The sequence below is a fragment of the Poecile atricapillus genome, chromosome W, assembly GCF_030490865.1.
Source record: "Poecile atricapillus isolate bPoeAtr1 chromosome W, bPoeAtr1.hap1, whole genome shotgun sequence".
Taxonomy (NCBI): Eukaryota; Metazoa; Chordata; class Aves; order Passeriformes; family Paridae; genus Poecile; species Poecile atricapillus.
The window spans coordinates 18,399,217-18,673,961 of record NC_081288.1 but is presented as its reverse complement, the minus strand read 5'-3'; the positions used below and the strand labels follow the sequence as shown (position 1 = coordinate 18,673,961).

General features: G+C 42.4%; 2 protein-coding genes and 1 non-coding gene across 5 annotated transcripts; 2 read left to right on the top strand and 1 right to left on the bottom strand.

The window, feature by feature from the left end:
• Positions 1–31,680: 31,680 nt before the first annotated feature.
• On the bottom strand, positions 31,681–248,170 carry LOC131591907 (transmembrane protein 178B). The gene is made up of 4 exons (XM_058863024.1): positions 247,789–248,170; positions 192,420–192,533; positions 50,647–50,784; positions 31,681–32,483 (listed from the first exon to the last, which is right to left on the bottom strand). The coding sequence occupies exons 1-4, from the start codon at positions 248,168–248,170 to the stop codon at positions 32,233–32,235; spliced, it is 885 nt and encodes a 294-aa protein (XP_058719007.1). The 3' UTR covers positions 31,681–32,232.
• Positions 248,171–258,540: 10,370 nt separating this feature from the next.
• TRNAK-CUU (transfer RNA lysine (anticodon CUU)) lies at positions 258,541–258,613 on the top strand. The gene has a single exon. It is a non-coding gene; the product is annotated as a tRNA-Lys (tRNA).
• Positions 258,614–268,425: 9,812 nt separating this feature from the next.
• Positions 268,426–273,006, top strand: LOC131592420 (small ribosomal subunit protein mS33-like). Of its 3 annotated transcripts, none has more exons than XM_058863919.1 (3): positions 268,426–268,479; positions 270,761–271,016; positions 272,667–273,006. In XM_058863919.1, the coding sequence occupies exons 2-3, from the start codon at positions 270,802–270,804 to the stop codon at positions 272,770–272,772; spliced, it is 321 nt and encodes a 106-aa protein (XP_058719902.1). In that variant the 5' UTR covers positions 268,426–268,479; positions 270,761–270,801; the 3' UTR covers positions 272,773–273,006. The 3 variants fall into 3 exon arrangements, with proteins under 3 accessions (XP_058719902.1, XP_058719901.1, XP_058719900.1); XM_058863918.1 differs by having other exon boundaries at positions 268,435–268,490; XM_058863917.1 differs by lacking the exon at positions 268,426–268,479 and adding an exon at positions 268,562–268,753.
• Positions 273,007–274,745: the final 1,739 nt, after the last annotated feature.

The window sequence follows — 274,745 nt, the reverse complement described above, 5'->3', positions numbered from 1 at the left end:
TTTTCTGTTTAAGCCTAACTACTGGGATGACAATAAGAACCTGGAGAAATGTCTGCAATTGTGCATGGAAAACACCAGTATCACAAGGATGCCATGCAGCTGTGAACATCCTGCCAAGGGAAGGTGGAAACATAACCAAGGGGCAAGATCTGACCTCATCATAGAAAAAGCTTTGAGACAAACAAGTGGTGGTAGCCTGCCCTTGATTTAGGCTGTAACTAGTGCTCTCTATAGCTGTTTTTTACAAGGTAACCCACACAGTTGATCAAGGGAAGCCAGTACATGTAATCTTTTTGGATTTCAGTAAAGCTTTTGTCAGGAAAATCCACACATGCCAGAGGTTTATGTCCAAAAGGAGACAGAGGAGTCCTGTAACTTTATTTGAATAAAGGGAGAGAGTCCACTGGGGCACACATCTGCGGGGTTTTCTCTCGGGTTTTGGAGGGCACAGCCTCATTTTATCCTAAACTCCCGGCTGCATGTTGCCCTCCTCCTTTCCCCACTGGATGAGGTATTAGGAAGGTACCCAAGCTTCCTGCCACATACCCCCCTTGAATGTATTGTTTTACCCAAAATTTCCGAAGCTCAAGCTTCTGCAGACCCTCATTTGTTTCAGGAGCCAAGCTCTCAGCAACAAACCTGCTGCCCAAAGTCAGCAGAGACCTTACGACCCATTTCAAAGACGTTAATATTCACACCTTCACCCATCGAATTGTTTGTAAAGAAATTAGCATTCCTCTTCTTTTTTCTCCATTTGTCTCCCTGGTTATTATTAATCAACCCTTTTCAACAACCTGGAACATTTAAAACACCCCCTCCTGACTTTTCCACCTCTGGTGCCTGCACCAGGTGTGGCAAGTAAATCCAGAGAATAAAGTAGACAATGACAGTTCATACTCGCCCCTTAATCACTAGAGGTCCTTGTCTGTGGCTACTGAGGCTAGCTGAGGTCTCCCATCCTGTTCTTCCAGCTGAGAAGGCCAAATCTCCAGGGCTTTAGGGACCTTGACCTGAGTATGACGGGTCCACCCATGTCCAGCTGTCCTGACTGGTGTCTCTGCAGTCCTGGATGGATATTAGAACAGCACAGTCCAAAGACAGCGTCTGTGCTAACTGGGCTTCCTGTTCAAGGAACCCCAGATGACCTCAAGTAACTCCAAATGGCCCAAAGCAACCCCTGAGGTTCTGCACCTTCAGCTCTCAGCTCACCAGGCTGGCAGGGGTAGGGACATGGAACAGACTCTCAGAGCTTCCCTCCCAACCTGGTCCCTCCATTCATCATCTTCTCAAGGAGCTGGCTCCTCAGCAGCAGGATCTGAGCAAGCCAGGGAACTCACCTGGCTCATAGTAGCCCTTCAATTCTGCTGCACCCAGTCAGTACAAGTCTTAAACTGGGTTAAAAAAACCAAAAGCAATGAATATTGTTACACAGAGAAAATGTATAAAACCACTCAGTGGACACAAGCCAACTTCCTGCTCATGTCTCATTCTTCCTGGCTTCTCCCAACCCTGTACAATGTGTTTGGAGGGAATGGGCAAAGGCAGCTATGGAGATAACACACACTGTGGGAATTCACACACCCACACCCACCTTCAGCAATCATGGCTGAATAAAATGCACCTGCTCATCTTTCCCACTTAGCAAAAGAACATTTGAACAATTGTTCCCCCTTTGGCATAAAATTGAAATTAGAGAAGTTCCTGTGCCTGCTAGGAAGCAGACTTTGTGGTTCAGCAAGGTCTCCAGTGTGGTGAGCCCCTGGTACAATATCAGATCCTGAGACCCTTAACAATCCATTTCTCGCGTTCTTTTTACAGATGGCACCTCGATTCCTTCCCAGTCACTGTCTGGTGGCTGCCCCCTTCCCACTTGTCCTGGGACTCCCTGCACTTTTTCCCAAAGTTTCTCATGACACATGAGAGAGGGTGGACAGCCATAGGGATTTCACAAAAGTGGCAAGTTATTCAGAGAGACCCCATCCTATAAGAAAGGAATGTTGGTGATTCCTAACCATCTTTTGACTAAATTAGTGATGTGAGGGAGCAATGCTGCTTTTGTAGACCACCCTTGACAGGGACCTCAGTTTGTGGACTCAGGAGAACAAGGATGCACTCTGGCAGAGATCAGCAGGTCAGGGTAATAACTGTAACACTGGACGGAATTATTTTTTTTCTGAATGGTTTTCTCCCTCTTACAAAATACCATTTTAGCAATTCAAAAACGTCAAAGTCAATAAAATGTGATTTTCTTTTCTTTTCTTTTTTTTTTAAAAAAGCCTCTCCAAATCCTTATGCTTAAGAATGTCAGGATGGCATATGAGTTGTAACATAAGGTGGCTGCTTGAGGCCAAATTTGGGATTCTGGGTATGCAAAAGTCTGTTCTGCAAAAATCAAGTTGATGCAGAAGATGGTCGAGAAGATACCCTGCTATTAGTGATAGGAAAAGCTGATTTAACCCTATGGATTAGTTTCCCAACTATATTTTGGGGTTTCTTTTCCCTTTATTTTGTAGAGAAGAAGATCTGGGATTCTTTTTCTTTAAATAAGAAAACACTAAATTATTGTCTCCTGATGAATATTTCAAGCATAACGTCATACAGTAGCCATTGCTTCCCACTTAAATATTCCAGGTTCATCTGTCCAGTGCATCTCAGTGTGCTGAGTGCATGCACTTGATGCAATGCTGAATGTTCCAGGTGGTGTGGAGTGATTAAATGTCCTACTTTTCTTTCGGTGTTTGTTCTACTTTTATAGATGATTCTGGTGATATGGCAAACTGCTAACAGCAATGTTAGCCACAGGTATTAGTACTCTCATCCTTTTCTTCACTTGTGAAAAGATAGTGTGCTGATAAATGCTTTCCAAATTCATAATTCTCATGTTGTGCCACAAATAATTTACAATCATCTATAACTTCTTATTTTGCAACCAAGTCTACCGAGTACAGTTATGTTCATTAATGATGTTTCCAAAACAAGCTTGAATTTTTAAAATAAAGCCTCTTTAGTATTCTAATACATGTTCAGAGTAGTCAGAAAAAAAGCTTAAATGTATGAAAGGTCTGAGTATCTCTAAGATGGCTGAATGGCAATTTTCCTGTGTTCATAATCATGAAAACACATCAGAGTTAGCATAAGTGAGAAATTTTACCTCAGTTGCTAGTTGTCTTCAGCATCCCTAGCAGAGGGACTTGACCCTGCTTTGGGCAGGGTGGTTGGACAGGGTGAGGTCCAGAGGTCCCATCCCATCTCCCCTACTGAGACTGTGTGACACTATCTGGGATTTTGGGTTGATTTTTGATGTGGGGCTTTTTGATGAGAGCTTCCCTTAGAAGAAAGAGACAGTGCAGACAGCAAGGACAGATTGTGCACTTGTCTTTTTTACTTGGCCTTACTTAGAATGCAGCGTCCATTCCAAAATTCCTCCTGGCAAACATGTATGTCCTAGTTTTTGGCTGTGGCTGTCTGATCACCCTCAAGGTAGATCACACCTGCCATGCTGCTGCATGTAGCAGGTACTGCTCTTTTAGCTGTCCTAGTTTTCTACATGTCAGATCAATAGAATCAGGTATTAGAGTGTGTGCAATGGCAAATGAGAGGATAAAGGACTAATCTTGAGCATCCTCTAGATTATGTGCTGTTGTGATATTTTAGGCCAAGTAAAATTCCTGGTCTCTTTTTCATAACACTGTTCAGAGGAGGCTGGAATGTACAATTTTTTCTTATGATTGCTAGGTGTTTTTGTAAAAAACAGACTTATTCAAAAAGCTGCTCTGTAACTCTTAATACTTGACTGGGGACTTGTCACCTAAATTTATCTCATAAGTTGTGTATGAAGACAGGTTAACACCTCATCCTGGTTACTCATGTCTGACCCTTTTATGATGAGTAATTTTTTTATCATCCTGTCTCCACCATCAGTTCCAAGCCTGTTAGCAGGAGAAGCTTCCGATACATGATCATGCTTCAGGCACATACTTATTTGTTACTTTGGAAAAGTCACATCCTCAGTCATCTCAGTGCTCAGCCACAGAATGTAAAGAGACAGTAGAGAGGTTTTTGTCTCTGCTTGGCAATGCCCTACAATTGATAAGGACAGAAAATCATTTAGTCTCCATTTCTGTCCAGCACAATCTGTGCCTATGTTTGCATTAAAAAAGGGACCTCCCCAGTCCAGTGTAATCCTTCTGTCATCCCTACAGCAACGGAGAACTGGGACCCCTCAGCCTGCTGGTTATTCTGGCATTTGAGACTTGTTTATCCATGGTCTGGGGGTGTGGAACAGCAATGTTGTCAGCACATCCTGTGCCATCGTCGTAATTCTGTCTCTTCAGGTGCTTTCTTACAAGTAAAACGCAAATAGCTACTTGTGTTGCAGAGACCAAATTTACTGCTCTGCAGGAGCTGTGTGTTTGCTGCAGCGATGCAAGTCTGTGTTCCTGCCAGACCGAGGCAGCGTTGTCTGTTAGAGTCTGCCCAGGTCCCCCTGTTTTTTACATGATTAATATCCCTGTGGCCAGAGTGACAGGGAAGAGCATCCTCACACAACCTTCAGGCTTTTGTGCAGCTGATGAGGAGAAAAACGGAATCGAAATATTTCTGTGTCTCTGACACCATGGGAGATTACCATTTGTTTTGTTTTAATTCTACAACATCTGAACATCAAGCATGGTTTAAACTGAGGGAGAGCCCTTTGCCTTGGTGGATGTGAGCAGCACTAACTGGATACCCCTCAGATCAGGCTGTGAGATGGGAGCTCCAGCCTTTCAGGCACATCCACCTCTGACTTTTCTTAACCACAAGCCACAGGCGTAGGTTTGGCTGCAGACAGAACTCTTTCCCTTCCTTTTCAGGAGGGTCCCTGGGCCAGCTGAAATCCCTGGTGGGCTTCCCAGTCTGTGTCTCTCTGCTTCTGCTCTCCTGGTTTTGTGTCCAGGGCCTGAAGCTCCTCCTCCACAGCCTGTCCCTGGTCCCACTCCATTCTACCCTGGCTGATGATTTATGTAAGGGAGAGGAGCACTGCAGCCACTGAAGCTAATCAGAGAAAGTTCCTGCCTGTGAGAGCAGAGAAAGTTCATGATGGATTCTCTTGCCCTCATTTCCAGCTCTGCCTGGAGGTGTGATTCCCTGGGGCAGTCATGTCTGCAGTCAGTGCCTGCTCCACTGGTTTGGAGAGAGAACTGAATCACATTGGCAGGGTTTTTGGTTGGGTAACTCAGAGAAACTCTGCACAAGAATAATCTCTCCCTTCTTCCCCTTCCTTCCTCTTCCTTGGCTCTTCTGTAAGCAGAACATGACCTGAGCTTCACCCTCCCTAGAAGGAAATTCAGGAGCCTGCCTAGCGTATTTATATGGTAAAACCCATGACCTTTACACCCTGCCCCCTCTTCCCACATCTGAGTTATTACACAGAAATATTCCCCGATTCTCTGAGTTTATTAGCCATTTTTCCAAGGGAATGAATAGAGATATTCACAGCTTTTGAACAGCAGCAGAAACCCATTAAGTTGCTCTGTGGCAATCTTGTCAGGAACTTGTTCCTTTAGCAGAGACACGTTTCAGAAGGCTCTACACTCATTCCCAAACCGTATGGATTCAGTAAATGCAGGTGCCACTGAGGCATTATCATGGGCAGGCCTGGACCCTAAGCTTTGAGTGTAGTTAGATCTCCTCTGGGTCTGCTCCTAAAGGAGGAGCAAGGCCAGTGCCCTGGGACTGGGATCTATCCATTCACCCAGCAGCAAAAGCCCCTGCATAGAAATGTCATTGCTCCTGTGCTAATTCTATACTCTGCTTCTCAGTGAAAATCTCGGGGAGAGCTACATCAAAGACATCAATTTTGTTGCTGGTACGGGTTCCTACCCTCAAGAAAGTCCTGCTGACTGAGGCTAAGGTCACTCCTCTCTGAGCTCATACCATTACTATGGTACTGCTGCATATTAGAGGACTCAGCATAGAAAATAGTAGGATAGCAGGAGGGAGAGAGAAGGAGAGAGCCCAAAAGGACATTGCAGACCTGCCTGCAGGATGTGCATTACCCTCTAAGCATTACTCTTGGAAGGGATGTAGCTTCCACCCAGCAGGCTGGCAGCACCAAACCCTTCCTGGCCTTACATCTGCAGGCAGGTATTGTCACTTCTGCACTGAATCTGAGTGAGGGATGTAACCCATGAGACTCCTCAGGCATTTTGCTTTCAGCAGAGATTAATGCTCATTGTTTAACAAAAGAAATAAGTCATATTCTCTCCTTTTATCCCCGTTGTACAGCTGTTTGAGAGAGAGTAGGAAATTAAGGCTTTTACACTGTTCCTTGATTTCAGTTCATCCACAAATATTATATATACTTACCCATATTCACACTGAGATACTGCCTACCCAAAAATCCAGCTGGTGCTATATACCATCCTGGTTATATCCCATAGCCAGATGATGTGGTATTCAGAAGAGCTCCTGAAAACTACTAATATATCTGCAGCAATGGTTCATTTTTCACTGAGGCAGTGACATCCTAATCTATGGACCAGATGGAGTGGGGCCTTGGGCAATTGTAATCAAAGAGCAACAGCCATAGTTTGAAGGAAAGAGATTCCCTGTTGGTTTTCTATTAAATGCTTCTATTTTCATTTTCTTTTGAGTCAATTGTGTGCATCACCATGGCACACTGAACACATCTGGCTGACATCTTAGATCACATACCCGGCACATTACTGTGTTTGCTCAAAGTTTCACTCCTTCCAAAGTCAGTGGCAATGCTCTGTGACAATGACTTGTTTTATCCTTGTCCTTAGGTGGAGTTTGGGGACCAACAGAAGCAGTTGCAGGCAAAGGCAGGGTGAGAAAATCCATCACTGTAATGATGAACCACTCCCATTCCTTTTCACCAACCAAATATCTTTGATGCTGTAGAAGGCAGAAGATTAATTTTTCTTGGATGCTGGAGTGCAAAATATGACCACTTGGAAAAAGTATAAGCCCTCTGAATTACTATAAATTGGTCTAGTTCAGTCCCTGCCAAAAGATACATTCTGCATCTTATACTGACAAGGACTTCAGCTCACAAACTGTAGCCAGTCACTTCATCAGGCTGTTAAGTGGAGGTCTTAATGTCCTCACATGTTGATGAACACATAATTTTATTTTGTCTTTTCCTTTTCTCTCAGTAAATCAGTTAAATTAGAACAAAATCTGATATTCTGCTTTCTCATAGCTTTCAACTATTTAAAGGTAATCACTTTTCCTGTGAAAAAAATGTTGTTGGAGTTACAGATCCTGTCATATATACTGCTTCCTTAGATTTGGGAAGACATTAGAGAGTTCTTCCAAACGTTTTCTTTACAACTCTGTAGCACTTTCAGCAAAGGTACTTCAACAAGCTCTGTGACTAGTTTGGTTTTGAACAGTTTCACATTGCATTTTTCTTCCAGAAAGTTACTAAGTGATATGGTTTTATAAATTGATTCTGTTGTTTTCATGTTGTTAATTGACATGCTAATTATGACTGACACAGGCATTGCTTTTAAATCCCATGTTGTTTCTTTCCCTTCATACAGTGCATATTCTTTGAATTCCTATCACTTTGTGATCTGGTGTAGTTCAAAGACTAGCTTTTCTTTTCAAGCTGTTTAGACATTCTTTTCACTTAATATGCTGCTTTAAGGATCTGTGACAAGATGTTGCTGAGGGCAGTGTGAGGCTCTGGGACTTGACTAGGCTAGATTGGAACAGCCATGTATTTTACATTAAATGAAAGTGGTTTGAACCAAAATAATGAGCCAATACTTGTTATCCACGCTCTCCAAAAGCAAAGGCATTACTGACAGCATTTATATGACATCTTCGCTTCCTTTGTTTTCTTGCTTTCCCGTGCTATGAACAGATGGGAAGAGTAATTTAAATACTGGATACCATAAGGTACCTGGAGTAAAGTAAATTAAGGAAATACCATAAGTGAGAGAATGAAGTGTTACACTGCTAACAGGAGATTTACAATTAAGAATTAACAGAGAGATAAGCTTTGCCAAGAAACAGCAATCACTTCACAGAGTGAATCTTACAGAGGATGGGCAGGGCTCTGCCACTAGAAATTCATGGAGGATTCCAGGTCACAGAAAAGAGGAGAATCAAGATGTCAAACATGTAAAAGCATGTATGGATTTAAGCACACCGTAGCAAACAACGTAAGTTGGTAATAATGTACATTCCATGATGAAAGAAGCAAGGAGGACCAGACTTGACTTTACTTCACAAAAACATGTGAATACCAACAGAAGGAATATATAGGATGGGTAATGAAAACAAGGACAGCACCACATGCTTAGATGAAAATTATACATAGTGAAAATGTACAATATAGCAGCTAAAGATGAAATGATCTCACTGGAAATAAATAAGACATTTATTTTTTAACTGTTATACAGAAGCATATGTGTTGCCAGAAATACTTTTGGAAGATACTTGTAGGAGAGTCACACGTAGCAGAAGGTAAATATGGAAACAGAACAGACAGTGATAAGCCTATTAAGCACAAAGACGTATGTGAACAAAACTGGAAAATAAATGGGCAATATACTGGAAAAGGCATAATTTGTAATATTGACCCAGAAAAGATCCCAACTCCCTTATCATCCTGCTATGTGCTCCTTGCAGTTCTTATCTTTAGGAAAGATACTCTTGAATCAGAGGCAAAGAGGGGATGTTGGTAGGATCACTGAATGGAGGATGTTAGAACCATCACATTAATTTTGGTAGGAACAAAGCACAGTTTCTTCTAGTACCGGGACAAAGCTCATCAAACAAAACAGAAAATTCTAGATAATGCAAATAATGCTGGAATAAATAACATAACATAAAAACTGCAACGAGTATGTAATGGGTGAGATGACGAGGGAGAGCCTGTCCACATAGACAAGGAAAATGTGTAAAGATTCATGGGCTGCTAACATTTGCCCCTAATCTGGCTGCTTACAGCAACTACCTGGAGCGCTGCTGCTCACTGATGTTTAATGGATGTGCAGTGTCAATATTAATACAGAGTCTGAGAAGCTGAAGGAGTTTATTAGGGGACTCTATTCCAATGGTTCACAGCACAAGAGTTAAGCTATGCATTCATTTCTCCAAGGACGCTATTAGTGGTCCTGCAAAGCTTTGCTCAAAGCTGCAAAGCAATGCCACAGATGCCAATGAAATGTGATATTGGGGTGTTCAAGTAAATAAAGAGATGTTGGTTTTTTTCACAGAAAACAGTGCCTGCTGAAATTGGCCATGTCACACTACTGAGATTGCCAAGCCAGTTCATCCTGGGAATTTCTGCTTGTAGTTAAATACACAGCTGGCAGGCATTTTGGGGGCCTAGAGCTACTCCCAGCTACCTGTGTGAAAAGAGTGGTAGTGGTTAGAATTACATGTTGTGGGTAATTATCTGACTTTGAAAAATAACATAGCTACTATCCAAAGTTTTGCCCAACCTTGAGCAGAAGACAGACTGAGATTGACAGAGATATGACTGAGAGAGAGACTATAGAGAAAATAAATGTTATTAACAGAATTCCTATTAAAATTCTGTAGAAACTCTCATTAGTTAGGACCAAAATGGATCTGTGAAAGCTCTTAAGAGACTGAAAAATTTAAGTGAAGAGCCGGGAAAATATTCCACAGACCATTAAAGGCACTACAGAAGCTGGAAAAATTCAGTAAATACCAAAATAAGCAAGAGATTTAGATGGTTCATCTTGAGGTAGAGGACAAGCTGCAGAGCACTGCATCTGCTTGTGTGTGTGCACTGTGGTTCCCATCCCTTTACTAAAAACAGTGGGACCCAAGCAGCTGGGTGGTCACCAGGAGTAGTTTGTCGCCTGGAGCAGAAGTTGTGTGAACACACCTAGATCCAAGAAGGGAGGGACGAAGGGGATGGTGAGCCTGTTGTTTCAGCCAGGACAGCTGGGTGGTCCCAGGATCTGCAGGTTCATGGATATGTGAATGCTTTGTCCCCAGTCAGCTTTGCAGATCCAAGAAGCAGCAGATTCCTTGCACTAATACTGATCCTGAAATGTCACTAAGCATCAACTTAGAAAGGAACTCGTGGCTTTAAGGTTACAACTTTGATGGCCAAGCATTCCTGTCACCGTTGTGCTGTCAGGCTTTTGTGGCCATCACACACGAGTAGAGGGAGCTAGGCAAGATGTAAGGCACAGCTCTCAAAAGCCAGGCACAGTTTGATCACCTGGACCTCACCGTTCACAAGCCAGCGTGTTCAGACCAGGGAGGTCTGCTGGGTCCCACTTCAGCCACCACATCCTGGGCTGTGGGGAAACACAGCCGCTTGTCCATTAGCTCCCTGGGCAAGGCTTTGTCCTACAGCCTCATGAGTGGATGGGAGAGCCTGGATCAAGCATCAGTCACCAATAATCTCACTGTAGTGAAATGTGTATCCTGGTAATTTGGGAATAATTGTATCTATTATTGTGAATAATAGGTTAATAGCCATTGATATCTTCCCTCACCAAGTTTATTTACTCCATGACATAGTTACTGTGTCTTAAACAGAAATCACCCTCAAGGTATCATCTAATTATCTTTTCATCATTCTGCAAATCTGTTTCATATTACCAATAATCTTATTACTACAACTGCAACATTCATTAAGCAAATGGAGAACAATAAAAATACATACAGTAATAGCAATCAAATTAAGTTTGAATCTCACAGTGAGTGATGGATAATTCTGGATCAGATTGTTCTCATAGATTCTTCCCCATTATTTTCTAAAAAGGTTTAAATAGCTCAAAAAATTTCAATTACAAGGTTCTCTTCTAGAGTCTGGCCATTTTATGTGAACTGGTTACTGCAAAATAGCACAGTCAGGATCAGAATTGGTTGCAGAAGCTTCCCCTTGTGAGCAGGGAGAGCTCTCAGCGGAGACAGCATTGCTGGGTTCCTGTGGGAAACACCAGTCCCTGCACAGGCCAGGTGAACTCTGTGACAGTGATTCAACACCTCTTGGGTATGTCAGATGCTTCCAGGTGGCATCCTGAATGGGCTTGCATGGGATTGGGAAGCCATCACTTCCTTCTTGACCTGTAGTGGCTCCTGGTGTTGCACTGAGCAAAGCAAGACCACGGATTTGTTCTGAGCCACCCGTATTTAGAAGATCTGGGGTTTGATCCTCAGCTCAGGGGAGTAAATGGAAATGCATTCATGAAGTGCAGATGGGTAGATTTTCAAGCTGTTCTTGCCTATCAGCTGTGCCAGTTTATATTTAGGTCTGTTACACCTGCACGGAGCCACTTGAACATGTATCAAAACAATTCCCGTCCCTAGCTGTGATCTGTACTCTCTAGTCCAACAACAGATCCTCATTTGTCTCACTGGTAAAATAACTGCTGAGGAATATAAGTGATTTTTTCCATCTGCAAATGCACAAAAAATATATTTGGAACATTTTATGGGTACATTGCACACCTGATGGAAACATTTATGACTTCTTCTTCTCTGGGTACATCAAAGATATCCTCAGCCAACTTCACTGTTTTTATCAACTCTACTCTTTTATTTTATGTTCATTCTGGCCTGGATATTTTTTTTTTCCCTGAGCATCACAGATGAGTTTGTAACCACTTTGGTATGCTCTGCCAAATGGTCGTAGAAGAAATCCAGCCTCTGAAGTACAGAATATCCCATTAAATCAATGAGGGGATGGTGTGATATATGCTTATGTGCATGTGAAAATTGCTGTGTGGGAGAGGGCCAAGGCAGAGAGAGGTGCCTGGATTAGGTTTGGACTCAGGAGAGGCTACTGGTCATTGCCTTTTTGTGATGGCCCAGTGCCTTCCTAGTTTGTGTTCCTCCAAATAATTAAAATCCTTTTTTCTTTTTATATGCAAGTTTGCATTTCCCTCCATAATTCAGTACCACTACTACAAATATCATAGAAATACAGCTATGCCCAAGTACATTTTTTAGCAAAATGGGCAAAGAGATAATAAATAAGAGTTTTTAAAAAGATAAAACTTTCCTGGATCCATAAAGAAAGAATAAAATGGGAAGCTGGAGCACAATATCACACGCCTGATGGTATGGCAGCCTGTAAATCTCCTGTCCTTTTCCCATTCATGTTGTGTGACCCTCCTGCCTGGGCTGTACTTGCCTATGACTGTGGTCCTGTAGAGAAATACATCCCAGATGATGTATGCAGCCAATTTTAGGAGGAATGAGGTGGGTCCCAGGGGCTCCCACTATGCTGTTCAAAGAAATACAAGTCTTGTGGTGTGTTGAAAGGAACAAGAGGTCAAAAGGAATAAGCTCTCTGTCCAGCTCCCCATCACTCCTGCATCACACACTGCCAGCATTTGTTCTGCTGCAATCTTATCTGGGCTCAGTCAGGAAATGCAAAAATGCTGTCAACTTCAAGAAAAAAAGTGACATGTACCCCTGGTTTAGTGTTTGCTACGTGTTGGGAGCCATCTGCCAGCCCAGTGCTCTGCCTGGCTGGAGGTTCCACTGAGGACCCTGCTTCATCCTCATCCTGTCTCTGTCTGGAGCTGCTGAGGGAGGGGCTTCTGATCTCCAACACCCTCATACAGTGTAATGTGGGCCCCCCTAGGAGGCAGAATTTGTAGGAGATCCCTTTCCAGCCAGCCCTCCTGGGGCTGCAGGAGGGAACCAGGACAGAGCAAGGCTTTGTCACCTCTCACTGTGGTTTGCAAATTTGGAGATGACTCATGGGGAGCTGGAAATCAGTAACACGGCTCCTCCTGGCCATTCTCTTGGTGGATGGAAGCTGAGCTGCAGACCTTGGGAGTTGAGTTTGCCCTCAACCTCCTTGGATCTCTGCAAGCAGAGGGCATGTGTTTTCTGAGCTGGCAGGAGCAAATGTGACAGCAAAGGAGAAATGAGAGAGGAAGGAGAACGAAGGGCTCTGCACAGAGGTGACACCCTTGAGGGCAGAGCTGGCAAGCTGAGACCTTGGTCGCTTCGTACCAGCGTTGCTATTTGTGGCTGGATGCAGACAACAATGAGGCAGTAAAAGGCCTTTTATTTAAGGTGCTGACACCTCAGGAGAAAATGAGAAAAAGAGAGGTGCTAAAAGAAAAACACATTGCTTTTCATTCCTCTGTCCTTTCACTTCTTTCTTAAATTTTATGGGATGAACTCGCTCAATTTAAGTACTTGTCAGCAAAGGTCTGACAGGACAACCAAGAGCCATCCACCATGCCAGCTGGGAACACTTCCAGGGGCCAGGAGCTGGCAGGTACCTTGGCACTGCCTAAAGGGAGAGCACTGCTTCCCTCCTCCCCTGTCCCCTCCCCACCAGGCAGTGAACCTGGTGCACAACTTCATGTATTCCTATTAGCAAGCCCTGCAAGCCCCTTGGCTGCAGGAGCACATTCTGTGTTCAGGAATAGATTAACACGCTCCTAATAAGTGTGCAGCTTGAATCTAGCAGTGCAGAGAAGTTGTGGGGCTGGTGAAAATTAATTTGTTACTGGCAAAATGGCAAAAAAGAAAGGGACTGTTTTATACAGACTGGGACTATGCCACCTGGCAACATCTGAGCAGCGCTACCTCAGTCTATTTCTCAGTAAGCCCTTGCAGATGTTAGCGTCCAGCCCTGCTTAATCTTGGGCAAGGCAAGGCTGGCAGGTGTGCTGCAGGGTTTCCTGCAAGGCCATTCTGGATGGTGGTGTTACAGCTGGAGGAGGGAGGAAAGCCTGCCTGACTGCCTGTCCTGAGATACAGCTTCCCTCAGGGCATCATCCCATCTTTGCAGACGTGTTTCAACTTGCCAGGTGTACCTTGGGAGCTTTCAGATCCTGACTCAGACAAGGTGGACCTCCATTCCAACCATGAATATTCCTGTATCATCCTCCCTGGTGGGCTCCTCCTCGGGACTCAGTCTCAGAGCAGACATCTCAACAGCGGCAGAGCCTCCCAGATGAAAGGAAGAGCCCATATGATGCACCTTTGGCAGCAACAATGACAGCTGTGACGGGCAAAGGTGTCACCCAGGACACAGGGCTGCTGCTGCCACCTGCGTCCCTTGACTTGGCTGGGCCTCCCGGGAAGCTGCACATCTTTATGGAAAAAGCTGAGCTCTGAACATAATATTTTTAGACTGGTTTCCTAAGGAAATGAAGGTTCTGTCGCTTCATGTCTGCCCATCTGTCCCCATCAAATTTTGGATCCACTGGTTATTTGCGGACGAGTTTGATGGAGCATTAGAAGTTGCAAAAATATTTAGATTTCTATTTGTGAAAATTGGTAGCTGGGAAGAGACAAGAAGTGCAAGGTAATGCACGAATCTCTGACAGAAAGGAAGGCAGGGAGGACTCAGCAGTCACCCGTTCTGTCTGAAAGCTCTTTACAAACCTCAGCACGTGGTATTTCTTGCTGCAAATACAGTGGGTAGAGATTCCCAAAGGGAATGAGCTAGGTTAAATGAAGCAGAAACTGCAGCCTGTCAGAAACACCCCAAATGTGAAACTGAGAACTTGAAGCTTTGTTCAATGCACAGGGCAACACATTTCACTCAGCCTCCTTTGCTCTGACAGGTTTGCAGGAAGCTTGTAAGAAAACATAACAGAAAAGAAGGAAATCTGCATCACTGTGAAGGTGGATCTTTGGGGTTGTTTCATGTTGTACCCACTGAGGGCCTTGTGTACCTGCGTGTCTGTGCAAATAAATTACCTTGTTTAGTCATTAGAAGGCATTGGAGTACCAAGGGGCTTTCTGTGCATAGTGGGTTCAGATATATATGGCCAGCTCCAAGTGTCAACTGCTGCTATGAAGACTTTGCCTTTGTGTTTTACACCCTTCTCTCACCCTCTGCCTGCCTCTGCTTTTTCAAATCACATGCTCCTTAAGGCAGGGTTTATTATTTTTCCCTTTATGTTCCTGGCATACATTTTGAGTATTGCTGTGAACAGTTAGCAAAAGCCAAAGCAGGATACCTAATGCCTTCAGTTCTCCTGTTTAATACCTCCTGAAATACCCACCACCACCTCTGACTGAGAGGCTTGTCTCTGGGGAACTGAGCAGGGAAGAGATGATGGCCCAGAGCTTGGACTCTGTGACCTCTCTCCAACCATATCTGCTGGCAGTAGAGCTCTCCTGCTGCTGGGCATGCCCTTGGGCCACCAGCTCATTTCCTGGTACAGAGCTGAGCTCTGTGAAAGACCTTTGCTATCACAGGCAATGCAGGCTTCACTCTGAGCAGCCTGCTCCCAGTGAGGTCTGCTTTGAATTTCAGAGCTGAGAAGGCCAAGGGTTTATCTCAGGATGGGAAGAAATAGCAGGGAATTAAACAGTCAAAGGAAAAGTGCAATTTCTTACAAAGAAGCGGTCAGTGGTCAGTCTTTGCAAGTCAATAGCAGAAGCAGGGAAGCAGAGATGCTGTGTTTGAGGCATGCTGGGGATGCTGGGACAAGTCAGGGGCCATGGTGAGCTCTGGGGCAGCAGCAGCTTCTGCCACTCCTGGCTGACCACAGGCTCTCTGCTTTGTTTGGCATGGGTTGGCAGACTGATAAAATCAGAGCTGAGCTGGCTGGTTCTTCCACTTCTGTCTCATGCAAATGAACAAGACCACGCTCCCTCTGAGCAGGGAGGGAGCAAAAATTTTAGTAAATGTAGCTTGTTAGGTGGTCTGGTTTTGGTCTCTGCAGGAAAAGAGCTCAGCCGTGACTCTTTAGAGGGCCCCTGGGGAAGAGCCCGATAATGTAACAGAATAATGAGTGTCAAGCTATGAAAGCACTTCATTACCAGCATCCTCACCCCATGCAGCCCCAGTGTGCTGCAGTTATCATGTGTGTCTGACAAGAAAGGTCACCGTGAGATTATCCTGCCTCTGAAACAGACCACTTGCATTCCAGCAAGGGGGTCCTCACTCCTGGGTGGGCAAAAAACATTAGCAGGTCCTCAAAGCAAAGGGAAAGCTGAACTTTGGGGTGCTCCTCAGGGACGCAGCAGGCGATTTCTCTGCTCTGAAGAACTGAGCTGTTGCCACCTGTCCCTCTGTTCAATCTGCTGAGGCCCCACTGTGTTGTAGATGAAGCTGACAAGCAGATTTCTTTCCCCTAAACCTAATTCTCAAAATTTGCATTATTTTCCTTCCCAATTCAGTATTTTTTTCCCTTCACAACCAGCTGAAATCTTGAATAGATGGTGTTCATTCAGGACAGGAGCTGGACCACGAGAGATGAGCACTCCTGCTACACTCCTGCCAAACTGAGCTGCCAAGTCCAGGTGCCCAGAATTGTTGGGGGGCAGTGTCTGTGTAAGACAGCCTCAGGCCTTGCCTTCCTGACTGAGACAAGGGCACAGCAAACCCCTGCTCTTCCATGGGTGGCTTGTGTGATATTGGGTTATTGAACTCCCCCTGTTCATTTCCTCTGTGGTGAACTACAGTTACAGAGTTTTCCCTTCTCCTGCTCTCTGCTTTGTTTAGATGCACTGCAGGATTCTCTGTGACCCTGTGGCCGTGCCTGGTGTATCCTCTCGTGCCCGAGAGCTGGACCCCAAGACGTGAGCATCAGCCTGGAAAGCACCAGCACAGAGCTGGCAGCAGCAGGGCTGGGCTGCTTGGGCACTGCAGGGAGCAGCAATGAAAGGTGGGCTTAAAATTCAGCCCTCACATGGCTAATGTAAACCTGGACTTTTATGCATAAATCTTCCTTGTAGTCAGGCCACTTCCTTTCTGAAATACAAGCCCTTCCATGACAGCAGCTCTAGCTCAACCTTCAAGGACCAGCTGGCTTTTTAAATTCGTGTTCTTCTTCCCCCTTCCCCGTACAAGCGCCGTGCAGCTGAGCCCTCTGCCCCTGCGGCGGCACTCCTGAGGCTTTCCGTGCCATCGCTGGCACAAGAGAGGGCACCTGCTTTCTCCCTTGCCACAAAGCAGGCTCTGCAGACTTCCGTTTTTAGCACAGATGAATCACGTTTCCCCTGCTGATGGCAGAGAGCAAAGACCCGAGCAGCCCCCAGCACCGGCATCGCTGCTGAACGTGAGCAGTGTCAGTGAGCAGATGAGGATGGCCGGGCCGCTGTGCCTGCAGGCACGGGCAGGAGTGGACAAGGACAGGAGATGCTTCATCCAAAAGGTTTAGTTGTGAATTCATATTGTCATACTGGCTTTTTCACAAGTATTAAGATGAATGTTATATGTTATATGCTTTTGTTATGTCTTTTCTTTTGCTCTTGCTAACAAGTTTTAGGTCAAGAAGAATTTTGAACGTTAGGGCTGTGTCCCTCTGTACAAAGCAAGATGACCCCCAATGGACAAGACAATGGGGCCCAGGCTGTTATCAGCACTGACCACTTGCAGAGGAAGGAGCCCCAGCCCAAATAAAATGGTGACCAGAAGAAATCAAACTTCTATGGCATGTGCTCTAAAAAGGCAGAACCAGGGAGTGGCCATGCAAAATACTTCTTTGTATTTGGGAAAGTTTGGATATGCATTAAACCCTCACAGCAGGATGGGATAAAAGGAGTATTCCAAAGATACCAGGTATGATCTTGGCAGCGCACCAAGGCACCCAGCCATTACTCTTTGCTTTATTTTCTGTCTCTTATTGTCTTTATTAAACCTTTTAAAATTTAACAGGAGAGTGAACCTCATTTTTCACAGTTTTGACACGTCATGGTGCTGGATATGTCCCTGTAACACCCCTGTTCCCTTCATTTGCCTTGTGGGGGTTGCCAGTGTTATGAATTCATATTGTGATATTGGCTTTTTGCAATTATTAAGATGAATGTTATATGTTATATGCTTTTGCTATGTCTCTTTCTTGTTTTCTCCTGCTAGCAAGTTTTAGGCGTAGGTCAAGAAGAATTTTGGACGTCAGGGCTTGGTCCTGTCTATACAAAGCAAGATAACCTCCAGGAAACAGATGATGAGGCCCAGGCTGCTATCAACACCAACCGCCCGCAGAAGAAGGAACCCCAGACCAAATAAAAATGTGATAAAGGGAAATAAAATCTTTAAGATGCATGCTCTAAAAAGGCAGACCCAGGGCATAGCCATGCAAAATACTTCTTGGAAAAGTATGAATATGCATTAAAACCCCATAGCAGAATGGGATGATAGGAGTGTTCCAAAGATACCAGGTGTGCTCTTGGCAGAGAGCCAGGCACGTGGCCGCTTTAACCCTTTGCTTTATTATCTTTGTCTCCTAATTGTCTTTTTGTTCTTATTAAACCTCTTAAAATCTATTAAGAGAGTGAACCTCATTTTTCACACCAGCTTCTGCGCTCCCAGCCAGTTCTTCCCTGCTCCTGCTCTCTGCTTCACCCCGCAGATTTTATTTGCAGCAGCAGGCGTGTCATAAGCACTGGCAGTACAAGTGGCTTCTCTCAAAATGTGGCAAAAATAGGCACATTCTTGGAGTTCTGTGTTTAGTATACCACCAAGATTTCTCCCTTCCTCAGCCATTAGTGCCAGGGAAGAGGTCAAGGAGTTTATACCAGTACTGATGGGGTTTTTGACAGAGAATTTTCTTTTACACTTCTCCGTTCTGATCCTACATTTGGTTCCTTACTACCACTGGTATTTTAGATGGGACCGCTTTGGAGTCAGGAGGTACTCCATCCTGAAAACTGAAGGAAACTCTTTGTTTTGCTACAGCCCAAAGTCTGTCCCAAAAAAACAGTCAGCCTAGGAAGAACCATGAGGTGCCTCCTAATTTTTGACTGTCAGGTCTTTTTAGATACAATGCCTAAATCTGGCAAAAAGAGTCAACACAGACCTTTTTGATATTTAACACCATAACCAACAAAATAATTGTGTTTACAATACCTTGCCACCATTTTTTTAATAGTTTAGTTCTAGATTAACTCATTTAAAACTCAATAATTAAAAAAAAAATAGTATTTGTGCTTTTCTCTTTGATCCACTCTTTTGCTTTTATTCTGCTAGGACACTTGCAACCACTTTTGACTATTTATTTTAATTTCTTTTCTACACATTTGGGGTAGTTTTGGTATCTTTCCATCTGTTATGAATACCCTGGATGTTGGGTGTTCAGCCTGGGACACCTGCAGCCCAACTCTGGCTGTACACACGTGTGCATGATGCAGGTGTGCACAAGACAAGCCCTACGTGTGTGTCTGATGTAGGATTGTCTGTCTGCTGCATGATTGTCTGCTGCATTGTTGCTGTCCTGAGGATACAGGTGCAGTGAGGAAGTGCTAACATCAGCAGCCTTGTGCCTGCCAGGTTTCCTGAAGCCCTTACAGCTGAGCACTGGAGACCCGACAGGCTCCAATCCATATTCAGTTGTTTATTTTCTGGGGGAAGGTGGGAGCTAAACTACTCTGATGTCTCTTTACATTTCAATCAAATCACATACTTCAACACATTAAGTGGCTCCAAAAAGATATTGATGGTGTTAGAGCACATGCAGCGCTCCAGCAGGAATCAATCCCTTCCTTCTCTGACAGGCAGAAAACCTCCCCATTAACAGTCACGCTGAGATCCTGCTTATGTTTTGTAATGTTTTGTACAGTGATTCTGATCAGAAGCCATCTAATCTTTATTGTTGTTAGTTTTCAGAGAGCATTTCCAGTACCCCATAACTCAGACACCACCCACCTCCCAGTTCTGCTCTTTATCCTACATCCTTCTGTGAGGATGGGGATGGTGAGAAGTGTCTGGTCCCATTCCTGACACAAGCAGACTCAACCTCTTAAAACACACAACATGATTTTTTTTTATTTGTTTAATCAGTTTACATTCCACAACTGACAGTTTACTTATTATTTTTTAATTTTCCATGAACAAGTTGTTTAGTTAGTTACCAGACAAGATTTTAATTGATGGAAATACAGTATTCTGTGCCAATCTGAATAAAATCAAAACCAAAACAAATCAAACAAAAAAGAAATTGTAAGATGTAGCTAGTTTTTCGGCAAAGTCCTGTGATGCTTTCTGCAACTCTTGTCTTTCAAAGTTATAGGGGTTTGTTTATTCTCCCTATTAGTTCCCTGATCTTAACTCTGCCAATAAAATGTTCCTTCAGGGCCACAGTCCTGCAAACACTGATGCATGTACACAAACACCCGTGTGTCTGCAGGTTAGCACCTTGGATTAACAGAACAAGAAATTTGGGGGTGTTTCATGTTTAAACAAATTCTGATCACCTCTGCTGCAACAGATTACAGGAAGAAATGGAAAAGTACACTACACTTGATGTCACACTACTTGTGAAATTAGCCACCACACTCATAACTCACCAGAACAACCTAACAAAATAGTCAGTGGTTGTTGATGTATTGTTAGCACCGATGGCCACAGGAGCCACTTCTCCTCTTACAGCAGCACAGAGGTCCCAACCTCACAGGACATGTCACTCTCTATTACTTCTGGCAACTGGATGTTACTACTCAAAAGTCATAAAACTCTGTGTGTATTGGCTAAAAAGCGCTCCACTTGATTGAGCAGCTGCAAACAGAGCCCAAATATTCTTTACAATGCCCAAACCATAATCAGAAATTGATATGGTTTGGGACTTTTCAAAATATGTTAAAGTTTTATATATTTCAATATAATTCCCATCTAGCAAAGCACTTAGGCATGTGCCTACCTTTAAACATGACAATAGCATCCTTAATGGGAAATTTATGCTTGAAATTAGGCAAGTGCTTTGTGGGATCAAAGCTCTGTAGCAGTGCTCTGAAGAAATCAGGATCCTGAGTGTCCTAATCCTGGCTTTCCCATTTACAGCCACCACAGATATGAGTAAACCCAGCTGCAGTCTGGATTTTCAAAAGTGCTAGAAAGAGAAGGCTCCACCTGCAGCTGGCAGAACTTGTGAAGGGGCATCAAACCACTTAATAGAAGGTCTTTTCCCAGGCTTTTGGCTTCCCATCTCCAAAATGGCTATAATACCTACCTGCCTCAGATAGGTCTGATGGGACTCATAAAATTTTCTATAGAGAAAATATGCCAGATAAATGTGATGTATTGCTGCATTTCTCTGAATATGCCTGAGTATTGTGTCATTCTGGGTCTTTCTTAATCCAGCTTTGATGTGTGTGTACTGCACTTAGAGGAAACATAAACAGCTGGCCAAGATGACAAATGTCCTGTACCAGTCATATTATTTTACTTGGGAATGTCCTAGGAAAGTGCTGACATACTTCTATTTGCAGGCATTTAAGTGAATTATTATCCTAAGCTTCCCAAACTGTCAATTTGAAACAATGATGACTACAACTTTCATCATCATCAAGGATGATTATGGGAGCTGCTTCGTTTCTTCTGAGCAAGGGAAAAAAAACATAAGGAAAAAAGGACCAATGAGAAAGTCAAGAAAGGGAAACCCTCCAAAAACTTTTGGCTAGTGTGGTAGCGTGGTTAAGCTGAATATTACTTGGGTCAGAAGAAATCCTGAAGAGCAAATATCTTTGTGAGATGTGTCCACAGTGGCTGGTGGGGAGTCCAGTGTGTCTGGTTTCTCCCTGCTCCTTGTACCCGACACTCGTGCCCTCACATAGACGTGTTTTGCACATCCACACACATTTCCATGGGCACAAGTGGGAGAGTGAGAGTCAGACCCACGCTCTGAACTGGCCGAGAGGTTCACGAGCAGCAGGAGAGCTCACAGGGGAAGGTGACACTGGAGCTCTGGTAGCCTGAGAGCTCCACCCATTCTCCTTCCTTACCCCCAGGATCACCCCACTGCCAGGCACTGCTCTGTCCCCTGGAGCCTGGGCATTTGCTCTCTGTGGCAGGGTCACAGGAGTGCTTACAGCTCTCATTAGGATGTCAGATGGGTTTTTTGAGAGAAAGTGGAAAGTTATCCAAGAAGATAATCCAAGTGCATCATGGGGGTGGGAGGTCAGGCAGGCCCCCCTTGGCAAGCCACATCTTGGCAAAGTGAACCCAGAAGGGAGGAGAATGTGCATGGCTGTATGCCAGGACTGTTGTAAAGAATGGGAAACAAAGATAAACTGGTATGGAGTCGCCCCTTAGAACCTCCTCCCATGTGATGCTGTGCACTGACTTTTTAAAAGGAGGTTTTCTTTGACACTAAAACTCTGAAAAGCCTGTAAAATCGTTGTGGGACACTGAGTCAACAGTTTAAAGAGCAACCTTTGAGAGTCCCACATCCCAGTACCTTCCTCATCCCTCTCACAGAGAGGGAGGGCAAAAGAGTGATGATGAGAATTTAGGAACATTCTAAAACATCTTGCAGAAAATGGTGCTGCATCCTTAAATTTGATATATTCTCAAGCTCCTCCTCATTTCCAGAGTTCACTCTTAAAGCCTTTATTTCTTTATCACAGACATATCAAATAACAAAACAGTCACATATGCAAGAGCTGGTATGGAATGAAATTTAGAGAAAAATGTCTTTACAGGAAGTATGTCTGTATTCTTACACACAGGGAGGAAAAGGAAGAGAGGGAGACAGAGATACATATCTTACTCCTCAGAAAAGGGAAAGGGAGAACAGGAGAAGAATGTCAGGATGATACACTACAGCTTGGGCAAGGTAAGTACCATGCTGAAAAATAACATTTGATCCCTGGAACTCAGCTTTATCTTCCACTTTCTAACTAAAGCCTTTCCCTAAGTACTAGTACACAGTATTGGATCTTTATTTTACAATTCCCTGCAGGTCAGCTGAAGCGCCTCTTCTCAAAACCTTAACAATATTTTTAAAAATAAAGTTGTTCTGAGAGATGGGTGAAGATTGTCAAGTCACTGACTTCAATTTAGCTGTAGAAACAAATAGTAGTGACCATAAATTGGTACAAGATCCAAAGTTCACTTAGCCTTAGAGTTTTCAGAAATCAGTTTAATTTCTCTACTCCTCTGACTGTTTCTTTTATTCAGGTAATATATGAGACTATACAAGAGTTTCAAAGTTCTAATACTAGATTAAATTGCTGGTCCTTCTAGGTAGACTCGCTATCAATATGCAATTCCAAATTTTGGCTCTGAGAGACTCACCATGAGATGGAGATGTATGTTCAGTCTTGTCAAAGCAGCTTTCTGAATAATACAGCCACAGTTCATCCTCTTTTTGAGTCCTCATCTTGGTTTTTCTGAGGACAAGAATAATCCCAACAATAAGGGATGAAATTGCAATCTCTTTAATCTCCATGTAAGCTGTTTGTAAAGCAGTTATTAACATTGAAAAAAAAAGAATATGAAACTACCCAGACTGTATCTTGGAGGAGAATTTTTTGATTATCACTACCAGCTAGATGACTTTTTCAGTCCAGTTTGGGGATAAAGCAAGAAAAGTAACCTTTGAGCAGCTCAGCTGTTCAAACATTTAAATTTACTCTTTGAACTGCTTCAGCAATGTGCAAGACTGGCAGAGAAAGGTGAAGAGTTCGGAACCAAAGACCTCTGGCCCCCAGCACTGGGTTCACCCAGTCATCTGTGCCTGGAGGCCATCACAAGGCACTCACCTCAAATGCTATTTCCAGGGGTTGGGACAAGCCCTATCCTTTGCAATCATGTTGCAGTTTGGGAGGGGAAGGCTGTTGTGAATATCTCCTTTTGTTCCAACAGGCTTTCACAATTAAAACCTGTGTTTTACAGGTGAAGCCAGGTCATGCACCCAAAGCACACAGACATGGCTGATCTCCATATGGATGCTCTTCTGCACTAGGTACTTGGTTCACCTCACCAGGATTTAAGATCTTTTAAGATTTTGGATCACCCAAGGCAGGTGAGTGGTCATTGCATGAAGCAAGAAGGAGCTCCTAAATCTTAGATGTCAGTTTTTCTAGGTCACCACCTGTAAGCAACTGTCTCTCTTCCCTACCTGTGCAAGAAGCCAAGGGAGATGGGCCCATTAACATCATGAACTCAGTTAAGTGTCTAAGGTTAATGGGGTCAAAGTCTGGTCAGAAAATCCTGGCCTTTCGGTGGCTCAGTGTCACAGACCAAGGCGCTCCTCCCAAATGTACACCTAAAGAGAACAGCATCTGTACAAAGGGCCTCCTAATAAAGGACGAGAGAATCAATTGAGAGAGCTAATGCTGAACAGAAATTCTACCATTGCTTTTTCAGTCCATTTCTTTTCCTTAAAAAAGCCCTTGAGACCCAGTTCTTTCACTGGATGTACGTGTGTGGATGTGCATGCCATTGGCTTAAGTGTGGTACCCCTCCTCAACTGGTTCAATGGCAAAATGAGGATTTTCCTGGGAAATAGTACTTTTTAGTTTGTTTTGGTTTAAAACTGAGATACATGAGAATTGTGAAAAAAAAAACCAACAGTCCTTTGCCTGAAAATCTGTACATCTACCTCAGGTTATTTCAGGCAATCATGATGATACGGACATTTTTCATAAATTTACAAATATATATACAAATATACACATATATACAAGTATATGTGTGTCAGCCTACGGGCTAGATTTAATAATGTTTTATTCCAGCCACACACAAGTAAAATGGTTGTTTTTTACAAAAAGAGATTGGTAGAAAGTTGGAGTGACTTTTCCTACATCTATGCAAAAGATCCTTAAGTGGGCTGACATAGAAGTGCAGCCCCCTTACCCAAGTCCCCTCATCACATATACATATAAATAGGACCCAGTCTTACATCTGCTAATGAAAGAAATTTCTCCTTGATCCCAATGACCTGTAATCAAAGAGGATTTTAAGAACTGAAAGTTCAAGCTCATTTTAGATACAGTTTACAGTTTTGAAAGTTGTAACATCTGTCATACTAGGCCTCAAAAGGCTTTAAAATAATTAAAGTTACTGCAGAAAAACACCTTCAAAAGTTCCCAAATATGCTTTTCTGTGTAAGTAAGGGAAATTTTGTCCTGCAAAAGATCAAACCGCAAATACATGGATTTAAACACTCTAAGTGATGGAAATTGCCAAGTAAAAATAGTAACAGTTTAAATTAGATATCTGGGATTGCTGTTGGTGCCCAGGAGTTATAAATAATTCAGTACACTCTAACTGAACAGTCTAAGGCTGCACTTTTGTTGTTCTGATTACTCGAACCTTTTTCTTATGATCTACATTGTTAATGAATAGCTCTTTGTAAAAGAAAAATACAGCCTTATGCTCTACAGACAGAAGAAAACTCTTCTTGAGATAAAACATCATGAGAGTTTAAGCAAATTAGGAGTGTGTAAGTTTTTTTAAAAAAACATGTAGGCACCAAAAGCACTTAGTGTTTTACTCAGTGTCTGAAGAGGAATTGGGTGCTGAAGCTGTTTGGTGTATCTGGCCTCAGGAGACTAAGCCATAACTGAGTCACACTCCTTGAAGTCTGCATAGTTTTGAAACTGGGGCAAAACCTACAGGTTTTTGAAGGCTTAACTCTTTATCTCAGCTATTGCAGAATTGCTGTTGCTGCTTGAGTATTTCTGACCCCCTGGCATAGTAATGAGGCCACTTGAAGGAACTGCCTTTACAGAGATATTCCTGTGTCCTGCTGCTGCAGGTAGGGCTCAGACCCACGGGATGTGCAGCTCCCTGCTCTGCCCAGCAGCTTCAACCACAGTCTTCATGCTGCCAACAACCTGCACAAGCCCTGTGCAGGCTCAGGGGTGTCCTGCCATGGCACTGCCTCTTGGCACAGTGGGATCGCTACACTAGGGGATTGTAAACATTTCTGATTTGGAGGGGATACATTGGCAACTTTTCCTTAAATATCCAAACACTTTTTGATGGAAAATACCAAATTTATCCCAGTTGTACTGTGCTTCCTCATGCATCTCCAGCAGAGCATGTGATCTGCGTGCACAGCCCAACAGGGACACAGATGGCATCTGAACTGCCTTGCAACTCCTGAGTTAAGTGTAAAAGAACGAGAACAATCATGCTGCATTTTGCGATGTATTTTCTGTCTATATTGGACACTTTTACAGGTTCCTGGCATCCACATCGTGTGGGATGTGCACATGTGTGTGTTTAAGGAAAGAAAGGAGGGAGGGTGCTCATTTGTATACACCCTGTGCAAGAACACTTTGGAAGTCACTTTTTGCCACTGTGCAGGAGTGTTAATCAGTGAAGGAAGAATATAAAAGTGCAGTCCTATAAGGGACTGACAATTCCTGCTGCTAATGCTGAGGGTGACATTGGAGTATTCTCACAGAATTCCACCAGTTCTGAAGCAACTGCTGTTGGGTCTCCTTTTTTTCACTCTCCCACTTTCCCCTGGAGATAATCTATCTGAGACTGATATTTTCATTTAAAGTCTTTCCTGAGCGAGGGAAGGACAATTGATCTGTGATTCTGGAACGCTTTACTAGAGGTGACCAGAATTTAATTTCCCTCTTGTGGCCTTTATTGAGGCAGTCGTCTAGACTCTTTCTCAAGTTAAATCCTAAACTTGTGCAAGGCGAACTGCAATTAAATTGACAGCACTGTACCAGGCTCCAGTTCTCCAACTGATGTCAACACAAAGCTTGTCAGAGCCCCCTGGCACCAGCAACATTTGTTGTCAAAATGTTGCAGTCTCTAATTATGGCTCTGAAGAAGGCTGCATGATTGCGGTGTTAGTGGGGCATGCAGGATAGAAACCCTAAATTGAACTGGGGGAGTGCCAGGGAGGGAGGGAGGGGCACCTGATGACTTTCTTTCTAAAGCCAAAGAATAGATGTTGTGAGTGTATAAGCACACATTTCATTTTTGATGTTAACCAAGACAGCACTAAAACATTTTCTAAGGCACCTGAGCTTTCTAAGAACCTCAACAGACTATGGAATAGTTGCGTTATATTCCTGGCTATCACTGGAAACAATGGACTATAAGTTTTGAGCTAAACCCTGGTTTTTGAGTTTTCACCTTAAACTGGCAGAACCAAGATTTTATATGGATCTGGAGTTAGCAATCAAGCTTTAGGCTTTCTTGAACTTTGGTTCCTGACCTTAGAAGATCATCTGTCACTAATTTTTACATGCTGTTCATGTTTCATGCCCATTTTTTACTCTTTGTCTGTCATTGGTGCCTGGCAATCATTCAGAGCTGTCTCTGTCTTTCACCTTGAGTCTTCCCTTGCTGGCTGGATGAGCACAGCAGTGTGGACCACGAAAGGGTGAGAAACTTGGGGGCATGAAAATGCAGTGGTTGTTTGTGTGAATGTGCCTGAGCACTCCTGTAGCCCTTCGAGGCCTATGTAGAGATACAGAGAAGAAAGAGCCCAAATAATGGGTGTCTTTATTTAAGCTATACTTGGTAACATATTATTTTCCCTCCATTTCGCTGCTGGCAGTTAGTGTGGCGCTCAAGAATTAAGGACAGATTACAGTGATTTTCTCCTGAGCTCCGCTTATTAGTGGGGCTCCAGGGATGAGCCTGATTCAGAGGCACTGCACGGTGGGTAAATGGACAGCCATGGAGACACAGTCTTCCAGGAATGCTTGGGAATCTGAGACAGCCCCTGCACATCAATCTCCTCCTTCACCAGCTTTGTTTTATTCACCATCCACTGAACGGCACATAGCTTAAAATGGTCCCAAATGACTTGCATCCACAGGAAAGCAGAATACCTGCACTCTCACAATACACTCCTGGGAAGATGAGGATCCTCTTTTTAGAGGATTCTGAGGATGCTATTTTTTCCCTTTCATTTTTTATTGCAGCTGGAATAACATTTTAAAAAGTAATGACAATTTTTCAAAAGCAGTATTTCAAAGAAATTGCTCTGGTCACTGGTGGTTTGTGATCCACTTGTGACTGTCCCTGGGGTAGAAGAAAAAAAAGCCCAACTAGAAAAAGAACTGGAGGGACTGTACTATTTAGATGAGAAAAGATCAGTTGTGTGTTTGCAGAGAGGAAGAAGGGATTGATGATATATACAGGTGGCTAATATGGGTCAGGAAATTTAACACACAAACAGCTTTAGCTTGAAGAAGGAGGTGTGCTATAGGGTACATAGGATACAGGGCATGTGTGTTGCTGCCACATAGCCCCTTCACACGTACAGCATCCCAGCAGGGATGGACAGCAGAACCCCTGCAGCTGACTCCTTACAGTCACAGGGCAACACAACTGAGTCACTACACACAAAACCTCAGCCTGCAGATGGCAGTGGGTTCAGCCAATTCATCCTGCATCCTTAGGATGGGCATTTTAGGGTATCTGCGTTCACTGCACTCCAGTGGCTCTGTGGTCTCTGGAGCATAGAGATTTGTTGTCCCAGAAGTGCAACCTGAAGGGCTACATGTGGGAAAGAGCCTGCCAAATATGGATCCTGCATTTCCACTTCACAGAAAGGGAAACCAAGAACACACTGGTTGTTCAGGCTAGGACAGAGTCACCTTATCTACAGGGGAAGGACTGGAAAAGAAGAGCGTGGGCTGGACTCTGCAGGAAGCTGAATATCATCCAGGAAAGCACATTCTCGACTTAAACATATGAATAGTCAACCAAAGTTAAGGGGATTAGTCACATGCTCCAAGTAAAGCACTTGCTTAGGCACTTGGCCAGAGCAGATCTGAGGGAGAGGGTCAAGCCCCTTAATGCTGGGATCACTGATAACAGATTTTTAATTAGCTGCTCCTACAACTAAGAAACCACACCCTAGTAAAAAAGCTTCAATTTCTGTTCAGGAAAAATACTTCAAAGCCTACCCCCAAATGCAGAAACTCGGAGTAGCTGTGAGTGTGCTTCAGCTCAGGAGAGATGAAGACACTAACCATCACAAATTTGCATCTGGATGTGTTCTGGATCAACCCTGCTCAAAAGACAAGTCTGAGCACACAGGAGGCGTGGTGGGGCTCTGACCCCTATTCAGGGGTATGGAAGCACATGGGACTCCTCCCAGGTCTTCAAGAAGCATGGAGGGAAATTCACAATCTCCCAAAGGGGTTCTGCCCTTACCTAAAGCAATGAGAGAACTGGTGTTTGGACAAGGGGTCCTTTTGGGGATCCAGCTGGAGATTAAGGTGACGTGATCACCTGCTGCTTCAGATGGAGCTTTTAAGATGCTTCATAGCCACACAGGCCTTACATACCCTATGCTAGATCAAGTGGAAAATCACAGAACTGCCCCAAAGATTCAGTGTGAACACTTTTCTGTTGCAAAAAAAAATAACCATAACCCTCTCCCACCACTGCCACACACAGACAGACACACAGGCTTATATACAGCTTGTAAACCAACACCATCAGAGAATACTTCATCAAGGCAAAACTGGCTTTATGCCAGCTGCAGAAAAAAAGGAAATCTTTGAAAATCCATCAAACAGCAAAATTACTTCAATTTCTTTAAATCTTACTGCTATACCTCTTTCAAAACTGTATCTGCAGAATACACCCTGTGAACACTGATGGACCACACAAGGATACATCATCACAGGAGCTGCTGTACTGCTCTGCCTGCCACAGGGCCTATGGTAGACTCCAGATAGGTACCTCTGTGACTCTGGTTTTCCTGTGTTATTCCAGATAGCTATCTGTATTTACGTGAAACAGCTTTCCTATAACATTCAGCACTGCAGAGGAGGAAGAAAGTTTTCATTCAAAGCTGTTTTAATTAAACAGCTGTAATTTTCCTAATAATTCCTTATCAATAAGTTGTTTTTTTCAAAATTTTTCATGCTTTGAAGAAATGAACCATTTTTATAGGTCGTTTTTGTTTTTCATTTATTGGTTTTTCTGCTTTCATTTAGCTCTCCAAGGCTGTTTTTGTTTTAAATTTCCTTCTTCTGTTCAATGGTAATTCATCAACCTCCTTACCAAGTAGGCACTTGCACAGTCAAATGATTTCAAAACTTTTCGAAACCATTCTATTTGAAAACCTTCCCAGAAAAAGAAACAAGCAAACAAAAAAAACCAAAACAAACAAACAAACAAAAACCCCAAAAACAAATAAACAAAAAACCCAAACCCCAATCTGCTTAAAAAGCAAGTTTCTTCAAAAAGCTTATATTTTCAACTCAAATAAATAAGTAATTTCTCTGGTCACATGGTCACATCTAATGGAAAATGAAATTGTGAAACTTCAGTTGACAGGGGTGGCACTTCAGTGGAAACACACTGAATTAGCAGCTGGCATTGGCATGTTTGGGGAATCTGGAGACAAAAAGCTAGGTAGTTGAGCAAGAATGGAAGAACCGCAAATCTACTCTACTCCAACATATCTTCCGGAAACTTCGTTTCTTTGAGCACTGTCATACAACTACATGTGTAAGAATTATTTGTTAGCTGGATATTTTTAAACCAAGAAATACTGTTTCTTGCCAGCTGTGTAAATGGTATGACCTGGAAATTAATGCCTGCATTTCTGTGCAGAAGGCACAGGCTTCTTCTCCTGGTGAGATATTTTAGATGGAGAGGATGACTTTTAATTGACTAATGAGGACTGATATCATGCAGCTATCATGTAAGAAAGGATTGCTGGTACTATCCCTGAATTAAGAGCTTGTTGGGTTGGACTGGTTTTGGGGACACCTTTTTTCTTTGCCCTGTCTCCCTTTGCCTGCATATTTGTCAGTGGTTCCTCACTCCTGCATGTGGCAATTCAGTCATCCTTCTTCAGAGTCCCTTTGGCTACACCCTTGGCCCTTCTTCCCCACCTTGCCCTCAGCCACTGGTACCCTGCAAGGACCCACTATCCTTAAAGCCAAAATTCTTGTCTTCCCCTAATGGCATTCACCCACCTCTCCAGACTTAGCTGTTTGTTTAGCTCTTCTGGGATCTATGACCTGAACGATGGGAAGAGCAGAGGGAAGGAAAAAGGAGACAGTAGGAAAAGGAGTAGCAGGAAAAAGAGAAAGACCAAAAAAAGAGAGAGAGTTCCATTTGCAGATTCACACTTATATCATACAATACTTAAGCTCATGGGAAATGGATCTCTGTTCTCTGCATCTAACCCTTTCATGTCCATCTGTACACAGTTCTCCCAGATGGAGAGAGGAGATGTCCAGTGAACCAGGGCAGCTTCCAAAGACAGGATGTGGGAAGGTCTTATTTGGCATACATGAACACAATGAGAGGCATCTCTTACTTCTCTTCTACAGAAATTAGCTCCCTTTTCCTCCTCCGCAATGGCTTTTTCCCAGTTGTCTCAAACATCCAGGTGGGAAACTTGATGAAATCACATTCCAACAAATCCCCGGGAAGAACAGCTACCAGGCCTCCCCCCACCTCCCTTCTCCTTGGTCAGTCTTCCCCTGGATCCACCATCCTGAACTCTTAGAAGCTCCGTGAAAAAAAAAAAAATAACCTGCTGAAATCCACCAGAGAAGATGCGCTGTCTCAGACCTGACGGCTTTCCTCACATTTCTGCCGCTGCAGTGCCTCAGTCTTGGGCCACAAACACAGCATGGATGGTTTAGTGGACAATCACATTGCAATGTTTTAAATTTTTCTTTTTGTTAAAAAAAAATAAATTAAGTAAGAGGGAAGAAAAAGTTATACACACATGTATCACAGCATTTTCAAAAGGCCTTCTGCCACATTTGCATTAGCAGTTCAGCCTCGGTTGTAAGCCTGGATGTAAGGCAGCTGGAAGATTAAAACCTCATTGTTGGAAAGTCCGCTGAGATGTCCTCTTGGAGATTTTTATTGTTTTCTGGTTTTATTTTCTTAGTTTTTTTTATTATTATTAATTATTATTTTCACTTGTTTGCTTCTCTCTAAAGTTTGGCAGGCAAAGAGAAAATGCTTTTCTACGTTTCCTCACACATTCTGTCCATTTTGGTTTCTGTGGAAAGGAGGAAAAAAACCCAACAAAACCTCAAAACCAATGACGCAACAGGCTTCTGTCATTTTCTTTTAAGAAAGAAAAAGAACTTGGGTGGGTTCTGATAATGGCCTTGAGGAGGTACGTTGTTGAAGTGGCTCAAATGCTTCATTTGTTCCTTTGCTTGCTCTTTGCGTTTTCCCTTCTGGCTGCAATGGACACGCTTTTTGTGTCATTCCCCCCACGCCTCTGCCCCCACCATGTCCTGTACAGATTCTGGTTCCAGATTCCCCACATGGATCCCCTGTTCCCCCTCCCAAATGGCAGTAGGTAGGTGCAACTGTAGGTTCATTTGACCTCTAAGGTATGATGCTGAAGTTAAAAGTTGGATGGAAGAGCCACGTGAGAGAAAAGCTTTCCCATCACTGTGAGAAAGAATGAAGCAACACAGAGTCCAGTGGAGATGTGAGTGCCATGTTGGACTCAGCTCTACCTTGGCACTGGCATTAATTTGAGATTTTATATATATATATATAATTTTATATACATATATATGCATGTATAGGCATACATAGGCATATATATATATATATGTCTGTGTGTGTGTGTGTGTATTTGTTTGCTATTTGCTTTAGCACACTGTCCCATTCTCAGGTCTAGATTTGGGGCAGTTGGTCCTGGGGACAGGTTGGACAGAAGGGGCCAGAGTGCAGAAGAAGCCAGAGATCAGAGTGAGGCCCAGGCCCCCCCACGCACAGAACATGGACCAGCCATAGCCATGGCTGATGTCGTCGGGAAGTCCGTACAGGTAGCGGGGGTAGCGGGAGAGCTCAAAGTTGATTCCAGCCACGCAGGTGCACAGTGAAATGATGCAGAAGGTTCCTGGAGGAGAGCAGGAAGGGGAGAAGGAGGGAGGAAAAAAACAAAGAGAGGTTAGAAGAGTGATAGACACAACCCTTTCCAAACTGCCCGAGAGGAGTTGGTGCAAGCAGTAAGGAGGTGCCTGAGGGAGGATGTTTGCACAGAGAGTGGCTTAGTCTGGAGGCTCCATGGGGAAAGAACTCAGTGCCACAAGAGCCTTGAATATTGATCTGCTGCTGAACAGAGCTGTATGGGAAACTTCAACAGGAACAGTTTTTCATTATGAGCACTCCCTTGGGAACCAGAGTGCTCCATGGAACCATTGATTTTTCTAAAACTTTGTTTTAGACAAATAGAGAGTGAATAATCTTGTTTTGACATTTTTTGGGAGGGAAAATAACCCTAAATTTTTTTGTTTCATTCCAATTTTTCAGCGATAGACTTTATAGAATATTACAATATACTTGACGTATTCTGGCTCTGTTGAAATGTACATTTGAACTTACGGGGGAGATTTTCTTTAGTCTTTTCTTATATCAATACAGAACTTTTCATTATGCAGTCTCCTTTTAAATATCACTTTAAAAATCTTTAAATCCTTCACAAAACTCAGATTCTGCCTCCTGCATGACTCCAGTTTCAATCTAGATGCTCTCTGCCATGTCATTGAAACCTTCAAAATATCCTGTTATTGTTTTCCATCTCTGCAGCAATATTTCATTTCTTATTTCTTCTTGAGAACACTGCGAGGACAAACTTCATAACTCTGTCAGGTGGTGTTATGGAAAGACACATATCAGATGAGGCTGAACCTTATCCCACCCAGATGAGTCTAATTTTGATCCTTGGCCTCCAGCTTCATCGAAGCTAAACTCTGAGCTCCTGAAATGTCACAATTGCCACCCACACACCAAATAATGGATAGATACAAATGCTACACACCTGCCGCAAGAGATAACGACTCAAGTCAGCATGAAGTTGGCACTTTATTTTTCCTCTCTAATTCCTCCCTTTGTGGGCCTCTGAATTCCCTGGAGAGCCCTGGGCACAAGAGGCGACCTGCAGGACTCGTGCTACAGGACACACACGGTCAGTCCTGCGTCTCCTCGCTCTGCTCGTGCATGGATCAGTCACGTGTGATGTGTGCTACCTGCGCAGCACATCCTGCATCTGTTCACTAGCAGCTGCTGCTGAGGAATCTCTTCTTCCTGGTCACATCCCTAAACCAGCACACTCTTCCAAAGCAGTCACAGTCAGCCTAGTTTAAGTGAAACATCTTGTGTTCCAGTGCCCTTGCTTCCTTCTACTCCTTCCTGCCCCTGGCTCTGCTTCTCTTCTGCAGCACTTTTGCTGTTGTTTCTCTCCTGCTTTGCTCTTTTTAGTTGCAGTTGCATTGAATAAATGAATTTGACACTCCCCACTCTGAACACAAAGGTAAGATTATTTGGTGAATTCACATGCAATTTGGTTCAGAAACTGGAAGCATTGTCAGGAGCATACACACATCACCAAAGCGTGTGAACTTTCCACTCTACCCACCTCGTTTATTTAGTAGCAACCTCACATAGGCATTAAATCTATAAATCTCTATCATGGACCTGCTGTGAGATCACTGTTATGGTCCTCTCTCAGTTATCTCTTCTGATCACTGCTGTGCTTGTTTGGATGGCCTTTTCTCCACTATATTTTGGAAAGTCACTTGTAGATAGTCTCTGCTGTAAAGGTCAGGTGCCTCCCCTAAGCCATTGAACAGCTGCCAGATGGCCCAGGATATCCATAAATACTCATATTATGGGAGTGCCACTGGGTACCAGTGAGGACCAGTGAGCTGCTGCAGTTGTACTATGCCTATTTCATTCCAAACAGCCTTCTTGCCCCCCACCAGCACCCCATCAGTCTGCAGTCAGTGGTCTGGATTCTTGCAAAAATAATCTTGTGAGATCCCAGGATCTGGAGTTGTCCTATACTGCTTCAAAGCACAGAACAGGATAAATGGGAAGATCTCCCTCCCACAATCCATTAGTCAAAAATCAGGGTGTTTGATTAAAAACCACATGTCCTTTCCTTGTTTTACTATGTTACTTAGGTTATTCAATAATATGAAGATGTCTGACAAGAATGCTGTGTTCTATGTCAGAGTGACTAGTACATTGTTGGATCAGGGAAAAAAAAGATGCCTCAGAGGCACTGTGCTCTGAATTGGCTCATTTCAAATGGTTGTGGTTAGAAAATGACAGGGAAGGCCTTTCTTTGCTAGTAAGAACATGGTAATTTCTGCTGTCTCAAAATAGAAGATTGTTAAGAGAGGTGGGTGGGAAAATCTGTGTGGCCAGACTAAAGCTGCATTTGCTAAGTACAAAAGGGAAGGAAATAACTTAGGATTTCAAATACTCCCTGTGCTTGCACTCTTTGTCCTGGTGGTTTTGATCACAAGCTCTTCAGTGCAATGAATGTTGCATACTCTTTGTATCTGAACAGTGCCAATATATTGGCACTCCACCTTGCTGAGGGTACTCTGCCCCTTAACAAGGGTAAAACAAAGAGGACCAAGTAACAACACTTGAGAACTAAGCAAATCACAAGCATGAGGCTTCTCTAGAAAAAGCCTGGGTTCTTTCTGCAGAATGTGCTAACCCATGATGACAAATAATGACTGCCGTGCACAATGTCACAGAGTGCAGAGTACAGTCCTCAGCCCATCACCCCCCCATGCCTCTGCAGGATGTCTTGTACGACACAGAGTTATCTGTCTCTCTGGCACTGTTCATTGCAGACACAAAAAATGCCATTTTACGCCATCTAGAAAAATCTTTATGGCCATTTTATGAGTCCTATGTGTTGCTTGTGTTCAGCCAAGCAAGGAAGTTCCTGCTTATAGTTAATCTGGCCTCTCACCAGGAAGGCTACTGATGAAAACCGAGTAAGGTTCCTACCTCTTGACTGTTCAGTAGCTTTTCCTCATGAACTGGCAATCATAACACAAAAGATCATTCTTGCAAATTGCACAGTTGTTGGTCATTGTAGTGGAAGAGTCATGGGTAAAAGGATGCAAAACCTGAGCTTACCCATGGAAATGAAGCTTCTGCTAGTCCAGGTATGACATGGAGCTGAGGTGGCAGGAGGAGGAGGGAGGCTGTCACTCCTGCCCGTGACACTCTGCACTACAGACACGGTGCTTCAGAGGCAGAAGGACTGCAGGAGGTCATGAACATTCCCAATCCTACGATCCTTTCATCCCCAGAAGTCAAACTGAACCCATATGCAGTTTCCTCTCATGTTTTTGCTGTCAGTAAGGTACCCTCCTACATGTGCACTAATGCCCTGGATCCCCTGGAAACTGCATTGAAACAAACTTCAATTTCTTTGTGAAAAACACTTCCCATAGCTGTGATTCAAGCAGATGACCAGACCTGAAGGCTGGCAGTTCGGCCACGGCCCTGACGCACAAAATGTGAATGGCAGGTGGCAATAAGAGCTTGCTGGTACATGAGCTGCACAGGGAGATAAAGGCCATCTCCTTCAGCAGCTGAGGGGAGCAGAATTCACAAAGTTCTTTGTGCTGGGATTTGCACATTATCCTCCTAAGTGAAACTTAATGAATGAGACAAGGCAACAGTGGGATTTTTGACAGGTAATTCATGTGCCACTGCAAAATGCTTCAATCATGTGAGAGATGAAATTTCATGTAAAGCTGTGTCTGTGCCATAGAAACTGCTGTTTGACATGTAGTGAAACCTCCATCCTGATTCCTTGTCAGGTAGCCTCCCTTCATCTTGGCCTGTTTCTGACAGTGCCTGTCCTGCTAATGGGCTGATGATCATCAGTGGTTTGAGAACCTAAGCTATTAAATACCTCTTGGTTATCTTGTGGCTATCTTTCTTATATATTTCAGAATAATATAAAACCTTACACTGACTGTCCCTTTCATTTAGATTGGAAGGTTTTTTAGGACAGAGATGAACTTATTTGCTATATAAGATTGGGGTCCTGCCATCCTTGCTGCAGGGGGAGACATCATCTGAAGAGGGATGGCAGGGAAAGGTAATATCAGTGTTGGTCAAAGCCTAATACCATGTGGATTATGAGTCAGAGCCTTTTGCTGTAGCTGTTTTCAAGCATGATTATATCAAGCAGTGCCATGGGCCTCTGCTGCAAGGAATTAATTTTTTCTTTTTTGTAAATGTCCCTTTCTTTCCAATCAGCCCAGCTGTGTGAGGGTCTGCAATGCCTCCACAGTTTTTAAACCTCACCTCCAGGGGAGACCAAAACTGCTTGTGAGTGAACTGATTTAAACACAAACAGGCTCAAATCATCCATACCAAATCTGTTTGAATTTTCCCTAACGCTAGTATCGCCTTGAACCATGTCAGAAGCCACGTCCTTCACCCACAGACCTGGCTCCACTTCCCCAGTGTTAGAGCCTGTGGGATTTCCCAAGGTCCGTGGTGTTTTGTGAGACAAGAACTAAACCTTTCTTAGATGCACTACAGATGAAGGTGAACCTTCGTGGTGCTGGTGCACAAACAGACCCTGTTGGCAGGAGCTTCATCTAAACATCCTCATCTTTATTATTAGGGAGGAGGGGTCTGACCGAAACCTGAAGGAGACATCACCAATTTGAAGGCATGGGAAATCCAAAAAATGAGTAATTAAAATGATCTGGGCACCAAGCCCATCTCTGAGACCCTCCTCTTACAGATCATTTGTCTCATGATTTGGAAATAGCTTCTTTCTCATCTGACAGAATGATGTTCATTCTCTCCCTTCCCCCCACAATGGATAGAAATGACTCACAAACTGTGCTGTCAGATGTACAAAGTAAACAACCCCAAAAACTGATTCTTCTTGCCTTCTGCTATTTTTTAAAGCATATAGAAATGTCAAGTATTACTTACAAATTAGTAGATAGAAAAAGAACCGCGAAGGTATGGATTTTAAGATGTCCTTTGAAACCATGCAGCTTTCAAATAAACGTAAATCTCTGCCTTTTAAAGTATATCTAGTAGCTTCTTGTGGCCACTAATGTCTTTGGAAGGAGTGCTGTTTACTTAATTATCATCACTTTCTTTTATTATAGGGCTATGGGAGAAAAAAATCTCACAAGTGAAACATTATCTTTACTTTCTCTCTGCCCTACTAGCTTTTACTATTTTCAAGGTACATCAAACAAACAAACAAAATTAGGTCTGATCCTAAAGTGGAGTGTGTAGCATTAACTATTTAACTTACATCCCAATCAAATGAAATTATTAAAAAATACACCAGATTCCCTCCCAATACAGTGATGACAAAAGCCTTTTGGAGGGAGGGAGCAGCTTTGCAGTAAACTCCTTCTGTGCACGGATTAAACGCCTCAGCAGCACGCAGCTCTTGAGAACACTTTATTGCTCTGTGCATACACGCACAGAATATAAATTATTGCTTAATTATGTACTGTTCCAGCAGAAGCAGCTTGCAGCATCACCAATAGGCTGCAGAATAGCAAGGGGTTTACTGGAAAATTGCCCTTATGAAAAAAGCGGGGAAGGAAGAATAAATCTGACTGGTGGAGGAGATTTAGTGCTGTGTCCTTGTGAGATTACATCCCCACCTCGGCTGGGATTTAATGCATTTTTATCTTATACCATGGGCCAGATAAACTGCAGGGTTTGTCATGATATTGCATTCTAGCCACTCTCAGAATGTGGTTTGCATTTGGCCTCCTGCCTCACAAGGTGCCAGAGGTGGCCAGCGCATGCCAGAGCTGTGCGCCTGCTGCGTGTCACCTCCCGTGTGCCTGTCTAGGGACTGCTGCTGTGTGAGCTGCAGTGTCTTATGGCACCAGAGGATTGTGTGTGCTCAAACCCAAACACTTAATGGGGACCATGCTAGGCCTGTGTAAATCAGTATCTCATGCATGGGAGCAGTGTTACAGCAGCTGAGGGCTGAATTCCAGTTTGCTCTGCCGATACAAGTGTCAGCCCGTGTCTCACACTGCAGATTTGCACTTGGTGACATTTCTGTGACCGTATTCCCTCGGAGCATGGGATGGCACAGGGAGTGGACACCCATGCTGTGCACAGCTGCAGCCAGTGAGCTACAGCGATGAGCAAGCACTCTCTGAAGCTGTGAGCTGGCACATCAGGCAAAAGCAACACTATTTAGCTAAAGGCACAATGGTTTGATGGACTAGGGAGAGAAGAAAGCCTTCAAATCAAAGCCTGAGTAAATAAGCTTCTGAGTACTTTAGCAGTGGTGATTCCTATGACCCAACCAAAATAACCTAGCAATAATAAAATGGGTTGACTACAGCCATTAAGCAAACATAACTGGTCATGAACTTAAAGCTACAACACAGGAGACAGCAAAAATTGTGCCAGTTGTAGTACTGTGATATTATTCCATTTTTTACGGGAGCAGAAAGGAAAGAAAGGACCTCAGTGTCAAAATGAAGAAAAATCCTAATCCAAGGTTAGAAATATTATCCCATCTGCGTATTGGCAAGCACCATGCTTGGCAACATACAGAGGCTTCTGGCAAGTTCTCTTATCTTCTGCAGTGTGGAGCTCACAGCATGACCCAGGAAAAGGCCAAAGCATTAAACAGAAAGAGGCACTGGAGATCTGAACAAACGCAAGTGACTCCATCACACCTCAGGTTTGCCTCAGATGATGACACATATATTTAGTAACAAGCTGTACCTTAGGCAGGTGCTTCCCACCCTAGGCATTTGTCAGAGCTAAAGGGAAACTTGTGGAGCCAGGCTGGGATTGCCTGGTCACAGGACATGTCCTGTAGCATCAGGAATCTGTGCACCACATTGCATCTGGTCTTTTGGTAATGAGGGCATTGCACCTCTAAGTATGTAAGACCATTCTCTTCCAGTCAAAATACTGGACATCCCTCAGAAGGAGCCTCAGAGGATTTGTATCATCTTTTTTGGCAGGAAATCCTAAATTGCTGAAAAGTCTACTGATAGATGTTCTTCAGTACAAGTGAGACTGGAGAACAAGTACAGCACAAGTAAATTCAATGCAGCCTTCTTCCATATTGCTTACTGTATGCCACTGTAAATACTCCTAGAGGGAATACTTTGAGGTCTAAAAGGACAGTTAGTCACATGCTTTTTTAATCCTTTTGTTTGCTGAAGGCAGTACTAAAAAAGCCATTGGGAGCTTGGGGTGATGGTGGTGGCTACCTCATTCGGATATTTTCCCCTTTAGGTGCTGGAGAAAAGCTTATCCATTTGTTTTTGTCAAGTGACCAAAGGACTCTTTCCTTGTACAACTTTCAGGATCTTTACTGCAAAAGTCTCTGGGCTCTATTACTGTTTCCCTGAGCTGACCTGTTAGGAACAGAAAAATCCTTTCTATATGTAACTGATACAGTTACTGGGATAGAATAGTCAGAAATCAAAATAAGATGCAATTTTGTCTGGTCAACAAGAACCACTTAGTGCAGGGCACCCCTGATGAAGTTCACATCATCCACATAAATGCTTGCAAGCAACAAACTAGACTGACCATGTACAGCCCTATAGGATCAGGCTGAAATCTCCTTTCCTGTTGCAGAGGAAATACCTGTTCATCCTCAGTAACCCACACAAGTGCATTGGCATGACTGATCTCTGTATGCCCTGGAAGAACCAGGCTGGGCAGAAATGAGGAATGCCCTACTCATTTATAGTTTCTTCCAGGTCCAATTGCTTTTTAAATGCAGTTTCCAGTGTCCAATTAGACTCTGTCCAGGCAGATTAGACCAAGCAGGTATGACAGTGATTTGCCCAAGAAGAATGTTGTTTTCTCAGCTGACAACCTGAGGAGCCAAAAAAGCAAATCTGAATCTTGCTTCAGCCCCTGCATTTAACAAAAAGGTCTGCCATGCACAGAAATTTCCTCCTCATTCCCTCTGTAAGATTTTCTTTGTGTCTAGCAAATCATGCCAGTATTAATCTTCCCTCTGTTGCATGTGCAGTCTTTCCTCTTTAATGCCTTGCATGCAAACAACTCAGAAAAATTTCCTTTTAAAAATACCAACCCAATAATAAATGCCAGTTTTGTTTTGTCTTCCTTTGGCTTTGGTGCATCTTGCCATTGGAATGCAGAAGCCAGCAACAGATCAAAGACCTAGTGACATTATTAAAGGATAAGGGACAACCACTGAATTTTAAAACACACAGAACTTGTTTTCTAGGGCTGTGTGTGGGAAAGTACTTTGTATTTCTATGGAATCTGTCTCCTCTGCTTTATTTATACTTTATTTTACCTTCTGTCAGCTCCCCAAAGACTTACTGACATCCCTGAGAAAGCAACTTGATTGCATGCCCTTCACGGACTACACTAAGTTGTCCGTTCCCGTAACTTTAGAAGGTACTGATGCTTCTGCCAGTACCTCCCATCCTGGTCAGGGAGAAATTACAAGCCAGTATAGCTGACTTAAAATGAACACACAGAGGAATACGAACAGCTCTTCTTGCTGAAAAGCCAGATAGAGCTGACTCCTTAATTTATTGCACACAAAGTTCAGGGAGACAGATTTGAGCTAGGACAGAAAAACAATGAGTTTAGAGGTGTGCATACACTACTTGCCCTGTCTTTTGCTCCAGACTGTAAGATCTCTTCACCTCATTGAAGAAGCTTTTTCTCTCCTTCACCTAAGTTCCAGTGCTTTCCTGTGATCAGGTACAAGGTTGGTGGAATTGTATTGGTATTTCTTCCCCCACAGCCTGCAAGTGCATATCTAGGAGCATCAGAAATAAGCCACAGGAAAAAAAAAACAACCCACAACATATTTGAAGGTTAACTTTGAAGTCAGCTGATAATGTTTCCATGGAGATCAAATGCTATGGAGTTGACAATGAATTCTCTTGTTGAGCTTTTCCTTCCAGGGGGGAAAAAAGCCCCAAAGAACAATACTTCAAAATGACTACACTCTGCAGTACAGTTGTGTTATTGACTTGCAAAAAAACACATCTATATCCCTCTGTTTTCTTACAGAGATGTTAACTCTTAGGTCTCAACATTTCAATGCCAGGTGTGCCAGTATTCACCTAGAGAATCAGATATATTCCTGAGGTACTGGAAAAAAATAGCATCTAGTGAAAATAATATTCTGTGAGATAAAAGATATAACTCTGCATTTGAACGCTGTAATGAGAGTTATGATTCCCCTTGAGGAGTATTATAACATGAAATTATAAAAGAGTATTTCAGTTGCTGATATGCAGTGACACACAGATGTCTGTACTATGAAAGTGTGTGATTTTTCATATTTCCAGAGAGTATCCTATTTCCTTTTCAAAATGAGTGCCAGCATAAATAAATAAATGCAAAATGTGTTGTTGGTGCACCAGAGAGCAGAGGGAATTACTAGAAGTAAAGATGTAACACAGACCTCCAGCTCTGCCTTTTCAGCCTTGTCCTGCCATCAGCTGAGCAACTTCTTTCTAGCTGGGAAATGCTCAACAGGCCATCTTGGCATTATATTAACTCCAAAATATGGCAAAGGGGATGTATGTCTGCCTGGGTGATTTCCTAAATATTTATTTTTTGAGTGAAAACAGGAAATTAGATAGCATTCAAAAGACAAGTGGAAACAGTGGCTAAAGGCTGATTACTAATGGTTCACTGGTCTGGATGATGAAGCACTTCCAGTTCTACCCCCTTATCATGACATGTGTATGTACAGTGAACTCCTATCCATACATACATGTCTGGACATGTATCTATCAGTATCCTAGTTTTGAAAGATGCAAGGAAAGAAAAGCCACACTTCAGAAACCTGGCCTAAAATGGGACCAAGGAAACCAGGTCTGTGAGAGACACCACAAACTGTGCAGGGAGAGATGTTTTAAAGGAATAATAGGATTGCTTAGGTTGGAAAAGATCTCTAAGATCATCAAGTCCAACCATTAACCCATCACTGCCAAATCCACCATTAAACCATGTTCCTAAGTACCACATCTACACATCTCTTGAATGCCTCCAGGGATGGTGACCCTTTCTCTGGGCAGCCTGTTCCAATGCTTTGGTGCAGAAGATTTTCCTGTTATCCAATCTAAAGCTTCCCTCTTACAATTTGAGACCATTTCATCTTCTATTCCTTGTTACTTGGAGATGAGACCAAACCCTTCATAGCTACAATTTCCTGTCAGGTGGTTGTAAAGAGGAATAAAGTCTCCCCTGGGCCTGCTTTTCTCCACAGTTAGGAGCCCAAATTTCCTTGCCCAATCCCCATAAAGAGGGACAAATCCTTAAAGGCAATGAAAAAGGACATTTTTATAAACAGGTTGACTCTTATTTCCTGAATATGAATGCTCTTGTCCTTGTTACATTACTTCCTGATGGGCACAAATCCTGCGTGACTGCTTTGAGTTCTGCTTCTCCTCACAGGTCCAAAAAGACCCTCATCAGCTCCTTTTCTGCCTTCCAGAACACCCTTGTCATGTGTTTGAGGGTTTTAAACAACCAAGAGCCTTTGAGAGTTTTAAACATTTAAAGCCTATTAGTGCTGTACATTAACTCAAGCTTTTTCCAACCCAAAGCCTTAAATCACTTTAGAGCATAATACAAAATTTAACCAAAAGCACAAGTAGGAGCCAGGGTGCTCACGTGTGGGGTGGGGCAGGCATGGCAGAGGAGGGAATCATTTTGTTGTGTCAGGGCTGGTCTCAAAGACTTTCATAACCCATTTATGGCATCTCTTGATACAAACCAGCCTTTGTCTCCATCTGGAGGTCAATCCACATAAATAAAAGTAAAATAAAAGTTCTCACAATGGTCTGTAGGGAGTTTTGCTAAATTTTTAAGCTCCTCTGCAGTCATCATTAATTTAGTACCTCCCACAGGAATAAAACATGATTAGCATCTCATTTTTTCCAGTCTTCCAATATTTTTTGAATTGTAAATACTCTTCAAAGTGGCCAAAGGTATTATGCCTTTGAGAAAAACTATCCCAAGCTGCACAGTTCACGTTATTGCAGAGCTTGGTTTTTCTAAAGATCACATACTGCTGTTTAAGATCTGCCTTGTGCCTTGTGCACTTGTGCACACACATGTGCATTTACACTTGGCTTTCCATAGGGTAAAAAAATGATGTAAACTTTCTAAAACTATTAATTTTTGTTCAGAAGAAGCACAAGAAACTGAACTTTCAAAGAATAATGTTGTATAAATGAAAGAAATATATATATGATCAAAGGAAATACCTTCCATATTCAGTGTTGTGGTTGCTCATGTCACCAAAAGTAAACAATTTGAAGAATGGATAAAGACCTTGATTATTAACAAAAAATAGAAATCCTAGGTGCCCTGTGGGACATATGATATTTCCCAATGAATTCCAAAGAATGGCTTTACTTTCTCCCTTTGTTTATCTTTCTCTTTGATTCCTCTTGGCAGCTCCTATGAAGGTACATCATAACTGCCTGGAAGATGTCAGTCACAGAGCTTTGCCTTACACTTGCAGCATTGAATTGCTCCATTTTTGTTAAATTATTCAGCAGTGGGACGATTATTTTGAGACGGCAGGACCACAGTTGTGTCGAATAAACACTCTTATTTTCTACCGCTACGTGCTATTTTCAAAGTACAGCGAGTTAAATTTGAGACTCAAATGACTCAACAGCTGGTAACGATACATGGCTGCAAATACACAGATGCCTCCGTTGTCATCTCCTAACATATGCACAGCACAGGCAGGGGAAGCACAGCACAGAGGCTCGGGGATTTGGAAGACAAGGCTTTCTGTGGAGGCAGGAGTGAAAGAGGATATGGAGGTGTGCAGCACAGCTACACCCACAGCGGGGCTGCACGGGCTCCCAAGGCCTGTTTTGGAGCCCCACTTTCTGATGGGGTTGGCATCCCAGCCTGGCCATCAGCTCCTGGGCACAGCGAGTCTGTGCTGTGACAGCTGATGGCACTGGCACAGAGCCCTGGGTGTGTCCTCATCCCCGCTGGCACCTTGTGACAGCCCTGCATGAAGCGTGGCACACCTGGGGCACAAGAAGGTGACCCAGTCTAAATGGTCGGTCCATCCTCTGGCTGTGAGGATAATAAAGCATTTTGCTGCTTTAACCCTGGACTGAGGAAAGGAATACTTTGGAAGTATTTCTGAGAATGCTGGAAATTACTAATTAAAAGTTATTTCTCCCTAGTTTAAAATATAAAAAAAAAAGAGAACACACTCATAACATACATAAGTGGGTTTTTCTTTATTTCTTTAATAAACATTCTCTCCTGCATATCTGAAATAAAGCATTACATTATGCCAACACACCTGCATAACTTAATCTTTTATTCCCTCTCACACATCTTTCCTGCCTGCTTATCTTTACTGCAGCAGCCACCATTGGAAAGAATAGGTGATCACCTCTGCTGTGGGAAGGATTTGAAGCATTTCTAACCCTGACCTAGATCCTCTGAATATGGATGGGCTACAAAGAGTAATGTCTCTGCAGCACTCTTAGAGGGAGTCAGAAGAAACCCAAATCAGTGGCAAAAGTGGAACTGGCGAATGGCACTTGAAACCTCCAGGCTGGCAGATCACCACTGGTGAGGAGGAGAGGATGAAAGAAATTCCTGATGTTTTTGAAAGCAAATGCTAGAACAGAAAATCAGGCCAGAAGAGCTCCATACTACTACTGTATGTGTACAGCATGACTTCCAGGCCTTTCAGAGCCAGTAGAAAAGGAAGTTTCAGACTCCCAAGCAAAGCTTCCAGCCCAGTACCTCATGCAAAAGTATGGCAAAGACAAGAAATGAGCTGCTATATGAGACTCCAGGTCATTTTATTACAGATCTGCATGGTGAAGCCAAATCACATATGAGGGTATTTAACAGCTGGAATAATTTCCAAATAGACTAATTAGAGACTGAATTATTAATGGTAAAATTTCTAATTGGCTTAAAGCAAGGTTACAGCAAGAAACTCTCTTGACTTTGCAAAGAATAATGAATATTTGCAAGGCTAGTGAAATTACATGCTTCTCTAAGGAAATTGCTAGCAAATGGGGAAAAAAACCCTAAAGTATATGTCACAAGACAAAACTGATAAGAGTGAAGAGAACAGGTAAACCAGTAAACAAATGCAGAGATTATTTATTACATTCATTTGCAGTAAATTTGGAACAAAATAAGACAACGCAGAAGTCTCTCCCCGAAGGGCTGCCTTGTTAGGCATGCAATAAAACCCCTAACTATTTCACCGAAATGTGTTCTCAGTACAAATTACAGACTTACAAAAGGAAAATACATGGATGTGCAGCTGAAGGACAGAGCTCTGATAAGGATGATAAAACATCATTCTTTGTCAGTCTTTTAATACATTTACAGAGGCAAGTGATGTAGCTTTGGCCAGGGATAATTGTGTGCTGAAGCAAGTACCAGAACATGATATTGGAAGTGCCATTTTGTATTTCCAGCTGGGACAACAGACAGCAGTTCAGCAGGGAAGTGCACAAGGTAGGGAGGGGGAGGATTAAATCACTGCCAAAACACTGGATCATGCCACCAGGAGGCAACCATCCCACTTTCCCCACAGCAGTCGCTGATGAGGAGGAAAAGGGCTTTGAAGCATTTAGCTTCCAAGTCAGCCCTGCCCTCAAATTAGAAATAATGCAAGCCATATGATATTTCAAAACAGCTGACTGAAAACAACTGACCTGGGAAAACATCAGGCTATCAGAGATTGTCTTTAAAAGATGATTTTATATAGCAAGAACAATAAAAGAAGATGTGGTGAGGTTGGGTTTGCATGACTGCAAACCTAGCAGCATCTGAGATGTTGAAACAAGAAAATCCTATGGATGAATGTGCCGGAGAGCAGATAGAAAAACCTAGGGTTAGATGGATCAGCTTGTTCACTGATCATGACACAAGAAATATTCACAAATAACTTGATGGAGAACAGAAAGAAGGGATTCCTGGAGACCATGGAATTTGCCCTGGTAGAGTTACCAGTGTGGCGATTTGTAGCATCTCAGCTCTTTGGAGCTGGAACTAAAACTGACATTTGACCTTGACAATATTGGCTAAATTAGATGTTGAGGGACTGAAGACATCAACCAAAAGAATTGACAGGTTTGCTATGATAATAAACCCAAACAAGTTAAGGATTTGAACATTCAAAAGAACTGCTCAAAGCCAGAAAATGTGAGCACCACTTCCTGGGATCTGAAGAGGTGGCCACATCCAGACTTGAAAAAGCAAAGGCACAGTTTTGGTGCAAATAAATTTACTTTGGTCAAAACAAAAAGTATAAAATATTCCATGTGCATTCCTTCAGGTAAATGTTTATCTGAATTCCTTTTAGACTAGGTGGTTGATGAGCATGAAAGCATCACGTTTGCCACAGGACTCTGACATTTGGAAGTAGTGTTACAGATGCTCCTAAGGTTCCAGAAATTGTTATAAAATTACAAAATGACTGGTTGGAGCTTTTACTGGTGCACAGATTTTCAGTAATTTGCATGAAGAGAAAACACAAGAACCTGCAAGAGGATGTGCTTGGAGTCATGTATAATTTGAGTGTGACCCACTTCTATAATAGAATGAAACAGTCTCAAGTAAGATGAATCAAATGAACTAATTACAGTGAAATTTAAAGGCACAATTCCAAATGGAGGAACTCTCAAAAAGGGAAACTCTCCTGCCTTGCAGGGTAAGATGATACTGACAATATTGGAATGTAGCAACAACAGATAGTGTAATTCTGGGTACAGGAGGCTGTGCAGCAGTACCATCATGCAAAATAAGATAAAAAGTGCTAAACATAATTTACAGTATCCATCTGGCTCTGTAGAAGACAGGGGACTGAAAAAAAAGTTCTACTGTGGTCAAGCAAACACTGTTGTTCAAGATAAGGAATCCAAGTATAAACTGTACAATAAATTCCTAAAATTATGGAAAATAACCATGGAAGCCATAAGGGATCTGTGATTGCTGTTGATACAGATACATTTGGACTAAACAGAAAAGATGAATTATTAATAATTTTTAGCTTACAAAACATGCAGAATAGCAGTGTAAAGCAGACTCTAAATCACAATTTACGTGTCCTGGATTCTGGATGAACTAACACCAAATAATGGCCTGTGTTTTGTAAATGACTTGTTTCAGCAATTTGCTTGAGAAATTAGATCAAGCAAAGTAAAGCAAGTCCTTATGAGGCACTGCCACATGGGTTAGCAAGAAGACTGTTTGGTAAATATAATAAAAAACCAGAGGTCCAAGCAAATCACGTCTGGTTTTATTAGATTATTATAGCACACTTCTCAGTGTTCTGTTGAGATTTCCTGTTCAAAGAATTATGGGCAATAAGGGACAAACCCCATAGATATGCTAAGCTGGCAATGTTTACGCATTGCAAAAGAGCTATTTGTCTAGAAATAAAAACAGAACAAATGCTACAAACATGGCCAAGACGAGTGGTGTTGAAAATGGAAAGAAAGGTTAGATTTCAGTCTGATTCTATGCCTAGCAATTGAACACAGTCTCCTCTCAGCTACAATGAGGTCAGATGGCAGAAACCTTCCAAAGCAGTTTTTCCATTATTGGACCTGAGAAATAGTTAGGCAAAACTAAGAGGCATTCTGGCTCCATGCATTTTAAGAAACAGTACAGTAATATGTTGACAGCATTTATGGCATGACAGAAGTTTTATATTCAAACACCATCCAGCAATAAAAAAGTTTAAATTAAAAGACTCATTGGCTGTAAAAGGAATGACTGTGTAACACATGACACCATCTGACAACACTGATAGCTACTGACTTTTAGATTAGATGGCTCTAGTTGTGTATTTTATTAACTGACTGCTTCAGTTTGTAAATGTTACTTTATGCCCATTTGCTGTTAAAAGAAATCAGTACAGCCGTTGCTATTGACTTGTGCAAAACAAGAAAGAGCTTAACCTTTGGGTAATGCTGATCCACGTGTCTGCACTGAAGCAGAAAATAAGTTTGATCTCCTCCCAGCACATCTTTATTTATAATATTATACATCTTGACAGAATTTGGCAGATAAAATAATCTGGTGCCTCTCATTTCAATTAGTTTCAGGTTCCAACTGCTGGATCTAGTTATTATTTTGTCTATGCAAAGATCATGCTACTATTAGATGGCTTCTCACTGCATAGGTACTTCCACTCTGTGTTCAAGTCAATTATAAACCTTCTGGTAAACAGTTTCAAGCAATTGGCTTTTTGTGGCGTGCTGTCTTTGTCTTGTTTTTCAAACCACAACTCATTTTTGTAGCTCTTCTGCAAGCCTGTCCCGTTCTTTCCATATCCATCTTTAGCATTGACACCTGATTAGGATGCCCAGAAATAGTTTTGCTTAGCCCAGAGATAACCCCACCTCATGGGCTCATTGCATATTCCATAAAAAATAACACATTTAGCAGCTGCATTGCACTGAGCTTTGTAAGCTGTGAGTGACCCATTCCATTACACACAGTTAAAACTGAATCTCTTTTCACCTGAAAACTTTATCAGTCATCTTTCAAATCTCTCACAAATAACATCGAGCCAAAAGGTAACCTCTGCAGCTGCTTTGGAAACCAACCCATATATAATGATAATTTCCAAATAGTAAACAAGACATGGCTAGTTTCTAGAAAATTTAAATTTTCTGTATTTATTTAGTATACTCTCAATGTTTTAATCTGAACGTTGTGCTGTAGTAAATTGAGCAGATTAGAGCAAAATGGCTCCTGTGCAAACTAAGCTTTTAAATAAGTAAGAAACACCAAGCTCATCTGGCAAGCCATCGCCTATAATGTTTTGACACCCAAAACAAACCATTTAGAGACATCCCCACAAAGAGCAGTGTGTGCTTGCACAAGGTCCTAGCAGATTTCAAATGTGTTTGAGGGCACAGAGAGAACTGATGTCTAATGGCACCAGCACAACATCACTAGAACATAAATACTTGTTACTCCAGCACTTAACTCCTCTTCTGGGACTACAGAATGTCTTCCTCTATGTCACACACTGATCTGTGTCACACCACAGTACAGATAAACAGATGATAAAATGCACTGAAGTGATGATCTGCCTGGAGGGCAAAATCCCAGCTAAACAAAAAATCACCAGCAGAGAAAAGAAGATAGAACAGAAGCAGTGGTGTTCACTTTGAGATATTCACCCAGCAATGTGTTTGGGACTTGACTCTCACACCCTTCATTTCAAGTAACAGTGCCTTGAAATTTGCTGCCGACAGAAATTTGGATGACATCTGTAGTAAGGAAGGCTGGTACATTACATGGAAAATGTTGGATGACCTTGAGGGCTGGTGTAGTAGGAAAGGGAAGAAGTTCAAAAGCACAGAGTGTCAGGGCCTGCAGCTGGGGAATAATAAACAAAACCTCTTCTGTAAACTGGGAGAGCATCAGTAGGAAAGTACAAAGGTGGAGAAAGGCCTGCATGTCTCATTCAACTGCAGGATGGCTGTGGGTCTCCAATGTGATGCAGCATGAAAAAAGCAAATACAACCACAAAATACTTCAGAGAAGGAATTACCAGCAGGGGAAGGAAAAACCGTCACACCACTTATATAAGGCATTGATTAGACCTTGTTAGGGAATGGTCCTTCTCATCCATATTTGAGAAAGGAAAGTACAAACAGGAACTGGTGGCAGAAAGGGCTGCTGGATTGATAATTGTTCTTACGGAGAGAAGTCTACAAGAAAGTGTATATAGAGTGGGAAAAGGAAAACAGAGAATGCTCTTCATAGGTACAGCAAAAAAAGAGATATAAACTAGAGGTTTCATTTGGCTCAAGAAAAACTGATGAGTAATAAATATAGATTATAACTCTCAGCACAGTTTCTAGGACTCAAATTGTCCCACTGTGAAATAGGATAGGGGTAGGAATAATGTCTGCATAATCTTTGGATTTGTATTACTGAGCTTAGTAAGTGACAGAGTTACTTCCAACAAGGGAGTACTGTACTAAAAAACTCAGATTACCCTTTCTACTACCATGAGTTACAAACACTCCAGACAAGTTTTGTGGTGTAAGTTAAATGTAACTATGGCTGGGTGATTCTTGATATGCACTAGAAAGAGCTCAGAATGAAAGCAAGTCCAGATCAAGTAAAATAACTCTGAAAACACATTTTCAGTGACTTAGAAAAGGAAGGATGTGGAAAAAGGGAACATGAAAACAAGAAGAAAAATGCATTTCTTCAAACACCACCATCCTTACCTCCCATGAGGAAGAGAAGCCCTGCCACATACTGCATAAGGCCTCGATCCCAGCAGCACCCCAGCACGCCAATAATCCATCCAAAAAGGATGATGGCCACAGCCATGCCCATGAAACCAGCTGTCATCCTGCGCAGATCTGCAGTGGGGAAGACAGAAAAACAACATGAGTGGGAACAGTGATAAATCAGCATCATCAGAGGTTCATAACAGTCTTAATCCAAAATGCTACTGATCTGCAAGGATTCCAGTGTGTGTTGGGATGATTTAAGTAAGGATGATTCAGAGCAAGGACAAACCATAAATTAAGTCACTAACTTGGAATGGGGAGAGAGAGAGCAGGTGACAATTTTACCACACAGTGAAGCTCAGTGCAGATGCACTCAAGTGACTTGTGACAGCTTGCTCAGGAGCTAGAAGTTGTAAAATGGCCTCAGTGCAATGCTGTGCCTATTAACTGCAGTCTCTGGGCACTAGCACAACATCTGTTTACATCTTGCCTTCTCATCTCTGTCCATTGCTCCTCGTCACCCTGCTCAAACTAATCAGCAAAGCAGTTTCTGTGCCTTGTACCAGTAGAGACATGACAGAGGATTCACCTCCACTGTGACCACCCGTGTGATTTTGGGCAAGTCACTGAGCCCCTCTGGGCTTCCCACATGGGCCATAGCATCCAGTGGTGGTAGGAGTGAAACGTGGTGCCTCCAGAACAGTGAGGCACACTGACACTCTGGTGTCAGACATCATTAGATGCACTCCAGACCCATGGCTGGGACAGAGGACACATCATTGTCCTCTCCTGTACCTGGATGGTGACCTTGCCAGGTGATTTTTGGTGAGGGTGTTCTTGACTGCTCCAGGGAGCACTAAGAGTAGGAGAAAGGCACAGTGCTGGAGCTAAACATTTTTGCTCTTCAAGTGGGGACTGAGTACCTCTGATGTGGGTGACAGGAGCTGACCTGCATTTATTTCATAAATAAATGAAAAGGCTCCCCAGGTCCTAATGAAAGGAATCCTTAAATAAAGACCTGTCTGTGTTGCATATTTGCCTTCTGCAAAAAGGATGGGACTATGGGACAGCTGGGAGCCCTCTTCCTGCATGTGCTGGGAAAAAAATCCTTCACAGTTGGTTTGGATGTGAAATCTGGGCAGTGAGACCACCTGGCACTGAAAGAGCAAGGACTATGTGAGCTAAAGAGCATATTCACACCCTCAGATAATGAAACAGATGGGGGCATCTTCACTAACATTTGATTATTCCCTGTCCCCCTTCATGCACGCATAAAAAGTTTAAGCACTGATATGTCAAGAGTATATGTACAGAAAAAATTCCAAGTCAACTCTCTTAACATTTGTTTCCTTCTTGAAAGCTTTTTTTTTTTTTTCACAGCAATGATTTTACTTTTTTCCCCCCAAGAAACAGAATGCTTATGACAGAGAAGAAAGATTTGAAAACTGTGAATCATCCACCAGTCTCTATGGCAGCTTTTCTCTTTGGCTGGCCTTTGACTATTTCTTCATTTCTGTTATTTTTTATGTTTTTCCCACAGTGGGTAAAAGGACAAGCAATACTTACAGCTCAGATTCAATGAATTTTGTGAAGAGTGATAAATTACCATCATCAGAGGTTTATAAAACTTCATATTCAGAATGCTAGGTGTCCACAAAGTCTATAGGTATGCTGTGACAGCATGACTTGAAGGCAATTTACTCAGCTCCATGTTCATTACAGCACTTTTTATGCAAGATCAAGTTGCAGAACACAATCTGCAGAGCCCTTCCCTTGAAGCTATAACTCCTTCCTGTAGATTGTCATTGATTTTCCAAGGAGCCTCTCTGACAACATAAAGATAACCAGGTCTTCAGCCCACCAGTAACCAGGCTCTTTTAACAAGATCCACATCTTAAAATAAGTACGTTTATCTTAGGTTTTGTGACTGCCCCACCACATTTGAGTATGTTCAAGGAGCTCTAGTACAGAAAAAAAAACCCAACCAAACAATTCCTGCAGAAACTTGTACTTCCCCCAGGCAATGTCTCTGTTCCTTGGAAATTTCTCAGAGTGATTTCTAAAACAAGAAATGTTAGTAAGTATCTTTGATGGCCATGTGTCTTCCTACTTTCCTACTGCCATAACATTCCTTGAGGGGATCACTTGCAAATGGCCATGCTGGGAAAGGGGGTTGTAAAGCTGGTTTCAGCAACAGCCTGCACTTGTCCAACAGCATCTTCCTGGCACTCCTCACCTGTCAGTGCCCACAGAAGCTGAGTTCAGTGCTGGGATCAAGTCTATTCAAAGTGATTCTTTTGTGGAAAAGCACTCAATGGAAGTAAATTAATCATCGCCCTCAGGCTATTTAGAGGAATAGGAGCCTATATTCCCTAGACTCAAACCCTATTAATGGGGCTGTTTATGATTACTGTTTGTTGGTGTGGTGCTTGACATGGAAAGGACAGAAGAAAAGCAAAGATTTGCATTGTGTATTCAGGGCAATATCTAAATTTGTTCTGCTAATTGAGGATGGAGGGATGACATATAAATAAACAATAGCTCATCAGTACAAATTGATGGGGTTTTGTCTGAATTTGATTGGCACTGATAGGACCTTTCCTGAATGCATCCTGCAAAGGTAAAAAGGGTCATGCTGTCATGTAACACCACTTTATGACGTTTGAGCACGTTCTGGGTTTGGTTTATTTTTCTGAAATTGCTTTTGCTTATTTTTAGACTATGAAATTAATAGTTCTCTGCATTCTTTATTTTTGAAAACCTCTCTGAGTAATAGGATCTCAGGGTCATGGCATGACAACACCAATCAACTGAAGGAGTGACTGCCAGCAAAACGCATTATTGAATCTTATACAGCCAAATGGGAGCTGCAACAGCAAACAAACTTATCTCAGTGCATTCATGTGCATTGCTTAGCTGGCCCTGCAGCTCATCCTCTCCTGGGTATCCATCCCAAGTCCTCACAATGTAACAAAGTGCACAGATTGCAGGGACATTGAATTCCCCTTCCCCACCATCTAGCAAACCAAACCTTTAGAAATGTAGCTACAAGGTGGAAGTAAGGAATGTATTACATTGCTTATTCCATAACCTACGATACAGAAGTTAATTTTTAATGCTTTTCCTATATGACTACTAGTTTCAATGATTCACTATGTGGACATAGATACCAACATTACTTGTGGGTGAAAATACAATATTATATTTCCACACATTTTTTAGAAACATCTTCTTCATCCCTTTTTATTTTTAATGTCAGCTAAAAGCTATGAGTGAATATCTTCTCTTTGGGAGACTTTTCATATCTACCACTGCGACAGGTGCTGCTGCATGCAAAAGGAAGGGAACTCAATCCTGACTCAAAAGCAGTGTGGATCATCAGGCAGGGAATACAGGTACCATGTTCATGTTTGTTGGGAACAACAAACTGCTTGACTGGTAGCATTGGAGAAGGGACAAAGAATGGAGTAATCCAGATCCCACCATGGAAGCTGAAATGATAAAATTGAAAGCCACAAGGTTTGTGAATCATGATGAAGAGAGAAACTTTAGCATTTTAGACAATGTTGTTAAAATACAGACCAATTCTCATAAGCCAACATGCATTTCCTAAAAACATTTTTGTTTTCTGCTGGGAATATTAACTCTATGTATTTCCTGCAAATAAAGAAAGGCAGAAAAGCTGATTAAGAGCCATTTATTTCCAAGCAACATGTGGTGGAAGGCTCTCACTGTCAGTCTGCAAGTGCCCCTGCCCTTCCTTTCACCCTGATATCTGTCCATCTGTATTTGTTATGAGCAATAAAGTAATTTGTGCTGGTTATCACATCGTGGAAGAAGTTTCACACCGCAGCAGCTGCAAACATAACATGTTCTGATTCAGCTTTGCTTTTTAAAAATTTCATTATGCCTTTTTGATTTCTGATGTTCCGTCCTCTTCCTTTACATTGCAAGTCATGTTTCTAAAGCAAGGGCTCAAGTCTTCCTGCTGATATCTACCTTTCCACAGAATTTAACAACCCCTCCAAAAAACTAGAGATTGCTTTCCTCACGACACATACAGGAAGGACTGTATGAGACTCTTCTGAAGGATGGGGAAACCAAGTCAATAATGGTCAACATGGCCCCAGCTACATGAAAAGTCTGCGGGGAGTGTATAATTAAATCTGTATTAGCAGGATTTCTGGACAGCCCTTGAACTACAAAGCTCTGTTTTTGCTTTCAGAACGGCTTGTTCTCAAGTGTTTGTTAGCAAATCAAACTACAGTGCTTGTTATCAGACCCTCAGAAAGCGCAATATTGCTGCAAATAGTATTTCAGATAGTCCATCCTGCATTTCCTCCTTCCTTCTCCCAGTAGAAGAAGGTCTGCAGGGACTAAGCACCCTGAAGTCTATATCAAGAATATCTAGAACAGCTTAGAAGAGATTCTGGGTACAACACAGCTCTTTCCTGAAGTGTCCCAAAAAATGGGAAAATCAAAAGGGAAATCACAAATGCATTTCTGTGCCCGTCTAGGAACAGATGTCAGGATATAGTAACGTCACAAGTAGAAATAGACTGGGATGGAATAATTCTTAAGCATAATCCTTCATTGCAGGTCACTGTGATCTATATCCTCCTGTACTAAATTCCCTCTGATTTGTCTTTACCAGGGATTGGGAACATTTGTGCTTGAAAAGAGTCAAAATGACTCCTTTTTCTTCCTTTTCCAAACAAATATATACATTGGAAATTGTTCAAGAACTGCACACAGCCCTAGAGCACAATTTACCATATTTCACTGAGCTTTGTTTAAATTACTTCTCTTACAAAAAATCAGCAGCACAGAGGTATCTTTCTCTGACATAATCCCTTCTCTTATCTCACCCCAAAACTTCAGGGAGGGGGACAAGATAGAATTGGACAGATATGTCTTTCATTGAATGCCAGCCCTAGCAGCTCCCAGGTACAATGAACAAGTGAGTGTTAATGCAGCTGGTTTTGAGTGGCGTCTTCTGGCTCTCACTATTCTCTCTGCAGAGCTTAAAACTGTATTTTGGATGAGGCTGGCAAATAGAGGGTGAAAGTTTTAATTATTTCTTTGCAGTTTAGGTATGAAGAGATAAGAAAATAAATATGTATTAGTCTACCTGAGACTCTGTTAAAATCTCTGAGTGCCTTTCACTGAATCATGTGGCAAACCCAGTCTTCAGTTTAGAACTAAGACTACTCTAATGCAATCTCAGTGACTACAACCCACTTCAGCCAAAGTAACAGTAGATTATATTTACATGTAAGTATCTACACCAGAGAGACTCAGAAATACACGACACAAACATACACTAAAACATAACTCTCTCAAAGTTGAGAGAAAGAACAGCAGAAGACCCTCATCAGCTCTTTCTAGAAGGGATACTATCAGTGTTTTAAGAGAGATGTGACCACTGGGAGATGTTTTAAAGCATGATTTATTCTTCTTCTTCTACAGTCATGAAGGTGTGAGAACATCTTCAGCATGTTCACTAGATGTTCATGGTCAGTGGTCACAAGGCCACACGTTACAGGGTCTTTTAAAGGTTAATTAGCCAATAAACTGCCACAAAATAATGTTTCTACTTTCACACCAATAGTTAATTATTTTGTTTTATACGTCTTTGTCGTAATGCAGACGTTCTTAACCAATCATATAATGACACACAAAACTATTTGCTATACCTTAAAACTTCTTATTACCTTTACAACTACTTCTATATCTTTAAAACCTTAAAACTTTAAAACTTTAAAACTTTCTATTACCTAGCTTAATGTCCTTCTATCTAAACTACAAACCTGCATTCTTGTAAATCCAGAAGCCTCCTCCAAGGTCTGAGGTCGAATATTCATTTCTATGTTTGAGCCTGCATGCACAAGATTTTGAGAATTTTCTGTGCTTGGAATTCCCACAGGAAATTGTCATCTGTCAAGGATGAAGTGAGCCTTCATATCTCAAGAGGTACCATGGCCTTTATAAGACACATGGATAATTTCTCCTAAATCACATAATCCACCACCTTCTGTTGACTAGAGACTGTTATTTGTGTGATAAATTGTTAAGTGTTAGATTGCCAGCAATGTCTGAAACTACCTATAAGGAAAAGCCGGTAGGAAGCTTCACAAGCTGGCTGTGGTCTATAACATGTCCCTCGGGATGAGGTGTATGGAGAATGGACATCATGAGATGGATTTATTCTTGTCAACCTATATGGATTTCCTCCATCAGAGCTCTTAAGTGTTCTTACAGTTATTTAAAACAGAAACAATCACAAAAGGAAGGTTCCAGCTATGCACTGCTGGCACTCCTGCCTGCCTTCCTTCATAAGAAATCCCACAATTTCAGAGTCAGTTGAATAGTACATCAAGGGAGGAATGAAGTCATGTCTTCTACAAAGGCTGACACCTTCAGAGGTTTATGCTGGCAAATAGCAAACCCCACATGACACTGCAATTTCATATCTCTGGTGAGCTGTCATAAAGCACCAGAGGAAAGGGGATCTCCCAGCCCAGGTCATATACTGGTGTTACTGTCTGAAAGCAATTCCTCCACTATTTGGTGAAAATTACAGGGGCCTAAGAAATTCTGTAGTGGCTGAAAGCACTATCTGGAGCTCAAATAACAAGTTCTGATTTTATTCTTGTCTTTTCCTCATGTAGAGCAGAGAAGAGAAAAAAGAAAACCCCTAGATGATAAGAGAGGAATTTAAGAGAAGGAAGGAAACAAGTTTAAGTAGAGGGCAGAAAAGGGTGAGAAAAAGTGTCTCATGGGGGTGAAAAGATGTTTTTGTCTTCAAGAGACTTTATGATATGGGTATTGGAGAGTTCAGTGCATAAAGGGGACATTTGAACAGCAGGAATTTAACGCGTCTGAATCAGCTCCACTGTGGAAGGCACAAGACTTATGTCCTGGGAGAAAGATGGCTGTGAATACCACCCCATAGAAGGGTTCAGCCTTTTACTCCAATCCTGCTTTCTCTTACACTCAAAAAGAAACTTTGGCCAGAGAAGAAAAAGGATATTTTTGGTATCTGTTGTGTTGCTACTCAGCTCTGAGTGACAGAAGGGTAGGAAGAAAAGCAAAGCTTTGTCCTTACAACCCCTGATCTAGTGGGCCTGAGTAGCTGAACCTACGCCAAAGCATAGCTCAACTCAGCTTTACTCTGTCCATACCCTATTCTACCCTACCTCCTCCACACCATTCCCTCTCTTTCTCTGGTTCTGGTGAAGAGATTTTATTGGAAAGTACCTGATGCTGATCATTTCTATTTCTTCATCAGTGTTCAAGACCTGGTTTTAGAGAGTCTTTCCCTCCAGATTTACTATCCGTGATTTCAGCACTGCAATATATGATCATCTAGGAATATTTCCAAGCTTTGGTCCCAGCAGAGTACACTTGCTATTTGCCCAGCCAACCCTTTCATCCCTCTTTTCCCTCTCTCCTCAGAAACAGGGAAGTCTGAGGCACCTGCAATTTTGGCCATTCTTCTTCATATTCATAACTTTAATCCTTCCTTCTCCTGCTAGGTGAAGCAAACACTTCTCAGTTGTGACCAAGCTAAGAGGCTTTTCATTACACAGCTTCCATGGATTATGCAGGTGTTGAAAAATCTGAGGCATTTGAAATAAAATGGCTTCTGCTCAATTTCAGTGAGGACTTTGGGACTTTATGACATCAAAGCTGTGCCTTTTTCATTTTCCTTCCTTCCTGTACTTTTGAAAAACTCAGGTAATACACGCTGCTTTATGTTGGCCATTTCTTAAGTGACCTCTACCTGCAGCCACCACAGCAAAAGTATGATCTTGATGGGGAGGAAGGACAGCAGAATCACTCAGCATCACATTAGCCTGACCAGAGGGGTTCCTCCTGGAGGATGTGAGGTGCTATCTCCCTGCTCCCAGCACCTCCACCCCTGCTGGTAGTGGGGGAAGCCAGGTGAAAAGCCCATTTCTAAATGGAAGTTTCTCTGCATTCTCCAATGGTCTGGAAGAAATCTGTGATGGGCTCTGGGTTCAGGGCAAAGGTGACTCCCTTCATTGTAGAGTGCTTTCAGTGCTGCTGAGAAGTGCTGAGACTGAATACTCCATTTGCCCCCACGAGCTACAGTGCACAGGAGGCAGTGCAGAGCAGGGCACCAGGGCCAGCTTCACCCCACAGCCCTGCTGCCAGGCTGGCACAGGCACCTAGAGACACCCTGGGGACAAGGAACTGAGCATCAGTGAAGAGCCCAGTGAGCTCTGATTTCCCTGGAATCAGTGGGAGGGTTCCAGCTCCAAAGCTTTCCTCTGAAAATCAGACTTTCTCCCGTCTCCCAGGGGGCCATGGAAGCCAGTTTGCCACTTTTTCTTCATAGGCATTCAGATAATAATGACATACAGTAGCATTTGTATGAAAATAATCTGGACAAAGAAATACCTATAACCTATTCTATATATTATTATAGAATATAATTACTTTATTATTTAGTTTACAGGATTGCCCTTCTGCTGTGAGCAGACTCTGCCCTGTTACACTGCTTTTTATATGCTGGTCACTGTCACAGTATCTATATATCCACTAATCACATGAAATTTTATTAAGATTTAATCTTCAGTTATCTCTCAAACCACTACTTGCAAAGGTGGATAAGGCTCATCAGGGCCAGAAGGAAGCAGAAGGAAAACCAGAACCTTTCCTTTCTCTTTCAGTGAGGAAAGAAGAGTGGACAAAAACAGATGGATAATTGATGAGAGCAATGAGAAAAATTAAAGAAAAGTTTGCATTAAAGAGGAGAAATAGAGTGTGACAAGAAGCAAAAAATGTAGTTGTATGTAGAACTCCAGTATCAGACAGTGTTAAGTGTCTTTTGTAAAAAGCTGATTTACCCTACACTTCTCCCAAAGATAAATTAAGTTGGAGACATGCAGCAATGGAGCAGAGGAGGAGCAGGAGGGGTAATACAGAAAGAGAGAGACTTGGTAACTTTGTTTTATCTTCTTCCCTCTGCATTTGGCTTCCCTCCTCTGCTGCCTGTCCCACCACCAAAGCCTTGCTCACAACCAGGAGCAACTAAAATATTATGCTAAAGGCTTTTCCTTCCTTTTCATCCCTTGCCCCAAACACTGCACAAACCTGAGCATACTCCCAGCACAAAGCATTCAGAGCAGTATGTTTGATAAATGGCCAGCATGAAAAGGGCTGGAGGTGGAGGGATGGTATCTCTGCTTTATCAGTGCCCCAGCACTCTGCTCAAATACACTCAACCCACAGATCCCAGCATGAAACATTTTCATTCAGGAGCTCTGAAAGATGTATTCTTGTTTTCAAAAAGACTATTTAATGCAAGCGAGGTTGGGCTGAGGTGTAGGAAGAAAGGAAGGAGGATGGAGGAGAAGGAGGGAAGAAGTAGAGAAAGACATTTAGAGCTGTGAAAAAACACTGTCCCTTATGGAGAAATTTTGATTTTGAAGTTTACTCTTCTATTAACATTTAAATTGAAAGGCGTTTCTTCCAGGCTCCACACATGAAACCAGAAAATCTGCATTTAAATAGATACCATTTAAATGTGGGGAAAAATATATATCAGCATTGAATACTTTCCCATTTGTCTGAAAAGAACTTCTCTTATAGATGATTATTAATTTTTTTCTTTTTCCTTTGTGTGTGCTAAAAAGAGAAATTGGAAGTACATTAAAATTCTGCTTGACACAAGGAAGAAGTGGGGGATGGTTTCTTGATTGACCAAACCCTTGATTCTGAGCTCAGATTTTCTCCAGGAGGGCTGCTGGAGTTTGCAGGAGGCTGTCCAGCCTGCTGCCAATGTCAGGGGCAAGAGGGGCCCCTCCTGCCTGGTCCTGCAGACAAGGTAGCCACAGTGCTCCAAATCCCACCACAGGGCCCATCTCATGGGGGATGTCACCAGGTCCCCATTCCCAGCTGGAGAATCAAACTTTCTGCAGTATTGTTGGATACCTCTGTGGCTTCAGGACACCATCTAGAAAACAGGGACACACTTCCTCAAAAACCACAGAAAGTCAGGCTTTCTGTGCCTCAGTTTTCATAAACTGGAAGAATCTCACCTCACCAGGTCATTTTGAAGATTAATGCATTAAAGACTGCAGCTAGGCTCTCTGTAGTGGTAGCCCCAGAAGCCTTAAAAAGGCCTTCTTTTTATTCTTCACAGATAAAAACTGCAGTATGGACATTTTTTCAGTGGTGATTTGGAATTCATTCTGATTAAATCCAGAAAAAGCACAGAGATGTAAATAAACAAAACAGTAGCTCTCACCTAAATACAGGCACCTATAAGCTTGGGGAGAGCAATCATGACTCTTAAGGGGCCAAGCTGGTATCATGGAAAAAAGAACCCATAATCTTCCACTTTCACACTGGGTTTTTATCAGACTCAATTTTTGCAGCATGATCTCGTCTCTAGCCACTGGGTTGGTGGAAATAAACATCTGTTGTCACTCAACACTCAAATTAATCTGGCCAACTTGCCCCCATTGCCTCACCATCTCCCTCTCCCAGCTTGCTGGAATCTCACAGAGAACAGCCTCGTTCTCCATGTGGTCTCCAGCTGATTTTTGTCCTATGCAGATGGCAACAACTTTCTGAAAACATATATGTGACAAGAAGAAATTTTAGTAGAAAAATCAGGTGCCTGTAAAATGGATTCCCCTTTGTCCTTCCCTGCCCCTCTCCAAAACCCAATCATTTCTGTGTTAATAAGCTCACTGACTATAATGTGGCATTAACCTTTCACAATTGATGCCAGTGACATTTTGACAGTTCCACATATGGGCCTGCCAAAAGCAGAAGGAAAATAAATTTGCAATTTGGTAAAAGCTGGGTGAGCAGCCAAAGCAGCTTGGGGGAAGGAGAAAAAAACCACCAAAGAGCCAAACAAAAGCCCACTGCACAGATGTTACGCACAGCAAACAGGAAAAGCACACCCACAGCTGGAGTACCCCAGCAAATATGTGTTTGGAAAAAGAGCCTTAGGCACCTATTAAGCCCAGTGTAGCTTGAGATGCCTCCCAATAAATTCTTCTCATGTGGCAAATTTAGAAGTCTTTCCTAGCATAAGGGAAATGGGGCACGGCCTTCAATCTGTGCAAGCTGGTTAACATCAGATATTGAAGGACCCAGCAGTTGCTCTAACAAGGAATCCTCAATATCCCCACCAATGTCATCAGCTGTAGGGAAACAACTATTTTCTAACACTGTTTTGTGGGGTGTCTTTGAATTTACTTTTCAAAGTATCACTGAGCATCACTGACAATTCACAGATTGACTCAGCTACTTGGTGCCTGTATCACACCCCATCTTTTTCAAATTACAAATATTGAATCTCGTAATACCTGGCTAAAAAAAAAATAACTTCCACGAAGAAGTCAAATCATCATGTGACAAGATGAAGAAAAGAAGAATCTTATTTGTTCAGTTTGTTCAGGTGGTTAATTAACCCCCAGTTTGGAGAGGCAATCTGTTCTTTCAGCTGAATATGTCCAGTTTCTGCTGCCAGGCAGTTACTGATAGATGGTGAAATAAGGGGTGCTGTGATCAGCCCCCTTCCTTCTGATTCCCATTTCAGCAACACTGAAATAACTTTTCTCCCAAAATCAGAGGCCTATGGCTTTTATGATGCTGTACTGATGCCTTGGAGGAAAATGCGAAGGTGTGTTTTCTGTATTTGTGTATGTAAATAGTCGTGTGTTGTAATGGTATAACTGATGTACAAGGCTAACCAGAGATGCAAAATTACTCTTAAAATATATGGTTTACTGAATTTTCTTTAGGACAATGTAGATCTTCTTTGAACACCAGGCAGAGAAGCATCACAAGGGTCTAGACAAGCATACCCCGGCTTGCAACTGAGAGGCAATGGAGCATGCTCTTCCCACATTTGGAAACAGAGTCAAACATGGAGCCAGAAGGATCTCTAACAAACCCTAAAACACTCCCTAAGCAAGGGCAGTGGGATCCACTGGCCAGCAGCTGCTGGTGGAGGTTGGCTGACATTGAAAGCACAGCTTCAGAAAGCTGAATCTTTGCAATGAGGACAGTAAGCCTGATGAAAATGTCAGATAGACTCTTTTCAAAACATTTTCCCTGAAGCATTTTTGTGTTGAAGAAGTAACTGCAGGGCAGCTGCTGGACCACTGTATTAACCATGCTCATGGGGAGTGTGAACTCCAAGGCCTTTTCAAAGTATTGTCACTTGATAGGCAGGGGACTGTGGCCAAGGCTGGACCACATGTGGATGTTTGATGTGACTGCAGGATACAGGTGACTGCTTCCAGCCTAACATTTGTGTGGGGTTACACCTGGTGGAATTGGGAGGTTGATGGAGGTCAGAAGTGCAGAGTGTCCAGCAGTTGTGACAGAGAGCATGCTGGATTTCATTATGGTGAGCTTGATTTGAAGCCATTTACCTGTCAGACTTTAGGAAACAGCATGGAGCTGCTTCCTAAGCTAGTATACATAGCTCTGACTGATTCTGGCAACACATTCCTTCACCTAAAATAGCTGGTAGGATCCAGCCTGGCATGTGAGACTATCTGGCCTCATCAGATTAAAAAAAAAAAAAGTGGGAACTTAGTCATTATTTGGCCACAGCACTGCAAGCAGGTGGGGTTTCCATACGTGGCATGGGTGAGTGAGCCCTTACCTTGTTCCAGCAATGCTGCTGACACAGAACAGGTGTAGGTGCTTAGCCAAAGCTTTCTCCTAAAGACAGCTTGTTTTCATTTTGCTGAGGGTCTCCCTGTTCCAGCACACAGTTCCCACCCCCCAGAGGGTTTCATTTCCTTCAGTGAGTTTCCGTGCTGCTATTCACACTTTTTCAGCAAAGACCTGTCCATGCACAGGCTTCTCTCATGGCAGCAGCAGCAGTGGAAGCACTGGTTAGTAGCAGATTTTTCTTCAGCTCATATCAGCAGTCCTGCTGCCAATATAATTTCACAAGCCCACACCGAACTGGGGAAACTGTGGGAGATTTTCTGAGAAATGACCTAATGCTAATGGAAATTGTCCATTCTAAACAGCCTCCATGCACTGACAGACAGGGTAGGAGACTGAACAATCTTGGAGCTGTATGTGGTCTCACAGGACCTGCTGCCTTTTTATGGAAAGCACCCCTTGATCTTTGCTGAGGAGAAGAGTGAGTGCTGCTAATGCTGCAGAGTCCTGCGGGCAGCGCTCTGACTCAGTCTGACAGAGTGGTGCGAGGCCATGAGACATGGCTTCGGGTCTCTGAAGGGACTGATATTTGCATGGCAAACGGGATGGAAGGACCCAAGTTCCTGAGGATACCAGTATAGATTCTAGCAAGTTATCTAAGATCACCTAAGCCCAACAAACATTTCCCCCACAACAGCACCAACAGCCCCTGGTGGTGTTCCTTCATACCATGTGTTTTTCAGCTATCATCCCACTGGTAGGTTATTGTCAGCACTCTCAAAACCAAAAGCCCCTATGCACCTGTCTCTGAAGTCTGCAGAATGCACAGCAACGTGAGGACAAATGTGACCATCCCCCACCTCCCTCATCAATCAGCCAGGAGTGGGGCTGATTATGTGTTTGGAGACAGGCAAGAAGAGAGACACAGAAAGTGGTGACAGTTATAAATGTTTTGCCACCCGAATGTGACATTAATGTATGTATGCAGTGTGTTCACAACGTTAGGTATTTGTGCACAACCCTAATAAATACTGTGTTTGACAGCAGTTTCACAAAACCACTCAATGAGCTAGAAGAGCATGCCATGAGACAGAGTTTCTAGTTTTACTGTAAAAAAAAATTAATATCCCTGTATTAGTCAGTCCTGGACTTAGTGGAAATTTAGAGAAATTCCAGTAAGCTCCATCTAAACTTTAATTACTCAAAACCATATTGAAATGACCAGATAGGTAAGTGATAAAAGCCTGTTCCATAAAACATATTTAATTTCTATTCCCCAGAAGAGAGTCTTAGTAAGCTTCTGAGTTAGAAAAACCAATGTGGGATGAATGGCACTGTAACATCTCCATCTCAGGGACTTTTTTGGGGGGAGAAAGGTACAGTTGTCCTGCTTCTTTTACTGGATGATGATCTGGTGGCTTCACTCCAAAGTGAGAAATTCATCATATTACATGACTTGCCTCATGAGTTCGCCTTAAAGGCCAAGGCTGTGATACTGGCATGGATCAGAGAAGTTTTTAATGCAAGTTGGAAGCTGTCAGGCAATTTCCTCAGACTGCCATGGGGCTGTGGTGCTGCAGGTGGACACATGTGGGCCTAGCTGGGTGCTGTCCTCTCTGAGGGACAGCCTCATGTGTCCTTGTCAGCAGAGCACCCCAAAAGCAGTGACACATGTCTGTGCAGTTATCTGCTTGATTCAGCCTTTCTATTGTTCTTTGAGATGTTACAAAAGAGGGAAAGTTAAGAATCACTTAAAAATTATGATATACTTCATACAAAAAATCCAAAAGGTCTCATATAGGCATTTTTTAACAATAAAGCTTCTGACTTTTCATTTCAAACAGCCTTTCTTAAAACTGCACTTACATTTAAAAGAAAGAAAGATTCATAAGTGTTAAGACAATTAAAGCACCTCAATTCAGCTAAAACTCTATTGGCTGCTCCAAAATAAACTGTTGTTCATTTTGCTGAAAAACTTTTAAAAGCCACCTGCAGCTCTGCCACCATGCTGTTTTATTCACTTTGCCTTTCCAGCCAGAAATCCTTTTTATTTCAATAGCCCTGTCCATCAGTGCAGCACCTGAGCAGTGGCAGAGGGCTGATAACATCCCTGGCAAGAACGAGAAAGCTAAACTGGGAAGCTAATCTTTGACAGTGGTGGTAAAACCAGAATGGATTCTCAAATATTTTGTTTCTGAGATGACATATAGTTCCATTTTTGTGCCTTCACGCAAGTGACTCAATTGATTTGGCATCTGAAATCCTTGTAGCACATTTTCTCACTTTTAAGAAGCGTCTTGGTTCATCTGTATTGGCTGGTTTGCTCACTTCCTAATGGGTCTCCCTAGATCTGATACAGCATTTGAAGCTATGGTGAGTACATATGTGAAGGAGGGGGAACAAATGGAGGAAAGGGCCCATTGTGCATTGCTAACAGTCACACATTTCCAAAAAACTGTGGTTAGGAGATCCTTAATTCACTTAACATCTTTGATCTCATCATGCACTATGAGATGCTGAAAGGGAAAGAAAAGATTGCAGGCAGCTCTGCTACGTTTACACATCAAAACACACTCCTCAACCTAGTACAGAGCAGCAGACAGATAGAGTAAACACACTTGTGAGAGATGGAAAAAACAGCTTTTGATCGGGAAAGAAGAGCTTTCTTCCTGGTTGTATAGTGCTCCTGTATGTGCAATAAGAAAAAAAAAAAAAACAGAAAACTCAAACTGCTTCAGGAATCTATGCACACAGGGGCCAGGATTCACTTCTACTGCACTCCACCAGGCTGCAGGCAGGATTTATCTCCCTTTATCCCTCGGTAATTATCAGTACAGCACAAGGCAGACGGTTGAGCCTCAGACAACGACCTGCACCTTAAAAGCACCTATTCTTCCAAGTGTTCGGGCACCAAAAGATGAGATGCATTTTATCAGGGTCCAGAGCCCCATTCCCTTTTCCTTTAACTGAGACCTGTCTATCTAGAAAGCCAAAACACAAGTCCAATGCATGCCAATATCTGTGCTTTAGGAAAATATAACACCCTTCCCTCTCCAGCTGTCAACCTGCCCCCTCCAGCCATCTCCCCACCTTCCTTTCTATCTGTTCCTCTGTCTCCACCTCTGATGCAAATCCCTCCTTTTCTCTGCCCTTCTCTGCTTGTCTTCATTTTGCATTGTCTTTCACTTCTCCTTTCTTAACACACACCTCCCTTTCCTTCCTGACACCCCCCCTATAATTTCCTCCCATCTCCTTTCTCTTTCTCACTAAGCTGACACATCTTAACACCCTCCCTGTGACTTTCAAGACATGTGAAAAGCTGTAGTCAGGTATTAGATTCCTTATCAGGTCAAAAGAAAATATTAGGGAAGTCAGTGGACAGATGCAATGATTATGGTTCAGTGTGGACAAGAATGACATTAGACTCTACGCTTCCAGATGGGATTTAAATTGTTGGTAAAATGCATCATCATTGATTTTCCACTTGCTCCTTTTGTGGTATCTCTCCAGGGCTAAGGTAAGAGAGTTTGGGTACCTTATCTCTGCATTTCTTATCTCAATGCAGTTGCTTTCTCTTATATATGAAGTCAGCTATGAATATCCAGAATTTGTGTAGTTAGATATTGTCCTCTACTATTTTTATTGCTAAGTTACTGATACTCTTAACTGTAACAGCACTTGATGCTTTGCTTAGCATTCTTTTTACTGTGCTTGCTTTTATTTTTTTTTTTTTTCAATCACTCCTAGTGAAGCATAAGAAAGCCCAAGAGAACCTTACCTTCTGATATTTCTAATGGCTTGATGTCCTGAAGTACTAACTTTATATCACTTCTCCTAATTTAACCTTTTTAGGACATGGTCACTATATTGCTGTGGTGTCACACACACACACAAAGCACACTCGTGACTTTGGCTTTTCACCTTTGAACAGTGTTTTCATCTTTGGCCCTACACATGAGCCTCTCACTCAGCCAGGGGTGCAGAGGATGCTCAGATGAGTCTTGGTGTCTCTGTGCAGGCTGTGTTCTCCCAGGGGCAGAGGGAAAGATAGGCAAATCCTGCATGATCTGCAATTGTAGTGCTGTGGAGCTGTCCCCAAGGCACGGTGGTTTTCTGGGTCCTGGCATATCCCTGCCATGGGACATCCCTGGTGCCAGCAAGTGCCTGCAGACCACCATCCTGCTGTGTTGAACAAGCCACAAAGGAAACACAGCAACAGCCTGGGCTCCTTTGACTGTAAATCCAAGTAACCCAAGTCTGGCACAGACCCCAGTCACCACAGCATCTAGACATCATTAACAACTTAGCTTAATTACATCCTAATTTCTTTACAAAGAGTCTATGAGTAAGATTTCAATTAATTTTAACTATATATGTTTAATGTGTCTCTATCATTCCATTAAGATGATCTGGGACAAGACAAAGATAAACATAGATGTCAACATTCTATAAAGTATGATATTTTTAATTAATTTTAACACAAAATTAATTATCAAGTTATTTATAATGCTCATAAAACTCATTTTCTACTCACAGAATGTACTATCTGTACATTTGGGATAGGTTTGTTCTGTCTCTCAGACAAAACAGAGATTCTCAGCCCCTTTTGATCTAATCTGGTTTTACCATGGAGCATAATCAGCAATTCTTATTAAAAAGAGCTTTGGAACCCTCAAATCAAAAACCCATCTAAGTGCAAAGTCCTATTAATGTTTTCAGTGAACATTTTTATTATCATGTGGAGCAAAATAAGTTTTAGCTGAGGCAGGAGCCTGTTTGACTGAACCAAAAACTCGTCTTGCTGGGAGCAATAGTGGGAAATATGCCATGCCCTTAAAATGAAGCTCCTTTGAAGTCAAGCTCTACTCTGGCCCTAACAAAGTCACTGCATTCCCAGGACAGGGTTTGAAGCTCTGCAGGAAAATCACTAAGTGGGCATTTTCAAGCAAAGGATTCCACATGATGAATCAGAAGTTGCATCAGTCTGTGGAAGAGGACGTGTCCTGAGTCAAGACTTTGGACTCATTTATTAAGAGGGCAGCTCAGCTTCGGAATTGCCAGGTCAGGGTTTGCTGGCCATTAAAGCTGCCCTGTTTGCTGGCTGTTAATTTTAAACATGACTGCATAAGCAGCCAACAGCCTCCCATGTGCCACTGCTGAGCCAGCAGGCAGGTTTCCTGGCCACAGAGCTGTCACTTGTAAAGATGCTCAGAGCCTGGGGTGGCATCTCGAGGGCCCCACCCAGGGACAGCCATTCCCCACATTAAGGGCAGAGTCTGACTGCACCCACCTGAAAATACATTTATGGGGACATTTCTAAAACGGTGGAAATGTTTTTTAGTCCACCCCCTGGCCAGAGATGGCCCCAGAGATGGTTTTAGAAAAACCTAAGGGATTTGCTCCAGAGGAGCCAGACTTCTTTCCCTGGCACACAGCAAACGCAGTTGTACCACTGGGCTTGCTGTACTGAGAAGCCCGAAGCCAGAATGTCCTTCAATCCTCCCCAGGCAGGCTCTGGGGTCAGAGGCTGGGTGCAGCCATGCCAGCTGCCATCCCTATGATCAGGGCCAGCAGAGGTTTCCTCTCCCTGGAGCAGGTGTCAGGGCACTGCTCAGGGGAGACAGGAAATTAAGGAGGAGGAGGAAGGGAAAATACAGATGACTGGTGGAAAAACACTGTCTGTTGAAACTCCCCCCAGAGCATTATTTCCTTGGCTAGAGCAGACCACACACTTTGTAGTCAGGACTGTGTATTTTGTCTCCAGAGAAATGCTCGCCTTGGCATGACTAATACAGCAAGTAAACCCAGCACAGCAGAAATGTCACCAAAATCTCTCCCACACAGGACCTGTGATTACCATAAGTGAGTATTCTTAACCTGCTGCACCTTTAATGGATAGCAAAGGAAAGATGGGAAGGAGAAGAAAATTATACTGAGTTTTAGCATCTTCCTGATTCTCGGTAAAAACATGGCTTCTGGAAAAAAAAATAAATTAGAAGCATCAAGCAAATTCAATTCCCTTTCTACTACTGATTCCCAGCTTCCAAGCACTGGAAAGAAACAGAGCAAATCGCTCACAAAACCATATTTCCTGACTGGGAAGACAGTGAAAACAAGACTGAGGGAGAGGTTTAGTTCCCAGCCCACACCAACTGCTGCACCAGTGGGGAGAAGCAACTGAGGAAAGTGACTGGGAACAAAAAGTCTTTAAATGGTTCTTGTTCCTCCAGAGTCACAGGGGGTGAGAATCCATAGTCTAGGTAAATCTGGGTGTAAAACGAGCAGGGACCCAGCTGGAATCAATTTAGTGATATAAAGACACATAGTCTTAATTAAGGGAATTGTGATTTGCCAATGAAATCCCAGCAGGGCGTCTGTCTGCCTGATCAAAGACTCGACTTTCTGATGGAATCTTAAGTGCAAGAGCCATGAAATTACTTTTTGAAAAGGGAACATGCAGCACAAAGAGGCAGAGCGAGAGGGGAGGAGGTAGAGGGGAGAAGGGAGGGAGGTAGGGAAGGATGGTGAGCAGATTTGAGCTCCAAGGGATGCTACTGGGAGCCTCCATTCCCTCCCTCCAAACAAAGCTAGAGAGGGGCAGGCTGGGGAAAAAATTATGTCAAACTACCAGCAGAGTCAGCACCTAAAATCATTACCCAGCCCACTGAATAAAGACACATTCCTAACTTGCTTTTCTTTTTTTGTGTTTTGGGATTTTTTTGGTTGGTTTTTTTTTCAGCAACACAACACATTTCCCTCATTTTCTTGCAGAAGAATGAAACAATAAGGATATCTGCTCTGAAAGATATAAAGCTTTTCAGTATACATGGAAGTGTTTTGGATCAAGTCCCAAAGTAGGCAAATCCTGCATGATCTGGAATTGTAGTGCTGTGGAGCCCTAAAACACTGAAAGCTCCATAAATCAAGACACAAAGTTGACAGAAGAGACACAATCTACCAGCTTCATTTATCATGTCTGTACCACATAAGCATTCCCACAGGACTCAATAAACTTTCCAAGTCCCATCTCTTCGTGTAGCAGACTCAGTACAAAGCTACATGGAGTTAACCCAGAAAAGCCTCACCTCTGTTTACGAAAGTCTAGCGAGGCATGTAGAGGACATGACATTTCCAAACATCTTACACAGGTCTTCTCTGACATTTGAAAGCGTATTGTTTTAAAAAGCTCTCTCATCACCAGAGTAAAACCCAATGTAGTTATTACAGAAACTATTATATCAGAAAAAGCTGACTGTCACCTTGTCATATCATCTTCCTCAAAAATGACTGAAGCAAGGGCTTTATGCACCTGCTGTGTAGGGCAGGGCTCCATTTAATGGAAGAATAGTCCCAAGCAAACACACTGGGTTGTATTACTGGTCAGGCAACAGCATGAACCTAATAAATCTCAATCGGTACAGTGATGCCATGCCAGGATCTAAAGTAAAAGAGAAAATAAGCAATCAAGCCCTATGAATTTCTAGCTGCGTTTAAAATACCTGGAAGAAAGCAATGGAGCTGGTAAAATAAAAATAATAAAATAAAGATTAAAGCAGTGAGAGAAAACATTCCCTTTTCAAGCATCTCCAACCATTTGTGTAGCAAAAAGCCTGTGGGTTTCTGACAGGTGGCTGCACAGCACAGAGAGCAGCTCTGATCCTAGCCTGGTAGAAGGAACATGGTGCCTCCACTGCTCCCTACTGTTCACTTTGTCCTCAGTGATGCTGTTAGATCTACAAGGAAAACAAATCTCAGCAACATTCCCTGGGTCAGCTCTAAAGCTCTGCCTCATGACTGTGCAGCCCTCAAGAAAAGCTGCAGGTTGAACAAATAAGTGCATCAGAGAACTCAAGCATTCACCTTAATTACCCTATTTAGACCTGTGGGTGTCTCCCTTCATGCCCCACTCAGAAAGCATCAGTCACCCCGTTAAATGACTAAGGTATGGTCAGCTATGCAGCAGCTGCACAACATCTGCTTCTGGAGCCAAATGGGAGCTGCCAGAAGCCAGAAGTGGACCTCCTGGTCATGGGTACTTTGCTTGCAGTGGTAGAAGAACCTTTGAAATTTGCACTGGTTAAAGGAATATTTTCCTTGCTGCTTTTTGCCCCACAACATCTGCTATCACAAGGCCCTTCTCTGCACAGCTTCACCTCTGTGGGATGAAAGAGCCTCCTTCACCACAGCTGTGGCCACCAGCTCCCTTTCATTCAACCAGCTTTTCCCACTTCTCAATCCTTTCAGAAAATTCAGGGAAATGGATTTTCTCTCTTGCTTCTTTTCCCTCTCTCCTGCCACGCTTACTGTGTGCCAGCTGTTCCAGTACTTGAAAATTTTGAAGAGCGAGTTTATATAAGAAATACAGCTCAAAGTATAAAGGAAGGTGTTTTCCAGGACCATATAACAAAACAAAAAAAAAAAAAAAAATTGGTTTTAAGGAGGATTAACAGCTATTTCACATATGTGCCATCTTCAAAACACTTTCTTCTCACTGTTAGAACAGGCTTCACAATGAAGCAGTATTTTACAAGCCTAGGTTTTCCAAGCAGGTTCTGGGCTGTGCTTGAAGGGCTAATTAGAAACACCAAAACACACTATTAATTTGTGCATCCTTAGTCATAAACTGCTGGTTCTGCTGTTCATCCCCAAGGATGCTTAAGATCTAGAGGAAAATATCCCAACTCCACCAAATTCTCAGTTACTCACGCTTCATTTTCTGAGCCAAAGAGCAGCGAGCAGCCACTCAGGGTCAGGAAAATATCTAAGTTTCCAGTTGCCTTGGCAAACAGAACTTCTTGTGCCTGGGACTTCATGTTTTCTCGAGGTTTCTGAGTCAGGAGTGCCCAGCATCAGCTGTTGAGCCACCACCTACATCTGTGTGTGTGCGTGTGTCTATATGGCAGCTGCACACATATGGCTGTTAATGCTAAAATATGCACACTACACAGTCTTTGAAAGTTTCTCTGAGGGGCTTCCTTTAGGATACTCTGTATTTCCTTGAAAAACCTATGAGGCCAGAGTCTTGTAATGCCACACCAAGTGCCTTTTATCACTACAGGACTAGATCAGGAGGAGGATGATTTTCTAGTCATGGCAAAATATGAATGTGAAGGAGAGCTGAATCCTGCTCCTGGACTTCAGCCCTCAACCCAGGACAGTGAATCCCTCCTTCTTTCCTTCCCTCCCTCCCTCCCATAGGGTGAGTTGTCACCTTTTCAGATGCTACAGCTACATCAGACCAAATGAAAACAACAGGAATGAGGTTCTCCTGCTCTTCACAGACCATGTTTTTTCTGCTCCCCTTGTGATGTATTTCTGAGCACTTCTGCTTTCTCAGAAGAACTCTATGAGTTTGGACAGCAATTTCTCTTTTTAAGAATAAGGATTGCTTGCAGAGAGAATAAGGGTTGCTGGTAGAGAAGATGTGATCAACAGTCACTCCCTGTGTGCAGGTACTAGCTAACTTGCAGTTCATACTTGTTTTTGCTCATCAAGAGATTCCCCCTCCCCCCATTTCTTATATAATGAAAAAGTCCTAATCCCTCCCTCCCCACAAACACTCTGCCTAAAATCAGTGCTCATTGTAGTTGGTCCCGAGATCTCAAAGGGCATTAATTGCTTTGGGCTTCACCTCAGAGCTGTTGAATACTGATAATAACTGGTTTGCCTGGGCTTAGTGCCTAAATAGCTGATAATTACAGCCCAAGAACAGCAAGGAGCATGCTGTCTTTCTGCCACAGCCGTCTGTCTATCTGGTTTGCTAGGCATCTGTCCACCTGTCTCTAGGCAATTGTTCCTATTTCTACTTGACTTTCTTCTCCATTTCTGTCATTTATTTTGCTTTTCAGTCTCTCTTTTTTGTGGGTTTTTTTTTTTTTTTTCAGAGTTCTGACATCTTTGGTCTCTTGTCAACAAAGAACACAGCTACATGTTCAGAGATCCAAACATTTTATCACCCCCAGAAGCAGGGGTGATGTGCTCACTCAGGATGTGTCAGGTGAAACGTCAGAAACAATTAGAGAAGGAGAGAGACTTTCCAACCCCCAGGGGAACCATCCTGTCTGCATTCTGCGCTTCACCTCCTGACTCTGCAGGAATCAGAGCACTGAGCTGCCGCAGCACCCATCCAGAGAGACAAGTGGGAAGAGATATAAACATGCAGGGAAGATGTTAGAGGTTTGGGATGATAAAGGGCGGTGTATCCTGCAAGGTAAACCAATTGGATCCTCATCTACCATCCTCTTTAGCTGCGACAAAATGCAGTCATCCCTGTTCATCTGAGAAAAATGTGCCCCCAGCAGAGACAGTTCTCCTATAACCTCACTGTGTTATTGTGACCATCTGCTCCCCCATCCTTGCCAGACTCCCATGGACCAAGAGGATCACCACACTGACCAGGGAGTCAGGCACTGAAATAGAAGCACAGAGTTACAAGCCAGAAGGGTGATGCAGAAATTTGGGTTGTGCTATAGCTCAGTGCACTGGAAACACAGAAGGATAAAAAGAGCACAGAAGCCTACTGGTAATGTGGGCCAAAACCCAGGGTTGGCATATTGGTTTGCAGACCGTGGTGAGAATCTGTGGTGTCTGATGTCTCCAGAGCCTGCTGAGTACAGTGGAGAGAAGAAAGGGTTGCCATGCCTGCCACTCTGTCACACCATCTGAAGAGTCACAGGCCACCGGGGACTGCTGGGATGTGTTGTTTGTACAACCCAGAGCTCCCTACTAGGACTGCCACGGGCTGAGGGCTTTTCTACTAAAGGAGCTTACAGAACTTTTACTCCCCACTTGGTTGCCTGAACAATGTAGATGGGCAGCAGAAGGAGCCCTGGACACTGCTGTGCACATCCTCCCACAACTCTAAAAAAGTTGTCATTTGAATCCTCTGTGAAAGTTTAGATCCGAACTCCCCTCCTGCCTTTGCCTCCCTCTCTCACACACAGATTCTAACAGGCAGCTGTTGGGTCCTGGAAGGAGCAGCCTATCTCTGCCCTGAGAAATTAGCTCACTCAGCTCCTCTCTTTCTCCTATCAATTGTACAAAATAGTTTTCCTGCAATCTCTTCTTCCATCTCTTTTCCTGCATAAAACTGTTCCAGCAAATAGTCCTTTTTTACCCTGACAAACAGCACCATTGCCTCTTGTGTTGTGCACCCTGCCAGATGGCAGGGGGAAACAACTATCTGCACAAGGAGGCATTCTGGCTCTGTGTGCACACGAAACAGCCAAAAGGAAAAGGAAAAACACTTGCAGATGATGTGCCTCCTGACAGACTGATACAAATCCAGGAGGCTGATAGTTAAGCCTCTTGCACTTGTCCTTCATTTCAATTTTTCCTGTGCTTTGATCTGTTGGAATAGATGACTGCCAACCAACAGAGGCTGGAGAGGAGTAAAGGTCCAAGCTCATACAGATGCTGACCTAGTGTTAGAGATTTATGTCTTGGCTGATTTTTTCCAGCCCATGGCTGTTGTAAAAAAAATGGATGGGGAAAGAGAAAGCCCTTCCCACTCCAGCTTGATAGGCTTTCCCTGTAAGACATTCACCCTTGTCCAGAGGTGGGATGGAGGTTGTGTTTGCCTGGATAATTGCTGCAATGTCATGGACAGTAATTCCTTGTTTGCTAACTTCAATCAGGATATCTGGGACATGAGAGATGTTTAGTCATGTTCTTGTCACAGCATGATGGTTCTTTACTGAGGCTGTGATGGATCATATCTTCTAAGTCTTCCAGGGAAAACAGCCCCAGAGCCATCTGTATCTTCATCCAACCTGATCCTAAAGACTTCACCTCAGATTTGGACCTGAATATGCACCTTGAGGGAACATGGATTTAACCTGATGCTGACAAATGCGTATACAGCAACATTACTGCTGTGGCCTAAGGCACCACAATTATATCCTCCACTGTTCTGGTATAACCATGTCTCATTCAGCCTATGGAAAATATTCCATATTTGAAAATTACCTTTAAAAATGTGTGTGGTGTGTGTGTGTTCAGATATGACTTTCCCACATTGTTACTGAAAGAAATTCAGCTTGAAAGTCCCCTTCAATTGACACTGTACCTAGGAGAACAAGGACAGGTTGCTTGGGAAAGTGCAGATCTCTGTATTCCTAGGTCGTCTGGAGAAGAAAACTGCCTGGCATCTTAAAATTTTGAATGATCCAACCTTTAATAGCAGTGAATGCAAAACAAAACAAGCCTGACGCCATCTTCTCAGTGATGTGCCATGGCTTATTAGGAAGGGGTTATAAGCTGCTTTCCAGTGAACTTGTTCTCAGACAGATAAGCTGACTAGTGGGAAATCAATCACTATGAATTTTGATAGCAGTGCCTGCTGAAGTAATTACTTCAAACATCAATAATGCTGCTCACCTGCCTGTGCAGTTTTCAGTCATGCTGAAGGTTAGATTAACGCCACAGAGCTCCTGGAGACTTTTGTGTGTTTTGTTTATGTTTTCCCTATCTTTTTCCATCTCCTTCCTTAAATATTTTTATTAAACACTGGTTTCATTGAAATGTCACTTTGTCCATTCCTCTCTTTCTCTGTCTTCTCACCCAAGTCATCAACAAGAGTTTGCTCATATCAGTGAAATTGTCTCTGCAATTCTGTGCATACAGGAGCTGCTGCTGATCCCTCCTGGCAGACTTACTGAGCGTTGAAAGCTCACGTCACATCTCTCATCAGCTGCTTGTGCCTGTGTTTAAGTTAATATATATTTAGGGAGAAGGTCAAAAACACTTCGGTGCCAAATGCTCTTTTGAGAATCATGGAATAGTTTAGGTTGAAAAAGACCTCTAAGATCATTGAACCCAACTCTTAGGCTAGCACCATCAAGCCCACCATTGAACCATGTCCCTAAGTGCCACCTGTACACAGCTCCAGGAATGGTGACTCCACTGCTTCCCTGGCCACCCCATCCCAGTGTTTGACAACTATTTTGGTAAAGACATTTTTTCTTATATCAAATCTAAAACCTCCCCTGGAACAACTTGAGGCCATTTCCTCTTGTCCTATCACTTGCTCCCGGGGTGAAGAGCCCAGGCTTCTGTGTCCTTTCAGGCAGTGGTAGAGAGCAACAAGGTCCCCCATGAGCCTCCTCCCTTTGGTCTCGTTCCATCGATTCAGCCTGTCCAGATCTTTCTGCAAAGCCTTTCTACCCTCCAGCAGATCAACACACCCATCCATCTTGCTGTCACCTGCAAACTGACTGAGAGGGCATTCATCAGGTAACTGATAATGATACTACACAGGGCTGGCCCCAGCTGAGCCCTGGGGAACACTGCTGGTGACCGTTCACCACAACTCTCTAGGCCTGATCATCCAGCCAGTTTTTTACCCCCCAAAAAGTGCACCTGGACAAGCCACGAGCAGCCAATTTCTCTTGGAGAATGTTGTGGGAAGTGGTATCAAAGGCTTCGACTAAAGTCTAGTAGTCATCATCCACAGCCTTTTCCTCACCCACTAACTGAAGATCCTCACCATGGCCTGCGTACAGTGTGATTTTAGTTCCCATGCAGATAAGCTTGTCAGCTCAGGTTTTGCCACGCAGACTGGGTGCACTGATAATTCACTTACTAAAATGTTAAGGTGATACAATATCATCTAAAGTGTCCCTGACTCAAAAAGAAATCCCTTTGGAAGCGACAAGAGGACAGTTGATAGAACATGTGTGCTCATCCTTGTATGTTCAGCATATGGTAAATTAAAGAGGGTATTACTCCACAGAGAAACTAATTATTTCATCTAGTTACTAAACACCATGATAAAATTATAACATTATCCAAAATGTGCATAATTTTCATTTTAAATACAATGAATGATCTGAGTTTTGGACTACTGTGCTACACAGACTGCAACCTCCTCCATTTGCCACATCTCCTAAGCCCCTGGATATCTCCTGCTGCCTTATGCTAAATATCTTCCAGGTCTCCCACTGCTGCCACTTTTATGCCCAAATTTCACACAGCCCCAGAAGTTTTGCTCTCTCTGCTGGAGCAGCAATGTATTTATTACTACATCATTATTGTATTTCAGCTCGCAGCTACAGTAAATTCCATTCTGCTGTAACCCCTACCTCCATCTACCATTAGACAGCCTGGGATTCCCACAGACTTGGCAAATTTGATAGATTTGTTTATCAGCTCATCAGAACTGATGCGTGCATGGACTTACTGCTTGACTGAAACTGAAAGCTGGCAGAGATGTGCCAGGGGGTACTTTTCTCACTTTCTTTATCTTTCTCCATCCAGTGTGGAGAGCAAACAATAGTAATACTCCAGGAAGCATTAATTTGCATTCAGGTTTCATTCCAATAAACAGCCCGCTCCTCAACAATTAGACATTCTGCAAGCTCCCTTTACTGTCCATTATACTGAGATAATACAGCTAATATCTAGCTTATATAGATGTCCTTTGTTTATAGCAGTGATTGAATACACATCACAGATTTCAGCAGAGAAAGTCCTCTGCAGACCCGATATCAGATCCAAAAAGTGTCCTGCTGATGATTGCCCACATAAATCCAAGCAAGGAAAGAATGAAAACCAAGTACTTTCCTGTCTGAATGGCAATTTCCACTCCCAGCAGAAGATGACATCCATCACTTTAGCACCACTTAGCCCATCACCACAGACCCAGTAAGAAGGAAAGAGCAGGGCAGGGAAGAGTACTCGAAACCATGAATAATCAGGATTTTTTCATGTAGGTTTCTTACTTATCACTTAGCTGAAGGTATCCAAAAGCAAAAAGAAGAACTGCACTTTTCTCTAAATTCTAGTCCCATTATCTTAGTATGGCTTTACTGAAGTCAGGTAACAGAACTGAATTTAGTCTGTACTGTCCATAATGACAAATCAATCTTTGCTGACCTCCTGTGAGAATGTCCATTCAGTTTATTAACAGGAAAGTGCTCTTAGTTGACCTGACACTGTTTATACCATTGTTATCAAAACTCCTCCAAAATTAGCTCTTGGGAGAAATGGGGACATCTCTGCAAAGAGGAACTTAAGTAGAAGAAAGAAGCTTTTGGTGGCTGAGAAGGGGATTTCAACACTACCCAGACAGGTAACAGCAGGTCACCATAATGGTTCCTAACTCTGGATTTTACAAAAGATTTTACACTACTCAAAAATACATTTAGAATCTTTAAAAAATTCTCCTCTGTCTTTGAAGCAGCAGGAAAATTCCACGGTAAAAGATCTGAGATTTTTGGTATTTTTTTTGGTATTTCAAATAAACATGTTTAGAAGGGATCTATGAAAATGAGTGAACAGGAGGTGATTAAACCTCCAAACAATGGCATTTATTTATTTTGATCAAGAGTGAAGAAGTTGATAAAGGCTTTCAGCTGAACCTGGTAAACCTGTGAATGAGCACAAAGACAAGAAATGAAACTTGGTGCTGAAAAATGTAAGGTAACAGAAGGAATTATCTGAATTCATTGCACACATTAAACATTACTGACTTAGTAAATTATCTTTGAACTCCATGGATAGTTCAGTGTGGGACAAAAGCAATCTTCTGGACAAATTAAGTATCAAGGTGTATGATGAAAAGAGGAAAGAAGAACATTGAAATATGATAGTTTCTTTATAGTAATCCATGATATCCAGATAGGGAAAGAATTTAGTTTAAAAATTGGAAGGGTATGACTGGAAGGAAAAAAATCAGGGGAGTCAGTTACAGAAAGAGCAACTGTTACTAGTCTGGAATCACTGAGGAGAAAAAATACTATAATGACTGTTCAGAAGAGGAAACCTCATTCCGTAGGGAAGAATTGCATGAAAACAAGAAATGGTGAAGAAAAGTTAAATTAAGAGATTCTATTTCTCCCTTCTTCCTATGAGAAGATAAATTAATCATTGGATTGAAAAATGACAGTTGCCTGGAAACCAGCTATCACGACCAGATTACAATCAATAAGGGCAACAAAAGTTCAGTATCTGCAAGCAATACTTGCATACCCACATGCATACAAAGTACACAGGTATCAACAAATGGTCTTAAGGCTTCAGGAGAAGGTATTTAATGAAGATTTGAGTGGAACTGAGAAAGGACCAAAGATTAGAGAGGTAACAAGACTGAAAAGTAGTAGTACTTTATATAAGAGGAGTTAATTAACTAGTCAAAATGCTGGTATCACAGTGAAAAGCTTACAACAGTGGATAAGAAAACAATGCTTGGTCTGATGGCAAATAAAGCAGTAATTAGAAACTAAAGCAACATATGGCAAAATGGAAGGCAGCAGTTACAGGTGGCAATCAATATCAATGAAAATGGTAGGGTGTAAGTAACTGATGAGGGAAATTGAAGAAATTAGGGGAAAATGTCTGCCTGACAGAACTAAGAATAACAAAATTATAGAACTATTAACGCTGGGAAAGACCTCTAAGATCACTGACTCCATCCCTTGACTGAATCCTATCATACCAACTACACCATGGCCCTAAGTCCAGCTGTTTCTTGAATGCTTCTAGGGTTGGTGACTCCACCACCTCCCTGGGTAGCCTGTTCCAATGCCTAACCACCCTATCAGTGAAAACTTTTTCTTGATGTCCAGCCTAAAAATTCCCTGGTGCAGTTTGTAGCTATGTCCCCTTGTTCTGTCACTAGTTGAAAGCAGAAGAGGCTGGCCCCAGTATTCCTTGGTCCTGCTGGCCATCCTACTGCTGATACAGGCCAGGATACTGGCCTTCTTGGCCATCTGGCCACAAACTAGCTCTTGTACAGCCACTGTCACCAGCACTTCCAGATCCTTCTCCTTTGGGCAGCTTTTTAGTCCCTCTTCCCTCAGCCTGGAGCACTTCAGGGCATTGTTGTGACTCAAGGGCAGGATCTGGCCCTTGGCCTTGTTGAATCTCATACAGTTGGCCTTGGCCCATTGATCCAGCCTGTCCTGATCCCTCTGCAGAGCCTTCCTACCCTCCAGCAGATCAACACTCCCACCCAACTTGATATCATCTGCAAACTGACTGAGGGAGCACTTGATCCCCTCATCCAGGTAAAGATATTAAACAGGACTGGCCCCAGCACTGAGCCCAGTGACCCACCACCAGCAGGATATATCACCATTCTCCATCATCTCATTCTCTGGGCCCAGTCATCCAGCCAGTTTTTCACCCCCAAAGAGTGCACCTGGCCAAGCCATGGGCTGCCTGTTTTTCCAGGAGAATGCTAAGGGTATCTGAAAACACTGGGAGTAGAAGAAATCTGCAGGTAAGTGGAAGTATGATACTAGATAAAAGTGGCAAAATTGTTAATGCCGAATTATCAAAATGTCTTATAACCATTATACTGGCTGATTAACACACTATGTATATATTTAATATTTACTGAGTTGGCAATAATTAATTCCAAACATATTGGGAACCAGGGACAAGTTCTATAGGCCAAACATGCAATGCCCATAATTCTCGAAAGGCTGGCTTACAGACATCCCTCAGCACCATGATGTTAATTTTTAATACACTGTAGAATTTTGAGGAATTTGGTAGGACTGAGGGAATCTTAATGTTGAGTCAACAGTCAAAAAGGGCAGAGGAAGAAGTGAGGGTTTTCAGCCTGACATTACTCCCAGGAAAGATCACAGAAATGCTGAGTCAGTGTTAAGTATATAAAACAGTTTCAATAAAATTCATGCCAAGAAACACAGGATTATGGAGAAAAAGTATTTTTAAAGCAATAGAGTTTCATATTCTAATTAAATTACAAACTCCATTGACAAAGGTAAGTGAATATCCTACAGAAATTTTGGCTTTTGTAGAGTTTGTGACTTATTATCTCTTAGCAGTGTGATTTAAATTGCATTATACCTTGACAATAAAGTACCTATTCAATGAATTGAGGACTGTCTGAGGAATCTCAAAAAGGAACAAAGAACAGAATCATCATTCAGTAGGAGGATTTGGTGTGAGGTTCTGCATATATCATGAGTAAACAGAACGTGATTTAACATCTCATCACCGATGTAGAAATAAATGCAAAATACTTGAGGTGAACTTTGCAAAGACTGGTAGAGAAGCAGAAATATTAAATAAAGTGGATCCCTTCTAAATTATACCTGTTCAAACTGAATACATTTTAATTCAGCCAAATAGAGAGTAATATCTTAAGGACCAAGGAATGCAGATGATATCTACAAAGCAAGACACTGCAACTGGGAAAGCAGGGACCTTGAGGAAGATTAAGGTTCACTGTGGATAAGCAGAACTATAGAAAAATGGCTGAATGCAAGCCTGTAAAGTGAAACACCTTCAAATGAGAAATGAGGCACAAATTACACTGCAAGTGTTTAACTACTGGAACAAACTGCCGAGAGAAGCAGTAACTTCTCCATCTCTCAGACTCCTCACATCAAGACTTGATGCCTTTTTGGAAAATGTGCTTTCACCAAATACAAATTATCAGCCTCCACACAAATGGAAGTCAATGAAATCAAATAGCCTGTGTTCTATAAAAGGTCCCACCATTACAATGTCTTCTATCTTCTGGCCTTAAGGTCTTTGGCTTTGCAAAAGGAGGCTTTTCAATGAACCAAAAAGATATCAACATAAAAAATGCAAAGAGCAGAGATTTTCAAATCCAGAATCATGGAAACTTTTTTCCCACACTTTCTTGACTGACTATGCTATAAGGTGCTGTGCTCTTGGGCTCAGCAAGGATGTTACCTGCAAATCACTGCTGATCTCTTTCTGGGCTTCCAAAAAACATCTGCTGCTTCTGGTCTGCAAATCCTGACCCTCTGTAACCTGCCATGACTCAGGGCTGAGGTAAACTGAGCTTCTTTGCCATATCATACCATATCAACCCAGAACGTGGGTTTGGTTATTTTATATTGGGCAAGAAAGGAGCACAGTGGGAAGGCACAGAAGGACTGCTACTCTAGTGACTGAGCCTGTGTCCTCACAGCTCTCTGGCCTTTGGAAAGGTGCTGAGACTATGGGCCACCTAATGCAGTTAATTGGGAAACAGGAGCCATGGGGCTACTGGGCAAGCACATCTGTCCCACAGAAGAGAGCTCAGGAGGATGCCAGGCATAGTCCCTTGTCTAGAGGAACTAATGGACCCTGGCCAGCCATGGATGTACATCTCAGAGCAACTTTCCCAAACAGATCTACTGATGTTCAAGGAGTGATTCCTGCAGGAGGTTCTCTAACCAGTTTGGCCAAAGAGGATCAGACTGAATTAAGAGGAAGAGGCAGCTCTAACTCTCCTTCTCTCTCAGTATTAGTATGAAAACAGTTTCCTTAGAAAACTAGAGTAAAAAAAAATCAGTATTGTCTTGCTTCATACCTGTACTGAGGCTCCCAGAAATATAGTGGCCCAAGAGGGAGCAGAGAACTGTAAATGCCCAGAAACAAGCTACATCAACATATGGTAAATACAATCACTAAAAATCAAATTAAGCTATTTATATGCAGTTTTGACACATAGAATTCAATGTATAAGGCACTGAGACATGCAGACCTTTGGCACACATGCTAAAAGGATGTCTTGTTTGCCCTCACACCTGACAACAGAGATAACAGAGTTATCTGTTGTCAGCTGCGAGGGCAAACAGAGGGCAGTAAGAAGAAGAGTGGGCAAGAGGGAGGGTGGGGCTGCAGTGAGTGTCTGAGGCTGGTATGGTTTATCATGACAACTTGCAATGCATTATCCTGTTGCACTAGATCCATTGGTACTGCACTCATCAGCACGAGACAGCTGGAATCGAGGAGTCCTATCTCATGGTGTTAGTGGTGAAGTAAACCAAGCCATTCCCATGACTCCATCCTGCCAAGTCACGGGCTGTTTCTGGGCATGAAAAGAGTATTGTGAGAAGACACTGGAGAAATGTAATCACGTCTTTGAATCCTGGCATCAAAACAGGCAGTTTGTCAACTACAGTAAGAGTAACACCCAAGCTTTGTCTTATGACCAAATTAACTAGTTCTGGTTTAGAATGTTGTGTGTACACAAACACACACACACATATGCATATATGTATGCAAATTTATATTACTGTCAGCGTGTACATATAAATAAATATACATATATGTGTAACAGTAGGACCCTGGTGATGCAGAACACCAGCATAAGAACCTCTGATTTCTGGACAAGGAAGAAAAGTCCATGAAGAAAACACAAATGGGTAAGAAAGACAAATGTGAAAAAGAGAGTAAGGGAAAAAGGAAGACACTGACTATATGTCAGGGAGCCTGGGAAAAGGCAGGAAGGATTTTTAAGGAAAAAGAGTTTGGAAAGGGCTTTTGTCTGAAGCAGAACATGGGGAAACAGAGGCAAAAGAAAAGTACAGAAGGGGCCAAACATAATGAAATGCCAGAGAAGGGAAATAACAAACATCAGAAAGGAATTCACAGATTAAAAGATAGGAAAAGAAGAGGACATTTTCCCCTCTTCACTTAACCTGCTTCACTGGTTATACTTCTCCATCTCATGTCTTTTATTCTCTCTCATGCACTTTCTTTTATTCCTACCTGTCCCTTCTAGATGTTTCTCTTAGAAGAATTAATCTGCACAGATTCCCTCACTGTACCTCTGCTCCTCCACTTCCCCCCCTCCCCAGCACACAAGGAATGATAAGAGAAGGGACCTCTCACCTCTACCTCTCCCCAGCGTGAGCTTTTGTCAGCTTATGAACCACTGCCAGGTACACGCTGCAAAGACAGGACAATTTTCCATCAAACAGAAACTCTCATTCTGACACACCCAGAGTTTGTTTCCATCAGAATATGTTCCCCGGGGGATGGAGTTTTACAAATTACATGCAGTGTAATATTAATTTTTGCATGTTACTTCAAGGTGACATGCTGTCTGTTAGATGACTTTTTTTTCCTAACAGGACTATTCCACTGGGAAGAAAATTAACTCTTAATATGCATTTCTCTTGTACTCAGCCAGGTTCCTGTTCTCACTCTCCTTCAGTCTCCCTCATATACTCCCTCCATCTGCCATCCTCATCCTTTTCCCTGGTGTATCTCACTTTCACCTTTCTTATTCTTACCTTCCTTAATTTTCTTCATAACTCTTTTTTCCTTCTTCCATCCTGCCTCTTTCCCCTGATTTTTGTATTCTATACTTTCCTTCTTTTCCTTTCTCTTTCTTAGTTTGCCAGTTTTTCTTGTTCCCTCTCCTGTCTCATTCCCCTACACCCAGAAAATAATGTTCTAGGTAGTTCTGCAGCCACAGAGCCATAAGAAGAGTCAGCCAACCTATTTAGAAACCCAGCCAGTCAGCCCTATAGAGCCATCAGCATCACATGCTATTCTGTAGGCTGGTAATTTCAGCTCCCACAGACATAAGGGAACCAGAATAAAAAACAGCACCCTCTGGAAGCAGGGGTTCAGCATCTTTGGCAACCTAATTTAAGAATCTGACTGGGCCTACACAGTGCTACAGGCTTTGAGATGGATGTGTAGAGACTGCTCTTAAACTTCAGAAGTTGTCTTGTCTGTAGACAAGACACGCAAGTCTTGTATGGTGTTAAATCAGTGGGAAGAGACGGGGGGAACAGTTCCAAAGAATGAATTATTCCATAATAAATAGTCTTGAGGTGGCTGTTAAAAAAGCCTCAAATCTAGCCTAAATTAATAGCCTAACTTTCAGACAGTAAAAGCTGAGTAACATGAAACACCTGAGACAGGGGAGAAAATAAAAGGGGAAGTCTTCATGAAGGTACAAAAATGGTAGAAAGTAGAGGAAAATCAAGAAAGATGAGAAAGTTACCTTGTTTACTAGTGGACAAACTGAAAAAAAAACAAACCTTTGCTAAATCAGCAGTACATAGAGGGCCAGAGTTGCAGACAAGCTGAAGAGCTCCCATTGATTTCTCCCGCATTTCAACTGCTCAGCATTTCTAGAAGGCAGAACCCTAGCACGTCACCTGAGCTGGGGACTAATCTAAGAGACTTGCCTTTCACAGCTACTGCTCTGGCCATGTCACCCTCAAAATGCTGACTTCATTGCATTTTGCATGGAGCTGCTACTGTGGAGAAGAGCGGAGTGAAGGAACAGAGAATTAACGCTAACGCGTCTCGCAGAAAAGCGGTCAATAGCTGAGAAATCTGTCTCAGGCTATTTCCCTCACACCCTGTTCCACAGTATAATTTAATCTCCTGACAGCATGGCCTGTCAAGCCCTGGAAGGGAGTGCATGTGGACACACAGGCTGCTGTGTCTGGCTGCCGAGGCAGCGGCAGCTCAGCTCTATGGAGATGTACACAGCAAACTGCCTCTTGCCAAGACTGGGAAGCACGTGGGCCTTTTCAGGGGGGGTAAAATCAGTGCTGCCTTCTGCAGCTGGTGGGAATTGGCCTTGTCATGTGTTTATCCACTCTGTATGAAGACATGGGATTTAAATCATCAAGCATGGAGTGCAGTGCTACTTAGCCAGTGGTACAGTCTGCTCAGGTTCCGGTTCAGAGCTTCCCTGCAAGGCAGGATACACAAAGAGCATGTAGGAGAAAAGGTAAAAGGTAGAAAATGGAAATTAGAATAAAATTAAGAAAGGAGGAGGCAAACATAAACCTGCAGCATAAGCTATTAACAGTTCTGTGAATAATCAAAGCTTTCTATGTACAGAACATCTCAAATCATTGCAAAATTGGTGGGGTTTATAGATGGCTTAGTCCCCAACCAGCACCCAGGATCTTCACTTGCTTTTTGGAATTAAGGGACTCAACACACTACAGAAGTAATGTGCTGTTAAAAATGTCGACTCTGACTTAGAAACAGCATAACTGCATGCTGACTGTACCAAGACTTTTGGATATGCACAAAATGCTTGTGGCCTACAGCCTCCAAAAGTCCAGATCCTGGCTTGAGGATGGCTGGGAGGAGAGGCCAATGGAGAAAACTTCTTCAGCTGTTTGGTCTACAGAGTATTTGCTGCACAATAGCTAGGGTGTTAAGAATCAAACCTCCTGTGGGAAAAAAAAAGTACCTACAGAAAGAAAAGCAAGCAATTTCCAGAATACTTTCATAGACAAAAAAGGATACAAAATGGAATCTACAGTAGAGAATTTTTTCACTTTTCTGGATTTTTTCATGGGTTTTGGTTTTTTGTTTGTTTTATGGGTTTTGTGTTTGTTTTTTTTTTTTACTTCACTTGTGTAAAGCAGCTTCAAAATAGGCTGTGAACTAGTAAATCCATAGAGCCTTTTGTCCAGAAATGCTTTTAGTTTGGTTTCCATGTTTAACCTCTAAGCCATGCTGCCTTTTCACTGGTCTCTGACAAGTGAGAACATTGTGACTTTTAAGCAGAGATTAGGACATCCTAACAAGACCCTCAGCCCTGGAGTTCATTTTCTTCGTTGGTCCTGGTCAACCTGGAATTGAAGAGCAGTCACTTATATGATTTATAAGGAATTCTGGAAATCTGATTTTGCCCTAATGGGAAGGTAGTTTCCATTTTCTAATACAAGTTAGTGCGTAGAACTGTGTGCTATTCCTACCTTAGCCTTCATGATCAAAGACATATGACTTTTCTGTAATTGTATATTAGTCTCATCCTGTGACTATTATCTTCTCACATTTTTTCCTGCCATAAAAGAATTTGCACTGGAGAGGCTTTAGAAAACAAAACAATTACACTGTTTGAGAGTCATGGATGACTCTGCTCTATGGACACATATCTATTAAGTTAACATATAACCTTACATGTTACTGTTAATGTTTGGAAGACTCATCTGGAATTTCTTTCTTTTAATTCAGTGTTAATAAGTTTAAATAGGAAATTACAGTCTTGATTAGAAAGAGCCTGGGTTTGAAGGAAATGCAGTGTCTGGAAAATGCCACAAAGGAAGGAACAAAGATGGAACATTAAAGATTTGCCCCACAAGAAGGGGGCATGCACAGAAACCAAGAGACACAGAATAGTTTTAGTCAGAAAAGACTTCTGAGATCAAGTCCAACCATTAAACCAGCACTGACAAGTCCACCACTTAATCATGTCCCAAAGTGCCATCTCAACATGGCTTTTAAATACCTTGAGGGATCCACCACTTCACTGGACTGTTCAAGTCCTTGACAGCTCTTAGGTGAAGAAATTTTTCCTAATATCCAATCTAAACTTCCCATGGTGCAATTTGAGGCCATTTCCTCTTGTCCTATCACTTGTTACTTGGGAAAAGAGACCAATCCTCACCTCAGTACACCCTCCTTTCAGGCAGTTGTAGAGAGCAATAAAGTCCTCCCTGAGCCTCTTTTTCTCCAGGCTAAACAACACCAGTTCCTTCAGCTGCTCCTAATACAACTTAAGACACATCTATTCCAATTTATATTGTATTTAACTTAATATGTATTTCAGAAGAAGTGTTGAATGCAAACAATAGCAGTGATTTCACTATTAAATATGAATCTCTGGGAAAAAAAAAACAAACAAACAAACCAGGTACCACCTATGAGTAAGTATGAGAGGGAAAAGGAAAAAAGAGACAGTGTTTGGGCTGGATCATTGCTGAGTGAAAGGAACAAACCAGTGTTTGTGTGTATGGAATTTAGTGTTTTGTGGCAAATTTCCCCTCCATTTTACCTTTTCTCTCTCCATTTAAAGGTGAAGGGTGATGCTTCTCAAAGCTGTTGTCACTGGAGAGGTTGAATAGAGCAAAACCCCTTTGACTCTACTTCCCACTGTACTTTCCTTCCAATAAAAGCTACTGGTAGTGAGCCATCTTCTCAAGCCTCTTGTCACACATATACTGACATGGCTGAACAAGACCTCTCCCCACCCCTCATTCAGATCAGGGGGAGGAATGTGAGGGGACGGAAAGGGAAGAGACGACACAGAAAGTGGAGCAGAGATGGAAAAAGGCATAGGTAGAAAACAGGCTAATAGAGTGACAAAGCTATTATTCTCAGTTATGGAGAACCTCACCCTCAGGAAATTAGGTAATTTGAGGCTTTTCAACAGAATGATTAAGGAAAGGTAAGAGCTATTACCTAATATAATTTATTTTATAGGGAAAACTGAAAAAGCTAAATAGGATGGCTAAATAGGAAAATCAGAAAGATATGTGCACAAGGTGTCCTTTGTACAGCTGGATCACAGAGGACACTACTCCTGGGGCCCACTGCACAATATCATTAGTATGGTTAAACTAACAGAGGAGATATTTGGATTAGATTATCAGGAAGAAATGTTTTACTGTGAGGGTGGTGAGGCACTGAAATGTGTTGTCCAAAAAAGTTGTGGATGCTTCATTCCTGGGAGTGCTCAAGGCCAGGCTGGCTGAGGACCTCAGCAACCTGGTCTAGTGAAAGGTGTCCCTGCCCACAGCAGAGGTGTTGGAACTTGTTGATTTTTGAGGTCCCCTCCAGCCCAAACCATTCTAGGATTCTGTGATTGTGAGACACAGACCTCAAGATGCTCTACACACAAGGTGCCCATCTAAAAGGTACATAGGAACTGCAAAAGGCAAGCAATCAGTGGTGGAGGATAAGAGAAATTCTCCAGATAGGATACAAGTGAGTGCACATCTATCTGCATGATTTTTTTCTACCATGCATACTTAAGCAAATATTTAGGAATGATGGGATGAAAATCAACATAATAAATGGAAGTTGCTCTGATTCTGAAGACTGACTGACTGACCCAGGCAAAAGCTCCACATGAACATTTAAACTTGACTGAAGACTATTTGAGAAAACAATAATGAAATACATTATGTAGGGAAGGGACATGTGGTGATCACTGCACCTTAGAGAGGAACCTCCAAGCTCTTGCTAGTTCAGCTCTGGTTGGCACCATCTCCCTCTCCTCCTCCTTTCATACACAGGCTCATGAATGATGCTATTAATCAGCATCAAGTCCCCAGAGCGCCTCCTGCTCTGGAATGCCACCGATGAGCAGATGGCATTTTTGGCAAGAAATGACCTGGCACGAAAATGAACAGAGGAGAAGAGTACTAGAGGGGAGGGGGAACCGCCTGGAGCTCCTCATTTAAGAGAATGGAGGAAAAGAGATTTATCTTCTTTGCTGATACCACATTCCAATGTACAGTCATGTAAGGAATTGTCAGAAGCCACCTGTGCACATCAACACAGGCCAATTTCCTTCCTTAACAGTCTGGTATATCTATATTTGTGTGGGTATATCTAATGAATAATGCTAGCAGCTACCTACAGTGGCTCAATGCAGGTTAACTAAAAAATGTTGACTCAGCCTCCTGTCTGGGCTCTGCAGCTCACACTGATGTCCAGGCAGATGCTGTGCTAAGAACCCACCTGGATATTTTAAACTAGCAGGGCCACAACTGTCTGAACTGCAGCAATGTTAGCCTAGAAGAAAGGCCTGACCTAAAGTCCTTTGAAGCCTGTTGCTCGTTGCTCTTTCACATATCCTTTTGCTCAGCAAACAACAGACAGGCTTCCCCCTTGCGCCTATGAAATTCACATACAGGAGGTATGAGCTCATATTCTTCAGCCATGAAATGTGCAAAACACCTCAGGTAGTTTTTCCATACTAAGCATTACAGGAAATAGCCTCACTGTGAGTGACAAAAAGATTAAGATCTTACAGGGCAGGGAACACTCAGTTTTAATTCTACAAATCTTAGTGGTGGTGGTGGAAGCTGGGGAGACACATCCCAGGTTACAATCTGCACCTTTGGAGTGCTGCAATGCTGAAAATCACATTACACATCTTGGAGTCAAATACAAATATAATACTTGAAACAGCAAAAAAAACTATTTATTTCTGATATATTCCTCCTTTTTTAAAGAAATCTTATGTCTTCTTGCATTTACCGAATTAAAAGCACACCACAGAACACAGAGGTATTCTGTCAACAAAGCAGTGTGTGTGCAGCCTAGAAGACAAACACCTGCTCAGGGATCATTAGTGAATGGAGAGGGAAATCCTTCCCTGTCCCACACTCTCACTTCACACACACTTTGAAGAGACATGCAGTGCATCGTTTGGCGATGCACATGGCACAGAAATGCTTCTTTCTGTAGCTCATGCCATACAAGGCTCGAGAAACACTTTACAAATACTAACAAATGAAACTCTGTCTCTATAACATCAGGGTTATCACCTCTCTTGATTTTACCATAAGTCTCTCAGTTTTACTTGGCCTAATCTATTTTATGTGAAGCTGTAGCTCTCACAAGTCAAATGATGTGCAAGATCCATAGCTATATAATTGGGCAGCGGCTAGCAAAAATCAAGTCCTATGATTCAGAAATCTGAAAATAATTGAAAAAGTTTCCACTTGAGGAGAAAAAAAAGACTTTCTCCTTAAGTAAATTCTCTTATTGCATGGCTGGCTTCTGATTTCTAATTCTTGGGCTGGTAAATTGGAGTATTTCTCCATTAATGGGCAAGTACTCTTATCCCTAGCTGGCAGATCAGAAAATTACAAGGCAGCACTAAACCTGGCTACAGTATAAGTGAGTATTCAAGGCATAACACAACTAAACTCCTGTTACATTCTGCAGCATTGAGCTGTGCCTCTGAAAGGGCAAATGATGCATTTAAGAACAAAACATGAGTAAAGTCTGGAGCAAAATCCAGCTGTCTTACTCTTAGCCCAGTGTTTCAACATCCAAGCATGCACGTCTAAACTCAGAATTCAGAAAAAATCCCTCCTATTTTTAAATAAAAATCTGCAAGCCTCTCTGCAGATATCCTCCCTGATATCTGAGGAAATCAAAACCTAGTAAAAAACACTGAAGTCACTCATACCTAATTAGGGACCTGAAGACACAAAGGAGTAAATTTTTAAAGGATTTTGAAGGTACTGCCTCTTGTTTAGACTGCAATAAACTAGGGATGTGTTCCCAGCCCAAGAAGCAGCAAGAACAACAATGACTCATATGATGCAAACCAGCTCAAAAGACAGCAGACAAGTCAGACAGGAGACAGCAGACAGCAGACAGGATTAGGGACATTTCCAGGAGCTAAGGAGTTAAGCAGATTTCACTCCCATTCATTACACATCCTCAAAAAGTCATTACAGAGCCATCTCTATCATAGCTGGACCCAGAGAGCTTTTGTTTGGCTTGTGGTGTGTGACAGGAGCTGGAGCCCACACTGTGTTCAGTGCCCGCTGGACAGGGTGATAGGAGCTGCCTCATGCAGTGAGGAGCTTGCACATCATTCCCAGTGAGTACAGGGATACCAACTTTCCACGGACAATACCTTGCTGTACAAACAAAACAAGAATCATACATTCTCCTCTGACTTATCCTGCCATCCCCCTCTGCTCCACTTCCCCCAAATGTGACTGAAAGCTGGACACCTGAAGGAATAGAGCAATTGGTTTACACCACCCAAACACGAAGGAAAATAAACAGCAAAACAAAAATTAGGCAAATGCAAAAAAGAAAAAAGAAAAATAAGCTCTCCCCTTAAAAGCTTCAAAAATAAAGAACCCTTTGCTGGCAGTTTAATTTCAACACCTATCTAAAGGGAACAAGAGGACTGGGTATGTTAAGGTCCATAAAGTAGGTTATAAACAGTTCCACAAGTGCAACACCATATATTGTAACATGCAATTTTATAGAGGCCTTCAAATGAGAATAAAACCACTGAGTAGTTGGGGCTCTCTCACGTGCCTACAAAAAGTCAGGAAAGAAGAGATGGTACCAAGACTTGATAAACTGCAGAGGAGAAAGAAATCACCAGAGAAAGGGAGCCAGTAACGTTTAATTTTAAAATATTGTTTTGTTTCAAAAATGATTTGGTGGGTCACTTCAATTTATTTCCAGGTTAAACAAACTGAGCAAGGCTTCTGTGAGCTCTCTTCAAGGCATAGATGATAAGTAATGGAAAACACCCCCTTGAGTAATAAATAATCAAGCCAGGAACTAAGGAGGGATTTTAGGAACAAAATACCCTACAAAAATTAGTTAGTAGCCATCTCTTAAATGCCTTCTGTTCTCCTTTTAACCCTGGGGAAGATAAGGGGTGAAAGAGATAAAGAAAGCAGAAACAAAATTAGAATAATGCTTTGCCCTTCCTTGCATCTCTCAGGAGAGTGAAAGTTTATCTTGAAGGTGAAGGTCAGGGGAGACAGCTACAATATATGGGTGTGCAAGTCCAGGAAATCAGAGGTCCTTCAGACTTCCCATGATGGAGGAGCTTGGCCTCATGTACCCTGCATTGATCTGCTAGCACACCCACACATAAAAATTGATCAGATTGAATCTATCCACGCTCACCCAAGGGATTCTGCCTTTAAGCCACTTCCGTTTGCTCCCAGACCAGCAGATCATGTGAGCAAACTTGTCAGAGCAACAAATTCTACTATGGCAGAGCTCACTGCCATAGTGCCTTTTGAACTGGATGTTGACAGCTCCCACCTCCTCACAAACCAGAGCTGAACCCATGAGAAAAAGCACTGAGCTTACACCAGATAAGGAGGACCTTCCTGATCTGTAAAAAAAATTCATGTGTGAGCACAGAGTACCCCTCCCAAACAACCTACAGCTTCCTGGGATGCAACCATTATCACCAACACTACACATGGTCAACTGGAACATGCAGAGCAGGTCAATGAGGGGGCAGAAATCATCCATGCATGTAAGGAATAAAATCTGTCCTGCAAGTGAACTGTTTCATAGACTGAATCCACTTCTGAGAAGGTAAGTTTATTATTCCCACTTTCCACAATGGGAAACAATTATTTCTTCTTTTTCTCTCTTCCTTTCAACTTCTCTTTTTCTCCCCATTAGTGGCTATTGTGTGTCATGTGGGGCACATTCCTGTCTACTGTAAAATCCTCTGAGTGCAAAACAGAAGGTTGCAGCAGAAATACAACTGGCACTGGGTGCCAATTCCCTCATTTCCTCCTCTATTTCTTTCTCTCCATGAGTCAAGCTCTTGCTCCCTGCTTCCACACATGCACAGAGTATGGCACAGCACCCTTCTGTATGAAAGCAACATTTTGTTAAAGCAGCCTGAATTCTAAGTGAATTCCTACTCCAGCTTTTACCCTAACACTATTCTCTTGTCCTAAATCATGTCGCTTTCATGTAGCTTTTCCCTAGGTAGTTCCAAAATAACAACACTTCCTAACTGTAGCATATGGCTGACAAGGGACAGCCAGCCATAGGTCACACTCAGACAAATTCCAGCAAAGGCTTATTCTCTGCAAAGAAACATTGGAACACCTTTTATTAACACTGCTGTTTGCATTAAGCTATGGAGTCACAACCTCAAATAACAGGAAACATTTGCCAAGGAGACAAAGGAAAAAACCAACAGCCTAGTTAAGGCCCAAATCCCCACTGTTTTATTCTGGGTTCTGGTTTTGAAGCCTCTACTCCCCTTTATAAACTAATTAGCTTTATATACCTAGTGGCCCTACTACTAAGATTTCCTTTATTTTCTTCTGACCGCCTGGCTCAGTATTCCCACATGCACTTATATAGAAAGAGGCAACTATGCAATTACAAATGCATCCTTTTGTTGTTCATGTTATTTCATCTTTCACAGATCCACGTTCTCAATATAGAAGGTAAATCATCATCTCCCAGGAGTTCATATGAACAGAGCCAAGAAGCTTTTTCACTTGAGACCTTGTTTATCTCTTGTTCTGATGATTAACACTGTGAGCAAGGAGGGACTGATGCAATCTGGGTTAAAACCAGTATTCATTAAGTGACAGTAATGACCCTCACGCCTTCAACAGAAGCAGACAGATGCTGTGGGTCAGGCTGTTGCTTTCCTCACATCTTTTATTTCAAATGAGATAATGATGTTAAAAAGCACTGTGCTAACAGTCTTAGAGATAGAAGTCCACTATGTGCATAGACAGGTAACACAGGAAAACAGCAGCAGTGATCAAACATCTGCAAAACCTGACCAAAAGGGTCAGAGTTTGAGTGCAATCCAGGATGTTTAGTCTCTAGAAAGCTGAAAAGAGGTAGAGCCGTCTTGAGATGTATGAAAGGAAACTGTGGAAAGGCAAGCAGTTCTCTTTGTTGCCAGGGAATAGGTCAAGAAACAAGTTTAAATTGATTGTACTGAGCAAGACACAGGTTAGACCTTAGGAAACTGTCTCCAGTGGGCATTCACCATGGGAGCAGACAGCCTAGGCTGACTGCAGAACTTCTGGGGCAGAACAAGACATGCAAACATCTGGCAGAACAGTTGTAAGTGTAGCTGGTTCTGCCTCCACACAAGGCAGTCCTGCTAGGCCAGCAGAGATGTGATTCAGGCCTTTTTCCAGTGCCTCTCAGATATCAGCATTATAACCTTTGCTTTGCCAGTGTGCTTGTACTCCCAACTGGCCATGCCAACACCAAATATAATAGTCTCTCTCCCTGCCCATGCAATTCAGTGGATGGTCATACTGCTCAGAGTGCCAGCAGAAATGCTACACAGAGCAATTTGCACTTCAGCATTGCTAGCATCAGTCTGTTTGCAAAGGAACTGAGATCAACTAGTGCAGGGTATGTCATTAAAAAAAAGACTGAAACAAACAAGAAGTAAAAGAAATCACTTCAAAAAATCTGATTAAACAACATCCACACTGCAGTGCTCCATGCCTTTCTGTGTTTTAAAGACCTGGTCCAGACATGTCCATCAACGAGGCAAAAAACCAGCTCATGGTGTAATAAGGGAGTATTAAAGGACACCCAGGCTCCAGAGGCATGCACAATATTCTCCAAATATATCTATAGCTTTATCATAACCCTGACTACTCCAGATAGCTCTGAACTACACTTGGTGGCTATGGACTGTAGTCCTTCCCTTTTGATTATGTCCCTTGTGCCTAAAATATGAGGTGGAAGTACCTACAAACCAGCAACTTAACTTTATCCTAGTTATTTGGTTGCAAAAACTTGCCAGACCATCTTCTACAGAAGTAGCTGGAGAGACTGGGCAGTGGAAAAACTGGGTACACCTGCCCATGCATTGTGGATGGTGCAATGGAAAAAAAACAAAAAAGACAATTTATTAGAGTTCCCATTTGATTCCAGAAAAGCTACACCAGTTTCAACAAAATAAAAAATGCCTCTGTTTTCACCAGTGTCACCATAATCTCTGCTGTGATTGCCACTGGGACTCAAGGCTCCTAGAAGCAGAGTGGAATAATCTCTGTGATCTCTAACTCAAATTCCTCTGGCTCCCAAACACCACGTTCTGCCTTCTGAACACAGTGTGTTGGAATAAGCAGGAGAAAAACAGAAAGATGTTGGTGTCAGTGGCAATGGTCTCCTTGCTGCAAATGATGAAAAATAAAGATGGCATTGACACATCATGACTACAGTGATGATTATATTGCCTGGAGTTAAGCAGATGAGGGAATAAATCAGTCTTCTGTCACTGACAGGATGCCAAAAGGAGTTTGTAAAGGATGTAAGTAGCACTCAATTTTCCATTTTGACTATTTCTCCTCTTCCAAGTTCCCCCACCTCTGCAGCTGTGAGTGCAAAGAGAAGTGGTAACCATTCAAGGATACGCTGACCTAGCTAATTTGCTTGACTTGCTCCCCAGTCCCTCATCCATGCACTATATCTTAAAAGGCAGCTACTAAGGCACTGGTCTAACGAAGACACAATTGTCATTAAAGCAGGGTCTTTGGCGTTGTGGTGCAAATTAGCATAACGGCATCACACCCTGTGGGGGCATTAAAACAATTGCTTTTATCATTTCAGTTTAGGTCTTCAGAGATTGAAGACTCTGATTGGGAAATTGCTCTCAAAAGTCTCATTGAAGTCATCCTGCTGTACCTTATTAGGATGAAGCAAACTCCAAAGACCACGTCTGTGATTTTCTTTAGATAATACTGAAAAGATCCAGCATGGCCTAGCTCTCATAAAACATTAACACATTTACAGCTACCTTGGTTTTCCAGTTATGTAAACACATTTTATCACAAAGTGATAATCTGGTTAGTTACGGTGACTTGCTCAGGGAAAAAGACAGTATATAAGTGGTCAATCCTGTGCTTTGTAAACTGCCTAAAAAGCAAACTGAAATTATTCTTGTACACAACTGCAAGAGAGTAAGGTATAAATCAGCAATTTTCCAGTCACTGAATAGCCATATATTATACCCACACATGCCATCATTAATTTTTTGCAAAGAATAGGAATTCCCTCACCTTCACGCATGAGTGTCAGGATCCCTACCCAGTATTCCCTGCTTACAGGAGGAACCAACACTATGGAAATGCCCTAACCACACCATACAACTGGGGAAGAAGTTCCAGCCCCTCCTCTTCCTGGTCCCCTTTAATTACCTGCAAGTAGATGTTGTGATTTGTGAATAAACCAGACAACAGCACAGGGATGTGAGTTAGCTCTGTCTGGCTTGATATAGATCCAGGCAGGAGGGGTAGCTGTGACTCAAACACACGGTCCTGCCTCCAGACCAAGAACTGGTGTGTGTGCCCAGCACCCATTTGTTACATGCACAGCTCAAAACAAGGTTTCCACTGCCCTGTCAGCTGTGTAGAGGACCCTCCTCTTCCATGCAGAACATGTGTCTGCTAGTGGAGCAGCCAAGAAATGTTTAAGCACAGAAGTTCACCCTGCTGGATGAGATCAGTCTTAACCACTTTCCCAAGACTCGCTATGCACTTTCTAGGCCAATTTTCCAGCCCAGCTGTTCTGGGAAATCCTGCCCAGGGGTGGGATATCCACCAAGCACCTTCCTGTTTTCCTGGGTCTGTGCAGCTCCAAGTACTGGCTCATCCCTGAGTAACAGGAACTGGGCAGGACAGACCAATAAGCTTGGTCAAAGCACCCAAGCTAGTTCTGTAGCAGGTTTGCTTTTGAGTGTGGAAACCAATACAGTGTGTGGTTTTCCATACCTGGAATTACTGTTAAATGAAGTATCAGGGAGTTTTCAACATACAGTCAGCACTGATACATCAGTGCAATTAGAAGAGCAAGTACTCTTCTCGTGACTATTTTAGCTGTATCCACCTCAAAACAGCTGGTTCTTTTTCAGGCCAGACCAATACAAAAGAGAATCAGACCCTTCAGTGCAGGGATTTCTCTTAAGTCTGGCCCTTGGATCTTGCTGAGTTTAAGTGGTTAAGAATAGCAGTCATTGCATTTCTGACTCTGGCCTGGGGACTCCCTTTGCACTGCAGTGCTCCACTTCTCAGTGCTGGAGTGAATATTGCTTCTGTTTCTGGCTTTTCAGTGAGTCTCCCAAAACCACTGAATTCCAGCTGTGACACTACTGTACAGGGTGGCAAACTCCAGCACACAGGTTCTCCAGAGACACGCCACAAACCATGTGTGTCTTGCTGAGCACCAGCTGTTTGTTTGCAAAGAGCTGCCTGATCACAGTTCCCCACCTAAAAATACATTACATGTCCTCTTAAAATTACTTTTTTCCTCAGTAGGCAGTTGTCACTGATGTCACAGGGAAATAATGTGTTTTTCGACGTCTGGGGGTGTTTGTGCAAGACGGCAAATTGGAAGGAGAAGTGCACAAGCAACCCTTTTTATATTAAAATATGGTTTGCAGTTGTGAAGGAGACTGAAAAGACCTGTAGTGCAGTAGCTGAGAAAGGGCTGATGTTATGAATTACACCTTGTCCAAGACAAATAACAAGTCCTGTGGTAGTCCAGCTGAAGTGGGCCACAACAGGATGTGTATTACAAGAGGCTGAATGCCATTTCCACTCTAATTTGAGTGTCTGGATGAGCACATAACACTGGGTGCTTCCTATGGTGGTAGGTAGGTGATACAGCACTTTCATGCTGCTTTCTGTGCTCTCCTCTTGCCTTATATTTATATAACTGAAATAAAAAGTTTTCCTGTTTTGACTGTGCCAAAGAAACCATGAGCAGCTTCACTTTTCATGCTCATCTTGCAGCCCTAATAATCAGCCCCAAAAGAGCCAAGGCAGAGAGGCAGTACATCCTGCCCCTTTCTTCTGCCATCCTGAAGACATCCTGATCCCATGTGAGAAGCTTCCTTAAGGTTCTACATCTCAGAAAGCAGCAGGCCTACTACCCAATGCTGTTAACATACCTTTATGACCTAAAATCCACAATCGAAACAGCAAATACTGGCCTGTGGTGTCAGCTCTCCAGCTACTATGATGGCAGCTCAGAATGAGCCTTGATATGAAGGTAGAATAAAATATGAGGCAGGAAGTGAGAATATCAAAAGGAAACATGAGAGGATGCTATGCAAGGCAAGGTTCTTTGAAAATATCCTGAAAGACTGAGGGTGAAATAAGAAAAGTTTTCAGCTTTCCACTGTGAGATTTCTCTGGTTTGCCCTCTGAGGGGGGCTCAGTAGGGACTGACCCAAGGTGGGTAATTTCCATCCTATCACCTGCACAGCTCTCTCCTAGAACCTGAAAAAATATTGTCATGATAGTCTTGCAAAAATAATGACAAATGACTGCAACTTAGACGAAGCAGCAAAATGCTGAATTCCTGCAAAGAAGGCAAACAGAGACCACAGGTGGAGAGTCAAATGTGGCAGGTGACTCAGGTAGAAGGAGAGAAGGAAGGCATGTGGCATCTAAAAATGAAGAAAAAAGAGTTGGGTAGGAGGTAGGAGGAAAAGGGCAAGGCTGATGCAGCCACGCAGATTGATTCATTCCAATGGCAGCTACACTAGCACAAACCTGAGCCATAATGGAGTGGTGAGTCAGCCCCTTATAATTAGCCCTAATTGGCAACCTAGTGAAAGCAGGAGGGTGGGAGAAATAGCAGAGCAAATTCTGTCCTATATGCACTGGTGCAAATACATAATGTGTAGTTTCAAAATTCATCTTATCAATATTTTGTTCAGAAAGAATAAATAAACCTGATACTATACAGGCAAAGGGCTTTTTGAACCACATGGAGAATCCTAAAAGTTAACCACTTTACTTTTGCAGTACAGCCATTTTCAGATCTTCAGGATTAATATCATGGGGGTTTCCATATTTCTAGTAGTTTTTCAGGAGACATCACAAGCAGAAAGGAAGTTATTTCTCATGGCACGACACAGCCACTAAAAAACAGCCTCTAACTATTTTTCATTCAATACATCCTATTTACTTGACAAGTTAAATGTATCAATACAAGCTGAGAACTATATTTCTTTGAAGACAGATTTTAGTGTGGAATTTTCATCAACAGCTATTTACAGAAAAGAGACAGCCCTGTAAGTCAGGACATTGGCCTCTGGGAACCTGAATTAACACTTTAACTGAACACAATGAGTTTGATAATTTAATTATCTGCCAAAAAAAACCCCCATCAATACATTTCACAAACACACACCCTTATCCAATGTGAATGGCAATTTCTCCTCAAGATCTAGGAGTGTGTTGCAGCGGCCTCAGGGAGACAAAGAGTTACATTGTCCCACCCCAAACCCCTTGTGAAGGGCGGCCCAGGAGTTCTGATTGGGTTTGAGTCCCTGGGGGGTTCTCCCTTGGTGTGTTTCTAATGGTCCCTGACCCTGAACTCCACCCTCAAAGGTGTAAACCCTCGGGGGTTCTGTCCCTCAAAAACCCCTGCTGTGCCTCTGTTCGGGGCTCTCCGTTCTGGACCTGAGTTTGTTCTCATGCTGAATAAATGGTTTCATGAACGGGAGCCCGTCTCGTTGGTGTTTCATGCTGGTCCCCAGAACCCTGCTGCTTCCCTGGACAAGATCCTGAGGTTGCAGGCTGCAACAAATGGTGAGAGAATGCGGGCATCCAGTGAAGCACCAGGAGAACAGCAGGACCCGGCTCCATGGACACCTCGTAAGTCCCCGGCTGATGGCTTGAGAGCCGGCGAGACCCCCGCCTTGGAAAGGAGGACTCGAGAGTACCTGGCAGGGAGACTGGGTTGAGAGTGCCTCGGGCATGGGGGAAGAAAAGGGATTACGGAGGTGGGGGAGCCGAGACCAGACGCTGGGACAAGCACCTAACATCACCCAACGAGACGTATTATGGACGATATCAACATTATGGACGATTCTATCAACACTATGGACGATATCAACATTATGGACGATTATATCAACATTATGGACGATTATGGACGGTATGGCTCTTCCGGTGGACTGTTTCTGTCTTCTGTGAAGTTCCTTTTTTTTTTTTTTTTGGTGTATACCTCCCTGTACCTTCCCCTTTCCTCTGTTCCTAAGGGCAGGACAAAGGGTGAAAAAAGCCAAGGTGGCTCGGGGTTGCTGCCGTCTCCCCGTCACCCCGGTGTCTCTGCCATCCCATCCCCCGTTTTCCTGAAGGCAGGCAAGGGACGGGGAACATCCAGAGTGATGCGGGTCTGCTGCCGTCTGCCCGCCGTTCCGTGTCCTCCTTCACCCCCTGTCTTTCCATATTCCCCGTTCCCTGTCCGGGAAAGTCCGTCCCGGACCCCCCCCATCCCAAGATGGCGCCGGCCACGCGGTCTGGGATCCCTTGTTTCCCGCCTTGCTCCTTCTTTTCCGGCCCCAAACCTTCCCGAACCTCCCAGTAACTCCTGCTTCGCTCCCACCCCTTTGTTCGGTGCTCCACCACTGGGGGCTGTGCCTTCTCCATCGTGGGCAACACCTCCTCCGGGGAAATCGAAACTGTAACCGAGCTCCGAAAGCCAGTGTTACACAGAGATCATCTAAAGGGGTGACGCCCACATGGGAGCCTGAGCCGAAGCTGGAGATCGAAGAATTCTGCCCCTCGTGAGAGGAGATCTAAGAGCTGCACCCTTCCTAACAGAGAATCCTAAAGTGGAAGAGACTGAACAAAAAAAAAAAAAAAAAATTATGTTTGCATTAAGTACCATCACCGTTTAATTTGCCCGGCGTAGTCCGAGATTTAAGTGTTTTCAATTTTGTTTTTTCTGTTTGCTTAATGTGTTTTGTTATTGAGCTATTGGTGTCCCACAAAGCAAAGTGGGTGCTCTGTGGAAGAGGTGAGATTTTAAGGTGTATGTTTGGAAACATTTTAAGCTCCTAATTAAAATTTGAAAAAAAAAAAAAAAAATAAAATAAAAAAGGAGCAGATGTTGCAGCGGCCTCAGGGAGACAAAGAGTTACATTGTCCCACCCCAAACCCCTTGTGAAGGGCGGCCCAGGAGTTCTGATTGGGTTTGAGTCCCTGGGGGGTTCTCCCTTGGTGTGTTTCTAATGGTCCCTGACCCTGAACTCCACCCTCAAAGGTGTAAACCCTCGGTTCTGTCCCTCAAAAACCCCTGCTGTGCCTCTGTTCGGGGCTCTCCGTTCTGGACCTGAGTTTGTTCTCATGCTGAATAAATGGTTTCATGAACGGGAGCCCGTCTCGTTGGTGTTTCATGCTGGTCCCCAGAACCCTGCTGCTTCCCTGGACAAGATCCTGAGGTTGCAGGCTGCAACAGGAGTGGAGCACAGAAGCAGTTACTGCAAGTAAAATTTCTTGAGAGATTTAATGTCTTTGCAATAGGGCCTTTCATCTGTGTACCACGAGGTAGCATATCAGTGGTATCACCTCTGCTCCTGTGCTAATTTAATGAGAGCTAAATACAGTCATGATGTACTTGCCACAGAAGAAAAGCCTTTCATCCCTACCTGGTGACAAGGACACTCAATGTCCATGAACCCTCATGGAAGTTGAACTACAATCCATGTTCCACTATTAGAAGAAGTAATGGGAGACAGGTTGGGTTATGCCAGATAGAGACTCTTCATGTCTCCAAGTGCTGGCTGCATATGGAGCCCCAGTGGGTCTGAAGCTTCTAAAACCAGCTTGATCCACAAGATCCATGCAGAATAACTCTCCTAACACTGCTCTCTTCCCCACTACCCCCAAGCACAAGAACACCCCAGAGACCCAAGTGGCTGCACTCCTGGTGGAGGTGAGGTGGCCCACACACACAACATCATGCCTCAATAACCTTTCTGAGTTCAGGCTGTCGCTACATCCAAATCCTGGCTAACCAGCAAGCCAGGAAACACCTTTCCACATGTTCACTCTGCATCATGAGTCAAGGCCCTCTCAGCCACTGAGCTCACAAGGTAAAATGGGAGCCTTCCCAAACTGCTCCATCCGTGCTGACAGACCCCAATAGACACCCACCAACCACAAAGCTAAGTCCAAACTTGTCTTGGAAGTGGAAGACCAGAGTAAATGTGACACTGAAGTAAAGGAAGAGTTTATCTTTTAGAAAGGAGAAAAAAGTCAAGCTCATCAGCACGGGAAAGGTAACTGTTCCATAGCTGCTACCCAAAGCTGTTTATTTCACAGTCATGAGTAAAACTCAGTAGCCTATCTGTGGATGACAGCTTTCTACATTTTAGAGAAAGGAAAGGAACAAAAGAAAGAACAAAAGAGGCAAGTGAAGGTGCAAGGGTAGAGCAGGGACTCATTGTTTCACTGCCACACTTCCCATTTGGAAGGTCAAAAAAGTGGAGAGAAACTTTTTTTTCTAAAGTCTTCTATCAATTATTCTTTCTGACTTACAGCCTTCAAAAATCAAAAATCAAATGGGCTCAGCAGTGCAGGACACCTGCAGAGCCAGAGACCATCATGCCAAACTGACCTCCAAATGTACAGGTTATTTACAAACTAATGGAGGCAGCAAGCAATTGCAGTGCTGCAAGGGCTCTTTCCAGCAAGAGGCAGATCAGGAGACATCACAGGCTGATTTAATAGATCATCGAAGGCCAGTGATTGAATTTTCACATCAGACATCAATCTCCTTCCTTGGTCAGTCTTTATTACATAGAAACAGTTATAGAAGGACCTCTGTGAAGAATCCAGAGAAAGACCTGCATTTCAAAGAAGTGAGCGAGTCAAGGTGGAAAAATTATATTTGTGATTCACCAGAGAAGAAAACTGCTCATGTCAGTCAGGAGGAATTACTGACTAACCTAGGCAGAAAAAAAGGCAGGATATTGGAGTGGAAAGGAGACTAGTGTTTAACTGCTTTTTGGATTTTTATTGATGTATCAATAATTTCTTTTTACTAAAGGCTCATTGGTGTCTTTGGAAGGACTTGTAATGGGATCTCCTATCACCCTGAAATTACAGCCTTCTGATTGTATGGAGTATTGTATTTTTCCTGTTATTTATCTTTTGATTGCTTATAATGTTGCTAGTTTCTTTGTTCATTTTTCTTTTTCTTTTCTTTTTATTAAACCGAAAAGGGTGAGATGTCGCCCTGAAAACTCAGCTTCTGAGCTTGCTGACATGGTTTTCTAAAGCCTTTCCCAGGACAGTAACTGTAAACATAGATATGTGTACATTCTTTCTGTTACACGTCTTGTGATGGACATCTCTCATGGCCAGTGCTGTGAGAAAGTGTTATCCTGACCATCCAATCTCTGGCCATGGTCAGAAACCTATAAATCCTGGAGGGAAAAATAAACTTTCTCTTCTCTTCACCACACCTCGACCTGTGTCCGTGTGATCTGTTCATCTTCAGCGGCAACAATCTCCTGCTGAAGAAAAGGTTAGCTTAATTCCATCTCAAACCAGTCTTCCTTCTTTCTAATTCTCCTCATTAAAACAAGAACAGATGTCAACAACAAATTCATGTCTGTCTCTTAAAAATTACTTATTTCCTGCTTGGGCCCCAAGCCTGGGAGATAACAAATGTTCTCCAGTGCTACCGGACAGCAAAGCTCAGAGGAAGGCCTTGGGGAGGATTAGACACCAAATGTCACTACTCCTGATTATCTCCCCACCACCACCTGCCACAGAGAGCTTCTGAAAGAAGGGTGGGACTCCCAGGGATGGGTAGGAAAAGGCAAAATAGGAATGCAAAATAAAGATCTGAAACAGATCAAGGAAATCTTTCTCAACCCAAATTTTGTTAGGGCTGGAGCTAGTCTCATCAAAACTGGTGAAAGAGGAAAATTAGAGTAATTTCAGGGAATAGTAAAAAGAGCAAGACTTTGAAGACTTCTTTTTCTGACCTTCTATATTTCACCTTCTTGTACAGCAATTTTCTTCTCTCCTTGCTCTTTTAGAGCTAGAGCCTACAGAATGATTTAAACATTGTGTACTAATGCAACATTCACACTGTGTGCTACCATCTCTCACAGATGTGTGACTGTGGAGAGCAAAACAGGAGAAGCAGGTTTGGAGGAGGCATTTGGCTGAAGCCTGGGCCTGGCTGTCAGCAAAGTGCAGCTTAAGGAGGGCTGAAGGCTGAGACTAGAAATCCTTATCAGCTGCACACTGAAGAAATGATGGCAGAGTGTGGTATTTGGAGGGACCCTGATCACAAGTCAGTAATGGGGTCTCTACACCCATCCGTGGCATTCAAGCACCAAGAGCAAACCTGGAGTATTCTGTGGCAAAAGAGTAAACATAGAAAGGTCTAACAGTAGAGAAGCCTAAATGGAAAAATAATTTTAAAAGCCACCTTTTTACAGAACACTGAAAAGTCACTTTGCCCTTTTTTGTATTGTTTTTGCACCTCCTAGTTCCTCCTAACCCTGATGGCACCAAATACAATTATATACAAAAAATATGTGTGGTTAAAACCCAAATAAGCCAAACAAGCCAAATCACACTGAACACTTCTAGAAAATTTCTAGCTGGAAATCTAGAGAAAAGGATGAATCTGTTCCGCCTCCTTCCCTCTTCTTTCCCCAAACACATCCGACAAGAAGACACAGGTAACAGACATTGTCAGTTCCTGATCCAAACACTTATTTTTGATGGAGAGAAATTAGAAATTCAGTTCTCACCCACCTCCACCCACCCACTGGAGCTGAAACTGATAGATCAAATTAAAATGATGATATTTCCCTTTTAGTATTTTCATTATTTTTACTCTTTTTTACTTTTTCTTTTTTCTTTTTTTTCTGACCATGTGTGGTACAAAAAAAACCAAAAAAACAAGTGCTGTATTTGTTTTGTTGAGTTGTGAAAGGTGTGAGAATAACCATTTTGTGAGATAAGTAAAGAGCGACTTCCCCCCCTTCCATCAAAGCTACTACACCCACAGCCCATGAAGAGCAGAAACCAGCGGGAATTGGGATATGGGAGCATGAAGAGCAGGAATACCCTGTTTTTAATTCCGAAGTCGTCTCTGGCAGTCTTTTGCCTCTCTTGTCTCTGCTGGTCTCCATGGCAACAGCAGCCCAGCAGAAGCATCCTTCTCCTGCCGGCTCCAACACAGATGAATTCAACCAGGGGTCAAAAGGAGCCCAGCTTTCAGGGAAGCAAGAAAATCTACTGTCTTCCTTCCTTTCCACTGCCAGCCTCATTTGTGATTGTTTTTTTCTCTTTTGTGCACTGGGGTGGGGGCCAACCTGTCACATTTGTCTTTCCTCGGAAAACAACAGAAAAAAATGTGTTTTCCTTTCAGTTGTCTCTCCAGACAGCCTGATGAGCCATATTGCATGTGGGTCAGGATGCTTGGGACACAGACATGCCAGCAGAAAGGCAGGCTGGGACAGAGGCTTCCAGCCCAGATGGTTGGACACACATGTCATGAGACACGCTGTGGGAGCAGCCCCCACACTGGACTGATGAATAAAAGCAGGGGCTGCACCACCGAGCCATTAATAATTGCTGCATTGTTGTTTGTTGCCTTGTTCCTTAAATATCTTATTTGAAAACCCAGGAAGCTCAACTGACATCATCCAAATTGACTTGAGAAATTTTTTACTCTCTACTCTCCCTCTGCATTTCTTCTACTTAAAATGTTTCAGATACCTGGTTAAAGAGCAAAAGCACCACCAGAAAACCTATTCCACAGACAAGTCAGTAGTGCAGTGGAGAGCAGAGACTTTCACTGGGCTACTTGGACAATACTCAGAAAGAAAGCATTAGCCAAAATCAAAATCACTTTGAAGACAGAAATGAACCATTTTCACTGATTTTTTTTATCTGGAGCTAAAAATTCTCCCAATTATTTTTCTGATTTCTTTGAGTTTGACAATAAGCTTTTTGTAAGGCTACAGAGACATAAAGATAAATTGTTAAATGGCTCAGTGTTTTCTGAACACATCTGTTACCACAGGGCACTCATGAATATAAACATAAGGGAACAAAATTAGTCCTACACGCAAAACATATCACCCTGTACTGAGTGGTGCTCAACTGCTGCACTATATTAGGAACGGCAACGCAGTGTGACATAGACTCTCTAGATGGGTTATACAAGAGAGCCCATTTTATTATTCCAGATCTTCTTTTATAGACAGGTCCGAGAAGGTCCGAGAGGTAAAACTCTCATTGGTCATTAAACCAACACATCACCATCATTGTACAACTGGAACATCACCCCTTGACTGTTTCTCACAAGTAAACAACAAGGATCCAAACAACACCTGCAAAGGTTGTTGTCTTTCTCCAAGGACTGTTTGAATTCCTCCTTATGATTTCTCAGGCCAGAGAGAAAGTTGTGTTTAGTTTCACACAGACTCTGTGCTCCCTGCCTGCTTTCAGCATCCATACTCAACATCTTTCTTAATCTGAAAGAGTCCTGAAAGAGAGAAGGATGGCTAAACTGCACCCTTTCTCCTTGCTTTCCTTCTCACCTCATATTTTATAAATTTACCAGCCCTCTCAATCCCTACCACAGCCTCTTGCAAATCTTAGATGAGTCTAGCACCAGGAGCTGTGTCTACATCTGCTTTGGCTCCAAGGCCAAGCTGTTTGCTGTTCCACCCTCAATCCTTGCTTCCATTGCAGGGGTGGGCAGCAGGAGCTGGTGTTGCTGCTGGGAGTCAGGAGCGCTTCAGGCCAACAAAGTGTCACCCATCTGCATGATGGGGAACCACCCCTGGGCAGCTGGAGACTAAAAACTGTGAGACAAACATTTTTAACACTGTCACCACGCATGATGTGTGAGGCTCTGCTGCCAAGAAGTGTGGTATCTGAAGGTATCCTGCAGTCTGGTTCCTTGCTGGAGAGCAAAGCATTTAAATGCTTCTGAAATGTCTTCTGTCCTCTGTCCAGGCTGGGAGGTGCCACCAGCTGCCTCTCTCCATCCTCTCATTACCTTCAGATGTGCCTCATAGAGGACACTGCTCTCCAACGCCAGAAAGAAGAAGACTGTCAGAAGTACAAATGTGGTGGCTGTGGGCCCTTCCCACTCATCCCAACCACTCCCAAACTTGTTTTCACATGTCACAACCACGCCTACTCTACTTCCTCAGGTCCCATGTAGTCTTCCTCATCTTCCACCTGCCTCCCCCTTGCTTCCTTTCCATCTTCACTCACTCGACCCACTCCTGTTCCACTTCCGTGCGTCATTCCACTTCTGGCATGGGGAAGGGTTGACAGCCCTAATGCTGAGCTATTACAGACTCCCCCCACTCCCTTCCCTTCTCTCTTCCCAACCTTGCACCTATTTATATTGATGATAAACTTCCATCTCCCATTCAGTACTCCCCTGATAGCCTTCAAAGCATAACTACTAATTTTGATTGCCCATCTGGTCTCTGTTTCACAAGCAACCCTCATGGCAGAGAATGCAAGAATATATTGGAGAACTTTTAAAAACCAATATTTGCTTAGCCCAGAGGTCACCACTGCATGAATCCCTAGGGTTACCTTTACAGTATTAAAGACAGACAACCCCAGAGCTAGCATGGGTTTTCATGTTTGGGGAAGCACTGTGCTTCTGCCAGAGAAAGTACAACATAGCTTTGTTTCCTCAAGATAACCAAAATCAAACAAAGCCAAGGTGGGATGAAAGGGAGCACAAAGGATGAGAAGGATTCTGATGAGCTGACAGGACCTTATTCCTTCCCTATACAGCTTTACTGAGGTACACCTTTTCACATCTGTGGATTTTGACTGACATCCAGCACACCAGTTAATAGCCTCCAGAACAGCAAAACCTTGGATGTTTGGTCAGTAAAGCTTTCACTCATAAGCATCCTCAAGCCCTAATAGAAACAAATGTCAATTTACCTTGGGAGGTTTTATTGTAAGAGACACTTGAGATGTCCTGAGAGGGTGTACTGAAAGACAGGAATGCACACAAACACACACACCATCACCTTTCACTTTTAAATAATCACAGTGGTATGGTGGAGGTTTTAAATCATCCTGCTGCTGAAGGGAGAGGTGCACTGACTGGAATGAGGTTGACCCAGGAGATGAATTTAGAATTAGAAGCCAAGAATAATATGTCTGTTCTTCTGATTTTCAAAGTAGAAAACAAGGTGGAGAATGAAGAAAGAGAGAGACTGGAAGAGAAGTGGAGTACATAATTGCCTAATTAACAGGATTTTCTCCACTGATTATAATCACTTTCAAATTAAAGAGGATTTAACTGTATCATAATCAATTTTTTTTTAATGTTTTTTTGCATTAGAGAAGTGCCAACAGTGTCCAGAAGACCACTGCAAGGCTGGTGCTCCAGAGATAGAGCTCTCATTAGTGACCTGGGGCCAAATTTTCACAGCTGGCCTAACCTGGCATGACTTCAGTGGAGTCAGCAGATTAAATGGAACCTCAAGACTCACTCGCCTACTGTGCTGTGGAAGAGTGGAAATGCAAATCTTATCTGGGTTGTTTGGCAGCATCCAAGAATGTTCAATCAAACCGCAGAAAGGATTTCAGCAATTATTTTGGAAAAAGATGCTCGGTAAGCCATACACTGTTATGCTGTGAGATGGGAGAACAGGACATGCTCTGCAAGGCAACAGCTCAAACTTCATGAAATGAAAATTTCATGCTGTGCTCCAAACTTCAGAATTTTCATGCATGTTTCTTTACCGCTGCAGACTGGTATTTGGGCATCCAAACTTTGGACAGATTGCATATCCAGCCATCATTTATTTTTGAAAGTGAAACATGCTACATATTTGCATCCATTACCTTTCAAGCTTATTTTGTTATTGTTGTTTTTCTTTTCAACCACAAGCAGGCAATACTAGCAAACTCTTCAAAAGAACCGTCTTTGTGAAACTTCACCTTAGTTATGTCAAAATTAAAAAATATTGCAAAAAACAGCAGGATGTTGCACCAAATCTCTGAACATTTCAAGTGAGGAGCACCCTTGGAGACACATGATAACCACAAAAGGGACAGTATATAAAACATTTTGCTTGCCTTGATTAATTTTTTCCTTATGATAGCTGCAGAAAGATCCTGTGATAGCTCTTTTCCAGCTGAGGAGAGGCACTGGGCACTTTAAATTAAAATTTTTATGAGTGAAATGGACTTTCATCACTTACACATGGAATGACCTTATACTGCCAAATGAAGAGCCATCTTTAACTAATGAACTGATGGCTCCCTGCAGAGAACATAATGCCATACCCTGCACTACACCGGATCTTTCACTTCCTTTGAGGAACTATCACAAACATTATCGACTTCCCAGCGGAAAAGAAAATGGCCTTAGGAGACTACACTTATATTTCTCTATATTTTACAATAAAAATACACCTGTATGCATAATTTCTTCAATAAATCCACAATATTCTTATATTTGAAAAACAAGAATACACAAAGACACACAAAGCATAGCGTAAATATGCAAATTTTACACACAATTTTTTACCTACAACTCAGGCATCTACAAGCACAGACTTGGGCATATCTGACACACATTCCCACTTCTGAAACATACACCTTACTTTAACAAGCAGTAAATAATGACAGCAAATGTTCACTGTGCTTACTCCATAATACATTTTCACTCCTGCCTATTCCTTCCTCCATGCACACACCTGTAGTCACTGCTGTGATGGCATAGCTGTGAGTTAGCACCATGCTGTGTGAGCCACAGCCACGTGCATTACATTGCTATAATGCCATGCAAGGGTCCTGCACCCTTTGCTAAAACATGCACGTGCAAATAATCCCCAGGGAATCAAAGAAAGGCATTACAAGTAAGAAATCTCTTCAGGTTACCTAACCCATTCTCTGCTACTATAGCATTACTCCCTCGAGATTGCTTCCTATTTACATTGTAGATGACAAAGGCACATCTGACAGTGCACAGGGATGTAAAGCATTTCTGAGGAGCACTGAGGGCCCAAACACATCAAAAAGCCCAGCACACGTATCAGTCTTCACAGAAGGTAACGTACAGATGTATACCGTGTATTGTCTCACATAAAGCATTTCCCCACGGAATAAAGAGATATGATGAATGTCTGACCCTGCTCTCCCTGGGGACCTGAAATGACATCTCTAGCTGCCTGTTTATCACCTCCAGTCCTTGACAGTACTGGCAAGGCCATCCATATTGCTGACACTTTCCTCCGCCCTCACCTCACTGCAACCCTCGATTGCTATGGCTGGGTAGTCCTGCTAATGTTGCCATTTACAAGAACAGCTGAGACAGTAGTGCTGATAAAGCACTCCTAAATCGCCATTATCGATTCAACAGGCCTAGAGAAAGCCAGGGAGTGCTCACAATTTGTCTGCGTACTTGCGAGAAGGAGGGAGAGTTGCAGAGCGCAGGGCCGCCTCCCTCTGTGCCAATATGCCTGGCTCCCTGTGTCTCCTGAGCACACACCATCCCAGGCTGGCCCTGCATGCTGAACACGTCTGCCAAACCCATCAGCAACTTGGCCCTTTGCCATAAATCAATAAGTTCCCTTCAGAATTCTACCCTCCAAAAATATTTACTGTTCATAATTTAATATAATACTCTCCTGGATAAAGAGCTGACATGTTTAATTACTGGCTCAAGTGTTTTTCTTCTAGAGAATACTGTACACCCAGCCAGAAACATGGACAAACACAGCAAATTTTTAATCTGTTGTGAGCTTGGAGAGGGAGAAATTTCAGCCTAGAGACTGTCCTCTGACACTGTCCACCTCTCCTAGGGTGAGTTTAGGTTTGGCCTGAGGAGGGAGCAGCATCCTGCCCACACAGCTGGAACAGGCTCTGCCTTGCCAACACCTGAAGGATTTTCAGGAAGGGAAGAGGTGCTGAAAAGAAAGCTCATATCTTAATCAGCTCAGTAGATCACCATTGCCATTGATTTGATGGTATGACCACTAATCCTGGAGGGACTTCTTGACCAAAAAGCACTGTCAGAGTCGTATATTACCCACTATTGCTTTCTAGTTTCAAATATCCAGAACCCCTGTTAATGGGCCACCCTAATCACACAGAAGAAACACACTATTTTTTTCCTCACAAATTTTAGACTGTAGTTCTGCTTGAAAAAACTTTTGTCTATTTAAACCCTCATTTTCCCTTTGTGTTGATCTTCCATCTCAGCATGTACATACTGCTGTTTGTCAAACGTGGCATCCTTGTCAAATGCAATGCCTCCCTCTCACGCTCAAGATGCAAACCTAGAGACTACCACCAGCAACCATGGCTTGGGTTTAGCACTTCTGCAGTCTCCTTATGAACAAGCACCCCAGCTGGGGAATTTTAATTTCAAGATCAGGTTCTTAGATCACTTATCCCATGCTGCCTGCTCTGAATTGCATAATGTCAGTGCATCACTCTCTGAAGGCATGGTAGGAGCCAGCTACAGGCTGCTGAATACAGGTGCAGGAAGAGAAGGTTGCATGTAAGAACACTTGAAGGAGCCTCAACAAATACAGTTTACGCATACTTTTGCAGACTTTGACTTCTGAATATCAAAAAGCTCCAAAACTTAAGAAAACTCAGCAGTGCACACAGATATAAATTATCTCACATTCACTTGCGTGGGAATGAAAATATCCCATTTTGCTTATGCTGCTGAGAAGTTCCTAGTGACCTCTGCCAGCTGCTTCCTTTTGATGACTTTTTTGATGAAATCGCAGCTCTGCATCAAAAGCCAGAAGCAAAGTCAACTTTGTCTTAGTATGTTAAGAGAAGATGTCCTTTTTTCCTGCATGATACATGTCAGCAAAGTTTTCTTGGGAAATATGTATATCCCACTTCTCTCACATTTTCATGAGGTGGTCCAAGTGATCAAGGTGTGGGTGAAGCAGCTTCTCTTTACGTATACTTTTGATATTAATATTGCTGTTGCTACTGTGTGTTTCCCATTCCATTGCTGCTGTCTTTCAGTAAATTGTTATCTCAACCCATAGTCTGTGCCATTGTCCCTCTCTTGCCAAAGGAGGTGGGGGGAAGAGGAGTGGCTTACTTGGAGTTTAATTTCCGGCTGGTTAATCCACCACAATCCCTTACTTGAAACAAAACCCAAATTTCATCTTGTTCTCAGAGGAATCCTCTGAACTAACTCTCAGTGACTTCTGATCTCAGTTAAAGCTTGGTGATCACTTCTAAATGCAAATCAAAACATACTTCTAAAGTAGCAGACATGTACTTTGAGCACAAAGGTATAAATTTAGACCCCAAATGTCTTCACAGTAGGAGCTTTGTCAGATTTGCTGACAAATTTTCTCCCTCTCTCAAGAGGGTAGGTATATTCTCAACAAAGTTTGATTTTGTTTTTTATTATTAATATTTTATTTTTTAATTTTTTGGCTGATTCAGGGGTTTTGGCACCAAGGCTGGTCTTGGTTGGTCAGATTGGTCATGAGCTTGAACATGGCCTAAACCAAATTGGAAGTAAAAGTGTCCCTGCCTCCCTTGCCTCTGAGGAAAGCGGAGTGGTCTGGCACAGTGGATCTGACACCTCATGTGCAGAGCTGATGTGATGCTGCTTTGGGTGTAACGCTGTCACGCGTGACATCCTCTGGTGATGACAACCTGCATGCCCACAGCTCACAAAGCTGTGAACAGGAGTCACTACATAGTTCTTGAAATGCAAAGAATATGAAAGAATTTGGAAGCTCTTCTGCTAAAACAGTCTGAAACCTTCAGAATAACATATCTGTGGAATGGCTAGAGAAGCTTACGCTATGTGCTCGATCCAGTCATGCACCATGCAATTTCTTTACACGTAATAACAGATCACTCTTGACAGTGCACCTCAGTCTTCATCTGCTGCGCTTTCTGCTATTCTTGTCCCCAGACAGCCTTACGCAGAGGCTGCCTATCACGCCAAATTTGCTGCTAGTGACAAACATCTCACATGTAAAAATAGCCCTGAACCAAATATCTTTTTTCTGGCCAATTCCACAGGGCTGAGAGAATACAAATAAAGAACAAACATTTGGATTTCTCAGCTGAAGTTAAAAATCCTCCTTAATCGGTGTCCTGTATAAATCTGGTACTCTTATAAGCTACATTCAGACCTGTAGTCTCCAGATCACCTCCAATGACCAGCTCTAAGAGAAACCACAGATTTGTTCTACTTGTGACCTAACAACAGTCACTGAAAGCAGAGTGGGGGTTTTGCTGTATTAAGAGGTCTGAATCAGGCACAACATCAGCTTATGAAACAGATTTAAGATGCAGCCAGTGTATTTACCACTCTATTCACGTATCCTTGTCTCTGGTCCTTCTAGAAGAGGGACTCTTCCATAACATGCTGCATCCCAGCTCCCTGCTTTTCACACAAGCTAACTCCTACTCTCCCCAGAAATAGCTTATCAGAGTCTCCGGCATTGTTTAGCTGGCTATAAACCAGCAAGCAAGTTCTGTCTCCATGGTGAATGATTCTTTGTCATCTTTTCCTCAAAGCTTTCTAATTAGACATCCTGTAATTTGAAGCTTTTCTATAACATATTTGCAGTGGGGTGGGCGGCTTTGTGCGTAGAGAATAAAAATTAAAATATGGCAGTGAATTGGCAGTCTGTAAATAATTGCAATAAATAAACAAATTTTTAATTTTTTTGTTAATGAGACAGAGACTGCTTCTTCCTTTCAGCCAAGCAGCTGGTCATTTTATTCCTTCATCCTTAAATCCCCAAACCAATCTGCCATAACAAAAACAACAACAGTTTCCACCTATTCTCAACATTATGGGATGACATGTCCCATTTTGGAGGTCCACCCTACAGTCTGGGAGTGAAGCAAAGAATGGATGCAAAGAAAGTGAGACCACAATAAAATAATGTGCCATTTAAGAAAATGTTCACCTCCAATTTGGAGTTTCTTCTCTAGTCAAGAGCTGATCAAAATTTGTTAGCATTTACCAGTCATCTAGCTGGCTTTTCCTTTGTGAAATATGCTGCTGATTTCATCTGGTTCCCTTTGGACAGACATTTACCTCACAAAAGCAATCTTTACAGCAGGTACTACTTATCAGGCCATAGAGACATACCAAAATAAAAAAAGGAGTTACAGAAAAAAACCCACACTGAAAGGGGTGGGGGAAGGGCAGTGGGACAGAGGAGAAAAAGGAAAAAACATATCTAGTGATTCAAATGACTGCTTTTTCCACCAAAGATCCACATAACTTAAATTCTTATAGCTGTGTCCCTGCCCTTCTCATGACCACTTGGCCACCCAGAACGTGGAATCCTGGACACTGGTGCAGTCTCCTCTGAGAAGGCTCCTGGGCCACACCAAGGGCGTGAAGACTGCACTGTCTGGCAGACCTCCCTGGGAATCTCCAAGCATGGAGCTACTTCAAAACCTCGACCTTCCCCATAGTGCATACTCAGTCCTTTCTACTACCAATACTTTCTATTGAAATATTCACCCCTTATTCAAGCAACAAGTTCTCTACTACTGCCTTCTGACTTTCTAAATAAAATATTAACATAAAAATAATGTTTTTTTTACATGATACATAGGCTTCATGTACATCATACATGCTCTCTCAAGCTTTTTGGATACTACTAGGAATACTGCAAAGAAAAACTGAAATTTCATCTATGTCTCACTCGTTCCCTGGCTGAAGCTGTAAACCACTGCTTCTAATAATGCAATCAACTCCACAGAAATATATTGCATTGTCACAAAGACAGGCTTACGATTTCAATTTAGGAATAATTAGATGGAACAGATGTGAATGTCAAGAGTATCTGTGTCTGCAAATTCTTCCAATAATGCATCTGATGACCACAAAATGTTTTATGAGGTTCAAGCCTCATCCACAGCTAATGGCTCCCAGTTAATAGAAGCAGTCAAAGGGCAAAGAAAGGAGAGGGGGTGTTTATGAATATTTATGAAGCAAAATAAGCAGTCAAGATATTCCCTTTTAACAGGCTTCATTGCTTCTTTCACTCTCCTGATAAAGTAACAGTATTAAAATCCAGGAATTTGAGTGTTTCTCATCCGCCACTCACAATCACAATCATCTGAACATACATTTATTTATATCTACAAATGGAAACAAGAAAACTCAGACACAGCCTATTGTTTTTAAACTGTTTTCTTGCTTGAGGACAGGACCAGATTGACAGACAGCCTTCTCCTGTGCCTCATTCTACAAGCTGCAGAGTGTCTCCTGAAAACACTTGAGCCCTCTCAGAACTGTGAACAGAAGATGAGAGGCAAGCTCTCCTGAAAGATGTTCAGCAATTGGCAGGATTACTTTCTTCATCCTCAAACCAGAGGCAGTCTGGGAGGCTCCACCAACATGGCTTGTGTCTGTGCCCTTGGGAAGCATGGCAAACTTCTAACAGAATGCTAATTCCTATTCAGCCTTGGTTACTCCTAACAGTTCTGGTGAGAAAAGTGATGGGAATGGGCCTGCATGTCTATAGGCATGTAAAAAGTTAGGGGGATCAAGGTCTACCAACCCTTATTACATTTGCCTATCATAGCAATGATTTACTACTCCAAGCAGGTTGGAGCTGCCTGGAACCATACCAGCCTGCTTGTCTGAAGCAGTAGGCTAACACCAGCAAGCAGTTCTACAGCTGGACTTTCTTAACCTGGTACAGTCCCTGAATGTCTCAGGTTACAGGAAGACTCCCCTCACCCAGGTAAAATGCCAGGCAAGCCATCAGTATATTGGAAGGTAGCAAGTGATGGATATAGGAGTGGACAGGCCCTCTGTGTGCTGGGTTTATTCACAGCACTGTCATAGTTTACTACAGACTGCTGGCAGAAACTGCAAAAGCATCAAACCAGGCATGAAGCTCTGAGTTCCTGCCCAGGTCTGCAGAACCCACACTGTCAGAGAAATGTGTGTGCAGAAAACACACTCTATGTACCACCACAAGATACAGAAATGCACCTAAATTTAAACCACAGCACACAGAGGTGGGTTATGATTGTAACTGCAGTGCATCCTGTTCTCTCTGCTGCTCCCAGCTGCATACTCAACAGAGAAAAGGCACTGAAAAAACAAAGTTTTACAAAACCTCAAAGAATAATACTCAGACACACTTATCAAAACAACTAAATTGATACAGAGAACATTCTCTTGGGCTGAAGTTCCATCTCAAAACCTTGGGAGATGAAGGCTCCATCCAGCCCTTCTCTGCCTCCCAAGCACTCTTGATCCCAAAAACCTGTGGGAGGACGAGGGTAACACAAATTCTGTATGCTCAGATACGTCCTTGCGAGCTCTAAGGATCAAACAGAGAACATTTAACAGTATTAAAAGCCTCTGTACCTTGAGCTTTGAAAATAAGTCTTGGTTGAGTCTGATTCCAGACTTTTACATTTGAGAATGTGCTGAGTCGGGAGGCTCTCAAACTAAGCCCCTTGATAACAACCATATAAAATCTCCATATCCTGGCCTGACATTGTTGGTTAGTCCTACAAACTCTGTTCTAGATAGAAAAAGAAAAAGGAAGACAGCAAAGGGGACAAAGGCCACAACATTTTCTCTTGCTGTCTTTCAATGTCTTGGTTACCATGATGAAGACCAAGTGGGAATATTCATGCACATTTTCCCAGAGGCTGCTGCCTAGACTGGCATGTCAGTGATGCAGAAGGTTTGAAATGGCAGCTTGAGAAGACACTGATTTTTTTCACAGCTCAGCAACATATGCAGAGTCTATTGACACAGCCTGGGCAGTTCCTCCATACACCAAGACTTCAGAAGTTCCCAAAACCACGGTGCTCACAGACACATTGCTCAGGTCAAGGCAAAGCTCTTCACTGACTTCTTCAGCCTCCAAGCTCTTCAACCTTTCAGTTGGCTGAAACACGGTTTGCTTGGGTTTCTTTCCTATGGACACTTCTAACTACAAAAGATTTGGATTCTTCTCATCAAAAACTTCTACAAGTTATGCAAACTTCTATGAAAAAATTTGAAAAATTTGAAAATTAAGGTTTGGATCCAAAGTTTGTTTATGTGATCTAGGTTTTGGTTAATAATTTGTAAGCAGAGATACATTCTTGTAAGAAAATGCTGAAGACAAGAACAAAAGCATAGTTTAGGCCAAAATTAAATTTCACATCAAAAAGCCTCTTGATAGGTAATTTTTATACCCATGCCTATCCAAAATTGTATGCATCAGGTATGCCTTTTTGGCACCTCTTCCACATAGGGATAAAATGGTACATCTTTTTAGCACTTTCCTGGGGCAGCTTCTCAAGCAGCTTTCAATATCTACAGCCATGTACCCTACTGTTCACACCTTCTGTTTGTAAATCTTTCTGTCTCAATTGCTCCCAAATTATCAATGTCTATACCTTGTCAGTAATGTATCCAGTCCTTTTAACAGCTCTTGACCTCTCATCCTTACCTCTACATGTAAATCACTTTAATTCTGGAGACTTTTAGCAAAGAGTACACAGTTAATGGATATTCTAGAATTAAGTACGGATCAATCCCTCAATGCCATTTTTGCCCCCTGCTGTTAAATATGCAATGCCTCAGCAAGATGTATACCTTGAAAAATCCCTCAGAAGTCTTTATGATAAAACCAAAATTGTCCTTCTTGCAATATCAAAATGTTCCTTCTTTCTTCAAAATTCCCTTTAGTACATTATGTTTGCTAAATGTATTTTTTTTTGTGTTTGAAACAATGAATTTTATCTTTGTCTTGCATTAACATAATAAGCATGAGATTCCTGTGACATCAGTACAGCTATTTTAAATTTATTCCAATAGAAAGGCAACTAGGTTCTCATTCTACACTTGTTCTCATATACGAGATTTTTTTCCTCCATATTCATCACTCCTAAAAGCCAGTGTAATCCTGATAATCAGATTATATCACTTATTTGTCTAACACACAACTTTTTGCCAAGATGAGAGGAATAAGCAACAACCTTTGCTTCGGTATAAACTGGGATAGCTTTGGCATTCACGGCTCACATCTGTTACACTACACTCAATATTGCAATATTGCAAAATGAACTCAAGTCATTAATGGATTCTGAAATATATACACATGGTCTAAACTAGAGGTCATCCATAAAGTATTGTTCCCAATGCCTGGAAATATTTGGGGTCAAGTAAAGTTGAATACTATTAGTCACTTCTAAGCTCTCAATTCCAGTCTGCTACCTCTGAAACCTAGCTGCAAGCAGTGGTGGCTTCTCAAGTATTTGTGCAATTTTCTGTATGGATCTCAAAACTGCCCAGGACCTTTTAATGCCTTTAATAAAAGTGAAAGTTTTGCTAAATGTAGTCAAATGGATGCTTTGTAAATTTTAAATGTACAAAGAAAAACTTAAGTTTTTGTTTAGACTTGTAGTGGCACAATTTTTGGGTTTCATGTACTGACAGTGCTGGACCTTATTAGGAAAAAAATTATTTCCCAGATTAATAGAATCCTGGATGTCACATCGCTACAATTTCACTTCTGAAGAATTTTTACAATGCTCAAGTCTAACAGAATTATTTTCATAGGGCTATATGTTAATTTTAAAAAGGAACAGAACAGTGGAAGAATTTTAAATATAAACTAGCAGTCTGCTCTGGTGATTGCCAGTCTTTTATGCCCCATGTGTTGGGGCATAAAATCTAAAATTGAAACTGAGCAGAAAATTACTATATAGGCAAAAATGAAAACCACTAACACCTCATTAACAGAGGAAACTTGCATAGTGGTCAAAAATATGAATACTGACAAATGAAAACTATCATTTTAATCTTCAGTTTTAGTCTCCTAAGGTTATTTTAAGTACCAAAGTAGGTACATTTTTTTCATTATTACTTTTAAGTACAGAGACAAATTATTTGCTGGAACAGCTCTATGGTATAACAGCTGCCCCATGATTTTTCCCCTGATCAGACCCTGTTTAAAAAGAAAGACTCTGTTCATAAGGAAATTCTACCCTTGTTTTGACAGAAACCATTCCTCTCTTTAGCCTGCAATTCTAGCTATTTTTGAGGGATTCTCTCCAGGACATAATTCAAGAAAAACTATTTGGAGATCCAGAAACTGTCTGTGTGAAATCTAAGGTCAAAAGTTACTATTACAGCTTTCTAGATGATGTATCAAAGGTGCTCCCCAAACAGATGTCTGAACTTCCTTTGAGAACTTCCTAGCTTTATCAGAGACTGTTCCAGTTAGCTCCTTTAGAACTCTGAGATCCAGACAAAAGTGCAGGAGAAGCATTTCCCTACTTATTTTCTTATTCATAAACCCTTTTCTAAACCTGGCCTGACTCCTTTAGGCTCCAGAAGCTCGAAAGTGCCATTGGTAGTAGCTGTTGTAACTCATGAAGAGGGTTGTGGCTCCTGGGAGGGCTTCACAGACCAGTGCAGAAGAGAGTGGCTAACCACAGTCACAGTCTGTGACTTCTCCTGACTGGACAGGCATGGGGACTACAGTAGAGATTCCTCCCAGCAGAGAGGATGCCCACAAGATGTAGGAACTGAAGAATCTCACATTAACCATTAGACAGCTGGGTAACACAGAAATTGTAGCTGGTGACCAGCTTCTCTTTTTTAAGCAAGTCAGCTGAGAATCTGGCACAAACCCAGACCTGTGTCAGGATACCCTTTGGACCAATGCACAGCATGAAGACAGGACCTGCTGCTTCCTGGGAGGAGGGACAGGCATAGTGTATCTCTCTTCTTCTGGTTTTAAGTGTCCTGTAAGGTTGCAGGTGTGTTCAGGGACATCCTTGAAGCAGGATTTATATATAGAGATAATATCTTTTATTTAGACTAACTGATACTGTTGGAAGAAATAGAGAGATGAACTTTGAGCTTGAAAAAGCTTTCTGTTTTGCTTTCCAGCTCTGCCAGTTGAGCTAATATAAGGTATTCTCTCCATAAAAAAACCTTGGCCTTACTAATTAATGAGTCTTAGACAATCATGACTACAGAAATCCTACCACTGTTTACTTTAACCACTCTGAAATGGCCCAGAGTCCTTTCTCTTTGGTCTGAGAGGTTAATTTTTCTTCAGCTTCCACAGACTGTGTGGGTCCTTTCCTCCCCTACCCAGGCTGTTGGTGTTAGTGATAAAACCCTACAGCATGCAGATGACTCCAATATGTATTATCTTTCTTATAACCAAAATAAATAGCATTGTTCCCAGATTTTTTAACATAGGCTTGAAGAAGGAAGGAAATACATCAAAGAACCTCCCACTAACACAGCAAGTCTTCTACCAACATGTTAATCCCACATGATCTCACAACCCACTGCCACAACAGGCATCCTTGCCTTCTCCAGCCATCCATCCCCTTCATTGTCTTCTCCCTGATGGCAGGAGACAAGATTGAGCACCAAGCCCACGTGCATTTAGTATATCTTAGGGTAACCAAATACCTAAAACCAAAACACTGAAGTCAGAAAGAATGGTACCTATATCCATTTGGTGCTGTATGGATTACATCCCATCTCATCAGACATATCTGACTATTGTGGTGCCATTATCCATCATTTGCCTGTGTCATGGTTAAATCCCAGTCAGCAGCCAAGCCCTACACAGCCATTCACTCACTCCCCCCACCAGTGGGACTGGGAAGAGAACTGGAAGGATAAAAGCTGGAAAACAGCTTGAGATTAAAACATTTTAATAGGGAAAGCGAAAGCAAAGCCACACACCCAAGCAAAGCAAAATAAGGAATTAGTTCCTTGCTTTGCCTCCCTTGGGCAGGCAGGTGTTCAGCCATCTCCAGGAGAGCAGGGCTCTGTCACATGTAACAATGACTTGGGAAGACAAACACCATCACTCCAAACATCCCCCCTTTCCTCCTTCTTCCCCCCACTTTATACACTGAGTATGATGCTACACAGTATGGAATATCCCTTTGGTCAGTTTGGGTCACCTGTTTCATCCCTGTCACCTCCCAGCCCCCAACTTCCTCACCAGTGTCACCCTATGAAAAGCAGAAAAGGCCTTGGCTCTGGGTAAGCACGACTCAGCAAAACCCAAAACACCTCTAAATTATCAACCCTGCAGCACAAATCTAAAACAGAGCCCCATAGCAACCACTGGGAAGAAAATTAACTCTACCCCAGCCAAAACCAGCACAGGCTGTGACAATTAGTGGTGTTTAGTTATCCAGACCCATAATTAGAATAAGCTTCAGTGCCTGTAAAATGAACCTGCTTACTTATTAGTAGCTATATCAGGTCATTGTACACATTGGAGACTCCTCATTAAGTTTGAGACCATTTCAATTTCTCTGTCCTCAGCTAAAGTTGTTTTTTTCACAGTACTGACAGCAGCTACTCAAGGGACCTCACTGTAATCTCCAAGATAACAGCACCACACCTACGCAATTACACCACTGAGTAGCAGCAGGAGGTTCACAGGATGCAACTTCTGCACACCAGAACCATCACTCACATATTTGTTAGAAGTGCACGTCTGCCCACATTTAGAGCTGAACACAAACCACATCCCTGTTACTGCCTGTCTCTCTACAGAACTGCAAGTCGTGCTTTCACCTGCTGCAATACACCAGATACATATGCATGTACATGCACAGCCTGGGGAATGGGAAAAAATTATTATTAATATTATTTCATTCTTAATGCCTCAGCGAAAGTTCACACACTTGATGTATGAGGACATATAAGCATTCATGTGATAGCTTGATCAATCAACAGATCGATAGCTCAACTGATCATCTGTCACCTTTAATTCTTTCAGGATTATATATCTTAAGACAAAAGGCAGTTCTTTCAAATAGCTTACAAAAAAGCAGATGTATCAGCTGTTTCTCTGGACTGTATCAATATTAACAATCACAGGACCCTTTTAAGCTTCTTCTTTCTTCTGCATCTTTTAATTTCTAGCAGCATTTAGTTGCTGCAAAGAAATAGATGCATCTGCATTGTTTCCTACAAACACCAAGAATTTGAATGAAGCCACAGTTAAGTCTGTGAATGATGCTCAGCCCACGTTTCATTGCTTTTTATTGTAAGTCCTTTGGTAAACTGAGTTCTTTAGCTAGATTATTTGACCAGAAAGCAATCATCAAACACAGGTGCTTCCTAAAGTACCTGACATTGTTCCAAACACGAGTCAGTCTGGCAGTTACAGGAACAGAGTCTAAATTCTCAGGTCCTCCTCTTTTTTATGCAATTACTTGCCACTGAACTTGGAAAAACTATCCAGCCTTGCTCTGTCCCAGTCACTCAGCTTATGGAATGGATGTGCTGTAGCACACTAGGCAGGGCAGGCATTGCTAACCAGCACCAGTGAAGCTGCATGTGAAAGCCTCATGTCTGGCCTTCAGGAGAAACTGAACAAGGGTCTTGCAAGTGCTGAAGGCATTAATCCTTCCAATTTCAGGCAGATGAGAGGTTACCTATACTGTCATCAAACCCAAAGGAGGAGGCACAGAGACAGAGTGCAGCCCATGGCACAGAAAAGTCAAAGCTCCTCCAGTTTTCTGTACTTCTAAAGGGTCCTAGCTCCGGAAAACAGCAACATAGGGATGACAAAGCAAAAAGGACAATTTGAAGACCCCTCTCCAAAGGCAATTCATGCTCACAGAGTCAGGAAACTGGAGGATTTGCAGAGGGCAAAGGGTCAAAGCAGCAGGAGCTGTTATCACAGACAGTGATATACGATCCTTGATTCACGGTGAAGGAAGAGTGCTTGGAGCAGAGGCTGGCACTTCTCCAATGCCAGAAGAAAATTGAAACATGAAGAAATGATGGCAGGTCCATCCATCATATTTGTATTTCTAATGAGGGTCCCTAGTAAAAAAGGCTTACCATGTTTCAAGTGAAAACATTCAATGGCAAGGATCCTTACAATGGAAACTCCTGATCCTTTAAGCTGGGATCTTGACACTAAGATCAGGCAGACAAGACACCACAGGAAGGAGTTAAAGTAGTGTGGTTCATTTCTAGGAAAGTTGTCTTATGAACAGAGAACAGAAAGGACAACAAAACCCAATGAAACTCTCCTACTCCTGCCAAAACAGTGATAGGTTGTGTTTTTCAGGAATTCATTTGGTCTGAAAACACTTAACGCAGAATTGGCCACATGCTTGGGTCAGCATAAATTGGTGCAGCTCCCCTGATTTCTGTGTGCCAAAACTCAGCACAGGGTACACCCAAGTACCAAACATTCATCATTATTCAGATAACACATCACTACTCACGCAAGTGAAGGTTTTAGTGCTGCTTCAAGACCCACCCAGCTACAGTACATTTATCTTTCCTGCTGTTCAGTTGTTTTCTGTCTCCTTAAAGTTAATGTACAGATTTGTTAAGCTATTGTTGTAGTAATGTACATTACTTTTGCTTACTTCTGGAAAAAGTTACACTTCTTTAATTTATCTCACAACACACATAGACACTCTGAGTGCATACAATCAGTTTTTGAATGCCATGTGACCTAGCTGGCTGAAAGGTACTTTATGAGTATCATAAATCATTCTTTATCTGCTTTGGCTCTTTTTATAAATATCATGTCTTGGCTTTGTATGTCTTAAATGATTTGGACCATTTCTTTTGTTTAGGTGGTAAAAACAGCGATAAGAATTTGTTTATGAACAGAGAAAGAAAGACAGGTATTAATATTTCTGTGCTGTGGTTGAAAGCACAGTCCCAACAGGGGCCAAATTTCCAATCTTTTGTATAAAAGCCATCAACAACCTTTTTCACTGGGCTACCTGGGATGTTGTTTAAAGCTCAATGCACACGAGAAATTCCCAGTAAATTAGCCACCTGAGGGTATCAACACGGACCCATGATTATAATAGAAACATATTGACATAAAAAGGCTAATTAACTGCTTTCTTTCTGCCAGTTGCACACTGTGCACACCATGCTCAGCACCTTCTGGGCTGCTGCAGACATACCAGCAAATACCCTTCTTCCATGGAGCTCAGCACAACAGCTGCTTAAAAGGTCTGCACAGAAGCACAGAGGAACAGCAGTATGAGGGGATGAGTGCTCCACAAGCAAAGGGATAGAGAGCTCAAAGTGTATCCCTTCCCTTCATGTGGAGCAAAGCTCTCTTCATGTATGCACCATTTCTGGAAAATCAGACTTGACTTCATATGTTTTTATTCCTCAGTACAAAGTGCCACTGAACTGCTGTAGTCCTATGCAGCATGTTTGAGGCTGATAAGAATAACAGTGTGTGGGGAATTTAATCCATTTCTCACAGAGGAAGACAGACTTTGTGGCATTTCTTGCTGAAAGACAGCCCCAAAGAAGGCTGTGAACTCACTGCATCTGGAGGTTAGAGTCAGGCAATTCGTGCAGGAAGTTGCACATTCTGGATTAGATGATCTTAAGGTGTTAAGTAAAAAACAGTACACTTCCATGACTGCAACTGAAATAAACCGTGAATTATGGACAGGGCTTGATTGCCTTGTATAGTGATTTGCACTCTCATACTGTGAGTATCAAAAGCAGGTATAAAATGCCTGCAGTGGAGAAACAGGGGATGCTGATTAAGGGCATTTTATACACACACTGCCCTGAACATAATAGGTATGAAAGCATACTACAGGGTAAAGAGGAAAAAATTCACACCCCAGAATTCACATCCTTTGTGGCCATCAAGCCCTTTATATTTGCAGTTGTCCTGATATTACTGCTTATTCTTACAATGCACTAGAGAAAAGTCCGTAACAAATTCTGTTCTAAGTCCTAGAAAGATCTGGACTACGTGAAGCCCATTTTCAGGCTTTCCTGTTCACTCACATTTTTTCAGTTTATAGTTTCTACAGTGTTTTTTGACTTGCCTTTTTTTCTGTGTTATGCTCCAGAGAAGATGAGCACCCCTTCAGTGTTTTCCCTCTAACTGTTCTGCATCCACAGCATCACCTTCCAGCCAGAGAACCTTTATGTAGCCATGAAGGTGACGTAAGAATGGGCAGCTGCATTGGTCAGGTGGTCAGCGGCAATGGAACAGTAAGCCTTTCATCTGGGGTCATCAGCAAGAATCCAAATCATCTCAAAACAAAATGGAAGTAAAATGAAAGTTATTCCCTTTAATGACGTTTTGGTCAACTGTGAAAAAGGAGTTAGCAGTTTCACAACAGACTGAAACGTCACAGAAAATAAATAATACAATACATAAACAGAAAACAGTGCACTCATGTGATGCCAACACTACCACACAATAACAAAACCAGGTCTGAAAACCAAACTACTAACTTCTCACCTTTTGTCTTCTAGGTAAGGATGCAGGTGCTCTGGTGGGAGGCAGAAACATGCATTTCTGGTGCCTCTGCTGTTCTCATTCAGAAGTAAAGCACAGGACTCAGTGTCTGGGAGTGTGAAGCCCCTATCAAAGCCACCACACAACAGGAGAAGAGATTATGGAAATGCAGGGTATCAGCAAGAGAGATTATCTGCTTGTTCCTTCCAAAGTTGCAGTCCAAGGAGGAGCAGAAAATGCTTCTCTGTAACATTAGGTCCTGCTGACTTAGCATTAAGATGGATGGACACTGTTCTGGGGTAAAGCTCTTTATGTGTCAGAGAGCAGCGGAACCAAAAAGAGTAATTTGTAAGCAGCCAGCACCCCTACAAAGCTAGCTCATTTCACATTTTTATATTCTCCACACTCATCTTAGAGATAACACTTTCCCCTCTGGCTAGAAATTAAAACATCTTTTTCTCTTTTATTTCACTGGCTCTGAGAAAAAAAAGCAGTGTGAGAAAGATAATGCTGTGGCAAATGCACAGTGAAAATGCTAAGAGTTAAAAAAACCCCTGGCTAGGAATGAGAGATAAGGTTAAGGGCAATGACTTTCTTTTTGCTCCTAAAAATGTAGAACAAAGGTTAGCTGTTCTACTAACCCTGCTCGCTGTTATTTTTTGACTCCTCATGGCCCAAAGAAGGCCCTGAAGCAAAAAAATTGCCTCAAATCTCATGGCCTATTTGAGGTGCATTCTTTGAGAACCTCTTTCTTTCATCAGATACAAAGCAGCCAATGAATGAAGACAGCTGTCTCTGAAGAAATGAGAGCACCCAGCCACACACTGGGTTTGAGGTGCTTGGGGCACTCTGGCAGCCATCACCAAAATTAGGGAATTTATTTCTCCCTTTACATCCCATCACATTAACCACTGCATGCTCAGTTGGACTGCTGCAAAGAAGAGGGCCAGGGCTTAATTTCATTAGCCATCACTGACTAAAATTCCAATAAAATAGGACAGGAGAATAATGCTGGAAGGCATATAGATCTGTCACTATCCTAACATAACCCACATTGTAGTTGACCGTAAAAAAGAAAAAAATATCTCACACAGCAACTGCCTTGAGGCCTCCAGACTAATTCTGACTGCTGTGGCCATTCTGAATTGTTTCTTTTTATCTTATTAACATCATCAGTGATATCTGCTTCCTCTGTCTCAGAACTCTGCTTGATATTGGAGACTTGCTTTCAAACTCCAAACAGCTTTTGTGCAAGAAGCTTGCCACTTTCCTTTTTAAGATGTCTGTCTTAAAATGAAATTGTAAGGCTGGCAGGACTGGACTGAATAAAAGAACCATTAAGCCTTGATAATTTTCAGCTAGAAGAAAAATTTAAGCCAAAATGACAGTCAGATCAGGAAAAAAACATCCACTTTGATAAGCTGGTAATTGAACAGAAGCTGGTGAGGCAGTGTGATCAGTCAACCATGCTGGCCAAGATGTTACTGTCAAGTAGGACAGCAAGTTTTAAAGGCAAATTTTACTCATCACCCTTTTAGAAGATGCCACAGATATTCCACTACAGAGGAGAGGTCATGTACAGAAAAACAGGAAGGATCTTGGTCTTACAAGAGAATCCCCAAACACAAGGAGCATGCCAACAGCACAAAAGAGCTGAAGCAGAGAAATGTTTTTAGTACTTTATTGATTTTGTCACATGTCTGGTGATGTGTGAGCCGAAGGATAACTGACTTGGAATCCCTCAGACAGCACATTAAGTATTTCAAATATCCCAGGGCAGTAAGCCATCATCTGGAGCAGTCATAAAGCTGAATACTTGGAAAAGGATGGACTTACACAGTATATTTTGTGAGGAGCAGTACTGGCCCTGAAGACCTAGGACACTTGGAAGTGAGTATGTGCCAGAGGAGTTGAAGGAAGGGACAGTAGGGAAATCTATGCAGAGGAACAGGTTTGAAATTATATCAGCTCAGCCTATGAAAGCTGAGCAAAGGCAGGTGGGACAGTTTACAAGATTCAGGCCTGTGAAAAGAACCAACTCACATTAATTAAGCATTCAAGCTTTGCAGAGCTCTCCCAACCCACTAGGTTTGCTAATGCTGCCAAAACTGTTGCTACCAGTCCCTTTGTCTCCTTCCTCAGTGCCAGTCCCCAACATGAACAAGGTACATGTGGGGAGCCTCTAGTCCAGTGCTGAATCCCCTGCTTGGGAAGGGAGCTCCACTGGTGTCCACACAGCCCCTCTTGTCTGCCAGAGAGGAGAGTGGGACCAAGAGGTGCCACTCATTGCTGTTGTTTTGGTAGGTGCAACCATAAAAGAAGCAGCCAAAAAAGCCCTATGGCAAAATTGACAAAGAATGCTAAAATCCAGCCTTGCTCCATTTTTTTTTCCTCTTTCCCTGCATGTCCAGCCCTCCCATGCCTAAAAGACTCATGCAAATCACTCATTAGTATGCACATCAAAGAGTCCCCAGTCCTGGTAGGTTTGAGTGAAAAACAGATGTGTGGCATCAGCAATGCCTGTGACATTACAATTTCAGTATGTGGCCATCCAGATATCTCAGTTATAACCTATCAGACTGATAGAGACATCAGCAATTTTTTTAAAGTTAAAGAATTTTAAACGGCACAAGCTAAAAATATAAAAATTCTATTCCTTGTAACAATATTATGGCTTACAAAGTCTATGTATGCAACAGAGACCATCACAACTGGTCTATTTCCTATTTAATACAAAATATAGGTATTTTATAGGGTACAGAACAGGTTTTTCATAAAGCCCAAGCAGTAGAAAATATAAAAAGTCCACAGCAATCATTATCAAGATAAACCAGTGCTATCTGACATCACTAGAAATTTATATTGTCTCCAGTGGATACTGGATTAGACTTTTGGAGATCACTGATGGATCACAGGGAGTGAAAAATGGAGGGGGAACAGGAAAAAAACCAAGTGTGTAAGGTGCTTCAAAGCTGTAAGGTTCAGTTCAAGTTTCAGACCCGTCCGAATGCACAGGGATTTGAATCTCTTAAATTTAGCTTCAAATTCATAATCTAAACTTCTCCAAAACCTCCAAGGATTTTTTTTGATTTAAGGTTTTTATTAAGTCAAATGAGCTTCAAAACTGAGAGAAGTTTCCTTGTTGCTCTAAGTAGTCTGAATCATTAACCACCAATAATATTTTCATTATCGCAACCACAGTTTCTCTCAGAGCAGGGAGAGTTTCTCACTTTTTGCTCTTAGATAACCCACAGAGTTTCTTGAGTGTTGGCTGCTAAACAACTGATTATTATCCTGTGGGCTTTTCCCCATCTTTTCTTTTATGTAGGCTTACTGTGTGCCTGCACAGATGATAGGATGTATATTTTGCAGCGTGCTGTTTTAGCACACGGCTCAGCATGCAGAGCACACACTCTCCAGTCTGACTGTCAGTGTTCCCAGCATCAGGACACAGATAAATAGCTCTCAGGATAGGGCTTATTAGGCTCCACAGAATAGCCAAGAAGAGCAATAGATTCTGTGAAGTGAAAGCATTCACCAGGTGGAAAATACTCATCACTGGATTTGAGCAAGGACACATGTTGCTCTTAAAATACTTCCTAGTAGCTATAAAAAAAAAAGGTAGAAAAACACATTTTAATTAGTTCTGTCTGTCTTCATCTTCACTAAAGGGAAGGTGCATTCTGCAGCACACCCTAAGTCCTGGGGTCCACTTAGGTGGGGAAACCACTGCAGCCCTGTCATTCCTAGCTGCCTCCGTTTACTATCCAAGGAAACAGGAACAATTTGGGAAATGACATCTGCTCAAGCCCTACCCTGGTGCTGTAGCACCACCAAAGTTCTCACTGCAAACAGCTATGAAGAATTCCCATTCCCACTGTTTAGATAAATGGGACCACATTCTATTATTTTTATATTGAGCACTTTGTCTGCACCCCAGAGGCCTGAAAGTGGCCAAACATCCTAAGATGCACAACCAAACATTTGAATTCACTGAGTACATTGGAAAGCCTAAGTGGAAAACAAAGGTGATGACCAGGTATTAGGGTACACTGTGGCAGTAGAGCTCAGAGTTGCTTCCTGATGGAAAGCTATCTCCATGTATTTATTTATACAGAGGAGTTCTCTGGCACTTACACTGAATTTGAGAATCTCATGCCTCACTAAGTAAAGTTGCATGACACAAAACTAACTTAGTACAGGCAGAATTGTTCTACAGAATATTTTCTGTGTGTTTGTTGTTTTGTTTTAAACTTTCTCAGGACTACCTTAACTAGGTTGAGGGGGAACTTCTGCATAAAGCAGTTCTCTGGAGAGCCCATGTTTGCAGGATGAGTGAGAGGCTATAAATTTCATGCTGGAAGCGGTAGGAACATGGGGGCTCAAGGAATTTGCCTTCAAAAAAAGCTCTACCCAAATGGAGCCAGAGCAGAGAGTTGGCTCCTGGCAATGAGGGATAAATAACAGCTTGGATAGAGTTGAAGGAAACAGTGTCAGGTCAGAAAGTGAAATCTGTGAGGAGACTGTGAAGTGACAAAAGCTGCCAGAGGCCATGTCACCATCACCTTACCACACCCCTCAGAGGGGGCACTGGGTGCTGGTGGCCGGGCAGAGCTGGCACCCGACATCCCCTGGGACAGGAACAGAGTGAGAGGGACATCCCTGCCTGTCCTCCTCACTGCCCTAGTCAAGGGGCTGGTGTCAGGACTGTAACCAGCCCTCTGACACCAGAGCTGAGTGAAGCACTGCATTCCCAGAGGAGCCTTTGCCCTGCTGCTGCCCGTGCAGAGACAAGTTCACATGTTTACTGAGACAAGGAACCGTGGCTTTTATGCTAACGCTGTCCCTGCTTTGGGCTTTTATCTTTTTATTGCTGATGCCTGCCCTTGCTGAGACTAGAAGTCCCATATTTACATGAAAATGGTTTCATTTCAGGAATTATTAAGTGTGTTTAAATATTAAACAGTCAATAAATGCCAAACCAAGACAAATATTCATTTAAGATGTAAATAGAAAAAAAGGTTTCAAGTCAGCAAAAGCCAATGAGACATGAGATCCCACTCAGGGGAGTGCACAGGCCTGACAGCACCAGAACAGATGCCCCATCCCAGAAGCATTGTTTCAACCTCTGATGGCACTTAGGACTTCTTTATGGTTTTTGTTTTGATTGCAGCCCCAACTCAAAGTTTACCTTCTTTTAGGAAATAAAATAGTAATAGAATATCACACATACAAAATCCATTTCATGCCCCTCAAGTCCTGAGAGGATTTAGAAACAGCACAGAAGTCATCCCAAGCCAAAATCTTTGTGTTTTATGGATGCACAGGATGCAGCAGAGGAGCACTGAACTGGGCAGGTTTTTCTCCACCCCTACCAGCCCCAGATATGATGCAGCATGCCAGGAGGGCGCCTGCAGGCTGTGCTCAGCCTCTGCTACCTCACAATGGATGCAGTCGATACCAGGCAGCACTGAACACCCCACAGCTGATGTGAAAATGTTGCTGAGCACAATATTCATTGCTGAAAGAAAAATCAACACTTTCTGTATTGCTCTGCCTGTAGTGGCATGCTCACAGTGCTCACTTTCCACTGTTGCACTCATCAATACGGCAAAGCTACAAGACCCTTTAAATCGCAACCACGATTATTCATGCTTTACCCAGCACTTGCCTGCAGCCATGTTTCCTTGAGAATGTATGGGAGGCCTAAAAGGGAAAGATTCTGTACAGAGAAGTGTCTCGCCAGAGAAAAAACATTCTATGAAGGCAGTCTTCTCGGAAGAGGAATATGGTTAGCACACAACCTGAACAAATTGCTGGAGATCCACAGCAAGACACAGGTCACAGCTGCAGCTGGAACAGAACGTCGGGGTGAGGAGCAGGAAAAAGGCACACCTGGTCTGACTGAAACCTCAGAGAATTGAATTCAGAGGACTTAGTCTCAGGTTCTTGCTTAACAAATCCTCCCAAGGCTGGATTTCCACACCAGTGAGGTCTGCATGATTTTACATCGTTATGCTGAAGAGTGTATGAGTCACAACACATGCAGGAGGTTCCTAGAGGTTCTCTCTTAGGTGTCTATAAGGCATATATTTAAACTGCATTTCCTAAATCATAAACAAATACACAAGGCTCCATGATTTACATTCAAGGTGGATTTTTTTAACATGAAGGTCACCTTGCAAGCTGCAGTGCCAAAGAGATAACTAATTTTATCTTTAGCATCATGGCCCTGCCTCTGCCTACCATTGCAAAAGATCCTCATCACATGAAAAACTCATTTTTAACTCTTATTCAAAATGGACCTACGAGAGATTGTGAATATACAGCCATGATTCAAGAGCACCTGCCTGGCCACATCAAAGAGCTGTCTGGATAGGAAAGTGTAAGATCCCTTGGTGCTTTGCTTACTTTTGAAGCAACTTTTGAGAGGCAATATGGTTTTGGAGATATGATGGTGGTTCTAGCAGTCAGAAGACCTGGATTCTATTTCTGGCTCTGTCACTGACCTGATGAATGACTCAAGACAAATGACTTCCACATATCTGCCAAGTTTCAGAGAGCAAGTGTGAGACTCACACTATCCCATTTTCCCCCAAGCTGTCCGTTCACAGCCCCAGCTTCCCACACATTTGCAGCACAGTCATGACCTCTGTTATGCCTCATGATACCTTATACAAGTTACAACTTAGCAACCGCCTCCTGACATGCCAGCCTGCTGTGCCTGGGGTGCAGAACCCCAAAGCAGAAAGGAAGGTTCAGTCCTCCAAGTCAGTTTTATCAAAAGCACCTACTTCAACTCTCTCTCCATGAATTAAAGCCAGATACATCCAGGGAGGCTTTATTCCTGGAACACAGCACACTCAGTGTTCACCTGCATACATCTCACAGAGATGTGGAAAGTCAAGAGGTCCACTTCCAATTATGTACCTCTATTTTTCCTTCTGCCGCTTCCACTGACATGAAAAATCCTTTGGCACAGGGAAAACATTTTCATTTTCCATGGTCTGCACAGAAAAAAGAGGCTCCAGCTCTCCCAAGGACGCCAAGTGCTTCCGTATCTTCGTGACTACAGATTCATTTTCCCACCCAGTAGATCCTTCCTGCATAAAACCATCTCTGTAACCACGGAAGTACATCACTAGTGATCCCATTTCCAAGGGCTGGCACTGATTATTTGCTGAAGGACATTCAGAGAGTATTTTACTGTCATGCGCTTATGTATCTTCTAACACATATATCAGTAAGAATTTATCAGTAAGAAGGGAGTGCTGTAATCTCTGACTGAAAAATCCTACTTGTTAACCACCTATTATCATTATTGTTAAATATTATGATTATTTCATCAGTTACTCCAACAGAGGAAAATATGTACTATGACTAGGATTCACTTGGGGATTCTCTGCCCAATCTGATATCGGACTCTTTGTCTGTAAACAAAGACTGCCTACAGCATATTGATTTTTGTTTATCTTTCACAATTGAGAGGTAGAACTCTAATGCATCCATTTCTTGATTTTTTTTGCACCAAAAAGTGCTACAAGGAAATATAACTACCTGTACAATATAATATAATTGTACCTGTACAATTTAAATTAGATTTCTGTGCATAAATTCATTAATGTTGCTCTTCATTTGATAACACTTGAAATCAGCAGAATTCCTAGTGGTAGAAGGAGAATGAAGATTCTTGTTCTGAGGGGAGGAAGAGCCCACAGCAAGCAGCAAATGACCAGCCCTTTCTGAAAGCAATTTGTGTGTGTGCATGATGTAACGCCAAGAGTGACACCTCTGCTTCTTAAAAATACACTTCCGTTTAAGTTACTTTATGCAAAGTGTCCCCACAGCCCCTGGATGGTAACAAGAGAGGAAAACACATAGCACCAAGTCATCAGCACTATAAATGGCAAATACACAGGGGAAGAGAGGGGATAACAGAACACAGAACAGGTGGCAGGGGAAGAAAATCTCTAAGGGAACATCAACTGTCAGTGGAAAAACCCTCACAAGGCTTCTCCCACCAGTACTTTTGTTCTACATGTAATAAGAGAAATGCCAGCAAAGTAGAGGATATCATAGAATGGGCACCTAACATAGAGAGTGACAACAGTGAGCCTAAACAGTCAGGAGCTACCTGATGAAGAGACAGAAAAGGGAAACAAGAAGGAAAGAGCCGTCTGACAGAAGAAATACTGGATTTAAGAGATAACAAGTTCAACATCACAGGAGAAGCCTTTTTCAGAGGCAGGAGTTTGAGATCAAGGCAGTGCCCTCACCTGGGCAGTGCCCTGACATAAGAGAAGCTGATTGTCTCTGAGTGTCCTTCAGCAGCGAGGAAGTGGGAAACTGGAACAGGCTGAGGAGGAGTTCACCTGGCTTTGCCCAAAAATGTCTGCATCCAGAAGGCAAAGAAAGTGAGAATTTTCTTTCCTTTTAAGGAAGGACATAACTTTAAGCAAAACTCAAGAGTAAATACTTTGACAGGAAAGAGCCAAAGCCCTATAATTGGGAGGTTGGATTAACCACTCACAGAGGATTCTCTTAAATCCTTGTTATGTGATTCTTATCTCTGAGAGGATAGTAAATTTTTTTCTCACAGTTTTTACCAACCTAAATAATCTTTAGTATTTAAAAACTGGGAAACATGTCATTCCATCACCTTGGCTTTAAAGTAGGGTCCACAAGAGTACAGAACAGAGACCATTCATCCTAATCTTCACTCACAAGGAATCAAATAGCAAGAAAACACTATATCCCAAGCCTTATTCCTCAAGATTGCTATGGGAGGACTGCTCAGTTGCTCATTTCCTGCCAGCCCAAGGAGCCAAGAGTTCCTCAAGGCTGGAGCTTGAGGTCCTCCTCAAGCTTCCTCTGTGCAAAGAAACATTTGTGCCTGTGAAGTGTGTACCAGCAAGGTTCCCGCAGCTCTGTTTTACCGCTACCTATTTCATGGTCTTCTATTTTTGTAATGCTGCCAATCCCAACTCATTGCAGACTATCCTCAGTGGATTTGCAGATTTATCTGGAGAAGCTTCTGGCTGCTCAGTGCACAAATCCTAAATCCTGACCTTGGGAATGCAAAAAAATCCAATGGTAGCTCTGTCAATATTTCAGGTCAATAACGTACCAGAGGCTGTGGTCTGTGCTGGAGAGCACAGCCATGGAGCAGTGAGCAAAGGCTCCCACGGTTGGGTTATTTTGGAGGTTCAGGATATGGTTAACTATTTCCAGATAAAGATCTGTAACCAGGTTAGCTGTGCATGCCAATGAGAAGAGGGAAGTGCAGCCTCCAAGATGTGAGAACACTGTAGATCTTCCCCCAGCAAGGCAGCACTTCCCTCCAACAAGCTCAAGGCTTAAGATTCCTTTCTTAGAGGCAAGTAAAACACAAGCAGTGAAGAGATAGGCATGAAAGAAAGGAGAATGGAAGATTACATGGCTCTAGCAAAGCCATAGGGAACCCATCCGCATGAAAGTGAAATGAACAATTCACCCAAAAAATGTGCGGTGGATATAGGGTCTTGTTGTCATCCCCTTCACTGCTAGCTATTGATTTTACAGTATTTGTGAGATTTATTCCCTTTTATTTTCACCAGGGGAAATTAGGCTGTCAGGATCTATTAACCTGAAACAAGCCATTATCCCTCTCATGATTATCACCTTGCAGGGCTGGCTGCAAAAGGCTCCCGGGCTCTGTGTGACAGGCTGCTGGCTCTTACACACCCCTCACAGCCACCCTGCCTGTCCCACTCAGGGTGCAGCTGCACCCACTGACCAGCCTGCAGAGGATGAAGCCAGAAACCTGTGCCTGAAGTGACACATGTCCCCCTTCTCCACTGACACCCAGGGCCCTGCACTTGTGCCCTAATGTTCTGACAATCCCATTGAAAACATCCCTCTCTCATGTCCTTGTAGCAAACCAGGAGACTCTCAGGGTAGGCATGGACCAGAGTCATGAGTGCATGCATGGCTCAAGACAACACTGACATTCACACTCAAATGTAATATGGGTTTCTCCGTTTGCTTTTTTACAGTGTCTGTATCTGGTCACTTCATGAGAAAGAAGCAGGATATCAAAAGAGATACTCTCAAAGCCATAGCGACCCAAAGCATCCAAAAATAGAGAACCTAGTTGGCTAAGCACCAGAATGGTGCTCTCACCAAATTTTGTTTGAGAAGTGTACAGACTGGTTAGTGGCAGTTTCTGAGGAGGCTGGGGACTCAAGTTACAGCTAACCTCAGCTGAGGCTCTATTGTGGAGAACAGCCATCCTCAGGGGCTGTGTTAATTCTCCACTAAAATCTCTGCTCTACACATTCAGCGTGGGGTTTTCAAAATCCCTTAAAATGGTCAAATAAAAATTAGTTGCCATTGGATCAAGGCCCTGTGCTGTTCCCCAGTGGGGACTATTTCCATAACAGACTGCATCTCTCAAACTCCAGCTTGCTCAGCACCAGTCAGACACACTAAATGGGAGTTGTGAAGTACGGACCTGAAAATAGGATTCATGCCCTCTTGACTTCCAGAGCTGAGTGCATTTCCCCAGGCAACAAGGGCATTTTGACTCGTGGAATGGCAGGCACTATGGGACGCACTTTTCTTACCTTAAGTTTCTCCAGCCACATGAAAAACAGTCTGTGCTTTTAAAGCTCTTTTGAGGCCCACCCAGTTGACTCCAGAGTGAAGCTCACTCACAGTGCCTCATTTCTGAGATGCACACTTAAGCCCAGGAAAAACACTCCACAGTACAAGCTCAGTACGTGATTTTCAGTGCTAATAGTGTGGTAAAATCAAACCAAATTTCCTTTGGAAAAAAGGCACACGTCATTCTTCAGTGAGGTGCATTATTGCCTTAAATCACAACTTTCAAACATCTGCCATTACTGCTGAAAAACAGCTTAAGAAAACCATCACCACCTAAAAGACATACCCTCCTCTTTTACTTTTCTCAGGAATAAATACCTAACTATGCTCTTATTTGAAAGGATGGGATAGGAAAGAAAAGGAAAAAATGAAAGAGCTTTATTTCAGACCAGAAAGCAAGTATGACACATTTTTGCCAAATGCAGAATGCCTCCCAGGCTCGGTCTGAAAATGGGATTTCAAAATTTCAAGTACCTTGATAATCTTTAATCCAATACTAACTGCACCAATCCTAGCTAAAAATTCTCTAGCATTTTTGTCACTTACAGCTCCCAGTGGATATGGGAAGAGTGAATGTGGGAAGTACATCAGGGAAGAATGAATGTGGGAAGTACATCAAGGCAGATGTGTGTTGGTCATTGCTCTGCTAAGTGAAGAACAGCCAGCTTTCTCCTAACAGCTGGTTACCAGACCTGGCACTGCAACTGAGAGTCCAGCTTGGGACTCAACCACTGCAGCCGTAACTCCTTGGGAAAGGCTGAGCTGCACCATCTGGAGTTGGCTCATACCTTGCTGTGGGGGCATCTGCATTCCTCTGATATTCAGCCTCGCTCTGCAGAGACACACACACAAGAAGCAAAAATAGAGACTGCACATCCCATGGATGTGGTTTGAATTTTCCCTCCTGACAGCAAATGGGGATCAGCCCTCCAAGTTCTGGCCAAAGGTAGGTATGTTGCCAAGCAAGCCACCAATATAGTGTGTTTCCATGCATGTGATACCAAGAGGCAGGATTAAAAATAAACCTTGTCAAGCAAGCTTTGATCATTTATTTGAGGTTCTATGAGCTGTGAGCATTACAGCCATGCTCATGGATTGGAATTTGACTGCTCCTGCAAAGAAAATGGTGTCCTGGAGTCACTTGTAATGAGGCACTCCCAGAGCAGCCCTGATAGCACAGGGAGTGTGCAAAAGCCCAGCTGGGAACCCAAGGGCCAGCCTGCACCCCACAGCCACTTTGTCTTGGGGATGTTTGAGCCAGGCCTCATGTGTTGTGGAGCTTGTAACACCAAAGTGCTCTGGGGAGAAAGGAAAGGAGCAGTCTCTGACACACCATTCCTCATTTAATTCCCTGAGGAGTGGGATGGTGCCAGAGCTGGCCAGAGTAATTAAGCACACCATCTGGGCCTCCAAATCTCATGTACGAATAGACTAAGTCTGCATCTAGTTAACTCTTGTGCAACCAGTCACACACTGAGAGAAGTTACACACTAGGAGGAACAAAAATTTGGAGTAGGCACAAGGGGCACAGCTGTAGAGCCTTACACAGGTGCACTCGGCGCTGCCAGGCTGAATTAGACACTCTTCAATCCAGCCACGAGAAGGAGCAAATGATCCAAGGATGGACAGGGTGCCATCTGAAAATGATCGACAACAACACTAAAAACAATGGTTGTGATCTTTCAGACTTGTCAGTGAAGGCAGTCAACCCTCTCCAGAGAGTGAAAATTAAAAAACCAACGAAAGTGACCCCATTGGCAAGAGCTGGGGGCTGGCCAGCTGCCAGTCACAGCTGCCTCTACTGAAGGATTTCCCAGGTTCAAATGTTGCAAGTCAGGAGAGGAGCCAGTGTCCAGATGGTGCACTGCAGATAGAAAACAGCAGAAGTCCTCACAAGAAGAACTGAGTAAAGGCAGCAAATGGGCCTCCTTGGACAGAGATCATCAGACAAAAAAAAACCTTGGGGGCTTCTGAAGATGCTCTGAAAACTCTCACTGTATTTTGTTTCACTGTAGTCAGAGAAATAAAATTTGGTTTAATTATCTCAGGCAGAAATTAGGTTACTGCACATCATCTCTCAATTTATTTTATTCTACTGACTTCCAATCCTCAAATGTCCTAAAGGGATAAAGTTCAGGTAGCTACAGAAGGAGCAGCATATCATCACCCAACTAATTGAGGTGGTCATCAGGAAAACCTCAGCTTAGAGAGAAGATCAGAGGTGCTGAAAGGTTTGTTTACTAAAACAAATACATTTGGTCACTGTGAGATTTTCCCACTGACTGGATCCAAGAAAGTGAAGAAGGCAGTCGGAGATATTGTACATCTCAGATTATGCAGAAATTCACAACTGAGGATATGACATTGGTCACGTTAAGAGACTATGGAAAGACTAAACAATAGACAGGTAACATTCAGGATTGAGGAGAGAAAGATTAAGTTCTGGCATAAAACTCTAGCAAGTCCAATCTGTGATGTGAACTGGTCTTAAGTGTGCAAATACTACAGTTCATTCCAGCAGTAACAAGCCAACTCAGTTAAGAAAAACACCTGTTAAGCTCTGCCTGAACCAGGACAGTTTTACGGCTTAAGGAACAACCCTTTGCTGCACCTTCAAAAATGCTTCACTGAAAAGCACATTGGCACTGCACAAAAACACAAGCATCCCTGTGGAAAATGAGATATGTGATGAGCACAAAGAGCTCTGAACCAGCTGAGAAAGCCCACTGCCCTCTCCCTGCCTATCTTCAGACATGCAGCAATGGACGGGCAGAGAAAAGCAAACCAACCAGTTCATAAACACGCTCGTGACATTGCCAGGCTATGTCATACGACTTTCTGGCTAATCAAATATTCCTCAGTCATTCCGGAAAAGGTTTTGAAATAAAATACAGGATTTATGTTCTGCTACCACACCATGTATTCAAGCAGCTTTGGAAGCCAGGGAGCAGCTTCCTCCAAGGATCTTCAGGAGCACAGCCTACATATGCAAAGCAAGGAGAGCAAGACCATCATCTTTCCTTCTTTTACTGCCAGGGCATGCAAAAAATGCATTCCTTTATTTCAACAAGCCATGGAGCTGCATCTTAACTCCTTTACAGTCCTGTTCTTTAATATGTGTTCTGCAGTCTTTGGCATGCTTGAGTGCCTTGATGAAAGCAAAGAGCAAAGAAGGAAAACATGGATCTGTGAGCAAGGGGACCAATAAACGAGGTGCAGTGCAGACACTGCTATGGTTGCAAGGCAGAAGTACAGCCCGATAGATAAAAGAAACAAGGGCAGAATTGTAACATTATTCTCCATTTTGCTACTGGTTTCCAAAGTGGTTATGGAGCATCCCATCCCCTTTTCACCTGTTAAAGAAGAACAATAATGCTAACTTACCACAGGGAAGAATAAAGACAAGCAATCTCATGTCTTTGGAAAGTGCTTTGAGAACTTGAAATGGAAGGTATTATAAAACACCATGCCATTGTTTTCCACAAAGGATTGTACAGATGAATTTGAATGGGAACAAGTATCCATGTACATCGTCTTTGTGTGGTACAACGTCCATAGAAGGCCAGGATTTGTTTAGATCTATGTTTTGTTTCAGTAACATGAGAAGGGAGATTCAGTGGTAGCAAAGGAGGAACAAATGAAATCCCAAGGCCTTTCTTCATTGCCTTTCCTCTGAAAGTCCTATTTATTGCATTTTCCCTGCAGCAACAAAACCACAGCAGCAGTAGCTATGACTGTTTCCATATACAAACCATATTAGATAGGATTTACAATATTAGCTGTCAAATAATATCCTTCCCTCTACCACCCACTCCTTAATATACAGCCAGCGATGTGAGAAAATGAAAATTTGGGTTTGGGAAGGGGGGCATGTCTTCAGGCAGGGATATTATCTGCAGGGCATGCCAGGAAGAAACTCAGAATTGAAAAAGAAAGATAAAAGGGCAAAATCTGAAGTATTTTCTGTGGAGATGACTGTGCTGTTACACTGTTACAACTGCCTCTTTCAAGTGATGAGAAAGGCTGTGATCTTCACCTGTATTCCTGCAAGAAACTGATTGCTCAAACAATGCACAACTCAAAACAATTTTTTTGTTTTTCAACAAAACATAATAACACATTTTACTTTTACATAAGTGCTTTCAGCTTGGGATCTCAAAATAATTTTGACTTTTATTATCATCATCACAATACAGCAAAAAAGGGGCAGTCCCCTTTTAGCAACAGGACAGCTGAGGCACAAAGATGTTGTGCAAGCAGGCTGTGGTCACAGAGGATAGGTGCAGGATTAGAAATGGAATCCAAGTAGCCTGACTCACAGAGCCTTGAAAAAATAAGACCTCATCCCTTGTCCTCCATGTGTTTAGAATAAATCAATCCCCCACGAACATGGCAGCTCCAGAGCAAGCACAGCTCGCCTTGGACACACACCTCAAAACAGGCGCAACACATCCACCCTCCCCTGAGCACAACCACTTGCTGAGAACTTCCCTTTTGGACATGTGAACAACCCAAACAGCTCCACTGTCACCTGCAGCAAAGGGACGGACAGGATCACCCCTGGTGTCTCAACAAAGATGTCCTATACCACACACCAAAAGGGAGACCAAGCTGAACCAACAGCCCCAGCACCATACTAAAGCACTTTATTTAAAAAGAAAATTGGACTGACACCACGTGGAGCCATTCACTGGGCCCTGCAGAATGCCACCAGATTAAAATGGTGGCACTGTGAAGTCCCTTTTGCAGTGATGTACAGGACCATAGATGGCAAAAGGCAGCAAGGGATCAGAATCTATTCCCATTTTCCCTGAAGATAAATCTGATGTCAGCCACTGAAGCTAGCAAAAAAAGAAAGGAGTCTGGCCAGCAACTTGCAGTGACTCCTTGCAGTCCTGTACATGTCCATCCTTTCACAAATAGCAGATCACATGGACATGCTTGGGAAGGAAAAAGCTGATACCTTCAAAATGAAAAGCTTCTGTACATGAACACACACAGTGAAAGACACCTGGGGTTGTGCTGACAGCTTTGACGCTCTCCCAAATTGCTTCTGCAAATGCAATTGTTCATCTTCTGTCAAAACACAAGGAAATAAGTTTGCTCTTTGGTGGCAGTTTCTTAATGGGGAAGAGGAATTAGCATCAGCCTTCAATACAGAATGAAGGTCCACTTCATCATCACAGTCAATTCCACCCAGCATCCACCTACCCTCGACCCACTGAAGGGAAGGAGAGAATGAGAGAATGAGAGAAGGAGGGAACTATGTCAAGTAGACATTATTTCAGGGGACCCTTCCACTATACTGGGATTATATCATTGTTGGTATTTCTACAGCAGACTGGACTATGGTTCTGCTGTGGGAATAAAATAGAAAATTGGTGAGCTAAAAGAGCCAATCTAATATTTAGTGTCTTAACCACCCATCTGGATAACAGCAGTGTCAAGATTATTTTAATCTCAGGAATATTAAACTGGAAGGAACTTCAAGCACTAGATTCAGGTTTATGAAGGGTCAACATGACACTCCCTGTGTAAAAAACTTACAAATGTACACAGAAATCAGTGTTGTTAAAACTAGAGGAAGCTAACTTTTAATTTTACTGATAAGTCTTAACAGCAACCTTTAAAATAATTCAAAAAATAGATGTAACGTTTTAAAAGGAAATTTTAGATTTAGAAATTAAGTTTTCTTCAACATTTCTGTGGAAGGAAAAAAGAAAACAAACCCCTTTAATTTATAAAGTAATGCTTAAAGTGGTTTCCACTAACATGATGCTATTAAACTTGCTTAATTTGCTTACCAAGGTGTCAGTTTGTGGAAGTGGTTGGGGTGTTGAGGGGGAGGAGAGTTTGTTTGTCTGGGGTGGGGGGGTGTTTTCAGGGTTTTTTTTGAGTTTTTTTCCTAAATAAACTGCAGGATGCTATGGTATGGGCAGAAGCAGCCCCTTTAGTTACTGGAAAGTTGCTGCCTGTCCACAAAGCCTTTCCATGAGCCAACCATCAGAGGGAAGTACTTTGCTCCAGGAATGTGCAGAATCTGGCACTTTTCCCTGTGTGACTTCATCTGATTGGTGATTGCCAAGTCCCCTAATTTGTCAGTGTCTCTCTGCAGGGTCTCCCTGCTCTCTGGGGAACCAACAGCTCCTCCCAGTTTTGCATTGTCTTCAAATGTGCCCAGTTCATCTCTTCCAGGCCTGCATCCAAGTCATCAATGAAGATGTTAAAGAGCACAGGGCTGAGGATGGAGCCCTGCAGAGCCCCACTGGTGACAGGTCCCCAGTCTGAAGCCTCATTCGCAGTATCCCTTGGTCCCTGACTTGTGAGCCAGCTGCTCACCCATTGCCTATGTGATTGTCCAGCTGGGTGCTCACACAGAGCATCCAGCCACCAAGCAGGAGAGGAACATGGCACCAAACAGGCAGTTGTTCCCCCAAGCTACAAACCAAGCCCTTTCCCTCCATGCTGGAGATGATATCAGTACTGCTTTCACTCAAAGGAGAAGTGGACCCACTATTAGCGTGCTCATCTCTGCAAAACAGGTGGGGATACCTGCCAGGGACACAGGAATTGGGGCCAGAGGGAATTAAGCCATAGGGTGCAACTAAAAGTCACAGCATGGGTATCGCCCCAGCAACATCTGGTGTGGTTACAGCCATGGGTTGCTCAGTTTTAAGTAGCTATATTGTACATTTTCCCTCAAAGATTTTTATTTTTTTTATTACCTCTGTCCATTTCCCGCAGTCACACAACACTTTACATCATAAGATGCCAGCATAACAAGTGACACCAACCCCTTCAAGAAAGCGTCGCTGATGTTTTTTACTCCATGTACAGTCTCCAAATATCATAGTAATAAGTGCTTAGTAAAGGGCAATAAACAGAATCTACAGATTTTGACACCTGCTAGTGTAACAGGCACTTTTCAAAGATGAGGAACATTAAAACGTTCTGAAAATTGCCAGCGTCTGAAAACCTAATTCCCTAAAACAGAACCTGATGTAAAAAAGGCATATAGTTTTGAGAGCTATTATCCTTTGCAAATCCCTTCTTTTGACCAAGGCAAAGGTATTGAGCTAATGGATCTTTTATAAAATACTCTTTCACTAAAAGGTTTTCTCGTGACAATTTCAAAGCCATTACAGGTGCAAAGTCCCTTGCAGAAATTACTAGTGTAGACTGAAAGACTCAGTTCTTAAACTGAATCATTTAAAATTTTTTTTAACTATCACTCTCTCTTTATTTGTGTACCAACAAAAATGAAATGAAATGCTTTATAAAATATTCAAAGGCTTGTAAAATCATACAACAAAGACATTTTGACTTAAGCAATAGTTAACATTGCTAAATGACAACAAAGTATTTATTCATCTGTAAAACATGGATAACATCTTGGGACAAACAAGCAGTGGTATTTTCTCAGGCATCAGTCACTAAGTACAATACTAATCTAAATTGGAACTAAGTACTAACATACTCAACACAACAAAACAAAGCACCACCCACAAATTCTGCAGCTCTTGTAACTGCTTTCATCCTTGTTCTGTCAGGCATCACATGGCACAGTTTCAGAAACAGGACCAAAATTAAGGAATATTTAAAAGCTGGCCTGTGTGTAGGAAAGTTTCCCCCTGGGGTGCCAGGTGATTCTGATATGCCAGCTGAAATAAACAACTTCCACTGCTCATTGCAGAGGAAAAAAAAAAAACAAAGACAAAAAAGCATCTATATATTCACCCCTTTACTACATCAACTGTGACCACCAGTGCAGTGACTCTTGATGATGCCACTGAAATTTTGGTAATCAGCCATCAGTCCTGTACAACATCAAGACACCTCCCAACATGTCCACAAGCTGTGGTTGCATGGTTGCCTTTAGACTCAGGTGGAAACTGATGACTCATTTTCATAATTTTCATCATAGACAGGAAGAACAGTGACTTGCTTTGAAAAAATCAAGGGTGAGAAACTGGAGAACAAATATGATCTGGTCCAATTCAAGCCCCAGGAAATAAATGGTTAAGGAGTTAATAAACACATTCTTACTAAGAGGGAAAAGGTACCTTTCAACACAGCTCAGAACCCTGAAGGTGACATGTAAAGCGATAACAACCTCAGTTTTGAGTCCTGTTTTTTATTGCTGTATGAACTATGATTTTTTAAAATGCATTTATATTTTACAAGGTATTTTCCTGCTGATTTCTTACATGTGAAGTCTGGTTATTTTCTGCAAGATGTTATAATGGCTTGAGAAAGTGTGAAAGCTTATTTATCGTAAGTCCAAAGCCAGGGAAACTCTAAGAATCATTAGTGAATGGGATTGCTATCAGGCTATTAAAAAGTTTGGGGAATTAGGCAGTTGTAGTTATAATGTGTGAGTTCAGCTGCATGAAGAAGGCTGATTGCTTATTTTCTTACTTTCTAATATTAGTATTTGAAGGACATAACCCATGTTTAAAGATTCTGCATCTTCATTTGTATAAATCAGTTAAAACCTGCTGCTGGCCAAACAGGTTATGCTGACACATGATCCTGACATAGGCTGAACTCCGAACATGCACCAGTGTCCTTCAAGAAGATCAGAAGTTGTATTTCTCATCTTTTCAGAACTGCTTTGAACTATCACAGGCAAGCTTGAACATTCTATTGACAGTAGACCCAAAAGGTTTGTAAGACAGTCAAAAAGCAGCACTGCACAGGAAGGACACAGAATTTCCAACATCAAGAGATGCCAAAAGGCTAATATCACCCAAGATAACAGATATTACATTTTCCGATGCAAAACTTGACCAGGTGGTAAAAAAGTAGTATCTATGCTGCAACATAGGATTTAGGCTATCACTGCTTTCCAAAGTCTTTATAATTGCTTCTTCATGACTGCTTGCATTTTGTCTGCAATGCAGGAAGCACTTTCTCAGGACCTAAACCAACTGAAGGAAGATTTTGGGTTTGGATCTGTGTTGCTTATCTAGCATTACAACCTTAGGCATTTGCAAGGCACAAGTTTAAATAAACTATATATTTCTGAACTGCAGTTTGCTAATGACCTTGCTTTCCCCACCAGAGACCTTACACACAACTCAGCATTTAGCAGAGGAAGAAAGTCCATGACTACAACTCTCTAAAAATCACATCTCTGTGATGAAACACAGACATGCAGCACAGAATAGAAAGAATAATATTGAGATGTACAACAGGACAGAGCTTCTTCAAAGCTTTTTGGCTTTGTAGGTAAAATGTACATTTTGAGCAGCAACCAAGAATGTTTGGGTTTGGGGACTGAGAAGCAGTGGATACCAGAGGAATGAAAAAGTCTGGGAATGAGATGAAAGCTCTTTGTATATGGTGAAACAAGGGTCCAAGAGAGAAGAAAAGAGTTTTAGGAAATCCCTTTATTTGTATACATTCTGCTCTTCCCCTCGGCCCTCTCCCACTATCCCCATCCTCTGGGACACAGCATTTTTTCAGTTTAACCTGAGACCCCTAACCTTCTGCTTCCAGCCCACTTCTACCACAAAGCCTCCTCCTCCAACCCTCTTCCCCACACAATTCTCTTTTCACTTTCTCCTGCCAGAAAGGGCTTGAAAGGAGGAAAGGGCAGGGCTGGCCATTGCTCCACTCTTGCATATTGGGCAGAGAAAGGGCAGGATCAGGAGGGACAGGGATTCTGCTCCACTTATGGCAGGAGTGAAGCAGGAGCAGAGGTGAGACACAATATCTCAGAGCAGTTATCACCCCAGCTCCCACTGTCCCTTCCCTGGCTTCCAAAACAGCCTTCCTGAATGAGCACAGCTCTGCTTACTGTGGTGGCCTCTTAGAGCAAAGGGTCTGCTCTGCTTTGGGGCTGCTGGAACAGGCTGCCAGGAAGGGGACCAGCCTGGTGACAGAGGGCTAGAAGATGTCACTGGAATAAAGATGTCACAGGAACAAAGAGTGATAACAGCTCTCAAAAGGCAGAGGCTGGAAGTGTGAAGCCAGGAGAAACCCCTAAAAGGCACTGCAAAGCAGAGGCAGGGGCAGGATGGAAGAGCTTCTCACCATTTCTCGAGGAAATCAGGTCAGCTGCCATCTCAGCCAGCCTCTCCTCTCCCTGGTCACCTCTGGACAGCCTGGTTCACTGTGGATTCATAAAACTCTGTCTTTGAGGGAAATGTTGCCTCTACAGAGCACCCCATGCTGCTGGGTGGGCCTAATGCCAAGCGCAGGTTGTCAAGTAAATTCCAACCACTGGGCTCAAGAAGTAACATATCCTGAAAGAATGCCAAACCAGAGGCATCTCCACAATGGGGACTACACAGCACAGGAGATAAATGGACAACATACTGAAACAGAATAAATCCAAAAAACTGCAGCTGGACTACATGGAACCTATTGGAAAACAGCTATTTACTTCTCTGATTGAGCCTGGCCAAACAGTGCTGTGAAGCAAACCCAGCTTGAGAAAAAGATACATAAACAGATCTTGCTGTGAGGAATGAAAAGGCAAGAAAGGGTAGAAAGAAGCTCTTCCAATTTTTTTGTGTGTCTAGAGAGAAAATATCAAGTGCCATATTCCAGAACTGGGATATGGGATCAACTACCATCTTATCACAAATTAGTTGGCACCAGCCATGCTGTCACATTAGCTTTTAACTGCTCCTTCCAGCTCTACAGTTGGTTTGTTTTATGAGATTGTGTGAAATGTCTAAACTATATGGGACTCAGTTTCCTTAGCTCCAAAATACAGCAGTTGTTTCTCTTCACTGGAATTTTGAATTTCTGTCACTCTGTAGCCTGCTCCTCCAGCTTTACCCCATGAATCCATGTGGCAGCCTAAGCCCTAACTGCTGCCCTCTGATGAAGGTTCAGACTTCTGTTCATGCTGCTGTTGCTAAAACAGGAGGAGAGGGTAGAAAAAATGAGAGAAAGCAGATGGTCCTAAAGTGATCCAGTCTGGAAGATGCTCCCACTGCTCATGGGTGACCATCTCCATGAAGGGAGAACATAAGTAGTGGAAGAGGAGAAGGAAACCAAAGATGAAGAGGAGACTTAAGACAGGTGTTGAAAGACAAAAGAACCAAAAAGAGATGAGGAGATGGAACATAAGTGTGCTGGGTTTGCATTAATTGATATTTAGTAAGAAGGAAGAAGCAACCCATGGCAATTATTCTGATGCTTCTTATTCTTTTAGTCCTGTTAATAAAGGTTTCTTCATAACTTTTAAGTTTTGAGCCTGTTTTGCCCTTCTCACAGCAAGAAATGGGTAAATGAAACTTTTAGCCAATGCTAAACCCACCACAATATGATAAGGAAGAAGACAAAAAAAAAAAAAAAAAAAAAGAAAAGGAACAGAGAAGGGGGAGTTACCTCCTGAATTGAAAGTAAGAGTGTGGCCTTCCTACTTCACTTTACTGCATTTACCATTTACATCTATGAAGTGTGTGGGGGTCATTTTTAATAGGGATGGTAGTCCCCTTAAAGGGATACCTCTCTTAAAGGCCTGAGCACAAGAAAAAAAGGATTCACAGTTTCAGTACTTGTTCTCTGGATGCCCTGATCTGATCACATAACTTTTGTACATCAGCCTTTGTATCCTTTGCAGGAAATGGAGAAAATCTCATTATTTTCACAAGGGTTTAGTGAGCCCAATTTCAACTTTTTGTTTCCCAGGAACCTGGAGGCCAGTTCTTGGCTTTAAACTTTTTTCAGAATAGCAAAAATTAGTTGACCTGTACTAAAAATCAAAGAGACCTGTTTTTCCAGACTTAATACAGTCATACCATTAGATGGCCTGAAAATTAAACAGATTAGCCCTAGGTAGTGCTAACAGATGGCATGGCAGGGCACACACATGGCAGAGCAGCAAGGCACCACTTGGTCATCTCCCTGCTCTGCTGTTATACTTGTGGTGCTCCAAAGTTGTATTCAGCAATGGGCATTGGCCCCAGTTTGCTCCACTGGCAAAGTCATCTTTGACTGGGAACAGGACAAAGACTGAAGCCCTGCACTTGTCATGCAAAGTAACACATCTCAAAAGCCACCCTGGGACTCCTTGTTATGGTTCTTGCTAAAGGGATTGTAAAGTGAAATCAATTAATACCAGAGGCAGCAAAGAAACTCAAAGAGAAAAGGAGCAATTAAAAATGCCTGTTCAGAAAGGGGCAGGGAAGGAAAGAACAACTTAAGTCATCATTAAAGGGTTGCAAGAACACAAAGAAAAGATCACAAATCCCCTTCAAAAGGGGACTGCAGACAATTTTCCAAAACATCCTTTCAGAAGTTGTCTGCATGTTGCTGGGGCAGCCCTGGAACCAACAGAGCTGAAGGAAGGGAGCACCTCCTCTCCAGCCAGGACTGCCTGGTGGCCTGGCAGTACAAGAAACAAATATTCAAAGCAAGCTCTGCCACTTCTCAATTTCCCTCTGCAAACCCTCTCCTCCTCTCTACCTGTACCCCAGCAGAATAAGAGAGACAACAAGCCCTGCCAGAGATTCATTACCAGCTTTCAGGGCAAGCACGATGATAGGTTTTCACTGATTCTGAAGCAGCAGTACTGTGCCATGGGGTACCTAGCACGAGTGAAGTGCAGCGATTTTCCCTTCGGAAGAGGTTTTGCGCGTCGCCTGCAGCAGAGCAAGCGCACTGCCATCTCGTGGTGCTTTGGAAGGACTCAGCCAGGTAAAAAGGCAGGATAATCAACAAACGCCGGACATGGGGCTCATCACACGGTGTTTGTGCTGGGGCCCGAGCAGTCACACCCAGGACCGTGAGCAAAACGCCATTGGGGGTGAAGGGTAACACAATCCCTGCCTTTCCCGTAAGCAGTGACTCCGGAAACAGCTGGCTTCGACAAGATCTTGTTCCCCTCGTTCAGACGATTCACCAGACACGCACCCAAGCAAACACAGCTTCCATTTCACACAGAGATCCCACAGGGACTACAACAAATGACACGAATTTGGGCAGCAACATGAGGTGAAGATACCTGACAACACAGGGCAGGCTGTGTTTATCCCAGATAGCAAGTGATGCTCTTCTCACTGCCCACCTACCATAAAACCTTGTGCTGTGGTGTGGCACAGCATTAAATCTAATCAGTTCTGATTAAAGCCCAGGGTCACATGCACAATCCAAAGCCCTAGAACTGCACACATCACACATACTGGGGAGAAACCTTTTTATTTAAGGCCAGCGCCTTCCTCATTTGAGACTGTAAAGATCCAGGGAGTTAATATAAACCAGCAGCAAATAGGGAACAAAGACCTTGTGTAGAAATAGCTCATCAGTACACAGAAAGACAGCTATGTAAAAGCAGAAAGAAGCAGACTCGTACATCTTATTAAATTACATCCAGAAAAAATAGTTTTAGGATACGCTGGTGGTTCCAAAGACTTTGCAGAACTACTTCTCCTCCTCAAGATCAACACTGGATGGGTGCACATATGCTTTGGTTATGCTGTTATTCTAAGCTACTGGAATGGTACTATGTGCCAAATTAACATGGCCTAAGAACCATTTCCCCTCCATACAAAAACCTGAATTCTGATTTACAATTTGCAAATGGAGATCATTTCACCCTAAGGGGAAAGCTTCACAAACCTTTACAGCCTGGGCAATGTCAAGTTCTGCTGCTGTGAAACACCTGCCTGCTCAGCACCAACCCTTCCAGCTCTGCCAGCAGACCTCCCTAACAGAGAGCAAAGGTAACATTAACTCCAGTTCTGTGCTCAATGAAGGTAAAAAGCCAAGTCTCAAAAGCAGGAAAAGTTTTCTTTGGTTATGTGCAACTTGGCTATTAATTCTCTAGAAAACAAACAAACAAAAAATATTAACTCTGTTCCCAGCTTCCTTCTTTTCCTGAATATGCTTAAATAATCTTTCCTAGATAGATGCTACTTTCCACCCCTACCCCATGCTCAGCCCAAACATGGTTCCAAGCAAGCTTGGAGGTGGAGGAAGAGCCTTCACACAAGGAAGAGTGAGCCCACTTGACTCTACAAAAGGCTGTATAGATGCATTGATTGTCTCTTGACCCCTTCATACACATTCTTCACTCTTAACTTTCGCATTCACATATTAATATAGTTATTTTTTCAGTGTCAAATATCCACGTGCCAGTAAAACAGTCATCAGTCAAAAATCTATGTAACTCAGGTTTGAAAAATCTGAAAAAGACAATAAACATGAAATAATAGGCAGCACAGGTGTGCACTTAAAAAGGAAAATCTTAAACTAACATTTTAAAGGACCCTCTAAAGAAACCATAAATATTTTGTCCCTTTTATAAAGTGGCAGAGACCAGAGAAAGAGAGTAAGAATCTTAAAATAGATGGAAGAATGCCATTGACCAAATTGCCTCAGTGCATACAGGAACTCACCTGCACCCCCATACACAGTGTGTGAGGGACCTCCACGTGATCTTGAGCTCACCAGATGGAAAATCCTATACCAGTTCTCACATGCAATAGACTTCTAGGGTAAGGATTCCCTACATTTTGTGGGAATTCTGTCAGGAAGAGATGCAAAGCCTCATGTACCTCAAGGGTACAAACAATCAGCAACAGATTGGAAAAAAAATCCATACAGCCTCGGAGCCTGAGCCTCAACAGGTTTTCAGCCAGAGAAGGGAGAAGAGGAAAAAGTAATGGCTTTTATTACAGTTATTCTCCTCCTTACTCAAACCCATAAAAAGACCAAAGGAAGGATGAGGATTGTGGCAAAGATTGCCAAAGCTTACAGCAGTTTTAGAAGGTGCCTAAATCAGGCTCAGGGCTCTAGCACCTCTCAGCAATAGTTTAAAAACCTATAGAGTACAATAAAGTACAGAATATAGAGCACATCCTCTTCTGGATGCACAATCTGATATTTTGTTGCACATTGTCCCTGCGCTTACGTTTGCATACACGTGTGCTGTACTAACAAATACATGTATATACACAGAGGTTTAATAGACATACGTATACATAATGCTGACATTATTTCACAGCTTTAGTGAGAAACACTGCAGACAGCAAGAATACTATGAAGTTAAATCAGGCTGAGCTTGTTTCTATATCACTCACCAAAGAAAAATACTTCAGATGACTCCCAACAGAAAATACGCAGTATGGGATATTTACAGGTTTTGCCAGAAGTTTATCCTAGGCACAACTCTGATTAATGGGCCAAGCCTCCTGTGTCTTGGACCTACAAGATGCAGATTAGTCACTAACAACCCAGACATGTGCAAGGCCTACAGGGTGGAGTTCCCGTTCTACAGCCTTCATGTGCCTTTTGCTCATGGCACAGAGAAGGACGTGATGTTGGAGTGAGGGCAGGCCCTTGCCCTAAAAGGCTCTGTGGCTTTGCCCCTTGTGAAGGTTGGAGGATGTGGGCTGGAAAACACCTCAAGTAAATATGTCCTTTCATATTTAATAGTCAAAAACAAAAGTGTGGAACAGACATAGCTTCAAGGAGAAGATTAAATTAATTTGTCTGCCTGGCAGAGGTTACACAGAAGGCTAAACTGGTCTTTTTTGTGTCCTACTAGCTCATAGGCATGAAAGTAAATGTCTTGGTTTAGGGGGAGTAAGTGGCTGTAATCCTTTACTGAAAGTGGTTCCATTATGTGGGCTCTACATTTCATTTAATTTAAAACTGTCACATTCAGGTATGGGTCTTTATGCCTTTTCCCTTGCTGATCTGATTAGATATCCCAGTGAAAAACTGTGTGCAGAGATGGCAAAACAACACCAGTTCAGAGACCCACGTGTATGGGCGGCCCTGCCTGGACTCAGCAAAGCCACTTCCCCTGCTCTCACACCACTGCTCCACTGCATGTTACATGGACCATGGGCCTCTCCAATAATCTGGGCTGGGAAACTGATTCCGAGGAAAAATAAGGATTTTTTTTTTCCCCTCTGTGGGTCCTTATGAAGGAGGATCAGCTTCCTGATCCAGGTGACTGTACAGGCACCCAAAGTTTGGTCTGGCAGCAGTGAGGAGATGACAGAGAGGAAGGAAAAGTGGCAGGAAACAGCACACTACAGATAGAAACATGCACAGTGCAAGACTTCAAGTGACAACATCATGAACTGCACTGTCTCTGTTCCATATGAAGTAGACTTCACAGCCTACTTCCAAAACTTTATACTATCATATATTCTCTATGTGCTCCATGATAAAAAAAAGGTCTTTTTAGAATACAAAGAGCTTTCTAAAGTGCTGCTAGGACTGTGTTACTCATTTTTTCAGCACAAGCACCAGGTGTCTTAGTTACAACCACCCCAACCACAGAGGGCTCAGAAGGAACTGTTAAAACTGGGGTGAAAAGAAAATAAAAGAAGGGACATAGAAATAGCTCTCATATCTAAAAATATCTTAAGTCTTATCTCAGACTTTCTGAAAGCTGCAGGAAAGAATCTTTCCCACAGGAAAAAGAGGGTGATTTCCCACACACCGCTCCCATCTCAAGCTTTGCACGGCTGCAAGTTACCTGACTTTCACCACATGCTATCATTTTGTCCAAAGCACAAAATTATGACCATTCTAGGCCATGTTAACTACCTGGAGAAAAAAAAAAATATAAGATCATGGTAGGAGAGGAAGCATTACTTTGCCAAGAGGATTATTTTTTATTTAGTGTTGGTATTTAATTTTTTTAAGATGCTGGAATACTCTCAGAAAAAATAAATTACTGAACAGAAGCCAGCTGACATACGTATTTAATTGGTATCACATGATTTCTCAGTTTAATATCACCTCTACATCTGTGAGAGGACATTCATGTGCATTTAATCTACAACTGCTGCCAAGAAACGTTGAAAGAGTAATTTTCTCTGTTTATGTAGGTCCTATGTTGTGTTATCTTTTCGAGCTCCAAAACAAGCAGAGGAAGCATCTGCTAACTGAAAAAAAAAAAAGCCAAACCAATTCCCAGGGCAAAGGAGACATTATCCAACATTGTGCAGGTGTTTCAAATAAGGTATTAAAGCCAGGTTAATTTTACACTGACTGGAAAAAAAGAACTATGGAAGAACAATTCAAGTGACAGTCATATAATGTGTCTCCATCCCACATATACTTCATGGCATAATGGCAAAGGACGGGAATGTTATTCATATCCCTCAAGAAAGTTGACAAATATCAGAAAATATTAGAAAAGCAAAGTGAAATTTTCATTTTCATGCCAAAAATCTGGCTCCACTTATTAGCTCTTTCACAGTCATTTATACAAAGCTCAAAGCTCCCTTTACATCCAAAACGAGAATTTCACTAGGGCCCAAAAAACTGCTCTTTAGAGCCTTTCTGTCCTGCTGTCCAGCCATAATGCAAAATTCATCCTCAAGTGTTGCATTTTTACCACCACTGTGTATTACATTCATCTAGGAAAGAAATCAGAATGAAGAATATGCCAGCAGTTTACCACTGGGATTAAACTGACTCTTATTTTTGCTCTTTCAAGACTGTTTTTCTTGTGGGGGAAAAAACCAAACCAGCACTGCTGCCTCTGTTGGTTTTTTCTCCTTTAAACAGTTGATAAACACAGCTCTATTTCCCTGTTCTTCCAAAGCCTTAAATGTCAATGTAATTCCAGGCTGGTTTTTGCTATGTCCATAGACAAGTATTACTATCTCTCTGTCTGTTCCTCAGACTTTCTGCAGTACCTGTGAGAGTGGAAGAGCAGCGAGAACTGTGATGGAAAAACGCAGGTTTTTGTTAGAGAAACTGACAGAAACACCAAGATGCAGTCAGGCACACAACCCCTTCTCCAAGGGAGACACATGACCTCTTCCTGAAAACATCATTTCTTCTTGCAAGAGTTGATGCAATTATATCCTGAAACCATCACACCTAAAATAAGAGTATCAAGAGTTTTTGGGTGCTGTTCATAGCTTATACTCAGATCACGCTCACATAGGACTGCCTATGGTTAAGCACTTGCTTCTGCCTTTATATTCACAGCTAGATTTTTCCAGCTTCCCTTTAGGGAAGTTTTTGATGAAATTGCAGATCCTGCAGTGAAACATGAAAGCAGCAAAACTTGGATCTCTTCTTGGTGTACCACTGGAAGCTTTCACAGAGGATGCTTCCCACAGTCACGCTTCATGCACTGCCCCTACTTGATGGACTGTGCTTGCCTCTCACAGGGTCATAACTGGGCTCTCTGTGCTGCAATACCCTGAGCAACTGCAGCTTTCTGCCAAGTCCTGGCAGGCTTTGAGACCACAGAGCTTCCCCCTGCACACAGGACAAGGCTCATCACACCACCCACCCATCTCATAAGCACAGCTACGACTTCAACTTGAAGTTAGTTAGTCCTGGAAACTAAAGAGTGTTAAAGTTCTTCAGTCTTTGAATTCCCTCAGAAGAAAAAAGTGTGTTATCACCAAATACTCTTTCTATTCTATTCCATTTCTGTTTTTAAATGTTATTTTTACAGTTCTGATGCTATGAAAAATAAATTAAGCAAATTTAGAGCAAATTGTTTAGATGCCTAGATATTTAAGCATTTAGAGCAAATTTAGCTCTCCAGCTCCAGTTCTGACCAACATCCTGGAGAGCTGTGCTTATGTCCCTGAAAGCAGAATTCAGTCCTTACTATCCAGAAGCAGGCCTAGATCAAAACACAGGGTTAAGATACAGGGTTTGAACCTAAGGCATGCTCTTAGAGCAAGATTTCTTCAGGAATAACTCAAATGTCAGAAAATTAATCTGAACCAACTTCATAAATGTTTAATATTATCTAGTGCTAGAGATTTATGTCTAATCAACTAGCTCAACTCAGAAAATAACTACAGTTTATGGACTTTCACATATACATCCACTCAGCAGATCAAAATTCTGCTTCAGGTTGAACTTCTTTTCATTCTACTCATCCTTCCCCAGTTATGTTCATCTACACTTCTGCATTATTTACAGGACCTTCATTTACATAGTATTTAAGTACCTTGTAATGACATAAATCAGGGAAGCAGCATTATCCCAATTCTACAGAAAGCAGCTGAGGTGCTGCAGTTACATGGATTTCACACCACCACATGAGCAAGCATCAGTGATGAAATTTGGAACTCGAGACTAAAATCAAGCCTGCACACTGCCTCTCCTTCCAGGTAATTTCTAGGAAGGTAATTCTTTTTTATGATCCTGGTTCCCTGGTATCCTGATTGTCAGCAAGACATGTTATCAGCATGGTTTAAAAGGAGTGGATCTGATAGCAACAGTATCTGTCCAGCTTATCAAGTGGTAGTGATTGACACCCATTACCTCAGGGCTGAACATAAGCTAAAGTTCTTCATCCTTGAAAATTAAACAAAATTATGGAAGCAGCAGCTGGACCCTATAGCCAACACTATATTTCTACTACGCCACTATCTCCATTCAACAAAGGTCAAAGCCTATCCAAATGAAAAAGAAGGAGCAGGGACTCACTTTCTAGCTCCACTGGTTTGCTGGAGTGATGGAAGAGAAATGAAGGAGTCAGAGACTGACTCCCCAGTGCTAAACCAGTGGGTTGGCAGAGGAATCAACCCTCTCTAATCCCAGAGACACAAGGAGTTGCACTTTCTGGGAGGAAAGAGATAAAGTAACCCCAGAGCAGCTTCTAGGACTACTGTAACTCCTGCCAGGCTACCAAATAATTTTTTTTCCCTGCTGTTTCCTGGCTGGAGCTTGTGTGCTGCACTCTTCCAATTCACCAGAGACTTTGGTAGGAGTGAAGCTGGTCTCTGGCACTGCACTGCCTACTTTCAGCAGTGGCAAACACGAGGACCACAGATGGCTGTGGCAGCTCCAAGGGGGACGTGGTGGTGCACGGTGCCCCTTGCAGAGTGTTAATGAGCGTGACAGGGAGCGGGGCTGCAGCACAGCAAAACGAGATTTTGTCCAGAGAAATCCCCCAAGGTCCACAGGTGTCAGTGCTGAAGGAAATAGCTCAGAGGCATGAACCCAACCCCTTACACTGACAGATGTTGCCCAAACCGATTTAATATGCAGCACATAGATTTTTTTTGGGGTTTTTTTGTTTTTGTTTTTTTGTTGTTGTTGGTTTTTTTGTTTTTTTTTTTAATGAATAGAATGAACTAATCAAGCAACCCTCTCCTGGGTGCTTCCTATGAGCACTTCCAGTGCTGCCCTTTTTGGCATGGATAAGACCCCCTCTAAACATTGCATGATACAGGCAGGGAGGTGATGGGCATGCTAGCAGCTCAGATGGGAGAGAAGAGAACCAGCAGAGAAGCAGGAACTGCTCCAGCACACAAGCCATGGCAGAACAGAGGACTATCTTTCCTCAGAAGTCTTATTCATTTCCTTACCACTTTTTAAGCAGAGACTTGCATGAAGCAGGGTAATCACTGTTTTACATGACTTTCAGTACTGTCAGATAAAAAGAGATAATAAACGCATTTTGTTCCTCTCGTCTTTATTCCCTGACTCACTCTTCCTTGCTGTCTCCTGCACTTTGACACTCCATCCTTTGCAACCAATTTTCACTCCCTTCACTGATTATTTTTAGCTTGTGCTGCTGAATCCATCCTTACTTCTCTTTTTTGCCCTGTCCTTTCCCCTCTATCTCAGTCTATAGAGTCACTGGCTCCTTTTCTGTCCTTTGCCATCCTTCCCTCCTCTTATCTCTGCTTTACCCCTACACTGCACACAAGTCTTTTCCTCTCTCACGCTTCTACTGGCTTTTCTAGGAGATACTTCTAAAAATGAAGGATGTATGTAATTATCTGAGCAAATGAAGAAAACGACCTAAGACCCTTTTGGCAGGTGCACCTCCTGGGCAGGAGTGACCTCCTCTCATTCAGTAATGTGCTGAACACTGCAGAGTGACCCAGATGTGCGAGAGGCCTGCCACTCTCCCACTATTTCAAGTACATCTGTAATACCATAAGACATCAGCTAATCCACCTGACTAGAAATCAGGGTCTTTACGGTGTTCTGGTAAACCTCTCCTTTGAAGCAAAAAGCAAGAATTTAATTTCTCTTTCAGAACTTTTCTTGCTTTGCATTATTAATAACATTTGGCATGCTGTAGCCCTTAGGTAACTAATCCTTACAACCACTTCTCGCCTCTAACCTGTCAGGTAGGGAAGTGTTATCATTTCAATTTTAGCACTACAGACACCCAGAAATAGCAACTGAGCTGGTAAAAACCACTGGAAAAGGAAATTCAGAGTCAGGGAAGAAGCCAGAAATGCCTATTTCCCAAAATCTTTATTCCACCCTAGTCTCTGGGGAAGAAGGTGGCACTAATAGCATCTCATTAGCATATGTGTAGGAAAGCTCAGTGGGAGGTATGGTTTGCCATACTCCCCTGGGGAAAGGCAAGAAGGTGACCTAGAAGAGAGATTTAAAGGCTCTGACAGGCCTGATATATGGCAATCTAGAAACAGCCTAATTGGAGAAGAAGGCTTAAGGGTAAATCCATCCCAGGGATAGGGAGAAGCTGAAACTCACCATTAAACTCAGAAATAGAAACACTGGAGCGTTGTGCAGAGGTGGGGGAGGCAGCAGGGGACAGACTTGCTCAGCTCCCGGTGTTTGGGAGCTCCTCAGTGCTGGCACAGAGCCCCAGGGAGGCACTTCTGCTGCCCCAGGAGCAAGGTGAGGCTTCCACTGGTTTTTCACTGCACTGTGGCATGAATAGAATTTGTGTTGCTCAGGGGAGCCTGCACTGTGCCCCACCATTCAATGAACACATCATTCTGGATTCAGGATAGTGCTGCATTATCTTGACCACCTCAGAACAAAAACCCAGCAAAAGGTACAAAAATAAATCTGAAACAAAATATGTGCAGACCCTGTCAGCTCTTCAGAGCATCTGGTTGTTTATACATGCTATTACAGCTTCCTGGAAAGTACGTAAAAAAAAATGATTATGTTTTAAAGTAGGGAGCCTTTTAACTCAGCATTACTCAGAAATTATAAAAATATTTCTGTTGAAACATCTTTTTAAATAGATAATTAGATTTTTGACAAAAAGACGTAGAAAACATTCTCTTTCCTTGAGGAAAAAAAAGGCTTTGTTAGAGAAAAAATTGCTGAAGTCTTTTCAGTATCTAACTGAAGTTTGAGAGGTTTTGGGAATCTGTAATCATAAAAGAGCAAGACACAAAAGAGTTTTGCCTGAACACTATAAAAGTACTGCTGAGAAATGCCAACAAGTTTTTTTGATTTTTTTTTAATTTATTTTTTTTTTGTCAGGACTTTTAACCAAAAAACATTCTCCCATCACTCTTATTATTCATAGCTGGAACAGTCAAAACTTGGTTCATTTAAACAGCAGCTCCAGTTCATGCTTTCTCTCATACATGATCTTATACTACCCACTTGTTCTATTCATGCAAACAAGTTCTGCTCTACTACGCTAACACAAAAATTAATAAACTGAATTGTGCCTTGCACATCAAAGTACTATGAGCTAATCTATTTCTGATAACTTTCCTTCATATCTTCCTGCAAAAAGCACCCACCTTGTATTTCAGAACAAAGGTTTGATTTAAAGGATTTTGCAATTGGATTGAACTTTAAGTAAATTCAATCGAGAAACCAAAGCAGGTAGAAAACACTGCTGCTCTTCCCACAGATCCTTTTCTGTCTAAAGATTCCCTCTTTACAGCTCTTTCATCCCCTATCTCATTGCTAACAACCTGTGTGGAACTGAGGAATAAAATCCTGGTATCAGATTTTTTATGAATAATAAGGGTTTGTTTAAAAAAAGGTAATCTTAGAGTTGCATTTCACACAAAATCAGTTTAAATATGGAATTTAGAAAGCTGGGGCAGGAGAATTTTTCTGTTGAAGTGTATTTATTAATAATTGTTTTCTTCTCCTTGCTAATGTAGTGCTTCTGGAAGTTGCCAGATTGCAAGCTCTAGAGGCACAAGTCCTATTTATTCACAAAATAGGTCAAAAATAGTCATTGAAGCAAACACTTTCCCACACACACATCTCAGCCAAGAATGCACTGGAGTTTGTGCAGATTCAGTGGTGCCAGTTTTCTGTGCTCAGCTGCGAGCAAAGATTTGCTCTGCTTAATTGTGCTATGGACATCTTCCTCCTCTGAACAATATTTGCATGTCAAATCTTTAAAGAGGCATCACATTGTAAAGGCTTTTCATTAATTTTTGACCTGATTTACCTTGAGGCTCAATTTCCCCTATGAACATAAAGGTACCAGCTTTCTGTCCTTCACAAATTCCAAAGCTGTCAGCAATTTCTGAGTTGCTGGGGGTTTTTGTACAAAAGAGGTGTACATAGTAAAAATAAAGATAACCAACTGCTCTTCCTGGTGCACACACCCTTAAAAAACAAAGAAAATAATACAGTCAAGTAGGAACCCAAGTTTCTCTGTAAGAATTCTTAAGCATTAGTAGCATCCTCAGCAGCTGACAGCAAAGACAGCCTTCAATAGAAGATACTCACTTCCATCAGTCCTCAAAACAAAACTACCACCCTGCTCATCCAGCATGCCACACTCACGTGCTCTGTCTCTTTTATACACATTGTTATTGACATTCAGTAACTATAAACTTAGCTTGGCTGTGAAATCTTGCTGTGAAATCACAGCAAGAAACGTAGAAGGAAATGTAGAAGGAAGAAATGCAGTTCTGTGTTTAAAAAAGCCTATCTGAAAAGTAATATTCCCAATGAAGAAATTAAAAGGGAAGTGATAACACACCAGAAACGGATACCCTCCTTCAAAGAGTATATATGTCAAAACTGGAGGCACCTTCTCTGCGAAGATCACGTCAGTAACAAACACTCTCATCTGTATCATGACAAAAATGCAAGGCCTTTCTGCCTTCTGTGAGACACCTGGGCCTCAGGAAGCTGGCAGGGAGTGAGGCAGGGATTACAGAGCAGCACAAAACCACACCGTATTCTCTCCTCCCCTCCTTGGTGAGCTGTCAGTTTTTGAAGACTGGTGAAAAGCCAGAAAGATCTCTCATGTCATTATAAAGGCCCAGAAAGAGTTTACAATGAATAGGCTTGAATGAGACACATCATTTCCTCTTTTTAAGTAATTCCATGAATATGTCTTTTTCAACTGCACTAACCAAAGCACCTGGCCAAAACTTCCAGACAGATGAGATGCTTTCTAGTTGCAAACAAGTAAAAAGATGGATGGTGCCCCTCATGACATAACACTTCTATTCCTTAATTAGTTCCTCCAGTACTGCTGACTCATAATCTAAAAGCCTCAAAAAGTGCAGCCATCCCAAGATGCTGTACCCAAGTACTCATGAGCCAAATCAAATATGCACGGCATAGGCATGCCCTTGCCTGTTTCCACCAGCCAAACTGTATTTTATGAGATTTTAAAAACAACAGGAAGAAAAAATAAATCTGCTTTTCATTAATTTTTTTTCAATATACCCACACATGGTAGGTGCCTCATACCTGCCACTCAGGTGGTGCAGCTTTATTAACAGCTCTCTTTCCCAGCTTGCTAAAAAACACTGCGTAAAGTCACCCTTCCCTCCTGAAATCTGCCGATAAGAGGGATAAAACTGCAACATTGTATAAAAATTCAGCTCAAGCCTGCCCTTTACATTTCAAGAAAAGGCTCAGGAACCCTCTTCAGAACCCACTTGCTGGGGTTTATCTCAAATAAAGTTATCCCAAGCCTACTTCTTCTCTCTCTCTATTAAAACTCTCCCCCTTTCACAAGCCAGTAGAATCCAGACAAACCCTCCCAGCAGTGTAAATACTTGCAAAAAAGTACAGGATGATGATGAAAAACATTGCCAAGTAACTGTTGTTGTGTAGTTTAGCGTGGGTGAAAATTTGCTGTACTGAAGTCCCCAGTTTATTTACACAGCAGAAAGAGCTCCTGGGGTGGCAGCTTGGAAGCGCAGTTAAAATGAGCAAGAACTCATCTCAGCTGTGACCAGGAGGGAGCTTACCTGCCAGACTGAGACCAGCACAGTCTCCTGATTGATTCAGCTCTTGGCCTCTCTTCTCAGACTGCTACGAGGTGCCAACTGCATAGGTAGCTGTGTGAAACAGTTGTGAAGCTCACAGAAAGAGCAGGGACAGCGCCTGTCTCCCCACACTGAGGCACTTGCTCTTCCTGTCTGAGCACAGGGTAAAGCTCAGATGTGTTCTCAAAGCTCAGATGTGTTCTCACCAACAGCATCTCTGTGTCAATCTTAAGACACCCATTAAGGGCACTACACTTTGAGTAGGCATAGAGAAATTGTGCAATGTGTCAACACATGTGATAAAAGTTACAGATACCACCCAGCTCTCAGAATAACCACTTGCATTGAGTTCCCCAGTTCTCAGTGCAGAAAACAGTGTTTATAGTTAGCATTAATAGCAACCAAATTTTTATATTCACCTCTTGCACGCATGGGACTTACAGACAGCATGAGTTTGCCCTCAGTCCCATTTATATATACTTATATACATATTTTATATATATTTTATATATATATTTATATCTACAAGTGTGTGTGCTGCAGCTATAAGGGAGACAGTAAGCAAGGGTCACTGCGAAGAGACGGGTTCTATCAGGAATGAAAACACAAGGCTGTAGTCCTTGGAGCAGGGGGAGCATTTATTATCTACACTTCAACTTGGGCAATCATACCACATGGAAGGAAAAAGTTTATGCCTTTGAGTGCTTGCTTGAAGAAACAGAATAACAGCAACACAGTCCTGTAATGAGCAGAGCACTGAGGACCAAACATCAAGAATGCTCTTGGTATGACTGTCATCCCCCAGACTAGAGGGGATTTAGGACTCAAGAGGATCTGCTACAGCAGAAGTGCAAGAAGAGAGGCAGCCTTATTCTGCATGGAATCGTTTAAATAAGCTCAGTGGGAAAAACAAACCCCTCATCTGGAAGATGGGACATGAACTCTGAGGGAAAAAAAAAAACAAGTTAATATTCTTAGATATCAGCATGGTTCTGCTCAAACTGCCCTATAAGAAACCATATGAAAATGCTTCTAGGTTGAAAAGGGAATACTGAAGAATAAAAAAAAGAGAAGTTGTTCTGCAGAATATTTATGGCAAAGGAAAAGGTAGACAACTGCAATATAAGGAAATCACTGGGAACTGGAGAAGGGTTTATCCAGACATTTTAAGGCTTTTTCACTGTGAGAGAGGCAACATCAGTCTGTGCCCAGAACCCCTGAGATTGTAGCTAAAAATTTCTGCCTGAATAGACCAGAAATGCCTCAGCCAGACTGTTTTTAAAGAACACTCAACCCCCACACACACTTCCAAAACTGAACTGATATGTGTGGATAAGGAGCTACGCTTCTAAATTTATCTCTAGCCACTTAACTAATTCCAAATAAAACACCTTTGATATTTTGTGCAAGCAATCTGTTTAAATCAAGTGTCCTGAAGAAACCCCTGACTACAAGATTAATCCCTTGGGCACTGCCTGGTTCCGAGTTGTTAGTTATTATGCTTATACATTCTTCATGGAATGTTAATGTAAAACAAGATCTGTCTTCATTTTCCAAAGGGTTAACAAAAATCCCAATAATTAAATTAGCAGCAATCAGCTAAGGAGCTCCCCAGTGCCAAGTCTAGTACACATCAATTCCTTTTCTCCTCCAGGATAACGGATCAGACAATAAAACTTCCAGCTGCCCCCTGCAGGGCTGTGGCAAGCACAAATGTATACGTGAACTGCCCCATCTCTCTCCTTCCATCCACTGCTTGACTCCAGCTCCACGTGGCAGATACAACATTACATAAAACAGGCCAACTCCCTTCTGATTTTCCTGCTTTCTCCAGGGCTGAATCTGGCCTAATAAGACAACAGCAACAAGTGGTTAGAAAGTGAGACCTAAAGTATTTTAAAAGATCCAGATACGTACCTGTCCCAAGAAATAAGAAGTTACATGTGAGGTCAGGAGAACACCAAGAACAGCTTTCAAAATCCTCCCAACCTCTCTGAAAAACACTTTCTTTCCAACATTCCCAGCAGCTGAAATTGCTGGGACAGCCTCTCTCCAGTGGTCACTGTTATTTCTAACAAAGAAGAGCACCCCTCCCCTCTCCATATGTTAAAATACCAGTTAGGACCCTTGAGGTGGCAATAACCACGAGGTTAGAGCAGCCACAGGAACTTCTCCTACACTCTTCCGACAATGGATAATCTGTCTTGTTCTGGTTCTTGTTAAAGGCACATCATAAATTGGGAAAAAGAGCTTTCAGAAGAGTCTCATCCATGCTGGAGAGACATCCCTGACAAGAAGAGAGCACAGCACTTAGTGAATAACATCACCAAGACGTTCCTAGTCAACAATTAAGGGAATCATGCTGCATCCTGAGCATCACGCTGCCAGTCATACACGACAGAGCAGGATGCAGTCCCAGAGGAGGAGGGCAGATGCTCCTGTCCCTGGAGAAGGAAACACGTGGGGTTTTTTCCAACCAGAGAGCCATGGCTCACTGCTGCTGAGGCCTTCCCAAAGACATACTGCATCAGCACATTCACCCATCAGTTTGGTTCTGCTGCTGCCCAAAATAGTCTGGTTCATTTGTGAGCAGCCACAGCTGGAACTAGGGGTATTTGCAAAGTTTGTGCCATTATGTCATAATCCTGGCAGTAAAAGGCATCCCTGGTGATTATGAAAATAATTTGGGTTTGTGATGCACATTTTTAAAGCACAGTACATGATATTTGTTTTGCACTAGAGAGCGTATGTTTGTTATTGAAAATATGAAGGTGAAAAATTCTTTGTTGAATTCAGCATTTACAAGTTGATTTAAATTTTACATCAAATGTTTATACTACAGGGATTTTGAAATTTGCAAGAATCAACAGCAATAATCAATACTAGCTGACAACATCCACCTTGCCACATACTTAAAGCATTTGGAGAAAGTGAAGCCTTCAATTTGTCCCTGAGGGAGTGTGAGGTGACACACGACACAGTAACAGCAAACTAACTCGATCTTTGTCATCAATATTTTTAATGTAAACTGAAAAATACAAGCTTTTTTCAATATTAACTGCATCAAAACAGTAGTGCATGCACATAAAGAGTGAATTATCTGTGCATTACTATTAATAAATAAATTCTATGCACTGTTAATAAATATGCTAATAGCATTCAGCTCATAATGCTGATATTCCTCAGATACTAGAACTGTGTGACAGCTGTGTCTGAATTTTATTCTGTGATTCAGCTAGAATAATAACTAACTAGTTATTTTCTTCTCTTTTGTAAGAAGAATGTAACAAAAGATATCCCTGTGATAAAACTAGCACAAGGTTAAGGAAATGACATCAAAAGATTACAAAAGTAATTCCATGATGCAGATAGCCCCCTCATTGCTAGGTTTTGCAGCAAGCACATTTCAAAAGCTCTCTACAGTTAACACATCTCTAAAACTGAGGTTCATGAACTCAGACAAATTCTCCTAACTAAGAAATAATTTGAACGAAATTAAAATTCAAACCCTGGCTTGCTGTACCACCTGCTCTATTGTGACACTGCGGTAGTGGAGTTTCTGCAGCTCTAAAGATAGAGTTGTGCAGTCAGAGTCTGAGAGCTGCCAAAGCAGCACAGGAAGCACCTGAGCAGCCCCAGGCAGGAGTGCAGACAGAGCAACTGCTGCCCACAGGATCCTGAGCCTGACAGCAAGGGGATGGGGCTGGCATTGCATTGTGTGCAACATTACAAGAGACGTTTTTGAACAAGATCTAATCATATTGTTGTGAAGAACAAACCTGCCACAGGAGCTCAGCTGTTAAAAAAAAACCCACAAGTCAAATTCTGCTGATTTTGGCTGGGATTGAGTTAATTTTCTCCATAGTAGCTATTATGGTGGGTTTTTTTGGATTTGTGCCAGAAACAGCATTGGTAACAGGAGGATGTTTTAGTTACTGCAGTGCTTAAACAGATCCTTCTTTATTTCTCACTACACCTCACCAGTGAGTGGGATGAGGGTGCACAAGAAGCTGGGAGGGCACACAGACAGGAGAGCTGACCCCGAGTGACCACATGGGTCCCATTCCCACCCAAGGAAATCAGGAGCTCATGTTGGGCAAATTCATTGACAGAATCTCCTGAAAAATGCCCCAGCCCACGTGCTGCAGGTGTTAGTAGCAAAGTGTAGTCTGCCCTTCTACAGCAGAAATGGACATGGAGAGAGGACAGGAGGGAAACAGAGCAAAGATGAGGTGTACAGACATGTTTCATCCATGTAATATTCAAAAAAGTTCACAAGAACTGCCTCATTACTATATCTAGTAGCAAATTGCTGACCCTTTCTCCCTTGGAAGAGACTTCCTTCAGTTGAAAAATAGCCGTATCTGATAGATAAATACCCAATACCCAACTACAGTGAGATGATAAAGCCAGCGAAAGCATAGGAACAGGGCTGTCAGGAAGCAGTATAAGAATTTAATAACTATATTGTTTCTTATAGGAAGCATTTTAAGGGAAGGATTTTAGAGTCTGGCTGCTGTTACTTTTGCATGGTAACTTCTAAATCCTGTTAAGGAGTTATAGAGGAATTTGTTTGTTTCTTTAATTGCTATGGATTAAAAGAAGATAATAGAAAAAACCGAACAGGGCCAGTTCACACTAGAGCTTGAAGAAGGGACAAGAGAAGAGTATGATTTCTTTGTAAATGTATAAATTTGAAAATTCAACTCATTGGAAATATATGCTATTTTGTGCAATTACAGTCCTCAATCTTCTTGTGAGAGACAAGCTGTTTTTCCTATGTTTGGTCTACAGGGAATTCTGAAAATAAGCAGTCATCTTTTCCTAAAAATTCTGGATTATCCCATATTTCTCTAACATGCTCTCAAAACCTCAAGAATAACATTTTTGTACAATGGTGTGACTTGATGATGACAGAGTTAAACATTTTGCTGGGCACATCAAATATATGTGCAAACTCAAGCCAGTAAATATTGCAAATAATATAATATTCAGTTTTCAATAAATATTCAGGCAAAATGTTGCCTGAATAAACAAGACTTTGCCTGCAGTACAGTCATGTTACATTTGTAGCTAAACTGGAGCTCTGTATTACTCAGTTTGAAACAGGCCTCTGCTAGTAATCTTGGTGATCTGAAAAAGGCTGTTTCAGGACTGAAAATGGGGAAAAGGGAAAAGGGGAAAAAGCATATTACATGGCCCAGTAGGAAGTACTGAGTCCTCCTACACTGGCTAAGAGCTAATACCAGGCTAATGCTCCCTGGAGTAGCAGCCACACACTCCAGCAGCGACTGCTGTCACCAAATACTGCTCCCAATCTCCCCATAAGCCGCACTAAAGGCCACCACAATACTGCAGATTCTTAGAATCATAGAACAGTTTGGGCTGGAAGGCTGAAATTGTCTTTGAAGACCATCTAACCCAATCCCCCTTCCATTATATCAGGCTGCTCAGAGCTCTGTCTAACCCAGCCTTGAAACTTTCCAGGGATGAGGCATCACCACATCTCTGGGCAAATCTGTGCCAGTGTTTTACCACCCTCACTGTAAAAACCTTCCTTACATCTATAGCTACTCTAAACTGACACTCTTCTTGTTTAAACCATTATCCCTTGTGCCACCACAACAGGACCTGCTAAAAAGGATGTCACCTTCCTTACAAGCCCCCTTTAATTATGAAAGACTCCCAAAGGTCTCTCCAAAGCCTTCTCCTCTCTGGGCTGAACAACCCCAGCTATCTCAGCCTGTCTTCACAGATAATGTGTTCCATCTCTTTAATCATCTCTGCGTCCCTCTGGACTCACCCCAATGGGTCCTTCCTGTGCTGAGGAACCTGGAGCTGGATGCTATATTTCAGACTGTCCCCCATATCCCTCTGTGAGACATTCTAGCAAGCAAATACAGAAGGGTCTACAAGTTTTTGGTTGAATATTGTCTGCCCAGCTCCATCTGGTAGTTTAAATGGTTTGTACTGAGAATTATGTTGAGCCCTTTGCCCATTCAGCTCACTGAGAATCTTTACAACCTGTCATCTCCCTCAGATCAAAGGAATCTCAGTCTCTTCTCTACCTGTTTACAGTCACCACAGGCAAAGGCAAGGAAATGAACCCTCAATCTGACATACCATTGTGCACATAACTAAAAATTCTCTCATGTAGAGGCACCTGGCACCAGCCTCATTGCTACAAAAAAAATCTAAATCAGGCAAAAAGATCAACTGGGGAGCGATCCCACAGGTACATAGAGAAAGAACAGGGATATGCATATCTCAATAATTTAAAGTTAGAAAGAATAAAATATTCATGCATTTGGGACGGATGCAGGGGAGAAAAAGCAGGAAAGGTGAAGAAAAAATTCAAAATATTTTTTGAAAGGTGGGAGGGAAAGGGAATTCTAACTAATGAATGACCCACTCTCCCAGACTGATACTCAGGCTCATGCTGCAAGATCATTGTTTCAAATAGCATTCCTGAAGGGCTCAAGGTTTTGCAATGCAGTATATGGATGTAGCTGTAATAATGACTATTCATCTCAAGGCAAACTTAGCATTTAGGAGGTCCTTTGACTTATGCTGTCATTTCCCACAAGCCTCCCAAAGCCAGTTCCACCACCGGAATAGTCCAGAAAGTTTGCATCCGTCATGACTTGTGCTGGTTCATCTGCTCTGGGAACAAAACATGAATTTTTCAAGATTCATTTGTAGCTTTCAGGGTCATTTGGGATCCCAAGTATCTCAATAGCTTTTAGATATCAACACAGTATGGTAATTTATTTCAGAGTTATAGTTCTCTTGCTTTTGGAGCACCAGTATTCACTGTATGTGTGGAGGAAGCTTTCCATACATAACAAAAAATATCCAGTATATATCCAGTACTATGGTGCAATTTTGCACACAGCCTTTTCTCCATGAGTTGGTTCCCAGCCAAAATACGTTCCTCCACTGAGAAAGCAACGTCTTCACTAGAAATCTCAGACCTAACTAGCACAGCAATAACAAAAAGAGCCAAATCTGCCAAAGAGACACCTTTGCTGGATAGCTGCCTATACTAGGAGGTAATGCTGCACATAACCACAGCCAGATGCTGACAATCTTACTCAGTCTCCTGAAGTGTACTGAGCACATTCCACTGGCCATCAGGTCCTGTCAAGCATATTTAATGTCAGATTCCTCAAATTCAGGTACCCTAATTCATTTCCCTCTGAAAAAGCCTATGCTATTATAAGTAACTACCTCACTGATGTCACAGCTATGCTCAGACAGAATTGCTTCCTATCAAAGCAGAGATGCACAGCTTTCCCTGCTTTTCAATGGCTGCCTAAAGGTCATATTCCTCTCTACAGCTATTAATTCTGCATGTGCAGCAGAGGGTATAAAATATGTTTATGAGATTTTGGTCTCTTTGTAAATATAGTCTGGAATTCTAGTATATACACCAACTCATAGCGCTGAAGACCTCAAGGACACGGGAAAAATAACATCCTGTTCTCTTCCCTCTTCAAGGCCCAGGGCTCACCAAAATGTAATGACTTCGAAATGGATGGAAAGCAATACCACTGCCACAGACAAAAGGATTTACAAAAGAATTAATAAATGACTATCGCTTCTCTTGCCTCAGGATTTTCTGGGTAAATTATTACTCTTTAAAGCAGTGCACTGTGAGTAAGCTGCCTGACTCCCATTAACATTAGTAGCAGTGGCATAACATAAGCTTTATGTGCCAGTTCTGAGGATTAATCACAAAGTTGTATCTGTAGGGCACTCGCTTTGAACTCAGCAAATCTGCAACAGAACAACTTTCCTGTCAGATTCTTCTTTGAAGAAAAATCACAAGGAAGTGGGTGGGCTGCTGGCTAAGCCACTTCTTAACCCACCAGCACTTCCCCCATAACTCCAACAAAACACTAAAGCAACAAGTGAGAGCATTAAATAGCTCTCTCTTGCTGCATTTCCAGTAATGTTAGCCAAGGTAGGGGAGCAAGCAGGGATAATTTTTTTTAAACAGGAGGAAAAAAGGATAAAAGAAATCACATAGAATTAATGCAGTAAATGCACCATCAAGATAAGACTGGGGTTTTTTAATACAGGATGAAAGCTGGAACACTTGAGAATAATTTCCATGTATGAATTTGGAAATCTAAAAATAGCACCTCATTTAACACAGAAAAAAGACAGTAACTGACCCTAAAATAGATGGTGATGAATATATTCAACATCAAATTTTCTCTATTTTCTCTTCCCTTCTATGCTTGCTGGCACCTTTTCCACAGCCCACCCCCTTGTCATTTCCCTAAACAGGGAGGAGAGGCAATCATTTCTGAGCAGCCTCAGAGCAGCTTTAGCAGAACAGGACAGCCACTATGGATAAAGCTTCACAGGAGAGCAGCTCTGTCAACTCAAGTCATGTTATTGTTTGCCTGAGGTGCTGGGATTTTGTCTCACTTCATGCTACAGTGACAAATATCCACCTCTTTTGGTTTCTATGTGATGTTGCTCTAGAAGATTTCAGACCTTCCCTTTCTGCAGCTCTTCTGTTCTCCTCTCAGCAGCAGTACAACTCCCTGGCACAGGCTTTTGGTTTGGAAAAAACCCCAAAATGACCCACACAGAGGCACCATCAGGGAAAGGGGAGTAGAGGGATGCAGCCAGCCCTCAAACTTCAGCCTTCCCATCCCAGGGGCTGGAGAAAGGCCCAAGGTCCCCCTGCACCACTGCAGCTGCACCTTCAGCCCATTGCTTGGGCTTCAGCTCACAGAAACCCTATACTAACTCCATTTCTCCCTCTTCAAAATTGAATAAGGCCTCCTCCACAAAGCTCTTGCTCACCAGTAAAATCTACTGGTGCAACAAGTTCTTGGGACCATCTCCGTCATGCCCAATTACAACACATTTGCATTAGGGGGCAAATTTCTTCTAGACAGCTCTAAGATGAGAAGCATATGAATGCATCACACAGACTCTGCCACCAAACCAGTAGATGGCCAAAGCTGAAAACCTGAAGAAAAGGGCCATGAGTAGAACTCCTCCAGCAAAGCATGGCACTGAAGCAAGATATATTCTGACCCGAGCACAGCCCTGGTAGCCAAACTGCATGGCTTCAGCTGCCAGAGTGCTGCATTTTGGGAATGGCAGGGCAATGCTGCAGCAGAAGGCTCGAGACACAGCAGCAAAGCTGTCTAAAGTCAAGAGAGAGCTCTGCACCAACAAGCAGCTCTTGCTAGAGCAACAGTTTGTACACGGTGATTAAGCACAGCGGCGTGGCTGTAACCGGGAAGCATGCCCAGTAATTGCCTGCAGAACGCCTGGGTTTAGCTGGTTGGTGCTCTCAGGTCTCTTGCTTTCATGAGCAATACATCATTTCAGCCTTCCCCCCACACACCCCCAAATAAAGAGAAAACTCAACTCGTTGCAGGAGCCAATGTTCTGTTCCTTCTGCCTGTTCATTCACACCAGAGGCCCACCAGAGCAGCCATGTCCAAACACATCTCAGTTACTTTTAGAAACAAAACACAGTGAATTCAGGACAACTGAAATATCTGTTTTCCGCTCCTTCATAAAAAACCCCACAAGGATTCAACTGTCAGCTATTGATATTTACTAGCAGAAATATTTCACTTACACTACTTACTATCCTGTGCCATTTGCTGCAGATTCACCCCTGACATTCACATTCAGGTGGGTATAAGATGGGTATATACAGCAGTGTCTACATAACGTTTTTTAATTTTTAATTTTAATTTTAACAACTACAAAAGCAACTATTTTCTTGACCATTCTATGTACTGACAGACATTTTAAAAATATTTCACCAAGACCTCTGTTTTGATACTTGAATGCAACAGTGGACAAGATTTTCATTACACAGCACTCGGTCGGGAAACAAGTGCAGTGAATCTCACACGCTGCCCACTCACACTGCCCTCAAGCCATACCTTGTTGGGGTAAATGCACTGGTGTGACAACATCCCACATGGTTGATTGAACGTTCTGATGACACCCAAATGAACTCATCATCCCATCTCCCAGCCTTCTCTGTAAGTCAGGGAAGTAGATGTGCTGTATTTCTGGACAACTGCATGGGATCTGGTACCAAAGAACCCCATGGGTGTTAACTAACCCATGTACATCCCCATTTTCTCATCACCTGCAGCTCTGCCCTGGATGCTGTGGCCTCAGATATACAAGTTATGTGGTATTGCAGCAACACTTTAACTGGTCAATAACGAAATAACAAATCTAGCCAAATAGTTTGAGTTTTCCACACTCATGCCTCAAGGCACATTTACCTGCTGTGTAATCCTCAGGTCTGTACAAACAGACCCCATCCCGCTGATGGGGTCAGTAGAAATGATGTGCAGGCAAGAGCTCTCTTGTGTGTGCCTTAGTATTTGGTTTTGGGAGCTGCCTGCTAGCTATCAGCTGGCAGGTGTTAAGAAAAAGTAAAAACACACTTTTAATATCTGGTTTTGTTTTGCCTTTCAGTTGAAATTAAGAGATTGATCTCTATTGATCTGTGGAAAGGCTCCGTCTTTCAGCTGCTTATCAGAGTTGTGCCAAGAGCTTGACACGCACAAACACAAACAGAAGTAAATTTCAAAAAGTAATGAGTGAGCAATGGCAAACTCATGCCAGTCTCATTCACCATCAGACTTCGCTGCAAAAGGAAAGTGACAGAGGCAACAGCTTCTGGTTATTGTCTCAGCACTGCCAGCAATGTCAGGAATTTATTTGATTTTCACATAAATCTAATGCATCCACATCACTGAATAATAAACAGAAGAGAGAAGTTCTCGCTATACACAGAAGAGCATCTAGGCATCACATTTTTATTTCCCTCAGCAGCTTTTCCATTATGCTCTGTTTTCTCTTTTAGCTTCTCCCCAGGCGTTTACACACATCACCTTAGCTCCCTTATTCTTATTCTTAAAGGCACCACTAAAAGCTCATCCAATTGCATTCTCAGCTCTCGGAAAAATAAACCAAAAACCACACAGAGCCTCCCAGGCATACAAAGAGTTCCTCTCTGCACTCACCACTCCCCAAGGCTGTAAGATTCCTGCTCCTACACCAGGGAATGTTTTCTCTACTCATGCCTACAGCACAGGAATAAAAGATTTGGAAAGCAGCAGTATCCCTCCAACTGCCAACCATACCACTAAACAGCCACCACCAGATGTTTTTCCCTTTCTATCGACATCAAAATGAAGGCAGCTGTTGAAGCAGATGGCTTTCTGTCCCAGTCTAGCTCACCTCAATCCCACCAAAATGAGAATGCTGTGTGGACCGGAGCCCCCTGCAGATAACTTGGGGCTGCATGAGCATACTGTCCATGTCCTCCTTGAGTGATGTTGCTTCTGCCAGCTTCATAGACAGGCTTGCAATTTCTACAGGCCATCCCTGCCTGAGGATTGGCTCTCCATGGTCCCTCTCTCAGCTAATGCGTGTTCTGAGGACTGTACCAGTTTAGGTGCAGTCTAAACGTGCAGACTGCAGGTTTAGGAGCCTCCTAGACCTTCCTATCAGGTCTTAGCCCTACAACAATATTTAATGTGCCTTCTCTAAGTACTGCTATGGTACAGTAACAGATCAACTCATCTGCTCTATGAGGAAAGGACAGCAAAACACTTATCACTAATCCAACAAGCTAGTGACAAATGGCTTGTCTTCTCTGGCTTGTAAAATACTGAGACTCCCCTAGTTGTGATAAAAACCCACAAATATCCTTACCTTGCACTGGTCATCTGGCTGCCAAAAAGTGGGGATTCATTTACCTCTGGAACTCTGCTCTTATTTGCATAGAGGATTGGTTCCCATTGAAAGCCAATGCCAGAACTGTTAATCAGGGAATCCTATGAACTAGCAGCCAAAGAAATACATCAAATGATCTAATCCATCCATGCATCACACAGATTTTCAAAGTGCTTCTGCCTGTGCAATCCTTTGTCTTGTCAAAAAGCTTTACCTAGCAGAGCTGTCAAATCAGCTTTGCAGAGCACTACTGATTCCTCCTGGAAAACAGGGTGGACACTCTGAAATACTAATCCTTTCGCTATGTCAAGGGAGGTTTTCTTGCATTTCTCTGCCTGGTTCCTTGTTACAAAAGCCTTTCATTTTCAATTCCTTCTACATGAAATATTTGGTCCTCTGTGGCAGTGATGACACCATGGACTTTACTACTTCATCAGCTAAAGTCAGTTGTTGGGGGTTAGGTGTCCTTTTTTGTTGTTGTTCTGGCCTGCCCGTGGAATTTTTACCCATTAGTTTCGGGGACAACCTAACTGTGGGTATTTAGTGGGTGCTCGACAAAGGACAAAGAGTGGCCGGGCCCAGGGGGGGAAGGGGGCAGTAAAGGAGGGCGGGGGCAGTTTTTGGCTGGCTTTTCTTAGGCTTTGGGGAGAGACATTCGTTTGCTGGGTCGTGGAGCTGCTGCGGTGGAGAGAAGGGAATTTCACCATCACCCAGACAGAGCTGCTGCTTCTTCTCCTTCTCCCCTCTTCGTTGGTGGCCTCGCACCCCCTGTCCTGCCGGGACCTGTGGCAGTGCCAGGCACCACCGCGGAGCTGCTGATCCACCTCATCCACCAGCCCAGGATCTCAGCTCATCCCTGCTGATCCACCTCATCCACCAGCCCAGGATCTCAGCTCATCCCTGCTGTCCCAGCCGACTGTTCCTCGGAGCCCTGCAGAAGCACCAGGACTGACTGCCCGAGGGGGTTTGTGAAAACAAAGCCTCTCCTCCATCCCGTCTCAGCCGAGAAAGCTGTCCCGGAGACCCTGGTTCTGTTTTCTTGTTAATGCTGTAGTTATTGTTGTTTGTTTGCCTGGTTATACTAGTAAAGAACTGTTATTCCTATCCCCAGATCTCTGCCTGAAAGCCCCTTGATTTCAAAATTATAATAATTCGGAGGGAGGGGGGCCTACATCCTTTCATCCCACGGGAAGCTCCTGCTCTCCCTAGCAGACACCTGTCTTCTAGAACCAAGACATCAGTACAGAGTGGTGCCCCAGCAAAGGGCTAAGTATCAGAGCCAAGGCTTATTTACTGAATAAAACCCCTGCTTTCATGTAGAGGCCTAAACACCAAAGAAATACAGCAGAAATAATCAACACATAGGTCCTGGTACACTGGGTTCCATGAGGGATGAAGATATATTCCTGAAACAAGCTGAAGACCAGTTCAGCCCAGGTTTAGGTAGCTCACAGGTAACTCTCTAGTATCACAGGTAGCTCTAATGCACCCTCCAGCAGCAGATGGTTCACAGCCAGTAATCATGGTCAGGACAATCCTTGTCAATTAACCATTTCCTGACCCATGCCATTCTGGGACAAGGAGCAGAGCTGGTTGTGGCCAATCTACCTGCCAAAGAGGATTTGCCACCCATAACAGGCTCTGCCCAGGCCCTATCAGGAAGGTCATTTTTACATCGTATGCCTACAGTTATCCTTTCTGTGTGCATTTCTTTCAGATTTTATGTCTGTGTAATAAGACTGATAATTATTATTCTCAAAATGTACTAATTTGATTATTTTTTTCAAATGAAAAGATGGTTAAGATTACTTGCAGGTAAAACCAAGTATCAGTATGTTATTTGTGCTGTATCAGTTGCAGTAAAATCAGCAAGGACACTGGTGTAGAATGCAACTTACACATGGCAGAAAAACCACAGCACCTACTCATACTGTGATGGACAACCTTTGACCCTTGTTCCTCACCTTCATAACTCCAAAGACCTAGGTTTTAGCAGATTCTTTGGAACCCCACTTTGTTACATCTAATCCTTTGAAGGTGGTTTTGCTATTTTTCTAGGCAAAAATATATATATGCATTTGGATTCTGGTTTTGGCCAGTGAACTTCCATTTGAAAATTTTGAATTTTTTAACATCTTTAGAAAAATGCATTCTTGATATTTGGTTTTGCAAGGCTTTTCCAGGAGATAGGCTGCATAATCCCTAGCACTACAGGTCACAGCATTGTCTAGCACTTACAGCAATGGGAGTCCAAAGACCTGAGTTCCGTTTCTGGTTCTCCCACTCATTCTGCACATGACATTTAAGCAAGTCAATTCACTTCTCTGTAACTCTTTCTGTGAAATGGGTGTACTTGGGTTGTATTCCTCCTTTGGCACTCTGTTTAAGTCCAAAGGATACTGAGTGAAAATCACTTCCTAAGTGTTTCAAGATGTTAGGATGGAAGGTGCATTAAACACCATCAGCAGCAGCAGTAACAGAAAAGTTTAATTGTGGTATCTGTTCATTTCCATTGAAATGCCAAAAACTCCCAGATCTCAAAGGGCCTTTTCTCTCCCTGACATCTCTTCTGTTACATTTGTCGCAGTTTTGGAGATAGGCACATGACTGAACACACTGAAGGTCATGCAACAACAGCCAATGTTTATTGATGGACATCCCCTTTTATAGGGGGTTCAAAATTCCCACACTTGAACACTTGTGTGGTTGAGGTCTCAACACCACCCAGCTCACTGCCAGTTCCATGTCTGCATTCAGGACTGAATGGGGTCCCCCCTCTGAGTTGGAATCCAGCCCATCATTGTCTTACCTGAGGAGTTATTTACTTCTACTCTTTAAAGAGCTAGGCTAGTCAAGTTGGGGTTCTGTTATGGTTAAATTTATCTGTGCAGCGTCAGGCCAAATTTTCTGCTTAAAAAACACGAAGTGTTGTCACCCCCCCTGCAAGGGCCCTCTGCAGACAGGATGACAACAGCAACATGATGATATCCATGATGAGCCTAGTTTGAAAGGGCTTTCCACTGAACTCGACAAGCCTAGCCCCCTGCTCAGCCAGTGATGTACCCTCTGTATCACTGGAGCTGTAACATGTACATGCAGGAGTTGTCAGAAGAGATCACCAGTAATGCAATCCTTCAGGCTAGTATGCCGCAGGCTAGCTGCTTAGAAGCTACAGATTACAGCTGAACACTACAAGCAAGAAACCATTCAACTTTAGAACCATCAGAAAAACCGACTAACAGAAAAAACAATTTTTCTTAGTTTGGGTTTGTGATTCAAATCCTTAAATCATCGTATCATTAAATAAATAAAATCCTCAAATAAGTTGTCACTTCCAGAGTCCTAGATTTCCACGCAGTAGATGCACAAGTCTTTTCATTCACTGCTCCATGATGTCTGTTGAGGGGCCATCAAGAACGTGTTGTTTGTAGTCCTGAGCAGGATGTAGAGCAGGGCATACATCTGACAGGTACCCATCACGTTCTGGTACCCGTGGAGATAAAAGCATACCCACATCCCCAAGTAATAAAAGCCCAAGGACCTTCCCATTTATTGGTGATAATGTGTCTCACACCATTACCTTTGGTTTTGGGTGACTGGGCATCACTGGATGATTATAATGACAAAAAGTGATTTAAAATGACTGGATTCTGGGAATTTTTTAATACTGATAAATGGCTTAGGGTAGATATAGCTTTAGTCACTCTACTCTATGGGGTCTCACCAGACATTCCCCCTTTCTGTTTATCAAGAACATGTTTTAAAGAGCCATGTGCACATTCCAGAATGGCCTGTCCTGTCTGTGAGTGGGGAATACACCCCAAGCTGTAGGACTTGTCTAGTATTTTCTAAGGTATATGCTGGGCCATTGTCTGTTTTAATGGTATGGGGAATACCTAAAGCAGCAAAAGCTGATTGCCAATGTGCGATGGTATCCCGACTCTTTTCTCCTGTGTGTACTGAAGCCCAAAAAGCTGATGAAAAGGTATTGATTGAGACATGCGCGTACTTTAAACAGCCAAATTCAGGGATATATGTGACATCAGTTTGCCAGATTTGTGAGGCACACAGGATTTACTTCCATCTGGTAAATTTGGTGGTGCAGTGTGGCCTTGGCAGTCAGGACAAATGTTAACTATATTACAAACTTCTGTGTTTGACAGCAGGGATTGTCACTATAGGGCTCAAATACCTTGATGGGAAAAAGTGTGTGATGCCTTTACTTGTGCAAGCATATCTGGCAGTGGTGCTGTCCAAGCAGGCCTAGCTAGCCAATCTGCTCAAGTGTTGCCCTCTGCAATGAAACCTGGTAAATTTGTATGACTTCTGACGTGTAAGATGCAATAAGGGCAAGTTCTGGCCTGAATGGTATGCCAAAAGGTTTTCAGGAAGTAGTGGTGCACTGTCAATTTCTCTTAAAAGATCTTGGTCTAATCTCTGTGTAATATCAGCAACATTGGCAGAGTCAGTCACAACATTGAAAGGAATATGGGGAAAATGTTGAAGGCCATAGCTACAGCACGTAGCTCCACCAACTGAGGTGATCCATTCTCATAACCCTCTAATGTTTGCCATCCACCTTCCTCTTTTCACGTTACAATGGATTTTCCCATTTACCCAGAACCATCAGTGAGTACTGTAACACCTTTTAGGGGTGTGCGACTATTCGGTGGTTTTAGAGACAGTGCAATGGACCCACCCAGCTGCATTGATTTATGGCTTGGTAGATGGTAAATAATTTCTCCTGAGAAATTTTTCAAGGTGCTTTGTAAAGCCGTGCTATTGGCTTCTTCAACAATTCAGATTGTTCTTGTGACGCAGGTAAATTAAATTTGGAAGGATCTCTAACATTTAATTGTAAACATCTCTGATGGCATTTGATGAAAAATTTTGAAATCAACTGGAAGACAGTAGGTGCCATCTTTTTAGGTTGATGAGGTAGGAACATCCGTTCCAGAATGTGCAAAGCTTGGACCAGTGAGTATCCCACTGCCCAATAATACCAGTAGGGTGAAAATCAACAATGAAAATAAATACAGTAATGCACACCTCTGTGCATATCCAGTGGACTTGTCTATTTGTTATGGCTTGCTCTGCTTTTTCAAGAGCAGTTTTTGCCTCAGGGGTTAATTTTCTGCAACAGGTTAGCTCAGGATCAACTTTAAGGATGTTGAATAAGGGTGCCAATTGTGGGTTGGTCCATCCAAGATAGGGTCTAACCCAGTTTATGATACCCAAAAGTTTTTGTGCATCATTTAAAGCTTGAATTTTGGTTGAAAGTTGAATTGTTTGTAGCTCTATGGTTGGATCCATTATTTTGAGTCCTAGGTATTTCCACGGTGGCTGCTGCTGCACCTTTTCTGGTGCTACCTGCAGCCCAAATGTTTTTAAAATGCTTGCATCAGGTTTGGCTGAATCTGTGAAAAGTCTTTTTTGGTTAGGGTTGCTATCAAGATACCCATCCATGTAGTGGTAACAGTACATCCCTGGGAATTGTTTTCTTAATGATAACAGTGCCTATGCAACGTACCACTGACAAATTGTGGGGCTGTTTTTCATGCCCCGCAGCAAAATTTTCCACTGATAAGACTTGACTGGTGCAGCATTATTAATGGATGGCACAGTAATAGCAAACTTTGGGGTATCTTCAAGGTGTAATGGAATAGTAAAAAAACCAATCTTTTAAGTCCACAATCAGAATGTCCCAGGTGGCAGGAATCATGGTAGCAGATGGCATACCAGGTTGCCAAGCGCCCATGACAGCATTGCTTTTTCGTAAGTCATGGAGCAACCTCCATTTACCAGATTTCTTTTTTATGACAAATACCAGGGTATTCCAGGGGCTCATTGAAAGTTCCATATGCCATTGAGCTAGTTGCTCTTGTACCAGGGATTTTAGGGCATCCAGTTCCTCTTCCTCAAGGGACCACTGTGGAACCCACACAGGTTGTGTAGTGAGCCATTTTAGAGGTAACAGGGGATGCTTTACACCCTTTAATACAGCGGCCCCATTAAAAATCTATCCTCACCTGGACTCCCCAGGCAGACAGAACATCCCTTTCCCACAGGTTAAGTGGTGCAGCAGTGATGTATAGCTGAATCGTAGCTGTCTGACACTCAGAATTTTTGACCAACACAGGTTTACTACTCAAGCAGCAACAGGAGATCCCACAGGTGTAGTAGGCCACGATGGAGGCCAAATGTTGGCAGAAGTGATGGTAATGTCTGCCCCTGTGTCGATCATTCCACTGACCTCTACCTGCAAGGGCCTTTCCCATTGATCATGATGGTACAAACCATATTAGGTCTTTGATCGCCTACAACCTGAGTCCAGTACACCTGGGGCTTTCCTCTTGGCTTAAAGCCTCCATCTCCTCACATCTTAGAATAATTTCTAGGGACAGAAGACTTAAAAGGAGTGAGCAATTTGGGTTTTAGCAGGGATAGTCACAGGTGGAGTAGGAGTTGATACTGTGGCATGTATTTGTCCTGTAAAATCAGAGTCTGTAATACTTGGGTGCACAAAAATACCTTGTAGTGTGGCACTGGATCTTCTAATCAGCAGTGCACGCAACCCTTTCCCTGTGGACCCATTGGCCTCAAGAGGGACCTAATGTACCTTTGATGTGCTTATAGTTGTTGGGATTGAGATGGAAACACCCATTCCAGCTGATCCTCTTGACCTTCCTGTGAGCTGGTCACACAAGCTTGCGCAGGAAGGTGAGAAGATGCTCGTATCATTGCACGTCTCCCTCTCGCTCTCAGTCTCCTGTTTCTCTGGTCCTTAAGAAGTTGTCCATTAATATGGAATTTGGATTTGAATAGTCTGGTTACGTGCCTGTGTCATGGGGTGGCTTTACCTTTAAGGTGGTTTTCAGAGCTAAGGAAGTTGAAGCTGCTGGTGGCTGATGGGAGTCTTTTTCTCCTGACCAATTATTGATCATTTCTAAGAACTGACAGCAGTTTTGACCATTAAAAAGTTAAGTCAACCTGTGAACACCTCCTTAAGACCTAAGCCTGGGAACTTCTTTGTCTCTTTGTTTCCTGGCTGTGAAAGGTAGCAGAGCTCCGGCTGGCCTCCCGTTCCCTGCCCAGGTCATGCGGCCCGGGCAGGGGCTGGGCTGGGCCCAGCGGCTCCCGGCCGGGAGATGGGGCCTGCGGGGCTTGCCCCGGGCTCTGGCCGGGCCAGGCCGGTCCCTGGCTCGGCTGCAGTGACGGAGTTCACTGGGGACTGCCAAGTAAAGAAAGGAAAAAAAAGCTCTGGACCTGCGGCAGGCTGAGACAGTGACCACACTCTGCAGAGCAGCCATGAGGAATCTTCCATCACAGACAGCTCCAGCCGCTGCTCCAGCAGAGATCACAGAACCATCAACAAAGCCTGAGCAAGATTTTAACCCTTTCATTACCCAGATGAGACTTGCAGATTAATCCTTTTATCCAGAGAGAGAAAAAGAGAGTAATCAACATGTAAAGAGACTTTATAAACTATCAGAGACAGTAAAGAAAAGAATTAAGCTTCAGAAAAGGTAGAGAATAAGGAGATGCTTTATAAGCTGAAATATTTTTCTGTTAAAGCTATGGAGATGGACAATAGGGTCTTGAAAAAACTCCTATAATTCATGACAGAGTATATAGGGAGGAATGGAGTGTTCAAAGTTTGGATTTTGAGCAAAAGGTGGAGTAATTGTGATACAGTGAGGTGCTGGAACAGAGTGAGATAGAGTAATAGTTGAAGATTTGAGGCCTTGAGAGCCAGTGAGAAAACTGTTTCCAGGGAAGCTCACAGAAACAGATGAAAAGAACTTTTGCCTTTGAATAACTCATCCTTAAAAATAACATCCCTACACTCATTGACCCATAACACACCTCAGAGTGATGTGAAATGGGAGTAGTGACTCTGATGACAAGATTTCCGGGCAGCTGGCATCAGGGAAATAGAAAACTATAACAAAAATAGTTTTCTTGTGAGAAACTCCATAGATTAGCAGAAGGAGACTTCTGTTTCTCTACAAAGACTGATGAAAAGACTGTAGCAGGAATCGAGACTGTTTTAACCACCAAAGTTCTAAGGTTTTTCTGTCTCTGTTGTCACGTGTACAAAGGAATGGTCAAGTAGTGGGGGATAAAAAGGGTTTTCTGGAAGTTTATTCTGGTGTTCTTATTCTTGTAGTTTGTTAATAAACTTTCTTTATTCCATTTTAAGTTTTAAGCCTGTTTTGCTCTTGCTCTAATCCATACCTCACAGCAAGAAATAAGTAATTTTTTAGTTACTGTTTTAAAACCACGACAGCCTGGATCTCCCACATCGGTTGCAGTTCACATTTGTATCCCTCTGTCCTTGAAATGGAATCCCAATGGAATGGACTTGCGGGTAGAGCTTGCTTTCATGTGGCCTTGTTGTCCACATCTGTAGCAATGGGGTGGGAGTCTTACAGCAGCTGCAATAGAATCTGCTAACAAAGACATACTATGGGATTCAGATCCAGCTTTAGCACAGGCATTTATCATGTCATATAAAGATGGATTTTCATTTGGCAATAGTCCTATGATTCTTCTGCAATCTTCATTAGCATTGTCCCTTACCAATTGTAAAATTAATTGATTTCTGACCTCAATATTTACAATTTGTTTTTCCATTGCATCCTGCAGTCTTCCTCTAAATTGCAGGTATGGCTCTTTTAACTCCTTGTATAAAATTTTAATATTTCCGGGTCAAGTTAGCCGTGTTTGCAACTTTGAACAATGCCTGCATCCCCAAGTCTTTTACTTGTGCCAGCACAAACGGATGCACCCTTGCTTGAAGATGTGGGTCCCCCACCTGTAGTAGTCCTAGGAGCTAAGAAACCCCTGTCCCAAAAGGTAGGTCTTGCTGTGAAACTCTCAGGTTTTCTAATTCTTACTGCTCTACACTGCATCACCATGTGGACTCAAAAATCATATATTGCACTGGGGTATATATCAATTTTGCAAGATGCTTAATATTAAAGTGTGTTACTTCTTCTACAGTTAAAAATCACAGCATGTTGGAAATGGCAGGAGACCCCAGTCCATGTTTTGCTATGAGCTGGCATAGTTTGGAAAGAACCAGCCACTGGAAGGGTGTATATTTATCAGGCACAGTTCTGCTGCGTCTCAGCACTGGGTATACTTCAACCATCTTGTCCCCAGGCTCCCACCACCTGCTACAGGCACGTCAATTTTGTCTGCTTCCCCAAAAGCCCTGCTTGCAACTGCCGCTCACTTTACCTTTTGCCAGATGCTGAGGGGTGGGGCACAGGTGCGGCGCAGCGGCAGCGTTTGGCAAAAAGGCGATGGCTCAGGTTCCCTCTGTGGGTGTCTCTCGAGTCCCTTGTCAATAGACACCTCTGTGGGTCCCAGCTCTGGCCGTGGTGGCAGCAGCACGCACAGCGTTCCGCTTCTGGGGTCCTGCATCCCATTGACACTTCCAGGTATGAGGATGGCTTGAGTTCCAGGTATCCACAATGACACATCTCCGGTGTCCGCTCACAAGTCACAGTGGCACACCAGGCAGAGGCTGGACCGTAGGCATAGTCTCAAAGCCAATCCAATCATCCTGGGGCAGAGGCGGTCCAATTGCATCCATGGTGGCAAAGAACACGGCACAGTTTGGCACAGCTAACTGCACGTGTGCGCTCAGTGCAGACAATGGGGGCTGGCCCGGGAACCGTGCAAAGCTGCAGCACGGCCGTGGCCCACTCATCTGATATAGCATGGTCCAATGCAGCTGGGTGCAGCTGCAGGTGCCTCGGCCAGCACAGCAGGGCACAGTGCGGCTGTGGGGCCCCTGTTCAGTGCAGCAGTGCAGCTGCCACTTGGTGGGGTTGTGCAGTCCACCCGCTTCTCCCACGTGCTCAATGCCTCATCCTCACTGCGTGACTTAGTTTTTAACTGCCTCAACAAGCCCAAAATGAGCCTCCAGGGTTTTATAACTTTTATGGTGGCTTCATTGTCTGTGGTGGCTGCTTTGATTATGAATTCAACAACAGAATAACTATGTTGGAAGAGGCCTCCAAGATCATTGAGTCCAACCCATGCCCTAACACCACAACTAGACCATGGAACCAAGTGATACATGCAGTCTTCTTTCAAACACACCCAGGGATTATGACTCCACCACCTCCCTGGGCAGACCATTCCAGTGCTTTATTATTCTTCCTGTGAAAATCACCCAGTCTGCACCCAAGTTTTTATATCACAACTTCTTCAGTTGTGTCCAACTCTTGGTTCATAGTTCATGTCAGCAAGGCTAAGAAAGCCTGCTTTTCATATTCTGTTCTCCATTCCCATAAAAGGAGGGTCCATACCTTCATAACTGGGTGTTCTTCCACTGAAATCCATCCTCCCAAGTTTTCTGGTGGTGTTCTTTTATTTACAGGAGTATTTACAAAGGGGTCCAGACTTAAGTGGTTCTTCACACTGCTCCTTTTCCAGGCAGCTATACGCACTGCAAGACAAGCTCTTTATGCCACCTTCTGTCCCCCCACTCTACCCACAGCAGCTGTTGTACCACGTCAGGGTTCACCACTTGTTGCATTTGTCACAGCTTTGGAGACAGACACACAACTGAACACACCAAAGATCATGTGACAGCAGCCAACATTTATTGATGGACACCTGCTTTTATAGGGGGTTCAAAATTGCCACGTTTGAACACTTGTGTGGTCTGAGCCTCAACACCACCCAGCTCTCTGGCCAGTTCCATGTCTGCATTCAGGATTGAATGGGATTGGCTGGGGTCCCCTATTTGAGTTCAAATCAAACCTATCATTGTCCTACCCAGGCAGTTATTTACTCTTTAACGAGCTAGGCTAGTCAAATTTGGGTTCTGTTATGACCAAATTCATCTGTGCAACTTCAGACCAGCTGTAGCTGTCACACTCTTCAGTATTTACCACCCAGATGCTGATTTCACACCATTTTCATCTTAGAATATCTGTTCTTGTTTCAGTAGAACTATTATTTCAATATGAATATAAGCCAAACCAAACTCTTAGACCCCAGCCTATAGCTCCCTTTTGAGTAGGATCTTTCTCTATACGGCTTCATGCCTCTACTGAATTCCTCTGTGGAAGAAAAAAGATAAAGCCCCGCCTTGGCAGTTTAACACTTTTCTTCCCTTGGCAACACCATCAGGCATGACAGCAAATTACAAGCAATGGCATTACATCATACTCAAATACATGATTATAACATGCTGCAGAATGGATTCTAGAAGGAAGACTGATTTAGTGTGTGCCTCCTGATGAGTAAAGAGCAGCTGGTACTGAACTAATGCATTGCTGAAGACTGTATCAGATTAAGCCAGTAATTCAGCCACCTCCATGTCCTCTCCCATAAAATTTTAATAAACCCAATCTTATGGGAGGAAAGAAAAGACAGGGACCCTACTGAATTATTTATAAACTTAATTATATATGGCAAAGAAGCCCCTCTTTGGTGAGCAACTGATATTCTTCCATTGATTTTCTTCTCTGAGAATATCTAGGTGAGAATCAAGTTTGAGGGGGGAAAAAAACCTACAAAATACACAAGGATGCAAAGGGCAAGCCAGAAAAGACAAAGTTGATGAAGGCAGAGATGAGGGAGAATTTGTATTTATGAAAGAGATATTGATCAATTGCACACACCAGTGGCAGACAGATTCAAATTAGCTGTCATAATTCCAGTGATGCAGAGGGACATGCAGGCTCAAGCTCCATTAAGTATAACCTACATCCAGAGCAGCCAGATGAGATTTGCAAGACTGAATTCCCACAGGAGATACCTGCAGTTGATTTATATTCCTGATTTCTTATTCCCCCACCAACTGTGCAATCAGCTCCTGGAGGTGGGTAGGGAATAATTGAACAGCTAAACTGTGATTCACCCAGCCAATTAAGGAGTCTTGGGATGGGCCCCTAGAAAAATCCTTCAGCTTCATCCAGTCTTCATGGACCAGAACTACATTCAGCTCTGACAACATGGCCAAAATGACAATGACCCAGTTCACACTAAAAATCTGAGGAGGTAAAGCTGCATTATGGTTTCTGCATCTTAACATATCAACACATTTTTTATTTTTTCAAACCAGGAGGATTGTCCTGATTGTACAGAAGGATGAGGTTTATTATGTAATTCAATATCCAAACAGCATCACTGAAAAACAGTAATTAAAATGGCAACCACTGCCTAGAAGCTATTGACATATAAAACTCACCTTCATGTTTCAGCCTGCAGCTTCTGTCAGGTCAGAGCCAGGTTGCTTGATTCAAGATTTCTTGCCCTTTCTCTCATGCTGGCTGCTATGATGTTTCCATGGATGGTATATGGCTTTGTGAACAAATCACACTAAGCTTATTTCCAAAATGTTCCACTTATGTCTATCTTTTTCCACTGAAGTAAGGAAGCACTTAACTCCTCATTAGTATCTCTGTATGTGGCACGTAATCACCTTGAAATATTTAACTGCCGGGATTTCATCTCACTAACATTGTGGGGTGGGGCATCAGGCCAGGGTATAAACAAACTGGGACATAAATCATCATAAACCAGGCATTAAATTGGTATATAAATCAAAAATTATAGAAGTCAGATGGATGAGACCCATTAGAGCCTCCTGTTTGTTCTTTCCTCTTCTTTCACCCTAAGAATGCACAAGGCATCATTCTTGATTAGCCAAGAGACAGAAGAACGCCCATCTCTCCCCCTCTGTGTCTCTCAAGAGGGAGAGAAGGGAAACAGAGAGCTCTGTATGCATATTAATAAAGCTATATTTTGACTGGCTGAATGACTGGAAATTATTAACAATGGTATGTTTTACCTGTCAACATCTCCACACTGCAACAGGCATTTTTGTCTCTAATACTTCTTTGCAGAAAATCACTAGTGGAACTGGAGGGGGTTCGCTCTCAATTTTCCTGCACTCAGAACAGCTCTGTAAATATCTTAAGACTCTCTTCAACAATGAAGATAAAAATGTCTTCTTTTTTCCTGTGTAACAGTGTGAGACAATTACCTAAGCCACAGTGAATCTAAGTGCCTGCACTTACAAATATAACAGACAAAACAAAACCAAAAAACCCAAAACCTAGCAACATGAAGGTTACCAACTCAAGCATGCCAAAGCTAGGAAATACAAGAATGGGACCCTTTGAAAGGGTCAGTGTGAAAGGTGAAACTCCTCAGCAAAGAGCAATCAAAGCAGAGATGAGTCAGTTGGCCACACTTCCTCCTCCCTCTCACACAAACACTTTCCCCTTCACTTACCCCAAAACTCCTCAGTGATGGCAAGTCAGTCCAAGAAACTTCTTTAGTGGTGGTCCCTAGCTGTGTTTTCCTCATTTACTCTGACTCAGTGAGAGCTGGGTGACCATTTTAAGTTTAATTGCATAGTGTGGCACTCTATAGTTACTCTGAAAGTCAGTGGGAGCTGTGCTGTGGAATTGTGTAAAACTCAAGCCTTCTTTATATCCAACCAGACATCCAAAAAACCCAAACAAGTTACCTTTGATTGTCAGGACTAAAATGAAAATTATAGTCAACCACAAGAGGTTACTAAATATATTTATATTTACAAATCCTTCTTCAATTCAATGACTAGAAATGTGACCAAGTCCATGAAGAGGTTAACTCCGTCATAGGATCAGGAGTTGTGTAATATGCAATTCAAAAGGCCATACATTCAGCAATGAAAAAGAAACCAGAGGCATTTGAATGAAAACAAAATATCCCAAATGTATGGAACAAGGAAGAGTATGTGATTACAGTTATTAAAGACTCAATAATGAGTGTACTTAGAGGAGATAAATTAAGGCCAAGTATGCAGCCCAAACTGGGTCATCTCCTAACTTTACACACTTGTAGTTGCAACTAAAAAAAAAATAACTTAAAAATGTTCATTTGATTTTAAGTGAACTTCAGGCAAAAAACAAACTGCAAACCCAGAAATTCTAGTGTGGGGATTCTTACTGATTCAGAAGAGTGGCAAGAGGGTCATCAGCAGAATAAGACCATCCTGATTCACTGTGAGCCCCGTTATGTGAGCTGGGGAAGAACCTGTTGGCTGGGGGAGCAGGATGAGACCTCCCCTCTGCAAGTGTTTCACAGCTGCATTAGCAGTAGATGTACAGTAAGACCTCTGACTTGTGCACTTGGAACAGGGCTTTGGAGAGGATCTTATACTTTCCTCTTTGTTCCCCACTTCAACACAAACAACAGGGCTTGACGATTTTTGCACCTTCTCTCCAAAATTGTTCCAATCCACCATTCCAACCTTTTTCCCAATTGCAATGCTTAGTAATCCTTCCTCTTACCTCTCCCAGCTTCTCCAGCACTGTTTTACCCCTTTCCTTGTCCTCATTTTCTCCCTTCCTAAATCTTATCCATATTCACTATTCAGGCACCCCTGTCAGCTCAGGACTGAGGTCAGGTCTACTGATCTCCTCCCTTACTCCATCCCCTGCTCTTCTGCCCCTAAGAAGCAAATAAAAAGTAGTATGCAGTTGGGAAAGTTATTCATCAATGTAGGTATTAAGGTCACAGGCATATTAGCAGATCCTAAGATGAAGCCTAGCAGAATGCAATAAAATCCCTTACAGATTTCAAAATAGGTCTTAGACTTCGATGCCAAAAAAAAATAAATTATATCTTAGCTTGAAATAGCAGGATATCCATAAAACCCTACAGCAGAGAGAGAGGGAAATGAGAAGGTCTGTCACTACCACCTGGTCATTAGCTGTGGGAACAACAAATGCAATGAAGATCCAACAACAGGAGACCTCCAGGCATGTGAGCACCTGCTGCCTGACTAACCTCTGGGATGGCTGCCCTGTCTGTTGTCATAACCAATGCACTAAGGAATGACATCATACTGTCAGCCAAATGGCACTGACCAGCAGGACAGGGCCATACTTCAGGGTGTACTTCCATCTGGGGGCCCAGGTAGCTTAAAAATGAAGCAGGATTTCCTTGTAGACACACAGGAGGGAGAGAAAGAAAGGACAAAGAAAAGTGGGATGCTGCCTATTTACTTCAAACAGTGTTTTCATTAGTAGCCATAAAAAAAACAAAAGAAAAAATTTTCTGGGGTCAGCCTTTATTAAAAATGCAACAATTAAATATTTATTGCTGCTTATAATACCAGATGAGGCCAAGTGCATAAGCCTGCTGGTGTTACCAAGGCATTGTCAAGCTATCAGTTGAGCTTCTGTGCAAATATCAACTTCATGTTCCATAGAATGAGAAAGCTTGGGAATTCTGTAGAAATTAGAAGTCTAGACATAGCAGAAATTTGAAGTACGGACATTTTCCTGAGTGTTAATTGTTGCTGGATAATTTTTCAGTTTTACTGGTTATAAGGAAGTATTTGAGTGCTTTGTAGGAGCCTGCAAAATTCAGAGCATTAAGACCAATAAAATACATTCAGTTTCAGGATAGATGCCGTATGAATTAAAACATTACCACTCTGTACACCCTGCAGAAATCACTCATTTCCTCCAATACTTGCTCTTCTCAGAATGTTCCAGGCTATTACTTTTGACTTTAGAATTCATTTTTTATGCAAATGGCTTTTAGACCACCACAAACACAGGAGTGCTGCAGTTCCAGAGTGCAAATGAATGTTATCACTCCAATAAAAAGCTTTATAATTGTTGTTTTGACAACACAGCTGTCTCCACTGATACTTTAAATTCAGAGCCCATGTCCTGTGGTCCTGCAGTAGAAGCATGGGGGTGGTAGACAGACAAAGGAGATCCCACAGTGCCAGGCAAGGAGTATCTCCAAAAAGCCCAGGAAATTTTAAGCACTTAGGAAGAACCAGCTACCTGTTTATGAACTGGTTCACTCTAAAGCAGTCTGGTGACACAATTTCTAAGCTGTGCAGGAAAAAATCAGTTTCCATAGTAATTCCAGCCACTTCCTGCCCAGATGCAGCACTCTTCAGATTCCTGGACACAAAACACAGCTGCTATGGAAGACAGGCTGAGGAGGCAATGGTAAGCTGGAGAAGAACAGACAAATTCCCTCTTCTTTGTACTTTAAATCCAAAGTACAGAATCAGGTTTGTGACATATAGGAAGGAAGGAAAAATAAAAGGCTTCTAGACCCAACTATTTACCTCCCATAATAGGCTCTGTGAATCAGCAAAACAAGAGCTTTTGGAGACAAGGAAGAATTTTTTTATCTCTCTTCTGATGTAGAGACTTTCATGCACTCTAACACAAGCCACTGGGAGCTCTGCCAAAGGCTCCAAGTGCCATGCAGCAGTTGTCCCATTTTCAGCTACCAAGGCAAGAGAAAGGGAAGAGGGAGTCATTGCACTTGTTCTCTGAGAGAAAAACAAATTTCACTCTTCAAGAATACACATCAGCAATTTGCTTGTTTGCAGCATTTCAAAGCCACAGTAGTTTCCTCATCCGCCTTGGAGGGAAGATGGCTCTTTTACATGAAACAGTTAATTCTCAGAGTGCAGCATAAGATGAATATAGAGCAGGGGTTGCCTATAGCCTACTAAAAAAAAAGAACAAAACAAACACACCCACACAAAGCAAACCAGGGATGAAAGCAAAATGACCTTACTACAGTCCTTCTGGTGGTGTAAAAAAATAAAAAAAACAGCATCAACCCAACACATGTTTGTTATTCCCCAAAGTGTAACACAGTAGACTGGACACTCCCTGGGCTTTGAGTTCCCTATCCCTCAGTGGCTTTAAGGAACAGTTCTGTTGGCTCCTGGAAGATGCTAAACTGAATATAGCACATCCCCTCGTTGCCTTGGAGGTACTGCCATTTTCATTACAAACACAGCCTTTCAACTGCTTTGCTATAATATACCAGATAAGGGTTTCCTGAAGATGTTGGGACAAGAAAACTAAAGAATTAACATGAACATAGCCTCCCTTTTATTGTCAGCTTCCTTAAAACACAAGCGTGAAGTTGAAATGTTTATTTTATCACCTGAAAACACTTCTCTCCCTTCTGAATACCTGCACCATATTCTACAGTTCAAACCCCTGCCATGAGCACATTCCGAGGTTTTGTGAACACATCTGCAGCATAATGAAAGTGAACCTACAGGAACAGCATAAAACACTTGGAACAATGTGTGAATAAATATAGACCTGCTCACATTTTCCTGGCTTTTTACTGCAGTAATGCACCTTCATTTCTAAGAGCATCGATGATGCTGGTCTCGTTTTTCAGAAAAAAAACTATGGATCAGGTTTTGCACTCAAGGCCATGGCCAAAGTGTGACAAGGTAAATGCCATATCACTACATCAGCATCCTCCTTAAAGACAGTTACTCATGATCAAAGTTGTCAGACACAGCTTTCCTCTGCTTCTCTTTTCCTCTCTCAGCTCATATAGAGACTTGCTTTGTCTAATTAGATGAACATTTATCTCCTAACAGGCAAGAACTGACAATACTACAATCATCCTTCCCTCTATCCCTGTTTAACCAGAGAAAGCTGAGAGGAAGTGATTGCAGAGAAGACAAGTCCTATTTCCCCAGCTTGTACTGCCATAGGCAATCAATTTGAAGCAAAGGTTCCATCTTGAAAATGTCAAACAGAATGAAAAGAAGATAAAATCAAAAATGGTAAAGTCAGCTCTAACCATCCCTCTATGACCAGCTGCTTTCTCAGGTTCTTCTAGGACAGCTAACAGCACAGCTAGAGGAGTATCTGCTCTGTGTGCTGAATGGTGCCATAAGGTCCTCAGCCTCAAATTAATTGTCCCTCACCCACTGCTGCAATTCAAGAGAAACTGCTGGAGCATCAGTCCTGCCCACCAGTCCAAAAAAAGTAGTTTGCAGTCTATGGTGGGGAGCCCCCTCTCCTCTGATCCCCAACCCACTGAACATGCAAAACAACAGATTTCCTTTCCAGGCACCACAGCTGGCTGTCCATACACTAGAAAAAGAAAATAACCACAACTGAAATACAAATACAGCATATGATATCAATGGCTTCAGCCTGGAAGAGGCTTTTTTTTTTTTTTTTTTACTAGGGTAATGAGATATTCTGCTTTCGCTTTTCCAGTTCCTCTGAAGTTCTCCAAGATCCCGTTTTCCCCCCCATGTTTCTTCAGGAAATACTTTTTAATTTTTTTCCTCTATCTCATGCTGAAATCATCCATCTCAAGAGAAAGAAGATAGCCAGGCCTGGGCCCTTCTTTTGCTGCTTGTCTCAATATTCACTAAAAGAAACAGAAAAATATGCAGAGCAAAATAATGGCCAGGCTGACTTGGAAATGTCAGATTGGCCAGTGTTAAAACCCTTTATGTGAGCCATTGCTGAGATAAAGATTAATTTTAGGAAATAATTTTCTGAACAGTGAGATTCCCAGTAGATGGTTGCAGAAAAGTCCTTGTTACAACAGTGGCAAAACCACACATACACAAAAAAGTATAAACCAAAGCCCCTTCCTGCTGCCCTATGAGCCCTAACAGATGTCTTGGGTGGTGGATGCACTTCTTTTATTTCCCATAGATGAACATTGTTACATTTTACATTAACATAAAATTAGCACCAACTGAGAAGACAGGTGGTAGGAGAACACCTGAAGCAAACTCAACTTTCTGATCTTCTGATTTCAGGGACAAATTAGCATAGCAGAGTATTTTGCAAGACCAGCCTCTTACAATCTGCTGAGAGGCATAACTTAAGTTATTCCTTTTCTCTGTCATGTCACAATAAAAATATGTATTTATCCACACAGACATTAAAAAAAAAAACAATAAGAATTTAGCAAGACCCTAAGAGGAGGGTCTTGAGAGGAAATCAATTATAATATTGCACTTTCTCTGTCAGAGCTTAAAAGGACCCTCTCAAAGCAAGAGCCACACAAGGGAGGAGTGAAACATACTGAAAGCCATGGGAACACCATGGGCACAGCTCTCAAACTGACAGAGTAGAAGCTCACAATCACCTTTTAAGGTTCTCAAGCAGAATCAGTACTGCCTCAACCCCTGCCACCTTCAAGGAGATTTAACTGCTTCCACCAAAACAGAGCCTCTCAGGACATTCATTAGTCCCCATGATTATGTAGTAACAAGAGAAGTCTCAGTGAAATCCCTCCTTGTGAAATTCTACCTCTTGCATTTTATCAGTGAAAGCACTTTTCCTTCTCCAAGATGAGAAAGAGACAAGATTTAAGGTCAGCCAATACATCCCAAGGCAATTCCATTCCTGTCAGGTCTTGTCACTTCAGCAAGTATTACAAGTTGGTGACCACTGGCTACAATTATCACTGAGGGCTGAACTCCTTCCTTGTGCCTTAAAGGGTGCAGCGATTCTCTTTTGAGATCTTCAAAGGAGAGTGATGCTACACTCACACAGGAGCTGCTGGCAGCAGGGCACAGTCTACAATAAAAGCCAGCAATGAATTCTCCTGGAAGCAGGAAACTCAGCAGCAGTAGCAGCATGAGAATGTGCTCACGTACAGAGCATTTCACTGAATTAAAAAATAGGGCATTGATTTTGTTATTCATTTTTGTATTTAACTCAATATTAATCTCTGCATACAAATGCCTCTTCCCCACTGCCACATTCCCATGCCTCAGCAGAATTTCCAGTCGGCAGCAGAAACAGAGATGTAGGTCCTAAGAACAAATCGATCCGTCTGCTACAGAGACAAACTGTATGTGAGATGAGGGCTCTGAGCAGGCCGTCACTCAAAGCCTCTGCTCTCATTTGTCAGGGAGCACCTCCCGCCTGCACACGAGGAGAAGGGTGAAGAAAGGCAGAGACACTTACGCAAGGCGTGCCACTCATCCTGGCGGATCGTCTTGGTGATGTTGTAGGTAAGGTTCTTGGGGATGGTGGCTGAGGAGTAGTGGTACTTGATGTATGAGCACCGCTCAATTGCTCCTGGGAAAGGCAAAATGCAGAAAAGCCTGGTTAAATGACTGTAACATGTCCTGCCAGCTATAGGCCAGATGGGTTTGACAACCAAAAAACCAAAGCCTAGGAGCAAAGCAATCCCTACCATTCCTGTTCACTGTGCCAACCAGCACTGTCTCTGACCCACGCCATGTAAGCTCAGATCCGTATTTATGATACAGGAAGTTTATCTTTCACACATTCCAGGAACCTTCCAGACTGGCTCTGGAATAGCTGCCAGTGTCTGCTTTCACCATGAGATATCTGTGTGGCAAATTACCCCTTCTTTCATGTCTTCTCTGAACTATGAGCTAGCGACTGCCATGCATTTAACATATAGAAACTATAAATCCATGTCTTAGCTTTTTGTGCGGTCATGGTCATGATTCAATGACCGTACTTCAGGAAATACACAAAGTAAACACCTTTGATCTTTCCTTATATAACAAAAAAATAACACAGAAAAAATATACATTTAGATAGTGATAATTTCCTGACCCTTTCTACCCCACAGCAGAAGGACATGACAGGCTACACTGTCCCTTGAAGGTAGACAGACACTTTCACAGCAGGTTCAGAGACAGAATTCATTGGCATACCTGAACAACGAGGCTCAGATGGCGACATCAGTGGTTGAAGTGGGCCATTTTTTTCTCTGTATTTCCCTCAGGATTTCACCCATGTTCCATGGAAAGAAGAACCATGTGCTGCTTCTGATGCCTTCTGGTCACATCATTACATCTCCTTTTACCAGTACTTTCCTTCCTGTACAATAATTTCCCCTCTAGGATCTGATCTGCTGGCATCTCTCTGCATAGTTAGTGTCCTTAGAAGAAAGCATCTGGTGTAGTCTGATGCTTTCCATGAATTACAGCCTAGCCAAATTCCACATCTGATCAGAAACCTGTAACAGTGTAACTGTTCTTGTATTGATGAAAGCCAGTCAGGTTTCCTACGTTGCTTTTGCCAGCATTCTCAACTAGCAGTGGCTTTATTAGACCTTCTCACTAAGCTGTCAAAGCTCATGGAAGTTATTTTCCCACTAACATTATATTATTTTAGCTCAGGCCTTTGATAAGTAAATAGGTATCCTTAATGGGGTTGGCCATGCTGTTTGTTATTAGCTACCACTAGTCAGAGAAGGAGCAATGATGGAAATGCTTTTATGTATTAAAAATACATTAAGATGTGCACTCAATATAATAAATTAAATGAAACAATGAATTATATAAATAATAAAGAGCACTATACATAAGGAGGCAGATAGAGGACCCTTACTGCCAGCCTGAACTGAAAAGGCAGACCCATTAGCCTTATATCGACAGTTCCACAGGGTGAAATGCTTTCAAACCACTACAAATACAGGTTTCTACTAAGGGTTGTAAGATACTACTTGGCCTGAAATTAGATCATAGACCATGAATTCACAGCATGAAGAAGAAAACCCACAAAACAAGTTATTAATTACAGCACAGTCTACCAGCATTTTCCAGAGTTAGTGTAGTATAAACATTTGAGGTCCTCATTGTTTGCTTCTCTTAAGTATTCTTCACATTCTGCCTTTGACAGCAATTAGATTAGACAGAGCCAAATATTATAGGGGGAAAAGGCAAAATATTTACATATGTATCCGCCTGCCCTGACAGCGTGATGGGCTTCTGTGTGAGTCTGCACCATCTGGGCACCAAATGTACGCCCAGAATTAAAGTTTCAAACTAAGAATAGTATTTAAATAAAAAGACAGCTAGTGTGCAAAGAGCTTTAAAAAAATCCCCAAATCACAACCTCATTTTCTTATAGGTTTTCTTATGCCCTTTTGCTCAATTGCTTTCATAGATTAGAAGCATCAGCAAGAAAACAATAAATGCTTATTTGTCAGAAATTAATCTTTAAGTTATCAGCTACCTGCCCAAACAAGAGATTTATATAGAACAGTACACACACAGAGCCAAGATACAAAAGAAAAGCTTACAGAAAGAAGGGAGAAAAAATCCTATTCTATCTGCAGTTTTTCTGGAACCAAAAAGGCTAATTTCTGGTAAGGTCCATCAGATTTCTAATTCTGCAAAGACTTTTTTTGGTAATGCAGCAAGCTGTTCAATATCACTTCTATCACCAAAGCCTAAAGCAGAAACAGATTATTGGCTGAATTCAGGTCATCACTTGACTATATCCATAATTTTGGGCTTATGCTTACTTCCTCATAGATCTAATGAGATTAAAGTGTACAAAGATAGCTTTGGGACCACTATCAATCAGAGTGGGCAAATAGGGCATGGTACAGCACTTGGCATGGCAGTTTGCAGAGGGCACTGAAGCCCTGCCAGCTCTACCAGGGAGCAATAGTGACCACTCAGCAGAAGCAGACAGTATCTTACTGAGAAACTCAAGGTTTTCATGGCCCAAAATGACAATGCTTGTGATTGCCTGGCATTTAAACATGAACCACTTATTTAAGCCCACTCTCACAAGTGTAGGAGAGTGACTGTGCTGAGTCAATGCAACTACATCAGCATATTTCTATCTAGAGTTGAGAATAAACTTTTTAACTTAAGGAAAAGGCTTTCAATTGCCTGGACCTGGCAATAAAAATTAGGAGAAGGAGATTTTATGGACAGTGATGATTTGATACTTCTGATGTTTCCCTACTTGTTCCACACAGAAGAGAACAATATTCAAGATGCCTAAAGATCCAAGTCCTGCAGGCCCCTGAGAGAGCAAAAGCAGCAAGGGTCAGAACTATTGCTCTGCTGGAAAGCCTTCTCACAAAAATGCTTACAAAATCCTTACCATCAGAAAAATTACTAGCTATGTTCACTGCAGTCTTTGGGGTAGGAAGCGAAGCAAGCTTTCTCTTCCACACCCACAAATAAGGTATCTGCTATGCATGGAGCATCCCCAGCCTTCAGCACAAACTTAGAGCAAATGCAACTGCAGCTTTGCTCTGCGCTTTGCTCCAATATCTGGGAACGGTATTTATAGAGCAAAGCAGTGAGTGGGGATTTTTTTAGCTATGAGCCACCACAGCAAGAGTTATAGCTGGCCACAAGAAACACGAAAACCACCACAAAGCTGCTCCAGGGACAGATGCAATATATCCTATGTTTCTCTGACCAAAGGGAAATGCCTGCTGAAAAACCTAAATTAAAGTAGCCGACATCTTCCAGCAGAGTGCTAAGAAAACAACCAGCAGAAGGATGCAACTTGAACCATGCAGAGCAAACCTCTGCTATACCATCATCACAAGCACAGATGCTCAGGGGATTCAGCAGCTGTTAACTGTGGCTGGCAAACCCCCATTCCTGCAAAGATCAGATGACAAACAAATTTGAGATAAGGAAACTAGAGACAGCTTCATCCTAAGCAGCTAAGTATTCACAGCATCAAACCTGCACCTCCTCTTACTGACTCACTTAGCTGCTCCGTTTCCTTCCCATATCTGCTGATCATTGTTCCATACTATCACCTTATCATTCCATAATACTTTCTCTTCTCTCCATTACAAGAAAATCTTTTAACCTAGGCCACAGCAGAAATACCACCAGAAAACACTGGGGTTTTTCTATTCAATTTTCAGAACTTTACCAACTAGCATCCTGATGTTAGTCCAGCTGATAGAGAAGCTCAGGTACCACTGCATTACTGGAGCTGTAAATGCCATCCCAGTGTAAAGGTCTCAAACTGTTTGGCAATGCAGGGAGTGACTGAACCATTATCCCACTCTAAACAGAAGAGGGTTGTGATCAATTAAGGTCATAGTGCTGGTGTCTAGACTCTATTTGTCTGGTAGGTAAACACACAACTTTTTCCAAACTTTTGGACCAGTATTTCTTCATTACCATTTTGCCCCCACCACTCCCTTAAATATATTTCAACTCTTTCAAACTGCTCCAAGCAATAATTTTTACCACATTTCATTTAAAAAATAGAATGAAAATTCAAAATGCCACCAAGGTAAGTTCTGTCCCAAGTTTTGGATCTCAGAAGCACCCAAAGGCATTTGCCCTGGTCAGTTAGACTTCTGCAAAGGTGGCTGCCAAGTTTCATGAATTTACAGTGTCAGTAGGATGGCATAGTTGGGAATTTTTCATAATACAGACCAACCCATCTGAGAGCTGGCAACAACGTAGTTGCTGACGTGGTTTTTCATCAAACTGGCAACCTGTGAGAGCAGATAGGTGATAGTAATACCACTTCAGATCCAGCCCAAGAGTTACTTGCATGGGTTACCTGAGTAGTCCCCTCCTGTTTTGAGGACCAGAATATTTCACACTTCCCCCCTGCTTCAGCTTTCAGGGCTGCAGATTATGGAACCATCCTTAAAGGTTCAACTACAGATGAGCCCAATACCTGTGAATAAAGTTACCTTTGGTAGCTAGAGGACTTGCAGATACAGATATAAATTTCTCCCACACTAGGATTCTTTGCAGAAGTCCCTGTGTTATAGCAATCAGGAAACTCAGATGCAGGAAGCCAGCAGCTCACTCACTCTGGATGAACTAAGGTGCAGCTGTTCCAGACTCCACAAGCTAGGACTGAAAGTCACCTTGCACTCTGTAACATGTAGAGATCTGAACCATAGGGTACCCATTCATCTCTTAGAGTATGCATATTGGTTTCTAAGGAGGATCCAGATGTAAAACTAGTATTTGTTTTACTACATCTCCTGTCAAAGCTTTTGATTTTATGAGCTTCTCTGAAAAGACTGGTGTGGGTATTTCTGAGCCTTCACTACCTCCAGGCAGCTTTTCCTTCTTCTGTGTTGCAGATACCTCTGGATGAACTGTTTTGGGGCAAGCAATTCCAGAAAATTCACCCTTTGTGCTAGTTCCAATTTTCACAAATCTGTTTGAGAATTACTACACAAACATTTCCTAGTAAAACAAATCTTAGCCTCTGGCTTGCAAACTGCACTCACTACATATATTTGCTCTTCATTATGAGAAACTGCCATCAGTATGAGAGATTGCCTTAATTCCATGGTTTGGTTACTGTTCCCTCAATGGCTGACTATCTCCATAGCAAACAAAGAGATGTAGATTGGTCATTTAGCCTCTAATTGTTTCACATTATCTTCAGAAAATATGTAGAGCAGAGGAAGTTCATAGTGGGCTGTTTTTCTTAGCATAGCAATTCAGTAAGGTTTCCAGAGGCTACAATCAAAGTTAGGACCAAGATTTGGTTACAAAAAGCAATTCCATGTGGCATATGTATTGATTCTTGTCTTAAAAGTCTTCTTGTTCTCACCTTAAAAGTTCATTGTTTATCTGTATTAGAATTTTTGCATCCTTCAAACTCGCCCTGGCAATTCAGGTGCAATTCCAGAATTATCAGCTGCAGATGTATGTGCTGCCCTCACTTTTAATCACTTCTGAGTTATCAAAACTCATCTGGAGGTACCTTAATACAGGCAAGACTCTTGCAGTTTCAGCAGTAATTAACTGGTCAAATTAAACCTTGGAGGAGGATAGAAGGAGAAATTATGTTCTGCTTTGACCAGCTGCTATGACATAACTGCAATCAGAGATTGCAATCAGCTTGCAATCATGCAATCAGATATGCTGACTAGTTAATGAGCTCAGGATGACTTTTTTATATGAAAAAAATTCTACTTTTTAGAAAATATTGTAACATTTTTAACAGAATTATTTTGTTACTTCTGGAGTAACACTAACCATGAAAGTACTGGTTACATATTTTTTTCCAGATCTATAAATACATGAATACCAAAAATGCAGGAACATTATTCTTCTGCATTAACTGTAGAATTATTTATGTAAAAAGGGCTCTGTAGATGTCAACCAGCCCAATGCCCTTCTCAAAAGAGGCACAACTTTGAAGTTAAAATCAGATCATGCTGCTCAGGGCCTTGTCCAATCAAGTTTTAAATACCTCCAAGAATGGAGGTGCACATCCTTGAGAAGCTATTCCAACATCTGACCACCCCTAATACCTAATCAAAAATTCCATTGGTACCACATGAATATTTTGAATAATAGAATACCTCAGAGTAAAGGGCTAAATATCTAGGAAGAATATGCAAGAAACACCACCTTAATCAACATGTTTGGTGAATATTCATTAACTTATATGCATAAAAAGAAGCCAATGTTCTAATTAATGAAGCTTAACATAGATTTTCAGTTGCAGCATAGGCCAAACTATGAGAACAAGAGATGATGTTTCTTCCTAACTGGCTCTGGCATCATCCTGCTCCAAGGTTCAGCTTGATCTGCCAGTAGGATTTGTTGCAACTTGTCCTAGATAAAATGAAACAGCTCCTGGTGCTCATTGCTGCTTGCTGAGAGCTGCCAGGAAATTGGGCTGTTGCTTCCTTTCAGTTGATGAGCTGGAGTTTCTGTCTGTTGGGTGTAAGACTCAATTACTGGCTCCTAGCTGCCTCCCCTGCAAGTGGATAGAGGTGAACAGTCAGGTTCTACTGACCTTCTGGGTATCTGAGTAAAAGCAGACAGGGATCTGGTCCAGTGCCCTTTCCCATTTGCAGACAGACCCAAGGGTCACACACTGGCAGAGACAAGGAACGTGCCTACAGGAACACGTGACACAGATCAGGAGTGCACTTTTGAAAATGACCACCTGATCATGTCTAGTTACTGTGCTTTGGTTCAGAACACAATGTGCTGTGAGATGATGTCCATTAGATTCTTCACAAATAAAGCTAAATCAGAATATGTGCTAATGGAAATTCAACTAATGGTACAAGAGCCAGTTTGAAGTAACATTCCCTCCCTGATAACACAAAGTGAACATTAGGTCCAAAGCACAAATAGCTTCTTTTAAATTCAAACATTCAAACTCGCCATACCACATATCAGGAAAAAAAAAAAAACAACCAAAATTTCAGGTCACCAGAAAAGTTCTGTATAGCCACAAAACTGTATTAATCTGTGACTTATTTTGATGCTTTTAAAGAATAATTTTAAAACTATTTCATTTAGAAGTCTGAAAAACATACTTTGAAAACTCTACAGCATTTTTCTAAATTTCAAAGGTTTTTTTCAGCTGAAACCACCAGCAGCATTAGGTTAAGTTTCACAAGTGGTTCTGTTCCCTTGCTTCAGAAACAATTTTCTACATTAAAAGAAACAACAATTTCCTAACCATACTGAAGTAACTCTAAATGTACTTACAAGCACATTACACACCTATAGACTTCTTGTGGGGTAAAATGCAGAAAGTCTGCAGTGCAGCCAGTGAAAAATGGCAAAAAAAAAAAAGTGCAAAATATGCCAGTGGCAAATAGATATTTCAATCTACGATCTTATTTAAACTTGTTTTTTACATGTAGATACTTTCACTAGCCACCAAAAAATGCAATGAACACAGAACTTCAGGAAAACATACTCAGAAGATTGCAGCATCCCCAGTTTTACATGAGGGAAAAGCTTGCCTTTATCCACTGAGTTGAGAGCCACTGAAAGGATGAGACATAAAATAAATATTTTGTCCACAAAATGGCACGTACCCAGCAAATACATTAACAGAATGTACAGCTTAAAGATTTTCATTAGGAAAGTGAGTAACCTTTTTTTTCAGAGTGAGAGGCAGTTCCTTGATGCTCTTTTTTCCTTCCATTTTTTTCTACAGTTCATCTCACTTAACTTCCATATAAAGGCTCCCTCAGAGGTTCTAGCTTAGTGGAACTTGTTAGGCAATGCTCAGCTGGTAAGGCAGTCTTGTAAAACCTTAGCAGGATGGACGGTTGAAAAGATCCAACACTGTGCTATCCATATAGAAATGGGGTAATAGACAACAGCATGCCATTCCCATTCTTTCCAAGTCATCTGGGATGAAAACCTGCCAGCTCCCTTTCAGGACTGACCCACTAGATTTCTAGAGATGTAGAAAAAATCAGATACAATGCACACATGAGAAGGAAGTCATCCCTAAAGATAATGGATCTCCAGACACAGAACAGCTTTGTTGTGAGAGGGCTTTACGTGACCAGATTCCACAAAGCAGCTTCTGCATATTTCAGACTCTTACACCTACATTTCAATTTCTGTTTCCACATCAAAGTAGCTACATTTTCTTTTCAACCACTGTGTGAGCAAAGACTGAGGTGCAGAAGACATGTGCATATGTATTGAGCAGACAGTAACATTTTCAGAGTAGAGAAAAAATAAAGTGCTTGAGCAGCTTTTGCCAGGCCTGTTCCTCACATGCTCTCTGGATAGCCCAGCAAATAGCAGCTTGCTTAAAGCCACCAGCTGGCAGAAGATAAATATTCCACCCATGATGAGAACAGAATCCAAGTATAAGACCAAAAGCTGAATTTGCATTGGAAAGTGATGAGCTCACGCTTTCTCTCCAGGGACCAAGGAAAGGGGGCTGGCAAGGAAGCAGGAGCAAGAAAAGGGTTATGAAACACTTTTTTACTTTAGCTATTAATAACAGTCTCCAAGCCACAGGGCACTTGAGAGAAGGAAGGCATCTCCTTGCTTCTATTAATCTTTTTGTCCACCCATTTGTTTTGGGCTGGCCACAGGGGAGAGGGAAGCAGAGCACAAATGAAAAGTTAAGGAGGTTAAAAGGGCTGAAAAATATTTGCTCCTACATGTTTGGAGGCAGAAATTAAATGATCAATAAAAAGTCAGTGAGACAGCAATTACCAGTAAAAACTCACTGATGACCCAATAGCTCATGGAACAAAGCAATATTTCAGCACTGCCATCAAGCCAAAGAAAAAGCACAGCAAAGGCTATTCCACAGACAAGTTTCTTCTATATCAACACGCGCCCTGTGACTCTCATAGTAAGATGCTCCCATGAAGCTTGGTGTTTAATGAACCCACTTCAAAACCTTTTTCAAAAGGACGTCTAAGAAGCAGGGTCCCAGATTGCCAAGAAAAAAATAAGGGTGGATCCACTGATATCACTCATTCTGCTGAGTATCTGTGATCACATGCAGTGAAGTCTAAGGGTGCCTATCTCTCTGCCTTAGAAAGCTATTTTACATGCTACTTTGCAATGTAAATGTGGCTTTCTAGACACATTTAGTTGTCTTCTTAAAGTGAGAGGAACATAAGCTTTTTTCTGTATCCCCTGTTAGTTTACAAGCACCACAAATAGCTGAGCTGGAGAAAGCATTTAGCTTTCTTGTAGCACTTCAACCTCATGTTTAAACAGCAGAAATCACAATATGACAGAATCATTCAGGATGCTTGCATGCAACATTGAGGAAATAAGGCTGTGACCTAACACAGACAAATCTCCCAGAAGATCCCACTTACAGGGGATCTTACACTTACATTCAGCACTACAGCAGTCTCTTTAAAGAAATCCCTTAAATGAAAGGACTGACATGAACTATGCAACATCATTATGAACTTTTCATGTGGGCTTTGTCCTGCAACTAAGTGCAGGGGTGGCAAGCAGTGTTTCACAACTTTAACTAGAACATTAAATTGTGGTGAGGAGAAAAGAGAAGAAAGAATAAAGTTTGTGGCAGGAGTCATATGCTAGGTATTTATATAATTAAACTAAGGAGACAGCTTTTTCCTTATAGTCAAAAAGCATTTTGCTTATAAGTTGAAATTAAGAGGTATTTTTCTAACTCACATGTTATATATAAAAGGTGAATTGGCTTGCCTTAAATTTGGGGAGTACACCCCTGCTAGCATAGATCCCATTTTGCACATTTTAAATTAAAGGTAACAAGGAGAAACCACAGTTTTTGAAATTATCTCAGTTCCAAAAGCTGAAATACCAGCAGGCAACTAGCCTATCAAAGAAATTAGCGAGGAAGAAATCTAGCATTAGCTTTGCAAGTAGGCTGGGCCTTTTCCCCATGAACAGACTCCAGCATGGATAGACCAGAAAGAAGACAACCTGCTATTCCCATAGCCTGTCTCATCAGCACAAGATATAGGGAGAACAGTTTATCCATTGAGGACTCTATTGAGACTTTAAAACTGTGCAAACAGACTTTGGACATATTCTCTCTTTGGTAGAAAAATTCCATCCTGAAATACATCTTTATATTCTAGATTCTCTAAGATTCATAAATCTTTTTTTATGCTGTCCCTATTCTAGTTATTTCAAGAAAAAAATTAGGGCACTGTGGTTGGAATAAAGACATTTTCAAGACATCACTTTATACATAAAGTACTTCTGAGACAAGGATCCCCTGCAGTTATTAAACGTATGTGCAGAGTAAAGCTAACAGATGAGATCATCCCTAAGTGAGCAGAGTTTCTCCCTGCAAGTCCATAATGTCTCTTGCCTCAAACTCTACCAACTGAATAACTACTTAGATCACATAGTCTGATGGACAAAAGCTACTAGAACTACCTTAAACATTGAGATTTTCTCTGTGGTGAGCAGAGACCATTAAATTATACAGGCAGTATGTATAATGTCTCTCCAAAGTGAGGAATAGCTTCATGTTTGGCCACGCTCCTTCCCTGTAAAGTCATTCCCTGGATTGTCCTTGTTCAAATTATTAACTGGTGAGCCACAGCCACTAAATTGCAAAGATACTCCATCTTCCTTTGTAAAGGAGAACACATTCAGAGGGACAAAAGACTGCACAGCTCACTGCTCTTCCCCTTCAAGGCTGTTGTAACTGGACTTAGTATTGCACATGAGGGCTTGAATCAAATAAAGGCCTTGAGAAATTGAATGTTATGTAGGTATTTAAAAAGGTGTCCTGGAATAATCAAACAAATTGAAAGACAACTAGCAGAAAAAGGAAAGGAAGATAAAGATCATGGTAAGAAGATCAGACAACTGTACTGTGAAATCCAAGATGAGCAAAAGCACAATTTGGTCATTCTAAAGCCTATGAGACACAGATATTGTTAATCTCTCTACCGCTGCCTGAAATCATAAGTGGTTTCTCCCACCAGAAAGAAATTATTCTTGAAGAAGTATTTGAAATAGGAAAAGTCGGTGGATGTGATCAAAAAATATTTTTCCAATTGACTGGACTGTGCCCTTACTTATCCGGTGATGAGTTTTGCAATACCATCATATGCCCTTGTGTACAGAAGGCTTAGGCATTGAGCACCTCTCCGCAAATGCTACAGTAATTCATTTCTGGTGCATCAAGTTCTTGCTGCGCTCAAATGTACTTCAGTCAACAACTCTGGGCTAGAATCTGAACACTGCTGCAGACACTCTGCACCAAATGACAACACGCTTCACAGCAGATGAAAATACTGGAAGGATAAACGCCCTTGCATGGGGTTAGAGGGAACCAGAAATGGAGAAGGGACCAAACTTCTCTCCAGCCCAAACCTTCCCTTCACTTATTCCCAGTTCAAATCTGCAAGGAACAGGGAATGCCAATAGCTGCCAGCTATGGAAAAGTTAGCAGTGAGATGACCTGTTGCCAGCATGATGTTGAGCAAGGATTAAGTTATTCTAGTCAAGTCTCAAAGGTATTTAGTATCCAAGCACTTCAGCTAAGATTCATTATATTTCTCTTATAATCTTTCATATTATAATATGTGCTTTAATGCAGAAATAAAAAATAGCAGAAGCCAGCCCAACTTATGTAACAGGGCAGCAGAATAAAGTAGGGAAAACCCCTATAGGTCTAAGAGCGCCTATTATTTTTCAAAATGCCAAATAAAGTTAGATTGTTATAAAATCATATGACCCTAGCTTAAGCCCAAAGCTGATGTATATTTAAATGTATTAAGGTGTGGAATGAGAATTTTTCATCCCATCTACTGCTGGGCCAGTGCAAATTGGAGGGCAGATTGGAATTTGCTTTAGGAGAGTATTGTGACATGATGTTCCCTTGCCTGTAACATACTCTTGTCTTTCAATAAATATCATCTACCACTTTTTTGCACCTTCCCATCTGAAATGTCAAATCAAATCAGAGGTTCACAGTATGAAGATCTCCCACTCACTGCAGTGTAAGATGTACTGACCAGGACAAGCTGGACTAAATATTTCTGCTGCCTGTCAAGAAAGATGTATAGAAGGAAAGACACAATTCAAAGTGCACTGAGCAGCATTAGATAATAGAGCTCCATGAACGGCAGAAATAAGCATTGTCTGAAAGGTGAGCACTACACATCTGAACACCTTTGTCACCACCCAATGCATCCCAGAATCCCTGTGCCTGAAAGGCCAGCAGAATCCAACCAGGATTCATGGCCTGAAGTGTTATTCAGCCCTTTACAATCCAAGAACCTGCTTTATGATCCCCATCCTGACAGAAGAGGAGGCAACCATATCTCAAAAGATCCATCACCATACATGGGACCAAAGAAGAGCTCTCCTTCCAAGCACCACTTGAAAGGTGCAGAGCAGGCCTTTAACACCACACTAGTGTAATTCCAATTTAGAGAGAAGGGACTATGGAAACAGACATTTATTCAGACACTGAAAGCTCAGGATTTATCTTTTATACTCTATACTCCTAGTCTGAGCTTTAATAAAGGCTTGTGTCTCAGTAGCCTCTTATAACACCCAATGGGACAAATGCTGTACAATTACAGTGAACAGAATCTGTGCCCTGAAGGACTTCTGCTGATCTCGTTTAGTACCTCCCCTGTTCACATCGTTAATTTTGTATAATATGTAAAGATAAGACTTGAACTGCAATGTTTGATTTTAGAAATTAAAAACTCCATGATTCAGCATCCTATGTGCTTCTGGACACATTTTTAACTGTACAATTAATTCTAAGCCTAAGTGTCATTATATGTGTTGTATTCTATGAATGCTCCACTTTCTAGTTACTACTCTAAGACTACCTTGCACAGTCTATTTCTCTATAATATCTGAAACTATTTATTAAAGACAGTATTTCTGCCCAGCATTAATTTACATACTATTCTCCTTCAAAAAGAGCATGAGGCTTCAGTTTATTGAGTGCAGGATGAGGTGAAAAAGATCCAGGACCATTCTAAACATGCCTCCACTGGATCATCAGCCACTCTGATGAAAACTATGAAGACAATATGCCAACCTAATAGAAAACACATTCACTGTAAAACATCCAATACTTTAAGAATATTAAGCTAATGTCATATTTTCTTATCTCCTAGGGTCCTGCTATATTATGCTTAATTACAGCAATTGTGACAAAAATCATAGTAAAGAGTATAGCTGCAAGCTGATCTTGCCCAGTGACTCCACCCACCAGAGCAAGAGGCAAATGCAGCACCAGGAAAATTACAAAATTACTTGCATTACAAGCTCAGTGAGTTACACTCGCAAATCAGTTTCATCAAAAATATTTCTAACTACAGCCTACCTTAAAGGGAACAAAAGATTAAGGTGGCAGGCACAAGGCTAAAATTCGGGAGGCACTCCCAGGACAAGGAGCCTTTAGAAGGAGGAGCAAAATGCCCATCTCATGCTGCAGTAGAAATATAGTAAGGGTGCTCAAGTGCCAGACTCACTAGCAGCACAGTCAATACCCCAAACTGAACACCCAAATCTATTGCATGATATTACTGCAACCAGCTGAAGATGGCACTTACATGTCTTCCTCAGGCAACTGACCAGCCTGATCATGCCTAGAGAAAAGAACACCCAAGTTCAGATGGTTAACAGAAGGGGTTACAGGGCTTATGCTTGTAGCTACACAATTGTGCAACAGGCATAAAACAAAGAAAAAAGGAGCTAGCAGCACAGAGCTCTAAAATGAGTAAGAAATAAAAAACAAAACAGTCCAGTTTCCAGGATTTATAACAGTATAATATATGTTTGTATAACTCATTTGCAAATGTGGTAGATTTTACACCTTAAGGATTAAACAGCTTTTCTGAATATAGCCACAGCACAGCCACAGCAGATGCAGGATCATCCCTGCCTCAGTACAGGGATGTAGTTCAAGTAAAATTGTCCAATACTGGAATATCAGTAAGTGAACAGCTCTCAGATGTGCAGGATGTGACTTTATCCACACAAAAAAAAGAAGCCTTTTCCAGAACAACACACAAAGGCAAGACTGGATGTTGACACTTCATAATGAACTAAAGAAAAGCTATTTAAGAAATACAGAATTGTAGAATAGGTTGGGTTGGAAAGGACCCTAAAGACCACCCAATTCTAACCCCCTTGCTACAGACAGGTACACCTTTCACTAGGATCAGGTTGCTCAAAGTCTTATCCAACCTGTCTTCAAACTCATCCAGTTCCAGCGCTTTAATATCTTTCTGAGATTTAATAAACATCTTTCCAAAATGAGAGCAAGTGATACAGAATTGTAGAGAATAGCAGAAACAAATATCCAGGTATTATTTCCCACATTCCAGCAAAAATCTTTACTGGAAAATAGCCAAGTTATCTTAAGAAATGAAAAGTAACAGTATTCATCTGTTACTCTATAGACTTTCAACTATGGAATAAAGATGTTATTATGAAATTGCATGACAATAACATACTTCAAAGAAGAATACAAAGTACTCTTGACATATAGATCATTAAGAATGCTTAGGTTGTCTTGAAAAGGAGGGGGCAAAAGAAAATACCTCGATTCTCTCTTTGGATTTCCTACAGACTTGGTGACATTTATTGTAATCCAAGAGTGCTATGGCAAGGACTAGGAACTTCGGTCTTGGACCAGGCTCCCATGAGCCCAGGTACTGTGTGCCTGTGAAACTAATACTGTCCCAGACCCAATTTCTTCACTCTTTGTTAAAAATTTCAAGTGCTTCTGCATGTCTCCACTATCACACCTATAAGGTGATTTTGTACTGGGGTAGAGAGATTTACTTAAACAGTAAAAAACATAGCTAGATATACTACTAATATTCAAAATCCAAGAACAGACATAACCAAATGGAATGATCTCATGATGCTCAAACTGTACACGTCACTCACAAGACTTGTTACTTGAGGCCAAGCCTCCAATTTTATTATTCATCTTATACCAAGGCAAAAAAACAGTCTGAAATAGTCCTGGTTATTTAAAAAATTCAGAATTTTGTACCCCAAAATGAAGTAAGAAAATGCAGACTCTTGAGGTCCCACAAGGAAGCAGGACATAGTCATGCAAGCTGCACATTGCCTCTGTGGCAACCTTTAAGCCTCAACTCGTGCTCCTCTGATTTTGCCTAATTAGGATAATTTAAGCCTGAGGCTTTGATCATTCTGGAGCCCTGATTCCATACCATGAAGTACAAAAACAATAAAGAGGTTTACTTCAAACGGTTGCACATGACCCATGGCAATAATATAACACCTGAATCACTTCAGCACTGGACAGCTCTGCAACTTCTCACCACTGACACTGCAGAACTAGAGAGGCAAATATGCTGACCTGGACATAAAGCTGAGAATGATTTCCCTTCAGCTATTACTCCTAATCCTATAAAGTGAATCTGAGAAATACAATGTGGCCGTTGTGCACAGCAGTTGAAAGATGCCAGTCTTGCTTCTAATAGGAGAAAAGCAGACTCATATCACCACTCCTACTAGGAGAATATTTATGAGGAGATTTTAAAATAGTTTTTGAGTTATGCTAGATATAGTCAGTTACTTATCTCTGACTGGAGAATGCTGGTGCCTGCTGGATCCTCAGCCCAGAGAGAGTTAGAAAGGATAGGGACATCACTCAAGTGCCCTTTCAGAAATGGGTACCATCTACTTGCAGCAATGTGCACACGTGCAGCTGTGCTGCATCAGGGATGGAGTCAGGCATTGTGAGCAGCATTGCTCTGCCACATCCCTTAAAATCAAGATGGAAACTTCTGACAGTATCTTTCATTAGGGTTAGGGCTATGCTGCTCCCATCAGTCAGAAGGAAAGTGGAAGCACTGTCCTGCCAGAGTCTTGGCAAGCAGGCCCAGATTCCTGTGTCATGAATTACCTGGATGGAAGAACTGCAGCTTGTTTCAATATTAAAAATAAATATCCCTTTCATTGATTTAACCTTTGGTCCCTTAACCCTGCAGTTCACCTCTCTGAACTGCAAACAACAATCACAACTCACAAGTATTTAGGGAAGGACAATAGTTTCTCCCTGTTTCAGAAAAGGAAGAGTGAACCGCACTATTTAGCATGAACCCATACCAGATGATAATGAAATGAATTAGCAATAAAAATTTATTTCATGTATAAAAACCTTTTAAAAGAGAAATAAGCCAGGCTCCAAATTACCATTAAAATTAACTTCCATTGATGCTCTGCCAGTGCTGCTGAACAAATGTTCTTTGCAGAAGCCGAGTGGATTGATGATTGAGTGGTATCAATTAACATGAACTGTTGTGCTAGTTGCTTCATCTGGAGATCAAAGTATTTTGTTTAAAGAGAACAGAAAAATGCAGCACCAATAAGGTTTCCCCCTTCTACATTTCTCTCCATTTCCAGCACCTAGTCTCTGGCACCACTAGCATTCTTTTCCAAGCATAACTCTCTGTATTTAAGTAACCATCAACCATAAAGTCAAAACAAAAACTCCATCTTCTAGGAATTAAAGCTTTAAATAGAATGGTTCACAGACCACAGGTAACTGAAGTGTTGTATGACAACACACACAACTAACTATGGTCGAGTGATGTTCAGGTGACTGGACGCAGCTTGTGCTGATTTCTGTCCCTATGGCTTCCTGGCAAGATGACAAATCTCTGTTCAAGGTGGCTGCCTGTTTTCCCGTACATTTTCAAGCAACACTACTGAGTCTTTCAGCCCTGTTCCTTGTCAAATATCAATTTGAGAGTGTGATGCTTATATTTTCCTCAGCTTATAAACCACCCAATTTTGTTGATCCATGCCAGTGAGCTGCAGCTGGAGGCATCTAAGCAATAAGCGAGTTGTGACAACAGTGAAGGAGCATCAAGAAGGGGAAGTCATATTGAAAGAATTATGACTGCCCCAGAAACTCACACACGTTCTTTCAGGTCACTCAAAACACTCCAAATCAGCAGTCTAGACCGAAGCGAGTGTCTGGGGAACAGTGCACAAACTATTTTGGCCTTAGTGATTTGTGCCCAGTCATCAAATGAATGTTTTGTGTTCGACCCAGGCAGGATAGGACAGGTACACAGGTTCTGTCTCAAGGCTTGGTCTCACCAGAGTTTCTCTGTACTGCCTGCAAGTCCCACTGTGACAACCAAATTCAACCAAGTAGTCTACCTGGATCTCCAAGCGGGAAAATTCACTACAACACATTCCAGATGTGGGATGTTAGCAAACACACCTGTTGAAGCCACAGGAAACAGATTCAAGAGATTTGTTAATATAAATCTCTATGTTAGCACAAGAGTTATGCCTGAAAGGAACGGACAGTTTAATATCTAAAGTACTTGCACTGCTTCTCCTTACTCTTTAGAGGCACAGAAGGGTTTACTCCAGCAGCTGTAGCCAAACTTGACTTCACTTGGCTCTAGCACACTCTCCCTGCTAAATCCCAAAACACCCTGTAGAGACAAATAACAGCAGCTATGGAAAGGAGTTAAGGAACTGACAAATGCCACATTCTCTTCTCAGTTTTTCAATGAGGTGGAAAGTCAGTGAAAAAAGTACTCATGCTGATGGCAAAAGCTTCAACAAAGAAGACTAATATCAACAGAGCAGAACTATCAGCTGTGAGAAGGCAGAGATTAAGACTGAAGCCATACCTGAAAGAAACCCCAAAGGTACAGCCCCACATTTTGGAGTCACCCAGGAAAAAAAGAGCCTAAATTTTACTGCTTCATATCTAAAGACATTTGTAGCTGGTATTATGCACAGCAGTTGCTTGCAATAGCAGAAGACTAGACCAATTCAGCAGCTCCCCCTAGTCCTGCACAGAGATGTCAGGAGAAGACAGTAAAAATTATCTGTATTTCTTGGACATGAACAGGGAAAAAAAGCACAAGAGTAATTAAATATTTTAATTCTCCTCTCTAAGTTCTGCCCATATGACCTCACTAGGTTGTTTGAAGTACTCTCTACTCAGCTAACATTTTTATTAAGAATAAACCACCTCTAGCCTCCATTCCACTTTAACCATCATTACCCACCCATAAGACTTGCTCAGCACAGCCACTGAAAGTCTTCTGAACAGCAGAGCTACACTGCCTGGTACAACAGAGCAGCAGGGAATACTTTAATTAGTGTTTTCTTCTGAAGGGTAAAAAAAATATTCTGAAATCACTTTGCCTGGCAACAAACTGCTTCTTTCATACTATTGGAGAACTGAAACTGAATCCTTCTTCATGTACTTTCCTTAGTTTAATTTTTTTGTTCTTTTGTTTTACAGATTTGCTTCTATCATGATGAAAGCTACACAAATTGTTACAAAAGTGATGGAAAAGAGAATGTCAATATTAAGAGAAATTAAATTTTCTTCATTTATCCTGCAAAAAAAAGTTAGGCAAGATGAGTGGGAACAACCCCAGTGGAAAAAGAAAACCTACAAACTCCTTTATTTCTCCAGATTTCCTTTGCCTCCTTCACAGGGTGGCTCGGTTCATTGGCTCTGAACTCAGAGTGAAACAGAGGTCACTTCTACATTTCAAAGCAGGTACGGCTCACGCACACACACCGGCGCCAGAAATCGTCACATGGATCAGGTTCTGGAGCTGTTCCCCTGCCAAGCTGGGCATCCAGTCACCAGCATTTCAGAAACAATTAAATACATGTTTTCCTGCTATGCAATGAAGCACATTTCAATAACATTCTTCTGTACTTATTGAAATGTTTTCCACTGGAAGATCTCCAAAATGATAAACATTCATTAATCACCATAAAGCTACATGGAAACTACATCAAATAGGTGATCAAAGTCAGAGTTAGAGGCCATTTTATGTTAGGTCAACGTCATGCTGCTCTGCTGACACACTGCCAACTTGCTGTGAGCCATTCCAGCCCCAAAATTACCTTTCTTGCAAGAAAACACTTTGGCCAACAGCACCCCTGCATTTGCCAATCATCCCAAAAGCTCTGGCTGAGAGAAGAAAGGGCAGATCCAGGCGGCATCCATGAACTGATAAGCCTAAACTAGCTTAGCAGCTGAGCCAGACCACAGATTGTCAGCACAAGTGACCTTCAGGCATCTCTAAGGAAGGCTCATGGGTCGGGGGGAGGAAGGAAGGGCACAGCCAGATCCCACATTTTCCCACAGGCCATGGGATCACAGTTCTACAGCTCAGCTAGTTGAGTTGCCCACACCTCAGGAAAAGATGACAGAAACCTTTGCCATGGCAGCAGGCGGCTCTCACTGCCCACACCTGACACAAGAGGTTCTCAGTGAACAGCCTAGAGCGTGAGACTTGACTGGAGTTAACAGAACCCCAGAACACACACTCAAGGGCTAGTCCGTATTGAAATAAGGGTTTTGACATGATTTTTGTAATAAAGGTAAGATTTTTCCTGAAAAATCATACTAGCAGAAAAGCCAATATACTGTGTTACAAGCAAACCACTTGATACTAACATAGCTTATTTTTGTTCCAGAGCAGGAACAAGCTATTCTATTGGAAAAGCTGGAGTTGAAATAAGAAAACTCAGACACTAACATTTTTTACAATTAGAGAAATTGCTAACACACCACTAGGCTGTTTGAATTTTATACCCATGTGGAAGAAAAGACTTGAAACTCCATTTACAGAGAATTTGCACTGCAGAGTACTGCTGTGTCTGATGCTCAATCAGAAGAACATAGAAGTTTGGGTACTTTCATTTGTATACATGAGTATTCGTACATATGCATGTTTTAATTAAGCCTTATTAATGCACTTAGTCTATTTTCTCACTGTAATTATACAGTTATGCAGAAAAACATTCAAAAGCCTAGATGACTCAGGAGTTTGACAGCAAGATATGAACTGCCAAATTTAGTCAACAGTACAAACCCAGCTACCCAGCTTAAATCAGTAATCTGGAGCAGACAGTCATTTAAATACAACTCTGACAAGTTTTATCCTTTTTTCTTTGTTAATTGTCTGCTAACAGGCTACAAATAAAATCTGAAATTTATTCATTATTCAGAATGATTCATAAATGTCTTCCCTGACTAACCCTCAGCCTACAAATATCTTAAGCTATGGCTGTCACAACTAAGTAAACAATTTGCAATTCATGGTGTAACTTATGCAATGAATTTCTACACCTTATGTAACCAGCTTGAACAGTTTAAAGAGCTGACAAACACAGCATACATTTTTAATTGCATACTCCCAGTTAACAGTTGGGTGGTTAAAGGAATCACCCTCCCTGGAAACACACAGTTCCATGTGATTTAGGTTGCAAATACCAAATCTTTTGCTTGAGAACATGCTTTGAGACTCACTTTCTTTGCCCACACCAAATGAAGTACACAAGCCTTCAAGCTATAAATGCTTTTCCACACATCCTTATGCTGTTGTAGTAGTATTAAAAGCTTCCATTTTAAGCATGATTTTACAAAATCCAGAAAAATACAATTTATTCTATCTTCTCTGAAGTACTGTAAGATCTGGAAAATGCACATTTACATGGAAGCCACTGCATTCTTCCTAGTGCCATAAAGTGTGCCCATAAGCTCTGCATCAAGGATTGGGGTCACACTAACATGGGCCATGTGCTCCTCTGCTCTCTTCCTGATGCTGCACTCCACTGCAGGTGTTAAAAACTAAATATATGAAACTAAATTGCAGAAGATGGCTTAAAGCAGTTCCTCAAACAAATTAAAATTTCAGACAACCTGAGTTGACTGTTTGTCTCAGAATTCAATTCCACAGTTTATCACCACACTCAATTCTGTCTTGTACTGAACTAAAATTTTACATTTCAGTTCATTATTAATCATTTTTTCTATATGTTTCTCCAAACTTTGCTCTTACTGGAGCCACAGAGTTTGATGAACTCCTGTCTTGCCCTCCATTTTTTTTTGCCAAGGTACAAGCCAGATTTCTATGCCATTAACAGGGCTCTTAGAACCATTTTAATTGTGTGTTAAGTCAGGAGAAGGAAGGTGACTTTAATGGGACTACTACTGAACATGAGTAAAGCTCTGAAATCTGGCCCTACTGATTTAGCTTTGAAAAAAAAAATTAAATCCTAAGCCAATCATCCAAGTGTCCCAGTTTTTAGTGTTCTTTGATTTCCCCCAGTATTGCTTTGATAGAAAAGTTAAATATTTCTGTGCAGCCAGGAAATAGCTATCAATAGTTCTGGAGCTCTCTGATGCTTTGCCCCACTTATAACACACTTTAAAATCATGTCAGTTTAATATGTGTTCTCACACAGGTTACAACTCCTATTTTTCACTAAAAGGAACTATTTCTAGACAGGACTGCCCAATAGCAACAAGAGCTTTACAGGAGCCCAGGCATGAAACAGCAAGGCCCCTCCATGAGGGCATTGGCATCACATCTCTGAAATATTTCTTGACAATGAGTTTAGGGCAGTGGTGAATTTGATCCCAGGACAGCGGTCTTAAATTAAAAAAACACTTTTCATAGCCAAATAATCAAAGCCCTCCATGTATTTTGGTTTGTTTTTTTCATATTTCTGCCAACTTCCAGTACAATACTTTCACAGAAACATTACTGAAAATTTCAATATAACAATAAGGAAAGAAGAATTTCCTTAGAACAACTTTAAAGATTTTTAAAACATCACTGAAATTTAAGGGAGGAAAGACCAAAAAAAAAAAAAAAAAAAGCCTATCTTAAACTACCAAAAAAATCCTACCTAAAAAATCTAGTACTACCTTTCCACAACTATGTTCTCATTTTTCAGACAGCTCTCACCCCTGGGACTCCGTCTGTCCTCAAGATTTTTCTTTACCAGTAGTAACTTTACCATGTTCCTGATGATTTCCCCTGGAGGTATAAACAGCCCTGTGTACTCCCCCTGTCAACACACACACGTACTTTTATTTCCTTCCTGCCCATGTTCCACTGCTATTTTAGTCTATTTTTCTGTCTAGACAAATTTTACAGCTATTTGTATTACTGGGCTATCCTAATAAAAATACCCCTGTGCAATCTGCCATCACTGTGCCTGTGCCACTTAAGATAAATATAAGCACACAAAATAAAGCTGAGAAGGCACATGAGCCTCATATCTTTTGGATATACAAGAGTCATACAAATATGAAATCTGAAAGTAGTTATTGCAGCTCTTCAGAGGAGGATTTATTTGATGGTTTTCTGAAGAAAACCCCCACAGTATAGATGATGGTCCAAACAACCCCACCTCTAGCAGTATATCCCAGGCAAATGATCTTTCTAGACAAGACCGTAGCACTTACAAATAGTAACATCAAATTCCGCATTATGAGCCAACTGCAGAGCAGTAACCTTTTGTATTTTACCAACACTTCCCACAGTGTTTTGTCTATTAAGACTCAGCTCTGAGAATATAGCAATTAAACTCATGGAGGACAGCTGAAAACCTACCCTGAATATCTGGGTATTGATCAATAACTAGAAGAAAATTAAAATTAAACCAATATTTGTCAATCACATATGTTTTATAAATCTCAATATTTTTTTGAGCTAGATTGATTTTTTTTTGCACATTTGGAATGGATATTGCCAAACAATGCACAGAATAAAATTCAAATATCAATAAGAGTATTAAAATTTAGACCTTAGACATAAATCCTGCATGAAAGAGACAGCCTTTATAATATTTTTGCCACTTATAATATTCCTCTCAGCAACACCTGGCACAAAACAGCAGTTATCCCCTAAAATCTCACATGAAGTGATATATATCACAATAAAATTCATTTAATATAATCACTTATAATACATAAAATGTCAATTCAATTAGACTGCCACCATTACAGCTTCCTGGTAATAATTTGCTCTACAAAAGCGCGACTCTTCCTACTTGTTACTCTAGGGGGGACAAAAGTGGTGATACTGCACTATGTAAGGGACCATCAGAAGGAAAGAAAGCTGTCAGAGTCACGGGTTTCAGCCTATTGAAACTCACAGACCTATAAAGCACTTCAAATGGAGGTATGGATCCCTAAATAATGAATTTAAGCCTAATGGCAACAGCCTCACTTTTCTCATTATCTTTCACAAACCCATAGAAATAGTTCCTGGACCATTGGTCGAAGACCATTACTTTAGGGCAGAGAAGAATTACATGCTGACACTCACAGTACTGCTGACTGAGTCATAAGGTGAATAATTACACACTCTGCAGTAAAGCACAAACTCCTGGGGCTGGCCAGTCCGAGGCTCTGTGCCAGCACACAGGGACCTGTGTGAGTATGGCTCCAGTAAGCAGAGTCAGTGCAAAAAAGGAAACTACACACAGCTGTTAAACTGCATACAGCACTATTCACCAGGTGACTTAAACAAGGTTGCTGCTTGAAAGCTTTTAATTGCCACCCTCTCTTGCAAGCCACCAACCCCACACATTCAAAAACCCCAAACTGAAAACACAACACTAAAGAACAGAAAGAGTCTTATTAACTCAACTGAACCCATTTTTCCTGATCCCTTTGGCCCTTGAACCTTTTGTGGGAAAGTGTTGATAAATTTTCTGTTGTTTAAATTTCTTTTCACTTGCTCTTAAGTAAACATAGACCAAAGACACATTAAGCACTTTTCCCCTTACTGTTCACTCACCAGCTCCCCAGGCCCAGTCACACCAAGTCCTGATGCCCTCCAGACCCAATCATGGATCCATTGTGTTCTGCCAGGGCTGCAACAGCTTCAGGGGAAGCTCTCAGGCTCACATAGACCCCAAGCTAAAGCCTCCCTAGACTGAAAACAAAGAAGCTGAACGTCCAGCCTGCATGGGGACAACTTCACAGGCCACTGGTTTTGTTACCAGGATCACACAGAGCTGTTCTACAAGCCAAGCCTGCATCACCAAACCCCAGCACTCCCCAGGGGGATGTCACTGCCTTAGGTGGCTCAGGGAAGAAACCCCCACAGCTCCTCCTAAGAGGTGATGATCCCCCAAACCAACAGCCAAGTCTCTGCAGGCCAAGGGAAGAGCCAGGAAAGAAAAAGATGCCATGTTGTCCCACAACTAATGTGGTATTTTCTTTTGCTGCACGAGCCATGAGGACATGGGGGAGGTACCCGCAGCAGGTCCCCTGTCACCTCCCAGAGGAGGGAAGCTCCCCATATGAGGAAAATGGCACTTCTGTACCACAGAGCTGCTCTCCAGGGCACACAAGGGGCCTCAGGCAGCTGCTGCTTTTGCTCACACAATCTGCCTGCAAGAAGAGCGCTACCCTGTCCAGGAGATCACCAAAATCTACCCCACTGGTTTGGATCACAGAGGCCACAGCACCTTGGTCCCCAGCCCACAGGGACACCCCAGCACCAGCTCTGAGCGGCCTCAGGGGCATCCAGGTGCACAAAACCAGGCCCTGCCTGTATCCAGCCATGCACACACCTCCATCAAATGGTGAGAAGAGCCTCATGAGGGGCACAGACCCACAATACAGAGCAGAGGGGCTGGTAATGGAGTCCATCATCACAACAATGAGCAAGCTAGGACCATGGCACCCCTCAAAGTGTAAACCAGAACCTCACAGCAGAGCTCAGAGAAGAGCCAGCACCCTCAGGCTGAGCTGAAATGGCCCCCAGGCTGTGTGTGGGGGGCCCATGTGGAGCCAATTAGGGCCGTGAGGGTCCATGATTGCCCCCAGCTGGCACCACCTCTGCTGAGGAGCAGCTGCCACCAGAGCCTTGTGGGGAGAGCAGCCGGTTTTCCCCGCAGAGACATGGAGGAGCCGGTTTTCCCCGCAGAGACATGGAGGAGCCGGTTTTCCCCACAGAGACGTGGAGGAGCCGTGCCCAGAGTGGAGCTCTCCATCACCGCCTCAGGGGCTGCCCACAGTGTGGGTCACTGGGCTGAGGATCGCAGCTGCTGCAAATGGTGTCCAGTCAGGCTGTGGCCCTGCCATGGCCAGGCTTGAGTGAACTGTGGTGTTTCCTTTTCCCTCAAGAAAACTTCCAGCTAATAAAAGGCAAATTCCCTCATAAATGTTCCTAGGATTATTAACAATGTTCTTTTGGAAGAAATTATTAACAACTAGGGGCTTTACGTATCTCCCCTTCCAGCAGTAAACAGCCACTGAAATAAATTAATTGTCAAACAAAGAACAAGAGAAAACTGCATGAAATTTCCACCCCTGCACCAGAGCTTGGATGACACTTGTGCTTCTGTTTTTTACTTGCCTCAATCCTCCAGAAACTTCTTGCATGAGCACCCTTCTGCTAAAGGTCTTGGATTTTTTCTGCACCCCACCCACAGTCCTGAGGCAGTGCCCAGGCAGGTGCCTACCAAAAATAATCTCGGAAATATTTAGCAAGCAAGGACCAAAGGTCTGATTCAGAGACTCCATCTTTGGAAGTCCACTGTGCTGCAGATAAACAAAATTAAAGCAGTCTGAAGTTTACTTGGGGAGGAAACCAACACTAACACTAACACAAATCTCATCCCTGAGTGTGTTGGGGTTCCTCTATGGGCTACACTCAAAAGAGAAGCTGGGTCTATGGCAAGGAAGTAATTTGTGAATCAGCACAATGGAAGAACAAAAAAAACCAACCTTTGCTCTTCTTATCTCTGTGGCAAGATACCTGATGGGTAAGCTCACCAGATTTTCATGGGTTTAGACTAGATATGAAGATAACATATTTGAAAGATTGGGCTAAATTAACAAGATTCTTGAAACTTGTACACTCACTGGGAACATAATACAGAAGTCATAACCATGTAGCAATAAATTAATATGGAGATTTGGTATGTTGGGTTAGAAGAGGTCATTTGAATGACTGGTGCATTCACAAAGATTGTTTTGGAAGAAACAAAATGTGTGGTAGAGGAAAGCTGTCTGAGACAGGTGAACAGGTAATCTCCAGTTCACCTCTCTTCTAGAGCAGGCTGACTTCATGCAGCACAGCCTCCCAAGTTTTGTCCCCAGGGCCTGTTACCTACTTCTGTAGCTACTTCACTGAGAACACAGTACTATATGTTTTGACAGCAGATGGTTCTTTGTAGTTTTCAGACTATGTCGTCACTTCTTTCTGTGTCATTTCTTATGATATACTCCTTTAAATCACACAAAGTAATTCTTCTCCTCTTAGCATTAACACCCACCAAATATCTGTAGTCTCTTCGTGCATGCCCACCTTCATCATCTCTTACCCACATTAAACACACCTAATCTTTCAACCTAAATCAGTCCTGAAACTATCCTGATAAATTTTTTGCTTTTCTTTGAACTCCTCTCAGTTTGTTGAGACACTCCTATTAATGTTTTGTGCAAGGCTTGATGTGATAGTTTTAGATGTATATGCATAAGAGGTGTATAGAATTAATCTATTACCACCTTGAACTGCAATATAATACTCCTGTATATGCAGTGCAAATACTGCTTTGCAGATTAATATGGAATGCCCTATCCCTAGTTTCTGAGCTGATCTCCAGGCTTTTGATTCTTTTTGAGAGTCATGAGTTCCAGATTATTTTCATATCTTGCTTTTTCCATTAGTAGAGACACAGGTTCTGAAAAATCTCAATAGAAGGAGCAACAGAATAAAGTATAATAATGAGAAAAGAAGGCTTCAGTGTATTTTTCAAAGTCTCCATGACATTTTGCCCTAAAGAAAAAATTGGTTTGGCTGAATTCTTGTTTTGTCTCTGTGCGTACAGTGATTACTGCTGGGACAGCAAAGGACCACCAAATCCCACAATGTCACAATCCTGACACCACTGCAGAGCATCATCCATCACTATATACAACTTTTATAGCTTTGGATTATGTGTAGCTGCATTCACATGGTGAAGGAAGCTCAGTGACAGGATCACAAGAAGGCATGTTGTACAAAGTCTTGCTGACAGATGGACAGGAGATTCAGAAGACAGTGAGAAAACAGTATTGAAGAAAGGGACTCAAAGTCACCCAACTCATACATGGGACAAATTAACAAGTAGACAGAGAAGGATCCCCCAGACATCTTTAAGAGGCCCAACCTAGCCTCATTGATAAGGTCTAAGTCTCCTCTCTTGCCTGAACTGATTGCTGCCCACTCACTGTGTTGAAACTCCCTAAAAAAACATTAACCTATGTGTTCCTGCTGCGAGAGGCCACGATTGCTGTGTGCTGGCCACCTCTGGTTCTTCCAAGATAGGAACATTATGAGTTACACAATTTGCATGGGAAGACACAGGTCTGTGCAAAAGAGGCAGGAGATGAAGACTAGAAATAACAGGCCAACTTGAAAGGACAAGACTAATAATAATAAAATGGGACTAAGGAAAGGGACAGAAAGAAAGGGAGCAAAGAAGAGCAGGGATCAAAGAGGCAGGAAGAATTGTAGTATGAAGGGTGAGAAGAAAGGTTGTGACAGCCCCAGACTGTCACAACCCAGGGCGGCAGACTGCATCAGGCCACTAAGAGCACAATTTCATGTCACACACAAATATTATCCACAGGAAGTCCTGGCAGCTTCCAAAGGGGCAACCTCTGCATTTCAAACACATAACAGGGCCCCAGACTGAGCCACTAGTAGGTGAGCTGGTGTTTGAAAGCAATAGCCAATAGCCATTTCTGATGAGGCAAAACCTGGCCACACATCTGTTTGAGAAGCCAACAAAGATCTCATCTTTGTCCAGATAGAAACTGAGTAATTATATTAGCACTGTGACAGAAATATTCCTTTCTCTAAGAGCACACTCTTTACGAACTGATTTCAAAGGCCTTACAAAGGAGGGATCTCCATTGTCACTAACAGGTAAGATAGCTGAGGTGCAGGGTGTGAGGTTGCTTCCTAAGCTGGTCTAGCACAGATCAGGAAATAGAGACTGGCCACCTCTCCTCTGCTTCAGTTTGCTACTTGCAGAGGAATGTCTCCTATAAGCATGATCTCTCTCTCTCTGCTTAAAGGGCATCACCTCTTCAAACTTATTATGCTTCCTCTGGTTTCTTACAGCTACTCTGGTGACAGGAAAAAAGCCAGATAACATCCAGTCTTCCCTTTAACATTCGTCATCAGACATGAGCTAGATGTGGTTAAAGGGAAGGACCAGAGCCCTCCCAAACAGAGAGGTACCTCACTTACCCTGTGCCCAGCCAGCTCCCCCCTCCTTGCTTGACTACTCAGCATGCTAAGTACATGACAAGTGGATCAAAATAACATTTAAGACAAGACCTAACACTCATTAAAAGGAGGGTAGATCTCAATGCACGCTCAAACTGCATCATCCCCTCGACCTAAAGAGATGAGAGATGGCAGCTTGCCACACAGACTGCTGGTGGTTTCTGTCACAGCAGGCATCAGGCTGCCACCCATGTACATTGAATACACAAATGCACATGTCAGAAGCTCAGGAGGATGTTCAGTATCATACTTCATGAGGTACTATGCTCACCAAGGAGAGCTATGGGGCTGGAAACCCCAAATCTGACTTCATCTTCCATTGACCAGCTGATCCCTTTGCAGAGCAGAGTCCCAGCTACTCCTACCTTGTCCCATTGTCCCCACTCCTTCCCCTTCTTAATCCCATACACACATTTTGCTTTGGAAGATGGGCACAAAGGTGAGGGGAAGGAAGGCAAAAGGGATTTCTCCCGGGCCTACTATCACAGGGGCTCACCAGTGGATTTGTCTGGGAAATACTTGGTTAAAATTAAATTTGCTTGTGATGGAGAAAAGCATTGCACAAAACCTACTCCATATTGGGACATCTGCTCTTTGGATCATCCTGTTCTGGCTTGCTTTACAGATAGCACACATTAGCCAGCTAATGATGAAGAGTCAGCCTAGCTATGGATGAATGGCTTGGATTAATCTCTTTTGTCTTGTGTATGATAAACAGCAACTTGTTAGCTAAATCCTGCCTATAGAAACTTTATTAAGGATGATTATGCATGAGTCAGAAAGGACACAGCTTGACTTTCAGATCCCAATTTGAGAGTAAGGGCTGGCTGGTTAGAAACATCACCTTGAAAACCAAGTAAATTTGATCTGGATGCCACTGAAGAGAATAAATACAGAGTCTGGTCATGTCATTTTTCTCCAAAGTCACTCTTCTGTCTGCAGCAGAATTTTACCTTTATTTGAACAAAGACCTTTCAGTCTGGGGCAATGACATTCTTAGCTGTGACGTTACGTATAGCTGCAGAGGAGAGAAACCAATAAAAGTTATTTATAGGGATTTTAAGTTGAGTAGATAAAGATCAAGATGTTTACCTGGCCCATTACTAGAGTCAATGGGCTGGAGGATGTTTTAAAGGAACCAAAGGGGGATGAAATATTTACATATCCATACTGAAGTTACACATTATGAAAATTCAATGCATTTAATTTTCAACTTATTTTTGCCTTTTTTCACATTCAAGTGCAAGATCAAGCTAGCAAAAGTTAAGATGCTGTTTTAGCAAAGAAAGGTCCATCAGAAACAGATGGAAAAATGAGAAAAATCAGGAAAAAATTAAATTTGAATCAAGCAGAATAAAATTTTTGAAACTTTTCAGTGAAATGTTAAGACAAAAAAATCATTTTAGGTCAGCACAGAATGTTTTGGCCAAACAATAATGAAATGTTTTGTTTTTTTACTGGATCTATTTTCCCTTGAGAAATATTCCCTAAAAAATGGAAATCTCTTTTTAGAATATTAGAAATTGTCCGTTTTCACAATTATATTTGTCCTGCTGAAAAAAATTTACTTTTTCACTGCCTTGTTTCCCTCAACCCTTCCTTGCCTTCTGACACTATAGTGATTATTTTGTCACTGTGCTTGACAAAAATTCCCAAAACCATATGATTCTCCCCCACACTGATAAGTTTACCATTTACAAAAAAAATTGGACCAGCTCTGCAATGGCAGTAATTCAACCATGTCACAGAGACATCATCCTTCTCTTTTCTATATGTCTAATTACATTGACCTGAGGCTTTATTCAGAATCATAATACTGGAGACAAGAGTCTCCATTTCTCTTCATTCCCTAGGCAGACCATTACTAGAGCTATTCAGGAAGAAAGGATGCTTTTATAGCTAAGGCATAAGACTAGGGGTCAAGAGTTTTGGACACACTTCCAGCTCTAGCTCAGATTTTTGTGAGATTGCAGGCACCTGAATTTCTTGGCAAAAAACAGAAAACAGACTATCTCAATTTTTTCACTGTTTAGATTTTACACTTTGTGGCAGTCTTTTTCCTCAGGACAGTAGTCAACTCAGATACACAGTCCTTAATCAAGGACTTGGCCTTCTGCTGGGCCCTTGGTAGAAATCTCATCCTGAAGCTCAGTTTTAATGTTTTGAGATGAGTTGTAAAGCACCCATGACTGCAGGACTACACACAGCTGCAGAAAGAGCCCGAGTGCAGGCACGGAGTAAAGCTTTCCCCCACTGTAAGGAAAGCCAGAAAGACATGAGTAAGTAACAGGAAAGAGTTGGCCTCCAAGAAGGCACCAGTTCTGCTTCCCTATAGCTGTCCAGAGAGACATTGCAAGCACAATTCAGCTGCCATGGCCTGGGGAGAGGAGAGTGGTGGAACAGAGGAAGCTCTGGGGGTTTAGCAACAGGCAGTATTCAACCTGTGCTTACCAAGATAAATGAATAAACAAAGCAAAATCAAAACTAAATATCTCAGTTACTAAATCAGGAGCTTTCAGCTGACTCAAACTAAATGTCTACTTTGGTGTTTCGGTTCTGAGAAAAATCTGCTATTTTGAATTTCCGGATCAGTTCTTGCAAGCCTTTCCCAGATTGAAAATCTGCTGCCTGTAGCTTAAAGCAAAATGGACCAACTGTTCTCTCTCCTCCTGGGCCATGGCTCTGGCTCTGCATCTCACCCCATCTGTACCCCAACAAAGCTGAGAACCTCTGGGTAGTCACAGCAAGTCTGATGGTTCTCTGTGGCTCAGAAAGACCCAGCAGACAGCATCCATATTTGTCCATGTTGCCAATGTGATATTCAGTGCAGAACAAGGCTGAGCATGTTGTATTGGCACACTGGGTGAAAACTGATGCTGGGCACAGCCTGGGCTGCTGGTCTCTGCTCTTCCTCAGCAGAGGTGGGGGAAAAGGCTACCAGAAAGGCTTTCTGCCACCTTGGTATCTTCTGAAGATGGGGGCTGTCTGGGGAGTGTGACTGGCCCATGTGGAAGTCAGAGCAACCCCAGAGACTGCTCTAATTTATGCAGACCTGAAATACCTTTTACAGCTATTTTAGAGCTTGTGTTGTTTTAATTCTCTTGAAAGTGAATAACACAAAGTCTGTTCTCCTTGTGCTTTTGCTGAGGTTTCAGTCCAGCTGTACTGACCCTGCCTATGCTTAGGACTTCCCAAAAAAAAAGCACCATTTGGGATGGTAGTTTAGTCATGCAGACAACTGTCTGCTTATAATTGACTGAGACCAATACATTTCACATAAGCCACTTATGGTAATGACTTTTGGTCACTAGTGATGTGAGCAAGGTCAAGTTAAAACCCACTGGTGAGAGACTGCATAGTTCTTTTTGAGCCCCTGAGGACATCTGTTCTCCAGTGATGATAACTGAAGTAGCAGGGTGGATTGCCGGGAAAACTTAATTTGCAAGCAAGAAAATATCATGGAGTTTGTGCAGGGCTGTCAGCAAAGCAACTCTGCTGGGCTGGAAATATTCTGAGTGAATATGGTAAGGTGAAACTGGCCAGCACCAAGGCCTCAGTGCCATGTCACTCCCAGAGCTCTGTTTTAAGGATTTAAGAGAGATTTGAGTTGTATAGAAAAGTTTATTTCTCCCCCCAAGACAGAAACTATTTTGTCTATCCCAAAAGCAAAACAAGCACCTAGAAATTTTAATTTTAATTTCTGTTTTCCCTTTTACCTGCATCCCCTCCTTTTAACTATTTACATAACTTGCTTACTCTTCCAAAATGAAACAAGGTCTGAACTGCATGTTGCACAATGCCAGTACAGTAGGAAACAAAAACTGACCATCCATGACCCGAATCTTTCATTTCTTGCAAAACAGAACCACACATCTTCTCCAAGGCCACCAGCTCCTCAAGCAGCAGCCCAAACATGCTCCTGCAAAGAAGGTGCTAAAGGCAGGAGATGTAAGGGCTCAGGAACTAAATAAGGGGCCCAAAAGTGCTTGCTCACTTATATAGGTTGCTTAAGAGGGGATGGGCAATGAACACTTCTGAAGTTTTGGCCAGTAAGTGCAGATTCCCTGCAAACTGTACCCTGTGACTACCTGCAGGCTATGGAAAAGAATATAAATTAAGTTCTTGCTTTTTAATTGAAATACAGCAAATCTCTGGGTTTTAAATAGTCTGTTTTCCCATGTGGTATAACATCTACGTAGCACTTTTTAAGTGACATGGTGCAGCTTGTCTGTGTTTAAAACAACAATAATAATCTTATCTTGAGTCCTCAGGATGCTGAGGGGTTCAGCATTGGGTGAAATGTCACCCTTGCACAGGATAGGCCAAGGAATTTGTGTGCAGTGGTAGCTTGTGATCTGAGCACTAGGGTTTAAAAAAGGGATGCATTTCATGACCTACAAAAGAGAAAAAAATGAGATTTACATTCCAAATGTGCTGAGCAGCCCTTTCTCTTTAGTTATTAGAGGCACTCGGCATAATTCATAATCGCCTGATGCCAGGGGAGGGGGGAGGTGCCCACTGCCGTTCAGCTTCAAAATCCCTCCAGGAACATCAGTAACAGGGTTCTGCTCTTATTTATATCGTGACAAAAAATGGCTGGCAGGAAGACACCAGCAAATATCAGAATAAATAATTCAGTAAGTGTAACAGAAGGTCACAAAGACTAACAAACATTTCTGTTTCTTCTCCTCTTCTCTCTCCCCATCTTTTATGTACATGCTCCTTCTCTTCCCTCCCAAATTTCCCTAATTTTGTGCAATACTTCTCTCCCTTCTTTTCTTCATATACACAAAATTATGGCTTAAAATGCAGCTTTTCCAATGCTGCTTTCTAGCCTCTGTTGTGCTGCTGATGGTTTTACTGCATCTGTCCTTCCTCTCTAACTTTCCCTTGTATTCTTTCCCTCTTCTACTGCCTGGTCCTGTCATTACCCTCCACATCCTTTCTTATGGGACAGCTGGCCATGCTGACTTGCCAGGGTAAACTCAGTTCTGACTTATGTTACAGTAAAATGCTGATGATGTTGATAAAATCTTCTTGGCTTGATCTTGGAGCAGCAGCAGAACATGACCCTGCATTAAGAGCACTCCTGGGCTGCACTGCTGTGGCACCAGATCCACACAGTTACTCAAAGCTTTGAAGTGGATGCATTTATAGCTTTGTCTATTACACACATAAAATACTCCAAGTCTTGCTCTACATCCAGGAAAGCCAGAGAACCCTTTGACTGACAGGTAAAATCTGAACTCTTGGTGTCAGGTACTCATTTTCCAGAGCCACAACTTCCATGTAATGGTCAATCATAAATTATAAGCACAGAAGGCAGCTCTGTGATCACTCACTCAGATGCCCAGCAGAGGCCATGGGACTGTCTGGAATTCATTTCTATTCGAAGAATACAATCTGAGTTTTCAAGGTGTTTTCAATGGAGAATTGGCCCCCTCCAAGAGGAAGCTGTTCCTCAGGTTAATACCTTCCCCACTAACTGGCTTTATTTCTCATTTGAATTCGGCTGGTTTAACCTCAGCTTTCCACCTGTGATGAACCCAGGATCTGCCTGCTATTTATAGAGTCCTTTCTGAGCAGGTCCTCTTTCCATATGCAGTTTTATAGCCTGTAATGAAGCCATCCCTCAATCCTTTCTCTGTTAAGCTTGGCTGGTTGAGCCCCATAAGAATTGTGTTTCCAAGTGTGCTATCCTCAACCCTATCCACCGAGCTACCCGATTTGCACTATTATTTAGCACTCCCCAAACTATTATTTGTACACTTTATGGATCACTTTGTCATGCTTTTCCCTACTCTTTAATAAAAATGATAGCTAGCCTAATGCAAAAAGCTGTTACCTGTAACTTCCTCTGAAATCTCCTTTATGTCTATAGAAAGTTGAATTTTAAACTCCATAATTTACCCAGCTTTTTAATCGATTTAATGTGCATCATGTTGATTTCTGTAGTTTATTAATAGTAAATAATAATAATAATAATAATAATAATAATAATAATAATAATAATAATAATAATAATAATAATAATAATAATAAATTAATAAATTAATAATATTAATGTTAATGTTAATAATATTAATAATGTTATCTGGTACCCTGTCAAATGCCTAAAAAATGAGAAGGATAGTCAATCAACACTAGCCCCTTTATCAACAAAAATTACTTTAATGAGATCTATTGTTACAAATCCATTTTGATTAGCGTTAGTTAGCATATCTGTATTTAATTTTTTATTAATTTATTCATTAATTACATTAGCTGCTACATTACTTTTCCTAGCATTGTTATATTTACACTTTTCAAGAGCTGGAATAATATCAGCTTTCTTCTACATCTTTGCTATTTCACCAGTATCCTGGCAAATTCTAAAAATCACCATTTATATGAGTTAAGTTTGGACATTTTCTTAGCCAGGTCTTTTAAAATGCTTGGAATCAAATTATGCATATCAATTAAATTAAAATGACTGAATTTATTAACTGTTTTGTCAGTCTAAATTACTTCTGGAGAAGAAAGTATTTTGTTGTCATCACATGGCAAGAATATCTCATCTAGGATTTTCCCAAAAGAGAAATAAAAATTATTATTAATTAAACATTACTAAAGATATCCTTGACTTCCACAGGTTTTCTTAATCATTTCCATTTAGCAAAAGACAAATACTATTGTTAGCATTTCTATCATTAATATGCTTTGCCATTACAGAGCATATAATAATAATAATTTACTTGAAGTGTCTGGGTTTTAATAGCTTTTGGAGCTCTGGTTCCTGTATCGACACAGCTACCTATTGCTTTCCTTCTCATACTCTTCTCCTACCTAGCTGTTATTGTTCCAAGGTTTTAATTTCCAGATATTTCAGTATGTTGCCCTTTCTTCTTCCTGCATGTGAGAAAAGGCCCATTCACAATTTTTATTTCCTGCTATTTTTGCTTCCCCTCATAGTGAAGCTATTATGGTTTTTAACAATACTGTCTTCTTTTTCACATATAGCATTATAGTTTTCTGCAGACATGTAGTAGAATGTTGTTGATAAGTTCCCAATTACCTGTCAAGAGTGTTTAGATTTTATCTCCAAATTAATTTGGTCCTCCATTATTTTCAGCTTTGTGAAATTTTACACAGTTCTTTCTCCTTCTCCTTTCAGCCTTCAGGGCTTTATTTTGTTTAGTACTTTGCAGTTCAGTGGGATCCATTTCTCAACAGGCAAATATCTACAACTCTTGGATATTTACCTGTCTCTGCATACTCAACTGCAGACGTGCAGAGCAGGGAAATGCTCACGCAGAGGGGATAGGAAATGTGCTGGATCCACTCTTCCAATGCAAGACCAGCACAGAAAGACTTCACAAGCCTGAATTTGCCATCATATCACCATATGGCCTGACACCCCCTGTGATGTTAGCACCGTGCTGACCCTGAGAGTCAGCAGCCTGGCTTTAGCTTAAATCCCCAGTACATAACCACAGAGTTATCAAAGTGTACTGAAAGCTCTGACTCCGTGTTGAAAGGAACAATTTAAGTGAGTTAGGCAGAATGATTTAAGTCACCCCTAGCTATGCAGTGCTCTGCCACCCATGGGTAAAGCAGGCAAGTTTTCTAAGCAAATCCTTTCCCAGCACACAGGCTTAGTAATCAGTGAAAGCTGCTGGCCTGCTCCCATCCCAACTGTGGTTCAGCTGCTGCTCTGAGGTCAGCTCTGCAGGCACTTGATAAAGCTTCAATTAAGTGCTCTTCTTGCAGCACTCGCTGATTTACACATCTTGTCCCCACATCGGCCATTTTGCTGAATAAGCCCGCGTGACAGCAGGGACCGCACACACACAAGTGCTCAGCTTCCCCTGCCTACAGCACAATTAAGCTCCTCAAGCCTGGCCATCACCAGGCAACTTAAAATAAATAACAATATTCAAATAAGTGCTTAAAAGGATGGGGGGAATAGAACTGCAGAGCCCATAGTACAAATATTACTACAGATGCTTCAGCTGGGTAATTAATAATACATGGCATATCTATTCCAGACAGTTTCTGTTATTTCCTTGCAGAGTTGTGCATGTCGGTGTTTAGATGCTACTGTGATGGGATGGTATAAAATTTTCAGTGACATGGGCATCATGGTATGCTTCTCTAGCCTGTGTAATAGCCTGAAAGATCAGCATCCCCCCTAAAAGGTTACGATGGAAAGGTCTGACCTTACCTGCTCACAAATGGAGGTCACACTTATCTGCAGTGAGCAGCTTTTATCGAAGCCTCACACTCGCCTTCAATTGCTTGGGCTACAAGTCAAAATGGAAAGTGACTCATGATGATTGCAAATCCCTCTGGGAAAAATGAAAAAGTAACAAGCCTAAGACGATGGAAATGGTTTGGTTGACATAATGTGCACCGAGGAAGACCTGCGTTATTTATTTGTGAGTGAGACTGGTTGAAAGGGAACGTTTACATTTGCAGCTTTCACAGAAGAAATAAGTTCTACAAAAGACCACAATGTCAGAGGTGTACTGGATTATTCAATTAAAGACCTGGTATTTTTACTTGCAAAGGTAGTTATATGAATTGATATAAAGTCTTGGATTTTTTTTCCTTGAACTTTTTTTGGGCAGTCGTTCAGAGTAACAACCTCAAAAAATTCACTCAAATATTTATCAGCCCTGGCACAAAATCTTCTTTGCCAGGAGCATAGTAAAGAAACAAATGAACATAATTTTATTCTCTCCTCAGGAAAAAAAAAAATACATATCCCAGCCAAACAGGCAAATGGAATTTGGCAAGACTGAATTGTTGACATGCTTTTATTACACCAACAAATAAAACATTAACTGCAAGTGTTACATGGCACTTGCCTTGTATATAGGTCATTTTCTCTAGGCAAACCTCCTGCTCCACTCAAGGTAATATTTCAGGGGACTCACATGGCAGTGAACCTGTGCAAGAAGGAGTGATTTGTAAGTCCCTGGGAGATTTAGTTTAAAGACCTTCCTTCATTTTTTCCTTAAGACTTTTCACAAGCAAAAATTAATGCTGTGCAAAATGTATGTCCCACTGAAGTCAAAGGCATGCTTGCTTCCAACTTCAGCAAGGCTGACTTAGGTCCCCTGGACTTAAAAGCAGTTTTGCTTGAGCAAGAACAGAGTAAAAGCTATGTGTGATCTTCAGCACACTGCCCTGGGCTAACTCCAGGGAACACAGTCTTCTCAAAGCCCAGCTGCAGACATGAGAACTTATTTAAGACTACTTTAAAATGCAAATTACACTGGCGTGCTCATCATATGCCTATGGATCCACTAACATGAAAATACGCACAGTCCAGAAATATCCATGATCTTACTTAACTCTCAGCACCAGGATGCTGTGAGTTAAGAGTGAAAATCCCATATAAGGGTCCATCCTGAACTTGCACAACAAAGTACTGTCTATCAGCATGGATTTGTTCTGAGTTTTCATGTTTTTCTAGGTTTAGGTCTGAACCCTTAACCTCATTTTAATACAGATTTTCTGCTGACTCTCTGACAGAACAAATGACAGGCATCCAGGAATTGCAAGTATATAAAAACTGTCCAAAGGCCAAAGCTCTGTGTCAGAGCTGATACAGTGAATGATTATTATCACCGATTACTTTCTGGCATTGCATTTTGCAGAAGCAATCTGATCACTGATTATTCAAGGTAGCAAGGAAAAAAAATAAAATGGCACCACGATTACTCTCACTTAATGATTCTGGCAACCTGTGTTGGTGCTACCCACAGCACCAGACCCATGGCAATATCCCAGGGTTTACATCCCATGGAAATGGCCACCAGCAAAGCAGGAGCAGTTCCCCATGGGCAGCAGGAGCCCACAGAGGTGTAGCATTTCAGGGGGTCACAGTCCGCACAAGGAGGGGGTGTGTGCCACATGCCACAGAGAGCAGGAGGTACCAGGCTGTGCAAAGGGGAGCTGTCAAACCAGACTTACTCTGCAAATCACCCCACAGTGATGGCTGTGGAAAACCTGCATTGCCAAACATGAGATGCAAGGACATGGCCAGCAAGGGGATTTTGCCAGGGTTAGTGCTGCCTGAAGACTATGACCTGCCTGATCAGTGAGCCTGTCTCCTCTTCCCCTTCCCATGCTTCTTGGTGCAAGGTAAAGCTGCAGAGACCACACACTCCTGGAGATTTTGTTCCCAGCCTGAACTCGTTTAAAGGGTTAATTCTAGCAGGCTCCTGCATCCTCTCACATACTCCTCAGTACACATGCTTCATGTTAGTCACAGCTTCCTAGCAAAGCTGTGTGCTCTGATTCAGGCTAGGCTCTGCCCATGACTGAAAAAGGGACATATTTAGTTATCTGTCTTAGTCCTGATGGCAACAAGCTGATGCCTGCTGTATTTCATGAGAGCTATGTCCCATCTAATTTTAAATGTCACTTGTAATAGCTGGTTTTTCTTCCCCAAATAACTTTTGCAGCCCTGCAGTTGAAGTCATCTGGAACCACAGGATTGGAGTTTGAATGGTCCCTGATATTATCAGTGAGCCGAGCCATTGCTCTGCACCTCAGCCACCATTTTCCCGTTCCATCCTTTACTGAGATGTACGTACAAATCCAAAGGAACCATTCCGTCAAATGTGGTGAAGCTATCAAACACGCTGCTTCTCTTCCACAGCAGAAGAAGCCTGCCTACAGCCAAGGGAATACCTAGGCAGCTGCAACCGGTAGAGAGATTTAGAGCTTTCACAAGGCATGACAACACTGTCATTAAAGCAATAGAGCAGTCCTGGGATCTTGAAAAAATGCAAAGACAATAGTGTAAACAATGAGGAGGACTTGTTTGATAATAATTTATTCCCAGAATACCACAGTATGCTCTTGAGCCTCCTGAATTCACTGTCATCTGCAATGCTGGTATCCCCTTGGAGGAATTGCTGCACTATCCAAAAGCTCAATTACGCAAACTTATTCAGAGTCCCTTATGATGTTTTGGTTATAAGGCTCATGCTGTATATTGATTTGTCTTCTCCTCCTCCCTGCTCACCTCGGGGCCTCATTTCCCATTTTGTGTACATTGGTTTCCTGGATTGCAGAGGGAATTGTCTCAAGGTCATACCAAGATGCTTCAGTATGTCTCAGCTATGAAAAATGTATGTAGCCAAAAATATTGTTTAAAAGCAATAGACTGAATATATAATGCCTGTGGCCCAAAGGAGCCCTGATGTATTTAAGATACAGGGATATAAAGGCAGACTTTTAAAAACTGCCCGTAGTTCACCAGTTAAAAGGATGAGAACAAATGAGGCTGTGATCTGTCAAGTGATCCTTCATCACTCCCAGCACAGGCCCATAATCCTTTGGTTGTGATTATGCAAAAGAATATTACATTGATCCTGTAAAATATCTCTGATTGGATCAATGTTATTTTCTCTTGCATTGACAAGGTCTTACCAGAGAATGACTATAATTCCACTGCTAACACTGTCTTAGTGAAATCCCCCAATAAATCCTCCAAGCAGCACTGTTAGTAATACCTTTATTAGACTAACTAAACAAGATATTTATATGCAGGGCTTTCCAGAGGACTCTGGCTTCTGCTTCAGTTTCTGGAGCAAAACTCGATCAAAAGTGTTCTGCTGGAAGAATTGCCCCCAAGGAGGCTCTGCAAGGACAGAAATGGCAGGTGAAATTAACCTTTCAAGATGAAAAAGGTTGGTTACAGGTTTGCTCTTGTCCTGCCCTTACTACAATAAGGACACAGATGCATCTTTGTTAGAAAAATCTTACCATGGGTCTGGTTCACAGGCATCATTGGAGTTCAGGCTCTTCCCACACATTCCACAATGTGTGGAAAAAACTTTTTTCCAACAGTTTGCTAACAGCCAAAGGGGAAACATGGTCTTTATGTACCTTTTGTCACTTTAATATTTGTTCAAGGAGAGATCCTGGCCTTCACACTCAACAAAAGGCCTGCTCCCCTTGCAGCCACTGCTGTCTCTCCTTACTGGTGCTTCCATTCTCTTAACACTATTTCCCCCCTCTCTTTGCATAAGTTTCCTCTAACCTTGCCACCATTTTCTTTTCTCCACAACTCCAAGCTTTCAGTCCCAGTAGTTTCATTCTCACTCTGACCTCCCCTTCATCAGTGAATTTGAATTTTCACCTTCTGGCTTAAAACATGATGCTCCAGTGACTGTGATCACCTTGCTAAGTCATTTTTCCAGGCTGCCTGAGGGCTTAGGCACCCACTGCATCTCTGCTTTCCCTTGGTTCACTTCAATAAATTTCTTTTAATCCATGAAAGCTACAAATTTATTTCAGACTTATCTTCCTAAGCCTTTAAATAAAACCATAAGAATCATGAAAAAACAAAGTAGTGCTTCTAATGTAAAGCTGGAGCACAGCTGAAAGACCGGTATATACGGCCATACATCAATTAGCAGATGAAAAAGCTACAAAGACAATATATCAACAGAAATATATCAAACAAAAAAACAGTGTGGCAGACAATAGGCCTTCTTAAATCCTTTGAAACCAGATTGGCATCTGTGATGGGTAAACTTACATGTTTTATGTGAAAACTTTCTCCATATTTTTACAGCGATCTACTAAAATGTCAGAGGAGTCACTTCTCAGCTCCCACGCCCTTAGAAACAAAGGAAAAATAATTGATATATTATCTTTGAAAAGGAGCAGCCTGATGGTAAAAGAAACTGTTAAAGACCATAGAGAGGACTCCTGACCTATTTATTCCGCTCACATCCAGTTTTTTACATGTTGCCTCTATCTTTTGGTTCAAGTATGTGTGCACCAGATGCCTAAACCACAATGTCAGCTTTGAAGATCATTGCCATAGGTCTGATGGAGAGTGAAACTTCCTCAAATTAAAACTTAAACTCAGGAGCACTGACCTGCATTTTAGCACAGACCAAAACCCTGGAAAGAAAGCATTGAAATGAGTGGAGAAATGGTCATATTTGGTCCCCAAGTATTAGAACCAAGTCATACCCTGGTGTAAATTGCCACCAGGATAGATATAATTGAGGCAATTTGTGCCTTCTGAGAGTTAAAAATTTTTATTTCATTTCAAAACACAGATACTAAGGACATGCAATGAAACATTATCATAAGCAGCCTGAAGAGCCTTAGTCCTCGGAGGAGGTATTTCAGTGCCTAACTCATGTGCCCAAGATGAATATTCAAAGAACCTAATTTTCCAGGTGACAGGTACAATGTACCATCCAACCATAGCAATCAAGTGCAGGTCACCTCAAATTTCAAGTTCAGGAACTCCCAAAATGCCATGAATTACATTCAAAGGAAGGAGAACCTTTAAAGAAGCTGTGCCTTTCCAGTCATCCTAATGCCACCAGCCGAAAACTACACCCTGGTAACACAACCCAATGGACATCAAGACCCCTGAGATGGAGGCAAGGCTGGCAGCAAGTGAAGCAGAGCCTGAGTTGAAGATTTGGCCATTCCTCAGCACGATGGGCAGCATTCCAGTAAAGGAAGTCCTGCGTTATTCCCCTTTCTCTTCCTTTGTACCTGTATTCTTAGGGTCACACATGGGCAAAGAGGACTTTGGTGCTGAAGAGTTCATCTGCTCCTGCTCCTGCTGCTTCTTCATTTGCAGGCATTGATAATGCAATTAGTCACTGTGTCACAGGCCGGCTGCTAACAATAACTGATGAGTAAGAGGGGAAAGATGTGCCACAAGTTCTGGTGTGGCAGAGAGTGCAGGGGACACCCATAAGAACAGCACAGGGGACAAGAAGGAAAGACTGAGGGAGAAGCAGAGGCCATCCCTGCACTGCCATCACTGTCAGAGTGAGGGAGACCTTACACTGACAAACATCTTTCCTCCTTCCAAGCAATCAAGTCTTCTCTCCCTCCTTCCCTGGAAGACACTTAAACAAATTGCCACACTCTTCCCAATTACACCTTCTGTTTAAAAAAATGTTTGAAACAAGTCCCCATGCTTTCTCCAAATGGAATTTTCCAGGTCCAGAGGCCAAGGCACTGGCCCATTCTGCAGCCACTTCATCACTGAAAAATATGGACCTTATGGAGTGGTCAATGAGATTTGGTCCTGCTCCCGTCCCCACAAAGTTGATGCTCTGGGAGTCTGTGACTACCTTTCCCACCAGGATCAATGAGTTAGAAGGAATAGCATTTGAAAACTGGAGGCCCCTCAGGACACCAGGTAGAAAGGATTCCTCTTTCCTCTTGGACACAAAATATTATTTCATTGAAAAAGGATGGCTTAAGTCTACACAAATGAGCCAAGAAAAACACTTATCTCAGCCCTTGCTCCAAACCCTCAGTGGTGTGTAGTGGCTTAGCATAGCTCACACACACACAGCTCAGCACACAGGCACAGGACCTCAAATCCAGCTGCTCCCACATATGTGACATGCCTGTAGAGGCAATGCCATCAAACTCCACACTCCCCTTGCTTGGTCTCTGCTACCACCCTCTCCCATTCACTCAAAGCAGAATTGGGCCTGTTCATCAGACTGTGGTCATTCCTCAGTGGAAACAGAAAACAGGAATCCCTTCTCTGATCCTCCTCAGATACAGCCCTACTACCACAGGTGCTCAGGCAGAAGGCTGGATAACAGATCTTCCCAGTAATGCAGGAAGCAGCTTTGCCACTGGGAGTGTTAGACAATTCTCTCTGAACTTCCAGACAAGAAGAGTATCTACACTTGTCTTGCTCTGTACTGATGTCATCATGCTGCCACCATTCCTGGGAGCTGAACTATAGCCCCAAAACACCATCCCATGTAATGTTTTCCTACCTTTAGTGCTGTGGAGCCTTTATGTTCTCTGTAAGACCTTTCCCAAAAACTTCTTTGAGGACTGTGGTCTCCTGCTTCACACACAAGTGAATGAGGCCCATAGTGGGTGTTTAGTCCTCATAAGGTGGTGGATCCTGTGCCAAAATCCATCCCAATATAAGGAAACTCATCCAACATCACCAGCCAAAGGGCTGAACATTTTGTGAACTGAAATACACATCTCATGATAATTTAAATATGTGTGAAGATGAATTTAATTCTGGTGCTGCCAGCCATTCTGAACATTTAAATATAGTACGGAAATTCTCTTTTATTTTACATAAACTGTTTTAATGAAGAAGCTGAAGACTCTGCATTCTCTTGGCTTATGAATATAAATAGCTGAGACTCTAACAGGCCTTTGTTGTTGTTGAGCTGAGGCAATCTGAAATGAAAGAACATGAGGGAGCCAGGAAACAAAGACCCTACTAACCACATTATTTCAAGGAGAGGTGAAGTATGCATTAAGTGCTCAGAGTCCTCATCTCTAGTCCTTCCTGAATCTGTGGGGTGTCACAGGAATGAAAGTGTGGCTCAGATCTAAGTGAAAGACAAAGCAGCTGGGATAGTGCAGCTGGATTTGCCTTAGGTCCCTTTCCTCTCACCTGTGGCTGGTGTCAGGCAGCTCAGTGACAAACACCCCTTCCATCAGGTCCTGATCAATACAGAGCTGAATATGCTCTTTCATAGGAGGAAAAAAAAAAAATTAACAGCAATAATAAATTAATCCTTCACAGTCCTATGGATGTTTCACAAGGACACAATATTGGAAAGGACTCTGTTCATTCTTCTTGCATAGTAGGCAATATGTCATAGAATCATAGAAATATTTAAGTTAGAAAAGGCCTTTACGGTCATCAAATCATTCTAGTTGGGATTTGGCCTTTCTAATTTCTTTCCTCCATATCCTCATCCTTGTAGTCCTCCTGAGCTGCCTGCCTCTTTCTCCAAAGGTCACAGTCTCTCCTTCCAACACACCACTAATCTTGTGTCTTTACTGCCCTATGGATCTCCAATCTTTACCTCCACTGCAACAGCAAACCAAAGGGCCTTGCTAGCACACTGTCCCTAAAACATCGGCCTGCCGCCCTCAGGCTTATCTCTAACAAGCCTGGCTTTATCTCTTCCCCCTTCAAATCTAGCTTAAAGTTCTTTCAATGAGCTCTGCTAACTTCTGTGCAAAGATGCTGCACAGAATTCCTGTACTTCAGGAATTGTACTGTTGCCTTCATCTTGATAAGTCCCCTCTTATCATTTTTTGCCTTCCCTCAGTTCCTTAAACACTCAGTAAATTGTGTACTAGTTACCTTAATATTGCAATAAACCATTTCCTTAGGGGCAGAATATAAAATCCTTTACCAAAATCCTGATAATTTAGGTCTAAGGCATTTCCTTATCTTGAACCCCAGTTATCTTCCTAGCAAAATATATCAGGGTAGTTTGGCACACTTCAAATAGGAAAACATACCTCCCATGTTTATTTCATTTTTGCCTATGCATTTAATTAATCACTTCTTTAAAACTTGCTTTAAACACTGCTTGGTATTATTATGATCAAACTAAAAGGTCCACTGTGGCCCAGACAACTTTTGCTCCTTTCTTTAAATATAGATTTGCTACTTTTCATTCCTAATGTACCACCTTAATTAGACAGATTTATTGAAAATCCTTTTTACTGGACTTGCAATGTCACAACTTTCAGGAGACTGAGATGGAAATTGTCCAACTTCCCAATTTGAGCCCATTAAGTTATTTGAGTTTTTCCATTTCCCTTGTTCCTGTTGGCTGGCTCCTTTGTCTCTCTGATCACAATAACGTTCCTCCTTTTCTCTTTAACCATTACAGAATATCAATAAGCAAAACTGGACAGTCTTGGGAACTGGTAAATAAAAAGGGGGTGAAATTTAACGTAAAATATGTAATTAAGGCTCAACGATGACAAATTTCTTTCCAATGTGAACTGTTGTCCTGCAGAACTTTTGCACTGTTGAGCAACTGTCCTCTGTGTAAAACAGGGATAATTCCAGTCTTCAAATTCCTTTATGTTTAAAAAGCAAGAACAGTATTCGTATACTCTCTTAATCAGGGCCACTCAAGCACCTAAAACAAAGCAATGTAATTGGATCATCAGCTGCCATAAATCATCACCTCTTCAAAATCAGTCTAGTGACCCTAATCTACACCTGTAACATCTGAAGACTTTTTTGTTCCTTTTGTTTGTGTTTGTTTCTGTTATAATATTTATGTCATTAAGTGACCATTAGGCAGAAAGAAAAAATAACTACACTACAAAGGTTCTTTTGCATACTGAAAGATAGGCACTGATTATTACAGACACAGAGACAAGAATAATACATTCATATTGAGACAGAAAGATCTTTTCAAATAGCTTTTGTTATCCAATAAAATTAGCATAACTGTTTCATCCTATTAGAAAGTCTAGAAATACATTTAGGAAGCTTTTTTTGAAAAGTCTGTTGCTAAAACTCAAACCCAACAAAAGCTCTCAGAATTAAATAAGGGCTTCAATGAGAGACTCTGTGTCTTTCACTCAATCTGTTGGGATATCTTAACAGGATACATATTGCTGTGTATACAGGACATCTTAGAATTCCTTTTCCTTAAAAGCCCCCAGCTATGCGAATACCGTTCTCCACACACACACACACCACTTTGTGGAAAATATCCTGAATTAATATTTAATATTTATTTATCTTCTTTGAGAGTCTAGCTGAGACTGAAGTATGGCTGTTACAAGCACTGGACAAACTTGCTGAACTCTGCTGGGGGCAGCCATGCTTACACCTCTGTAAGGCTACACAGGATAAACTCACAGCAGGAAGGCAGAGCAACTTATAGAAGAGTCAGTGGTAGTGACTTCTCTGCCCTTTAAGCTGTATGTTTTAGTGTCTCCTCTGTTCAGTGTACAACTCTGTTTGATCCAGTCAGTCACCAAAAAGGCAGGGCTTCATACTGAACTCTGTGTTTTCCCCCCATCCTTCTCCTCCACCACCTGGACAATCCCCTGGACTCTTTCAACAAGCACCAGCCACCTCTTCACACTAAGCCTTCTAGCCCTTTCTGTCACCTCAGATCATCAGCATCAAGGACTTCTTGCCTGCCCTTATTCTTTTATCACCCTCTTTATCTTTCCTTTCCTTTCTCCACATGTAGATGTTATCCATGCTGCATTCTTTCATTCACAGACCTTTTGCTTTGCTTTCCCCTAGCTATTCCTGCCCTGAACCCCAAATCTCAGCTGATCCATACCAGCTGGTCTCTGCTATGCCTCACACAGCAGGGCATCTCTGATGGGAACCCTCCTGCCTGACTTTCTTCTCTACAAACGCATTGTTCCCCCATTCAGTTCTGCTTGTTTCCTAGACTTTACTCCAGTTAAATCTCAGACTCAGTCACAATCACCTCTTTGCCACATTTGGCTCATTCCTCAGGCCCTCCTGCCTCCTCCAGCCCCCACTTCAGCTGTCATGCACTATTTCACCCAGTTCTTCCATGAGAAAATGACAAACCATGATCTTCCTATTCCAGCCGCTTTACCTTCTGTTTCCTCTTCCCCTCCTACAACTCCTTTCCCATTCTTCTCTCCTACAGATGAAAAACTTCCTATGTGGCTCTCTTCCTTTCTTTTATTTGCCACTGAGCCAGTCTTACCCTACCTCCTGCCTTTCCTTACCACTGCTCGTCCTCTTGTTCTCTCTTTGCCTTGACCTCTCACGCCCCTCTGCCTCTTTACTCTCATGACACAAATACCATCCAGCTTCTTTCCTCTTAAAATATTCTCATCTTAAAACACTCTTTCATCTTAAAACATTTATTTTCCTCTATAAATACCATGTCTTTTCCTCTCCTCCCTTCCCCACCAACCTCTCTGAATATGCCAACTACAAACGTGTCCTGGACTCCTCCCCACTAGTTCACTGCAGCTTCCTCTCCTTTGCAATCAGTGCTAAAGTTTTTACTTTAAGGTACTGGGCAATCTTCAGCACTGAATACTCTGTTCTCACCTGCTGCAGCACACTGGCTACCTGCAGTAGTCTCTTGTGCTGTTTAAACCTGAAGCAATGACTCTCTTCAGCTACCATGTTCTTATTCACTTCTATTGCACCACCTTTGAATCTGCTCCTTTTGCATGCCCTCCAGAAGACACTTTTCTTCTCCCAGATCCGCTGGGTTCACGGGGCTTTCCTCTTTCTGTATTTCACTCCTTGATAATTTCAAGCACAAACACAGATTCCGCTCTGATCTCCACAAAGAAATTTCCAGGCTCGCTCCTCTGACACAAACTTGTCTCCCTAGGTCCATACCCACAATATCTCAATATTTCCTCATGGATACACATATAACAAGCTCAGCTTATTGTAATTAAAACAGAGTTCCTAATGGTCTTCTTCCTTCTTTACTATATGCTCTCTTCAGTAATTCCCCTCTAGATCACCACAGACAATGCTATTACTTTTCTTGTGATTCTGGTCAAGAACTGCAGCAACATTTTCATCTCATATATCCCACAATGTATATAGATCCAGAGGACGTCTAAGATTTGCATATTCTTTCACCATCCAGGCTCTCATCACCTCGTGCCTTTATTACTACAATATTTCTTTTTCTGACCTTTACAAAACTTGCCCTCCATGTATCCATTTAGGATGCTGCTAGAAATGTAATTTTCCTAACACATCACTCTGACCACGTCATTTCTCTTAGCAGCTGTAGACTGCTGTCCCCATATCTATCTCATTAGTGTAATCCACTTGTCTTCATTAAGGAAATGTCAACTTCTTCCTACTAGCCAACCAAAGAGGTCAATCCCCATCACCTACTTATTAATATTTCAAGCAGACATGACCCATGATTTTTCTGGTGCCATTCCTCAGTCTTTGGAAGACCATCCCATAAACATCCACACTTCTTATTCACTATCCTTCTTTACAACTCCTGTAGGATTCCCACATTTTGTGGTGCTTACAGGAATGCAGTTTGCCTCCTGGTGTTCTAAAGGTGCTACCGCTCACACTGAGCATAATTACTTTGTAGTCTCGTTGTACTCTCTCATAAGGCTGCATTCACTGCCAATATTTAAAGTGCAGCCACATGTCAAAAGGACAGAGACATTTTTCTGATCCATGATTTCTGATCCATGATTAAGGCTTGTAAATCTGAGGGTAGAACGCGAACTGACATTAATAGTGAACGAAATCCCTATTATACTGCTACTGAGCTGAGGTATGAGAGATTTAGTCCCTTGCCTGAGGTCATGAAAAAAGACTATGGCAGAGCTTGGACTGAATTCTGGCTTTGTAAGCCCCTGCCCTAACTGCAGTACTATCTTTCTTTCATCTATTTTGGTACTTATCTATGAAGGATTATGATTTCAGGCAGGCTCGGCTGGGCAGTTTTGAATATTTATTTATAAAATAACTAGGTCTAATGAGAAAGAAAATGGATAAATTTCCTTTTTTTTTTTTTTTTGCTCTGATTTCTCTCCTGCCAGGAAAATATGTTAGTTTATATTCTTTTCTTTTAAGTGGATTCTATTCCAATTGATCTGTTAAGGGAACTTGAATTCCAGAATCCACATTATTTATTTATTTATTACTTAAAAACTAAGAAACACCATCTCATTTCTTTCTTTTGATCCTAAAGAGGTAAATGTGTAGCTAAGAGTTCCAGCAGCAGTTTGTGAGCAATGAGCCATTAAGTAACTCACATTATAAATGACTGTCATTATTTCTGCTAAACCTACAAAACATAAAGGCTTCTTACCTGCCGGTTCTGCAATAGTTAATGAAATCATTCCCCTCTTGAAGCATTTCTAAATGCACAGAAATACTTTTTCAATGAGAAAAAGCAATATTAATATGGATTTTTATTGTGGGAGATGACAAAATAGTTCAGGCCGTTTCATCTCTATAAAGTAAAATTATCTTTCAATTTTTTATTTTTACAGTGAATAGAAGACAACTGCACTCATATTAAATCTTTCCTCCACAGCTTTTACAAATTTTTAGCGGTAGGCAGAAAGGATAAAAATTCTGAGATTTCTCAGAAGGATTTGGATGTTCAATTAAATGAACAGGAATTAAGCATGCAGTCCTGCAGGCAGCTCTGCAAATATCAGTTTCTCTTGAGAAGGGCATGATCCTGTCATTTTTACTCAGGCAAAATTTCCATTTGTCTTCACTGGCAAATTTGTTTGAAAGCCAGCAGCTTGATTGAAATTTGCCCTTTAAAAAGTCATGATTAAAACCCGTTGCTGTTCTGTTAAACTACATATATGTTCTTAGTATTTTTAGCAGATATATATTATCAAACTAATTATCTCAGATGTGTCAGAGGAATGTGTCAGGTTCTTATTACTTGTGGCAAAGAAACTTCTTAATGAATTGCTATTTAAATTTGATGCAATTAAAATATTAAATTGCTTATTCAAAATATGATGGGCCAAATCCTCCTGGAACTCATACACATGAACCAGTGATTTCATCCACTAAAGGATTTTAGAAAATCCCTGAACAAGAGGATGGCTTTGCTGTATCTCAGTTGTTTGACTTCCAGTCTCACATCAACAGACTAAGAATAATTTCTGCATCAAAAACTGCAAAACTGAATACCTGGATAGCCTAAGATTCCACTCCAGTGCTGTCTACTGCCTGAATTTCAGTGGATGCCTCCAGCAGAACTCCAGCTGTGACAGGAAGGAGCACAGACCTTGCACTGGCCTTTCTACCCAGGGACAATTTTATCCTCAAAGGAAACACTAAAGGCCTGAACTTGCTGCATTGCCATGTTCAATAAAACATTTACTATTGACTTCTCTAGGATCAGAATCAAGACTTCAATAAAGTCCCTTTTTTAATGAGTCCATTTGGAAAACAGTTAGGATTTCAAGCACAGATTTTAAACAAAGCATTTGAGTCTTCAATGTATAAAGGATACATGAAAAAAATGGCTGTCCTAATTTACCTGTCAAAACCATTGCACTTTAAAAGTCAAATCTAGAGCATTGCAAGGTATTGCAAGAATTTTTACAAAAATAAATCTTTTTGCTCCTAGATATAGCTGCAAGTAGCCTCTCTCCAGTAGCTTCTTTCCATTTGTGTATAAATAATCCCTAGTGACGGCTGGAGTAGTCCTGCTAAGCCTTTCTTCCTCAGTTATGCCATGCGTCTGACAAACCAAACCAGAGAATGCTTTCATCCCAGAAATCTTGTGTACTATTTCAGGTGGAGGTAGGTTGCACAGGAATTACTTAGATTTTGGGGTTTTTTCAGTGGTGGCACGGGCTAAGTATACTCACTATAAAATGTTTTAAAAATAGGATTTACTATGACTTCCACAGATCTCAGGGGAAGAAGGAAGGTAGAAGAAGGGTTGAAATAATAAGGTCATTGTAAATTCTGGGGGGTTTTTTTAATAAAAATTGGATTCCAATGGCTGGCAGCAGAGCCCCATCCAGTCAGGTTTAACTGGCAGCCTTCCAAAGGCAAGATGAAAGGTCCTCTGAGTAGTAATTGTCTAAATGGAACAGACTCTGGTTATTGTGCAACTTCTTCATCTACTTTATTGTACCTTTATAATTAAATGATGTAATTCCCTTTTTTCCTTTCTTGTTTTCCTCTCAGCTATTGAAGGAAAGCATCTGAGCAACATTGCCATAGGATGCAGGCAGACTCTCTGGCTCCCTTTTTTTTTTCTGGCTCACTACAAGCTGTATACAAGGAGTTGTGAACTACTGGTTGCCAAAGCAGGACATAAACTTTTCCTTCTCCCAGACACTCACCTGCATCCCAGCTCTCTGGCTTCTTAGTGCTGGAGTTGGTTGGCTCACTCAGAGTTGCTGCTTGGGCGAGGGCTTGCTGCTTTTGCTAGAAACTCCATAGCAAACAGGCAAACAGTGGATCTGGTAGGACAGAGTGAACACTGCTCAAAGGGGCCTCCAGCAGCAAGGCTATCCAGGTTGTTGAGGAGACTGGACAAACATATGAGGATCAGAAGAAATCTAGAATATTGTGCTGAACAACCCCAGAGCCAGCATTTCCTGACTCTGCAAGGCTTTAGGAATCAGGAGTGAAACTCTGGTCCTGAGATGCTAAAAGGCTTGATCAGATGTGAGAGGAGAATCAGAGGAACAGCTCTGTTAGCTCTTTCTTTTTCACTGGTTCCTCTGTACAAGAATGCTTTCCCTCAGTCCAAGTAGTCCATTCGCAGAAATATAGATTATTCAGCTGAGTAAAAGTTAGCAAGACTGAGAACTCAGACTGCATGTTCAACTCTAATGATTTCTTTACTGATTGTAATTTCTGTTGTTTCTGATTTGATTTATTTTTTTCATGATGACAAAGAGAAAAAATGAACTGCCTAATTTTGTTGCAGCTTTAGAATACTCCTCAGGTCTTTGGTTTCATGCTTGTCTGCCTCTCCCTGGATATTCTTACTAAAAGGGGAAAATGATGCCTTAAGTTTTAGCTTTCATATTTTTCGGATTCTGTGCTGCCTAGGTGTGTAGTTTTGAGATTCATATTAAGTGTCAGTAAGTTCTCTTCACAGGGTAGGTAGACAAAACAATCCTTTTCCAGGTTGGTACCAAGGACAATCATTACAAGTTTCAGGCCCAAAAGCATAAACAACAGTTAAACTGAAGAGAGCAAAAAAGGAAGATGGGACTCCATAGCCTGGAGCTGTAATTGGGCAGTTAACCCCAATATGTAAATGGACCAAAATGTGTAAGTGTGAGACCTCATGACCAGTTGTCCATTTTGTGACCATTTGGGGTCCATTTTGGGTGTGGCCTTGTCCAGGCTCTTGTACTGCCCAAGATGTGTCCTTTAATGCCTTTTAATAAATACGTACTTAATTCTTAACCCTGTCTAGCCTCTGTTCTAGGTCAGCTTTATGAAGGCATCAGTTCCAATCTCTTTTAATTCACTGCCTATTTACCTAATTGTATTATTTTGAAATATGCACATGGGTTCCATGAAAATAGAAAAAAAGTATAGAAGAAATAAAATAGGACCAACTATTTTATATATGTATTACTATCTATTATACCTATAAATTAAAAACCTGAAGCAACAGATCTCCAGTTTTTCTATCAAAATCCAGCATAAAGGTCTTGATTTACTTCCAAGAAAGTAAAAACAAATACAGAATAGAATTACAGAAGCGACCCAAACTATTCAGGAACAGAACTGGTTTTTAAAATCACTGGTATCAGAATATTGCCAAGTACCATAATTCCTGATCCTGCCACAAGCCATTGCCTATAGCTTGTATTAATTTCAGCAGAGTTCATAAGCAGAATAACTGCAGGGTATTTGCAAAGCTAGTTAGGCTCTTAATGACCATTTTTTGTTATACTTTGATAGACAAATCTCAATAGACCATTCTCAATACTGGAAGTTTTGCCTAGGGAAAAATGTAGGATCTGTTTTAAACTAAATGGATCACAGATCCTGTCCAGCTTTAAAAACAAACAAACAGAATAACAAAACACTTCATAAAATTTATATTCAATTATATATAACATTACACACCAGATTTGGGACCAGAACCTGCATTAGTTCATCTGCTTCTGGAAGAGGTATACTACATTAGATTAACAGAGGAAAGAGAGTTAAATCTCTATATACCAATAAGAGCCTCTTTTATAAGGTATTTGCCCTGGATCTCACAGAAAGTGATTTCATCTGTGCAAGGATATGTGTAACCCCAGTCAGGTTATTTGAACACTACACATAGAGAATATCTGCAGCCCCTCACATCTGCACATGACATGCTCTGTCCACACACCCATCCCTGCAATTCCTGACTCCCAAAAAAGTATCCCTCATGGAAGTGAGAGATGTTTTTAGTTTCAACTTTTAGTTAAAAACTTTTAGTTTTCACTTTCATGATAGATCCTGTTGGTATGAACCTGGAATACCTGACTTGCTTTGAACTCACAGCTCTTCTCAACACTGGACAGCAATAACACTTACTACACTTCCATCATATAAGTGAGGATCAAAAAGGAAACATCTCCATTTTTATTTCTGAGCAAGTCAAACACTTTATTTTATTGAATTGCCATTATAGTTGCTTTTTCTGTGTTTCAGTCTAGAGGGGGCAAAGGAACGCACACCTCTATAGCATTTATGGGTGACTCTTCATCATGGCTGAGAGCTATAGCACAGACAGATCCTCACCCCAGAAAGGCCATCCAATGAACTAAAATGCTGCTGTTCAAAGTTACAAGTCTCCCTCCTTTAACACTTTTCTCATCCTACAATGAGATTTGTTAGAAGCATATCAGAAATCCTTCAGAGCAGGCAAGGAGCGCCACACCCAGATATTTGCACACAGCTTCTTTATGTGCACAAGTTGCACTTCTCACCTGGGGGCAGTGACTTTGTGAAGTGGCTCTCTGGCCATCTGCAGACACACATATCCAGGAGTGTGTGTGCAGGGACACTCACTGCGCCTGAGCCCGGGGAATCCCTGGCTACCAGCTGGGTGCTGTATGTTTAGAGTTAGTTCATACACTCACACACACTCATTCATTCACATATACATAAACACAAGCAGACTACATCAAGGTCTTTCAAAGACCACCTTCTCCTTCATTTAACCACCTCGTCTTGATTTGTCACGTTTTCCCTATGGTTAACGCTGAGCAGAGCTGCCATTACACATAACCCAGCACCACGCAATTTCAGCTGTTTCAGGCAGGAGAAATGGACATTCCTGATCCCAGGACAAGGCAGGTGGAGAAAGAGGAAAGATTCTCACTTATTTCAGGATGAAAATCCTCTCTAATAACCACAGCTCCATTTGCAAAGGTGAGCTCTGTTGACACGTTTGCCAGCTGTCAAGGTTGAATTTGTTTATGCCCCGAGCACAGTGAGCACAAGTGGCAGAACAATCTAGCTCACCATGGCCAGCCCAGCACATAGCATCCTCACCTAGATGGAGAGTAGCAATCACTCCCTTGGTGCTGGAACCAGCAGCAGGGTGTCTGGGTGCTGAGGGGCTTTCGACATGTCCACTTGCCCTCTACAAATGGGGCTGAAGACACCAATCTGTTTCCTAGGAGTTGTTAACTAGCAGCTGGATATGAAGGGTCCCTAGCAACACAGGCAAGATCCCAAGCAGTGATCCAGGTACACCACCTGCTTGGATGGCTTGGTACAAGTTTCTACCATGCTACTCACATCTAGTGCTCACTTATAAAACACATGGAACAAAACATGTGCATGGGCAAACATTGGGTGTGAGACAACACCCTTCCTAAGTAGCTTTAAGCAATAATTCCACTTGTAATGTCTGAGGAGGGAATTAATGAAGGCTATCCAGAGAGTTGGGGATAGAGAACACTCTTGAAAGACAAGTATTTTGGAAGATGGCACTATGTGTGAGAAGCAATAATTTCACTACAATGGAAATTAACCAATGGGGAATCTTCTGACTGCAACAGGAGAGCCATGGAAGGAAAATGTTATTTTGTAGTACAGAGTAACCATGCTGTGGGTAGCAGAGATGTCATCCTTCACTAAAACCCTGACCATCCTGCCAAAACATGCATCTTCTGTTTAGGTAGGGGTTTATGCATGTGGCCCCTTTCTATACTTCAGATCAAAGAAACATTTCAGGCAAAATGACCATCACCTTGAACCACTACCCTGGGGGAAAAAATTAAGACAAAGGACCAAAAGACTAGACAAAATAGAGCACAAAAATGTTACAGGCAAACAGATGCATCTCCACCCCAAGAGAAAATTATTCCTTTCTAATAAATTAATGTAATGTTTTACAGATATTGAAAATATTCCAAAGCATAGCTCAGTGTAAACAGCAAGCTGGGTCTCCTCCTGCTCTTTAGCATTTCTCTTTGTTTACTCTCCATTTGAGGATAGAAAAAGCCTACATATGAGCACTGTAAATGGTGTATTTCAGGATGGATGGGGCATTCAGAAAGGCAGTGATGAAGCACAGACATACGTAGCCTCCAACAAAATACTATGTGCTTTGCCTGAGCCACCAGGGTCAAACAATTTTTTTTAAAAAATAAAATAAAAAAATCCAGTGTCTGCTTAATGAATACTTCTTTTTTGTGTGTGGAAATAATCTGATACCATGGTGATGGAAAGACTATATCAAGATTAGAGAGAGAGGCATGAAAGAGATATTCCGGGGTGTGTGTGTTCTCATGCCCATTGCCTTCTTGCTCCCAAACCCCATGTCTCAGGAGTAGAGATCCTGTGGGAAATTGCCCTGGCAGTGCTTCTGGAAGCAATGCCCAGCCAGGCCAGTTCACCTATTGAAAGGAGAGGTACTTGGCTAGAGACGCTAGCTCCCATCTGTGAGCCCAAATGGCTCTGCTCAGCCCCTGCTCATCTCAAGGGAGCTTGGCATGTTCATCTGGTAAAAAAACAGCCCTTACCTTTGGCAATCAGCTCCTCCAGCTCCTGGTCGAATCCTTGTCGGTGGCATTTCCTCCAGAGCCCCATATTGGTGGAGTTGTACTGTCTGTTGCACTCGTCGACTGCGCTCATAGCAAAGATCTGCCTCCTGTTTCTTGCCAAGAGGAGTTTCCCTTCCCAGCGGTCCAACCTAGACCTGCTGGCCCTGAGAGGCAGGTTGTTGTTGGAGTTATAAATGAAGCCAGGATCATTTCTCTTAGTGGTGATGCTCTTGCACCTCTCTCTGTGCTTCCTGGCATCAGTTTCATACCAATGGTCAGAGCAGATTGCCACAGCCAGCATGCCAAGGGCACACAGAGCTAAAGAGAGGCCAGCATAGAGCAGTAACCTTCCAGCAGCCATGCCTCAGCTTCACAGAAACACCATGGACATCTTCACAACAGGCAAAGCCGCTGGGGGTGAGACCACGCAAAAACCACCGGGGCAGCTGCTAGGTGTCACTTGGCACAGACTGCCTCAGACATCCCAAACTCCCGTGGCTCACATCCACGCTGCAGAGGGATGCTGAGAGCACTACAAAGTTCTGCCCTGGAGGCAGTCTTGGAGTCTCATCTGCCTCTTCTCCTCTGCAGAGGAGACCTGGTGAGGAGAAACACAGCCTTTCACCAGTGACCCCCTCACTGCCAGCACCCGAGTGGTGGGGCCCGAAGGGCTGAATGCCCCTGAAGAGATGTGATGGCTTATCAGTTCATTAATCTCTTGCAATCTGGCCCACTCAGAAATCCAGAAGAGATGGCTTTCAGATCAGCAAGCTCACTACAGCATCATCACAGGACAGAAAAGTTCAACAGCCTGACATCTCCCACTTGCAAGCAGCCAGTTGTCCCGGTTTCAGGAATGGGTGACTTGCCTTTTCCTTCTCAGTGGCTCAGCAAGACCATCATCGTCTGGACGGTCGGTCACTTGCTCGGGTTTAAAGCGGGGTCGGAAGGGAGGGAGCAAGAGGGGGGGAGCAATCTGTTGTTGTTGTTGCTGCTGCCGCTGCCGCTGCTGCTGCTGCTGCTGCTGTTTGAAATCGTGGTTAAAACATCCCCTCCCCGGCTGGCTCTGGGAACGCGGGCACTCACGGGTCTCTCCCTCAGCAGACTTCGCTGACAGCCACTGGCATCTTGGCTTCGGAGACACCTCGGCTTCTCTCTGCCAGCCTTGCCATTCACTCTCCCGCTTTTGTCGTAGGCGCTGTCATCCAGGCAGCCGAACGTCGCGCTGCCTTCGTTCCCCGGCGCTCCCGGGCAGCGCTGGGGCAGCCTCCCGGCTCCGGGCCGGGCAGAGGCGGCGGGAGCAGCCGCAGCCCGGCAGGAGCCGCCGCCGGCCGCGCACCGCCCGCTAGGCAGCGCGGGGGGCTGCCCTCGGCCCCGGCATCCTCCTTCCACACACACACACTCACACACGCTGCTGCCCCCCCTTCCGCCGGCAGCTGAGAAGCTTCCTCCGTCCCCGGCGCTGGGATGTGTTGTGCACAGTTTTCCTAACACGGCGGCACGTTAGCCATCTGCAAGATGAAGGCAGGCAGGGCTACGGCTGGCGGAGAGGATGCTGAGGATGCTGAGGGGAGGGGAGGGAGGTCGGGGGGAAACCGAACCAAAACAAACCGGGGCGGAGGGGCGGAGGGGCGGAGGTGGGGGGGAGCTACACACCTTACACGGGGAGAGGAAAGCAGCCCCTAACTGTTGTCAACAGCTTTCGGGCTGCACCATTTCTCTGCCATATGGCCCGGTCTCCTCGTCGGAGCTGAGATTTTTTAGCTCAGCAGCTTCGTACGAATCGTATCCCCGGCATCAGTAGTTATATATGCAGACATATTTCTTTCTCCTTAAATTTTCACTCCCTTTCTCTTTAATGGGAATAACTCACCCATCTTGTAGATATCAAGTGCAACAGAAGGCGGGCTGGAGTCCCCAAGCTTTAGAAATCTCATTTCACCGTTTTTAACCCAAATAATAGCAAATCCAATCTTCTGTACACCTGGGAATCTTTCCTTGTTCAAACACCGAGCCCTGCAGCCTTGGCCGAAGCCTACAGACCGAGCATACAGAGCGCTGAGCCAAAAGCCAGTGATGTCACCCATGCAACGTGAGACTCATTTCTTATTTCTCTATCCTCCTTAAAGATAAACTGCACCACTTCCCAGGCAGGAAATGTCGAAGCCTTACTCTCTTAAGAGGGGAAAATGTAAAACCTGGATTTAACTGGATCCTGATCATTCTTGATCACAAGCCCTTACGTTATGCCAACGAAATCCAAAACAAGCGGAGCTGTTTCTCACTGCACCAAAAAAATCCCAACCTGCTACATAATAGAGAGAACGAGCTTGAAAGAAACCCTGGATTCTAGACCTTCTGTGTTATCCAGAAAGCAGTGGCCTCCAGACTCTGAACTGTTCTGCTTCAAAAAGAAATACACATGGTCATTTCCCTTGGACCAAAAAGGGCTGGATGCTGGCACATCCTGATCTGCAAGTATCACAGCATCCTGGAGCTGACAGAGGAACTAAGTTGGTCCCATCCAATATTTGGCTCCCACTGACTCCATAGCATGAATGGCAAATAATGTAGTTGCTCCTATTGCACCAAAAAGTCCACAGCCCAATGCCTCCCCAAAGATGTATGCTGCAAAAATCTCGATCCCTGCTGGATCGTACCAGCTTTTGGCCCCTGAATCCCAAGCTGTGTCCTCTGGATTGAAAATAAGCACAGCCGCTCTGGGGCTGGTGACAGCCCTTGACCCCAGAGGGGAGTCCTGGGATTTTGCTAGGTTTTAACCCTAGACACCCAAATTATACTTGCTCCAGTGGGGAGAGCAGATGTAGTAGCTGTTTTCGTATCAGAAATATGTACCTGGATTGTTTTGTGGAATACAGCTGCACCAGGAAAAAAATGAACACATATGGCTGGATCATAACAATGTTTGGCACCAAAACAAACAGTATTATTGAAAAAAACAAAACATCTCCCATTTTACCTGGCAAAACCAGGGCCCATATCAACTGGGATTTGCACCTATGGAAGAGTATCTATGTCATTAAACCATTTTTGGTGTGAAATGTTCTGTATTCTCTAACCACCTTGCAGGATTATGAGTCTGGCAAAGAAAAGTCAGTCATCCAAACCATAAAGGTTACAATCATCTGCATCTACTGAACCGGGTCTATTGCAAAATTTCACTGTTGTGTTATGAATATTCACTTTGTCTGGAAAGCTCAAGGTAAATTTAAGAGTTTTACTGAAAAAAGGGACTACTTTAATTTTTTTAGTGGTAACTTCCCCTTGTTGTTAATAATAACAGTCAATATTTAAGGATCTCAGGTTTTTTTAAAAATCGTTCAGCACAGATGGATCCACTTCTATAACTGGATGTTTCAAGGAACTACATGTCCATAGATAAAAAGAATTAGATGTTGCAGTGGGCCTGGAGCAGCCATACTTGTCTGTTCAGAAATAAAATTGGAGTTTTGTGGACAAAAAGCTGTTGGCTCCTATAAGAAGATAACAAACAGGTTTCTCATATCACACCCACACAGAGATGAAAGTGCACCTGGATTTCTTTGTCAGTTTTTAGCATCAAGTCCAAAGCTGAAGGATGAGAACAGGGAACAGGCTTAATTTTATGAACCATATTTTTTGGCTGATTGTTGGATTTTCTGTTTAAGCACAAGAGCCTGCTATGTTTATTCTCTATTTAGATTGAACTGGAAAGCAAAATTGTTTTCTAGTCTAAACATCCAGTTTAGACAGAATTGGAAGACTGGGACTAAGAGCAGAATGGAGGACCCAACTATTAGAAATGTTTTTTCTTGTTATACTGGCCAAAAATATGTGAGAGGATGGGAAAATCATATAATTCCTTCTTGTTAAACATTAGGATTACAGTCCAAAGAACCAAGATTTGGTTGGACTCAGGAAGATCCAGGTGCCAGGTTTTCCCATCACACTCCAGGACAGCAAGACGGTTTGGGGCAGGAGGACTTTAGTACCTAGAGAAGCCAGACTTGTTCCCTCTTTTTATTCTTAAGCATTGGCATGAAAGCCAAAAATTGACATTCGGTTCCAGGTTTTATCTTTTTCTCCGAAAAGGCATTTCAGTGGCAGTTTCTGTGGGGTTTTTTTTGTTTGTTGTTTTTTTTTTGCTTACATTTGTAGCTTTATCAGATACAGTCTATATCTTTCTGCAAGTCACCTTAAACATATAACTGTAAGAGAAATTGTTGTATTTTAGTCCCTCTTTAACTCTCAGAATTAAACATTTTTCTCCTTCATCATCATCATTATTATTCCTTTTTTTCAGGAGGGGAGAATATTGCATGCTGCAGGCATTAGGAACCTTTCCTGTGTCTCTAACAGGGATTATTACAGACAGCCCCTTCTCAGCACAAACAGGTCATTATTAAATTCTCTTCCTCCCACCCCACCCCTGCCTCACCAGAGTGGGGAAAAAACAATCCTTATTGAAAAAATACACAATCTTCCGTTGAATGTAAGCTGGGAGAAGGACACTTAAAAAAAAACAAACCCACAACCCCTCCACGCACATTTGGGCACACGACACGGAAACCGCTCCCGACAGTGAATTAAGGACATCTCAGCACAGGGCGCTAATTCATGGGTCTTAAATGAATCAGGGAGTGAAAATGCAGTTTCAGCGATGGATTGAAAGCTGAGGCTTTTTTTTTCTGCGGATCACGATTTCAGTGATCCAGGGAGAAATCTGTAGCACACGGGTGCACAGGAAAAATGTCTGAAGGCATGGGACAGAGGAGCGGAGCCCGGTGAGTCTGTTCAGAGGCTATTCCTTGTCCAGAGCCAAGCTGCCTGCTAGACCTCACTACGGATGGTGTCCTCCAGCCAGGGCCAGCCTCCTCTCCATTCCCTCCCAGCATCGTTTCCGCTCTCCCGAGCATCCTCCAGCGACCACCGCGCCTCTCCAGAGAGCTCCAGACACAAAAGCAAAGCGAGCGCCTGTAAAAGGTACACAGAGGTGGGGTCTGGGGCTAGGAGGGGGGAAAGGCAGGGTAAATGGACAGAGTAAATGCACAACCAATAGCAATTTGCCTTCCTTCGTCGGTTTGCTTTTATTATTTTTTTTTGGGGGGGGGAGGGTCTGTTTTGGTTTTTTGGGGTCTTTTCTACAACAAAAATGACCTCCACCATATTTTTCTCCCTTCGTCTTTTTTTTTTTTTTTTTTTTTCGTTTAAAGAAAAAGAATTCAGTGCCATCTAGTGGGGGAGGGGATCGAGCAAGTCAAGGCGCTGCCCATTGCGGGGATCTATACCTCTAATTCAGTTATTCAACAGGGAGAGATGACCCTCAGTATTTCCCTGCTCTCTCTGTGATCTTCAGCTCCCCAGAGGTGATGTTTAATTTACATGGGCTCCAGTCTTCATTCTTTGTAAAGAATCACCTACTGAAGACAAAGGAACTCGTCCTAGTGTTGTATTACCTGAAGCAGTACAGGCTCTGGAGGCAGTTCGCTGCCCTAATTACAGGATTTCAAACACAAGACAGTAATCAAACCAAACATAGATATAACAAATTACGTCTACTAATATTTTTTATCATTCCAGTGCACCTTGAATACTGGCCTCCACGAATCCTCAGCATGTCAGCCCTCCTAGTAACACAGCCATAAAAGAAGCTACCATGAAAGCATCTTATGATAACTTCCACAAACACTTGACCCATCATTCAAACAGATTTTGGATGTTCAGGTGACTCAGAACCAAGCAGAGGCTCTATAAAGGAGGATATGAACAACAAAACACCATATAAAAGTTTGTTATCTAAACCCCAGGCATTAAGCAGTTGTCAGTGTCCCTTCTATCTGGTTTTTTTTCATAGAAAAAGAGTTTTTCAAAGAGCAGTATCAGCCAGCTGCATAAACACAGGCTAGCCACACACATACACACACACAGAGACACAGAGAATAGGCACACAGCTGTCTACACACTCATGTGTAGCTGTGCACACGCTGATATCTAGATGCACTGAACAGCACCTAGCTAGATGTCCTCTGCCCTCCCCACTGGCAACTCCCCAAAGAGATTAGTTCTGCTCTCTCTCAAAAAAAAAAAAAAAAGCATTTTGATTGTAAAGTTAAGCAACTTAGTGAAGGCCAGATTTAAGATCACCCATGGAGAATTAATTTGCTCAACATGCAAACACACTATGATACGATCTTTAATAACATGATTTTTGTTTCCATGGGTCTCCCATTTTTTATAGTGCAAAGGATGAATGTTGCTCACTTAATGAACACTATTCAAATTTTCTCCTATCCTTATCATCCAATGTGTGGTGCATGTACTATTTATTGCAAAGCATCCAGATCTTGCATTGCATACAGAATGATTAATTTCCTCATGGGCTTTTCTATAGTGGTGCTCTAATTGTAGTGTTGGAGGGCTGGGGGTTTTTTACAAACATCAAGGAACTTATCTTCACAGCTCCCTGCTGAGGGACAGAGATAAAAGGCAATATTTTCAAACGTGTCAGTGTATTTTGGGTACTCTATTAAAGAAACTTAGAACCCAAACTTCCAGAGTACTTAGCACCTTCCTTCCTCAGAGAACATCTCACAGCCCCTTTTGCTCTAGGCACTGTGGGCAGTATTTCCATAAATTAGTCATGGGTGACTGAAACTGGATACACAGAAAATGGGGGGCACATGGACAGAATTTGGGAAGAATGTAATCTTTTTGAGTCACCAACTTCATAACAGAAACTCTCACAAAGGGTAGAAAAAAATCCAATTCTCAATTTCAATTCAAATGCCCGTGACCATGATTTTTCCTACCCATCTTAATCTGCTAGGCTCTCTACTGAGCCTCAACATTGTCCACCAAACAGCCACCATCTCAGGACTGCAGAGTCCTGGTTCATCTGTCATCTGGCGTGAATGAAAACAGAATCTGGGCAGAAAGGAGGATATGATCATGTATTTTACCTCATGACCACAAAAAGTGAATGACAGTCCACAGGCAATATTTATTCTGGTATTTTCTTGGAGTCTTGATTTACTGACCTGAGGTTGTGATGAACAGGGGAAGCACACAGGAGCTAAGGCAGAATTGATATGGGGTCAGGAGCTGAATGGAGCATACCATCAAAAGAACAGATTTGGTTTTGGAGGAAGCAAAATGAATTGCTGGGCAGAACGCAGGAGGACAGGTAGGTGAGAAGTCCTATATCATATTTTTCAATAAAGCAGAGGGAATGGCCGACACTAAATGGCCTCACACAGAGACCAGTAAAAGACAGTACACAGATAAAAAGAACCACAGTGTAATGTTGTTTTCCCAAAGACAAAACAAAACAAAACAAAATAAAATGCTGTTGGTTTTTCACTAAAATTGCTTCCTCCTGTTAAAATTTACTCTTCATTATTTAACTATCAGCTGTCAAAACCATATCACTGTTAACAACTGTCTTGGTTCTAGAAGACAGGTGTCTGCTAGGGAGAGCAGGAGCCTCCCTTGCGATGAAAGAATGTAGACCCTCTCCCTCCGAATTATTATAATTTTGAAATCAAAGGGTTTTCAGGCAGCGATCTGGGGATGGGAATAACAGTTCTTTACTAGTATAACCAGGTAAACAAACAAACAATAACTACAGCAATAACAAGAAAACAGAACCAGGGACCCCGGGACAGCTTTCTCGGCTGAGACGGGATGGAGGAGAGGCTTTGTTTTCACAAACCCCTCGGGCAGTCAGTCCTGGTGCTCCTGCAGGGCTCCGAGGAAACAGTCAGCTGGGACAGCAGGGACGAGCTGAGATCCTGGGCTGGTGGATGAGGTGTATCAGCAGCTCCACGGCGATGCCTGGCAGGACAGCGGGTGCGAGGCCACCAACCAAAGAGGGGAGAAGGAGAGGCAGCAGCTCCGCGACCCAGCGCACGAACGTCCTTCTTCCCCGAAGCCGAGGAAAAAAAAGCCAGCCAAAAACTGTCCCCACCCTCCTTTTCTGCCCCCTTCCCCGCCACCCTGGGCCCGGCTACCCTTTGTCCTTTGTGAGCACCCTTAAGTACCGGTAGTTAGGCTTCCCAGCACATAATGGGTAAAAATTCCCACCTAACCCTCAACACTATCCACCCCGAATTTTTTCCTATACCAAAATGTTACATCAAATATTAAACCTTTAAATTATACACTAACACATACTACTTTAACTATATACATATGTACATGCAGATACAGATACAAGCACAGTGTCATGGGTAGTTCACCCTAAAACCAGGTCCTCTTGGGGTATGCACCGGGTCTCTCCATCTTTTTGCATCACTCACCAAGTGCAACCCGGTCCTTGAGCAAAGACAACCCCACGGATTGGATTGTCTTTGCTGGAGGCAGAATTAACCTAAACAGTTTTTCCCAGCATACTTCTCATATGTACTACTGGAACCTTATCTCCATCTGTCGTTCTAAAGGGCTCAGATTGGGCAGGGCCTGCTCGGTTAGTGGAACCTCGGGTGTTCACTAACCATGTGGCTTTTGCTAAATTAATCTCCCAGTTTTTGAAAGTTCCCCCACCCAGCGCCTTCAAGCTGGTTTTAAGCAGGCCATTGCACCGTTCAACTTTTCCAGCAGCGGGTGCATGGTAGGGGATATGATACACCCACTCAATGCCATGTTTCCTAGCCCAGCTGTTTATAAGGCTGTTCTAGAAATGAGTCTCATTGTCTGACTCAATCTTCTCAGGGGTGCCATGCCTCCAAAGGACCTGCTTTTCAAGTCTCAGGATGGTGTTCCGGGCAGTGGCATGAGGCACAGGGTAGGTTTCTAGCCATTCAGTGGTGGCTTCTACCATGGTGAGCACGTAGCGCTTTCCTTGGCGGGTTTGGGGCAGTGTGATGTAGTCAATCTGCTAGGCCTCCTCATACTTGTATCTGGACCACCGCCCACCGTACCAGAGGGGCTTTAACCGCTTGGCCTGCTTGATCGTGGCACACGTCTTACAGTCATGGATAACTTGAGAAATACTGTCTATGGTTAGATCCACTTCTCGGTCTCGTGCCCACTTATAGGTGGCATCTCTACCCTGATGACCTGAGGCATCATGGGCTCATCGAGCTAGGAACAACTCTCTCTTGTGTTGCTAATCTAAGTCTGTCTTTGACACCTCTATCTTTGCAGCCTGATCCACCTGCTCATTGTTTCGGTGCTCTTCATTAGCCTTACTCTTGGGGACATGGGCATCTACATGACGGACCCTCACAGACAGTTTCTCTACTCTGGTGGCGATGTCTTTCCACTCATCAGCAGCTCAGATTGGCTTTTCTCTGCGTTGCCAGTTGGCTTTTTTCCACTTTTCCAACCATCCCCACAGAGCATTGGCTACCATCCATGAATCAGTGTAGAGGTAGAGCTTTGGCCACTTCTCTCTTTCAGCAATGTCCAGGGCCAGTTGAACAGCTTTGAGTTCAGCAAGTTGGCTTGATCCACCTTCTCTTTCAGTGGCCTCTGCGACCTGTCGTGTGGGGCTCCATACGGCTGCTTTTCACTTCCGGTTCATCCCTACGATGCGACAGGAACCATCAGTGAACAGAGCGTAGCGTGTTTCTTCTGCTGGCAGTTGGTTGTACGGTGGAGCTTCTTCAGCCCGTGTCACTTGTTCCTGCTCTTCTTCATCAGTGAGACCAAAGTTTTCACCTTCAGGCCAGTTTGTAATTATCTCTAAAATCTCAGGGCGATTTGGGTTTCCAATACGGGCGCGCTGCGTGATGAGGGCGATCTACTTGCTTCATGTAGCGTCGGTGGCGTGGTGAGTAGCAGGAACTTTTCTTTTGAACATCCACCCCAGCACTGGCAGTCGGGGTGCCAGGAGGAGTTGTGCTTTTGTGCCAATCACTTCTGAGGCGGCTTGGACTCCTTCATAGGCAGCTAAGATTTCCTTCTCTGTGGGAGTGTAGTTGGCTTCGGACCCTCTGTAGCTTCGGCTCCAGAATTCTAGTGGTCGGCCTCGAGTCTCCCCAGGCACTTTCTGCCAAAGGCTCTAGGACAAACCATTGTTCCCGGCTGCAGAGTAGAGCACGTTCTTCACATCTGGTCCTGTCCTGACTGGGCCAAGGGCTACTGCATGAGCAATCTCCTGTTTGATCTGAGCAAAGGCTTGCTGCTGTTCAGGGCCTCAGTGGAAATCATTCTTTTTTCGGGTAACCAGGTAGAGAGGGCTCACGATCTGGCTGTACTCAGGAATGTGCATCCTCTAAAAACTTATGGCACCTAGGAAAGCTTGTGTTTCTTTCTTGTTGGCTGGTGGAGACATTGCAGTGATCTTATTGATGACCTCAGTGGGAATCTGACGCCGCTCATCTTGCCACTTTACTCCCAGGAACTGGATCTCTCGAGCAGGTCCTTTGACTTTGTTCTTCTTGATGGCAAAGCCGGCTTCTAGCAGAATCTGGATGATCTTTTCTCCTTTCTCAAATACTTCCACTGCTGTGTTCCCCCACACAATGATGTCATCAATGTACTGCAGATGTTCTGGAGCCTCACTCTTTTCCAGGGCAGCCTGGATCAGTCCATGGCAGATGGTGGGGCTGTGCTTCCACCCCTGGGGCAGTCGGTTCCAGGTGTACTGCACTCCCCTCTACGTGAAGGCAAACTGAGGCCTGCATTCTGCTGCCAAGGGAATGGAGAAAAATGCATTAGCAATGTCGATAGTGGCGTACCACTTCGCTGCTTTGGACTCCAGCTCGTACTGGAGCTCCAGCATGTCCGGCCCGGCTAGCTCAGTCGGTAGAGCATGAGACTCTTAATCTCACGGTCGTGGGTTCGAGCCCCACGTTGGGCGCCAAAATCTGTCTTGGTTCTAGAAGACAGGTGTCTGCTAGGGAGAGCAGGAGCCTCCCTTGCGATGAAAGAATGTAGACCCTCTCCCTCCGAATTATTATAATTTTGAAATCAAAGGGTTTTCAGGCAGCGATCTGGGGATGGGAATAACAGTTCTTTACTAGTATAACCAGGTAAACAAACAAACAATAACTACAGCAATAACAAGAAAACAGAACCAGGGACCCCGGGACAGCTTTCTCGGCTGAGACGGGATGGAGGAGAGGCTTTGTTTTCACAAACCCCTCGGGCAGTCAGTCCTGGTGCTCCTGCAGGGCTCCGAGGAAACAGTCAGCTGGGACAGCAGGGACGAGCTGAGATCCTGGGCTGGTGGATGAGGTGTATCAGCAGCTCCACGGCGATGCCTGGCAGGACAGCGGGTGCGAGGCCACCAACCAAAGAGGGGAGAAGGAGAGGCAGCAGCTCCGCGACCCAGCGCACGAACGTCCTTCTTCCCCGAAGCCGAGGAAAAAAAAGCCAGCCAAAAACTGTCCCCACCCTCCTTTTCTGCCCCCTTCCCCGCCACCCTGGGCCCGGCTACCCTTTGTCCTTTGTGAGCACCCTTAAGTACCGGTAGTTAGGCTTCCCAGCACATAATGGGTAAAAATTCCCACCTAACCCTCAACAACAACCTAAGGCTGCACTGTGGACACGGTGGATTACTATGTATGATAATCACCACTCCTCGTGAGAACATCTCCAGGAATGCTTTTAAGCTCAGGCATAACAAGGATGAACTACTTTAAACAAAACTTTCCCCAAACTATCCAGTGTGGACATCAGGCTTGGAAAACATCAGCCCAAGTAGTTGAAGTTTAGCAGAGTTATAAGGTACAGTAAACAAGGCCAGGGAGGCAAACTCAGCCTACTGCAAACATTATCCCTGAATCCCTGCATCGCCTCCACACATCCCAAGTGTCTGTGGGCACTGTGGTAAACTGCAGAAAGACTTGGGAGATATCACTTCACCTCTGAAGGAATTGCCAACAGCTTTAGTTTCTTCAGCCAGGTGGTAAGATCTAAATGTAGATCATGCCACATTTAACATGCTGAGTTCTAAAGTAAAATACTTGGGAAAACCATTCCTGTCTCTTGAGTCCTGGGTAAACACTCAAGTGCTTCCAATAACAGAGGAGAAACAAGAAAGTTTTAAAGAAAATGAAAAAGCCTAAACTGCACAAGTGTAAGCCTCTATTGAAAGAGAAAGTTCTGCTGGGAGACAACTCAGCTAAAGCACAAGTGCAATATTTAGCCCTCCAGGCCCTTTAAAATTCATCTCCCTACAACAGAAAACAGATCTTAGCCCCAGATGTCACAGGCAGAGATTCAGCTCCAATGTGCTGCTCTCTGAGATCACAGCAGCCGCTCTGTGTCCTGCTTACTTACTGTCTTGCCAGCTTAGTAGTCAACATCTTCATATTCTACAGCTTCTTCTTCTCTGAACTGGACAGGCTTCCACAGGAACAGACCTGTTTCCCCAAAAGCCTTGCTATGAGGACTGCTGTTTTGTTCAAGCCCATCTCTGCTTCCCCCTGTTTACCTTTTGGATATGTCAAGCCCAGCCTCCTACCCAAAATCCTGCTACAGGAAAAACCCTTTGCCTGCTGCAGTGAGGAAGGTGACATTGCTCTGAATGCAGGAGCTGTACAGCAAGGTCACTTGCTGCCTAAAGCCAGCTACAAAAGCAAGATGGCTCTCAACATCACCACCACTGGGCTCAGCTGAAAACAGGAGATATCACTTCATTAAAATTCATAGATCTTGTGACTCTTATAGAAATAGCAAGAAGAATCCAGGATGGCAGAGACGAGATATTAGTGCCAAAGAGTACTGACTGAGAGCAAAAACTCAGACCTCTGTCTGCCAAAAATAAGCATATTTGGTAAGAAGAGGCTTTTATTCTTAAAGTTATATCTAACACATTGATCTTCAATATACTAAAGCCTGATTAATTCTGGTTTTTCTGTACTACATCAATATGTAGTTCATATAAGCAGCCTAATGTAAAAGTGCATCTGCAGTACTATTAGTTTGCCTGACATGGCAAGGCACACTGTACAACCTTCCCTAAACTTCTATCAGATTTCAGAATACATTGTTCATTCCCAGAGATTTTTTTCTATCAGCAGTGTTTGTGAACTAATCCAGTGAAAGTGCCACAGCCTTTGTAGATGGATATGTTGTGTTTCATAATGAGTGTATCACACCTCTGATTGGCTCTCAGCTACCAATGAAATTTGTTGCTTCTTTTAGTCACAAAAGAAGAACTATGATTAATTAAAAATCAGAATCCATAGATCATAAGAAACCATCACAGAAGCAACTGGAGAGAAAACCAGTAAGCTAACCAAAAACCAACATCTGCTTGGAAAAATTATATCCTCTAAAAGCACTCCTTCAATTTGGAACAAGACTCAGAAGCAAGACTTCAGTCTTCATCTATTCTATTTGGCTGTGAAGTCCTAGCAGAGTAGATTCATTTTAATAATTTATTTTAAAAAGGTGTATAAAAATATATTGTGTGCTGCTGTAAAAACAGTTGACATCTAGGATGATATACTTTCTATTTAGACTCAAGCATGCTGCCATCTTCAACAGTTTTACATTTACTTCTCTTCATTTATTATCACCAAGTATATTTGCAGCAAAATAAGGTTGTTCATTCTTCAGAGTTCATCCACTTGTGCAGCTCATTTCCCCACCTCAAGCTTTAGAGCTGTGATTTCACAATTATACCTTGTACTCTGAAGTTGTTCCAGTGAGAACTGCTGGGCCATGAAAGACAGACATTTATTCCCCTTTTCTGCAAAGGCCTCCAGTAAGTACCCACCAAACAAGAAACCATGGGAGTAGCAAGTTTCTCTGACCATGCCCAGATGGCCCATGATAAACAAACTGGCCTGCAAGAAGTTACTTGTTTCCAGAGAAATAATGTTTCCAGGACTAAGGACAAACTTTCCCAAAGGAAAAAAAAATAAAGAAAGAAAGAAATAATTTTAAAAAATTGGGACTCACAGATATAATATCTGAAGAAGGCATTTTTCTTAGGAAAAAGGGGACAAATGTCCAGAAGGCATGTGTAGCAGCACGACTTAGCCTGGGTACTAGCAAGGTCAGAGAGAAAGAACTGAACCAAAAAAAGCCTCTGCAGAATGCTTCTTACAGGCTGAAGCAACTGAGGCTGAGAATTGCATGCAGGATTGATTATGACTCTCTAGGCAGGCAAATTCAGAAACAGAGAGCAGCTCTGGTTACATAACTAACAGCAGCCTCATGTCACCCACCAGGAGTGCAGCAAAGAACTCCAAACTAAAACCAAAATTATTATCTGTTTCCATAACTCTGCCTTCAAAAGACTCTGTGAGGGGGAAAGGTTGATCAATGCTGTTTAGGTCTACAAAGAGCATTACTGAAATGACTGGGTATCTGTGAGTCCAGCCAGATCTTGAAAAAATCTGCTGAATTACAAATCAAGGCAGCCAGAGTGGCTATCCAGAGTTCTTGCAAAGACCTTACAATGTATCCTGTGATCAGCATTGGTCAAGATAACCTAAGACAAGAAGGGACCTAAACCAGGAAAACACAGAGAGAAAGTTGCATTGAAATGCACCATAGAGGTCAACAGGGATATACGAAATTAAAAACTTCTGAAACTCAGGGGAGCCACCAGCTGACAAACCCGAGAGGTCTAGATCCAAGACAGTATCTTGAAAAGAGTTTGGCTTGAAGAAATGTGAACTCAAACAGACCCAACTAATCTCCTCGAATTTTATGTTTAAGAGATTGATGTATCCCTGAAAATTCTATTGCTGGAACATTTTTATTCACTCTGTTTTCACACTTGGTCAAACAGAATTAGAGATTAACAGCTTTTTGACCCCATTTGAAAGCCTTGGTGGATGTCCTTTCAGATGAGTGTTGCAAGGAGTGATGGAAGAGAAACTACAAGAGCTTTTATCAGCAGTGAGCCAGATGTCTTCATTATTTCTTCTCTTTTGCTGATTCTGTCATTTTAATATTTTTCCTTTTTTTTCTCCCCTCTGCAATCCTCTGTCCCAGCCAAAAAAGATGTGTCTTTGTTACCGTTGCCTTTAAAAGTTTTATGTGCATGTTGTTAGTAAAGTAACAACAACACTTCCGTAGTATGTTTTCCACAAGGGGAAGCTGAAGCATTTTCTAAGAATTAATTCATCTTCACAACCCATTTCTGAAGCAGACATTATTTTCCCCAGTTTACAGAGGTATGAAATGGCAGATAGGTTAATTAACTTGCTTAAGGTCATCCAGTGAGTTAGTAATGGAGCTGCAAAAAAACCCCAAGATTCAACAATTCCCATTCCCAAACCCTTCATCTAACCACTAAGAAATATCCCTTCTCTCCAGTCTTAAGTACTTCACTGAAATCTATCACTGGCCATTTATTTTGACATATTGTTGAACTACAAATTAGTGAGTCTAGAAGACAAACATGGAAGCCTGTGGAGATCCACAGCATCCATTGCCTGTTCAGCTTTGTGCAGCACCCGCTACACCAGACCGTTCATCTTCCATTAAAATGGAAGTGTTACAGATCTGCTGCAGAACTGCCAATATCATTTCAGGCATCACTCTGAGGCCACTGCACTAGAGACAAACGGCACTGGCTCTCTTTCCCCAGGAGGAGGAAAGGCTGCCTCAACGGCCCTGCTGTTGGGGAAAGCAATAAACTCAAGATGCCAACAGGCTTTGAAAAATAATTTCTGTTTTTCTCTTATGCTGCATCTCCCTCCTGAGTGTTCCCAGTGTTAGAGAGCTGGAGCGGCAGTATTTAATAGTGACATCTTTGTGGATTCCACTCTGGCATTAGTTTGATGAGTTACTTTAAAGTCAAAATATCCTTCAAATGCCCACCCAAAGTCTGTCAGTCTCTTAACACTACACATTCTTTCCAGAGGGATTTGCAATTCAGATGTCTCCGTGGCTCAGCACGAATCACTGTGCAACAAAATACAGTTGAAGTTTGCCAATTAATCATGAACACATAATGAATAACTAATGATTTCTAAACACGTATGTAGCCAACGCAGTTTTACCAAATGCTCAGAGGGTCCTTCTACTTACTCAGATGATCTTGTTCCCTCATGCCAGTATTTAAAACAAGAAAATGTTAGAGATCATGTTACAGCATCTTAAGCATAGGGCTTAGGAGGGAAGTTGATCACTTTGTCATACAGGTACTTCTCAAATTCTTCATTTCCAAGATCAAATTATACAAGTTCAGACTCTTCTTTCTTCTAAATGTCAATAAACAAGCACCAATGAGCAAACTGTCACCGCTATTTTTTTTTCCTTTCTGGGTATACCTTTGCCTTCTCAGGACAAACAATGGATCAAGTGTTGCATTTTGTCAAAATTTTGCCTTAAAGCTGTCATTCAGTTATAACTAAAATAGATATACAAAATGAATTAACTAAATAAACATTTCCAGATCACTATTGATCAAATAATATAACTCCAGACAAAATTTTTGCCAACTATTTGTAAAAAGGTCTTTATTGTACTTCATCATGAGGTCTCTTTTTATTTTTGGCTGCTTTGCATGTGTTCCATGAATGTCTCTCCACTCCCTTCATTTCTTTCTTCCAACAGCCCCTGTACAGAGGATACCCTTGTTGTCTTCTACCCCATGTCAGCTCACTCTCCTTTAACTCCTTTCTAGGAGCTTTTTCACTCGGCCATCCCCGACTGATTTTCTGGTAAATAACTACTAACAAGTCCAAACACTTCGCTCTGTTTGCAACAAAAAGCTCAGGAGGATCTAACAACATGTCCTTAGAATTCAGCTCATCACAAACCTATCCATTCCTGTAGTCAGTCTCTGCTGCATCATTCCAATCCTTAGCATGCCAAGTCTCATTTGGACTGTGAAGACCTCGGGGTGGGGATGTTGAGTTTACATTCCCTGGCAGAATATAGGGAGACACAGTGTCCCAGATAAGGTGAGCAAGGCTTTTTGGGTCCTTGGATTGCAAACCAGATCATTCTCTGTCTCTGCAAATTTGCAGATGTGTTGAGTTGCTGTTCTGTTGACTGATGTGACCCTGATTTTCCATCCTGAGTATCTGTATGCTGCCTTACTGGCACGCTAACCCTGGCTGGGTGCTCTGCAAGCAATTCTCCTCATAACCACAGCAACAACAGTGCTACAGTGACATAAATAGGCTCTTGTAAGTGCACATTTTTACTTTGATATAATAATAATAATAATAATAATAATAATAATAATAATAATAATAATAATAATAATAATAATAATAATAGTAATGGCTGACAGAGCAAAAAGGCAGAAAAATTTAACTAATGCAGACCTTTTCATATTTGTGCTTCCACCACACCAAAAAGGCCATACTGGAGCCTGCAAGTAGAGGCAGCAACAATACTTTGAGGGAAAGTGCAAGATGTTTTCCAGTGGTCTATAAGCCAGCTTTCAGAGTGTGGGTAACATGTAAGTAAAATATTTTCATTGATGAGGAGGGATGAGATTGAACTGATGTAACTACTGATGAATCTGGCAGGATGGTTTACCAAAATGGAACATTAAAATACTTTTCTGGGGAAATCCTTTAACATAAATAAAGAAATTTGAAGATTGAGAAGCTAAGAATGCACATGAAACCAGTCTCATTATTTTAGAGATGCAGGGACAGTAACTTGTTCCGACTAACCTTGTTAAGGAGGGGTGGACTGGAGTGGGGATGGCTGCAGACAATCAGGTTGCTTATCCCTCCAAGGCACCAGAAGTGTCCTCAGTTTGAAGCTATGTGAGGAAAAAGCCCCAATAGCCAGAAGCCACGACTCGTTACACTTTCCAAAAACTTATTTTCTGTGACAGAATTTATTCCAGTCTGCATGGAAGAAGTATTTTTTGACTCATAATGTTTAAACAACTTCACCACAGAACAAAAAGGGGTGGTTGTTTAGGAGCCAGCAATTATCATTTGATTATAGCAAGGACAGTTGTTATAACAAGGACAAAGGACAGTCCCAGTCAGGGAAATTGTTTCTCTCTCCCCCTGCCCTCCTCTCTCTCTTTCACACACACACACGCTTCAGAAAGACCTTCTCCGTCAAGATGGGAGAAATGACGAGAAAATTGTGATTCAAAAATAGAGATAGAAATGTAAATGAGAATACTTATGATCTTACTCCATAAAGTCATGATTGCTTAATTAACAAAATGGCCAATTTTGGCTGAAGGACAACTTCGTCTCAGCAGCAGGGTGAAGGAAACACTCAAAAGTTAAAAGCATGGTATAGAACAACATAGAAAGACAAAAATATAGGGAAAAATAGTCTGTTAATACAAAAAAGATGAAGACTACAGAAAAGGCATAAATGGTGTGAATAGAGACAGGAAAATGAGAGGTGCAACAGTGCTGATGTGTATGTCTAGAGATGGTAAAATAGCACAAAATTGGAAGAAGTGCTAAAAATCTCTTTCCTTCTTAGAAAAATTAAGGAAGAGACACTTTTCTTATCTTAGGAAAAAAAAAAAAAGAAGCATTTTTCTGTCCATTAGTCAGTAATGAAAATGGTAGACAAGATCTATTAGAGCAAACATTTTAAAATTAGGATATATAGAGAAATTTTATATGACAGTGTTTGAATAACTGGCTAAAGAAATTCCATGAATGTTAACTCTTATTAATCACAGAATCATACTTGGGTCAGAAGGGACCTTAAATATTATTTAGTTCCAACCCCTCCCTGCCATGGGCAGGGAAACCTTCCACTAGATCAGGAATATAAAGGAAATTAGGGGATTGTGCCAATTTTCAAAAAGGACAAGAAAGGGACTGGGTTGCCCAGGCCATGAGGCTGCTCTGCCTGTGACAAGCATGGAAAAGGTGACAGAAAATTAAAAAAGGAAGGGTGACTGTTGAGGGTTAGGTGGGAATTTTTACCCATTATGTGCTGGGAAGCCTAACTACCGGTACTTAAGGGTGCTCACAACGGACAAAGAGTAGCCGGGCCCAGGGTGGCGGGGAAGGGGGCAGAAAAAGGAGGGTGGGGACAGTTTTTAGCTGGCTTTTTTTTTCCTCGGCTTCGGGGAAGAAGGACGTTGGTGCGCTGGGTCGCGGAGCTGCTGCCTCTCCTTCTCCCCTCTTTGGTTGGTGGCCTCGCACCCCCTGTCCTGCCAGGCATCGCCGTGGAGCTGCTGATACACCTCATCCACCAGCCCAGGATCTCAGCTCATCCCTGCTGTTCCAGCTGACTGTTTCCTCGGAGCCCTGCAGGAGCACCGGGACTGACTGCCCGAGGGGTTTGTGAAAACAAAGCCTCTCCTCCATCCCGTCTCAGCCGAGAAAGCTGTCCCGGGGTCCCTGGTTCTGTTTTCTTGTTATTGCTGTAGTTATTGTTTGTTTGTTTACCTGGTTATACTAGTAAAGAACTGTTATTCCTATCCCCAGATCTCTGCCTGAAAACCCCTTGATTTCAAAATTATAATAATTCGGAGGGAGGGGGTCTACATTCTTTCATCCCAAGGGAGGCTCCTGCTCTCCCTAGCAGACACCTGTCTTCTAGAACCAAGACAGTGACAGAATAACAATTTGTTCAATGCTTGGCAGAATCTGCTCTTCTAGAAAATGGGGCGCTCCAGACATACCAAATTTCCTCCTTTGATGGTGTTACACGTTTGGCATATAAATGCAATCACATAATTGTCATTTACTCAGATGTTTGCACAGAGTCTGATTTAGCACCTCCTGGCACTGATTAAAAATTAGCATAAATCAAGCACTGGGAAAGCTCATGTCTGGTGGGATTGGCAGTGGCCAGAGGGGTGCCAGGGGAAGCATAGCAGGGTCAGGTGAGCATCCCCACACCTCAGGGACTCCCCTGGGCACACATCCCACTTCAGCTTTGGGGCACGAAGGTGAGTGACCAGCCCACCACCCTCACTAGTATCAAGAGACCAAGAGGCCACCTGTGCTGAAAGACTGAGATTGTGCAGGTAAATTTGCCAAGGCAGATATATTTATGCAGCTAAACAACAATCTTTGAAAACAAGCAGCAGGAGGGAAGCAAAAGTTACGACAGTAAGAACTGGCAAGGAGCACAGGAGACGTACGCCCTGAACTTGGAGTAGAGAAACAGTCTCTCAGAGTGCTTTGGAAACACAGTGAATGACAAACATTTGTGGCTCCCAAACTCTCCCTTTCATTTCCTTTCAGTAAAATTAGATTTTGACATTTGTCCCAAATTGTCGCATTTGGTCAAGGCCATAAGTGAAGACACGGCTTTCAGCTCTTTATGTAAACTCACGCCTTCTCCCAGGAGTAAAACCAGCACGGTATTGACATGTTCTTACGGAGCAAGGCTGCTGACTGGATGTGTCGGTGAGGACATCTCACATCACCCTTCTCTGGCAAAGAAGAAGGCTCTGTGTAGACTTGTCACCAGCTTTTAATGAGGATAACCGCTTTCCTCATTTCATGATTAGATTTAGCATATAACTCCAAAGCTGCTTGCAGCTTTGGAACAAATGAAAGAGAAGGAGTCACAACGAAAACGTTCTTTACGCAAGAGGGTGCGACCCTCTCGTGGTGTGCGGCCTTTTGGGTTGTCCTGTGCAGAGAGCCTCGTGGATCACTTCCACTGGATATTCTCTGACTCCATGACCGCGGGGACAGCACCCAGAGAGCCGTCACCGAGCGCGGAGGAGGACAAGCAGCAGAGGGGGACAGAGGAGGAGGAAGATCCCGCCCTTGGCCGCCCGTCCCGCCCCCCGCGTCACCCGTGCGCGCCGCCTGTGCTCCGGCAGCGCCGCCGCTCCTCGGGCCGCGGGTCAGCGCGGGGTGAGCGGGGAGCAGCGGGGGTGCCGGGCTCCGGGGTGCCGGGCTCCGGGGTGCCGAGCGGGGCTGTGTCCCGGGCGGGGCCGTGTCCCGGGAGCCGCAGCCCTCGGGCGCGTCCCGGCGCTCCCGTCCCTCAGGGGAGCTCGGCCTGAGGCGGCGCCGCGCCAGCGCGGGTTGAGCTCCGTGGCGGCCTGGTCTTCCCCCTGTGCTCCTGGGAAAAACCAGAAGGAACGGGGGGAAAAGAGCGTTCTCCTGGTGTTTTCTGAGTGAGAAGGGAGCGGTCTGAAACAAGCTGTTGGATCGGGAATAAAAAATAATCTAGCCTGGGACAGGAACGGCTTTGGGTGGGAGTAGAGAGCCGGGAGCAGGTGGAGCGGCAGCACTGAACACTGGTTGTGCTTTAGGTGTGTTCATTCCTTGTGGGCAGTCCTGAGGATGTCATTGCTGGAGGTGACGATAACGAAAGTACTCTTCCATCTCCCAGAATCACCCTAGAACAGGGTTTGGATAGCTCCGGCTCTTGGGAGTCTGCAGGGTTTGCTTTACTTCTCTCTCAAGCGTTCTTGGTCGGGCAGGGATTAATGGAGGTCTCCAGCCTTAGCTTGGGCTAATTCCTTTAGCGATTCGGAAGTGAAAGTCAGGTTCCTCAGACCGCAGGTTTGCGTTGTTCAGGAGCGAAAGGTATCTTCATTTTAAGGCTGCAGTAAGTAAATTGTGTGTCTGAGTCTGGTGATAAGGACATGCTTTTGGAGTCATGGGATGACGAGTTTAGGGGACAGTTTGTTCCTTTGTCTCAGAATGTAGGAAAACTGGCTGTTCTGAAGCAGATGATTTAGCAAAACGTAGTGATTATTTCCCCCTGTAATACACGCTCACATTGAAGTACTGCCCTGCAATTATTTAAGAGCTTCTGTCTTCTCACCCTAAGCCTACTGCCGTAGCTCAAGGCCTCTTATACTTTGCCTTCTCTTTTTTTGCTTTCTCCATTATTCTCTCTTCTCAAATTACTTGTATTATTTTCATGCTTGATTTTTTTCCTGCTTCCTTTAGAGTGCTTTGCTAATGGGAGTAAATCAAAGCAGGTCCTCCAATGATCAGATACATGTACACATGAGGTTATGAATACTTCAAATTTGTGTTATTAAACAACAGGCCCTGTGTAATCATACTGAAGTGGACTTAGCATTTGTCCTATGATTACTCTTACCTATGATCTTTAATTTGTTATGCTCATATTCTGGAATCAGCTGTGTAATATTTTTCAAAACAAGAATTTTAAACTTTAACCTCAGTGTCATGCTCTTGAACAAGCCTGCCTAATTTGTCTGAGGATTTGTATTACCACTCATTCAAAAAGACAAAGTACAGACAAGATGAAGTTTCAAATACAGGATTATGGGATTGCTATTCTTGTCTACTACAACCTATTCTGCAAAGAGTAAAGACTTAAAATGAGGAGGGTTAGAAAAGCTGAGGGAACACCCTTCTCATGCTATTTTAGAAGAGTGGATGTTGTCTAGTGGCCTGATACCAATGGTTTTATTTTTAGGACATTTTTGTTGCAGAGGTTTTTAGGTGAGTGATGACTAAAAGAGAATGGGAAGCTGCTGATGGGTTTTCTTGGAAAAAAGAATCTGGCATGGGAAAACTACTTTTTTCCTCTCAAAAAGAATAGGTATTGTGAGAGACTGAAACAAGAATGGAGAAAAAGCTGCTGGAGATGATCAAGGAAAGGGAATTGAGATGGGAAAGATCTGTGTGATTTATATAGAGAAACATGATTTATTTATAAATAAGTTGTTTTTACATGGATTGTAATGATGTTTTGAATAGGGTGAGAAACTTCCATGAGGAGAAACTTGCAGGTTGTTTTCTCAGTATGTTCAAGTGGTGCCTTACCTTGTGCTTGTGCAGCAGTCAGTGGTATCACACAGGTGCGATTTTTGGCAGAGTTCATACTGTAATTGTCCCTGTGGCTGGAGTTTAAGGGTTGTCTTGAGCAAGCTGAGTGGGTTCTGCTAATAAGCCATGCTAGCCATGGTAAATGGTGGTGCAGTGGAGGTACTTTTATAGTTGGTATTGCTGGGAATTGTTCCTGAATTCATGTAGATGTTCTTTATATTCAGAATTACATGCTAGAGTATTAGACTGATTTTATGCAAGGAGTGTGTGATGTCAAATGAGTGATACATTCCTTTGTTTGCCTTGATTCTGGGATAGCTTGTTCTACTCAGCCATCTTAAGAGTTGTGACTCCTGTGTTTCCTTTTGCAGGAAGGCCCGTCTGTCTGTGTGTGCCCTCCATTCCTGGGGAGATGTCCAATGTTTCCAGTTATGCCCTTCGCATGGCCCGGCTGAGTGCCCAGATATTCGGCGACGTTGTCAGGCGCACTGACTCCAAATCCATGAAAGTGGTGAAGCTGTTCAGTGAGCAGCCCCTGGCCAAGAGGGAGGAGGTGTACAACTGGTACCCCCCTCACAACACCTACTACGGCCTCATGAGCAAACTGCGCTACTTCGGGCTCTACAGGTACTTCCTGCTCTTGTAGGGTGGGAGCAGGACTGGGATGGGAAAGGGGTGGGTGGGAGTCTTGTTGCAGTTGATTTCCTCTAGGGAAAGAGGAGAAATGTTTAGTTCTGAATATGGTACATATGGAAATAGACATTTGATTGTTGCACTGAGGGCAAGGAGAGCAAAGTGACCGCTGTCTTGACTTTTACCATAATTGTAATCTTTTGTGAGGAAGAGTTGAGTGTAATTGTGGGCAAGCAGTTACCTAAGAAATAGATCCTGCTTTTGCTTTGTGGGGAAAAGAAAGCTTTCTGATAGACAAGAGATGGGTATGTAGTTCTGAGTATGGCAAATGAATGTGCTAAAAAGAAGTGATGTTAATATCAGACTTACCATATAGTTCTCAGTCATTCAACAGCTAATAAGTGAAATTTAGAAGAGACAGAAAGTCTCTGTTAGGCCAGAGGGCCTTTTTATTCTTCAAAATAAATTAAATTAAATTCAAATGTGTTTTAAATAGTCTTGTTAATTCCAGCTACATCCAAACCAGTTGTCTAATTTCTAAATTAACTTCCACAGTCTGTATCAGGGAGAATTGTACTGCTGAAGAACATCAGTAGGAGTCAAATGCAGTCCTTTTACTTCAATCAGGTAGCCCTATAAAAAAATATTTAAAACTGAGGCTGCAAACCCTGTATAGTCAAAACAGATTACCTGTTGCTAGTATGACAATACTAACCATCAAGGATTGCTCTTGATTTAGGTGGATGTGGCAACACTTTCTAGACTGGCTGTTTACACAGAAAGCCTCAGTGTGATGTTAATGTTCTTTTCTCCTTCCCCTATTAAGTTCATTCCCTGGCTGCTCTGTATACAGAGAGTTGGTAGAAGGAAAAAAATGATGCAATGAAGACTCATAGACTAATAAGACCGGTAATAAATCACAAGCTTTTTGTTTCTATTTAGAGAAGGTGTGTTTAAAAATAGCAGCACAGCAATCTTAGGCCACATAGGATGCAGTTATGACTTCTGAAAATCATTTTGCACTAAAAAATACAGGGACATATTAACAGAACTTATTAGAAAATGATTGAGGATTAATTATCTCTGCCAGCCCCTTCATCGTCCTTCCTGTTTTATTCTCTTATTAAGATTCTACCAGTACTGATGCCATCTTCATAACCCATTCCTGAAGTCACCTGAGAGCAGTGCCACATGCTGTAATTACTGCTCAGCATGGCCCTGTTTCCCTAGGAGCTCATGACCTGAACACAGGAACACAATGTGCTGTGGCTGCACTGCTGAGCTGGATGACAGGGGGGAAAATCTTACTCTTGTCTCTTGCTGATTTTTGCAGTTTACTGCTCATTGAAACAAAGGGGATCAATAAATGCAGTTGAAGTAATACATATGTGCACACACCCCTTGTTGCTGAAAAGGACAGCCCTGTTAGTTCTGAAAGTATCAGAGGAAATCTCTCATGCTATTATTCAGTGATACTGCCAGCAGTAACGTGGAATAAATTGCAGCAAGCTTCAGTATGGACTTCATGGTTAAAAAAAGTTTTGATTTTTGTTTTTTTTTTTCATTAGCATATGGTTCAAAGGACTATTAGAATCTCTGCATCCCAAGAAAAAGAGTAAACTTTATTCCTTCTTCCCCATCCAGGGATGAGCACCAGGATTTCAAGGAGGAGATGAGGCGATTGAAAAAGCTCCGTGGGAAGGAAAAACCAAAGAAAGGGGAAGGAAAGAGAGCTCTCAAAAAGAAATAGTGCTGTTGGAACAATGTAACTGACTATTCTGGAAATGCTGGGGAGCAGCTGGAGAAGGCTTGGCATGTGAGCAGCGTGTGGGGCACAAGAAACCCACTGAAGTAGTGGATTACATCTTGGGAATGCACTTGGGTCTTTGAAGTTTTACTGGTTTTGAATTTCTGTACTTCAAATACACTGTATATTGCAGCACAGTAATAAAAAAAAAAAAGGTGCTCAGTGTTTTTCTTGAAACCATCTGTAGTTGTTTCAGTTTTCTTGATCTGGAAGTTGTCTGCTTTTCATTGTCTGTTTTGCTTTCTTGTGTTAGTATCAACACTGTTTTGCATGTGGTCACAAAAAAACAAGGATTCCTGCTTCTGCTGCTTGTCAATCTTACCTTTTATAATTAGTTTCATTTCAGGTAGCTCTAGTGCTATTTTTTTTCAAGTTTTTTTAAGTTTTTAAGTTTTTAAGTTGCTATTGCACTCTGTTGCTCTGTGCTTTTCACTGGACAATACTTCCCAGACTACTGCCTGCCCACAGCACTCTGATTGTACCCTAAACTTTCAGATACTATAACAGAAGAGGCTGAAATATTAAGTAACTAAATCCATATAATAATGGAACTATTATATGCCATCATGAAATATAATTAATTATATACAATATGAATTTTTAAAATTTTTTTTTACAGTAAACTTATTCTGATTGCCTGGAAGGCATGTATAAAACACTACCTAAGATGATGAACATTTTTATTAGCATTCAGTAGGTGTTTTATCACTAGGCTCCTTTGGTTGCTAATATTAATGACTGGTGGATCTACATAAATTTGTAACAGCTCTACCTCACCAAGGTTATTAATTGAAGAGGTGCTGATTGTGTTAAAGGGTGTTTCTGGTGAGCTGCATAGTTCTTGTTCAGTGTCCTTACTTCATGTTACCTGTTTTTATGAGCAGCTCTAAGAGAAGCTGATTTTAGGAAATCTGCAGTGTTGTGGGAGAAGCACCTGAGTTCTTACCACAGTCAAAAAGATGCTGTAGAAGTTAATATTTTATATGCACTGCTCTGTACTGCAGTGGTAAGTTTCTCTCTAATTTAAAATCCTTTTAGTAACTTAGAACTTTTGCTCAACTGTAATGTGCTTAAGACATTTTCGTGTTCTGTGTGTTGTCTGTGGGTTGTAACTTGTCTGGTACTGAAGTACCTGGAGCCTGTGATGGGCCCTCCAAGAAGTCCTTGGTTCCTGGGACGTGTGCATGCAGCTGAGGGGGAGGGTCTGGTTCCCTTGAATTCACCTTTGTGAAGAAGGGCAGCATGGACTCACATACTGGGCAGGAAAGAGAATTACCCAAGTAGAAAGGTTGCTGCTGCCTGACACTTTCTGGCTATAAATGTGAGGGGTGAAGTTGTTACGTTGCTTGCTTTGGTGAAGAGAAAGACCCATTCTGAACCTCTCCAGCAGAGCTACTGCAGCAGCTCTGCTCAGCTCTTGACGCCTTCTAAAATTAAATCCAAGATAAATAAAAATGTTTTCCCTGTTATTTAAGATGAAAAATCAAGACTATCTCTTCTGGTGCTGTGAAACTCTTAAAGCTTTCACAGTATAAACACACAAGAGACCAAAAGTGTGCATGCATCAAAAAGGGAATTGTTGTTCTGTAAAGGAAGTATGAGTGGCCTTAAACTTTGTGTGTGTAGGCAGACTTGGTTATGAGTACACTTACAGCAATATATAAAATATTTGTACAACATAATGAAACTGATGGAAGTGCCTGTGAAGTAGGAGATGTGAGACAAATGGACTGAATTGTTGATTTTCACCTTTTTCTGTGCAGCATTTACAAAATCAAATGGATGGAGGAAGAAAAACCAACCGCTTTCTGAATAGATCTAAGTACAAGAGAGGTTGACCTACCTAATTTTTCATTATTTTTCTTCTATAGTACTCATTTGCTAGAACTTGGTCTTTTCAAAAATGGCTGTTTCCC

Coding starts and splice junctions, on each gene's coding strand:
- LOC131592420 (XM_058863919.1), top strand. CDS start 270,802: ATGTCCAATGTTTCCAGTTATGCCCTTCGCATGGCCCGGCTGAGTGCC. Junction 271,017..272,666: donor CGCTACTTCGGGCTCTACAG/GTACTTCCTGCT, acceptor TTCCCCATCCAG/GGATGAGCACCAGGATTTCA.
- LOC131591907 (XM_058863024.1), bottom strand. CDS start 248,170: ATGGCTGCTGGAAGGTTACTGCTCTATGCTGGCCTCTCTTTAGCTCTG. Junction 192,534..247,788: donor GGAGGAGCTGATTGCCAAAG/GTAAGGGCTGTT, acceptor TGCCTTTCCCAG/GAGCAATTGAGCGGTGCTCA. Junction 32,484..50,646: donor GCTTCTCTTCCTCATGGGAG/GTAAGGATGGTG, acceptor GCTCTCCTCCAG/GAACCTTCTGCATCATTTCA.